Here is a 258,479-nt window from a genome sequence, read left to right on the forward strand (position 1 = left end):
TGGAATGAACCTCTGTTCTTAGGAGTGGTAGTCGTAAAGGGGTTGAATAATTGTGTCAATGAAGAAATCACAAAAAGGCCATTTAATACTTTATGACAAAAAAATTGATGCTATCTTAGTTGCATTTAGTTCTTTAACAAGTCCTTGTAAGATTTCATTATGAACACAATTACAAATGTGCACTGAATTCCATAAAACCCTTCGCAGCATTGGGGGTTGAATAAATTTGATCACAACTGTAAATTTGGAAAAATACACTTGAAGCTTCAGCCTGAGCTGGTGTATCTAGGTTAAGATTAGTGCTGGGTTAGTGCTGCCTTCAAAGTGTTGTGGTCTGTGGTCACTATGGAAGCTACAGTCCTGAAAGCCATCGTGCCTAGATGAAGAGTATGACAGCAGCTGAAGAAAAGAGGGGGAGTGAAGTGGAGTCATGGCCTCCATAGTGCAAAAATAGGCTTCTGAAGCACTCAGGGAAAGAACACCTTGGTACTGTAGAGATTCTACTGATCATTTTGCTCAGTATCTTGAAGAGAAGTAATAGGATGAGGACCAAGTGTAGTCTGTGGATTAGGTTGCAGGTTGACCACTAGGCCGTCAGTACATTCTAAGCCAAAAGATAGTTGGTCCACCTTTGAACAAAACCACTGGTTGCAGCTGCAGGCACTGATTACTGGGAAGAATGCCAACTTGATGGCCCTTGATGGCCAACATGCCACAGTCCACTCCAGACAGGTTGTTTGTGTCTCTGAGGTGATCCAAACTCAGACAAGAGGGGTAACCCATGCCCATCATTTGCCTTTAGCTGCACTGAAAATAGTTTTTCAGAATGACATGTCCATGTACATAGATTTAGCCTGCCACCTAGCAATCTCTAACACCTATGCAGCAGCAGATGGTGAAACAAAACCGCTTACCTCACTGGAACGGGAGCTTATATACCTGTGCCATCCAAGTTGTTGTGTATAGCCTCAGCACAGATATTTATTAGAGGGTAACATCTTTTATGCAGTAGCAGTCAGCTGCACGGCAGATGGTTAGCGGTGGCAGTTGGCATGTAAAGTTGCAGCATAATAACTAGCGCATATGTAGCAGCACTTAGCAGCAAAATAAGTATAGCACAGATGATGAAGGGAAGAGGTGTGGTTCCCTGTAGTAAGTGTGACCGAATGAAACACAGGTGAATGATAGACATACACCAAAGTTTTAGCATCTGGCTGCTATGTCACAGCAGTTGGCCAAAGCCCACTCGTGGAAATGAAAAAACATACATACACCCGTAGCCTATATGGTACTTACAATCTCTCATCTCTCAAGTCACCAGGATTCTGAGTCACCTGGATGGGCAAGAGATGAAAAACAATAGACCTACTTTCATAAAATGAGAATTCTGACAATGCAGCTGTGATGTGCATAAGGTCTGATATATCCAGATGTCATGTTTCATGACCTTGGGTCCTTGAAAGGCAGAATATAAATAGAAAGTTTATATTCATTCATTCATTCATTCACGTCCTTTACTTTGTTGGTTTAAGACTGGTATCACCAAATGGCGGACCGCGGTCCGGATCTGGACCCGAACGCCGTCCTGTCCGGACCCAATCACATTCCTGATTAACTGGATACGGACCCAAATGCCAAAAAATTTTTTACGGGAGACTATATTTTAAACCGGAGAATTTATTTTCAGACAAGTGTTACGTTCACCACCCATTTGAGTGTTACGTTCGCCCCCCCCGCTCAACAACTTTCGTTCGCCACCGTGGACCCGGACCTAAGGTCTGAGCTATCTGCCAAAAATGGACCGCGGAAAGATTTAATTGATTACCTCTGGTTTAAGACCTCAGCAAAAAGAAAAGAAATTCTAATTTTGTTTCTAAATCTGTTGTCAGTGAAAACAAAAAAATCTTGTTATTAGATTTTGAAACAAGAATCAAATAACTTTTCATATTTTAATTTATATTTTTGAAATGACTAAATGGTATATGGACACATTTTGATCTCATTTGATCTCAAAAGTAAATTGCATCATACATAACTAGTTCCTATATGTATGAGGAACCTGATTTTGGCCTGGCCCAGAATCATTTTATGTGTCAAATCTAACTGCAAACATGGCATATTGAGTAGTTAAGTGAACAGGTGAAATGGATCAGAGGGGCAAGTTCAGAGGCCTGCTGTATGCCTGTAATGTCTTGGGCCAGGCAAAACTCAATTGTATCATACATAACTAGTTCCCATATGTATGAGGAACATGTTTTTAGCCTGGCCCAGAATCATTTTATGTGTCAAATCTAACTGCAAACATGGCATATTGAGTAGTTAAGTGAACAGGTGAAATGGATCAGAGGGGCAAGTTCAGAGGCCTGCTGTATGCCTGTAATGTCTTGGGCCAGGCAAAACTCAATTGTATCATACATAACTAGTTCCCATATGTATGAGGAACATGTTTTTAGCCTGGCCCAGAATCATTTTATGTGTCAAATCTAACTGTAAACATGGCATATTGAGTAGTTAAGCACACAGGTGAAATGGGTCAGAGGGCCAAGTTCAGAGGCCTGTTGTATGCCTGTAATGTCTTGGGCCAGGCAAAACTCAATTGTATCATACATAACTAGTTCCCATATGTATGAGGAACATGTTTTTAGCCTGGCCCAGAATCATTTTATGTGTCAAATCTAACTGTAAACATGGCATATTGAGTAGTTAAGCACACAGGTGAAATGGGTCAGAGGGCCAAGTTCAGAGGCCTGTTGTATGCCTGTAATGTCTTGGGCCAGGCAAAACTCAATTGAATCATACACAACTACTTCCTATATGTATGAGGAACCTGGTTTTGGCCTGGCCCAGAATCATTTTAGCTCTCAAATCTAAATGGCAAAATGGCATATTGACTAAGCGCACAGGTGAAATGGTTAATGAGGTGGATTTCAGAGGCTTGCTGTATACATGTAAGGCATTGGGCCAGGCAAATAACACATGCATCATACATAACGCTTTACTATATGTAAGAGAAACCTGATTTTGGCCTGGCCCAGCATAATTTTATGCCTCAAATCCAACTGGAAACATGACACATGGAGTGGTGCGCACAGGTCAAATGATGCAGAGCAGCAATTTAACAGGCCTGCTGTATGCCTGTAAGGTCTTATGGGAACTAGTTATGTATGATACAATTGAGTTTTGCCTGGCCCAAGACATTACAGGCATACAGCAGGCCTCTGAACTTGCCCCTCTGATCCATTTCACCTGTGTGCTTAACTACTCAATATGCCATGTTTCCAGTTAGATTTTAGGCTTAAAATGATTCTGGTCCAGGCTAAAGTCAGGTTTCTCTTACATATAGGAACTAGTTATGTATGATGCAATTTACTTTTGCCTGGCCCAAGACCTTACAGGCATACAGCAGGCCTCTGAACTTGCCCCTCTGATCCATTTCACCTGTGTGCTTAACTACTCTATATGCCATGTTTCCGGGTAGATTTGAGGCATAAAATGATTCCAGGCCAGGCCAAAATCAGATTGCTCATACATATAGGAACTAGTTATGTATGATGCATGTGTTATTTGTCTGAAATACCTCTGAAATTGCCCCTCTGAACCATTTCAGTGCGCTCTCTGTGCACTTAACTACTCAATATGCCGTGTTTCCAGTTAGATTTAAGGTATAAAATGATGTTGGATCAGGTTAAAATCAGGTTCCTCTCTTAGGGAGTGACCTGTTCTTCATGATGCATTCGTTATTTCTCTGGCCCACCATCAATAAGGCTTTCAATAAGCCTCTGAAACTGCCCCTTTAAAATGCGTTCACCTATCTGCCCACTGCTCAATATGCCATGTTGTGTGCTGGTAAGAATATGTATTTCTAACAATAGTCTACGTTAGAAATGCTGACGAATTCAATCATCATGTACAAATTGCATACAATTGAAACGACTTGAAATAGAAAGCATTTTACAAATGAAATGCTTTCATTATATTTTTATTTTTTACATTCACAAAATCAGTATGGGAAACAATAACCTCTTAAATGTTTGCTCCTACGCTCGTTTAATGTAACGTTTAATCTATCGCTTTTAAACAAAGTGCACAGCAAACACGCATCGTGAACACACCCTTTTTGAATAAGTAACCAACTTCAGCCGCCGAATACGGAGCTGCGAGTAACCAAACGAATCTCAAACTGCGAATAAGTAACCAACTTCAGCCTCGTGCTCAACGTCAGGTACCAAACGTGCCTTGCTACTGTTGCTACGACGCGAGGTAACACTACAAACCTTCTTCAGCATTAAAAAAAACACCACAAAGCCTCTTATGATTTTTATAAGGCTAAGGGCGTACTCACACTAGGCACGGTTTGCTTGTTCCGTGCTGGGGCCCGGTTATCCCCCCTCCCCACTCCCCCGCTGGCCTGCACTCACACTCGCTTCAGCAACCCGGCCCGAGCACGCTTACGTCATCACAACGCCGCTTTATTTGGAAAAAAGCGCGCTCGCACAACACTATAGAGTTCACGATTCTCTTTTTATTGTATTTTTGGAGTCGTTTTGGGAGTGCAGAAACACGGTGCAAGCACAGATTTATCGATAATTTAACACAACGATTGTCTGCTAATCGCTTTGCCGCTATGACTGTTTAACGTGAGCGTCGCATCACTGATGTCATGTTTGAGTTCCAGCGAAATGAACCAATCAGGCGAGGCACCAAGCGGGCCCGGGCACGGATAGCGCTCACACTAGAAGCGAACCGTGCCCGAGTCCACATGAATCGTGCCCTGGCCCACCTCTTCAAAGCGGGCCCGAGCACGGTTAACTGATCCGGGCCCGGGCACGGTTGGAGCGCTCACACTAGCCAAACGAACCGTGCTTCGGCAGGCAACCGTGCCCGGGCCCGGATCACAGAGCCTAGTGTGAGTACGCCCTTAATGCCAACGACCAGTGCTGCGTCTTCAAATACGCCAAAGTGTTTCTCTGCGCTTATACAGCTTTAGTATGCGGTGAGCAGCGAAATACCGTAAAATCACGCATATAGGCGCAATAAGATTTAAAGCACGGATGAATAGCAAAAGCGCGGATAGCTTGACCGCGATCCAGCAGACAGGGTTCACTGACCGAACCGTTTGAAAGTATAACTCCTTATTGATATGATTCAAGTCTCACTCCAAGCGATCTTGAAAAGTTGCCAACCCTGTATCTGAGCTGTATAAACAATGCCGAAACAGAGTTTCCTGAATACAGTGGAAAAAATCGCATTTTACATCGCAATCGCAATTTATAGATAAAAAATTGCAATTCGATTATTTTCCAAAATCGTTCAGCCCTAGCCTTGATGTGAGAGGACAGAGTGGATTAAAGCCAAGGTAGCTTCATGGGCAGTAGTCATGTCTCCACCAGTGTCCTACCAATGTGATCAGACTGACTTCCACAGTGACCTACCATAGAGGGTTAATGTGATCAGACTGACTTCCACTAGTGTTCTACCAGAGGGTTAATGTGATCAGACTGACTTCCACAGTGACCTACCACAGAGGGTTAAGGTGATCAGACTGACTTCCACAGTGACCTACCACAGAGGGTTAATGTGATCAGACTGACTTCCACAGTGACCTACCACAGAGGGTTAATGTGATCAGACTGGCTTGCATACTTTGCAGTAAATCAGTCAAACCCAAATGAGTCAATGGGACCTCAGTGAGAGAAATGCGAGTATGGTACAAAAAATAGGGCTGTACTATGAATAATTACTTGTGCAGGTCTCTTAAAATTACATGCACAATGAAAAATTCCTGGACCTAATTATTCAGATGAAATATAAGATATTATTTTAATGTTAAGTGACTTTGGTACTTTCAAAGTATCTTAAACATTTCTCAAAATGGAAATTACAACATGAATAAATGTGTGGGAAATTGAAAAGTAAAACTTTTTGAAAAGAATAGGGGGCAATGCACTAGAATATAAAATAGTCAATGTCTGGCAAATACACAAAGTACTTTCAGTCCTAAAATATTGCCTCTAATTCTTTAAATATGTTATAATAAGATGTCACACAGGTGTTTTTTATTATCTGTAGATAAACAGATGTTAAGCAACTGCCTTAAGGCACTGAGAATGCCCATATTCCACAAGTAATGCTCACATTAAAAACCACAGGCGAATTATTGTATAATCACAAGTGTTGAGCTGTACTCTGGTTGTAAAGGCAGAAATGCATTATAGATAACTACATCAAGAGCACATTAAAGATGGAAAAGCACTGTGGAGATAATAAAAGACCCTTAATAAAATTGAGAAACACTCTGAAACTGATCAATACATTCTACAAAGCAGGGATGAATGAACAGGGGTTCATTCTCTTTTTTAGTCAACACAAATTTACATAATAGATGGCCTTTTAAAGAGCGTTTGCTCTTGCTGAAAATATTTGCACATTTTTGAAGTGTGGTTGAACACTACATGTGACTGGTCACTAATTTGCAAAGCTTATTGGACACAGTGTGTTGCAAAAGAACTGAGACAATGAAAATGAAGCAGAAAGGACAGTTTATTGTACCCAGTACAGATTATAAACTCAGCAGTGTAAAGGTACACATTGTGGAGGAAGAAGGTGAAGCTTGTACAAGTTCAGACCCTTTATGTGGGAGACGATCCGCTCAACCAGCCACACCTCAGAAGAGTCATCCTCATTCTAAGGCGCAGTTCTCTAAGGGTGATCTGTAATGACTGCACCACAGGCATCCAGACTTTTAAAACATACATGTTTTAGGCAATACTATACAGCTGATACAATAAAATCAAACCAATGCAGACTTTGCAAAAATATATATTTATAGAAGGGTTTTTTTTTTCCAAAAAAAAAAAAAAAAAAAAAAAGCACGCAGAGAAGTTAATTTCTTCCTTGTCCAGCATAAAGCGATATGTTAATGGACATTGCCAGTTGAATACACCATGCAAAAAGGAAGCAGTGGTCTTTTGTCAACTTTAAATTGGCAGTGAAGGAGTCCTAGGAAAGGTGTTTGCTTCACCTTACTGCATGCAAGGCCCCTTGCTTTCCTGCCATCTTGGAGCCAAAAAATGTAAGCAAAAAATTATTACAATATACAAAACATACTAAAAAGTTTGACCCTTAAATACATTTTTAATGCAGTCCGAGGTTGTAATCCTCTTGGAGAAATGTTTAGTGCATCCCTTTTAAATATTGTCTTAAAAGAAAATGAAACACCTCAAATGTACCAAATTCTGCTTCTCAGGGAGTGACTAGGCATGTGGAATTATTTTGTTTAATGGGTTAACAGTCCTTGTATCTGTTTGAAGGTCCATAAGAGTACCTTTAGTTTAGCTTCATTACAGATCAATGTTTGAATTATCCAAGAGAAAGAGAGAAAATTATACAAAACAACTCCACAAACACGTAAAAACTTCAATGACCAAAACAAACCTACAAGAATGACAGTAAGTTTTGTAGGAAATTTGCATGTTTGAAGCAGTTCTCCATTTCGCTGAACAGAAGTGTTTTGTAAAAGCAAACTTTAAACAAATCGAAAGAAACAAAATGGGTCTTTTACCTTTCAAAATGAAGCCCTTTAAACTTCTAATAGATGTCCACTTGATCTAGAGGTAACAAAAGCATCAGGGCCACACATGCAGCTCGTGAATAGCGCTGTGTTTAGATTTATATTTTTTGTTGTTGTTGGAACGTGTCTTAATATTTTGTAAATTATAAAACAAAGAGACAAAAAAAAAATAGATTGTCAGAACAGAATTGCTACAATTCCTTAAGTCTGCACAGAGACCAGTCAGTGGTTCGGTGCTACTTGTCTTGTGACTCCATCTTCTGTGCTGGCGAGCACCTGGCCAAGGGAGTCCAGGAGTCCCTCACCTCCCTGACACCATCTCACGGTTAAAGCCAGAGACAAGATGGCTTGCAGATTTCTCCTCGCTTATTTATCATTTTAACATCAGTTTGTTTTTAGAGGGGCGGGGCTAATCTGTAAACGGACAGCAGGGCAGGAGAAGTCGAGGCTGTGTGGACAGACGTGCACCTGTCCATTCACCTGTTCAGGTTCCACATCGGGGGACGGGTGGTGTGGAGCGGGAGTCAGTACACATAGCTATCGGGGAAAGGCATCCCAGTTACGCACTGCTCTCCTGTGTCTACCAGGTACGGTGTACCTTCATCGTAGTGGGTCAGAGGCAGGGTGTCGTCGTCCAGTACAGGCAGGCCATCAGGGTCAGCCTTAAGGTTGGGCCTCTGGTTGTCTGGGAAGGCCATGGAGAAAAGGGCTTCGGGGTCGCATACAAACTTGTAAACATACCTCTCACCCGCAACCTGAGAATGGAAACTTTACATGTTAGATAATACACAGAGTTTGGCCTTGGTTTTGCAGGCATGGATTTGGCACTACACAAAAAAAGAAACATGAAACTTTACCTTCTGCATGATCCCTTTCTCATAGTAGTAGCGCAGAGAACGACTTAGTTTGTCATAATTCATGGCTGGTCTGTTTTTCTGGATGCCCCATCGTCGAGCCACCTGAAATCCATCAGGTTGGTATTAATTTCAAGAAATCTTCAGAATGGCATGCAAATCAGAAATGGTTTCGGCACTTTCGATTGCAGACACAGACCTCTTCTGGCTCAATGAGCTTGAACTCCATTCCACGACCTGTCCAGGCAATGAAGTGTCCGTTGGCAGGGTCATCAAGAAGGGTTACGAGAAACTGCCAGAGCTGGAGGGACCCCCGGCGTTGGTAAGGTGGCCCGTCACGATATACAGACGGTTCTTGTTTCACCTTTCCTGCTCACACAGAGAATGAGGGTTGAAGGCCATCACCACTCTCACCACTATACAGGGAGATGAGAATTGCTCGCCTAAAGGTGCCACTTGTCCTGCACAATGCCAGTGCTTCCCTGAAAACATTACTTCAAGTGATGGGCCTGAGATAAAAAAAATAAAATGCTGCCTTGTGTGCATTACCCAAACTGAAAAATCTGATACCTTGAGCAGTCAGTTTTGAACTGTGTATCTAAATGACATGCATGCAATCTCACCTTCAAGGCGCTCAGGAACCACACATGCGTCATCATAATACAGGTTTTGATCTCTGTCAAATGAGAAATCTACAAAAAAAAAAAAAAAAAGAATAAAGGCTTTAATGAAATGCAGTTAAAGGTATTCAGTGTAAAACAGGGATGAAAACCAAAAAGTTTAGAATAACAAGAATGTTTAAATTGTTCACTAAGCAAAATGAAAAACAAAATTTGGCTCAACCTGGTTACTTACTTTCACGGTTTTGGTAAAAGCTAGCTGCCCTCCCAAATGATGACTGACAGTTAGGCACTTCTGAAAATCCAAACAAAAAACTATTAATCATCACATTCAAAACAAGAAAAAAAAACTATTAGTATATAGAGTATCTAAATTAAATCTAAATCAAAGAGATGCACGCACGCACACACAGCAGAATTATGAGCAGCTCATGATTCATCATCCTAATACTTATGAAACGGTGACGCAACAGCTGGACCGCGCGTGTCCAGCCCACACATCTGTGACACCAGCCAGGATCAACGCACAACATGCCACTTCAGTCACATGTCTACCGAGACAGCAAATAGGATTACTCACTAAGCAGAGATACTGAATCATGAAAATCAAATCGTTCATCCTTGCAAGACTGCAGTGCACCATCTCTAAGCCACACGCCTCTATGTCACAAGGTCACCCAATGTCACCGCACACATGTTTATCTTCCCCGACATGCCATCACCAGTGATTTTCGTGACTTAGATTATGGAGATGCATCATCTTGCACACTGCTGAACAGACAACACATCACAGTGTTGGCAGCATGTATCCATAGAACCATGTGCTGTGGTCCCAACATGTTGACGAGTATTTATGCATAACATGTTGAGAAGAACATACCAAAGCTGTGCATACACACACCTAGAGCTAAAAGGGGATTTTGACACATGTTAAAATGCTTATATGACAATGTGACGGAACAGCTGGATATGTGTGGGTGTTGAAATGACAAGTACATTAAGTCTCAACGGAAGCGGTCTTTGATTTATCCACCGCTTTTTAAGTTGAGAATAGAAAGTCAAGCAGTTCAAGCTACATGATCAACACAGATATGCTTAGTTAACGAACTTCAAAACGTCCCTTTCTGCCTTGTACTCAAAAACATGAAACAAAGTGGCATATACAGAAAATCTATGCAAGTGCGAAGAATACTGCTACATCAGACTGTCTAACTCCATTAAGGGGCGTAAGTGTTAGCTTGTACCTCGCCAGGCCCTGCTAAAACTCACAGCTCCGTGCTAGCACACGCACACAGGAGATTCCACTCCCTCAGCCCTGTCCAAGCATGAAAGCAGCTACACAAAACGATCCACAGCGCTCGAGTGAATAAGTGAACGAATAAGCAACATAAACCCAATACATTTTCAACATACATAATTAAACTGGACTATACCTTAACCTTATGGAATATTTTATTATATATACACACATATATACATATATATATATAAATAATACTACCTAAAATATTTTATTGTACTATTGTGATTCACCTTTTCAAGTACTTTTAACTGTATTTACTGTCCTTAGATTTTCTGTATACTGCAGCAACTCTACTCATGTGGGATAATAAAAGGCCATCTTAATTTTTTTTTATGAATACAGGACATACAATAGTAATAATTTTTTTTACACATTTATGGATTTATTCATAGATTTCCTTCTCTAGTTCACTATGATAAAGCAGACTAAACCAACCTTACTGAGTAATCATAGGAAAAGCAGAGTGATCAATTACTCTTGCATTGCGTTGCTGCCTTCGCATTACTACAAGAAATTATACTAGTAGTCTAGTATTTGTATAGCTAGGTACTTCTGTGATGGCAGAGTCTGAGTAGTTTCTACACAATTAACCACACTTGATAGGTGACAAGATTGCGATAATATACTGCAACCTTTTAAACCAGCTGTGTGCAGATCATGGCACTACAGCAGTAATATTTGCAGTAAATGGAGAGAGAAAAAAGACCCCGAATTCTCATCGTCTGTGAAAGAAAACTTCTCATCGTGTCCCCACTCATGCAAATGATGGAGGTAAATCGTGTCCAGAATAAAGTAGAAAGCGCTTGCTAACAGTTGGCACTTGGACCACAACCAAGTGTTATTTTGGGTTACGCTAATAAATTTAGATTTGGGAGAAGTGAGCAAAAAGGCAGAGCCGTTGTCGAACTGGCCCAAGATATCTGGCAGAACCCAAGAACGCCTTTGATTTACCATGTTGGTTGGATTTGTTGTTCGTTTATGTTTCATTATATCGACCTCCTTATTGGTTGCATCTGGTCCACCTAATAGCTTATCCCCTACTTTCCCTTGCCCGACAGAATTTCATATGGTGTTGTCTCATTACCATGGACTGAAGGAAGAAATACATAAAAGTCTAGAAAAAATAAAAGCATATATACTAATTTATTTAAGCATGTCTTTATTCTCACAAGTATATTCATTTATTTTCGGTTTTTATACCGAATTGTTTCAACCTACATGCATTTACTCTTGATTACTCAATTGTCCCATTTATTTATTTCTTCATTCACTTTTGTGTTTTCTAAATGTTTTATAATTTTATTTATGTGTAATATTTTGTTCTTGCATGACCTGCACTGCTCTACCTTTAAAATGTGTTTGTTAATGCTCACCAGAGTCAAAGCAGAAGTCTCGTGGCTCTTGCTTGATGACCATAGGATGGAAGGTTGTCTGGGGTGGGCCCATGTTGGGGACGCCCTGCTCAGTGTAACGAGGGTCCAAGAGCTCCTGTTTAAAGCCCTGAGCATGTACAGGAACCAGTGGTTCCGACATCTGGCGATGGTAGGGTGGCCGGCCATCTCTGGGCGAGGCGGTCGACGTCTGGGGAATGAAGTTCTGTCTTCCCTGGGTCTCAGAAGGTGAGAAAGGCAAACAGGGTTCGGAGAGCTGACGCTGAAACCTTGAAGGAAAAAAAAAGAAATACTAAGTTTAAACATTAAGAATGTCATTCATTCAAACCCGTGGAGTGTTTTATTTGTGTGTGTGAGATATATATTATATATGGGGCACATGTTCTTTTGGAAGGACTCGTTAAGAAAGATTCCAGGAGTCACCAGACTCCAGGAGATGGACATGTGCATTTGATGAGCGTGTAATTAAGTAAAAGCATATGCACACTATAAATTGAGACGCTGGGACCAAATGAGACCACAGAGTTAATGGAGGTCTCAGCGCACACACTGTCCAGAGATGTCTCGCTGAATCTGGGGTTGCTGGCTCTATGTGAGTGAGCGCCAGTGACATGCCACACGTTCCCTAGCAGGTTTCCAGAGCTCTGCTGGAGCTGGCACAGTGGCCGTATTCACATGGGGGGGTCAGATTAATGTAGCCCCTGGGCAGCCTAATGCTGCATCGTAATATCCATGTGATCAACACCACCTGCTATTTTTTCCTCCCCATCACATGAAGTCAGCATTGCTGAAAGGTCATCCACCCACACCAGCACCAATGGTGCAACCACCCCCCCCCCCCCCCCCCCCAAACCAGTACACATGTGCACGCACGCCCACGCATGCCCAGTTCAAAAGGTCAGCTGGACAAAACTATTTTGCCATGGTGAGGACACTGATCTATGAACTCGGTTTAAGACTATGCAATGACTTAAATGATGCACACACTTACCTGTGCTCGCTATTAAACGGGACCTCGTGGTTTAGAGGTGGACACGGCACTGCAAAAGGTGGAGTCTGGCTGTTTAGTGGGAGTGCCCTCTGACTGTGGGTGGAGTTGGTCACAGCAGGCTGTCCATGAAGGGCGCGCTGCCCTAATGTGGAGTTGGGGAGGGGGGGCGGAGTCTGCTCCAGCACAGGGCGTGGCGCAGGAGTGATGCTGGAGCTGCACGGAGAGACGGGCGTTGAGGGAGGAGTCAATGGCTTGAACCCAGCTGAGGGCTTCCTTTCATAGGCACTGTGAGGAGGGAAAGGGAGTGGAAAATGAGAAATGTCACATGACAAAAGATGTTCCACCCATGCAGGCTACGGCACATGCAACTCACTGTCAAAAATAAGTCGCTATAAGTCTACCTGTAGTTATAAAGGCACTTGTCTCCGTACGGCATGGGACTCCGGTCCTGACTGCAGGTGGTCAAAGCTTTGGAAGGACTCAGTTCCCGTTTAATCTTGGCTGGCGGAGGGCCATGAAACATCACTGAGAGAGACAACAGAGTGAAGTATATCATCAACACGGCATCTGATCGAATGCATCAACAAAAGTGCAGCTCTCATCCTCTGATAGAGCACCTCACTCTATACCATTAATCGGCTGACTGGGGGGTATAAAAGCTACGTGCTTCGCCCATCAGAGGCTCGGTGCAGCAAAAACACATGCAATCAAAGCGCTTCCTTGCGATCTCCATCACAGGCAAGTCAATACTCATGAATCAGAGCGGCTGTAATTCAATGATTCTGAATGATTTTCCTCCCCACACTGTAACCATTAGCTGCTGGATCTCTGCGTCAACTCCCATAACTGGCGCCGCGTAATGGACGACCGAAACCGGATCCGCAGCCACAGAGTAACACTAGCCGCGTAAATCAAGTGGACTGTGCTGGGCTTAGGAAGCCGCATACAAATGGGCACGTGAGCGCTCGATGTGCGATGAAAGCCAAGGTGCACTGCACCACTGTTAACGTTAGAGAGAGACTCCCACAAATCTAATCGGAGAGTAGATGGATGTCTGACCCGATATGTATGACCTGATGGTTTTGGACTGGTGGTGGGGAGGGGGGTGATGTGCAGCTGAGCAAAGGGGCCACACAGCTCTGCTAAATGACTGGAGAAAAGGGCTGGCCCTCTGACAACTACCAAGGCCTTTGCCAGGATGACATTTGTACATTTCATTAAAAGAAAATGTAAAACAATATTCCAAAGCACCCAGAACTCAAAATGGGCCATGCTGTATGGACATGGCCTAGTCTGAAATACTGCAGTGCATCAGACTTCACTGTCGCCACGGCGATAAGAAAGGCCAAAGCACAAGATGAGGAGTGACGCCCGAAACTACCACACGGCCCAAAACTACCATATGTCCGGAAACTAAACTACCACATGTCCTGAAAATACCACACGTCCTGCCTCGCTGCTCCAGCACCAGACAACACAAACATGATGAAAGGAGGCGGGGGCAGAAGATAGGAATGAAGGAATGAGAAGCCATGAAAAGCTCCACTAAACATCACTGAAGTATTTCCCTTGGCTGGAGGAACTCTGTGTGTGTCCAAGGAGACGTGCTGGGGAAACGAGAGAGATTTTATATATAATAATCTCTCTATATATGTATATATAACCCAACCCATACTGTAGTCCGTGGTGTAAGCCAGTCAGACACACACCTTTAGCAGTGCTGGGTTCTGAAAGTTTAAAATCCAGAGTTTTGGATCCAGTGTATTCCAGAGGTCAGGTCAATCAAATAAATTGCATGAAATCAGATTGTGAATTGGCCTTATGTGATTCCCAGTACACAAACAAGAGATTGTGGGGGTTCTCCTCACAGACATCTTAGCTATTCCACATCAGAATGAAAGGAGTCTTATGTATCATGGTTCCCTAGGGAACATGTCCAACTACATCCATCATTAACATCTCTACTGAGAATCAGCAACCCAACCAAATCAACAAGAGTCTGGGTACTTGACACCATTCTTGGCTTGTGCTGTCCTTTGTGCTCTCAAAAGAATTGACTAGAAATTGGAACAAGACATGAATAATGAATAGCTGGTTCTCTCTTGCCCTCTCTGGACTTCATCCAAAGTACACTGCCAAGGAGAATAAATAATAAGTCTCAGGTACTCACAGCTATCCGACTGGAAATCTGGGACAAACTGTTCATCATCAGGCACCTGGGCTGTGGAGAGATCAGGGGATATGATAAGGGAAAAATACCCACAAACCACTGATAAAAATATGTTAAACTAACAAGTCCTCATATACCATTTTGTTATTTCATTTAAAAACAAGTCTGGTCTGGCATAAGTGCCGAGCCCCACTGTGAGGTTCTCAATGCTCTCGATGAAACAAGCAGTTTGTCACTAAAATCAAGCAGCAGGAAATGAGAATGTATTGTGCTGCTGTGGAACACGGGCAAAATATGGCAATATATCAAAGACATCAACAGCATGCTGGGACAGGGAAGAATATTACAAGCATTGGATTCATAAATACTTAAGTTAAATATCTTGGTAAATTTGGAGGTTATGATCAAGTTTGCATTTTTGTTGATACTTAAAACAGATGACTAGACATCACAAGAACATTTTCATATATAATCCAGATAAATCATGCAGCATTCCTTTGTTGATGAGGCAGTGTAATATAAGAAGGGGCCTCACCCTCTGCAATCCAAATTTCCTGCAACTGACTGAGGTCCTGGAAGAGTTCTGCAGCCAACACAAATAGATAACATCAAAATTGATCAAACCCAACCTCAGATTGAAAATGTATCCCAAAGTGGAACAACAACAACATATAAAGTCACTGCCAAGTGTACAAATGAATGGTATTGTGCCTGTGTGTGTGAATTCCTGTCTCATTCATCCAGTGGGTGGTCATATTTCCCGTTTACACTCAGGTCTTCTACCAGAGACCCGGGAGTTCAAGATTGCTGCACAGTATTTTTGCTGTTCTTAGGATTGTGCTGTTTGGTCCAAGATTGATGTAATTCCTGGAATATGTTGAATGAATGAATGAATAAACATCACGTTACTCTGAAAAACTATGTAGAGTGTGTGTATGTATACATACGAGTCTAAATGTGTGTTTTTGGAGCATATTAGAAAGAGAGAGAGAGAGAGAGATGTACGTGTGTGAGAAACGAATATGAAAAGTTGGAAAAATGCAAAAGACCAGAAAAAGGATTTTGAAGGTCACCGCCAAAAGTTGTCCCCATGGTGACAGGGCCACTTTGGGTTGTGACCGCTAAACTAGAGGAGTGGTTGCAACAGATCACATGAATGACCACATTAATCTCAGAAGAGCACAATCCTAGGAACAGCCACAACACTCCCTCAAAGCCCAGGCCTCTGGTAGAAGAGTCACACTGGGGGTGATGACCACTGTAAAACACTAACATTGTAAGCACACCGTTGTTCTAATTCTCAACACGTGAACATTATTATATTACCCTCTGTGTCCTGAGCAAGTTCAGTGTCTACAAATTTCCGTTTCCTGTCACTGACTGGTCTGTGGTATGGTTCCTCCACTTGAGATGATTTCTGCTGTGGAACAACAGAAGTTAGTATGCAGTTATCTAATCCTTACAACAAAATATTGTAATACCATTAATATTTTACTAACTGGTTGCTACTTATGAAAAAATAAAAAATAAACACTACTCACATTAGCTGAGACCATAAATGGTACTTGCTGGTCGTAAAATCCGTCCATGTTACCTGGGTCTTTATAGTTCCCAGAAAAGGGGGTTCGCTTTATAGCGATAACTGCAGCGCCGTTTGGGGCGTCTTGTTTCTCTAGATAGATAAGGAACATGTACGTGTCAGAGTTGCTTGGCAAATGCAGTCTACTGTGCTGCACACACACTGACACAATCTTCACATCCCTCTGCTGTGGACTCAAACACTACCTCCTCCTTTCTTTGTTGTTCATCACAACAACCCTCCTCTGTGAGCGTGAGGGCAGAGAGCATGTACCGCACCATGTAAACACACTTCGAAGTAGTGTGTTTGGAAGCCTTACATAAGCAAAGGCGCTCATCTGTGATTATTCTGAAGAAAATCATTAGCCAAGAGTTAAAACTGAGGATATGAAGTCTTAGTCATCCAGACACCACAGTCTGTTATGTAAATACACATGTTGAGAGATGTGTATTTTTGTCAACAAGCAGCAGTAAAACTGCTATGTAGTATGTACCCACAAGGCTTCCACAGTGCGTGTGCGCGTACACGTTGCGCGTGACCTCTGGCTGTACCTTTCACCTCACGTTTAACCACTTATAATAATAAAAGAATAAAACACCCCGCGGATACGTCCCATAGAAATGTTTTAATGAATAGTAGCTAAAAGAAAAGCGATAAAAATCACTGGGATGGTACACCAATGTCGTATGAAAGAACATATTAAATACATATTTGGGTAAAACTTTTACTTTCATCTTATTTACGTTTACTTTTAGAAAGACAGAGAGAGTTTGTGTAAAATACACCCCCACCCCGGACACACACACACTTTGTGGAATAGTTTAGAGAGAAAAAACAAGAGAATCGAGGTAAATAAAGCCCATCAGAATGGTGTTGGTCCAGGCTACAGCAGGAAGGGAGAGAATAACGCAAACGCTTCACATTTCTCTCTGGCAAAGTTCAGCGCAGCAGAACTTGGACCAAGAAAATCGATTACACAATCTACCAAATCTATTCAATGTTATAAGGAATGTCAGGAAAATGTAAAACAACTAAAAAAAGGTCTAGAAGCACCATAGATGTGATCAATTAGAGCATCGCGTCTCCCAGATCAATCCAAAGTTTAGCGGAGCAAAATTCTCCGAATACTGGACAGGTCGGTTCCGAGGGAAAAACGCCAGTGAATGAGTTATCTAGCGGGGTTTAGGATCAACTCAGACGACCTTCTCCCCTCGCCCCCCTCGCTCGGCCCCTTGTTTTTCTCAATGAAGTGAAACCTGATCTGCGAGGAACGGAGAGCAAGAAAAAACGAGCCTCCATTCACAAAACCACAACAGCGCTGAGACTGGACGGACCTGGTCCATAACGCCCGGCCAACGCACATCCAGTTCCTTAAGTTAATACAATCAAGAAATAAATAACATGGGAAAACTTCATGTAATAAAATGGTTGCCAAAGTAAGCGCCGTGCAGGATAAAATGGCGTTCGCTCTGCACAAAGCGAGACCGCTCGGTGGCTTTGCACTTTCTAGTCGATGATAAACTTAAACGCTGTGGAAAACCGACTTTTAAAACACATCATTTCGGTTTGCGCCATGCAAATGCTGGTAGAATAACAGTAGTCTCACCCTTCAGACGATGCCGTGCAGACGAACAATTTAATGAAAAAGGTTCAAGACTGTAATTCCACAACCTGGACCGCCGTCGTTCTCCCTGATCAATAGATGCGCTCCGGTCGACACACAAAACTTGAATGAGATTTTGTAAATGGACTGGTCGGGTTTTCCCTTGGGCTCGACAGACAACAGCCTTTGCTCTCCATTGGCTACACACTCCTGTCACTAAACTCAAACACCAATCGTTAGTGTAATGCTAATGAATTATGTATTAGGTACCTTTCGACCAATCGCTGTTTGCGCCTGTCCTATTTTTATGAATGACTGGGTTTCATTCACACGCACATCCAGCGTTAGTGTTTTCACTTCCGCAGGGTCTTAAAGGGCCGTGGGTTCAGAACGGTAAAATTGTTGGGAATTTTGTCATTGCAAATCACGTTACACTTGTCAAAATATTACATTTAATGGTACAATTATGATATGACATCAGAAAAAAAGATTCGGTTATTTAACAAAAACAATATAAGACCATTTCTTATAATATAAGACTGTATAAGACATGGTGCTAAAGATACTGAACACATATATGCTCCTCATGTTGTAAAACAGCAGAAAGCACAGAACAGAACTACTGCCAGCAAAATAAACTTATAGTCCAGGACAGATCACACAGAATGAAAAAGTATTTAGCCTCAAACCTCAAAGCGTTCAGTTAAATAGCAAATGGAATAATAATGCATAAAAGACTTATCAGGTATTAAGAAGGCAGACCCAAATAAAGCTAAATAAGAGCAGACTGTGAAATATGTTTGTATGAACATCATTGTTTTACATATTTGCATACAATTTGACATAATTTAAAATATAACAACACATTAACAACACAACTGTGTTTTTGTAAAAACTTGGGAGCAGTACTGCTCTTATGATGTGAAAGAAATGTAATATGCAAGATCAGGGATTAAATAAAGTGAGCCCGCCTAATTCTTTCAGCCATCTCAGTCTATATTTAACACGGTTTTACCAGCCTGAACAGAGGGAGCAAAAGATCACAGCTGTTTGCCCATGGATGGAGTCACTGCCCAATCCCAACCTGCTCTGGTCTTCTCTGGGTTCGCAGACCCATGGATGTAATGGTCGTGTTCACAAGAAGGTCCACAGGACTGAATAGCCTTTTAATGCTGCCATTCATCTGGGCTACGAGGGGAGTAAGCCACTGTTTTATGAATTTCCAGGGAGTCCACTTACGATGCAGGGTGCAGTAGTCTTTATTTGTGGATATACTCAGAAATGGATGTGATGGCATAAGACGAATGCTTTTTAAATTTAATACAATTTAATTAAATACTTAAAGTAATTATCATGTTACATTTTGCATGACAGGCGTGTTGAATTATAATAAAAACAATTCTAACCTCTGATGTTTGATAATATTAGGTCTGCTGACAGTGACAGTGTAGTTTATTTTGTAATCTTGTTTCAAATAAATTGCAAACTTCTAATTGGTCCTGGAGGGTAAGAGACTGATTGGGTAATAAACCGCCCCGCCTCCGAGTGCCAGCAGCAGTTATTAAATGCAGTGTAAACATAGTGCTGTGTACATCTAGCATCTCGTGTCATATTTTGGCATTGAAGTTAATCATGAAAGTGAGTCAAACTGACATCCCACAACACTTGCAGCTATGGGGCCTCGTAAATTTGACGTGATGACACTGACCACTTCAGTAAACATCACAGAACCTCCAAAGTCCATGAAGCTGGTGTCCACAGGTTTGCAGCTCAGTCCATTATGTCTTGGACCCAGGAGAAGGACTTGTGGTCCGGTGTTCTTTGTCGTCACCACAATAAAGCCTTGTGTGCCATCTTTCTTTCACATAACATGGGAGGAGTATGGAGTTGGACTTATTTAACCAGCCCTATGAAATTATTAAATTATGGATATATATATTCATTGCTTGGTATAAGAGATTTGGTACTGATATATATGTGCACTTGACTTATCTTGAATCCAGTGTCTCAAGTCTACAAGTGGGTCTCACATTTCATAATTTGAGTGGTTGTGATCCAAAGTTTTCAGCTTGGCTCACTGTTGCCATTGTGCCTTTTTCACTAGTCTGCCAAGGTAATACTGTCACTAGATGACATGACATGGGATTTGGACCCATAGTATTGTTAACCTTGTAAATCCTGTCAAGCGCTTTGTGACAACATATGTTGTGAAAAGCGCTATACAAATATATTTGATTTGATACAAAGATAACACTAAGCATTGACATTACAAGTCTTCCAAATCTTTTTGTTTTCACTGCATAGTCACACATCTCCCCAGCACCAACTGCTTGTATTAGCGCCCTGACCTTGATTTTCTTAAGGCTCGAAACAAGCTATTTTTACTACACTATACTGCGGTCTTTTCACAATTGCCCAGGATATGTTTACTGGGATCACAGTGACGCCAATGATATGACCACAGACATCATAACCGGTACTGGACTGGTGAATTCATTCATTTGATATACCAGATTGAAAGAAGTTTCTATCCTTCCTAGGAATGGCATAGTGGTACCATTAGCTGTTGTCATTGTCAAACTGGTGTGTCAGATAACTCTGCTACATCTCTGACCTTTATATTTGGTAGGTGCTCCTCCCTTCGTTGTTAATCAGTGATACAGCCATTGTGCCATAGAGATTGAGACCTATGACCATTCAAGTAGAACTGATGAGACACTGTCAACTAGCAAAGACACTTTGCAAAATGAATGACCATGAATGGTTAACAATGAAACTGGAACACTGTTACTTGCTTTCCATATGATTTTAAAGCTTTAGAGGTGATTGTATTCTGGTTGGTGTGATTCACCAATATGTGGAACTTTTCTGGATATGGTCAAGACTTCTCCTGTGGAGTTAAGCACTTCCTTCGTTCTGATTAGAAGGTCTAGTTCCTCTCATCGTGCAGCAAGCTTGAAAATATTCAGGACAACCACAGCGGTGGCACTGTGTAAATCTCACATCAGTACCACTCTATTGATGGGCAAAACACCACATTAGGACCTGAACTGGGGTTGTAGTGGCACTGGAGTCTGTTGCTGATTAAAAGTATCATGGATTAAGACATTTTGCTGTGTTGCAACACATGTTCACAGGGTCCATCCCTGTGCATGGGAGGCATTTAGTGCTGTGGTGCATATACTGGCTGCTGTATCTTCTCCACAACACAAGCTATAGCCACACTAAGGACACTCAAGGTAACTACAGTGGACACTGTTACTCCAGCTCATCAGAGGTTATAGTATTCAGTAACAGCTTCATGTCTTGATATTATAAAGTATAAGTATGTCATGTAAAAATATAATTATGACTCCAAGGATACAAAAAGTGACAGAGGGTCGTTGCTTTGGTAAGCCACACATAAAGAAAATTTGAAGTGTCCATCTACTGTGCTGTTCTTCAGAATAATATTGTAAAACTTTGTTGAATTTCAGTGCTGGAAAGGTTAGACTAGGTTGTCTTCTAGATAATTGTGTAACTTTTGTTCTGGTCACCTATCTGTCCAGCTCTTTAAAACATATGGCCAAATGGAAATTGGTAGAGGCAGCTGTAAAATTGAGGAGCTGCTTATCTCTGTATATCTATATTCATTCCTGTGGTAGACCGCTGTTCAATTTCTGCCTTTTTGCTTTATTCATGTTTTTATTTCCTTCACTTCCCTGTGTAGATTCTTTCATCTTGTTTCCCTGCTGCTTCCTGTCCAGCACCAGTAGTTCAGTAGTCTTGTCCCTCAACGCCAGTAGTTCAGATAGACCTCTACCTTCTAATTCTGCAATACTCCCCAAAGGTACATCAAAATGTAGACAGTGAGTGAGATATAGGACTTTCCTATCATATGAACCCCTGGCTGGTCCAATATCCTTAAAACATCCACATCTTCTAACACACCATTTTAACACAATGGAACATCAATTGCAAGGTCTATTAAGACTAAGCTTAACTTAGCATTCTTTCACTACACTTACAGGTCTCTGGATACTCAAGCATAACGTTACTCCCAACTTTACTCCACACAGTGGCACCTTACTGACGCTTGTCCTGGGTCATCTTGTAAGGGATTAGATGACAAAGAAGTTGCCCACCTGATTGTGAGTATCTGAACAACTATCCCAGTGGTACCTTCCAAACTGATTGTTGTTACTATGAACAGAGGGAGCAAAAGGTCTTGGCAAACACCACTGGTTCCCCCCTGGATGGCTTCATCTGGAATGAGGAAAAGCCTTACGTGCCTCCTCTTCTCCAGGCATAGTTCAGACAAGACAGCTGCAACAAAGCTTATTAGATTAAGGTGTTAAGCAATAATTCAGTAATGATGCCCTCTTAAGAAACCCCTGCTTTTAGGCTTGTTTGGACATTATTTGCAAATTATTTGCACAACATTCTCAAGTGGCTGCAAAATTTTAAAAGTTCAGGAATGGTAGCTTTTCTGAATGAGTGAGAGGAATCCTTCATCCAGTGTGATAAGTTTGATCTGGAAAATCCAGCAAGCGTTGGAGTTGAGCTTAAATGGTGTGGAGAGGACAATGATAGTATAAGGTGTAGTTATTGGCGTCACTACTGCATGTTTTGAAGAAGGCTCTGTCAATGACACTATATTGTGGAGCTCTCCTTTTTATAGTGTGCTTCAGCGTGTCTGTGCGGATGTGGTGGGAGGAGAGGGGGTGAGCGGCAGCATATTGTTTCCATTCTGATTCTTTCCTTAAATAAGTCCAAAGTGGTGACACATACTACAGTGTCACTGCAGCACATCTCCTGTGGAATGAAGGTTACCTCTTTTACAAACAAAATTCAGTGGGGTCAAAGAAAGATTACTCAGACACGTGAACAGGTTGAAGAAGACATTTTCATCTTTCCTTAAGCAGATTTATTTGTGTCTGAGACTGGGGTCTTTCAGAGCTGTCAGGTTTGTGTGACTGCTCTGATAGCTTGCCCCTTTCTGAAAATGTTTCCTGGATAAGCATCATGTAAATCTTTGACACTAGAATCAGTGAATTATGAGGTGCCATTGATGAAACTGCAGCACAACCAAAACAGAATTTCATCATATGTACTGCTAATGCTATTAACGCACCATTGTGAATTACTATGATAATACACTACATGAACCTCAGTGATCTCCGATCACAAGTGTAACGTCATGACGTGTCTTAAAACCCTGTTATAAAATATGTCAGAGCCACATATTTGATGAAGTGGAATGAAGCCTCAGCTCCAGGCCAATGGTGGAGTGTCTTAAGGAGCGACAAGATGGGACTTGCAGACTATTAATAGCACATTGAGAGATAATTCCTGCCTCATTATCACTGCGCGACCAAGACGCTCAACCCTCGCCCGTGTGAAGCTTCTTGTCGTCGTATAATCAGCACGTCAGTGCTGCACACCAAACAAAAGGCAAACAAAATATTCTGGTGAATGTATGCTAGACTGAAATGTTATATTTAGATGTTTTTATTGGTAGTGTACAATTTGTCTTTTATTTATAAGTTCTATCTTGTCTATGTTTCTGTTAAATTAGTGCATTCATTTAAAATAAAGTTGTTACATGTATGCTACATGAAACATACATTTTACAGAATCACATCCACACAAACAAACTGGATTAAGGTTGTTCTATGTACATAAATTATGCTACAGTGGAGTGGGGTGAAAGAATGACGACATATCACAGTGTGTATAGGAGAGGTGCTAAAATTAAGGATTTTGGCCAACAGTGAAATAATAGATAGTTATGTCATAGCCAGTTTGGCAGGAGGCACCCACTCTTTATGCTGTTAATATAACACTAAACACATGCTAAAATAACACAAAGAATTCCCTGAGAGAGACTCACATCATCAGCATAAAAGCGGTGACTCGTGTGATTAAATGGAAATTCAATCAGGTTAAATAGAGGATAAAACCAGTAGTGGATGGGTGCCATTATTGGATAAGTGCATTTCAGCAGACACTCTCCAATCAACAACACCAGAGTCAGTTCTCAACCTCTCCTTTATTCAATAAATCTTTTGTCCATCAATATGGATGTTTAAGACTAATGAACAATGAGAAACACAGAGAATAAGAGGATCAGGAGAAGGACCAATCCATTCTTCCTTTTTCATCAGACCTCTACAGGGCTGTGCACTGTGCCCTTGAACCTGGCTGCTGCAACTGACCATTATAACAGGTCATTATAACCTACACTATGACCTACCTGCAGAAAAGGGACATAGGTTTATACGTACATGTAGAACATCTCAGAAAGGCATGGTATGAGCTCTACTGTATTAATACTGTTTATAGGTGTCAGCTTACAACTGGTAAACCAAGACAAACCACGGTTCCTCTGTCAGACCTGCAGGCAAAGGTTGAAATCAGAGCAAAGGAGGACTACAGAATGGAGAGCAGTTATTTTAATGGATATCGTACTGTCATTGTGTTGTTCTTAGATGGAAGTTCCATCTAAGTAAATAAGCAATGTCTTTAGATTATATCACAGGGTTTTCATGGAGTGACATGATTAAATAGAATTTAACATAGATTATCAGATATTACACTGTGGCTTTTTGCTCATGTAAAATTACTTCACTCAAAAGACTAACAGTCAAGTTCTGGTGACATCTGTGTTGTCAAGACTGTCATCTTTTGAACAGTCGGTGGTGAGGGAACCCTGCTCTGTTCTTACTAGATACGGTTTCAAGATTTCTGTTTGCTTCATAATCTTTTTTAGTTGACTTCGTCCATCTTAGAAGTGTCCTGGCCTGGGCAAAATGCCATTTTGTGTTTGTTGGTTAAGGCCATCAATCATTTACATTGACAAACAGTGGAGAAGGTGACCACAGCAAGTAACAAGGATTACTCTCCCTGCAGATAAAATGTCAATGATATACTTAAGTTCCCTGTTGATTCATTGGATCAGTGCCAATCTTTTCTCTATAGAGTATTAACAAAAGAACAGCCACATAGGTACTTTTTTTTATCATGAACATGCTATGAACATATTATGGGGAAATATAACAAATAAATACAGCAGGCTATGATTAATAAGTAGAAGTAGATAACATCCAGAAATATGATGAACAACTAGTAGGGAGGTGCACCTATTAGCACTGTCTCTCCTCAAGCAGACATTTCTGTCTTCAGCAGGCATGCGGTGGTGAAACTTTAGATAAAAATAAACAAATATCTATATATACACAACTGTTCAAAATCACTCATTATTTGAGTTTTGCTTTTGTAAAATGAAAAGTAACTGTAAACATGCACTCTTTAACCAAACCACCTTTTCTGAAGTACCAGAGGACCATAAAAGATAACAGCCTGATGACCTCAGATGACAATGGAGTCTTCTGGTGAAATTCACTATTATCGTCATGATAATCAACATGAGCTGAATTATGAATTATGAGCACGCACGCACGCACGCACGCACGCACGCACGCACGCACGCACGCACGCACGCACGCACGCACGCACGCACACACACACACACACACACACACACACACACACACACACACACACACACACACACACACACACGCACACACACACACACACACACACAATACACAGTCTGATCCTGGGGTCATCTAGGCAGATCTGTACTTGGTAGGACCTTGATACTGCAGCTGCGGTTCGGTGCATTTTAAAGGGACCCAGAGGCAGGACACTCACCAGACAGCCCCACCAAGAGCGCTGTGTCCTGCAAGCTCTCAGGAGTACGACTCTTCACCCAACAATCAGTGCTCATCTGAAGCACTGACTTAAACATTGGAAATCTGAAGTTAAAGTAATCTCAAGCTGGAAATCAAATTAATCTGATCACAGATTTGCAGTGGCAAACCTTAAGTTTGATTCTTGGTGCACCATGGTTCTACCATATCCACACATTGTGATGTGATGGCAGTGGTCTACTGGTAAAGGGGTCCAGGTAGGAATGGGTCAAACTGCACACTGTCCATGCAGACGACCTGTATCGTGTACATTAGCTTATGTCAGTATTTCACGTCAACCGTTTGGTAACACTCTGATGCTATAATACATTTCTCTACAATTTATATCATCAAACATTCATATGTAAGGATACAAGTCTCTCAGAATATACAACTACTGTCTATTTATATATATCATGGTAGGGATCTTTAGTCTAACAGTGACTCTGTGGGCTACATTAGAAAGGTTATGCTTCACAGCATATATGGTGTCCATCCACCAGCACAGACATTTTTAAGCTCCAACATTGGTGAAAAGAAATGAGCATAGATGCCTCTTCCTATGTCAACCAGGTTGGTGTTTTAATAGTCATTGACTTTAGACTTAAAATAATGATGCAATGTTTTCATGCCAAGATTAGGAATAGTGTTTCATAGGAAAACACTGCCTAAAATAGGTACCTAAATTTAGATTTAGTCCATGCTATGGGTAAACCAGATATCACCGGTTTCTCTGTAAGCGCAGGGACATGAGTGGTGTTTTAATAATGAGACCACAACCTCATTATTAAATCCTAATCCATAATCCATAATCCATAACCCAGTTTGGTCCACTCCGTGCTATCCTGAGACAGTGTATGTCTGTGTCTGCTGGTACATGTAAATCTACAGAGAATCATAAGAAATCAAACACAGGACTATCTTCATTAGATAATTGCTATAAAGGTTTTTAAAAATCAACTTTCCTCTACACTCTATTTTGGTAATTCTGTAGATAACATCTAAAGTAGATTCATTTTCATCTTTTAACATTTTCTTTGTTACTTGTATTTTGGCACAAAACCTCCTTAGTTTATCCACTAAACTATGTCTACAGTTACTGGCAGGCTGGGTATAAGCCAAACCACTATGTAAATGTAAAAATGTAACATTTTATAAATTTGCTCTTGTAATCTGGACATTGTTGACCTGAGGGTGGACACCAGCAGTTTGAAGCAGTGGGCTGGGGTGTACACCTCTTGGCTTGTTAGTGCAGACCACTGACACGATCACCCAGTCCATCAACAACACGCGTCAGAGCAGATGATTGTGCAGAAGTGGTAGAGTGTAGAGTGTCGTCTGTTTAAGTGGTAGAGTGTTGTGGGGCATCGGAGAGCCACAGGAGCAAGCACTTTGACTGATCTATTATTCAGTACATTCAGAAGGAGATTCTTCTCTTCACCTACTTCCATTTGAGGATATGGTTTCTCTCTCTCTCTCTCTAACTGCCTTCTCTGTACTCGGTTCCCTTATTTTTTACCCGATTGTTAAGACTCCTGACCACCATAGTTTACTCTTAATCTGTTTTACCTGCATGCCATCCCCACACTCTGCTCAGTATTCAGTATTCTCAGGTGAACCTATCAGAAGTGAGAGGGCACATTGTGATATGATGGCAGTGGCCTACTGGGTCAAACTTTACTGGCTACAAAGCCAATGGGAATATCAGAGATTTACACAGGAACTGGTCATGACACTGATGTGGCTCATTCAGTCACTGTAGCCGCTAAATGTTAGGGTTCTACCAAAGTTATAGTCCTTGTCCATGCAAGATAAAGTTTGAAGTTTTGGATTTTTTTTCTCCATCTGCAAGTCCCAAAAGTCGGGACGCCTGTAGTTCTCCTTCCAGATGTCTCTACCACACCGAGTAGGAGATGAGCATGGTGAACGTGCGTTTGCATGCTTTCGTGGAAGGGTGCTCAAAGTTGTCTAGTCACGACTTCTGTTCCGCCTCTTTAAGAAAAAGAAGGGCGTTTTCTGCGGCGGTCCCAACAGCATGGGCACCTGATTCTTGTGTGTGATTCTTATCTGTGTGCAGCAGAGGGAAAGACAAGCATGATTTGAACAGAGAGGTACAGAATCAGTAAAGAGGTTTTTCACAGTATTATTCAAGGCAAGTGTACTGGATTTGATTTGCATGGCCAATCTGGCCTTCTGAGAGCATTAGCTGCCAACACCATTCTCCATCACTTTCAGCCAATACGCTGACAGTTCTCATCATACAAATCCCAATAAATATGCTTAAATGTGAGAAATGAGACAGAGCAGAGACCTTGAAGCTGAAATAACATGGACACCATGCTAGAGTACAGCTGGGTAAACCAGCTGCATATATTTAGCCAAGGACTTTGTGCTGTAGTTATGTGCACAAGAACTCCTCTATGCATATTCCCCTCTCTTTAATGACATAATCAGTCATTGGTAGGGTGTGACATGACAGTGTTTTAATTAACAAGGAGCTGGCTGAGACAGCTGGCTGTGCAGAGGAGATGGAGGAGAGAGGAGAGACTGTTGCAGGTATGCAGATAAATCCCACTGTCAAGAGATTTATAGAAATGGTCTTTTTTGCACCATTTTATAAAACCATAAGATACTTGTGTTTGGAAGTACTGATATTATTTAGTATGCTACTGTGTGGATGATGTCATCTATGACGTTAACACCATGTGATAATAATCATGCAGATGAGAGTGAAGTGAAACACACCGTGCACGGGGGCTGCATCCACGGCTCCCCATCAATCTGCATAGGCAGCAGCCTGGATGTCCTGAGAGAGAGAGAGAGAGAGAGAGAGAGAGAGAGAGAGAGAGAGAATGAATCTGTCAGAGATCAAGTTGCAGGCAGTGCATGGGTGTGAGTCTCCTCTATAACACCATTGCTGGATGATCCTACACACTGCTTTCTTTGTTCCTACAAGCCCTTTCCCACACTGGGCCCCACTCTCTCTACACTCAACGCTCACACATACACATATGCATCCTCACATATACATGAACACATGCATATATACACCCACTCTCCCACAAAGTTAGTTTACTCTTTTCAGCCGGGCCACTCCAAGCTAAAGCAACACTGTATGGGAGAATGTGGATGATGAATGGCCTTTTAAAATCCGCTTTTGGAAAGTATGGAGGAGAAGGCAGGTGAAGGGGAAAAATAAGGCTGGGCTATGAGCCACTCTGTTCGTCACCCTGTCCACCACCCTCATCCTCACCCTCTCTCTCTTCATCATACTCAACCTCACCCTCTTCCTCACACTCATCCTCTCCCTCAACCTCATTCAAACACTACAGCTATGAGGTTCACTTCTCCTTCTGTGAATTAGCATAAGTGAGGCAGCACTACAAACATCATTATTCATCAGGACTGACTGCATGGAGGGCTGGGGCAGGTTGAAGCAGAGTGCTGATTAGTGTTGTGAGTGCTGAGCTGAAAGAGGCCTGCTCTTGTGTCTCCGCGGGCAGCAGCAGGGGACGAGGCCGTCTGGGTGAGTGTACACAAATCCCCGGAGACAGCCATGGGGAAGAGTGTTTGGGTACATGAGCTGGGAGACGCGGAGGCCTCTCTCGGAGGTTTGGCTGTTGTGAGTGTGCCAGCACTGACCTGATGGTCACACGAGCGCATTGGGCAAGACGGCGGCCAGCGCTCTTCAGACCCGTGTAGATCTGGCCCATCTCTATGGCCCCTTCTAAACCCACCACCTCTAGGAGCTGGTCACTCAAGTCTGGTGAGAGAGAGAGAGAGAGAGAGAGAGAGAGAGAGAGAGAGAGAGAGAGAGAGAGAGAGAGAGAGAGAGAGAGAGAGAGAGTGAGAGACAGACGGGCATATAAAGTGTGAAGAGTATGAGACAGTTAGGCAGCAAATGCTGGCAAATTTACAATAATAGACAAAATTAAAATAAACTTTGTTTCTAAAAAATACAGAAGTCAGTGATGGAACACAGAACTGCAGAACTAGACTGAAGCAGCAGAGGTCTCAAGGTCAGAGGCTTAGCATAAGACAAGGCTCCGCTCTAGTACATGCTTGTAGAACACTGTTTAATCTCTTTACACACATTCATTAACTCTTTGTCCATCTCTTGTGTAGGTGCACATACATAACCACACACACACACACACACACACACACACACACACACACACACACACACACACACACACACACACACACACACACACACACACACACACACACACACACATGCACACAGAGAGTAAGGTTCTGGAGAATGCAGTGAATTAGTTATAAAGCCTCCCTGAGTTCTAGGAAAACCACACTCATGCTGCAGAGACAGTAGGATCTGACAGGTGCTGCTTATAACAATATGCACAAATTTAGTGTACAATATTTAAGGTATGTCTCTCAAAACAGGTAAAAGAAAGTCATTGTTTTAAGGCAAGTAGAAAAACTAATATGGAATTAATTAATCCAAGTTGCCTTTTGTGGGAACTATAAAACGTAACTTTACTGAAGCCATTCATACACACAGCTGACAGGTACTCAAGAGACAGACTGGCAGGGGTGGTGGCACAGGTTTGCTCTTGTCTAGGAAGTGGAACTTCACTCCACTTTCATTCTCGCATCTCTCTATATCTTCTTTTGAATATCATGCTGTTACTGTATCTTTTCCCACTAAACTTCATATAATTGTCATTTACCGCCCTCCTTCTCTTCTAGGTAACTTCCTAGATGAGTTGGATGTTCTTCTGAGTCTCTTCCCCATTGATGGAACCCCATTGATTCTCCTCGGTGACTTCAATCTTCCATCGAACAAGCTGCAGTCATCATGTCTCGAACCGCTGCTCTCATCCTTCAACCTTGCTCTCAACCTGACCCCTCCAACGCACAGAGCAAGCAACATCCTAGACCTGATCTTCAGCAGACCGGCCCCAGTGCTGGATATGACAGTAACCCCCATGCACTGCTCAGATCATCACTTTCTATCTTTCACATTCTCCCTTACTGCTCTCCCTGTCAATGCCTCTCCTTTAGGCTTGTCATTCTCTCGACGTAACCTGCACTCCATCTCTCACTCATCTCTGGCTTCAACTATCCTTACTACCCTTCCACATCCTGATTCCTTTCTATCTCTTTCCTTGGATACAGCCACAGATACATTGCTTTCTTCACTCTCGTCTGCAGTTAACCTTTTGTGTCCTCTTTCCTCCAGGCCAGCCAGATCCTCCCCACCTGCCCCGTGGCTGACTGAAGTCCTACGCAGCAACCGGAGAGAGCTTAGAAAGGCAGAGAGGAAGTGGAGGAAGTCCCAGCTTGACTCTGACCTACACTCCTATCAAGCTCTCCTCTACAAGTTCTCAACAGAGGTTACTGCTGCCAAGTCATCCTTCTACAAGGAGAAACTGGAAGAATCAGCGTCGGATCCACGCAAGCTCTTTAGGATATTTTCCTCTCTTCTCAAACCCCCCTCTCCCCCACCACCCTCTTCACTTACCCCGGAGGATTTTGTCACCTTCTTTGAGGAGAAGGTTAACAAAATCCGTCAGTCATTTTCCTCTTTCTCTACTTCCTTCACCAATACTCATCCTCTTGCCATTAATTCCTTAACATGTTTTTCTCCTCTTTCCACAGATGAGGTCCTAAAGCTACTTAAATCCAGCAACCCAACAACCTGCCCACTGGATCCCATTCCATCCACACTCTTCCAGACAGTCTCCATGGATCTGTTACCCTACATCACGTTCATCATGAACAGCTCCTTGTCATCAGGCCAGGTCCCAGTTGCATTCAAGACTGCCAGAGTGGTCCCAATTCTGAAGAAGCCCACCCTGGACAGCTCAGATGTCTGCAACTACCGACCGGTATCACTCCTTTCTTACCTATCAAAAATTCTTGAGCGTGCTGTATACAACCAACTGTCTCTCTTTCTCACTCAGAACCTGCTCCAGGACCCCAACCAGTCGGGCTTCAAACCAGCACACTCAACAGAAACGGCCCTCATAGCGGTGACTGAGAAGCTCCAGACTGCAAGAGCATCCAAATTGTCATCGGTTCTGATCCTTCTGGACCTCTCTGCAGCTTTCGACACAGTGAACCACAAGATCCTCCTATCTGTCCTCGCTGACCTGGGAGTTGCGGGCTCTGCATGGAAGTGGTTTGAGTCCTATCTAGAGAGACGTTCTTACCAGGTAACATGGAGAGAGTCTACATCTGCTCCTTGGAGGCTCCTTACTGGTGTCCCTCAAGGCTCAGTGCTAGGTCCTCTCCTCTTTTCACTCTACACCCGTTCTCTTGGTGATGTAATTACCTCTCATGGTTTCTCGTACCACTGCTATGCTGATGACACTCAACTAATGCTTTCCTTCCCACCATCTGATACTCAGGTTTGCAGCCGTATCTCGGCATGTCTGAATGACATCTCTTCATGGATGGCAGCTCATCATCTAAAGCTCAATCCCAGCAAGACTGAGCTGCTGTTCATACCTGGAGCTACAGGTCCTCAGCAGGATCTTGCCATCTCATTCGAGAACTCTTTGATTGTTCCGTCTAAAGATGCAAGAAACCTTGGGGTGACTCTGGATGACCAGTTGTCATTCTCTGCCCATATTACGAACCTGACTCGGTCATGCAGATACTTTCTCTACAACATCCGACGTATCCGACCCTTCCTCTCTCAGGAGGCCTCCCAGGTGCTTGTCCAGTCTCTTGTCATTTCAAGGCTGGACTACTGCAACTCTCTCCTGGCTGGTCTTCCTCTGCAGGCCATCAGGCCCTTGCAACTGATCCAGAATGCAGCAGCAAGGCTTGTCTTCAATCTACCCAAGTTCACTCATGTCACTCCACTGCTGCACTCCCTTCACTGGCTTCCTGTGGCTGCTCGCATACAGTTTAAAATTCTGATGCTTGCCTACAAAGCCAAAAATGGACCAGCTCCTTCATACCTTATGGCAATGGTCAAGAGTCGATCCGCACCTCGAGCCCTTCGCGCTTCAAGTACGGCTCGGCTTGACACGCCATCCCTCAAGATTCATGGAAGACACGCGACAAGATGCTTCTCTGTCCTGGCTCCCAGATGGTGGAACGAACTTCCACTGGCTATCCGAACAGCGAACTCTCTCACGGTTTTCAAACGCAGACTGAAGACCCATCTCTTTGTAAAGCACTTATAAGCACTAATCTACTGAAGCATTGGTATAAATCGTAATTGCACTTTATCTCTGGGAACACTTGCTAATGTAGTCTTGTAGGTATTTCAGTCTTGCTAGGTATTGCTCTGTGTCTAATCTTATATTTTGTTGTCTTCTTTCTAGGTATCAGCACTGGCAACTGTTTATGGCAGTGCTTGAGCTTGAGTAGTTTGGACTTAAACCTGTTTATACTAGATAGAGATGCATATTCTGACTAAACACTTAGCACTTTTGTAAGTCGCTCTGGATAAGAGCGTCTGCTAAATGCCGTAAATGTAAATGTAAATGTAAGAGCTCTAAGAGCGATACATCCCAATAAACCTCTGATAGCTGAGTGGAACTCACTAGTCATCTAACCAGCAAGTCGGCTATGTTTCATCTCCTTCATGTTCTTTCCCTCAGTTTCTCGTTTGCTTTTTAAAACCTGACCTACATCGATTGCTAATCTGCGTGTATAAGTACATTCACTGCTCACTGGCTGCTCAGCTGATTGGAGCTCGAGGCGCTCAGACAGGTCACACGAACCCCAGTGCATATCACCTGCTCTTCATTGGTCAGCTCAAACCTCACCTGCTCCTCATTGGTCAGCTAAAACCTCCAATCACCTTTGTGCAAATGAGTGAGCAGCATTCAGGTATATTGGTCCCTTCATGGTCCAAAAACATTACATGGTGGAGGAGTCTGAATACAATCCCAGGCTCTCACCGCCACCTGACACAAAACGTGTGTTGTCAAGAGCAAACAGAAAATACGGGGAGCCCAGTGAGGAGAGGGTATATCACACAAAGCTGAGGATGTGAAGTGGCATGGTGTGGACGAAATACTCCACACTGACCTGGAGATGCCCCTCACTGACCTGGAGATGCCCCTCACCGACCCAGAGATGGCCCTCACCAACCTGGAGATGCCCCATACAGACAGGTCTAGCTTTGGGTTACAGCAGGCAGTCAACTGTACAAGCCAACAGCAAATTTCAGGTTTTACGGCAGTAGTAATGCTACACTTACGGCTGAAACCATGTCCAAGACAGGAATAGGACTCAATAGAACTCACTTTTCTACAGTGTTCCTGACTCCAGCAGGTATATGGAGCTTCTGTGAATGGATGCATAAACAAAACTGGCCTTGACTTAGCCGGGTAAGAAGTCAGTGTTGGAAAATAAAACCAATGCATCATGGACCGCTGCGCTGATGAGTTAAGTTAGTGAGTCACTGCTGAGTCATTAAGTATTTAAAACAAATATTTCAAGGTACATGTTACATAACAAAGTCCTTTGGGAGAACATTAATATATGTTCATCTGTGCCAAGAACAAGATGCATATGCCTACGCTTGCTTTTATTTATGCAGTAACTTAAATATCCCAGATATTACAACAACACAAATATTTGGCATTACATTAGCATTTTTGTAGTAGATGCTCTTATGTAGAGAAATGTATAAATGTGCTTTGTCATCTATTCATGTGATGCATTCTAGTCAGTGTACATAGAGTACAAGATACCACAAGATTTTTACAAACATGCAAGCATTTGTACATTTAGAATTCTTTAAAGAATACAAGTCTATGTAGAGTCTATGTTTACAGTTTGTTTGTTTTTCAAGTGATCTTTTCGAATACACATTAATCTGAACTTTGTCTTGTATAAAACAAATGCACAAAAGGTTGATAAAGGCGTTCCAGTGACAAAGCATACTGATACAGCACGACTGGGTTGCCTAGGGAGACGTGTCTCTGTCACCCTCCCCCACAGACGGGTCTGAGTGGTAAAAGGCAAAAACTAAACACACTGCTGCACTTTGGTGGGAGATGATGAGAACCCCGCAGGTGCAGTCCATACATCCAGTCCTCCATCACATCAGACACCACCACAAACTCCACTGCAGGTCAAAGGCTGGGTCAAGAAATACACTGTAGTGTTTTGCGTCTTTGCCCAGTAAGAGTAATAGGACACAGAGCCATTAGCACTAAAGGGGCCATTAACGAGGACAGATTAGTGTCTGAGCAGTGAGGCTGCCCTCCACTGTGAGTGACAGACAGCTCTCTGGGATAGTCACCAATCAGACCTCTAAATACAGCTCAATAATAAGCATGCAACAATACAGTTAAGACAACAAGATTCATATCCTTTTAATAGCTACATAATTGGAGAGTCCCAGGACACATTGCTTTGAAATAACAATGCCAAATGAATCGAAGGCAACATATTTCCTGGACAAAGTATTTTTTTGAATGTTCTAAAGTGTCATTACAATGTTTTATTTTGGTGCAGAGAGTATAAGTGGATTAATGATAACATGATACGAGTCCCAGAACATGATACACAACAGGACAACATTCTCCATTCATAATCAATAATGTGATCACCAGCTGAGAAATGCTCTGAACAGGAACCCAGAATCCAACTCAGGAGCTCATTTCTCTTCAGTTTTCCCTCACATCACAAATGTGACCATCTTTGTCAGGTCTGGGTGTTTTTATTCCGGGCAGTGCATCACAGATAGGCCATGCTAAGAATAGCTCACAAACGGGCATCTTACATAACCATACCACAATGCATTCTGGGGAAGATCAGTCTTTTTGCGCCTAGCTCAGACCATCTTAAATGGAACCATTATAAGAAATGGTAAAACTGTCCTGAGATCAGCTTTAGTGTCTATGCAGAACTCAGGGAGTATGCCAAAGGCACAAAGGATCAAAAGACAAACACAGAAATATGCTGGAGGCATAAAATAAATTCACAGCACCAGATCCAATACAATATTTTTAGGCCAATTCAGATCAATTCTACAAAGCATCCATTTTTTAAATTGTATAAAAAAAAGAAAGAATTTACTACCTGTAAGCTGTGTGCAGCAGCAGATTAGTGAAAGAAATAGGCATTCCTACATAGACTGCAAAAAGTGAAACTGTAGTAAAATAGGAAATCAGTGGCTTGGGTACAATTCTGGATATTTTGCATGTGTGTTTGTCTTAAAAGCAGGCATTTACAAAGCCATGTGCTCTGCTGCCTTCACCTGGAGCAGCGTGAGAGGTCCCTGACAGGTGAGACAAGGCAAGCAGGTATTCGCTCTATTTCCGACCCTCTTCTCCTCCAAGCTCTGCCCTCAGTGTCTCAGGCTTTTCTCCGCAATGGCAGATGGTCAGGAGGAACTGGCTAGGGTGGAGGCATGGGGGCGGAGGCATGGGGGTGGAGGCATGGGGGTGGAGGCATGGGGGCGGCCTGGAACTTGGCACAAGCTCCTCGCACAACAGCCACCTCTCTCTCACCATCTCGCATGCTCCAAGAGACCGGCCACAGTGGAGGAGTAGGCAGAGAGTGAGAGAGGGAGGGAGAGAGAGAGATGTGTAGAGAGGTAGAGAGAGAGAGGGAGAGAGAGAAGTATAGAGAGAGAGAGGTATAGAGAGAGAGGGAGAGAGAAAGGAGCAGGCGGAGTGAGGAATAAACAACCTACAGCAAGTTATACGTAGAAATATGTTGGAGATTTTTTCCAACACTGCTGCTCTGCGTTAGGAACTTCACCCTTTCCCAACTTCAACTTCTGTCTGTTTTCCTAAAGCTGTTTCTGGTGATGTTACAGCTCTGCTCGATCATTAAGCATGGGCGTCTGGTTTATTCCTCTCCACCCTATGTAGGCTCACTCGGGCCAGAAAACCTGCTCAGGCTGCCTACATTAAGGCACCCCACTCCTGGCTTCATGACAGCCATGTATTCTCTTCCGCTCTTTATTCATTCTGTCAGCGCATATCTTCACTTTGTCCCTGTTTGTCATTTCAGCCTCCGTGTCCCAAGCCATTCACAAACAGTTCTCTTCTCACAGTGCAGTCCCACAAACACAGGTCTAATGAAAGAGATCATGAGAAAGAGTCATTTAGGTCAAAAACATCTTCAATCAAGAGGGATGAGAAGCACTCTTAAAGATGCCACCACTCTCCATAAAGTGAAAGCTAGGCTGTTGATTGGCTGCTTCTGACTGCTGTTAGAAGAGAGTCTTCCAGTGAGTCACCACATTCCCACAATGCTCCCTGGGTTGGGCGTTTGACTTCTATTTGTGTCATGTGCAACAGTGAGGAAATAGAAGACAAACTGTTCTTTCTATGTTTGTGCCTGTGTGTGTGTGTGTGTCTGTGTGTGTGTGTGTGTGTGTGTGTGTGTGTGTGTGTGTGTGTGTGTGCACTTAACAATGAGCAGTTTGGCTACTGTCAAGCCCTGAAATATTTCTTCGCATATGCCTGAGTGTGGTAGGTCTCTTGTGGGAAGGGTGGGGTGACTATTGCAAGAAAGACAGAGTGTGTGTGTGTGTGTGTGTGGGTGAGAGAGAGAAAGACAGAGAAAGATAGGGTGTGAGAACCAGGCAACAAGAACCCTGGATCTGCTGCTCCTATGACCCTACCTCACAGAGAGTTGTGGAGAACTGGACACCTCAGCCTTGTGGTGGTGGTAAGAACATCTGCTCTACCACTGTCTTGGCTGCACTGATGCCATCTTAATTAAACCTACAGAGGTTCTGCTTATACTAGATAACTAGGCTATTTGTGACAAACTGACAAAATTGTCAAAATGTTGTCAAAGCCTTGATCATTGAAAACATCAAATTTTAGTTTATCTGTCGACATCATGGCAGTCATGGCTGAATTAGGAGAAATATGAAGTGTTCCCTTATTCTCTTAATTAACAGCAGGGTATTTGAAAGGATTGGCTCTATGCTGAGACACTCATCAAATACAGTAAGGAGTCAAAAGAAATACTGAAAGAAAGACTAAAAGTTAAGAACTATTCTGTAGACCACAAGGTTTTTTGTCACTGATTCTGCAACTCTCTCTATTGTCCTTTGGTTTTGAAAAACCAAACTTAGAACCAGCTATCATGCATTAGAGGGAAAACTTAAAACAAGAACCCTGGAATTTAAGAACATCAAACAACTCACCTAACAGCATCCCAAAGTGAAAGTTCACTGAAATACTGATTCCTTCATTTAAGGAAGTGAGTGCATTATTTTGAATTAGATTTGGGTGATGAAATTAATGTTTCTATTGACTGTAGCTGTGCATTTCGTCACCACAGTATCTTTGGGGTTGGGTCTGATGAGATATTAACAAAGTGATGGATGGTGAGGGGAGCTACACTCCCTGATAGGCAGTGCATCATGTGCTGGGCTGAGTGGTGCTGTGTCATCATATCACTGATATGACCCCCCCCCCCCCCAACTCCTCATCTCCCTGCCCCACCCACTCCATGTTAGTGGCTGAGCTTCTATGGACCCGGTTACCATGGAGACCCTCAGGCCCTACTGAAGAGAAGAAAAACAGGAATGGAGTCAAGATTAGATGAGTGAGAGGGGAATGGTTGGTGAGATTGTGAGTGAGTGAGAGGGAAATGAGACCGAGGAGTCCACGTTGATTTCCTGAGAAAGGGAAGGAGCTGAATTCTCACACAATACACAGCTGTCATCTAAGATGTCGCCACTAGGAAGTACCAATGCCCCTTCAAGAAAAGACCTTGAATCCTTGTCCTCTCACATAAGAGACGAAAGACCACATACAGGGCTGGAATACATGATTTAAGATGACGGAGAAGAAGGGAGAAAAAATGAGACCCATTCTCATCAATATTTGTTATTTATTTTCCATGTGTGAAAGACAACAGAGGAATAAGGATAAAGGCAGAGAAGGGCACATGTAGCAACCTCCTGACAGTCAAGTGAAAATAACCACCGCAGATCCCCAGAGATCTGCACTTGGTGTCAGAGCCTCACACACGGCCACCTGAAACAGCTGTTACTGCTCTGACCTTGTTGCTACAACGTCCTCCCTCACTCCCAAACCTGCTGCTTGTGTCTCTGGGCCCAGAGACAGGCGGCAGGTGAGCGTGTGAGGTCACGCCCTCTCTGGAGTCCCACAGCAGGCTGGGGACACGCACACTGGGAGAAGTTGAAGAGATCTACTGTCAGATGGTTCCTGGCCCAGATCCCTGAGTGACGCTAAACGGCGCTAACTGTCCTACACGCCCTCGTTACGCCTGTAGCACTAATGAAGGAAAGTCCCAAAACACAGTGAGACTAGAGCAGGGTGACGTGGAGCGCTAAGCAACGGGCCCCGCTGAGGTAGCTGCCAGAGGGCTGAATGCTCGTCGACCCGGGTGAGTCAAAGCTGCTGCTAACACCAGCATACGCTAAACAGCCCTGAACAGCAAGCTGCTCCAATTTAAGGAATAATGACTTTCATGCATCCCACCAATGAAAACTGAGAGTTTCAAGGGAGTTTCTGGACTAAGGCCTCTATCATGCGAAACAGCCTTTCATGGTCTCGCATCAAAAGACCGGAAGCACGGGGATGTTGCCAGGCTTGGACTCACCCTGCACGCAGAATTTGAGCTCCTTGGCATCAGTGACGGTGCTGACGGGAGCTCTCTCTGGCACTTTCTTGCTCATGCGGTTATAGCTGCGTCTCTTCTTGGTCTCGCCCCACAGGTTGGAACCACCGTGCATGCTGGGAATATTGAGCACAGCGATGCCCTCCAGAGATGTGTTGCTGAGGTCCAAGATGATGCCATCACACTATGAGAGAAAGAGACTCTTTAAATGCTACAAGACCCTACAAAAACAAAATACCTTCATTTATTTTGAATAAATATTCTATTTTTACTTTCACGTTTCAGAAATTGTGTAAGTACCAGTACCAATCTTTCATCATTCAATATTGGTTTGCATTTTTACAGTGTGATTGTATGCGAGTTATAACGTCTTTGTGGGTGTGTTCCACCTGCGACATGGTAGGTCAACCCCGTTATTATCTTGTACATACAACACTAATTTTCTTCATGACATACTTTGGCATATACCACCCCTCTAAAATAAATAGGCCAACAGATAAATATTGCTAGATATGTAATACTCAATACTAGTATTGGTATTTTTCCACGTATTAAGAGTGTTCTGCTATCAGTAGCTCAGAAGTCTGATAGTCCAGTTTAGTCTAATAATAGTCAGTAGGCTATAGTTTAATAGTCTTGTGGCTTCCAAAACCTACTTTTGTGTACTGATTCTGTGGCTCTGTGTGGCACTGCACAATCCTTCTTCTTATAGACCACAATGCACCGAACAGTCCTGACTTGTTAAAGAGTGCATGCTGCTTTAACTTACTAATCAATGGTGTCTATGACAGGTCCTTTGCTAAGTCACAGGGTGAATGCAAGAGCACCAGAGCCAGGGAAAGTATTCTTTCCAAAGAAACACTTCCTGGGTTACCTAGTGTGACCGCTAAGTTTTAAACCTGTCCCCATCTGTAAGGGCAAATATGTTACTTTAAGCAGGCAATAGAACAAAGACAAATCTCACTGACCAGGCTCTTAAAACGTACCACTGCGAGTGAAACATCAACAGAGCTCAAGGAAAAAGAGAAACGAGAATAAACACTGGGAATGTCATGAAAAAAGGTTTTGCTGTAAGCATATCTGCCAGTCTATTCAAAAAGACGTCCAGTAAGAGAGCCTCAGAAAAGGAAACTAAAAATAAAATACTTGATGGTATTGTATGATGTCAACGACCGACCTAATTCAAACTCAAAATGTCAGCAGTGGACAGTTACACAAACTTAAAGAGGCTGAAAGCTGACACATTTACGACATAATGAGACGCTTCAGCGTGCAAGGTGGCCCCCGCAGCACAGCGAGCTCTGTCTGGAGACTGCTTCCCTCTTCTGAATTACATTTTGGTGCAATTTTCATAGCTTTTCCACTCCACTTTCCACTATAAAGGGGATTGTTGATGGTCATGAATATTGGCCCTCACTTTGCTGTGTGCTAATGCTAACATCCTTTCTTCCACCTGATTGATCCATAGTCTGAAAAACAATACAGTTTGAGCTGTAGAAGGGCTACATCACCTGACCTTCATAACCACTAACCAAACAAGGTTAAATGTCAGAAGACTACAATAAGAAGGCCATGATATCTCCCAATTTCTGCAAAAATTTATTTCAGTCATTTTCAGTCACATCTTCAAGTTATTATGAAAGGTTGATATGAAATAAAAGTTTTCACTTTGCGGCTATGCTTTAGTAAAACCTCAAAGTTTTTACAAACTTCAATGACAGCAAAGCGTGTCACCATGAAAGACAAAGCCAAAGATTATTCTTGATTATTTAAAATGTGTATTTACTTTGTATAACACATAGCAATGTAATTCATATTATGCGGTGAACCACTGTCCTCTTGCTGCTTTTGATGCAGTTTACTATACATTTATAGCTTCTACATGGTAACAGTATAATATTACATTACTAAAAAAACTAAGAATGAGCATTCGAACAGTTTATTGACATTTAAAACTATTCTGTCAATAATTATCTTAATGAATATCTTCTCCTATGCTATTTAAGGGTTTACACAAGCCAGTACAATTTTTGGTGTGTGTGTTTTTTTGTTTTTTACAGTTCACTTGTTTGTAATCCAGCTTGTTAATTTTGTTTTGAAACAAAATGTGTATTTTGGTAAACCAAAAAATCTGTGTAGTGTATTTCTGAAGCTCTGTAAAACAAATATATTTTTGTATGACAAAATATCTAAAATCACTTTTGACCTGAGACACAAAAATTGTATTTAAAAAAAGTTGTATTGTTAAACTCATCCTGTTCAGCACATGGAACAGCTATGAATAGCAATTTAATAAAGAAAGATTTATATAGTGATCATACAAACTACAACTGATGGCGCACTTCATGTTTCAAATGAACTTCTACCTAATCTTCTGGATATTTAATTTTTTCACATTTGGTCAGATGACTTTAAAACATCCAGACATATCCACAGATGTCCCTGCTAATAATATCCTGTGTCATTCATCATAGCAGTCTATTAGCGTGGTAAAATTAGTCTAGTTCTTTGTGTTTCTGTGCTCAATGCCCGGCGGGATTGTGCTGTGACTATGTGCTGTGGGCCAGCAGCGCTGATGGGTTATTTCGACACGCCACAGATACCTGACCCAGCGGGAGCAGGCCAGAGGCTAGTGCAGCTGTGAACCACCTGCTGCATTCATGAATCACAGTTTACGTCTTTAGAATCAGCTTAGGCTTGGCGCCTGGCCCAGGAGACAGAATTTAGACATCGGTCGGTATTACGGCTCTCCATTTAATGACATCTCGGCTTTCGTATAGGCCGTTCTGAAATCATAAAGGGACTTCCTCGTGGAAATGTTGGACATGATAGTTTGCAGCCAAAATAGAGTTAATGTGGTGGTGGGACTCCATGTGACATAGGTGTGGTGTTTTTAATGGGGCTTGTGACCTGAACTCACCTCCACTTCAATACTCTCATTCAGCTTCTTACATGTGGCTGAGATGGTCTCAGTGGTGCCGAATTCAAAGTACCAGAGCTTGTTTTTCATTCTGAGGGAAGAAAGACAGACACGATGAATAACATCTAAAGTTGTAAACAGCCCTGAAGAGAGAGAGGGGTCTTAAACCTTAATGCGCTGTAATGTGTTACAGCCATATGCAAAAGTTGCCACATTGCAGAGCAAAGTAATGGGAACTTACTGTTCAAGTTCAGCTAGTGATGTCTAAACCAGAATGCTCCCTTTTGCAATTGCCCAGAACAAAAGTAGAACTAGCATCTCAGCTGCTATATGCAGCTGCACTGACATTGGAACAACAAACACGTTTGTGTTGACACACCCGTATGCTAATGCTGGTGGGACAACAAACGCCATCGAAGGAACACTGCCTTGGGTTGTCAACAGATCAAACAGGTCCCCCCCACCCCCTCCCTGATCTACAGCACATGAGAACCCTCCCACAAACACAGAAGTGCAAGCCTCACTTCAAACCTGAGGGCCAAAATTGCAATGTTTATATATATATATATATATATATATATATATATATATATATATATATATATATATATATATATATATATATATATATACACATATAGTTATATATATATAGTTAGTTGTATGTTATAGTTATATAAATATATAAACTATATAGTATATATAAATGTATAAATTAATAAATGATGTATGGGGAATGTAGTCACTTGCCGTCCAGCTGTTGAGTTAGGAACTGAGAAAGGTGATATATAACAAACTGATTCACACAAGGCTAAATTGAAATAAGCATGCCCATTAACCAGGTTACACACAGTCTCACACAAGTCTCGGAGGAATCAGACCAGGAGAGCCTCGGGTATCCAATTACAATCTCTCCAGTCCCAGAGGATTCAGCCATCTCTGCTGAGAGGCTGCTCCCCCTTACCCTTCCTCCGTCCTGCTGAAATATTGATGTGCTACACAGAAAGCCCAGGCTGACAAGTGGGAGGGGCTTGGGGAGTGTTGCGCATGGCCTCAGTTCCCAGAGGGTCCCCAGATCAGTGGGCAGCGACTTGAGGACACCATATCAAACATGGACCCTCTGAGGTCACCACCGCTGAAAGGTCATGGAGAGGAAAGCGTGTGGAGGAGTTCGAGAGGAAAGAAAAAGGCTGATGTGGTTGGAGGCGTATGTGTGGGTGAACCTGAAAAAGGAGCAGGAGTAGTAATTTTAGCAAGCTTCAGAAAGCTGAAGGAACACCATGCCATGGGGTCCTTCCGAATCCCCGTCCTCCATAAACGTGTTGCATTTTCACTTTGCTAGTGAAACCAGCAATTTACACCCCACCTAACAAGGAGGAGGTCCACCAATGAGGAGCCCTGCTGATAATCATGACACACTTGTTTAATCAACAAGCTTTCAGGTATCTTGAGACTAACAGTAATGATGCAATGTACCTGCTAGAAAGAAGACTTATAGAGCACCGACAGAGGTAGCTGATGAACCTGCAATTCACTGACACCACACAATATATCTGCATTCATCAAGTTGGTTAAGAAGCATAACAAATAAAAGGATATTATAAAAGGATATTAATGGCCTACATTTTAATTAAGCGTCTAGCGCATTGCTATTTGTATATTGTATATATATTTGAAACTGCCCTGTGCTATTACTTTAAGACCTCATTCTGTCTTCCTGTCTTATCTCATTCTCCAGCAGCACGTTACCTTTACTGGGAAAATTTAAAGGATTATGGACATTCTCGATGGGGCAAGCAGCCTAACCTTATTATCTGGCTTCCGACTGAGAAACCCTGTACAAAACATGCAGCATGTGATCATCTCTTGGCATCAGTGTCAGGAATAGGAAACAAACCCCCCCAAAAGCCCAGGCTGCGTATTAGCAGCATATGAGCTTCTCTGTGCCAAAAAAGAAACATTCTCCCAAAAAAGACCTTCCAAAAAGAAAACTGTACACTTGTTTCCTGGCACATGTATCCAAAGGGCTGTTTTTGGACTGGTACGGCAGGTCACCTAAGAGGCAGGCGACTCCAACTATGTGATAGCCTTGTTTCTGACTATAGGCTCAGGTGAATAGGATGTATAAAAGAAGACTAAACATGTCATGTTGGGATACATCACAGCATCGGTCAGCATGTGAAGGAGCACAGAGGCCAAAGGTCATCTGACCTTTAGGATCGCACAGCCACATTACTCAAGTCAAACACACACACACACACATACACACACACACAAAAACTTTGCAGTGCCACCTTAAGATAGCCATCTCCCATAAGCCCCTGAGAGCAATGACCTGTTAACCTGTGCACTCCCTCACCCTGAATCAACATGGTGCCCAGACACTATACAGCTTAGTCTTTCTCCAACTGATCCTAATCTAGCTAATCCATATAGCCTCTGGGTGACATTGGGGGTTTAGAAAGGAGATGGGGGTTTACAGAAAGGATAGGGGTTTAGCGAGGGCATGGGGGTTATAGAGGGGGTGGGCAGTTATAGAGGGGGTGGGGGGTTATAGAGGGGGTGGGCGGTTATAGAGGGGGTGGGCGGTTATAGAGGGGGTATGTATGTATTTCTATATTCTATTATTGCTCTGTTCCAGCAGAGTGCCCAGGACCTGAAACTCTGACCTTTCAGTAGCTTAATGGCAGAGTGCCACTCGGTCACTTTGCTTTATATCAACAGACTTGCACTGTGACTGGGGCCTGCGATGACAGGATGGTCCACAGGCCACTGTCCTCACCTACATCAGATGGCACGTGAAGTTGTAAACTTGACTTCTGTCTAATTTCAATGTTTTGATAGTTTTCAAATTGTTTCTTTGAATATCTGCAATTCCACAGAATGCTGCACATAGATGACTCAGGGCTGATTTCAGGTAGCCTACAGTGTGTAACGGATCCTTGCGGTGTGTATACGACCTGCTCCACAGCAGGGGGGGGGGCGCTCTGGCGGGCTGTTCTTTTGGCAGACGCCAGCGACAGCAAGGAGGAGTATATTTATCCCTCCACTCACCAGGCCCAGAGCAGCAGGAACGACGGGTTCCAGAACACTACCATGCTGGTTCTCTTCTGGACTCTAGCGCACACACATATGTGCATGTCGTGGGATACACACCCACACATATTCAAGCAAGCTCACATATGCATACATGCGCATGCGCACACACACACACACACACACACACACACACATATATATGCAGTCATCACACTCATACACACATATGAGAGCACACTCAGACAGTGCAAACACAGACATATGGGTTATGAAACCCACGTTGCCATGCTGGGCAGACTCCGCATGACTGGGGTTAGAACCATATTTGGCCTTTTCCTTTCCCAGTCACATGATTACTCAGCCGTGGATCTTTATCACAACAAGGTTCAATCAATTCCATGCTATTTATTTCCTTAATGAACCGCTAGAGGAGGTTGTGGTAGATAAAGGAAACTATAGAGGATAGGGAAGGGATGGAAGGATGAAGGCTTTCAATTTTAGAAGAACATTATATTTTACAGTTTTTTGCAATTGCTAAGACACAAAAAGTGGTCCTCATAGCACAATTTCTGAAACAACTAACCCATGTAGCCTACCTATTGACCAGGTGTGCTAAACCTTAAGTACATTCTCTGCCTTACACTCATTTAAAAATGCTAAAACACACTTTTTGCAAAACTTTAAACACAGTTCTTCACATAAGACACAATATTCAAAACTGAAAACCATGTGTTTCTTTTAGAAAACACTGCCACACAACTGCTACACTCACCTTCCAAAATACCATACCCAGTTCTCACAGGTTACAACACTTCTAGCTCATTTTTACAAATCGTTATCAGAACTTGATCCCTATAAAGAGGCCACAAGTTGCAAATCTTGGTTTGCACAACAATGGAGGCTAATACTTCACAGACAGGTAGAGGACGAGGAAGAGGACAAGGAAGAGGAAGAACACGAACAACCATCACGGATGAGATCCAGGCCACTTTGGTTGACCATGGAGGCCATCGTGAACATTGTCATATCAAACAACAGAATACCTTTACGACAACTACAACAGCACATCATCACTGACATAATCACTTTCAGCAACATTCAATCAGTGAGCCTATCTGCACTGGGCCGACTCCTGAGAAGACATCAAGTGTATATGAAGCAGCTATACAGGGAACCATTTCAGCGCAACTCTGACACTATGCACTATGAATATGTGCAAGTATGCTCTGCTATCCTCTTACTTATACTTTACTCCTGTGCCACACACATTGTTGAGTATGATATATGCCCATTTCATTCGGTCAAATACAAATACAAATGCTATTGTACAGTATTTTTGTCCTTTTTGTTTCCATGTGTACTTCTCAAGCAAAAAGTAAATAAACCATCCCCTTGTTACTATTTTACTTCATGGTGTTTATATATGTGCATAAAAACCTCTGTATATGTGAACTATGGTATACTTTTGGAACAGACTATACACTGAACATTAAAAAACACATGGTAGTAGTGTTTTCTATTTATCACATAAGTGTGTAGTCACATATAAGAAAGGCTAATCATCTGATATTTGTGTGTTGCGTTTAAATGCAGAAATATGATTTTGGCAAGAGTGGCAAGAGTTTTGGTTGAAGTGTGTGCTTTTTCCAAAAGTGTGAGATGTTTTGCCTGTTGTGTGTGTAGCATTGGCTTCTGTGTGTTAAGTTTCGACAAAAGGGACACAGTTTCAGAAATTGTGTCTTAGCAACTGCAAAAAACTGTAATCACCTATATTTATTACCATGTGTGACATTTCAGAAAGATCTGTTAAAATACAAGCAGTGAATTCCTACTGTGACCAACTTATATTCATTATCATTGATCCATTAGCTTAAGATTTACATGTTAACAGTTGCTTCTTGAACACTGAAAAAGCAAAGAGCCTCATTACCACTTAGAGTACATCTGTTATTGACTAATAGAGCTGCTAATGATTAATGGTGATACTCTAAGCAGTAACGACATACACGAGCTTCAGTGAGTAAGCTGCTATCCTCATTTACCCCATACTGAGAACCTGCTCCTCATCTCAGACTAATGGAAAAACACTGTAGCTGACTGAACTACTGACCACAACATAATGTGCTAAAAATCAATGGGCTCTCAACAAGGTCAACATTCCACACTGCAGCACCAACTCAACCCAGCCCATACTCAACCCACTGCTACCTTATGCAGAAGACCCATTTCTATCAAAGGTGTGATACACTTGGCAATAAAGGACTGCTTAACTTCATAATGAGACTCCATCATTAATGAAGATGTGAAGTTTTGGCTATTGACTACATATCCTTTCCTCTTCCAGCTCAATAAAATAAACATTTATTTGTTGTTTTGTAAATGTTGACGCATTTACATGTTGTTGTCGCAGAGCATTGTCTCAATTACACAACTTAAAAGGACTTTGGCTATAGATCATAAAAGAAAGTCAAAGAAATATGTGAGAATGCAAGCTAACAAAGCATTAGGTGTGACAAATCTGTGTGCTCCAACACCCATGACTCAGTCAGGTCTCTTTCCTCACCATTGTTTGGCTGGGAAACTGAATGTCAATAGAGTCACTGTTGTTATTGTAATATAATAGACAAAGAGGTTTTTTTTGTTCCATGGGGCAATTTGACACCCTTGATCCAGAGCCTCCTCTCCTTCCCTAGAGGGCTGGACTTACACACTCTGCACGGGTCCATTGTGATGTGTGTGATGGCTAGTTTCTGATTTGCTTGCTTGATGTGGAGTATACTCAAAATGACTCCTCACCTCCACACAAGTGCTGCACACACTCATCTGAATACAGAGGCAGCGTGCGCACGCACACACGTCATTAAACTAGTCATTACAATAATAATTATGAAAGGTTCACTCTAAAGGTTTCCTATATGTATGCACATGCAGAAACCTTGTTCCCCAAATCCACCAGCAATAAACAAAAACAAATGAACAAACAAAAACAAAACACATTACACCCACATTGTTTTTCATGAATTGTTGTTTGTCAAAATACAGGCCCTGTTACCAAAGTGAAACAGCCCAAGTCCAAATATCAAAAGGTTTTAGCTGACACATAATAATAATGAACAGCTGAACTCCATAGCAACCGCCACTCATGTACCATCTGGAGGCAGAGCAACTTTGAGCAGGATTTCTGTCCTTGTCTCGCAGTAGAGTGCAGTAGAGTGAAGTAGAGCACACTAGAGTGCAGTAGAGCACACTAGAGCATAGTAGAGTGCACTAGAGTGCAATTGAGCGCAATAGAGCACACTAGATTGCAGTAGAGTGCACTCGAGTGCAATTGAGCACACTAGAGTGCAATTGAGTGCAATAGAGTGCAGTAGAGTGCACTAGAGCGCAGTAGAGCGCAGTAGAACAAAGTAGAGCGCACTAGAGTGCACTGCGCTACCAAATCTAATGAATAAAAAAAGCAGATGTAGGTTTCTTTGGCACTGACTTCTGTTGTGTTGTTAGATGACTCACTCTGAGAGTTGACATTAAATGAAAATGTACTAATTTTTTTTCTTCCTCTCATCTCTAATGTTCTGTCCTCAAGCCGTTTGAAATATCACTAAATCCAAGAGGAGTGATACACAAAAGCAGTGGGGTGGTGTTGACACCTGGCCCATTGAAACGCACTAGTCATCTTTCAGTTCTCTCACTACTGCATGGGAATCTGGCTTCAGAAATGATGTGTAATGAGGACCTGAGCTCAGGCAGCTCATCGAGCTTCTGCATTACGCCTCGTCTGAGTGAGTCATTAAGGGGTGATTACACGGCCTCTGAGCTACGGGTGCTACTGTCACCGTTATACTGTAAACAACACAAGCCCCTTTCCATCGAGGTCACCTGTCTTGATCTAACCTGAATGCTTTTTCAGGATTTTAAAATAGATCTCTGATTACCAGGTCTACTTTCACATCTTAGGAATGGTCAGTAGAGCCATGTCCAACATTACTAACACTCACACACTCTCATTAGTGCCATGTCCCACACTACTAACACTCACACACTCAGTAGAGCCATGTCCAACATTACTAACACTCACACACTCTCATTAGTGCCATGTCCCACACTACTAACACTCACACACTCATTAGTGCCATGTCCCACACTACTAACACTCACACACACTCATTACTGCCACGTCCCACACTACTAACACTCACACACTCATTAGTGCCATGTCCCACACTACTAACACTCTCACACACTCATTAGTGCCATGTCCCACACTACTAACGCTCACACACTCATTAGTGCCATGTCCAACACTACTAACACTCTCACACACTCATTAGTGCCATGTCCAACACTACTAACACTCTCACACACTCATTAGTGCTATGTCCAACACTACTAACACTCTCACACACTCATTAGTGCCATGTCCCACACTACTAACACTCTCACACACTCATTAGTGCCATGTCCAACACTACTAACACTCTCACACACTCATTAGTGCCATGTCCAACACTACTAACACTCACACACTCATTAGTGTCATGTCCAGCACTACTAACACTCTCACACACTCTTGTAACAGAATGGACTGTGTTCAGGGTGGGTGTAATGCCTGGACTGGGACAATAGGGGAGCTGTGGTGCTGAGTGACAGGAAGTGCCCAGTCTGAAATGATTGCTCCCCTTTAAAAGCAGGACGTTGGAGGTGCTGGTAGGGTTTTTTTTTTTTGGTCTCCTCTGTGCAGGGGGGGAAGGTTGGTGGCGTACAGGTTGATTTCTTTTGGAGTGTGTGTTGAGGCTGTTTGACTGGTCTGGTTAACTTATCAGTGACTTGCCTGATCTCTGTGGTTGGGTTTTGCTGAGATTTTGGAGAGTGTATGAGTGGGTGCCGTTTCAACGTGTGATTTGGTCCATGGTTGTGTGTGTGTGTTTATTTCAGTTAGTTTTTGTTTGTCTCAGACTGGGTGGCCAACTGGTACTGGGACACGGTGCGCCATCAATTATTCTAGCCAGTGGCTTAGCACAGGCAGTAGTTTGGATTCGGCAATGTGTGTTTGATGTACGTTTTTAGATATTGTTTTTAAAGCTAATAAAGCTAATTCTATTTAATTAGTGGGGTTTAAGCTTGTGCATTGGGGTCACTGGCTGGGGTGAGGCATCTAGCTGTTCACTACAGGCTTATTCCAGGTTTTGTGGAGGTTTACTTCTGATGAGCTGTAATGTTTTTAACCCTTTTCACACCAAATGGTTGGGTGGTTTTGTAGCTGGGTTGTATGATTGATGTGCTCCCTGTTTGTAGTGTTGCCCCTGTAGGTGAGCAGCTACCCCTCCAATCCTCCCATGTGTCTGATGTTATTTGCATTAATAAACCCTCAAGTACGTCTGATCTGTCTTATTGCTCTTTTGTGGTGTTGTCAACTTACTGGTGTCAAAACCTTGTTACACTCTCATTAGTGCCATGTCCCACACAGCCAACACACTCACATACTCCTAATACTCTCACACACTCCCTGTGCAGTTCAAGTGAATCTATACTGCTTTGGTACCTTTCCGCTGGAGGTATGAAATTCTAATGTTGCTCCCAAAGACCTGACCTGTTGCCAACCTTCTCCCCCAGCTTGCCCCGCTGAGGGAAGAGCACCTTACTCAAGAACAGCCACTCACAAAACAGACCCTACTCTGGTGCAAGAGTTGCTCTAAGTTGACCAGCCAGAGGCTATGAAGGCGTTTGTGTGTCTCAATAGAAACTGCATCCAATGAGGGCAGAGGACAACAGAGAGACTCCCACTTCAAAGGAAGCTACTGGAAGGAGCAGGAGGGGCATGGAGCAGCTCTCCGCAGGCTGGTGGGGGCGTGGTATTTTTGGTGCCGATAGCCATGCTGTTACAGGATTACTCCCAGCTACAGAGAAAAAGTGACACAGATAGTGGGTTCCTTGGGTGAATCCAGGTTATAAAAAACACTCTTCTCTATAGAGGGTTTTAACAGTAGCTCCTTGTTAGTCAAAGTATGGAAATGTGCTACTGCTATTTTCTTAACGTCATCCCAGCACATCACACTTACTCATCCAGCAAATTTACTCTGCGTCTACTTTTCACATTAAAGGCTACAATTAAAGGGAGGTAACAGAGGAGCAGGTTAAATTAGATTCTATCTTTTACCTTCCCAATCTGAACGCCCTTCTCTTGAGCAGAGATGACCAGGTATCTTTCCACTGCATTTCTACCTACGGCAACCGTGACAGCTGCTTCGCATAACATTTAATTAAGAAGCAGTGTTCACTCCCACTTTGCACTGAGGGCTGAAGGCCAGCTCATCATGACAAAAAATCACATGACAAAAATGTTGCAATTACCGAAAGTAGCCTGCAATGTCAATCAATTGATTTTACCAGGCTGGAGGTGTTTATTCATTCACTGATTTCTGTGAATTGCCCTGGAATTAACACTTGTCATAACAAAGAAGAGTGACATGGCAGTATTATCAACATTAACTACACCCAAAGAATAGCACCTATTTTGCTTAGCTCATCAACAATTTGATTTGACCGTCAAGGTCTTGAAAGTGTACTAGGCTTATTTCATATGTTATGATAAGCAATAAGCGTTTCAATATGAGCAACAAAAGATTGCATCACCTAACTTTTAAACTTTTGTTGACTTTTGTTTTTTCTTTTACTCGTTTTCTGTCTGTTGATTGAAGACTGTTTTACCTGCTGTTGAACTTCTCAGGATGTTTCTCCCTCATCAAGTGGAATCGATGAGCTATGGATGCGTCCTACACAGCAAAGGAAAGAGAATCACAGGTTAGCCATCCTTACACAGAAAGGTTTCGTTTTGAACTTTTGTACACTTATCCAGACAGTGTGCGCTACTACATGGTTACAGGATAGGATATATGACCCAAGTTTTATGTATGAAGTATTATGTGGTTAAAGTAAATTCTGCTCTAGGGTATTAAGGCACAATCATAAGGCTGTTTAGACATGGCACAGGAATGTCTAAGCCCTTCTACCAAAGATCAAGCTTAATAGTGTTAACAGAAAGTTATCTGAAAAACCTGATCCAGAATCAGTTAATCCACATTACATAGTGTCATGTAGCAGCTGTGATTTGCTGTTTACTGTTCCTAGATTAGAGCCTGCGTGGGGCATTCTCCTACCTGCAGCAACCCTAATTGCCACTGCTGAAAAACTAGACAAAAAATGATTGTTGTTGAGGCAGCCCGGGAGCACGAGCGCTCTGTGTTGCTGTGGCCTGCAGGGGAGATACTACAGGAGATATGGGGCTGTGGGGCTGAGTAAAGAACTCATAACTGTGGGAGGGGCAACTGAGCTTGAAGAATGAGTGATCATATCAACAAGTGCAAGACTCCAGGAATGCAGGCATGGTGGTGGTTAGAGCATGGGTGATAGGGTGAGGGTGGTGAGGTGGGGTGAGAGAGTGAGGGTGATGAGGTGGGTGATAGGGTGAGGGTGGTGAGGTGGGGTGAGAGAGTGAGGGTGATGAGGTGGGGTGAGAGGGTGAGGGTGGGGTGAGAGGGTGAGGGTGGGGTGAGAGGGTGAGAGAGTGACAGTGAGTTTCCCAAGCACACATCAAAGCTTCCAGTCATTTCTCTCATTTTGTGTACTTCAAATGTTTGCCTCACCATGTGTAATTAAATGCAGCCGACCCTACTAGCAAGTTAGTGCAACAATTACACACTCTACACACCACCCTGAATCAAGTGTGCTTAATCATTAACAACACAGAGAGCTAAAAGAACATTTAGCCCTCACAGCGGCCTTGGCAACAGACTTAAAATTTTTAGTAACATTACATTTCCCAATCACAGCACTAAATGGACAAGTGATTCTTGTTAGAGCTTTAAAATGGAACTAAATTATTCAAGCTAGCATGACACTATAATGAGATTATGATGATCAGCATTCATACTTTAAATGACTGGTCTACGGTGCGTCATGGTGTTCAATTCTGCGTTAATCAGATGAACTCACTGTCCTAATAATTCTCCTTTAAGATAGTTTACAGTACAGAACCAATGCACACTGGCTGTCCTGTGGTTTTGGTGCGGCGTGGACGGGCGGGTGGAGGAGGCTGGGGCCCCTGGGGCGCAGGGGAAAAACTGCACAGCGCTGCTGACGGGCAGCACCTCTACTGAGCCTCCTGGGAGCAGGACCTGACGAACAGAACCAAGCCCAGATGGGAGAAGGCAACGCTGCCATCAGCATGTCTGCGGTGAAGAGAGCAAGCATGTGCCTGCCTCTAGTACAGCAGCCTCCACACAGACAAGGCCAGAGCAAGGTGCCTTTCAGAATGCTGCTCCACCTGTCTAATGCTTTCCTATCTACGCAATCTACTACATGAAGCATGTGGCAGGAATAAGATTTGTTCCCATGCGCTGTGTGAAGATGGGTGAAGATGATCAAAATGAATGACTGTTTTAGACAGAGCGAACAGCATCTGAGCTTGTTTACCGTCTCCTCGTCTACCAACGGGCTGTTGTCATTAGCACACTCTGCCATCAACTTCTAAACCTTGATTAAAATCAAAGCAGCAGAGTGCAAGGAGAGAAGCCAATTGATAAGTCAGGCTTTTAACTGTAACAGATCCTTCCCTATATTTAGACGCTTACACGTGCAATAGCAGAGGAGCTCAAAGCCACCACATCCTTCAGCAGTGCGCAGCTCAGCAACTCGCACGCACACAGACGTCCTGTCAGCAGTGCGGCTGTCACGGCGCGTGACACGCTGGAGGCTCTCTGTGCCTCTGCCTGTGCTCTGTTTCACCCTCTCAGACAGGCAGGAAGTGAGTGAGCGCGGGGATCCTCTGATTCCGAGAGCTGGTGGTGCACCGACGGCGCGTGCTATGCTAACACCTGTGCTGGCTTCTTGCCCGGGCCTGCAGGTGGGGCAGGGGGAGGGGCAGGAAGCAGACTGGGTGGAGGGTTTCTGGGGGAATGGGGTTGGGGCCCCGTGACTACCCAAACCCCCGAGCAGCATGTGCTAACACAAGGCCTGCGGTGTGTCTGCATACTACTAACAGGATAGCAATCAATCTCAGACTGAAGCAACACACTGGACAAATTGCATTGGATTTGTTATAAATAAAGTTGTAGGTTGTACACAGAAGTCCAAAGTTGTACAATGAATTCTAAACGTAAAACACTTCTGTCGACCGAAAAGATACAAATTTTCATTAATGCAGCAAGGCATTCTCAACATATGCTGTGAAATGGTGTCATTTGCACACTGACTTGAGAAACTATGCAATGTAAGACTTCATGTTTTAAGGACGCTTGTGATAAGATGAGGCCAGGTCTGTATCTTCTGATACAGTGTGAGGCTGAATGGTGGGAACCCACAGTGCAGCACTAGGATACAATCTATCAAAGTTCACAGATCTGCCGTTTGCCGATGCGATGCACTTGAACAAAGAACACCTGCACAGTCAAATGGCACTTCGAGACGCATCTGTTGGAGGTTGTTTTGATTTCGCTGTTAGCAGCTTTGCCGTGAGCATGCATGGAGGAAAAGCAGCGATAACGATTTGGCCGAAAATACTTATTTTGCCGCCCATTACTTCAATAATTATTACATTTAGTCATTATGTTCTGCACATTACAGATTCAGGACACACACATTCTTAAAACTCTGCAAAAACAAAGCAAAGTTTGTCTTGTTTTTTGATTATAAAAATATGAGTTTAAACAGCACTACAGTAAAATATAGCAATTACTGTCCTTCTATAACCATACACAGAAATCTCAGTGATGTGTAATCAAAATTTTACAACTTAACATTTGCATTGTTTAACTTTAGCAATTTTTATAGGAACCGAATTAGTCAGATTTGTTGCGATCACAAACCAACGAGCCTTGCGTGTGATTGTCCTAGCTGGAGAGAGTAGGCCACTCTGACCTTTGACCCCTGTTCTTTCATGTGCTTTCACTGCTGCTGTGCTGATATGAAAACATTTTGGTATGATGTCATGGGCACTCCATAAAGCCTTTGGCCACATGAGCCGTCCCACAAAAACATCCCAAATATGGACACATGCAGAGAACAGGGACACACTGTCCCCTACATCAATCTCTCCACCCCATTTATAAACAAAGTATCCTTATATGTGCTTTGGAACTATATTCTTCTAACCCCCTAGACGTGCTTCACAGCAGATATTCTACATCCAGAACACCTGTCTATTACACGAGTGAAGAGTGGACAAGTATTAAGTGAGGTGATATTCAGGTCACAGTGACTGGCGCAACCATGCTGGCGTATTGCAGTGTTCCAAAGTGTCTGTGTCCATCTGTGGTTCTGTCAGCGCTGTAGGGAGCAGGTGCGTTTGGGACTCGTCCCCACCCTGTAGCATGTGCAGCAGTGTTAGTGTGCATTGGTGAGTGTGTGTTTACACACCTCACCTTTGTGTTGGCCTGGGGAGAAAAGACAGAGACGCGCTGTCTTCCATGTATCTTTAAGACTGGCCAGGTGTCACTCAGCACGGCCGTTCATTATGGAGGTAACCTGGTCTGAACCTGGCAGCTAAACACTTCCTGTCACTGATACTTCCTCTGACCTTCAGCCTGTGCCAGTACCACACCCCCCCTAAACACACATACACACGCACTCATGTACTCACACATGGAGAAACACACACACACACACACAAATACACCCACAAATATGCAAACATACGCACATGCATGCGTGCACCCACACACACCCACACACACACACACACACACACACACACACACACACACACACACACACACTCTTGAGCAAATATCCTTATCACTGCGCTGTAAACTGGCTATTCCATGATCCTTGGCTGTTGCCTTAACTTCTGTGCCCCTCTCTAAGCAATAATCTTACCACACTACAGAGCTCTGCAGATAACAGAACCTGTAGTGACAAAGTGACAAGGCAACCAAACTGATCTGGAATCAGATAAACTGGGGGAAAGAGCGAGTGTGACACTGGAGATGGAGGTGGTGTGATACCAAGCCAGTACAACACAAGGCCAGGGAGCTGCATCTCTCTCCTAGAGCCACTCCGGGGGGGCTGCAGAGGACACAGATAGCTTGCAAGTTTGGTGATGGCAGCAGAGGAGGTTCGATTTCATCTCCCAGGCTTGTGGGGTGCGGGCCCGTGTTGTGGAAGCCCATGGCAAGGTGAGTTTCCTGGCTGCGGACGCTGTGCATTTCTTCTCCCTAATTCCCCGAGACAGATTCCTTCCAGGAGGAGGAACTGGATCAGGCAGCCCTGCCCAGCAGAAGCACCACGCCAACTTAGGTCTGCACAGAAATGTCTCTGCAAGCCGATTCACATGAGGGCCAAGCAGGGCTCTCTTTTGGAAGCTACACTTGTTTACTCGCAGGAGTCACTGCCCTCCTGAGTCTCCTCTCTTACTCCTCACAGTGATGTCATGGTAGTGCAGGTACAGGTGAGGTAGAGAACCAAAAACAAATGAATGCGAGACCTGAAAGAAAAAACGCTTAACAAACAAAAAACAAGGTGGGGAAATACCACGTCTCACTCAAAGTCTGATTGTCCTCCTTATAACAACAGTCTATTCAATAAGAAATCACTGTACGTCATTTCTGTACATTATGTGATAAATATTAAAAGTTCAAATAGTCCAAAAACCCAGACCTTCACCTGCACTTTCCATTTCTTACGGGTTTGGCCCCAGTCTTTCCCCAGCAGTTCTTCTATCTCTGCAAATCGGTTATTAGATTAGTCCTTTCGAAATGTAATCTCTTGACTGGCAGCGAACACGAAACAGATGACCCTGAAGCTCAGCGATAGTGGCCTGGTAACCACTAATGCCATGGCAACCCCAGCGGACGGGTGGCAGGAAAACGTTCTCTTTTGGGGCGCTGAGGCGCTGCCGCATTGCTAATGATTACATCAGCGTGTGAGTCACCGTGCCCGTTTGCTCAGGTGTCAGTGGCTCCCGGTGCGGAGCCATCTGTCCTCTCCTCACGGGCTCCCAGCATGCCGCTGGGCTGCAGCACTCCCGCCTCTGGCGCCCCCTAGCTTTGGAGTGACAGCCCCCAAGTTGTTCAATATGTGATGCACAGACTGGAAAGCTCAGAGCTCTTAGATTTGCTTATAAGAGATGGGGGCAAAACTGTTACTGTTAGAGGATGTCTTACTTATGTGTGCATATTTTAAGGAATAATACAAATATTAGTTATTCTTGAATTATTAGCATATAAAATATGCAACTATAGGATGTTAATATTCATTCCTGCCAGTCAAGGGTTGTGACATAAAGTCAGAGATGGACTGAATACCCACATGAATTCCCCACCGGATTTTTTAAATCTATCACATCCAAAATATTTCCCAGATAAAGCGAGATTTTTTCCCTTTCTTCTTCTTATTTTTCCTGTGCTTGTGGGAACCAGCACTGGTGCCAAGATATGCACAGGGTCTCCTGGCACAGCCAGCCTGCCCTCATCATAAGACTCAGTGTCCCACAGATCAGCTATTGTGATCTCGTCCAGTGTCCTCTCTGCCACCACCACATCACCTGCATGACCAGGACAGGGTCCTGGCGTAGTGAAGCCATGCTACCTGTCTTAGCCAGATCCTGCACCTTGGGAGAAAGTGTTTCACAGGGAACTTCTTTAAGTGTGAAAGGTTCAAAAAAGGTTGAAAGGTTTCAATATGGTCAGTTTATATCAGAACTGCAGAGTGGTAAATGTTCAAGTCCTCTTAGTTTTGCACTGCCGACGGTTAGAGCAGAGTGCTGGAGTTCCTGCACACGCCAGTGAGGTGCTGATGGCGGAGGAAACAGAGTCCTGCGTCAGTGGGCGGCAGAGGCCACTTACATAATGGCGCTGCAGTGTGTCGCATTCCTCTGAGTTTTTCTCTCTCTTTCACTCTTTAAAAAAAATTCCTTTTCTCACACCACCTTGCCTAATCCTTCCTGTGTTGGCGCTGGCCGGCTCACGCCCGTCTCACCCATGTCAGGCAGTATCTCAGGCCCTGCCCCTATTTTTGGCGGCTCTAAATGTGGCCTGGGCTACCTGGCACACTTCACAGAAATGAAACAGCATGTAACCAACACACCTGGGACGAGGCAGATCAGAATAGAACCTGGACAGTTTTCCAAAATGAAACACACACTATTTATGGAATGCTGCTCTATAATCGGCCCAGAAATGAATCATTGTTTAAACCTAGGGGGTTAGACAGTGGGGGATGCAGGTGGTAACAGAGACTTGATATTGCAACAGGGTGAAATAGACTTTGTCTGTTAGATGTGAAACAGGCCTAATGTGAAATAAAATGAAAACTTCTTTCGCTTATATCAAAAGGTTTGACAAAGTTAATGTCAAACAACAAAATTACAGAAATGCCTGTTGTGGTTGGCAATCCTAAATACATACAATCCACTTGGTATCCTAAATATATACAAATATACACCAAGGTTCACCAACTGAATTATAGTGATTATGAACTATTACAGAATGTTGAAATCCTGGCTGTTAAAAGTGGTTGTTTGATATAATAGATGCGAAAGACTGCAATGAATGGGTTAACATCAATTTCATCTTTTCCCAAAAACAAATGACAGTTGTAACATTTCAATGAGGACTGTGGTTGCTATGCAACTGAGAACAGGCAAGTTTTTTTCCCTCTAATAACTGAAAAAGATACTCCATATAAAAATTGTTGTTCATGTTTGGGAAAGTTCTTCTAATGTAATGATGCTTACCTTAATGTTACATATGATAAGCATCACATTAAACGGCCATTAGATTTAATTAACATCTAATGAGATCTCGTAAAGTTAGCAACAACAGCCTTTGGGAAGTGTGCAGAAATATAGCAATTCAAGATAAGTGAATGGGAAGATATTCTTGTTTAAATCAAATACCTAAAACTTCTGCATTCAAGATGGTGCTAGTTAAATACACTTCATAAGCATTTCATATTACAAGATGGTAACCATTACTTGGCCTTGTACACAGCAAATGAAAACAAATACTGCTCCTTCAAGTTTTTAGCCTGGTCATAATACTGTTTAGTTGAGCAATTTTTTTCTTTATTAGCTGTATTTCTTAAGAAGACACTTTATGCTTCTACCAGACTCAGTACAATCATCCATTACATGACATGCAACTTAACTTAGGGCCACATTTATCACACAAGTGGAGCTCCGTACTCTGACTCTGACCTGGTTGGATTTGTACCATTTTAAGAAGAGAGTTCGCAGCAGTGCTCACCACTCCGATGGAGAAGTAGTTGTTGACGATGCTGTAGGGGACAGGGTCTCCCTTCTCCTCCTTATCGTCCGGGGTGATGTCGATGTTCCAGCGATCCAGAACTACATCAGTGCTGTGCTCAATGTCCCTGAGGAACTTGAGAAGATTTCCTCCCTCGTAGCCTAAAGGACAGGACAGGGTAAAAGTGAAGACAACAACATTTCACTTATTCCTTCCCTCTTTCTAGTACACACACACACACACACACACACACACACACACACACAAGCAAGTTTTCATCTGTAGTCTAAGCAAGTATGAACTGAATAAAACAAGAGAGAGTTTTGATTTATTTTCTGCTCATTCATAAATGCTTCATATCAACACAGTTTGCAAGCTGAAGTAATGAAGTAAAAAAATTAGTACATATGAATTAAATGGGTAAAACTATAACAACAGAATGTTAGAAAACACAGATGCAGCAGAAAATTGTTGTGAGAATGTCTTTGTGGGTGGGTGGGTGTATGGGTGTGTGTGTACACCAAAGTGACAAAGTAAATATTTGGACATGACAACAATAACAACCATATTTGTGTTAAATTAACACTTTGGGACTTAACCTTAAAATATGCAGTCATTCGGTTATTGTCTAAAGTTCAGACTCCTGAGTATGGCTGACTTTATTCTTCATTAGTTAGGGGTAGGGCAAAGAGGCTGGGAGTGACTCCTCCATGGCAGAGACGACACCTCTTAACGAGGACTATCCTACTGTGAGCGAAGCAGGGATATTGACACTTTCCTGGCAACCCAGTGTGCCTGAACTCAAGTGTGATAACACCTAGACGCTCATTCTTCCTCTAGCAACACACACACACTACTGACAACGAATCACTAAAACAAAGTAACAACAGTAATGAATAATAACATGAATGACTGGATACAGCTCAGTGTCCAAACACCCAGCCCCTGCCTTCAGCTCCGCCCTTTATATTGGAACACCTGTTCCAATTAATCAGGGTTTTGATGTCGATCAGGTGTGATAGATGAAATCTGGAGTTGAACTCTACATGAAAGCAGCTCTACGGGAGTAGGATTGGTCTGTTTTTCAGTTATAATGATTACTTTCTCAACTACTGTTCCTTTTTTACATTTGTGTGAAAATTTTCCCTATTTTACTCAACAATTTTGTACCAAACTGAGTCAGGTTCATATTTACATATTAGTTACTCCCAGGATTTGAAATGTCTGTAAAGCTGCTTTGTGACAACAGATATCATAAAAAGCACTATATAAATATACTCGACTTTGACATTTCACACATTAGTACATTCAGCCAGCACTTTCCCATGACTTGTTTAAATCACACACCTATGCCTAACCAGTCCCCCAAATCATGCACATTCACACAGGAAACGCATACATAATGAACAAGCTTAATTATGCCATAACCCTCACAATGACATAAGAAACAGATGCATGCACACTAATTCACTATATGTCTATTGGCACCTGCACTTTTCACCACGCGCACACATTTCTAGAGCAATAATTGTCATTCCTTAAATGACAGTCTATTAAAATACATTCAGATATGTGAATAAACATGTCTTCAGTAGGCTAATAATGTACATGCAGTAAATACACAGTTACGGTAACCTTGATGGGAACATTATGATTCCAGTCCGTGTTATTAGAATAAGTGGCTCATACTGTTAGACAATTGTTAATAGCAACTGCACACATCTAAATCATGGGGCATGTTCCTAAAAACCTTCAAAAAGGATTCCTTGATTTTATGAAGTAAATAGAACATTTGAATTAAACGTTTATACCACCCAGACACACTAGCTGATTAGGAATGAATCTGGACCTCCAGGTTTAAATATCTCTGGTAAGCAATACAGTAAGCAATACTGCATCAGGTGTTTAAGGACACTGTTTAAATCACATTCACAAGGTCTTAGGGGAATTGTGAGGATAAAGTGAAAGCTCAAGCCCAGCTTGATGAGATTCTCAGAAGGATGTGTGAGAACACGAGTTCTCTTACCCCCACCCCAGCGCAGGCACCGTGCCAGGTCATTCCCTGTCCCCAGAGGCAGAATAGCAACAGGGGGGTGTCGGGAAAAATTCGCCTTATCTGGAAGAGAAGACAAATGAGAAGACACAAATGAGAAGAAGATGCACATGAGCAACTTTCAAACAGTGTCAAGGGTCACCACCACAAACTAACAGAAGGTGAAGTGAGTTTCACAGTAAACTCTTCATCAGTAAACTCTTCATCAGTAAACTCTTCATTAGTAAACTCTTTTGACCTGAAACATATTTGTGTCCAAAAATAATGATGAATGGAAAAGAATTTATAATTACAATATAGTTTAACTTATACAATTAAATATGGAACAGTAGTGGTGTCCAAACATACAATATAAAGTATATCTGATATTTACAAATTGTGTAAAATCTATATAAAACCAGACATAAATGGAATTAGAAAATGCAATTGTAAATGCAGCAACAGTAAATCAGATGACACAAGGTTGTCAATAAAAAACCTAAAGTACACAAAAAGGTCATCCTTGTTGGCCAAAGAAAACAGATTTGTGAGTGTCTCTCTTACTGAGTCCAGCAGTATCTAATTTTCTGAAGAGAGTTCAGTGAGCAGAAGCAGCTTCCCTCAGCCGACCGTCCGTGTGACTCTGCTGCTGGGACCGTGCTTTTGGTATCGGTCCAAATAGTGGGATTTACTGCCTAACCACAGGGGCTCTTTGACTAATCATCCTCAGCCAGTAGCAGCCATTTTCTAATGCCTATCAAAGCTGGCGTGGCAGAGGGGCAGTGCTGCTCCAGGGAGATGATTGAGGACCAGGCTGATGGAGCTAAAGCTGGTTTTACCATCAAATGTTCAACAGAGAAGCTGCTCTTCAAGAAACGCTAGTCAGGCCACTTGCACACGGTCTCCTTTGCCCTGAACTTCCACTAATGGATGTGCACTGGCTCTCAGGGGGATAAGTGCTCAAACGTACTGTTCCTGGATCAGAGGTTTACCCCCCTCCCTACCCACAAAGTGTTTCTAGCTATAACAGTAGAAGTCCAAACTGATTTGAAATCAGCACTTAATGGCATTATCTCCCACCACCATAAAGGCTCCTCTCCAGTGCTCATCCATTATCAGCAGGGCTGTGAGCGGGGACAGAGGCGGTCCATTATCTCTCCACCGTTATCCCCCATTCACTCATACGAAAGAGGTCACAGATGAGTGTACACGCTTCCTAAACATGATCATTCATTAACAATAGACTTCCAGCAGCCCATTAAAATGTTACCATGATTACATGTGGGCATTGTTTCAAATAGGACCGAAGTTCATCAGCAGGGAAAACCTGCAATGGAAGAACGTTTTGTATTTTTCTGTTCAAACAGCTGTCCTTACTCCATAGGCAAAAAATAAATATCGGCTATATCCAGTTAAAATCCAGAAAGGTATACAGTCTATTCCATTCCAGTGTGAGGAGGATGAACATCATATGGTTGTGTGGTTCTTGGATACCATCGCCCCAAACTCACCAATGCAATCCAGGATCCAGCCGACAGTTCCATCCCCTCCACAGGCCAACACTCGGAAGTCTGGAACGTCATGGAAGAAGTTAAGCCTGGAATAGACGCCAAGTCAGACAGATTGTGGTGTTAGAAGGCCACTTACTAATTTTGCATGTGAAAAACTGCAATATATAACACATGGTGGTCTTTATGTGAAGAGTCATTAGGTCTGGGGTGTGGATTTATTGCACACTCTGTAGTATGACTAGCCTTCATATACTGTACAAGTCTTTTGCCAAAGTTATGAAACACATTGAGGCTGGTGTTGAGATGTCAAAGCCTTTCTTGAATCAGTAGTGATGTGTTTGTTTGCTGGGCCATTGTGAAAAACTGTCATGGCCTCTTAGTGGTGGCAGCTTCAGGTCACCTGTCTCACCTGCCTCACCTGTCTGCCTGTACACATGCACACTGGGGAGCCGCTACATGTAACGCAAAGCAACTGCAAGCTTCTGTAAAATATTAATACTAGAAAGCCACTCTGCACAGGCTCTGACTAATCAGCATGTTTTATGCATGCGGGAGTTGAGAGTAGGTGAAGTCTCGAGGTCAGTGTGGCATTGGAGACACAAACAGGGCCTTAAATCAACTCCAGCCCACTAATAGCTTCATGATTGCTTTTTGTGTTTCTCAACAAAGCCACATAGGTTTGATGGTGTACTGGTAACAGTGAGAGCAGACTGGGCAGCTATTTTAACACTGGTTCACCACTTTCTGCTCAAACTCAGTCACCCATGACATCTGTCCTGGGTTTAGTGTCTCTTAACAAAGCATGAGAGAGATTAGGTATCCATAGGCGAGTGCATCAGAAAGAAGCAAAAGTAATGTTTCAGTCTCACTTTTTTAGCATTTCACTGAACCAGAACTCTTAATCCTACTACAACTTCAGAAAAATCTGTTTAGTAATAATAACATATCAAAATAAAAATCAGATACATTTATTGATATGTATTCTCCAAAATTTTTCTTTGTGCAATCTCATATGTATAAAATACAGTTTCTAACATAAAATCTAAAAAGCATAATGGAAACCATTTATAATTAAACTTTTAATACTTTAATACTAAAAAAAATCTTTATATTGATGGTCTTCAATCATTTGTGCTATCCCTTTAAGATGGATTAAGTCATTCAGCCACCCGAGTAGCCCCAAACACCCTCTCTCCTGCTCTCTCACTCTGAATAGCCACTGCAGAATGGGCACAGCTCTGGTCGTGACAACAGATGTCCGTGGGTGTATGGGCTGGTGGGTGGGGGCGGGGACGAGAGGAGAATTGCATGGCTGCTCTTCTCTTTAATGAATACATTTTTTGTCCTTTTTTTCCCCTCGAATAGAACGCTCTGTTGCACAACTTTAGGCCGAGGTAATGTTACAGAATGTACTGAGTATGCTCAATTATTACATTTCATTGTATTTCTGCTTTGTAAAGCAATTAAAACCAGTGTTTAAATGTGTAATATAAATCAAACATTATTATTATTATTATTATTATTTAGTCTCATGTATTTGGTCTCAGGACCAAACATAATTGGTACCACAAGAACATCTGCCATGGCAAAGATTTTACTGTGAAAGCGACCGTAACTACATCCCTCTAGTTCAGACCACAATCCAGTTCCATTAATCTTGGTGAAACTTCACCTGGTAATCGAGGCCAACACACATTAACTCCGTACACAAAAATCTGCCAGTGTGTTCAGACTCTCTTTTCTCAGAATTCTCCCTGCTGTGAGGGGCTGGTGTGAAGCCCAGCGTGAGGGGCTGGGTGTGACCCTGGATGAAGGGGGGTTGTGTGAGGGACACATAGAAGGTGTCAAGCACTGCACACAAGGCCTAAAAAGGCAGAGCTGACTTCCTCGGCCCCAACCCATGCCTGTAGTCATGTGAGCTGGTGGCTCACAGCGAGGATGTGGGCAGGGAGGAGTACTCTTTCATGTTGAACCCTTCTGTTTTTCACCCTTGACCTGTCCTATTGTGTCATGGGGTGACATTACCCTGCCATGGGTCCTCCCTGGTCTAGGCTGTACACCTGTCTGGGGTTGAGCAGGTACTGGAACTTCCGTAACACCCTGAGGGAGAAACAGACCTTAGATCTGCAGAGATGAACAGGTGTGTAGAACAAAATCTACTTAATCATAAGTGCACATTGTGAAAAATCACAGAAATTAGTAAGACTTTGACAACCATATGTGTGTAGACACACACGCACGCACACACGCACGCACACCCACACACACAAACACACACAGTGTTTAGACAGTTTCAGTAACCTTGAAGAGAAGGTATTGCATAAAATGATAACTGAAAGCTTCACAATGCCCTTCACTTCTAATTATGTTAGCTTCTGTAGCACAACAACAAAAAGAGACAGACTGGTGAGAGAGAAGAGAAGAGAGAAAGAGAGAGAGAATTAGAAAGAGGAGAGAGATAGAAGGAGAAAGGAGAGAGAGGACAGAAAGACAGAGAAGGACAGAAAGAGAGGAGAGAGACAGAGAGGAAGGAACAGAGGGAGAGAGACAGGGAGGGATAGAGAGACAGTGTGCAAGATAGAGGAATCAGAGTGTCTGAAAGAAACAACATAGAGAAGCTTTTAGTCTGGAGTCATTATGGTAGAGGCAGAGATCATGTGAGCACTGCGGAGTCAAGGGTCCCACAATTACCAAGTGAGCTTTCGATGTACTGAACAGGATGAAGCTACTGGAAAAATACAATGGGCAGAATATATGGTTCTATGATGACCACTTGGTCTCCTTATTTGCATCAAAGGAACAGTCTTTTTTAGATCTGGGGCAGTTAACGCGTCTTTGTGTGAGCTCAAGTCTAATAATAGGGAATAATCGGGCCATTATTGGTTTTTAAAAGCGCGTTGCTATGGCAACGCTGCTGCTGGATCCTAAACCGGTCCCCTAACGCAGTGAGGATGTGTGGTAGGCGGTGAGAGGAACTACAACACCTACATTCATCTCTCTTAAAGAACAGCACGGCCTGCTGTTGGCTTTGATGGTGTTTAGAACAGTGCTGACAAGCGAGAACAACGGGCGACGTTGCTAGACGTGTGTGTTCACTTTTAAGGAGTAAAAATGCTGAGTGTTTTTTTGGGGAAAAAAATAATAATGCTGAAACACTCTTAGAGACACATTTCTGGAATAACTTTAGAACTACATAGAATGACCACATACAGACACGCCAACATACAGAACAAGTTTAAAGAAAAACCACATTCTATAAGATGTGGTGTAACATGTGGCCAACCCTTTCCCTGGGGAGTATAAGTGTGTGTGGGGGACTGTGGCGTGTGGAGGGAAGGAGTGAGGAGTCTCCCACCTTTCTCCTTGGCGTCCACCACTCCTAGGGTTCACCAGCACCAGGAGGGGATGTGTTCCAGGGAGAGGGCTGATCTGTAGAAGGAGGTGGAGGAAACGGAGTCAGTGCAGACGCACGTTTGTGAGGACACACGCTTGTGAGGAAGCACGCTTGTGAGGACGCACGGTTGTGAGGACGCACGGTTGTGAGGACGCACGGTTGTGAGGACGCACACTTGTGAGGACGCACGCTTGTGAGGACGCACGCTTGTGAGGACGCACGCTTGTGAGGACGCACGCTTGTGAGGACACATGCTTGTGAGGACACATGCTTGTGAGGACATGCTTGTGAGGACACACGTGCTGCGTTAAAGGCATTTAACTGAGCTGCGGCGTGATGCCCCACCTGTAAGGCCTGGCCGTCCCCGGTGAGCCTGAAGCACTGGCTGGAGTCATCGGGGCTGGTGCTGGGTGACGACTCGCCCTCCCCCCGTTTCACCGCTGAGTGGCGGTCCTTTGAGCACAAGGAAGGGGGTGTTATTGAAGGCCCGGCTGTATCTCTGAACACACGGGGAGGTGAGGAGTGTGATCCAGAGGCTACATTAGTCAGTACGTGTGTGCCATGGTGTTGCTTTGAACCTTCAACCTTCCAGCTGAGATACAAGACCAGACATATTTTGATGGAAATACTGCACATTTGTTCTACTCAGACACGTCTGATATATTCCAGTGATATGCAGTCAGGCCCTTATAACCGTTCAGAGAAGAGCTGCAAAAAGTGGATGGAAAAATGGAAAAAATAATCTAAACGTATTTCATAAGAAAAGTAAAAAATAAATAAATAAATAAACCATCAGTCTATTAGAGGCTTTACATGTGCTTGGATGCTACAGGACACATTTCTATTGGAACTAATCAAAGCTGCTCGTTAGTCTGACTGTAGGGGCTCACTGCTCTGCCTCTTCTGATCATATGTGTATTAACAAATTTACAGGACATCTGACCAGTGAGATTTTTATGTTAGGACTTGGCTTATAGCATTCTGGCCCTTCACTGCTGAGCTGTATGTTGGAATTCAAGCAATTATTTAAAGATGCACATCACTGTATTTATACTGAGTGGGTGGGGCAGGGGATGCACCTCATACCACTTTTGATTCATTTTTGATACACTAAACTCTGTATTGTCATGATCCTAAGGAGGCAATAACTCCTTCACACACACAGACACACACACACCCCAGAGGGCTGCTGAACTGACCAGTACAACGGGGCAGATGTATGAAGGCAGGAGGGTGTGGTCCTTCAGGGCTCCACCATCACATTCAGGCCTCACGTGTGAAACGCACTTATTATGGAGCTGTAGATGAGGACAAAGAGCAACTGTGAAGAGACAGATGCTAAAACAGTCTAGCACAGGCTGGGCTAAAACACTCCAAAACAGCCTAGGCTAAAGCAGCACTACCATAGACTGAGAAAACACAGCCTAGCACAGCATGGGCTAACACAGCCTGCATGCCCCTCACCCTGTGTTCAAACTGACTATAGGTCAGGACAGTCAGTAAAGAGAACTCAGTACAAATGTAAATGTGCCATATTTGGTCAATTGTGATTTTTCACCACAATCGAAATTTGTCCTCCTGTGCAGTAAGAACACACACACACACTAGTGATTACTAGGGGGCTGTGGTGCACACGTGCCCAGAGCGGTGGGCAGACCTAGCACGGCACCCGGGGAGCAGTTGGGGTTGAGGTGCCCTTGAGCAAGGCACCTCAGTCATGGCCTCAGCCCTGGGAATCAAACCCACGACCCTCCGCTCACAAGACCAGTTCCTTACCTCAGGGCCATGACTGCCCCCAAAAATGAAGTTATGTTCAGTCCCACACTGTAGGAAATATGTGTGCAGGAGAGGAGAAGACAATTTTTTTTTTTTTTAAATTTAAACCAAGAATGTGAGATGCGGTCTTCATCACCACTTAATATTACTAAGCAAGTCATTACAACATAGAGGGAACAATGCCACCAAGTGGAAGATGTGCATATTACAGTTTGTTTATAATGAATAGAAGTCATTCAACAAAATAAAGCTTAAATATCAGATTATAAATATTCTTTATAAACAAAAATGTCTTTACCAAGAGGAAAATTCTTCAGTCTTGTTTAATCTTTGCTAACATAACTAAATCTTCACAAAGAAATCTATATCTATTCTAACTATTGTAATTACTTTTCTACTTTATTAGTATTAATTTAATCAATATATTTAGTGAGCTTTGTGCTGAGATTTCTTGTGAAGTGCCTTCTATAATACCTATAGAAAATGTTCATTTGCAGAGTATACAAGCATTCTAGACCGGAGAATCTAGGTAAATGTCTAAAATGAACATATAAATGACCACTAGAGGGAAACATACTCACTGTAATTTGACACCAAACACAATGAAGACCGGTAAGACCCTGGTAACACTTGATACTGCGGTGACATCGGTCACACCTGGTTGGCGAGTTGCCCTCCATCCAAATGTGCTGCATAGCCTGAGCAGAAGAGGTATTTGAGAAGTCTGTCTCATATACAACATGATATGGGGTAAGGTAAATACAGAAAACAAAACAAAACGATTTGCTGAATTAGTTACATGGATTGAGATGTAGGAAACTATTATACACAAACAAAAACATTTATTATTTACGTATAGAAATATATACAAAACACCAATAGCATACCATTAATTCTCAGCTGATTTCTACAAATTATATTAGATTTTTGAATGTATGGTGTTTTACTAAATTCACACACAAAAAAAGTACATTTACGCCTCCTGTTCACTTCTGAATCGACTGTTATGTTGGCCTCTTCTAGGTAAGCATTTGTGCAGGAAAATAACCCAAACTTATAATAAATAAAATGTAATATTCCATTCTGTGAACAAAAGAGTCTGTTGTACTCAAAACCAAGCCTGTGCCAGACTTTGGCAATGCCCATTGCTTCACGGATAAACTCTTAGAACCTTAAAATATACCTGCAAGCTTAAACTTATCTGTATCTGTATCTGCAACCATGACCTTTGTACAGATGTTTAGAAAATAAACTTCTAAATGTTTTTAGGGGAACAAATAAGAAGTCGTTGACCCTGTCTCCAGAGACCTCTGCTAATCCACAGGTTGTTTGACAGCTCAAACTGTCAAAAGAGTCAGTCATCATTGAAATTAAGACCCAAAACAACAAATGTGCACGTTGCAACCTGAAGGTCCTTTTATTGCCTTTCTCTACGTCCTGCCTTAACAGGCTCACAAATGTGGAACAACTTTATTTAATCCACCGGATTAGTGTTTCATCTTTAATGATCTGAATCATTTCTAGTTAGTTGGTTTGGTAGTGACGGAAGCTAACAATGAACATGAAAGCTGTGGTTTACTAAGACAAACCATCTTTGCATCCTAAAAGGTATCACAAAAATAGATACCATCAGGAATCAGCTATCTGCAGCACAAAGTAGTTTGATCACCTTCACCATAATGCATTCTCTGTTGTTCTGTAAGGCCTAGAGAGGCCAAGTGTGATGGATGATTCCAGAAGGATTTAATTGAATCGCTAAGTCAAACTAAGAGACTATGGACAGCAGCAGTGTGCGTGATCTCTGCTTATCCTTTGGCCCTTCTCTAGACAGCCACCGCACACAGGATGTTCTCATAACCTCCCCGACACATTTATGGAACACTGTTCTGTAGTTAGATTCAGTGTTTTGACCTCAGATGTCAACTGGAGTATAAATTAAGATCCCACTTAAAAGTAAAAAAGAGAAAAGACATGACCTCAGTGGATAGCTTATTAGAAGCAGAGTTTCTTCACAAATGCCATACTTCCTGAACTACTGTGATGCCTTCAAATGGACATGTTATAATTTGCTACGTCTACAATTTAATTAGAAAAGGTGTAATGTATACAGTATGATAAGATATATTTTCTTATCTTAATGTTACTTAATGTAAATTAAATGTATAAAGTATACTTAAATGTATAATGTGCTGCTTAAATGTATGAAGTGCACCAAATGTCATAGCAGTAGGGTTGATTATTCAGACAGCCTTTCCTAAGCACAGCAAGGTATTCTAGTAGCTTCCAAACCACTAATACATTTACAAAACATTATTCACATTTACAACAGGGAATAAAATACATATGTCCTAAGAGATCTGTGTCAGAGCTTGAACACATATTGGAGAGTTTGGAGCAGCTGAAAGACTCACGTTGGTGTGTCTGCGGGACTTGGCGTAGGTGCTGATGCAGGCAGCAATGTCTTTGGACACACAGCGCTCATGGACCGTGTACTTGCATACTGAAGATAAAAGGAAGAAAGTGTTAGTTACAAGTTTGGTATAGTCTGCAGGAGAGGTCAGGATACTGACTGGGTTATTAGGCACTGACTGGGTATGGGTTATTAGCAGTGTTGGGAACGTTACTTTAAAAAAGTAATTAGTTATAGTTACTCACTACTTGTTCAAAAAAGTAACTGAGTTAGTAATATAATCTATATTATTAGATATATTATTATTACTCTATAATAAAAGTAACTCGTTACCAGGGAAAGTAACTATTTGCGTTACAGTTAAAAAAAAGGGTATATGCCAATTAAGTTTTTTTTTAAAAGCAGTTTTCACAGTTAGTTGAAATTAGTAGATCAGAAAATTGTAAAACTTTTGATATTTATTGCACATCCACAGACCAGTGCAGGATAAAATCCTTTAAAATACACTATATAAAGTGCATTTACATCTATGAAATTAAATTAAATTCTCTCAACCTGAGACAACTGGTTTGTTTACAACAGAATTAAACTTAACAATAAAACCTCTATTCTTAATTAAATAAATCAAATACCCAGTCTGGTAGACATTCAGGAACTTCAAGTATTTTCTTAAATAATGTTTATATCGCCTTGAAAGTTCTAGTTTTCTTCGGCTTGCACCTGACGCCATTTCGGCCTCTTCTCTGTTTGTGTCGTGTCACTCGCGTGCTTCGGCGCGCGTGTAAAAACACTGGCTCTGATTGGCTATCATAACGCTGCCTTAGCCAATCGCTTACTGACAGGTGTTACACCGAGAACTGTGACCTATCGAGATCTGTTACTCCTCACTAGCCTGGGCAGCGGTCCGCTCGCATTAGTATATCAATATGTAGTAACGCACCGCTTTTAATGACCAGTAAGTTCAACGGCGTTGTAACGACAGGAAAAGTAACTAATTATATTATCACGTTACTGACAAAATGACGACGTTACCTAACGCCGTTATTTTTAACTGCGTTATTCGCAACACTGGTTATTAGGCACTGACTGGGTATGGGTTATTACGCACTGACTGGGTTATTAGGCACTGACTGGGTATGGGTTATTAGACACTCACTGGGTATGGGTTATTAGGCACTGACTGGGTATGGGTTATTAGGCAGTGACTGGGTTATTAGGCACTGACTGGGTATGGGTTATTAGGCACTCCCTGTGTATGGGTTATTAGGCACTGGCTGGGTATGGGTTATTAGGCACTGACTGGGTATGGATTAGTAGACACTGACTGGGTATGGGTTATTAGGCACTGACTGGGTATGGATTATTAGGCACTCACTGGGTATGGGTTATTAGGCACTCACTGGGTTATTAGGCACTGACTGGGTATGTGTTATTAGGCACTCACTGGGTATGGGTTATTAGGCACTGACTGGGTATGGGTTATTAGGCACTCACTGATATGGGTTATTAGGCACTGACTGGGTATGGGTTATTAGGCACTGACTGGGTATGGATTATTAGGCACTGACTGGGTATGGGTTATTAGGCACTGACTGGGTATGGATTATTAGGCACTCACTGGGTATGGGTTATTAGGCACTCACTGGGTTATTAGGCACTCCCTGGGTATGGGTTATTAGGCACTGACTGGGTATGTGTTATTAGACACTCACTGGGTATGGGTTATTAGGCACTCACTGAGTATGGGTTATTAGGCCCTGACTGGGTATGGGTTATTAGGCACTGACTGGGTATGGGTTATTAGGCACTGACTGGGTATGGGTTATTAGGCACTCACTGGGTTATTAGGCACTGACTGGGTATGGGTTATTAGGCACTCACTGGGTTATTAGGCACTCACTGGGTTATTAGGCACTGACTGAGTATGGGTTATTAGGCACTGACTGGGTATGGGTTATTAGGCACTGACTGGGTTATTAGGCACTCACTGGGTATGGATTATTAGGCACTCACTGGGTATGGGTTATTAGGCACTGACTGGGTATGGGTTATTAGGCACTGACTGGGTTATTAGGCACTGACTGGGTTATTAGGCACTGACTGGGTATGGGTTATTAGGCACTGACTGGGTATAAGTTATTAGGCACTGACTGGGTTATTAGGCACTGACTGGGTATGGGTCAGAAACAGTGCTGTTTTAAAGTTGTACAAATTTTTCTGATTTGTTTTCAAGTACATTTAAAACTGTAACACTAAACAGAGTGACTGCATTAACATTTGAGCTCAGATAGTAAGTATTCTTGTCACGTAGGGCTACGCCCCCTCTCTAGCTGTCACTCCGGTTCTCTCTTCCTCGTGTTTGTGTTGTTCCCTACTCATTGATCCCGCCTTGTTGTCTGTTTCCATGGTTTCCATCCGTCTGCCATGCCCGCCAGTGTTTCCACCTGTGTCTTGTTAGTATTGTGTATTAATAGTCTGAGCTTGTGCATTCGATTGTTCTATGTTCATTCGTGTATTTGTTCTAGTGTTCATCCATTTATCCTGTGAGTTCCTCCTTTTACATTTGTCATGCCGGTTTATCTTTCTTGTTTGGACTGCCCTTGTGATATGACCCATGCCTGTTTGAATGACTGTGAATATGGAATTCCCTTTAATGAATCTCGCTCTCATCAGTGTTTGTGTCGGCCTCCTAGCTACGCAGCGTACGCTGCGTTACAATTATTTTAACTTATGCTTACTACAATAACTTTATGGCAGCCTTATACACTTTTACAGCTAAAACAAACAATTTACATAGACAGATAGAAAAACAGGAACGATGTATAAATCTGCACTTTATACATGGTAATCACACAGCCACATGCTTGAAGTGCTTATTGAAGTGGTGTTTGCTACTGCGTGTCTTCTGGAGAGTTGAAGAAGAGACTCTTACATGAGCAGCAGAGGCCTTGTTTCCGCACTCCTAACAGCATCATGTGGCAGTAGTTACAGTACGCTGGCTTGTTGAAGTGTTTCAGTCTCCACACATGCTGCCCATCTTCTTGCATGTTCTGAGGGGTAGATGTTCACACATGTTAGAGGAGAAGACGTCAATATGACCCAGTCCTGCACAGCTACAACTACCACATGGACACACACACATGGACACACACACAGGTGCACACACACGCATACAGGAGCTCTGACTTACTGTCTCCATGCCCAGTAGCACCAGCAGTGGTATGGTGGTCATCCCCCCTCTGATCCACTCCTCCAGGGTCACTGTCCCATCACGGTCATAGTCAATCTCCTGCATCATCTCCTTCAGGATCTACGGCACAACCAACCACAATTATGTACATTAAGATGTGTCATAAAAGTATGGAAGAACATTGTTGAACATGATTTCCTGCCTCACATGTGGTGTTCAAGAAGTTGCTGTACCATACCGGCACTGTACTGATTATCTTAACAGAGCTTGAGTGCTCAAGAGAGATTTTTTTCTAAATGACTAATACAGTTTTATTTACTAAACATTATTCTTGAAAATTGGGCGTCTCACGATTGAGGCATGTGCCCCCCCAACGTACCGGTCGCAGTTCAGTAGAATCCCACTCCAGGTACTCTGCCACATGGACCATCTGATTAATGATTCGGTCAAGTTCCTAAGGGGACAGTCACGCTAGGATTATACTGTAGCCAAAACACTGCTAATAATAAATAGTGTTCATGGACTGTATGTGCTGTGCTCTGTCTGCACATGGCCTTGGTGTTTTGCGTAAGAATCCCCATCACATTCACTTACCACTTATTCACAAACCATATTTATTGCCATTGACTGATTGTGAGTCACTGCTGTTGAGCTGTGCTATGGCGGAAGACAGAGGTAAGGACAGGGCTGCGTGGATTTAAGGGACAGCAGTGGGGACACAGTGGCTGCTCGACGGAGCTGCACACGGAGCAAACGCATACAGCTCTGTGAGAGCTGCCTGACTGACACGGTTTCGTGTCATTACAGGAGGACTTAGAGAAAGGCTCAGACCAAAATTAGTGCAGCTTCTAATAGCACTGCTCTTCTTCACCATGGCAAAGATGTCGCTGACTCACCGAGCTGTCCAATAGACCATTGCCGTCTGTGTCGTATAGCCGGAACATGACTGCAGGGCGACAGAAGGGAGAGAAGTGAGAGATGAGGGAGCCTCATCTTTTAGATGTGTAGATCAGCAACAGCACTGGAGGGAAACGACCCAGTCCCAATGCTGCCAAACCACTGTCCTCAGTGGCGAGAGTGGGTCTGGGCAGATATAGTGGTGCCATGCTGAAGAAGGCAGCTGAGTGGAAAAGGCTTAGGGCTGCGTGCTGGATGAAAACAGGAGTCAGGCTGAGCCTCAGAGGGTCTGAACTGATGGGAGCTGATCTCCAGAACTTTCTGTCAGTCTGTCTCAGCATCACACTGTGATGTATGTAGATCAGTGTCTTTAATAGTCACTCAATTTAAGAGTTGGTGAAATACAGACAAGGGATGAGGGAACCACACACATGCACCCACACGCTAACACTGAGATGGACACATACAGATATGGTGAAACTACTGCAGTTTTAAACCATACACCTTGGGCATTGACTGTTAATTTATGGCTGTCTATATATAATAGAACGTGCGTAAAATGTGAATAAAATATTAGAGCCACAACTTTCTGTGACCTTCTTGACATTTTTGCCAAAGGCAGCTTGTCGTACTGTGGCACAATTTCTATTAGGAAAGAGTTTTCCCAAACACACTTGGCGTGTGCCTCTCGCCCCCCCCGTTGAATGGGCTGATGTGTCACAGATTCACGATCCTGCACAAATCCCCATACTCACACTCTAGCTTGTCCTCCGGGGTCCCTCGCTCCAGCAGAGACAGGTAGCACACGATGTCCTTTAGGAAGACCACCTGTGGTGAGGACACTAGAGAGCTCTTCTGAGGGGACGGACTTCTCTTTAGAGACACTCCCTTGTCTGATCGACTTTGCTCTGAGAGTAACAAAAATAGCTAAATGTGAGTGATATAAGATGACATAAGCAAAGCATGAGATTAAAGTGCTAAATCATCATCATGGCAGCAAGTAACATGGAGTGTTTTTCATCATCTAAAAATGTTGTTTTATTGGTTTAATATCTTATTGTTTTGTTGTCTCTATTCATTTTTGTTTCATGTTTTTCAATGTGGCTCTCAGATACACCATAAAGGTCCTTCTCAATGTAATGAGTTTAAATAAGGAATATAATGATGTTATTTTCCATCAACAAAATAGCTAAAACTGTTTACATTATGTTTCTAAGACTAAGATTTCTAAGATTTAAATTGTGAAGGTTGATCTATATGTATATTAATAAATTTGAATTTATTTGTATAACAAAAAAATGTACAATTTAATCAAGACAACTAGATAAATATTAGTCATTCCTTGTTGAAAACATGCCAAAATTGGAGACTCCTATTGCATAATATTCACAACTAATGTACTTCGCATTTGCCTGCTAACTTTTGATTAGACTAAAATTGCCAGTGGGAGGGGACAGTGAGGAGTGACAAACAAACCGACCAATATAACTGCATTGCTTGTTCAACCCCCTACAAATTTCAGGAGAATATTGAAAAAAAAATGGAAAAATGGAAGTCAAAACTGGACACATAGACGCAGGCTAAAAACTCAGGTATGGGTGAACTGTACTGGCTGAAGGGTGACCCTAGCTCAGAACCATTAACGTCATGAACACCCCACATTACTCAGACATTCATATATCGACAACTGGACTTAGTTAGGAAGTGAGTGAGAACACCTCTTTTAGGCAAGACAAAATAGTTGATACTTGAATATTACTATCAAAGTCAAGTCAAAGTCAAAGTAGGCTTAATTGTCAATTCCTTCACATGTTCTAGACATACAAAGTAATCAAAATTACGTTCCCTACTTTCCCTCGGTGTTGACACAACAGACATTTCACATATTTAGGACATAAAAGACTATCATCATCATTATCATCATCATCATACTCCTCCTGTCAGGATTCTGACCTGGGGAAAGGTGAGGGGAGTTGGGGGTCTTGGCTGTCACCAGGGTGTTACTGTTGCTGCCACTGGCAACTGGGGGCGTGGCCTGGGCGCAGGGCGAGTGAGGAGCCCCCAGCGTGTGGCCCCCGGTGCCTGAGCGCTGTGAGGAGGACCGGGAGGAGCAGGGCGAAGTGGTGGCCCCAGAACCCGGAGGAACCACGCCAGAGTGTTCGGGAGTGTGTCTGACCATAGCAGTCAGGATACTCCGCCCGTTCATCCCTGAGAGAAAGAGAGGAGAGGGAATGGAAGAGAGGGAGGAGATCGGCATCAGGAAAGGAGGGATCGAGGAGCGCTGGGAACGGCTTGGAATGGTTCGGAGCAGCTGGGAACAGCTGGGAATGGTATAGAGAGGGAATGTGTTCCCTGTGGCTGAGGGAATCCTGAGGGAAGGGCGGTCAGACAGGACTGCACAGGTAAACAGTGGAGAAAGCTGGTGCTCCCACAACATCACAGCAATGGTCACACACAAATATAAACACTTGAGCTGTTCTGATTGGACAGGAGGGTTCAGGGGAACTATCGTTGCAAGTTCAATCACAGTGTCACAGACTCCTTATAAAAAATTAAAAAAAGTTTTTCTTCCACACAAATATTTGCATGTGCTGCAAACACGGACAGGCAACAGCAAGACAGCAGGTGGAGGTACATGGTGTCTGCGGCTGTGCAGCTGTGTCTCTGGGTGCTGATGTCACACTGCGATGGTACCTGTTACAGGTGCGCAGGCCACTTCTGTCTGTATAGAGATGCCTGCATCAATGGACTTGGGTTCTGCAGACAGGGGTGGGGGTCAAAGGGCAGTAAAACGCGACAGGGAGGGACGGGAGGTGAAAGTGGAGGAAAGACAGGGAACATCAGAGGGGCTGTAGGCCAGATGTGTTTAACAGTCAGCAAATAACTGAGCGAAAAACACTCCAAGGGATCAGAATATGTAAAAGACAAGAGTAAGTCCTCATGTCTCGTCAGGCTGGAGAGGCTATCTGGTTATAGACGATGACTCATCACCTCAGGGCTAGAAGCACTGTTAGTTGTAATTTGGAAAATAGTTCAATGTAGATAATAATAATAACCATTCGTAACCATTCAATTCCATGACTAAACAAGCTGAACCTGAACAGTACAATGTTTTTGTTTGGAGGTTTATGTTTTCTTCATTCTCCATTTCATTCTCCATTATGTATTCTTCATTCCCCACTCTCTCAGCAATACCCTATTATAGCTGTGTAATATAAGTAGCAGGAATACTGTTGTGTACATCTAAACATGCTGAATGTGTGTTTTGTGTTTGTATATTATTGTATTGTTACTGCATTTTGTTTTATTCTTACTGGTTCATGTGATCAAGAATCTCACTGTACAATATGAGTAAAGTAAAATGGGCAGAATTAAAACCTGCAGTGAAAAATATTCTTGATAGGAATCACCCTCCAATATAGCCACTAAAGGGTCGTTCCTGTCACTAGATGGCGCTGTAGACCACCTCTGTGTGGCGGGTTAATTCAATTGCCACCTAACGAGTGAAAGCTCTGGGGAGGGAGCTGAGAGTCTGGAGGCAGCACCTCCCGTTCCCAGGAGGGGGGCTTTTGGACTGAAACCCTACAGCATCTTTCAGCATAAGAAAGTGGCAAGATCCATCCATCTGGACCATTTTATTCACTCACTTTAAAATGGGGGCTAGTCAGTTTCATGGTGAGCCAGAGGAGGTTCTGCCAGAAAGCAGGACGGGTCTCCCTGCAGGAGCAGACAGGCTGGTGGTGCCCCAACACTACCCACTTCATTATTTTATCATGTCGAGAGTGTACAGGCTGTGCACATGCAAACATGTCTCCTTGTCCATCCCATGCTCAAACAAGCTAAGTTTCAATCCTAATTTTTTTGAATCTTCTGTTTACATTTGCAGCTGTTGACTTTACAGGCTGCCTAACATTACGCAGATGCAAGACACTGAAAATAAATTCAAGTGTATTTATGGAGATGCTGAATTTCCTGCTTTTCAGTGCGAGGGGTCTGAAGTGATTGTGTAGGCGTCTGTTTACCGAGCAGGGACGGTGTGGTGCGTGGAGCGCTGGGGGAGCTGCCTCCACCCGTCTTGCTCTTGAATGAGGTGAAGAGGTGTTGGCAAAGCTCCTCAGGGATATCGTTCTCCAGGTAGGTGGCCATAAAGAGCTGGAAACCCTCATAGTCGATAGGCTACAAGAAACAAACGTGATGGAGATATATAAGACACGAGTCTGCAGAAGAGACTGACAGAGGACATGTAATGGTTACCTTAGCAAACATCCACTTGTCTGCAGGTTAAACAGTTGGAAGGTAACTCAGAATGTTACACAATTATTGTCATTAATTGACTTGCACGGGCACAACCCACATGCCCTTTTCTATTCAGAAACAGGGCAAGAAACGATGTAAAAAAGCAAACAAATAGATTATTAAAAAAAATATAAAACATGTTATAAAACATCATGACAAAATAGCAGCAATCCCCAATGTATTTGAAAGGCACACAAATGCATGGAAAACACAACGGGGAAAAAAAAAACATTGGCTGTGACCTTTGAACTTTAGGAGACAGTATGACCTGAGTAAGACTCGTTGGTTAGACAGGAATGGTAGTGTGGAACAGGTACATCATGTAAACTGGACCACAGAGCATGCAGAAACCCAGAGGGCGTTGGCTTACTTGGTTGAGAACATCTTGCTTCTGTTTGGCAGAAGGATGAAGAAGGTAGAAGGAGAGAGGGAGTTAAGGTCTAGTGGATGAAGGTGCAGTGGGGAGTGAGTTAAGGTCTAGTGGATGAAGGTGCAGTGGGGAGTGAGTTAAGGTCTAGTGGATGAAGGTGCAGTGGGGAGTGAGTTAAGGTCTAGTGGATGAAGGTGCAGTGGGGAGGGAGTTAAGGTCTAGTGGATGAAGGTGCAGTGGGGAGTGAGTTAAGGTCTAGTGGATGAAGGTGCAGTGGGGAGTGAGTTAAGGTCTAGTGGATGAAGGTGCAGTGGGGAGGGAGTTAAGGTCTAGTGGATGAAGGTGCAGTGGGGAGTGAGTTAAGGTCTAGTGGATGAAGGTGCAGTGGGGAGTGAGTTAAGGTCTAGTGGATGAAGGTGCAGTGGGGAGGGAGTTAAGGTCTAGTGGATGAAGGTGCAGTGGGGAGGGAGTTAAGGTCTAGTGGATGAAGGTGCAGTGGGGAGGGAGTTAAGGTCTAGTGGATGAAGGTGCAGTGGGGAGTGAGTTAAGGTCTAGTAGATGAAGGTGCAGTGGGGAGTGAGTTAAGGTCTAGTAGATGAAGGTGCAGTGGGGAGTGAGTTAAGGTCTAGTGGATGAAGGTGCAGTGGGGAGTGAGTTAAGGTCTAGTGGATGAAGGTGCAGTGGGGAGTGAGTTAAGGTCTAGTGGATGAAGGTGCAGTGGGGAGGGAGTTAAGGTCTAGTGGATGAAGGTGCAGTGGGGAGTGAGTTAAGGTCTAGTGGATGAAGGTGCAGTGGGGAGTGAGTTAAGGTCTAGTGGATGAAGGTGCAGTGGGGAGTGAGTTAAGGTCTAGTGGATGAAGGTGCAGTGGGGAGTGAGTTAAGGTCTAGTGGATGAAGGTGCAGTGGGGAGTGAGTTAAGGTCTAGTGGATGAAGGTGCAGTGGGGAGGGCTTCATCAACTCATCACCTTCAGCTTTTAAAGTTATATGAAGCAAATGTTTAATCTAATATATTTTATACTTGTTATTTTCTCTTTTCTTAAACCAATATTTTTCCCTTCTGGAAAACCAATGAACTGCCTGTTTTTCTTCTCTTTGCCTTTTGGGGGCTTGATTTGCTCCAACACAAGAGTTTAGGAGGGGAGAAAAGAAAAGCTGAAGTCATGCTGAAGACACTTAACCAGGTGGACCTATACTGAACGAGCCCTCTGGAAAATGACCATTGTGTGGTTAAAATTAAAGCCTGTGTAAAAGCCACAGAGTAAATCAAGGAAGCATGGATAAAATGTCCAGAGGGCCCGGGGCAGAGCAGCTGAAGAGGAAGACAGAGCCGCTTGTTCTGGTCTCCGTGGAAGAGTAGCTGGATTAAGAGGCTGCGCATGTGTGGAAGACCCTACAGAAGATATCTGCCAATAAGACCGTGAGTTCAAGTGTGTTAAGCCAGGGAGCATGATAATACCTTGACAATACTACAAACACCTAGAGACACCTTTTTGGTGTAGTGTTACATTTACATTTACATTTACGGCATTTAGCAGACGCTCTTATCCAGAGCGACTTACAAAGTGCTTTGCTTCTGATCACAGAATACATCCTAGGAAATAGTACAAACAGGCCAGAATTCAAGACACCATTGAGTCAGACTACTACTAAACTACAGAAGTCAGTATCATTACCTAGTGTTTTGCAAGTTAGACATTTGCCAAGAAGCACAAATAACCATAAACAGACATACAATTTAAGAACAACGGCAAGTGGTATCAGCTGAATTAGTGCTCTGGTAAGAACTCAACAAACAGGTGAGTCTTCAGTCTACACTTGAAGATAGTAATAGACTCTGCAGTCCTAGCAGCTAATGGAAGGTCGTTCCACTATCTTGGAGCCAGGACGGAGAATAGTCTGGAGCTTTGTCTTCCATGAGACTTTAAGCATGGAGTTTCAAGTCAAGCCAAGCATGAGGTTCTAAGTGTTCGCTGTACAGATCGGCTTTTTACCATGGACATCATGTAGGGAGGGGCAAGTCCATTTTTGGCTTTGTAAGCAAGCATCAAGGTTTTATATCTGATGCGTGCCGCTACTGGAAGCCAGTGAAGTGAGCGTGTTACAGTCCCATCGGTTTTCTTAAGATCCCCCTAAATGGTAATTTTCTGAGTGCAGGACTGCAGATAGCTGAACCTTTTGGATGGCAGACCCCTCACAGCACAACAATGACACACGAAGAAAACCTACCGCAACATCACTGTGTCTGACCAAGCCCATTCCATTACCATGTCAGTAGTAACTCTATATGTGGGTTCACAACTCAGACTATACTTTGTTACTAGTGGTTTTGTGGTCCTACAAATCGTGACTGGGGTGGCTAATGAATTGTGCGTACGTACCAACAGGTTATAGCAGTAACTGTACATTTCAGATGTGCTCAGATGTACCTTAGATTACTAATGCTGTATTAAAGCATGTCATTGGCTATGGCAAGAACCTGCTTAACATTGTTGCCTCGAGCATACTGCTAAATCAATACCAGTGCTGTCTCACCTTTTGGTGATCACATTGTGAATGTGAATGATAATAATACAGCAATGTACCATGCAGTCTTAGGGCTGTGTCAGATCTGCCGCTTGTTTTGTGTAAGTATTCTTTTAGAGAGAAGTGCAGTAAAACTATCCTGTTTATAGTACACCAGTGTGAAACCCCACAATCACATAAACATAATCATGAGTGAACCATTTGCTTAAGTGGAAAACCGATTTGAGAATCACATGCCATGTATATGAGTCAAACTGAAGAAAAGTCCAAGTATATGACGATTAAAAACCACAACAAGCTGTAAATAAACACAAAGCCTCATATCAAGAGCACTCATCCTTTATGATGTTATAAAAAGCCTTTATTCCAAAGATATATCCACTATCAGGTGGATATATCATGCTCATTTTACTAAATCTGGTACCTTCTCATGGCTGTAGCTGTGATGGAAACCCCTATACCTAAAATTTACAACCTACATTACATCATGGTTTATTTATCTTCGAGATGCACGGCTGTGTCACCATTAGCAGCCGGTGCCCTGGCACTAAAGGCATTCCAACACCATTATGAGCCATTTCTATAATGATTCACAGGTGACCACACCTTCCCATGACAAGAGGGCAGCATCCCAGCACTGCCTAGACCTGCAGGCTCAGCGACTGGATCAGCGAAGGTTCCCTATCGACCCAACTGATGCTCTGGGTCACAACCAGTGGCGCCAAACCCAGACAAGCTTGTTATTTATGTGCAGGTGGAAGAAAGCATCAAAATCTAACAATGACACTCCATTAAGCAAATTATAAATGGTCCTGTCTACCAGGTTTTGTTTTGAAGGTAATATGATGCACAGGGTTTGAAATTGGGGCAGCTCAGACTTATGATGATACATGTTTCCAACAATGAGTGGGGGACAGAATCACCATATTTTACAGTCTGTTAAATGCGGTGATCTCATAGCCCCCCACCCACTCATCACCACCACCATGCACACACCCCTCAACCAAAGGCCCTGCGGAGGAGACATACCTGCTCTGGGTTGTACTTGGAGAGCACGCCATTTCCATGAAACTCCTCCAACACATCTTTCAGCTTCTTAGAGGAATCTGCATATGAAAAATTTAAGAGGTCATGTGAGAGCACTACAAAAGCATTCCTAGGTAAACCTTAAAAGTGCTTCATACAGCATCAGGCACAAAAGGGCCCAAAAGACTGGTAGGACATCTCTGTGGTTGGCTTGCTGATGTGGAAATTTTCTAGTTATAAATGTCAAATGATAACCAGTATTTAGTCAGTAATTGATGCATGCCTTTACTTTCAATACAAAATTAAAATAAAAAAACATAATAAAAGATTATAATGGCAATATATAAAAAATCTACAAACATAATTTAAAACAATAATAAAATGCATGTGAAAACACATGCAGAATATAAAATCACTATCTGTATATCAGTCAGTACTTTCCTCCATATGTTTTAAAATAATCTCATCCATCTGCATCCTTTATAAATTGTAATGAAAATGTAAAATTGTACATAATTGGCTGTGGCAAGATTAAACAATAGACTTGGAAACACACGCAGTCTGGTCACCATGGATACAAAATGTCTGATGCTGGAACAGCTTAACACTGATAAATCAAGCACAGTGCTGTTTTCTGTGTTCATCTTTTTTGTGTTCATAATGCGAATGTGAAAAATAATGGTCCAGTGATGTATTTGGTGCAGAACTGCGTATCGAATGCCCTGCGCAGAAACAGAAATGGAAAAGATGACAACAGAGCATGTTGCCATGAGCAGACCGTGAGTTTGTATAATACTGACTCACCCAGACACTCTGTGGCTCCTGCCACAATATTCATAGGCTGACACTAATCTCACCTCAGATCTGATGAGGGTGATCCCCGTGTCTCCCACCAACTACACATCTGACTCAATGTGACTCAACAGTTTATAGCATCTTACTCTTCAGCAATTAATACAGATAGATATATAGATAGATAGATAGATAGATAGATAGATAGATAGATAGATAGATAGATAGATAGATAGATAGATAGATAGATAGATAGATAGATAGATAGATAATATATCTATCTTTTGAAGTTAATATGAAAGTTGTATAGCTACAAGAATGACAAGAGAGGAAGAAAGGAATCTGGCTTAGTCAAAAATGAAGCACTTTGCACTAAACATACGCTTATGAACAAAAACTAAACCTCACGTCCTCCGTAATCTAAGCAAAAATTAGTCATCCTTTCTCAGGTAACGCATCTGAACACACTGGTAGGAAAGAGTGACCTCACGCTTACTTCAACAGCTCCAGATTTATGAGCTTGCTCTTCAGTGTTGTTCCTGTGTTTCTCCTTTGAAATAACAGGTCAGATAGAAGGGACACATACAAGGACTAAGAGTTCTGAGGGTGTGACTGACAAACATCCCTTTAGCAGTGATTTATACAATAAATGTCTAAAGAGAGACATGTAGCATAAAAAACAACACAAAACACAACCCCCCCCCCCAAAAAAAAAAATAAAAACAAAAAGAAAAAAAAAAACAAAAGAAATTGTCAACTTCTTTAAGAAAAATTGAGAAAATCATAAGATGGATACTGATACTCAAAGCACAACACAAAGTTTGGTTTCGGTGTCAGTAAACACTTTCCTAGTAGTGTGGCTCTGAGCATTTGTGACATTTGTGTACATTAGTGCTGTGAATGAGAGTGAATCTCCTATTAATAGCTTGTTGGAGATACCTGACAAATACATTTCCATGATTATAAACACCATTAATAACAAGTGAGCCTTTACACGCACACACAAAGTACATATATAGAAACCTCTCATAGACCTGTGATCTTCTACTGGAACACAGAAGAGCTAAGGGAACCTGTAAAATTATTTGAATTATTTTCTTTGTAATTTGCTGATGACTGCTGAGTCATCCCCACAGAAGCTACCATGCTCAGCAAAAGTAGGATGGCTCCCTATCCACCTTTACTTCACTAAAGGTAAATTAATTTATCTGCTGCAAATTGATACAAACACAAATGCAGAATCAATATCTACACATTTTCTTCCTTAAAATAAGGGACAGCGTCTTAGCCCAATATGTTATTAAGACTGGGAGCTCAGTTAACGATGTTTCAATCACTTTTTCCATCAATTATCATTTAGACAAGGGAAAATTTGAATGAACAAGATTTTCCAGATAAATAATTTGGAATAATTGTAATGATTCTTTATATTTACATAAGCAGAGTCAAATATCCTATTCACCACAAGTGGTCAAAGTAGTCATCAAAAAATAAGCACCTTTTGGCTTTCTGAGGATAAAATTTTATGAGAACAAAACGTAAGTACTGGTTTACGACATTCAATCAGCTTTAGCATGTATAATGCTGCCTGTATTACAGCAGCAGGCAGGCATTCACATGGTGTCTGGAAGAAAGTTCCTTTCTGTTTGAATGAGCTTGTGATTGTGAGTGCAGACCAGATGACGCATATTCCCCAAGTGCTCATAGAGGTACACAATGAATGAATCAGATCTACTGGAAAATGCAAGATCTACAAACACAAGAAAATAATTAAAAAAAAAATCCTGATGACTTTTCAAAAGATTTGACAAGATTTACAAAAGATTTTCAACAAAATGCTGTATGTGGACAATGAAGCATTAGATCTTATATGAATACATTACCAATGTCACGTGTACAGCTAAGTAAAAGAGAATCATATGTCTTTTCTTCTAAAACAACAATATTGAAATTATTAGGGTTCACACACACATAGTGTGGGAACCCTATTGTAATTGTTAGGATTTTTCTTTCTTATTCTTTGTCCCATTTTTTGACCTAAAACGTATTGTGCAGCCTAGACCGTAATGCCTAGAAACCCCAAACTTGGCAAAAAGGTTCAGTTAACTCCAAGGACCAGATTCCCATACAGGGACCCAAATTGGCCTGATGGTGGCGCTATAGCAGACCATATTGACTTTTTGTCCATATCTCCTACACCGTAGGTCCTAGAACCAAAATTCCAGTTCCTATACATTCCTTGACTAAATTCAATAGGACAATTAATATACAACCATTAAGCTCCGCCCACTTAGATTTCGAGTTAATTTGCATAATGTCCAAAATCACACACATCTTTGAGCGCGAACTAGTCCCTGGATTTTTCACATATATGCACATATGTGGTATCAAAACGTTCAGAAGAGTCTGAACTTTAAAACGTATCCAACAAAAATGCTAATTTCTTCACTACCTAGTCAGTATAAGCCAATCAAATGAGAGGGCGTAAATTCAATAGTAAATTTGGCGCATATGGAGCTCTAACTTAAGAAAACTTGCATGTAATGAGATGGCACTTCACAGACAGCTTCCCTGTGAGGGTCTGGAGCAGCTCGCAGAGGTTGCCATACCTCACCTGCTAGGGGGCGCTATAACATGCAAAAATTTGCCCCATGCACTCAGATTGGCCGATCCACATGAAACTTGGCAGACATCATCTATGGGCCTCTGGGAACCAGGTCCTAAAGCAGACATGCCATACTTCCAAAATGGCTGACGTAATCGGCCAATCAGTGATCGGCACGCGTTTGACAGGCTTACCATTGGTCGATCTGCACGAAACCTCTTGGGTGTGGACAAGTGCACGCCCCCTATAACATAATCCAGCCGGGTGTCGATTGGCCACTGGGGGGCGCTATTGCAAAAAAAGCAAGTGTATCCCCTACATAATTCCACTTGGGAACATGCAGTTGGACTCTTTTGATTCCTTGCAGTAGTGCGAACAACTTTCCCATTACATGTCCTATTAAAAAATGCACAGTTTATTTACAGTTAATAATAGTTTGAAATCATCACTTTTCATACTCCTCCTAGGATTTTCATACTATCATGTCAAGCAAAGTCTTATAATACTCTACAGAGTGTGAAATCAAAAAACAATCCAAAGATTTTGGATTTGAGGACACTTATACCTGCTAAATATTTTTTTTAATGGACAGCATCGATACATATAATATTCATATTCTTAAAGCTCTTTCATATTTTACCCAATTCTGACCAAAATGCACAAGCCCATTCAGAATCCCATCCTGAACAAATTTGTCAAGTTTCATCTAAATCTGTTATCGTATGGCTCTACAGTGCAGTATTATATACAATGCATTAAAATGCATGTAAAGTCCCTCTGTCACCTTCTCCTTCTCACACGCACGCAAGCTGAAACTCACAGACACTCAGTCTCTCTCACACTCTCACCCACATTCCCCCTCCCATCTCTGTGCCCTAAGTAAACATTGCTCTGGCTACCTAGATCTCTCTGTGTCTATTAACCAGGCACACACACATACAGGCGCAAGCAGGCCTTCCTATAGCATTCACAATGACACTTCCCTAGCCATACCCACCCATATCTCAGTGACTAACACATGCTTATACAAACTGATATTTGGCTTCTTTTTTGTCTCTCTCTCACACAAACACAGACACACACACCTTTATACCTATATGTATGTATAGTTTCTATGTATACTTATGTATGTATGTATTAGTATATGTTGTCATAGTTTGAGTACATACACTACCACACACACACACACACACACTTCTACCTAAATGTATGTATAGTTTGTATGCATATCTGTACAGTCATAACAGTCATGTCAGTCCAGTCATGTCAGTCATTTCAGTCCAGTCATATCAGTCATGTCAGTCCAGTCATGTCAGACATAAGTCATGTCAGTCATATCAGTCATGTCATTACAGTCATGCCAGTCATGTCACTAATTCCAGTTATGTCAGTCATATCAGTCATATTACTTTTGTTCATCATGCCAGTGATGTCATTTCAGTCATGCCAGTCATATCAGTTATGTCAGTCATGCCAGTCATGTCAGTCATGTAATGCCAGGCTTTGCAGACTACATTCATACTTTGAATACACGGGCAGTCATGTTAGGCGTGCAAGGTGTGCAAGGAGTGAATTAACAAAGCATAGTCTCTGGCACCCTCAATCTCTCTCTGTCTGTAATATACAGGCCCAATCATGTATAGACACATGCAGGCCTTCCTATATTGTTCACATAGATGCAGCCCTAGCCAGATGTGCTATTTCTGTGTCTCCCTTTCTGACACACGCAGATGTCATCACACACTATCTGTAGAGCACACACTGGCCAAACCCAAACAGCTTCTTTTCACTTTTAGGTCTAAAGGACCTTTTGGGCTTCCTTTTGCCTATTGAGGCCAAAATATGCCTATTTGTGTGTGAACCCGCCAATCGCCGCTTGCGGCTATATTTTAATCTTTGAGGCTGGTAACTTCCTACATTGTCCTCTACATTGTGTTGTGTGTGCTCATGTTGTTAGTAACATGTAAAAACATTGGAGGATTTTAATAAATTTTGGAAGATCTGTGTAGAAGAACAACTGAAAAAGCAGAATTTAGGCTGATCAATGTCCACAATTGATTTCCTTGTTTGTTTGTGAATGTATTAGTGCCACTTAGTGACTCACTGAATTGTAAGATCAATACTGACTATGAAATTAAAAAGGCTTAAAAAATATATAAATAAAATAAAGAAATACAGTTAAAATTGAGTAAAACTGAACAAATTCTACTTCATCATTACTTAATCTATCATGGTCAGAAACCCAAATATGCAGTCTAAGGACAAACTACAAAGCATCAAAGTAGAAATACTTTCTTCTTCAACCAAGCTGATTTCACACACTTTACTAAGACTTTGAATTCTGTTTATAAGAATGGTTATGTGTAAAACTATATTTAGTTTTAAACAGAAGCTATATAATATAGAAGTTGAAATTTAGAATGAACATCATTACTGTTATTAAAATGCTAAATGCATAAAATCCTAGTATGGCATCATTATCAGTATGGCTGTCAACATTACCAGCAGTGCTTTGTAAAAGCCCAGTTTCATATTACACATATCCAGGACATTACAGGTCCTTTGCTGGGACAATAATTCAAATTAGCCTAGACCATTAATGACCAGATAAACAAAAAAAGCTAAACAGTTGCCCTTAAAAATTTAATATAGATAAGTGCTTATGGATTTGTATACAGAAAAAAGTTAAGAAAAACGATTAACGGCAATAGTTGGACTGAGATGATACAAGAAGACTCAAAACTCTCCGTGAACTGGGGATCTTGCCTTTCTGTGGCTGGGACAAACATGCATGTTACCTGCATTTACCCAGCAGATATGCCCCGATCCACCTGGAAGAACGCCGCTCATTTAAACAATCTAACCATCTAACCAGTGTGAAATCAGCAGGTCTCAATCAGCAAGCCAGCTGGTGGGCAGGGAACCCTGAGCAGAGACAGGGGCTTCACTCTGTGCTGTGGACAACTCATAGTACTCACACTCGCTGTACTGCTGCAGTTGAGAGAACTCGGCCGGGCTCAGACACACCCAGCTCCGGTCGCCCATGTCAGCGGGTGGTGCAGGCGTGGGACCAGAGACGGCGCTGATTAGCCCTGGCTGAGGTGGGAACCCACGGAGGAGAACAGGTCTGGCGTCATCGTGCCTCCTTCTGTGACCAGATGGCGAAAGGTGGCGGTGGAGTGGGACAAGCAGCGGTGGGGAGACGGGAGGACGAGTGTGGAGTCAAGGTGACACGGCTGAGCTGTGACAGGCAGGGGCTGCGATTAGCACCACAGGGAGGTTGACACAGGAGATCGCAGTAAAGCTGAACTGATGACCTTTGAACTGCAATAACCTATGAAGAGAAAAGGATGACTGAAACGCCTTTAGACATGTCCAGGATTATGGTTCACACAGGGTGTATATAAACACATTACACTGCACATGTAAAAAAACAGAAATTGTTTAACAATGTTAACACAACCTGAAATCAGACTCTATATTTTTTCTAGTTCATCCATTAAAAGTAACATCACATTGGTCTCTGACACAGAACTATGAGTTCAAAGGGCCAGTCTGGACATGGATCACATGGTTCCAGCCTGCATCTGTGCTCAGACTGTAAAACTAATCAATGCGTGTGTCTCCCCCCCCCCCCCCTGTTTATCCCTCTATCTGTCTGTCTTTCTTTATCTGTCTGTCTCTTTCTCTAAGAATAAAGGGAGGATTAGCAAAGTGAATTGCATAATAAAAATCAAAAGCCATTTACCAGCACAGCACATTAGACCACATAAAATCTCTGTGAGGACATGAAGCAGGAGGAACAACATTGACAGGGGACGGAGTGGTAGAGAACCATAGGTCACTAGCATACATCCACGGATGAGCCAAAATATGTTTGATGATTTAAACACACACACACACACACACACACACACACACACACACACACACACACACACACACACACACACACACACACACACCAAACCAATGAAGGAAAACATGTTATTATACTCTAATTATTGACAGCTTTGCACACTCTTGGTGTTCTGTTAACTAACTTCATGAAGCAGCCAGCTATGATGCATCTCCATCAGTCCCGAAGGTGTCCTCACATATGCAGAGCACTTGTAGAGTGATGAACTACAGGTCTGACATCAAACTGTTTGCATCAAATTATGTGCATGCAGAGCCGGAGTGGCTAATTGGGAGATTCAGGAGTAATCCCGATGGTCCGGCTCATGTCAATCTCTAGTTTGGGCCGATGGGGAGAGAAAAATAATTTTGGGCCGGATTTGGGCATGAAACTCCCAGCTGAAAAAGGGGCCCACTCTGGCCCTGTGTGCATGTGTGTCTGTTGAGAATGAATTAATATATAACACTTTTCCCAAATTATAGTAGTCTTTTAAACAAATAGCATAAGCATAATCCATCAGATTAAATGCCTTCTTGTACTATTAATAATGTGCACTTAGTCAGGGCTGTGTTGAATGTGTTTTGAGTGTTGCTAATACATTTAGTTTGCATCAGTTAAGCCATCAAGATAGATAATAATAAAAAATATATAAGATTGGTATAGACTATCAAAACCTATATAAAACTATAAAACTACAAACTACACAACATGTTTGACCATAGGTCTCTCTTACCTCCTAAATCTCAGTTGATCCCCTAGAGATAAATACTCTAAACTTCACCACTCATTTTATATGTATGAACAACAGATATAGATTAGCACTGATTAGTGATACTTATTTGTATATAATTGAATGGTTGATTTGATTATAAAAATCTGATAAGGATGTCTGGTTGTCTGGAGATGATGACGAAAAAATGAAACAAATGCTTGTTAATGAATCTGAACAGAATGCTGAACAGAATCTTGTGATTGTAAAGTTCTTTGGTAACTTGAAGTGGTTTTGAATGAATGTAATATACATTTAAATATGTGGTCTCTACAGATGATATATTCCATATTAAACATAATCATTTTGTTTTTGTTATCATTCTATTATTTATCCAGTAATGGATTTGCATCCGTCCAGGACCTTCCAGAATCAAGAGCAGAAAATGAATGATTGTATTGTTCCTATGGGACAACCATGCTGTCACGTAGGGCAACGCCCCCTCTCGTAGCTGTCACTCTGGGTTCCCTCATGTCTGTGTTCCCTGCCTGTTTTCCCGCCCTGCTCGTTTATTTTGATATTCCTCGTTTGTTACCACGCCCCTGTGTCATTGTCATCACCTGTCCCTAGTTTGGTTCTATGTATATAAGTCCCGTCATTCCCCAGTCGTGTCATCCGTGATTTTGTCTATCAGTTGGTTTGTTTATCCCGTCGGTACGTGCATTCGTGAGTTTACGCTGTGTTTCTGTTTTCCGTATTTGTTCTGCCTGCTCCGTGTCTCCCCGTCGTGTTTAAGTTCCCTGTGCCATTATGCCCGTGTACCTTACCTGTTCTGGCTGCCCTCCCGGTTTGACCCACGCCTGTCCTTTCGACTCTGATTTTGGTATTCCCTTTAATAAATCTCGCTCCTCTCAGCGATTGTGTCCGTCTCCTCGCTCCGTGGCGCAAGCCACGTTACATAATCACGGATCTAACGAGGACACAGCGAGAGAGCGAGACTCCGGTGAGTTTAGTCGCTGTAACGAGTTGTTGGCTGCTTCCGTGCAGTTTAACTCTCATGTGTTACAGCGCGAACGAGCCGGAGACAGGAATACCCCTGGCGCTGTGGGAACAAGGAAGTCTCGTCGCAGACCGAAGAAAGCGCAGTCTCTTACTACTGGCTTTTGCGGCGAGACTCCTTTTGAGCGCTGTAAGTCTGCCCTGCTTGACGAACGCCACAGGGGTGAGCAACCTGTGGTACAAGCAGCGGGCAGACGGAGGGAATGCACAGACGAGCTTTGGCTTACCCCTCGGTCGGCTCTCAATGGCTGCTGCGAGCTCCCGACGCCTCAGAGGAGGCGGAGCCATCGCAGAGAGAGCCACCGAGGGGCGTGTGTGTCTGTGTGTTCTTCCAGGCTCAACCCGGACACTGAGGAGGAGGACCTAACACCGCTGATCCCGCCGGCTACTCCACAGGACACCCCCATGTATTTTTTGGGGGGGAGTACAAGCCACGTCGGCTTGGCGGACACGCCCCCCGATGACGTCGGCTTAGTGGCTCCGCCCCCCGAGGACGTCGGCTTAGTGGCTCCGCCCCCCGAGGACGTCAGTATGGCGGTTCTGCCCCCCGAGGACGTCAGTATGGCGGTTCCGCCCCCCGAGGACGTCGGCTTGGTGGCTCCGCCCCCCGAGTGCATCTCCTCACCTCAGATTCCTGTCCCCGCTGCCCGTAGGCAGTCTGTGCCTGTTCCTGTCCCCGCTGCCTGTAGGCAGTCCGTGCCGGTTCCTGTCCCTGCGACCCAGGAGAGGTCGTTCACGCCGGTTCCTGTCCCTGCGACCCAGGAGAGGTCGTTCACGCCGGTTCCTGTCCCCGCGACCCAGGAGAGGTCGTTCACGCCGGTTCCTGTCCCCGCTGCCCGTCGGCAGTTCGTGCCTGTTCCTGTCCCCGCTGCCCGTCGGCAGTTCGTGCCTGTTCCTGTCCCCGCGACCCTGGAGGGGTCGTCCACGCCGGTTCCTGTCCCCGCGACCCTGGAGGGGTCGTCCACGCCGGTTCCTGTCCCCGCGACCCTGGAGGGGTCGTCCACGCCGGTTCCTGTCCCCGCGACCCTGGAGGGGTCGTCCACGCCGGCTCCTGTTCCCGCTGCCCGCCAGCGGACCCTGCCTGTTCCCGCTGCCCGCCAGCGGACCCTGCCTGTTCCCGCTGCCCGCCAGCGGACCCTGCCTGTTCCCGCTGCCCGCCGCCCGGCCGCGCCTGTTCCCGCTGCCCGCCGCCCGGCCGCGCCTGTGTCCCCAGAGACTGTGCTGCCCTCTATTGGGCCTGGACGTTTTGTGCCCTGTGCCCCCGTCTCTTTGCCCATGTTCCCCTTGCTCCCTTGTTCTGTCCCCGGTTTTGTGTTGGTCCCAATCCCTGTGTGTGTACCTGTTCGTGTCCTTGTGCCCGTCCCTGTGTCTGTGTCTGGTCGGTCCCTCCAGGTCCCTGTCCCTGTGTCTGTTCCCCAAGTAATCACCCATTTTGTTCCTGTCCCAGTCTCGGTTGTCCAAGCCATGTTTGCCTCCGTGTGTGCCTCTGCCCTGTCCCCTGGCCCCACTCCCGTGTCTGTCCCCGGTCCTGTCCTGTCCAGTCCTGCTCCCGTGCCTTGCCCTGTCCCTGCCTGTATCGCCATGCCCCGGCCCAGCTCCTGGCCCGTCTCTGGTTCCCCTGTCTTTGTCCCTGCCATGCCCCAGGCCCCATGTCCTGTTCGGCCCGGTCCTGTCCCTCTGGTCTGTCCTGTGTCTGCTGTTCCTGTCCCTCGCGGTGTGCCGTAGTTCCCTGTCCTGTCCTAGTTTGTGTCCCTGTCCTGTCTGCCCTTGCGTGCCCCGGAGTGGCACGCTTTGAGGGGGGGTTCTGTCACGTAGGGCAACGCCCCCTCTCGTAGCTGTCACTCTGGGTTCCCTCATGTCTGTGTTCCCTGCCTGTTTTCCCGCCCTGCTCGTTTATTTTGATATTCCTCGTTTGTTACCACGCCCCTGTGTCATTGTCATCACCTGTCCCTAGTTTGGTTCTATGTATATAAGTCCCGTCATTCCCCAGTCGTGTCATCCGTGATTTTGTCTATCAGTTGGTTTGTTTATCCCGTCGGTACGTGCATTCGTGAGTTTACGCTGTGTTTCTGTTTTCCGTATTTGTTCTGCCTGCTCCGTGTCTCCCCGTCGTGTTTAAGTTCCCTGTGCCATTATGCCCGTGTACCTTACCTGTTCTGGCTGCCCTCCCGGTTTGACCCACGCCTGTCCTTTCGACTCTGATTTTGGTATTCCCTTTAATAAATCTCGCTCCTCTCAGCGATTGTGTCCGTCTCCTCGCTCCGTGGCGCAAGCCACGTTACACATGCCTCCCTGAACTAAAACTTCAATATCAACTCCCTTCATCATGGTGCATGTTATCTTGATTTAACATATGGATCATCATTCTCAGAGCACACTCCAAGACAACTAAAAACTTGTAATCCCAAAGTAGTACTTTTAGATTAGGAACCAAGAATAAAACATAAATTTAGACATAGACTGTTGAATTATTAAGGCCTAGATATATTACCTCAAAGTTGGATAAAAACTTTTCATTAATTAGGTATCTGTTCATAGTTCTTTCGTGGTGATCAAATTGCTGACAGTTTGCGTTTGCGACCACAGATGAGTTTGGTTCCATTTGCAGCCTGTTCATCACAGACATGTGTATGTGTAACAGAACACACACTTACATATTACTATATGAAATATTGGACAGTTGAAATGAGCAATTAGGTCAGCAAAAGCTTGTGAAAGGAAATTACACTGACCTGACAATATCTAATAAATATCAGACTGGATATTAATAAAAAGTATAAACAAAGTTGTCAAACCAATGACATGATGAATACATACAGCAGGTAGGTGATCTCCTCACCTTTAGTTCTAAAAGCAGGACGTTATGTCCAGCTGCTGGTCTCTGCTACTGAGCTCGATGTAAAACACATTTGGTAAATGCACTGCAAAAATCCAAACATGTAACACACACACACACACACACACACACACACACACACACACACACACACACACACACACACACACACTCATTCTTCTTTAGCAGTTCCTTTACTCAGAAGGAACAAGTGTGCATTTGTGCATTTTAACAAGCCTGAAACATAGAAGACTCCATAAAACTGCCTCCATAGTCACAAATCCAGCAAAACTCACAGCCATGATCAAAGGAGAGACACAGACGTGTCAGAGAGAACATCAGATGAACATGAGAGTTCCACTACCTGCACTACTTCAGCTGACACATAATTTAATTCAGACATCAGTTGACAGTGGGCAATTTTGTCATCAATAGCTTTCTTGTTCCCAATAACTTTCTTTTCTCTCTCTCTCTCTCTCTCTGGTGGAAAACATACAGTACTTTTTGGTTATTTTACGGCTTTTTCCTTAGTAGCTATATTCCTTTACCTAAAAAATTGAAAATGTTCATTATTCTGGACTAATTTTAACTCTGATGCAGAATACTTTGTTTATGTTTTCATTAATATTCAGTCAGATTATTTCTTAGATATTGTCAGATCACAGTGTCATTTCCTTTCCCTGTGCTCCCTCAACTGTCCTGTTAGTAACATGTAAGTGTGGATCCTGTTACACATACAGGTCTTTATTCCTCTACTATGTCCAGAACACATACACATGTCTGTGATGAGCAGAATGCAAATGGGGCCAAACTCATCTGTGGTCCCCAACCTAAGCTGTCGACAATTTGATCACATAACAACTGTGAACACATACCTAATTAATGAAAATCTTTTATCCAACATTTTTTGTCTTTTGTTTCAGGTATTAAGTAATTCAGACATTACTTTCTTACATTTATTTAAATTTATTTTAGGGAGTTTTTCCTTGCCACTGTCGCCTTTGGCTTGCTCACTGGGGGCTAGGACTCGGCACTTGTAAAGCTGCTTTGTGACAACAACTGTTGTAAAAAGCGCTATATAAATAAAATTTGATTGATTGATTTTATTCTTGGTTCCTAACTTTTAGATTACAAGTTTTTTTTTATTCTTTTGTAATCTGCTGTGGGAATGCTGATCCATATGTTAAACATGTCATATTTGTGTCTATAAGGAATGGAGTATAATCAAGAACACATACCGACATCCAAACAATGTTAAATATGAAGAACACTTGCACTGACAGGCCAGATAAGCCAGTGGAGACATCCTAAGAGCAGGAAGATCACGAGACACATTTAATGGGTCTTTGTGTCTGCGTGTTTGTGTGGGTTTGTGTGTGTGATTGTGTGAGTCTGTGCACGTCTACAAGGTTGGCCTGTCAAGACACGTGCTGATCACCAGGACGGGGCCTCCCCTCTGTGCCGAGAGGGAATCTGTTTGCTCAGGCAGTTGCCTGGCAACCTGACGTCATAAGTTTGCAGTAAGAAGATGAAGTGGGGGGAGGGGCTTGGTGGAGCTGTGTGAATGTGCATGTGAGTGAATATTCGAGTGTCTGTCTGTGTCCTACCAGCATAAAGATAAAACAACAAAGGATATAGGGAACCTTCCAGTCTGTGGATATTTTAAAGCGGAAGGCAGTACTAGAGTGCCATGTACATTCTTTAATGTCTTTTGACACTCCACTAAACTGGCTTATATCACATTTCCAGGACACCATCAGTGGCACTTTATGTTGTATTTCATGGCCAAGGCTGGTTTGGGAACAGCCAGGGTGCGAATAAAGCAATATGCTTCACTCCTCAATCTGGATCACTTAAGCACTTGAGACGCAAACAAAGAACAATCACAATATTGAGCTTCACAGCCTGTTATCTATTTCACCATCTAACCACATGCTTGCTGACATTTTCACATTTGTATATAAACCTTTTACAAGCAGTCAATGTCCCTGTATTAACTGGATATCACTGGAAGCAGCATTTTCTATCCTAAAGATTGAGAAGCTTAAAGGAGCTTTTGTTTGCTATACATTAATGTTCCAGGTTTCTTAATGATCTGTTCTACAATTGAACACAAATGAGTGCACATCATGGCAGTATGGTGAAAACATTATGGGATGTAAAAGGGGACCGTGAAGAACAGACTCTCAAGAGTCAGCTCAGCTCTTTCTTCCTCCTCTGTAGTTTGACCCTATTCACTGAGATAATGAGCCTGAGTCATTCATGCCTCACAGAGGGAGGGAGATGGCTTCCTCCCTGCTCAATGCTGCTTTCCTTTCTCTCACTTTGGTCTGGTTTTATGGTAGCAACATTTATAAACACCATTTGTATGGTTGTGTAATGGCTGTGAGGGTCACATTGGTGTTTTGTATTGGTTTAGCTTCTTTACCCTGTGTCTCTTCACCTCTTTGTGTTGCAGCTCCATGTACCTTAGTCGATTCACCACTTCCTCATCCACTGACACTCCATTACATTCATGCCATGTAGTATTTATATCTCTCCCTCACATCTATATTATATGTCCCTCTTTCTCTCATTTTCTCTGTCCTGCTCTTTATCTCTCCCCCTCTCTGTCTATCCCTCCATCTCTTGCTTGTTTCCCACTAAACAACCAGACAGACTCCTAATTGCTCTTCTTTTCATGTAGAATTTATGTGAGCATTAGGCTACCTCTTCTCTCTACCACTACCACACAGTCTACAACGGTTCCTCTCATCCTGTTATATTACACGTTTTAGTGAAGAAAAAATATATATAGCCATTGTCCTTACAAGACAGTTAACATCCAATTTAATGAGCACAAAACGGATATAGCAAACCTAAAATAATTAAGCATGATACAGACATCATTATTCTAGAATTAAAATAACATACAGCTAATTATACAAAACATAGGGAATCAAATTCATCCTTCCCAGAACTTCAAGCAGTGTCTGTTGTCTTAATGTCTTGGGCGTGTTTAGTTCAAGCATCATACAGCAGTTTAAATCTAGATTTGTATATGTTACCCCAAACATATATAATGTAGCTCTGATTAAATAGCACACACATAATGTAAATGCACTAGCAACATAAAAGTCAAGAACTTAATATAGGCTTAATATATATTGTGACTGGACACAATGACAGTGTATCTCTGTCTGACATGATCCTGATCCAATGTTCCATCTCAATACGTACTTGCCACTTTGATTGCATAATTTTTTTCCACATAGCCCTCTCTAAAAGGCAACAGAAGTGTGGTTTAGATGTTTTTTCTTTAGTAGGCTCACTTAGCTGGATTGTGTGTCTCTGACTTATGTGCACTTCAGCATGCAACACAGTTGGCTGTCCAGGTGGAGTCTGTTTCTTTGTGGAAGGCTTTCACATGGTCCCGGCGTGCTTTGCCGAGGACACTGCACTGCCAAATTTGGACACTGATCATGAGCGGGATGAAAGAGTCAGAGAGGTACAGCCAAGTGACATCACCCCCGTCTCGCGGGGGACAGTGAGCAGGCAGGAACGAAGAGATCAGCTCTTGATAAATGAAGGGGCTGATCACAAGATGTTGCCTGCCCGTGAGCAGAGCTGGGACTGGGGGCGGAGCCCGTGGAGAAATGACACGTCCCCAAACAGAGACAGTTACTGTAATAAACGTCCTCAAACCCTGTTGATCCGCTGGTCTGGGCACCTCGTGGGTCCACCCCCGCCGCCCACAAACATTCCCTCCAAACCCACTCACCGCTGCTCAGTACACCACCGGGGATGCACAGGCAGCATGGCTGGTAGATTTAAGAGGTTGTGGTAAAGTGCACTGGCCTGGAAGTGTAATATTTGGCTCAAATTGCAGGGATGATTCTGAGTTAGAACTGATAAGGCGTTTTATCAATGTTTTTAGGAAGCTGCAAACATCAGTCACCAGTCCCAGAGGGAAAGGGGGTATAATATGTTTAATGCAGGCATATAATTGTCTGCTAGGTAAATGGAATGGGAGAAATTCAGATTTCTATGATAAAAAAGGCTATGTGGAATAGACAAGCAAAAATCTTTATGTGCATTTCATCTAAATCATATTTACATTTTCTCAGTTACACATTCATTACATAGTGTGTTATTTATTATTAGAACTGGTGTATTGTTGAATGGCTATTTAAAAAATCGACCAAAGGTCTCTTGGTCTCTTGCTCTCCTAATAAACATGTTACATTTGAGGACACTGAGGGAATTTTACTTGGGTTTTTAGGGACATTAAGATAAGCACAACCCTGTATCTCCCAAGTGTTTCTCAGTTTCACAAAGGGACATTTTTGTACCATTGCAACAGGATAAGGAACACATTACCAAGCCTTCGTACCATATTTTGAATTCTAGCTTCTTTAGAGTCAAATGCATCAAACACAATGGCTACTGTTAGACTGATTAAAAGTTTCAAATGCTCAACATTCCTGTTTTCTTTATGGTGCTCATAAGCATAATTGCACACAGCTTTGTCCCACCATTTTAATCTAATATAGAAACTAAAAAGAGCTATTAGAAAATTAAAACTCATAATGTTCAGTGGTAAGTAATGCCTAGTCATTGGGCAGACAGTAGAAGAACCCACAACCACCTGCTGGGCCTCTCAGTTCATTTGTGTGCTCTAGCGACCTGCTTTGGGTAAGCAAATGAGAAAATGTAAAACTTTGGCCATCACTCTGTTAATGGAACATCACTCATTTTACATCTCCACATATTCAGTCATACTTTTACACATATTTTGCCCCCATAGGTTTTTGGATGTATATCACAGCAATTTGTTTATTTCAGAAAGAATTATTCTTACAATTAACTGAATTATAATATTCTATAAACAGCAATTATTTAAATCTCCACACTGAACCAAAACTATAATGATGATGTGTAGCTAGTTATCTATTAATGTGAATATCAGTTAGACAATATCAGAGAGACAATAGACCTCATTATGACCTCAGAACACAGAATCATACACTAACTGGCCACTTTATTAGGTACACCTGTCCAATTGCTCATTAACGCAAATGTCGAATCAGCCAAACACATGGCAGCAACTCAATGCATTTAGGCATGTAGACATTGTCATCTCTGGCTCCGCCTCCCTCTTGTTTGTATTCATTTTGGTGTTTCCTTTGTTATTCTAGCCACACCCCTTTTGTCTCAAAAATCATGTTTTGTATTTAGTTTCTGTGATCTTGGTTTTCCGTCGTGGGTCAATGTTGGTTGTCCAACTGTCCAACGGTATTGTTCTGTTTCATGGTTAAACTTTTGAATGACTGTATGTCTCATGGTTAACGCTTGGCTTCTGTTATTACTCTTCAATTAGTTTCAATTAGTTTGGTTCATTATGTAGGTACATCACGTGCACTCCAGGTTCAGACTACAACCCTACTGACAGAGATAAGGCCATTTACCGCTAATGCCTGTTCTCTTTCGCACGTGTGTCTGCCCCCTGGGTTCTTAGAGTCCCCGCCGTTACAGACATGACGATCTGCTGCTGTTCAAACTGAGCATCAGAATGGGGAAGAATGGTGATGTCAGAAACTGCTGATCTACTGGGATTTTTACACACAACCATCTCTAGTTTACAGAGAATGGTCCAAAAATGAGAAAATATCCAATGAGCAGCAGTTCTGTGGGCGCAAATGCCTTGTTGATGCCAGAGGTCAGAGGACAAAGGCCAGACCGTCCAGTAACAGTCGTTACATAAATAACCAGTCGTTACAACCGAGGCAAGCAGAAGAGCATCTCTGAACTCACAACACGTCGAACCTTAAAGCAGATGGGCTCAGCCACTCCTGTCAGCTAAGAACAGGAAACTGAGGCTACAATTCACACAGTCTCACCAAAATTGGACAATAGAAGATTGGAAAAACGTTGCCTGGTCTAATGAGTCTCGATTTCTGCTGCAACATTCGGATGGTCAGAATTTGGCATCTACAACATGAAAGCATGGATCCATCCTGCCTTGTATCAACGGTTCAGGCTGGTGGTGATGCAATGGTGTGGAGGATATTTTCCTGGCACACTTTGGGCCCCTTAGTACCAAATGAACATTGTGTCAACACCACAGCCTACCTGAGAATTGTTGCTGACCATGTCCATCCCTTTATGACCACAGTGTACCCATCTTCAGAGGGCTACTTCCAGCAGGATAACGCACCATGTCATAAAGCACGAATCATCTCAGACTGGTATTTTGAACACGACAATGAGTTCACTGTACTAGAATGGCCTCCACAGTCACCAGATCTCAATCTAATAGATTTGGGATGTGATGGAACGGGAGATTCACATCAAGGATGTGCTGTTGACAAATCTACACTGTGTGATGTTATCATGTCAATATGGACCAGACTCTGAGGAATGTTTCCAGTACCTTGTACCTTGTTGAATCTATGCCATGAAGTATTAAGGCAGTTCTGAAGGCAAAAGGGGGTTCAACCTGGTACTAACAAGGTGTACCTAATAAAGTGGCCAGTGAGTGTATGTCTAAGCCTGAAAGCCCAGTGCTTCAGACAGGACTTTAATCTACTGTATAACTACACTTTAAGTGTAGATTACGCTACTGTTTTTTTGTTTTAGCAGGGAACTGTGTGCTTTGACCCAGAGTAGTGATTAGTTTAACTGATCCAGAATGTCACTCCATAACAGAGAAGATAGACATCTGTATTCTTCAGGAGTTGCCAGTCCTAGACTAAGTACGCACTCAGACATTTCTTTAAATCTTTAAAATCATCAAAAAGTTTCATTTTTTTTTATTTTTTGATTACGCACTCAGAGTTGTCACAAAACTCAAAATTTGTATCTGTTAGCTTCATTAAAAGTATAACTGGGTATTCAAAACTACAAGCTTATTAACATGGACTTTTGATTACATGTTGGGCCATAAACAATCTCTCTCTCTCTCTCTCTCTCTCTCTCTCTCTCTCTCTCTCTCTCTCTCTCTCTCTCTCTCTCTCTCTCTTCTCTTCCACTCTCGGTGAAGTATGCAAGCTCAAAAACTGGGACTATTTACGAAGGGGTTGGATGTCATGGTAACAGAAGGGTTTGGATTGAAATTGCAATGCAATAACAAGCCGGGCAAGACTAGCTCTAATCTCAGCCGCTGTTAAATCCTTAAATCGCTGACCCTTCACACTGTCTGATCTCAGTATGTGTTAACACAAATAAAAGCACCAACTGGGATCACTAACTGACATGGTGAGTGGTACAAAAAGAAAAAAAAAAAAAAAAAACAATGACACGCCCTGACCACCATTACAATTTAAAGATCTAGGGTGCATGATATTTTAGGCTATGATTATTAAAGTCCCCAAATGGACAAGCCCATCTTTTAAAACATGCTCCTCATCTCAACAATGATCTAGTGATGAAATTGATGAAAACAATTATTCTGGAAATGAATCATTTGACTGGAAACAGTCAGATATGGTGAACATTTCCGCTGGTGGAACAAATGTAATAGGAAAAAAACAAATGCATTTATATATTACAACTCCTCCAATGTGACTTTTGCTGATGGACTGCAGATAGGAGCACCTCCTATCTTAATATATAATAATATATAATATCTCAAATCTTACTGTATAATAAAATATAATATCCCATATCTTAAATCTTAATGAAATGTAGGACACAGAAATAGATAACTGATTAGTGAATAGGACATAATGAAAAGGAATTTAAGCAGACACAATTTTGTTTTTTTTTATTTTCTGTTTTCACACTTTGGCATGAACTGTTTTCCACTGACTATGCACTATTCATAATTCTAACCTGAGCAGTCTTAATTGTTTCGCTTTCAACAAATGTGACTGTAACTTTCTTTTAAAACCTTGGGTGCAAACCACTGATGTTTGCACATATGAACAAGGCAACTCTAGTTACCAAGAGACATGTACACAGGCATCCTGCACACACACATATCCACCCACCCACCCACACACATACACACACACACACACACACACACACACACACACACACACACACACACACACACACACACACACACACACACACACACACAATTATGTCTTCCGTCTTTTAGATCTGTAAATGTGGGCTGCATCTTCAAGCCTCATTTGAACACACACACAACCACACACACGCGCGCACACACACACACACACACACACACACACACACACACACACACACGTTTCGATTCACAATGTCTTCTGTCTCTGTATCTTAAATCCTACTGAGAGCCAAAGACACAGCACCTCTGATGCCTGTGTGGTGAGGCGTAATTAAGCATAGTGATTTGAGATTTATCAAAGTCAGCCTCTCAGCATGTAATGGCATGGCTCTCCATGGAGTATCATCACTGCCTTGCAAATAATTACAACCACTGACGTGTCAAAGATAGGCGCGCATGATGAAAAGAAGAACTGGATTTGAGACAAGAATGGCTAAGCAGTGCAAAAAGTGCAAAACAAAATGCAGAATGGATGAGTGGTGCATCCCTCGCTTTATAACCCATCCCTGTAAATTCTACTATTGATCCCTTTGGAGGGAGGATGTGTAGCATGTAAAGTGTGCACACACACCTCTGACATTTTAGACAAAGAGCAGACTATAAGAGCCATATGAATACAACATGGGAGGAACCATCAGTGCTAACCAGTGATTCCAGTAGTCACTGACATCAGAGGTACACAGCGTAACATCCTATCACACTACATACAACACTACATACATACTATTTATTGAATTAACTGGTTAAAAAACCTTATATGTTATATTAATGAAGCCTGCATACAGTGTGCATGGGGTCCATGATCACATTTCACTTAAAAGCACCTGAGACAACCAAAACATGCAAACCGTGAGCAGCCTATGAAGTGTTAGGAGAACAGACATTAAGCACATGGCAGCCACAGTCCCCAAATAAACCGCTAGTGTGTGTTTTCAGCCACACAATACACAGACGAGAACAACAGATATGAGTGTCAAGCGGTCCCATGCTTTTCAGTCACCAGTTATCTACATCCTGTTAGCTTATGCATGCAGAAACAGAAATGAGTGAAGGAGAGAGATGAAGAGACTGACAGGCAGGAGAAGAAAATCAGGCAAAAAAAAAAAAGACATGTCATCCTACCTCTGCTGCTCCGGGTTATAACGGAGGCTCTGAGGCGGTCAGCACACGCCGCTGCTGGAGCACAAGTGCGAAGGCACAGGCAGCAGCACGTGATCACCACAGCAGCTCTGTCACCCAGCGCCAGAAACATCTCTACCCTCCGCTCGCAAATTCATTAAACCCTCTTCACGATTGTTCTCCTGCGGGGTGCGACGCTCTCGTCAGCTGCAGCGTGTAGAAATGCCCCTGCACTTTCTTTCCTGACAGCCTGTTTACACAGAGCCGGCCGCTCCACCCTCACTCTCGCTCCCTCCCCCCTACACCCGCCCGCCCCCTCCGGCGTGTGCTACCAGAGCACTTCTGAGCAAGGCAGGCCTCCCTCTGAGAACCACCCCAAACACCACAGCCCCTGCCTCTGTGTCGTGCTCTTGGCATCCTTTACACCACAGTCTAACCACTCTGCACACTTGCTTTGCATGAGAAATGGAGCCCCGAGATTGTGAGATTTGCAAACAACTCTGTACAATATCCTTGAAGTTTCAGTTCTGCAGAACATGGGTTCACTTTGCAGACGGCAGTTTAATATTTCTTTTACTTCAATATTTATGTATCATATATGTCTTTTGCTGCATTACCTGGACCAAAACATTTAAACAAAATCCAAATAAATACATATATATGAGCTTGTTTTCAGTAATGGCCTATTGCTCCTATTATACTGTTTTAGAATACCAACTTCCTAAACAATGCTCCCATTCACAAATGCTGGTCACCAAAAGGCAACACTCAGGCAGCGACAGCAGACCATCCAACTGCAAGCAAATGGCTTTTACTAGCAGAAAATGAAAATACCTCATGCAGTCAGGGAGACACGTGTGACAATGCACCCACAGCGGAACATTTCATAACACATAAGAACAACGCATGCTCGTTATGGAACAACTGATTGTGTGAGTTAACTAAAACTTTTGATTAGTGTCTTCAAATGTCAGACATGCTGATGTAACCTTCAAATAAAGGTCAGAGAACAGAATAAGGGTGCTGCTACAACTACAACTCAGTCGGTTATTTCGGGGTGGGAGAAGGGGGGGTTAAGCTTCAGCACTAGGTGTTCCACCTCTTAACTCGTAAACCAGACAAAGGTACAGAAATAACCCAGACGGGATCCTCCCCTTTGTCTACGATCAGACGTGGGCTGTTTTGTATAACTTTGGGCTTTTTGTTTTGTTACTATCACTTATTTTATTTTACCTGTTCTTTTTTTCATTTACATATCTGCCATAATAGTTTTTTTTTTTTATATATATATTTAATGTCACTGATATCTTTGGGCTGATCTATAAGAAACTGCTTTCTCAAAGTAAATTTCACAGCACTACAGCAGCATACATGGAAATATTTCATTCATGCCTGGCAATGATGTTCCTAGCCTGGCCCAGGTGTTTTGTTTTTCTGCAATGCTGGCTGTGTCTGGAGAAGGTGTGGGAGTTTACAAAGTTAGAGGTGCACGGAATCTCACCACCTAGATACTGCTACTTAGGATATGGAGAAGATTTACTGATGAAGCCATTGGCTGTACATTGCATCACCATCCAGCCTCACCGGTGTTAGCGACCATGTCCAGTTATGCTACAGCAAAACCATGAATTACAATGACATGATGCAAATCAAAGTAGGAATCTGTGTTGTTTTATAAGAAAATCTGCATGAAAATGGCTAAGCCGACTATTACAGAACTACAGTCTTGATATTGTAATTCCATTTGTCAGGAATGAGACACTACATTGTTTCTAATGAATCACCATCAACTGTCTAGACTATCCGGGGCATCATTTCTCACTTATTTGTGATTATGTGTGCCCTCACCAACTACATAAAGAGTTAGATTAGTTTGCAGATCAGATCATCGAAGACTGCTAAAGTATATCTTCATGTGCTGCTTCTGGCCAAGCATATCTGCAAATACTACATGTACTACAAGTCGGAACCTACGTACATACTGTACATAAATAACAAATTGTAAGCACTTATCCTATCCTAACATCTATCCTAACAAAGTAATTATCAAAAAACACATATAAAATATGTTTAATAATTAAATGAAACAGGAATAATAAACGACGCAAAACAACTTAAGTCGAAACAATAAATGGGAGATGAGTCATAACCATGAAACATCGTAATTCAGGACTGACATAACCCGAGGACCTCTTGTGTGTGTGTGTCTATATATATATATATATATATATATATATATATATATATATATATATATATATATATATATATATATATATATATATAATAAGGTGTGGCCTTGTGTGTGTGCTAGAGGAGTTTGTGCTTTCATGACCTGTTCTCTTCTTTTTTCATCAAAAAAGTCAATAGCGCTGTGAGCTAACATCATGAATTAGACATGATGGCCAGAGCTCCAGTCCAGCCATGTTCTACTTCCTACTGCTGAATGTAAATCTGGGTTGGAACAGAGGTGGGCCAATACATACGTCCACTACCACAATCACAGAAATGTGCCATTCAAAATAGTTTATTCTGTTAATCATTTTCTCTGATTATCAGTGACTAATTGAAAGGTGACTTACACTCACCGTCTACTTTATTAGGTACACCATTAACACAAATGTCGAATCAGCCTATCACATGGCAGCAACTCAATGCATTTAGGCATGTAGACATGGCCAAGACGACCTGCTGCAGTTCAAACTGAGCATCAGAATGGGGAAGAAAGGTGATTTAAGTGACTTTGAACGTGGCATAGTTGTTAGTGCCGGACGGGCTGGTCTGAGTATTTCAGAAACTGCTGATCTACTGGGATATTCACACACAACCAGCTCTAGGGTTTACAGAGAATGGTCCGAAAAAGAGAAAATATCAAGTGAGCGGCAGTTCTGTGGCCACAAATGCCTTGTTGATGCCAGAGGTCAGAGGACAAAGGCCAGACTGGTTCGAGTTGATAGAACAACAACAGTAACTCAAACAATGAGACATGCAGAAGAGCATCTCTGAACGCACAAAACGTTGATCCTTGAGGCTGATGGGCTACAGCAGCAGAAGACCACACCGGGTGCCACTCCTGTCATCTAAGAACAGGAATCTGAGGATTAGAATTCGCACAGGCTCACCAAAATTGGACTATAGGAGGTTAGAAAAACGTTGCCTGGTCTGATGAGTCTCGATTTCTGCTGCGACATTGGGATGGTAGATTAAAATTTGGTGTCAACATGAAAGCATGGATCCATCCTGCCTTGTATCAACGGTTCATGCTGGTGGTGGTGGTGCAATGGTGTGGGGGATAATTTCCTGGCACACTTTGGGCCCATTAGTACCAATTGAGCATCGTGTCAACACCACAGCCTGCCTGAGTATTGTTGCTGACCATGTCCATCCCTTAATGACCACAGTGTATCAAACTTCTGATGGCTGATTCCAGTAGGATAACGCACCATGTCATAAAGCGTGAATCATCTCAGACTGGTTTCTTGAACATGACAAGGTAGGTAAATAAACGGAGGTAAATAAACTAGATTTTTTTTCTCGCCGTGTGAAATCGGAAGTGTGGCGTGTGAAGACGGTCAAATGCGTGTGTCACACGCTCAATGCGTGAGACTTGAGAGCCCTGTTTATTTACCTCCGATCCATATCTATGTCGCCCTCCACTGGCGATCGATCGCGATATACAAACCCCCACCCCGCTCAACAACTTACGTTCGCCACAAACACACACACACATACATACAGTACATCTCTCTCCTATACTCACTCCACAAACACAAACACACATACATACAGTACATCTCTCTCCTATACTCATTCCACAAACACACACACACATACATACAGTACATCTCTCTCCTATACTCACTCCACAAACACACACACACATACATACAGTACATCTCTCTCCTATACTCACTCCACAAACACAAACACACATACATACAGTACTTCTCTCTCCTATACTCACTCCACAAACACACAGACTTGCATCTCTTTTCAAGCACTATGTATTTCCCTCAGGAAATGCAAATCTAGTTAAACTATATGCTAGCTTGGTTAGCTACCAGAGCAAACCCAACCAAACTAGCATATATTTTTTAAGCATATATTAAGATAGCTAGTTAGCTGAATACACCAACAAGTTTATGTACTACACTTATTTTTCTGCTATTACCAAACACGGTATCATCTCTTTTAAAATGATGAAAAGTGAACAAATCATTTTGAGTATGTGTATGCAATTTACTACAGCTGTAAGATGCTGGGAAATATAGAAAATAGACCTTGAAAGTGCTTTAAAACTGCTTGAATTTGACCTTGGAAAAGGAGTATGAACAGCTAAATTAACATGTTTTGTATATGTTTTTATTTTCTTTTAGAAATGGATGTAGAAGCAGACAGAGAGGTAAACCATGCTAAATGGAAGATGAGCTCCTGACCTGGTGTCACGTCTGAATGATGAATCTCCCAACTATGTCCCAACTCTCTCAGATTCTCCCAGTATGCTTTCTCAGGTTCCATTACTCAGTTGTTTTATTTTTTTATTATGATAGTTTGTTATATTGAAGGTAGAGGGTTTGTGCCCTTGTCCTTTTATTGTTGAAGATAGAATAAAACAATAACAAAAATAAAAACATGACTGTTCATCAGTGAGTATACATAATAAAAGTAAGTCCTTACATCAAGTTGTTTCGAGTGAACTTGCATTTCAAAATCTTCCAAAATATAAGTTGATAAAATAAAGTGATTATATTAATACCTGATGTTGTCTTGCAGGTGTTCACAGTATATACACAGTTATTGCCATTTGTCAGGAATGGCTGTGTGCATTTATTTGTATGGTCAACACTTGGTTCCATGGAAGCCATTTTCACATGTAATGAGGACAGTTTTGGTGTACGCTTTATCTCAACATTTGTAGGGCAGATACCATGGAATGTAATGAATACGTAAAACATTTCTGTGCTTTGGACCCTGTCAGTTCACATTCTTAGCATTAGAATGTACACAAGATATCAAAACAATTCATAACTGGATTAGATATTCATCCATCCAAGTGCATCCATGCACCCAAAAACAAACATCTGAAATTCTTAAAGTTAAGTACATCACACACAAAACAATGCCAAGGAACACTAAGTTAAGTTGACTGGACTTGCAAAATCAAGTTGACTGGACTTGCAAAATCAAGTTGACTGGACTTGCAAAATCAAGTTGACTGAACATGCAAAGTTATTTTTTGCACAAAGAAAATTAAGTAGTTCATACAAAAACTAGTTGTATTTGATCTACATAATAATCTGATGCAAAAAGTTGCTTTGATTTTTTTAAGTAGATCAAGCACAGTATTTTTATCAGTGTAGATTATTCTAGATTAATTTCAAGATTTCAGTGAGATTAATCTAGATTAAAAAAATTAATCTATGCCCACCCCTAATATATATACAGTAAGGTGGACCTGAAGTCTCCCAACTCAGTGTTCATTTGACTAATAATGACTCATTATTTTAAGAACAGATTGTGCTGGTTTCATGGCGAGCTCATGATTTAAGAGCCAGAATGTGTGTATTAGATTGCATGTAAAATGTAGGCACAATTACACATAGGGTTGCCACCTAGGTCTGACAAAAAACAAGGACACTGTCATACTGAGCTAGTGTAATCTTGACGGGGGGGGGGGGTGTCGAACGTAGGTTGTTGAGCGGGGGGGGGGGGGGGGTGTGATTGCGGTGTGTGGCGGCGAACGTAAGTTGTTGAGCGCGGGGTGGCGAACGTAAACGTAACGTAAAACGTTACCGGAGGGGTTTAAAATGGACACATCGAGAAAAAAAACAGATTTAAAGTGTGCAGAAACAGTCTGAATCATGGTTTGAACTAACCTAGTTTTTTTGCCGGGACCGAATATTAAAAAGACGAAAAACCGGGACAAACCGGGACAGCCCAGGAAAACCGGGACAGGCACGTGAAAACCGGGACAGTCCCGGGAAAACCGGGACAGGTGGCAACACTAATTGCACATGTACACTATACCTGATGTATAAGCACAAAACACATATTTGTTGGGGGCAGGGTGATGCCTTTTTTATTTCTCTTTCTTGTTTTTTTCTTCTGCAAGAACAGGAATATAGATTTACACTGATCAGCCAAAACTTAAGAAGCCCTTGCCTAATTATTGTGTAGGTCCCCCTCATGCTGCCAGAATAGATTTGACCTGGCAAGGTAAGGACTCCATAAAACCTCTTAAAGTGTCTTTAGGCATCTAATACCAAAATGTTAACAGCTGATCATTTGAGTCCTGTAAGTTCTGAGGTGGGGCCTTTATGGATCGGACTTGTTCTTCCAGCAGATTCTCGGTTGTTCACATGAGGTAAAGGAAAACAATGAATCAGACCAAGTCCCCATCTTCTATTGCTCCAATGCCCAGTTCTGATGCCTTCATGTCCATCGTGGGTGCATTCACCACTGGACAGAATGGGCTCTGACCAGTCTGTGACTAAGCATCTCTATATGCAGCAAGCAGTGATGTCATGTGCCTTGATACCTCTCTGTTTCAGAAATTGAACAATTAGCTCTTCAGTAGTATTTAGACTAAATGTGTTAACCTCTGCTCCCCATGTGTATCTATGAGCCCTGGACACTCATTACCTTGTCACTGGTTTGCGAGTAGTCCTTCCTTGCACCTCTTTGGTAGATACTAATCACTGCATACCAGGAATACCCCACAGGGGTTTTTGGACAAGCTCTGACCCTCTCTAGCCATCATAATTCGACCCTTGTCAAAGTTGCTTAGATCCTCATGCTTACACATTTTTCCTGCTCCCAACACATTGACTTCAAGAACTGACTTCATTTGCTACCCAAAATATCCCCCACTGTAATGAATCAGTGCTGTTCACGTTACCGCTCAGTAGTTGTAATGTTGTGCCGTGGCTGGTCAATGTTTAGCCATCCATTTACATCCATTCACTCAAATTTAATAACTGGCAACATTTGGGCACGAAAAAGTTTCATTCCTCATTCTACTCAAACTTACTTTCCTCAGATTAGTCAGGATGGTCTAGAGTATGAATCACACAATTTGCTCACTGCTATTCTCCCTCCCCTGGCTGTTTGGATGACACACTACACACACAACGGATGGCACAAAAAATACAATGCTTCTTATTCATACGTAGCAATTTCCAAATGCACATCCTTTATAGCAGCATATGCATTTGTAAAGTGTGTGTGTGAGCGTGGGAAGGGTGTGAATAATAAACCATCACATGCATCTTCTAATCCCTCAGCCACATGGTGGGTCAGCAGGGTGCCAACTCGACGAAGATGAGATGAGAAATGAGAGACGAGAAGAAGAGAGGGTGGACAGAGAAAGCATTTATGATACAGTATTTACTGCCTGATGTAATACCCACTGATTGCTATCTACATATTAGACTAAATCATCCTTAATATGAATGATTACATGGTGTCTATTAGGACCATAAATTAATGAACTGAGTATCATTTCTAAATGTTACTAGCACGTATACTTAAAATACTTAAAAATAGTCTTAATACTAGGCTCAGTTATTATTTTATGTTCCCCATTTCCAGTGCTAAAATTATACATTTAAACCAGTGCTGATGCATAAACGAGCCTGAATCCACACATCAACCGTTGAGTTAATATTAATTAAACCATATTTGAAAGTGACCAACATATCAACACCTTAAATAAGAAACCCTATGAAGAGCTATGAAGGTACTAGGTTTTGAGAGGTTATGTGTGAAGTGATGAAATGTGACCATGTGAAACCCAGACATCGTATCTTAGGTATAATTACATATAAATATAAATTAATTAAAACACTTAATAAATGTACAGAACAAATAATAATAAAGAAAACAAGCTATTTGCCAAAAGGTAAGACTAAATAACAGTAATAGGCTAACTGCAAACATTTTTTGTGTTAGCATTCTTCAAACTTAAATTTCAAACTAAATGTTTGAATTATTCACACTTAAAATCTTTTATATTTTTGGTGAGATCCAACCATACAGTAGCTTTAGGTGCTATAGCTACCAGCTAAGATCTGCTGCCATAAGATCAGATGTTATCTAGCGGTAGTAATTTGAAAACGACAGTAACGTGACGTGTAGTAATACTTCTGTTACTTGTAGCGTTAGTTTCGGTGTACCCATTTTAATTTTTTAAGCGTCAGCTCAGGCATTTAAATGAGCATTCTGTCGAAAAGTCAAATTTACATGAAATTCCCGCTTACCCCACATGAGGTTGACTGGCCAAGGCATGTTTGAAGTCCAATTTCTGCTTCTATATTTCAGAATAAAACGTGCTAACTCCTAACACGTATTGGAAGTCAGCGGAAACACACACACACACACACACACACACACACACACACACACACACACACACACACACACACACACACACAAATACTTTCGTATGTCAAATTCATTCCTACAAACTACTCTCAACACGTTAAAATAGCATCTAGGTCTTAATTTAGGCCTGGTGGGCTATAGGCAACGTCTTTCTGAAGGCAATATGACTCAGTGTGAACAATAAAGGTAAAAACGAAAGCGTTACAGGCGCTGACCTGGATGAGTTTGAGCACGTTTAGAGACATTTGCAGGCTATAGTATCATAGTTACAACTTTTAATTACAAAAGTTGTTATCGTTACTGTTTACTTCCAGTGTTTGTTTGTAACATTGACAGCTTTTGTTCTAAACTAAAAAAAACACACAATTTGAATTCCAAACATACAAGAATCATACTGTTTAACTGAGCTAATTTTGCAATCTACCAGTGCTGTAATGGCTTCTTGGGATGCCTGAGGTTTTATAATGTTTATTTATGAATTTGCACTGCAGAAAAAGAGGATATGCTGTATTGTTTCTGTGAGAGAACAACAAGAAAAGATTAAAGGAATTCAGGCTTTCCTTCCATCTGGAAATAACATGATCACTGAGCCATAAGCAGCTAGACTGGCCACATAGGCACTGCATGAAAACCAGTGCTATGCACTGGACTGCTTAGTTCATAATTGGACCCATATTGACTGCGGTCAGAGTTAAGCCTCCTGGGCCTCAGAGGGAATAGAAGGAAAATGGGTTGAAGGAGGAAAAGATAGAGAGATACTGTGAAGCAGAATTTGTCATTAGGTGAGCATTGCTACTCTCAAACTGGTTAGGGAAAACGCAGAGAAACAAAGTTACAGCAGCAACTACAGCAGGTATACAGCTTATACCAAAAATGTTAGCAAATATCCATGTCTAAAAATGAAAAAGTATAAATACCTGTTAATAAGAGGTCTAGGAAAATGAACACTACCAGGAAAACATACTGTTTATATTTCTAAACCCCACAAAATGTCAGTATTTACCTCCTGTGTAATAGTAATAGCCCTCCTGTGACCTGTCAGTTTGCTCCCATAAAAGTGAAGATACACACAATACAGCCATGGTTGTGCTCAATTACACCCCAAACTGCACTGCACTGCCTTATAAGTCACCACACTCATGCTCTTTTTACTCTTTACCCTTTATACATAAGCATGCAGCCATCCTGTGCATGCACACACACACCCACACACAGACACATGCACAGAGGCGATAATCTTGCAACATGTACAGCCTCTGTCATGATCTTCCTTTTTGAGGGAGAAATAAACACATGCCAGTGTGTGTCAAAAAATTCAACTGAGCAGCTGAAATGCATATGCATTTAAATAAATGCACTAAGACCAATGTGATCGTATATTGGAAAAGTAATTTACTAACTGTTATCTATTTTGACATTTTAGATAAATTTAAGCAGGAAATTAACCCTTTAGATGCAATGTCATGAAAGACACACAGCCACAGTGAGAGGTAAGGGGAAAAAAACAGTGAATTTATATCTCAAGGTTATGCCCACACTCGCTTCCTCTGCAGACCTACTTTCACTCTACCATTTCCTCTGATGTCAGCATTAGTACTCGAGGCCCTGAGTGTGTGAAACACTCCCATTTAAGCACTTCATTGTCGGTGAGTTGGTGCATTAGGCCTGCTCTAAATTTACCTCATCACCGTCATGAGCAACAACAAGTTGTCTGTCTACACACACAATAAAGAGCCAATAGAGTCTTGTCAGCATGTAGCTGAACATTTTAACGTCATCACTATTGGTCAAACTGCATTTGATAAAAATCACGTCTGTTAACACAGAAACACTCTCTGACAACCTTATGCCTGGAGGTAAAGCAATCACTCAAAGATGAAGCCGTAAGGGATAAAAAATTGAATTTACCCCCAGGCTGTAAAAGCTAAGACATTTTTTATATTACTTATTTATATAAATATTTATTTTTATACACATTGATTTCACATATCAACCATTATGGAGATACTAGCTAGGATTATAATCTAATATGCAGGATGGGCAACAAACAAACCTCTAATTGATTAAAATTATTCACTCTTTGTTAATTAGGAAACAAGTCAGGAGAAAGGAACATGACTAGGCTAGTGATAAAAAAGCTGTATATTAATATTAATTCACACTGTTTCTTTATTTAAAATGTGGTGTCTGTGATTTTCCTGATATGCATGCATGAGACTTTTTAATTATTCACCTTTAAAGGTTTTAATAATTAAACTTTGGAATTAAAATGTAGATATTGCACTTGAAAATTTAAAACCATGGGATATTAGGCAAGCATCGAGTCAGTGTGTGTTGAATTAATGTTGCCTACATGTGGAATCTACCTTTTAGGCAACCAAGATCCTATTTTGTAGTTACTACATCCTAAATGGTCAAAATTCATCAAAACAAATTTGGTGTCATATGATGTAATGTTTTTCTTCCTCTTCATTGAGTATCAAATCTATTACTTAAAGCTATTAAATCTAATAGATTAAAATATTACTTAAAACTCTTAAATCTATTACTCATTACTGGAGGACAGAAGGCAGATAGGCAAACAGTATCAAAATGGAGGGGGAGGCCAGAGAGTTAAAGGTTTTGTGATATGCCCTCAGCTAAAATCTAGAATGAATAACATCAGGACAGTGAAGGACCTCAAATGCAGCCAAGCATCATAGTTGCAGTGCAGTGAATCAATCTTGGGGGAAGTTTTTAAAGAACAGGGGTTTTAATGGGTGACAGCCAGTCATTACACCCACCACTGACAGACATGTTATCAGCGAGGGTGTAAATAATTAGCTGGCAAATGAAAGAATTAGATTCAGGAATAGCTTTTTAAATTACAGGTTTTCCTATGAGTGTGGCTAGGCTTGGGATCTGCTAAGTAACCATGTTAGGATAACATTGCCATTCTTTGCCTGTAAGGGCTGTATTTAAACTCTTTAAATTGTATTGAAGCATAATCTTAATCTGCTTCTATCAATATATGTTGAGCACTGAAGGGCACTGGATGTAGCAAAATTATTTATTTAATTGAGCTGCACCTGGATATATATATATATAGATGTGAAATAAGTAACTGCAGTGTACTTAGGTAAGATACGTCAATATATAAACATTCTAGTAAAGTACACAAACTTTGCGGAGAAACAGGACGTTTTAGACAGACGTCTTCTATGCTTGCATTTTGCAGTCCTAACTTGAGTATCTATATAATATACAGTAGTATAGTATATAGTATATATATAGTGTAGTATATATATATATATATATATATATATATATATATTATATAATGGCCTTAATAACATAACCACCTCCCTCTTAATTAATTAATTAGTTTCTTATCCTATTTTTACACAAGTCTTACTTTTGGTTCCAGTTCGTTTAAATGTTGGCTGAATAAGCACATCATCTAAGTCCTGAAACTGGGAGCAGCTCCTGCTGATAATACTTCCTTCAATTTCCTTTATAGTAATTGATATGTTCCAGATGAGCCCATGTAAATATACACCATGGAACTCTCCTTTTCCAGCAGCTAAGCTCCTGATGTGATTAAGATGCTTCCAGGGCTCATTACAGATGACCTAATTACCAACTGGAAATAAAAAAGAAAATCACCACCAGTAATCAAGCCTTTGTCATATTTATATGATTCCATTGCTTCAAATGCATATAGTGCGTATAGTGAAATATGAGGCAGACACAGGTGCGCAGCACAGGTCCTCTAATGATGGTGCTACTCCTCGGGTTTGCCCAGATTTGCTCTAGATAGGACGACATAAAGAGGGGAGCCATGCAGCCCACCTCTGTTCAACCCCTATGCCCTAGCCAGGATGAAATAAGCAGCTTGCTGTCACCATGGCAATAGAAATCTCCCAGGAAATAGGCAGCAGGGAGGTGGAGAAGACTGGAATGCAAGCAAACATCTTGATGGACACCCATGCCGTCTGCTTATAAGTTGCAAATGAAGTGCATTTGGTGCAGAAGCCATCACAGTATCTGATATGAAAACACCATAAAAAGGTCTAAGAGGTCAAACTCTTAAACTACTGAGAGTGTCCATTCATGCACAAATGCATAGCATTGTTACAATTTAAAACAATGCACACATTTAAAACAATGCACACAATCACATTCTTAAGCATGGTAATGTGGGTTCATTTTTAATCTGTTTCTATTTTAAGAATAATCACTTCCACTAATGTTTTTAATTACATGTGTAATTTCATGCAATAGCAATAGTTTGCAGGCCGTCTCTAACCAGGTTCTGGCAACTAAATAGATTCAGATAGAGAAGCGATGCAACCAGCACATTAGTCAACTAGTTTCTGCGAACATATGAGCCGAGGGCAAACATTTACATTTACAGTAGGACTATGCAAAAACTATTTCCATTCATGTCTCAGTAATTGTTACTTAATTTGCTTTCTTTTGTGGTAAATGCGTGGACATTTGTGTGCGGAACCTTGGTGTGCTGGCATACTTTCACCTCTTCAGATCTTTGCATCTCAGCAGTTTTTAATTAAAATGCTCCATTTGTGGCCCCTAACTTGGCTTGCAGAGAGTTCAGGAGAGTAGATGACTGCTGTCTTGTCTAGGCTGCTGCTTAGGGCCTGTGTTTCCCTGTGGCTCAAGAAAATAACCAATAACCATTTTGGGAGATGTGAAAAATCTGGTTTATTATCACATTTAAATTGTTGTTATGGGTTGTGAAAGTATGAAGGCTCAACTCAAAATTTGTGATGATAAATTTATAGCTGGTGAGCATTACTGGAACAATACTGTGTGTAACGTGTGTGAGGGGCTGGAGGATGCAGAGACGAGTTGCAGGTTTACACACAAACGTTAAACATAGGCTATCTCAGTAGCACAATCTTGCACAACACATAACACGCACGAAGCAGACTCAGACAAAGACGAGCACAGGACACTGCGTAAATGCACGTGAAATAGAAGAATAACGCAAACCCCGATGACACGAGCCACAGGTGAGACCAATGAACATACTCACACAAACCCACACCCACGGAAGTACACATATGAACTAAACGGAGATGACACACACACCCAAAGGGAGGGCTATAGCATGACACAGTGATTTTCCAAGTAATGAGAATTAATCAAGTCCTGCTTTTTTTTTTTTACTATTCTGAAGCTCTATACTAGCCTATATGGTTTTCCACTCCCTTTGTTGATGTTCCAATACACTGGATTTAAAATCTTAATTTCAGAAAATTAATGAAATGCAAAACCCACAGGGAAAATATGATCAGTTACATTTCAAAAGTGATCAGTGACATGGTATATCCATTTTACTTTTAGTTTTGTTAATATTGCATGAAATAACTAAAACTAGAACTTCATAGACATGGGCCACAGCTAGTATTCCTCATTATTTATTTTTGTTACAGAGCTGTTCATCAAAAAGCATGCTGCCACAAAGCAAAAATATTTCAACATTATACAGAACCTTATATAAAACTGCAGATTTGCAACTTTGTTGAACATTATATATAATTTCTAGCATGAGCTATTGTTATTATCGTCATACCAGTAGCAGAAAAGTTAATACAGCATGACATTTCTAAACAACCCATCCTACCATTATATATATATTTTTTAATCCTAGTTTTTCCAATGAGGACATCCATTTTAAGATGGCCACAGGCAAAATAAACATCCCTAATAACATGAAAAAGCACTTTTAAAAAAATGATAGAACTCCTAACATGAAACATGCAAACAAAGATTTCTTTGTCATTCTAAATATTCAGTGTTAGGAAGTGCTTTTCCAGTTTTGAACATTTGCATTCTATTAATTTATATCTTATTGTAACTTATAATTAAGTGACTTTCTGGGATCAGCCAGCAGCGTCAGATGCAAACTGCAAAATGCCAAAACAACATTGTACAGTAGCCTGGTACATAACAATGGAGAATGTGATAATCTAAATTGTTCTTTTTTGTGTTTTTATTGCATCAAGCTTGTTGGTCCTTGTTGGTTAATGTGACATCGGATATCAGATTTTTTGCCATATGTCAAGAAGATATTGTTTAGAACTACACGGCACGTACTGAACTGAATGAATGACTAAGTATTCTACTTAATGTGGCCTGTCCTTGTTTTTTAGAGAGCATATCTGACTGCAACATTATTTTTTGTCAGGAAAAGTCACTGTTTGCTTGTTAATTTCCGTTGAGACAACACCTCTACATGGGTGTCATGTCTCCCCAAACATGCACAGACATTCTACAGTTTGGTCACATCTTGTCCTCACCTTTTCAAATCAATGGCAATTGTAGTGGGCTGTGGCTTAACCCCAGCATTGGAGGATGACAGTGGGTCAGTGGGTAAGGGCTCTGTACTAGAAGGAGTCTGAGCAGCAGGATTTACTGTAAGCACTCGTCCTTATGCATCCATTACTGGTTATCAACAGTAGTGCTGTTGAGAAAAGCACTTAACCTTGAGATACTCCAGAGGTGCTACAAACCACAGTAGCCTTGCAAAAGAACAACAATTGCTCAATAGTCCCATGACACAACCAAACAAGTGAAGGGACAAAGATGTAAGAAAGCCAACACCTTTTTATGCTGGCAGATAGGGTTTAAATGTGGCATTGGCAACAACAAAGCTAAATTCTTTAATGTGTTGCAGTACTTTATGGATGAAGTGATTTGTAATGTATAAAATTAGTTAGTGATTTTAAAATATTGTGAATTCAGTCTATTTTAATCGACACTTTAAAAACCAGACCACTGTTTAATGTTTAAATACAGGCAGTGAGTATGTATGTGGGTGTATGTTGGCTTTAGATATGTGCATGACAGGGAGAGATAAACAACTGCACCCAGCTGCTGTCCTCTGAACACTTCCCTACGCAGAAAGACATTATTCTGGGGACTTGGCAGCCATGCCAACTTGATGGAAAATCTCAAATGTGTTTGGAAAATGTAATAGATCTATTTAGCTTTCACGAGGAAAGGGCATCGTGTCTTTTGTTCAGTGTGTTCTGCACCTGTTTTTTTTTCAAAGCAAGAAACACTTTACAATCCACACAGCATGACACAACCTGGTGTGGAGAAAACAGCAATTGGAAGGGTCTGGAGGCTTGTAAACTCAATCAATTGCTCCACAAATAACACCTCTGCTACACATTGCCAAATAACCCTACTGTTACAAATACCTCCATATAAACCTGTGATGACAAGCAGGACATTCTTACCAGTTCTTTAAAAAGGAAAAACAATAAGTCCATAAGCATACATGCTCGGGGAGGTACGGATGCAGCCAAAAGGATCCATACATGTATACATTGTTTATGTTCATTTTTGTTCACCCACGCAAATGATTTTGTCTCATATTAAGACCCAAATATGAAGAAATGTGAAAATGTTAAAACATTTTGAAATACATGTGCAAAATCTTAGTAGGCAGAAAAAACAAAGACTCTATCCTGACTGAACAGAGGTGCGGAGGTGCCCCCTACAGCTGTGATGAAGGGTTCATTCTGGAATATGCCATGCTATGCAGGCCCCAGAGGCCCTCAAGTATGTGACTGCTTTAAGAAAGAAATGCCTAATGCTGTGAGATGTCAGTCAGTTGTGTGTACCAGAACTCCTACCATCATCCACAGAGCAGAATAATTTATACACTGTTAGGCTTTAGAATAACAGTCTTTTTTTTAGCTCACTAAAAGAGTTACAAAATGGTGACAGAAGTAGCAAATGCCTGAGTTGTTCTCTACTTCCATTATTACTGTCTGAAATAAATATAAATATAGCAAAATAAATAACTTAGATATATGGGCTTATTGAAGCTAAGTTAACCGATTTCCACCCCCAAGGTGTCAAGGGATCAACACTACTCTTGGGTGTTATGGAGACTTTTTAGTAAGTAGCCCATCACAACCGCTTTGAGCTGTCTTTCTAGACTATTTTTAATTGTTTTCTGTGTGGACTTTGTTTAGAACTACCAAATAATCTCACTGAATAATCTATGTGCCTCTGCCAAATACTTATTATGTAAGTTAAACTTAAAAGAAAATCACTTTGTTCATTAAGTGCTATTAGTTTACTATCTGGTGTTGACCAGCAGAGGTGTCAATTCCAGGTTCAGTAAGTAAAAGTCATCACCAGGATTTTGCTCAGGCTTCCTGGATTGTGTTGATTCCACTAATTTTACCTGGATTGCACTAATTAGAAAATCTAGCAAGCTTGAGCAAAATCCTGGTGAGGACTTTTACTTTCTGAACCTGGAATTGACACCTCTGTTGACCAGATGACGGATTACCCTTCTGACCTTGGTTCCTTTCATGGGTCCTTTTTCTTGGTTTTATGATTTTTGCTTGTAGCTGTGATTGGCTTAATCATTAGGAGACTGAACCCAGACTTTCTGCATATATGACTGACATTTCCAATTATCATGTTTCATTTTTATTTATTTTGTACACAGGGCTGCGCAATATAAGGTTTGCTAATCGTTATCACAAAGTGCTACAAGATTGCATGAGTCCTCTTAACAAAACCTACAATCATTTACTGCGTGCTGTGAGCACTGCAACCAATCTTGACATTCCAGCTTAGTGTCCTGTCAGTACGGCAACATAAATCATGACAAATCACCCAACAAACATGGGTAATGTTTAGCTTAGTTAGGCATTTACATATTCCAACAAAGACAAGCAATGTGGCCAGAACAGAATTTTTAGGCATTCAACTTAATACCACATCTGGCAAGATGCCTGTGAGACAAACCAGCTCTCAGGAACAGCACTCAGTCCCTCTCTCTCTGAAATATTAGCTGCATCTACCTCTCGTCTGCCACACCATTTCCCCAAGCTATTTAAACGGTAGCTTCACACTTCCTGGTTGCGAAGTATTGCTGAATCATGCCGCATACCGAGCGTTCTATCTGTTTGCCTGATTGTTCCCTACCTAGCCCTCCTGTACCTCCTGGACTGTGCTCTCCTGGTTTGACCCTGGACCGGCCTCACATTCTTCGCAACACTCCTGTGTTTCGTACTGTTGTTTGTGCTTGGTGTTACTTGTCTCGGCCGTTTGTTTCATTTTCAATCAAGTGGCACTATACCGCATTTGGATCCTTCCCTGCGTGATTAATACATTACAGAATATTTCGCATCCTATTATGGATTCAGCGGAAATGCAAGTACTCCTGGGAAAACTGAGGCAGCACAACACCAGGAAGCCACTGTGGCGAACGCCTCGCCAGTTTGTGAGCCCATGGCGGTGCTTTCCTGGAAAGGAAGAGATATCGCAAAATGGAGCCCACACCACCTAACCAATTGTCTACACCTACCTTTCAGATCCTCCTCGATAGAGAGCCCTGACTCCCCTCTCTTGGAGGAAATCCCAGTACAGTACTGAAGTTTCTCGGATGTCTTCTGCAAGGAGAGCGCCAGTCATCTGCCACCTCATAGATCTTGGGATTGCGCTATTAACCTCTTGCCTGGGGCTCTTCTTCCTAAGAAAATGAAGACTTATCCGTTGTCCTGTCTGGAGGATTTGGCGATATGGGGTTTATTCATCCCTTTGGCCTCAGGGTTCTTTTTTGTGGAGAAGAAAGGGGACAAAGTCCACAAAACTGGATTTGAGTATTTGGTAATGCCATATGGATTGGCCAACAGCTCTTCGGTCTTTCAGGCATTCATGGATGAAATTTTCTGAGATCTGATTGACAAGTTCATGTTCATCAATATTGATGATATTCTTATCTTTTCCCCCTCAATTACAGACCATGTCCATCATGTCACTGCTGGTTTGAACCACTTGCGACAGAACCATCTCTATGTAAAGGCTGAGAAGTGTGAATTTCACCTCTGTCACATTTCTAGGTTGTACTCTCTCCCCGGGGCAAGTCTCCATGAACTCTGACAAGGTGTCAGTTCCCCAGTCTAAGACAGACTTACAGCGCTTCCTGAGCTTTGCTAATTTTTACCGACATTTTATTAGAGGCTTCATGTGTTGGCAGCCCCTCTCACAAATCTCCTATGGGGTGGACAACGACAGCGCTTCAAGTGGACCGTGGAGGCAGAGCATGCCTTTTCCCTGCTCAAGGTTGCCTTTACTTCAGCGCCTGTGCTGCATCTCCCTGACCCTCAGTTCCCCTTCTTCGTTGAAATTGATGCCTCTGAGATAGGAGTGGGTGCTGTTCTTTCCCAATGGCAGGGTAACCTGCCTAAGTTATTTCCATGTGCTTACTACTCCAAGAAATTACGACCAACAGAACAGAATTATGATGTTGGCAACCGAGAGCTTCTGGCAGTAGAACTCGCTCTGGAACAGTGGAGACACTGGCTGGAGGGTGCAAAACACCCATTCATGGTGTATACCGACCACAAGAACCTGGAGAATTTAAAGGCAGCCAAGCTCTCGACAGGCTAGGTGGGCAGTGTTTTTTTTCACACTTTCGTTTCTCTGTCTCCTACAGACCAGGCTCTAAGAACACGAAGGCAGACGCCTTCTCTCGCTAATACGAGAGGGATCCCAAGAAGAGAGAGCCAGAGTGTGTTCTACCCCATACCTGTTTCCTCGCAGCCATCAGATGGAATCTTGAGGGAGAATTGGAAGAGGCACTCAGTCAGACGTGTGGGTATGGTTTGGTTGCCTATTTTTTCTTTTGGGTTTGTCGGTTGACAGGAGGGGGTGTGCTCCGGAGGCGGAATCTTAAGGAATTGTTTCATGTCCTAGGGGATCTTTGTAAAGGGAACACTGAACTGCCATGAGTGGAGGAGCAGTTTTATAGTGTGTCCTATGTTAAAAGACTAATTATGTGGCTGGCATAGTACACAGAAAAAACTGTGCTGAGTACAGACTGGAAGTCCAAGGTGAAAGTATAAGATTTGCTTCCAAAAGTGGTGGAGAATGCAACTTTGCAAGTTCTCCCACTTAGAAATAAGTTTCATATTAGGTGCATGTCTATTGTGAGAGACATAAACTAAAAAAATCCAGAAATAACAATGTATGATTCTTATAATTTGTGTGTTACTGCTGCAATTAAATATTCGAACACCTACCAACCAGCAAAAATTCTGGCCCTCAAAGACCTGTTAGTCCGCCTCTAAAAAGTCTACCTCCACTCCACTTATTATTCTAAAATAGAAGCATCTGTTTGAGGTCGTTAACTGCATAAAGACATCTGTCCACCCCACACAATCAGTAATACTCCAACTTCTAACATAGCTAAGACCAAAGAGCTGTTCAAAGACACCAGATACAAAATTGTAGACCTCCACAAGGCTCAGGCATGAAGATCTGTCACCTTTCGGTGAAATTCGCTGTTTTGAAGTTGAAAAGGGTGACCTACGCGAACTACAGTGGGGAAAATAAGTATTTAGTCAGTCACCAATTGTGCAAGTTCTCCCACTTAAAAAGATGAGAGGCCGGTAATTGACATCATAGGTAGACCTCAACTATGAGAGACAAAATGTGAAAAAAAATTGAGAAAATCATTTTGTCTGACTTTTAAAGAATTTATTTGCAAATAATGGTGGAAAATAAGTATTTGGTCAATAACAAAAGTTCATCTCAATACTTCGTTGTATATCCTCTGTTGGCAATGACAGAGGTCAAACGTTTTCTGTAAGTCTTCACAAGGTTGGCACACACTGTTGCTGGTATGTTGGCCCATTCCTCCATGCAGATCTCCTCTAGAGCAATGATGTTTTGGGGCTGTCGGCGGGGTTGAGATCGGGAGACTGGCTAGGCCACTCCAGGACTTTGAAATGTTTCTTGCGAAGCCACTCCTTTGTTGCCCTGGCAGTGTGCTTGGGATCATTGTCATGCTGAAAGACCCAGCCACGTTTCATCTTCATTGCCCTTGCTGATGGAAGGAGGTTTGCACCCAAAATTTCACAATACATGGCCCCTGGTCCCTTTGCAGAGAAACAGCCCCAAAGCATGATGTTGCCACCCCCATGCTTCACAGTTGGTATGGTGTTCTTTGGATGCAACTCAGCATTCACTGTCCTCCAAACACGACGAGTTGTGTTTTTACCAAATAGTTCTACTTTGGTTTCATCTGACCATATGACATTCTCCCAATACTCTTCTGGAACATCCAAATGCTCTCTAGCAAACTTCAGACATGCCTGGATATGGACTGGCTTAATATTACACCCAGAGTTCCCCTGCCCTGACAATTTCAGAGTTCTTTCTTACCCCACTCACTCATTTCATCAGCTGATTAGCAGAGGTGTTTGGTGGCAGGGAAAACTAAAAAAATGTGCAGTGAATGAAGTACTCTAGAATTAGGAATGACAAACACTGGCCTAGACAAGGCAGGAGAAATAGAGCTTATTGTTTTCCCATTGCATTTTAACATGGAGTCAAGTTTGAGGTTGCCATCATTCACCACCACAAAACAGTCCACTGAAATGAATGATACCAGAAACAATATATGGCATGGAAAATGGAAAGGGAGTGAAAAGCTCAAAGTGTTTGATAATGATCTTACTCTATCTGTTATGACAACCTTAGAAGCAACAGTGGTCGAGAGGGGCCGTGCCTGTATGCATCATGCTTAGCATCAAGAGACATTTCACTGTCAAACATAGTTTATTAATGTCCTTGTGTTGCAAAATATCCCTTTTTACGCATGTGCTCAGTGGTCACATTTTCCTACGTAGACGTAGATTTGTTGTCGTTTGTCACGTTTTATTTAGTGTCACGCCTCTAAAATTTTATATGCACATGAAGTTAAAAACATAAGAGATTATATAACCAAAGTGTTTTTTAAACAGTGAAAGTACGAAAGGAGGCCCCTTTCTGAAGGCACGGTGTGAAGCTCCATCCTTCTATCATTAGAATGCAGCCTGCAGCAGGAATGATGAAATGAGAGCTATAAATAGCATCCGCCAAGGATCCCCCCTTTGCACAACAGTGTAAGCATTTCGCACTACAACTACGACTTGGGCAAGTGCGGTTTTTCTCAGAATTTGCCGTTGTTAGTCACCATTCTCACCTTGAGTTAGGTGCAATAGATGATAATAGTATATTGATATTAATACATAATTACGTACGTATAAAGTCGAACAGAACAGCACAAACACAACAGGGATCCTCAGTAAAACACTGCAGCGGTTGTGTTAAGGTAACGGAGCCTCCCCACGTTAGACCACAGCGATAATGATGCTACAGTTAGGCGCAACGGGTTTGAACCAAGGAACTTAATAACGTTAACATAGTTTAAAGAAACCGGCCCACCATAAGCAAAACGGAACATCTGAAAAATTGGTGAAATCGTGGACGAATTGTCAAGCAGAGTTTTTTTTAGACAAATAACTTCATTTCTGGTTAGCCTATACGTGATGGGACGCGTATAAAACGCTACATGCCTGGTGCTAGGAAGAGAAGAGAGAAGACTAACCTACAACGGCAAGGTTGGTGTCTGGATTCCTGCTTCCGTTCTACTGATGCTGGAACACGAAGAGGCAGCTCACCATACTAAACACACATGTCTTCACACAGCTGACAGGAAGCTGCATTTTAAACGTGACTTATATTAGTCTCTGCACACACGTCACAGAAAACATCAAGATCATTCAAGATGTAGCTGTTGTAACGGCGTCAGAAGCTTAGCCTCGGCCCCCACATCATAAAGTATTTTTAAGTTATTTATCTGGGTTATTTGGCGGTATTCTTTGATTGACACGTGAGACTAACGGTTAAACAGTATGCGTATGGTGACACGTGCATTTAATTTAGCATAAAATGTAAATGTGGATGTAAATGTTGTAACTCAATATTTAGCTACATTTTTTTACTTTCTATAAGATCCTTCTTCTTAGACCTATTATTTGCCGTTTTCTGTTTGTTTATTTTTATTATAATGTGGTAGATATGGCATATGTTGCGGTTGAATTTATGACAGAAATAATCATTTTAGCAGGTGCTGGTGTGATTCCACCACGAGCGTCTTTCAAGATGTAAATGACAAGGAGATGGGTTGCCATGGCAATTTTTTCGTGCTGACGTCATATGGCGACTCCGGTGAATCCCTTACTCAAAGGTTATAACGCGTGATAGAACAAGGCAAGAAATCTCATTTTCAGCATTATCTGTGACATAAACGATACACAGTGAATCTCCACAGGTCAGTTTATGACAGCAGGTTGCTGACACAATGTTCTGATTTCACTATTCTTTTTTCTGTTGTTTGTTCAGTGTCACACAGTCTTCTTTACCAATGTTGGCTACATCTTCATAGCAGGACTACATTTTGTCATTTTACAATTAGAAGGTGTGTTAGATACCAGCAACTTACATTTTGTATGATGTCTGCTGTGGAAAAAAGCCTGTAATCACATTAGGTGACATGTTCTAAAAACCCATTCACTGCTGCCACCCTATGGCAAAAATTATGCTTAGGCACACATTTATTTGCTTCTGTACAGTATGATAGATTTAATGTTCTCATAAACCATATTGGCTTATGTTGGTTTTGTTTGCTACAATAAAATTGTAACCAGTGCCATCTTAATCTAAAGATGTCTCATATCACCCAGTAGACCCCTCTTGCGTTCTCTCAGTGGGTACACTATGGAGGACTGTGACCACAGAGTGTAAAAGGGGCATGAGTGCTCTGTGACTCAGTGACAACCAATGTGTGTGTGTGTGTGTGTGTGTGTGTGTGTGTGTGTGTGTGTGTGTGTGTGTGTGTGTGTGTGTGTGTGTGTATGTGTGTGTGTGTGTGTGTGTGTATTTAAAGAATCAGTGGGAAGGTCATCTGTCCCAGGCCAAGGGACATAATTAAGGTCTCAGCATGCCATCATAAGCCAGGTGTATGATAGGGCGTCTGTCATCACCAGATGGGAGTGTAATTGGTGGGTGCATTCAAAAATCTACAATCAACCACATCCTATCATTTTAAAAGCTCATCCCAACAACTTTCTTGTAGATTTACTTGAAAGTGTTGTAATACACACTGTTCACCTGTTCCCATACACAGTTTATCAGGCATCTTCTTTGTAGATCAGTGGTTTGTTTCTGATTAATAGTAATGTCTTAAGATTAATTTTGTCTGGACATTATTTGTATGATCACATGAGTGAAATTATCATAGAGGTAGTATGGCAGTATGTTCAAACTCAGTTTAGAGGTTTATGAATTACAGCATCATTGCGGGGGAGTTCCCATGCAATATGCTATAGCTTTTCACATGCAATATATTATGTTATAGAGTAGTACAACAGATTAAGTATAGGTTCTAAATGAACACTGTGAAACCGGTGCTGTTGGCTAACAGGATGCTTTGTATGAAAATGCAGTGCAAATGGGCCTTGGTAGTTTATAATGAGACTCCTGTACATTGTTCATAAGCTCTAATAAATTCTAAATTCATTGTTCATAAGCTCTACTCAATTCTAAAAGCATGGAAAAAAATGATCTCAGCATAGGTGACCACAAAACACGAAGCTGGCTGTAAGACTGAGCTGGCCTTTCTGTCTCTGTTTGAAACATTCAACTGCACAAGTGGTACTGAGTATTCTGAGACCACAGTACTTGCTATGTATTTGATAATTGATAAAAAAAATTCTTAATTCACAAATCAAATGCACATTATTGAGTTATTAATTTCGATAAGTAATTTCACTGACCACCAGTTTATATACCCACCATGTTTATTAGAATTATTGCTTTAAAGCAAAAATAAATTCAGAAGGTGTTTCATATAAACAAAAATATTGTTTTATTAATATTGTTTTTTTATTCAGAAGGCTTCATATAAACATACATATAGGTATATAGAAACAAGAACAGTATTTGGAAAAGGCACTTTCATCCTCATTCTGTTGAAATAGTTTTACTGTTAGAGAATAAGCAAATGTTGCTGACTGTCTAACTGTCCATTTTGCTTTTCTTTTTTTTTATCTTTTACTGTTTAATAGTAAAAAGACACATCTGTTAGTTTTACTTTAAAAAGATCTTTGATGTAATATGAATAAAAATGTTATCCTCTCCCACTTTTCGCCACTGCCTTACAAGGCTGTGACTCTGTCTGGAATGTTTGCATTTACATTCTTTTCATTGGCTTGAAGTAATTCCTCTCAGCTGTGGAATTCCACCAGTGAATCAGTAGTATAAAAATAACCCTTGGCTTGGGAATAAAGTGCTGGCAAACCAAGATGGAAGTCATTGTGGGTGGGGTTGGTCATTGTGAGCAGGGTTGGTCTCAAGACACCTCAAATCTTTTTTTGTTGTTTATTGTTAGAAGGTCCTTTTAGAAGATTTTCCTGAAGACAAAAGCACTCCAATATTACCAACGCTGTTGCAAAATAAAATATTCTTGTGCACAGAACATGTCTATAGTTGCCTTCAAACTTTCACCTAACTTTGCAGTTTGAACCAATGCACTTTAATTACGGTGGTGCTGAAGCTCTACTGGGAGCCTTTGACATAGCAGGTGATGACGCTATCTTAGATGTCTCCATCTTCTCGCCCTGCCATTTCACTACAGCAGGGGTGTCTCCACAATGACCTTGCAGGTCCCCCGTCTAACCTGCCAGGTAATTAACACATGGGCCAATCTGTTAACCTATGGCCACACCTGTTGTAGTGATGGGCTCACTGCAAGGCTCCCTCAGCCACTGAAGAAGGCACACTAACCTTCCTAAACTTTGTTCATTTAAAATGCACGAGTCACAAAGTCGAAACTGTACAGTAGTAATCTTAAAAAATTACTCTCTATTTACCCCAACTTCATGAAATAAAGCAAAATGACCCTTTATCTATAATAACAAATGATAAATTAAAACACTTTTGCAGATCTTTTTCATGTAAAGAGAAAGCAGATATTTTAAACTTTGTGATGCTATGAAATGTATGCTTAACTGTAATTTTGTGATTTTTCTTATTCTGCTAATTGGTTGCAGTACACAAAAACAGAAATGTATTGTACTAAGTGGAGACATTGACTATAACTACACGGTACTTTCGGAGAAACAGAAACTACTTTACTCACCTATCAAACATAAATTTATTGAACTGGCATTTAATGCCAACATTTCTGTAGAAGGGTCTGGATAGACAGAGCATTAAAATGTGCAGGCTACAGGCTTTTGTTGTTCCAGCACACCTTTGTTTCTCTGCATGCCCATTTAGTCCTCATCAGCACAGCTCCTGGGTCATCATGGTCTGGTCCATTGAGATGGAGATTAAGGATGATGTACTGACCGGCAGCACAGGGCACAGCTGGTGTGCATGCACATGCTCTTTAACTCATGCACATATGCTTGTGGCTCAGGAGTGTTTCTGAACAATTAAACCGATTGTCACTCATGGATATACTGAGAAAAACAAAAAACTAGTACTATAAAATGTGTACTACAAAATAGTACTATGTACTATAAAAACAAACTGAAACTGAGGACATATGTTTTGATCATTTGAATGACAAAGAAATTTTGCTTAAACCTCACATAGCAATCTCAACTAGATAGGCAAAGTTTGTGAACAAACTTTATGTTGGCTTGCAAAGCAGCTGAAACGTTGTTTTGAATGTTGTTGACCTCCTAATGTTAAAGGTTGTTTTAATGTTGATATCCTGCTAAATGATGTTGAAGGCTGTTTAAATGTTGACAACCTGCTAAATGATGTTAAAGGTTGTTTCAATGTTATCACTGTTAAATGATATTCAGTGTAGTGCTAGGGATCAGCTTTTGGGTAATTTCACCAAGTCTGATCACCAAGTCTTGAAAATTAAGAGATTGATGAAATCAGTGCATTCCTATAGGAGGATGGAGGGATGAATGAAATGATAGAAGGGGAGGACAAATGACATCAATATGATATTCAGTGCAGTTCTAGGCATCAGCTCCTGAGTCATTTTATCAAGTTTGATCACTATATCTTGAAAATTAAGGAATTGATTAAATCATTGCATTTCTATGAGATGGAGGGATAAATGAAATGATAGAAGGGGAGGATCGACAAATGCCATCAATATGATATTCAGGGCAGTGCAAGGCATCAGCTCCTGATTCATTTCACCAGGTTCGATCACGATATCTTGAAAATTAAGGGAGTTATGAAATCAATGGGTCCATATGGGAGGATGGAGGGATGAATGAAATGATAGAATGGGAGGATAGACAAATGGCATCAATATGATATTCAGTATAGTGTTAGGGATCAGCTCCTGAGTCAATTTACAAAGTTTGATCACTATATCTTGAAAATTAAGGGATTGATTAAATCAATGCATTTCTATGAGATGGGGGGATGAATGAAATGATAGAACGGGAGGATAGACAAATGGCATCAATATGATATTCAGTGCAGTGCAAGGCATCAGCTCCTGAGTCATTTTACAAAGTTTGATCACTATATCTTGAAAATTAAGGGAGTTATGAAATCAATGCATTACTATAGGAAGATGGAGGGATAAATGAAATGATAGAAGGGGAGCATAGATAAATGACATCAATATGATATTCAGTGTAGTGTTAGGGATCAGCTTCTGAGTCATTTTACCAAGTTTGATAACTATATCTTGAAAATTAAGGGATTGATTAAGTCAATGCATTCTTATGGGAGGATGGAAGGATGAATGAAATGATAGAAGGGGAGGATAGACAAATGGCATCAATATGATATTCAGTGCAGTGCTAGGGATCAGCTATTGAGTCAGTTCACCAAGTCTGATCATTAAGTCTTGAAAATTAACGGAGTTATGAAATCAATGGGTCCATATGGGAGGATGGAGGGAGGAATGAAATGATAGAACGGGAGGATAGACAAATGGCATCAATATGTTATTCAGTGTAGTGTTAGGGATCAGCTCCTAAGTCATTTTACCAAGTTTGATCAATATATCTTGCAAATTAAGGGATTGATGAAATCAATGCATTCCTATGGGAAGATGGAGGGATGAATGAAATGATTGAAGGGGAGGATAGACAAATGGCATCAATATGATACTCAGTGCAGTGCTAGGCATCAGCTCCTGAGTCATTTTACCAAGTTTGATTACTATATCTTGAAAATTAAGAGATTGATGAAATCAATGCATTCCTATGGGAGGATGGAGGGATGAATGAAATGATAGAAGGGGAGGATAGACAAATGGCATCAATATGATAATCAGTGTAGCACTAGGCATTAGCTACTAAATTGACTGGTGTGGTTGATGCTGATGTATTTGGCTAAAGGGGTAGTTGCAGTTGAGGGGTAGTTTAGCTGTTAGGGCAATTACTATTGAGGGGTAATTGGCTGTGGGGTAGTTGACATTGAGGGGTTATTGACCTGTTGGGGTTATTGTTGTTGATAGCTTTAAAGATTTCTGTGTAGTTCCTGTTAAAAGCTTGTTTAGATGTTGTATTTGTTGTTGAGGGGCAATTACCTGTGATGGGGCAATTACTGTTGAGGGGCTATTGCCATTGGGGTAGTTAATGCAGATGTATTTGTTATTGTTGAAGACTAATAGTTTAATGGTGTTGTTGCGGTTAATAGGTAATATAGCTGTTTGGGGCAATTACTGCTGAGGGGTAATTGGCTGTGGGGTAGTTGATATTGAGGGGTTATTGACCTGTTGGGGTTATTGTTGTTGATGGGTATTAAGATTACTGTGTAGTTCCTGTTAAAAGCTTGTTTAGATGTGGAATGTTTTGTTAAGGGGGTATTTACCTGTGGTGGGGCAATTACTATTGAGGGGTAATTGGCTGTGGGGTAGTTGACATTGAGGGGTTATTGACCTGTTGGGGTTATTGTTGTTGATAGCTTTAAAGATTTCTGTGTAGTTCCTGTTAAAAGCTTGTTTAGATGTTGTATTTGTTGTTGAGGGGCAATTACCTGTGGTGGGGCAATTACTGTTGAGGGGCTATTGCCATTGGGGTAGTTAATGCAGATGTATTTGATATTGTTGAAGGCTATTCGTTTAATGGTGTTGTTGCGGTTAATAGGTAATATAGCTGTTTGGGGCAATTACTGCTGAGGGGTAATTGGCTGTGGGGTAGTTGATATTGAGGGGTTATTGACCTGTTGGGGTTATTGTTGTTGATGGGTATTAAGATTACTGTGTAGTTCCTGTTAAAAGCTTGTTTAGATGTGGAATGTTTTGTTGAGGGGGTATTTACCTGTGGTGGGGCAATTACTGTTGAGGGGTAATTGGTTGTGGGTTAGTTAAAATTGAGTTGTTGTTCAGTTATACAGTTAATACTGCTGCAGGGACTGAGGGAGAGAAGAGGTTCCGTGCGTGTGTTGTGTGAGCCTGTGGGGATCTCCCTTACGGAATGTTCAGTTCTGAACATTCCGCCATTCATTCTCTATGGGAAAAAGTCAACTTTGAGGACTTGTCCTGAGGACACCGTATGTCCGATATGTCCCAAAAGCACAAGCACACTTCTTCCATATGAGATCTGTGAACCTGCCAGTTTTCAAGGTTCTAGCTCAAAAACTGTGACCTGTGAAAGTTACCGAAAAGTCGAATAGAATAATAATAAGAAAAAGAAGAATAGGGAGAACAGTATGTTGGCTGCTTCGCAAGCCAACATAATTATTTCAAGTCTTTTTAAAACCCAGAGGACTAGCTTGATTAATTTAAGAAATTAAATAAAATTTCCACAGGCATGGGAAAATGAATGTATGAATATTGTAGATCCTTGCAGATCTAAAATAAACATTCAAAAATAATTTTCAGAATGCAGTGATTCCATTTTAATGATGTTCCCTTTCTCCTAGACTTTACTATGGATCTACCTTAGGTCAGAAAGGGAGGATGTACATCTTTATGTCTTTTTTCCTCCACTTTTCTTCCAATGTTACTGGTGTCCACCTCCATCCATTAGCACATTCCACCAGTAGCCACCCCCACACTTCCAGGATCCAGGGATGGGTCTGACATCACCAAGGATCAAGCCAAACGTCCCTGTCTCACTTTTCAGCAATCCCTCATTTGGAAGCAAAGTTGTGTTGAATCTCATTCAGCGTGAGGTAGTCTACTAAATGAGAGCTACACTACTTACAATGTTTCTAATTACAACATTAGCAACATTAAAATAATAGCAAAATGTCACATTTATATGATCATGAAACAATCATGAGAGTTAAAAGCAACCTTGTTCCATGTAAGACCAGACACTGAGTCAAATTCCAGGTGTCGCAGTTGCTACTAATAGTGTTTTTCAACAGGGTTGAGATTAAGAAGGTCCTGCATCCAGTAGCTGTATTTTCCCAGCTTAAACACACCTAACTCAACTTGTCAGTTCAATGTCATGTTGATTTTTGAACAATTCATGAATATCAAACTGGACATTCTTGATTTTTTTCTTCTCTGTAGAAAGTGCTATACTGGACTCTTTAATATTACTGAAGTAAACTTAGACACAGGTGACATTTTTGTTGTCTCTTCTTAGGCTGATGTTTAGATCTGGTTGACTGTTAGGATGTAACCCAGTACCATAGCTGCGCTCACTGATATTTTACCGGGTTTGACAAACATTGATCCACCTGTAGCTCTGGAAGGAGCAGAGCGTTTTACCAAGCAGTTGAAACTTCTCTTCGTACTATTGCTACTAAAACAGTAGTTTTCCTTCACACATCCTTTATATGCTTTGTCTGTTCATGTAATGGAGAGTATTTGATTTTGTATTATGGTTGTAAATATGGTTGTAGAGTAAAATTACTAGACATGAATAATAATTTGAAGTTTGTTAAAATGTGCAGAATGCAGCAATTTCATTGCACTAAATCCAGTCATTCTGCACTGCTGACAGCAATGATGAAACACCATGTCATATAATGTAGGAATGTGGATGAAATAACAAACATCATACAAAGAATTGTATTGCCACTGTGCCTATTAGACCAGGACATTTACCAATACAGCAATGAGATGTCAAATAATTGTATTAATTCTGCTTTTGTGTAAGTCATAGCTAATCATGCTGGAGGAATTGTTGCAAATAGCTGATTTAAATGTAGACATGTAGATATTTCACCTGGACATGTAAGCAAGAAAGGACACTAAAGCAGAATTAATATAACACTTTCTTTAACATATCAGAGACTATAGGTGCTATGTTTATTGGACATGTGCTTGGACTAATATGACGATTTGCACTAAAATACTTGTTGTGTTGGAAACATTGGGAAATGTTTGAGAATTTCATTCAATTTCATTATAATTATATTTTATACCATTCTTGGTAACACTTTACATTAAACCTTTACTTACTAACGTTAACTAATGCATTACACATCATTAACAATAATTAACTAACGTTAAGTAAACATGTAACAGTTGCATTAGTTATTGCTGTGTTTATATGAAGTGCAGAGTAAGTGGTGTTGACTAACTAACATGAAGTAATGCATTAGTTAACATGAACAACACATGAAGTAACACATTAACAATTAACTAACATTAAGTAAACATGTAACAGTTGCATTAGTTAATGCATTACTAACATCGAATAAACATTACTAAACATTTATTAGGTCTTGTTCAGTGAATTGAAAATACCTGATGTAAAGTGAAACCAATAATGGCAGTCGAATGTAGCATTTTGACTGCATGGGGGTGCCCAAGGATGTTGCAAAGCATTAGTTGTTACATGAAATGTCTTTGTTTTCATTATATATAGCCTTTTGTCAAATTAAATCATCCTAATTTCTGTTAATAAATATTTTAAATGACATGTGAGCATTAGCAATAGGCTTCTTCCTTACTACACATTAATAAATCACACCCTGCAGTTGCACAATCTAAATGAGCGGAGCTGAACACGCACGCTACAGGATCTTCAGCAGCATCTGCCGAGATTATAACGGTTACAAAAACTTGTGGGAGTGTTTTGAAGTAGATAAAGACGAATAAAACAAAGTAAAATGCAAGTTATGTCATCAACGTCTTTCATTTCACACGACAACAACCAACATGGCATACCATTTAAAACGGGTAAGGTGAAAAAAAAACAGTTCAGCCGTTTGTTGTTTCGGTCGCGTCTTCGTCTCGGCAAGTAGGCCTATAAACATTTTTTTGTTGTTGTTTGCTTTTTAGACCCCGTTACTTGAACCTTTACTTAGAATTTTTTTGCTGTTGTGTGGCAAATATGGTAGGCATATTTTATTTTAAATATTTTTGACATTTTGCACAGTGCCTGTTCGATATGCGCACTGACGGTGACTTTTCTTGATAATGTTCTCTAACGTTTCATAAAAAAGATAAATAAGTAAATAAATAAAAGCTGAATAAAGCTGTTCTGGAATAGTAAGGTGCATTGAAAAGACATTCATAATACAGTTTTGTTAAATGACTGAAAATATAGTAAAAAAAAAAACCTTGTTAGTTCTACATGTTTTTGTTTTTCTACTGTGTAGTTGTATGTAAACGGATTGCTTATTGTTTAACATTGTGTAATGTTTTCAGATTGTAGCTATAAAGCACGTTGTACCTTAATAATTCTATCCAGTGCATTCAATAAAAAGCATTTGAAAGGTTTAGTAATGTTTAATACATGTTAGTAATGCATTACTAAAACATTATTGGTTTTCACTTTACATCAGGTATATTTAATTCACTGAACAAGACCTAATACATGTTTAGTAATGATTAATATATATTAGTAATGCTTTACTAAAACATTATTGGTTTTCACTTTACATCAGGTATATTTAATTCACTGAACAAGAGCTAATAAATGTTTAGTAATGATTAATAGATGTTAGTAATGCATTACTAAAACAATTTAAGAACAAAGACAACAAGTGCTATCTGCTGAGTTCATGCTCATTTAAGTACTCAACAAACAGGTGAGTCTTCTCTCTACGTTTGAAGATGGCAAGAGACACTGCAGTCCGAGCAGCTATTGGAAGATCCTTCCACCATCTTGGAGACAGGACAGAGAATAGTCTTGAATTTTGTCTTCTGTGAGACTTTAAGCATGGAGTCTCATAAATCATAAAGCATACATAAAGCAGAATGCATTACTTCATGTTAGTCAACACCACTTACTCTGCACTTCATATAAACACAGCATTAACTAATGCACCTGTTACATGTTTACTTAACGTTAGTTAATTATTGTTAATGTGTTACTTCATGTGTTGTTCATGTTAACTAATGCATTAGTTAACGTTAGTAAGTAAAGGTTTAATGTAAAGTGTTACCCCATTCTTTTAATGACATGACATTATTTTCTCATTGTTGTCTTGAGGCTGTCAAAGGGGTAACATCTGTAAGGCAAAAACCAGAGTCAGTCCAGGTTAGACAACAGTAACTTACAGAGAACACAGCAAGAATCAAAAACCAAAAGGCAAGCAGATAAAAAAAAAAAACACCATAAAACACCACCGAAAATACATCAGCTCAGAAACACGCTGGACACTTCACAAATATAAACTGCAAACACTCCAGACAAATAGAGGAATGACTTCCAGTAGTTTACAAGTGAGCTGGAAAGGTTACTATGGAAACCAGTCAGAATTCCAGGGATGGTGCCCTCTGGTGATGAAAGCTAGAATTGTGCCTGAGTCCTTGAGCAGGGGTAGTAGACCAGACAGCAGAACTGTCAGCAGAACTGAATTTAGTGCAATATAAATGTTTACATTCTGTGCATTTTGCAAAGCTTCTAATTGGCATGCTTCTCTTTTAGTTTAACTATATGTAGTCACATTTTTGTGAAAAAGGGTTCGGTTCTTTTACTTTGAATATTTGTTTTATATTTAGATTGGTAGAATAATAGGAAATATGGGTGAATATGCTTTCTGAATTATTATTAATTTACTGAATTGGATTTGTTGTTTATGTTGATTTAGTCCTCAGAATGTAGTAGAATTATGCAAAGACAACTACGGCCTTGGAACTACAACCTATGATATGAGAAACATCCCTTTTGCGTTAAAGGTGTTGTGTAGTTGTGAGCCCAGTTAATCAGTAATCTGTTCTCGACACCAGGCATCCTGTATGTCCTGTTTTACTGATTTTTGGTGTCTACAACCCACAGAAGTTGCTCAGGTAGTGCAGCTCATCCAGGATGGCACATCAATGCGAGCTGTGGCAAGAAGGTTTGCTGTGTTTGTCAGCACAGTGCCCAGAGCAGGAAACAGATGACATGGAGGGGGCCGTAGGAGGACAACAACCCAGCAACAGGACCATTAACTCCTCCTTTGTGTAAGCAGGCACAGGAGGAACAGTGCCAGATCTCTGCAAAATGACCTCCAGCAGGCCACTAATATCCATGTCTCTGCTCAAACTGTCAGAAACAGACTCCTTGAGGGTGGTATGAGGGCCCGACATCCACAAGTGGGGTTTGTGCTTACAGCCCAACACCGCGCAGGGCAATTGGCATTTGCCAGAGAACACCAAGACTAACAGATTCACCATTAGTGCCCTGTGCTTTTTCACGGATGAGAGCAGCTTCACACTGAGCACATGACAGAGTCTGGAGACGTGACAGAGTCTGGAGACACCGTGGAGAATGTTCTGCTGCCTGCATGATCCTCTAGCATGACCGTTTTGGCAGTGGGTCAGTAATGATGTGGGGAGGCATTTCTTTGGACGGCCGCACAGACCTCCATGTGCTAGCCAGAGGTACCCTGACTACAATGAAGTACCGGGATGAGATCCTAAGACCCATTGTGAGACCATGGGATAATAATATTGATTTACATTGATCATTTTTTATGTTATGTTGTTCTCAACACATTCCACTATGTGAAACATAAATATTTTCAACTGTAATAAGCTATCACAGTGTAATGGACATGGAAATCATCAATGTAATGCAAATCATGTGTTGAAACTAATTTAGTCTGCCAAAGAATTCAAATAGACATTCCTCTCAGAATGTTCTGTTCCTATGGTTGTATATCAATTTTGTGTAAGTGGGATGCTCATAAATCGACCCTCCATCCTTTTGGAGAAATAATCCAGTAATCCATCATCTCCGTCATCTGACTTCCCATATCAGCGTTCTCTAGCATCACGTATGATGCTGCTGCATGACACAAAAATAATTTATTTGATTGAGAGCTTTTATAAGCAGAACTCACCATAAAGAACACAGAGCAGTATCTCACCACTCCTGAACATGATTCAGTGATTGCATCAAGTCCTTGTGGTGGTAAAACTCATATTTTCAATCATATATAAATATTATGAAATGTTCGTGATCTGGCTGTGAAGAAAAATGTACCAGCCTCAGTAATGAAATACACCTGGTTTGGTACACCAGATCTTCACTGCCCTGGAACAGAGATAACACAAGGATTGATAGTCCATGAAGGAAGCAGCAACTCACCTGTTTGTAACTGGGCAGAAATGTAAATGAAGTATCGCTTGTCTTTTTTAGTAACCAACTGGATATCATCTTTGCCTCCAATGACCAATGAATGGTGACAACACCCATGTTAAGGTCTTTAAAGGTTTATGTCTGAAGAGCTTTCTTTAGAGCTGCAGTGACTGAAACACAGCATCATAAAATTGCTACTGCTCTCATAGTTGTGACAGCATTCTGGTTTGAAAAATATCTGCAACATGGTTAATACAAAAATCATGAATAATTTAGCATGTAGTATTTCTTGTTTAAATTTGATATAAAATACCCACAGATACTGTGACACATGTTGTAATGTATAACAGAATTGCTGTAACTGGTTGCATTGTGTTTTAGTGCAGCTGTGTTGTGTTGACTCAGTTCTGTTTTGAGGACATTACTTCTGTATAAAACAATAATGGATGCTATTTTTTATGCTATTTTATAGCTGTGGAGAACTATCCGTACTAGTTCCTGTCTTACATCTTACAGAGTAATTAGTATGTACTGATGTGATAGACTGAAAATATCAATTGAAAATATAGATACATTACATTTGTCTGGCAAAAGTAAAATCCTAGGTTATTCACCTTTTCATGCAAGTGGAGGAGCTTGTGTTGATATCATTATCCCTAACTGTCCATATTTACTACTACGTACAGTCTCATGCTGTGGGAAACACAGAGCAATGATACAACAGTGAATGCAGGAAGAAATGGCTTTCAATTACAGGCAACACAGCCATGTATGTTCACAGCATACAAATGATGCCCCTGCAAATGATGACATCATCTTAGATGACGAAGAAAGCACTCACAGCCAAGACAGAGTGGCTGGGATTGAAGCAGCTCAGCACAAGTGCTCTTATACTCATGGAGATAGCCACCAATGCTCTTATATTCATGGAGATAGCCACCAATGCTCTTATATTCATGGAGATAGCCACCAATGCTCTTATACTCATGGAGATAGCCACCAATGCTCTTATACTCATGGAGATAGCCACCAATGCTCTTATATTCATGGAGATAGCCACCAATGCTCTTATATTCATGGAGATAGCCACCAATGCCCTTATATTCATGGAGATAGCCACCAAATGTTCTTATATTTATGGAGATAGCCACCAATGCCCTTATATTCATGGCGATAGCCACCAATGTTCTTATATTCATGGAGATAGCCACCAAATGTTCTTATATTCATGGAGATAGCCACCAATGCCCTTATATTCATGGAGATAACCCCCAATGCCCTTATATTCATGGAGACAGCCACCTCCAACAACCTAACCACTAAGGTGCACACACCAGTGTATTTTCGTGCTGGTCTCAAGCCCGGATAAATAGGGAGGGTTGCATCAGGAAGGGCATCCTGAATTTCATAGCTGTAGTAATTACATGGGAAAAAGTTGATCAGTCACAGCCTGAAAATCTGGGAAAGAGTAGTGGAAGCTAGGCTTAGAGGAGAGGTAGAGATCTGTGAGTGAAAGTAAGGAACAGTTGGAGGTGAGCTTGGAAAGTTGGAGATATGCTTTGGCTTTGGAGAGCAGGGGAATGAAAGTGAGCAGGACTAATACAGAGTACATGTGTGTGAATGAGAGGGCAGACGGTGGACAGGTCCAGTTACAAGGAGTTGATTTGGTGAAGGTTGACGAGTTTACCTACTTAGGGTTGAGGGTACAGAGTAATGGAGGAAGTGAAAGAGAGGTAAAGAAGAGAGTGCAGGCAGGGTGATGTGGATGGCATAAAGTGTCTGGGGTGATCTGTGATAGAAGGGTGTCGGCTAGAATGAAAGGAAAGATCTATAGGACAGTAATGAGACCTGCTATGTTGTATGGACTGGAGACAGTGGCACTGACAAAGAGACAGGTGAGGGAGATGGAGGTGTTGAGATTCTCATTTGGAGTGACGAGGAAGGATAGGATCAGAAATTAGTTTATTAGAGGATCAGCACATGTAGCATGTTTTGGAGATAAAGTTAGAGAAGCGAGATTGAGATGGTTTGGACATGTACAGAGGAGGGAGGAGATGTATATTGGTAGGAGGGTCTTGAGGATGGAACTTCCAGGCAAGAGGAAGAGAGGTAGACCTAAGAGGAGGTTTATGGATGCAGTGGTAGAGGATATGAGAGTGGCAGGTGTGTCAGTGGAGGACACTCAGGACAGGGCCAGATGGAGGAGTTTGATCCGCTGTGGCGACCCCTAAATGGGAATTGCCGAAAGAAGAAGAAGAAGCCACCAATATTCTTATATTCATGGAGATAGCCACCAATGCCCTTATATTCATGGCGATAGCCACCAATGTTCTTATATTCATGGAGATAGCCACCAATGTTCTTATACTCATGGAGATAGCTACCAATGCTTATATTCATGGAGATAGGTACCAATGCTCTTATACTCACGGAGATAGCCACCAATACTCTTATATTCATGGAGATAGCCACTAATTCTCTTATGTTCACGGAGATAGCCACCAAAGCTCTTTGTGAACCATTTTTTTGTTATTCAGAACAAAATAGACTTGCTTAGCATACAATTTATAATATTACAGCCACAATTCTGTTTGTCACAAATAGTGTTTCCAGCAAAAGTTGGTCCACTGAGAGTTGCTGGAAAGTTGGGTCGGGTGGAAAGCACTGCATTAAGAGCCAACAGAGCTTGTTATGCTGTTTATGTTGTAAGATCATCCAGGGCTGTACATTTTTGCATTTTATTAGTAAATGTAATAATTGTATCACAGTCTTCATCATTTTTTGCCATACATGTACCAAATTGTGTTAATATAAATGTGCCATATTTTTAAATTGTGATTTTTCACCGCAATCGAAATTTGTCCTCTGTTTTTAACCATCTGTGCAGTTAGAACACACACACTAGTGATTACTAGGGAGCTATGGTGCACACAATCCCAGAGCGGTGGGCAGCCCATGCCTGGCACCCAGGGAGCAGTTGGGGTTAGGTGCTTTGCTCAAGTGCACCTCAGTCAAGGCCTCAGGCCTGGGAATCGAACCCACAACTCTCTGGTCACAAGACCTATTCCCTAACCACCAGACCATGACTGCCCCCACTGTCAGTTAAATAGTGACCAAAAACAAACAAATCACACCAAAAACATTATATCTGTTTGTCACAGCGAGCTGGCCCAGCTGCCCAGTGGGGACGCGCCCACACACACAGTCACTCCCTCGCTCAGTCACCCCAGTGCTGATGTCACCATCATGCACCTGTCTTGTTATCCCTGCACTATTTAATCCCACAGATCCTGCCCGTCAGTGCTGCATATTGAAGCCAGAGAGAGAGAGAGAGAGAGAGAATGAGACTTCTTTAATGCACATTGGAGTGCAGAACTCCTCTTACCCTCCCAGTGTGTTCCTGTCTTCACTGTGTTTGTTTAGCACTGTTTCACAGTAAGAGTGTTGACTCGGTATGGACAATAAGGATTTAGCACTAGCACCATCGTCCCTGGCTCCTTATGTCCCCTCATTACACTGTTTGAGATTGCAGTAATAGAAGGCTGCAACCTCTAGTAGAACGGGCTCATTCTGCTTCTTGTAATATGATAAATATTTTACAAAAATACTTATATTATTGTAATGAATTGGAAGGCACTGCAGTTTACTATGAACATCCTTTTCCTGTAAGTTGCACTCATCCACACATTCAAAGTAAGCTTGGCATGTTCATATTCTAATAGAAGAATATTATAAATTTACATTATATACTTAAAGAACAAAGTCATTTAATTTGTTCAGTAACTTTATTGACAGTCTGATGTCAGAAACACAGACTGAAAAGTGGGGGCCACAGATCCTATGAATCAGTGAGACGTCGGAATGAGCCTACTACAGCACAGGGAGCTCCCCAGTCTGTGAAGGAGCGATACTCTCCAGGTCTCATGAAGTACTGGCGGCCACGGTAGTTTGAGTGCTCGTAAAATATCCAGTAGCCCTCCAAGATGTTGCATGAGCATACACTGTGGCTTCGGAATTTGTCCTGAACCGACTTGCAGTCATCGGAGAACTCCATCATCTGGCCCTGGAAACAGGGACGCACGTAGATACGGGCACGGAATGTCATGTCTTTGCCCTGAAAAATAAGCATTTTCACAAAGAACATTATTCATAACATAATCTTGTGTGGTGATGTAAACGAAAGAGAATCGAAATGCAGAGAAAGCAGAGAGTAAGGCTACCTGTTTCCAATGTGAATGATAAGTTGTGGAATACAACAATAACACAATTTGAGAATACAGTAAATGCATTATCTTTAAGGCTAATTTTACATCTAATAGATAATCACTTATCATTCTATAGGTACAATAACACAGTTCACTATAATTCACTATATTTATTATAAATTACTTACATATAAGATTGCACGGCACGAACAAATTGTGTCATTGAAACCCATCCAGCGCTGGTACTCTGGGTATTCCCCTTTGGTTAGCACATACTGGTACCCAGAAAAACCGGGTCTTTCATAGAGAACCCAGTAGCCACTCTCCACTTTGATGGAATTACATCGATTTAAGTGGGTGTGTAGGTCTGGGCAGTCAGTGTCACACTCATAGCTGTGACCCTTGAAGTTCTTATCTGCATAAAAGATAATCTGTAAAAAATGAAAGATGTAACCAGACTCTAAAGCCAATCTGTTAAAAAATGTCACTCAACCATTTATGATCACATTCTGCAATATCGATACTAAAGAAGAGCATTTCATAAATTAAACTATGGCTATGTATCAGTGGCTATGCCTTTTAAAATAGAAAGGCATGTATGGTCTTACCTTACTCATTCTGCTAGAAGTGTCCTAAAGCAGAAGGATAATCAGACAAACAAGAACTCACACTGCCTTTTATAAACCTCTATCAGTATTTGGTGGGTCCACTTTGTTTGTTATTTTAATGACTGGGATTTGCTGCTGGCCAAAGTCTTGATCCAATGCATAGAGATAAAAACCCTGATTCATCAGTGTTAAAAGCCTTCGTTGGCACATTACTGACCTCGGTCGCACCACCCTGTTTGGACAGCAAGCACAGTAACCTTCATGCTGCAATGTGCCTAAATGAGGTTGTTTACAACATGGTAATTTAAACTGATCACAGAACAGCTTTTTATATAGTCTCTTTACACACTCTACTCATTTTGGTGTGCATATGTCTTATGTGTAAAGTGGAGAATTGTGGGAAGAAAGGCTGATACAGTATCATCTTTTATGCTTGCAGTCCTGTATTTCCCTACAAGGCTTGTTTGGTGAGTTTTATTCCTGCTCAAGTTTCAAATGTGAAAGGTAAAAACACATAGTACAATGTAAATGTGCAGTTATATAAATCATTTAATGGTGATACCTAAAACATAATCTTTCATTTATGTTTCTATACTGTATAATATGACAGCAAGTGTGTTCCAAACACTTCATATTGTTGAAAAACATATCTAAGCTCATGTTTTTAAAAGGATGTTCTGTAAGTGTGTGATGTGAGGGAAAGGTAGGATGCCAAAACGCAATGTCAGACTTAATAGCGCTTTTATTTAAAGAAGAATAGCACATGTTGAGCTAATGCAAACCACTTAAACACACATGGAGACTCAAACAAGGATGAGCAACAAGACACATTAAATACCTTAACATAAAGAAGAACCAAGGACAATGCATAACATTGGTGAGACAAGCCACAGGTGAGATGAATGAGAATCACACCCAAAAGAAATACATATATGCACATAAACAGACGAAGACCACACATACACATGCCAGAGATGAGGAGTCTGGGGCGTTACTGTGACAAAGTGGAAGAACAGCGAAATGAAAAATCAGGATGAGTCATCAGGACACTCAAAGACGAAAAATATTACTAATATTCAATACTATTCAATATTCAAAGCACTTAAAAAATACACCAGATATCACATCTGATTTAAAAATGGGGGTCTTAGAAGTATAATACAATATTAGTTAGATGTTATAGAGCCTTCAGTCCTGCAGAGTATCCTGAGAACCTTCTGAGTGTTTTGCCTGTTCTTTAAGGGAACCCTCACTATCCTGCACACAGAAAAGAGAACTGTCTCACGGTCCAAATACACAGTAAACAGCTCTATATCAATTTCAAATATCAATGTTAAGATGGCAACTACAGTCATTTGATCTTCAAACGTAATGGGGCTGGTGCTGTATCTGAATATGGGTGGCTTTGGGGTTAAACGTGCTGAGGAGATGCAGGAGAAGATGTGTATGGTAATGTTAAAAGCTTTCAAGACAGCGACTCACACTGAAAGAGTGGGAGGAGGGGGTCAGGGAGGGGGCCTTCACGTTCTCCTGAAGGGCCAAAGCCACTTTGCTATGCTTGGCATTCCAGCGTTTAAGCTTCTCAGCTGGGAAAGAAAAGGCATGTGCTTGGACATGTTATATTAAAATATGTACATATTATTCATTAGTGGGTCACCTCACACAAAATAGCACATACTATGTTTCCGCGAATGGTCGAACGCCTTAAAAGAGCCAAGCATGGCAAATGGGTGGTAGGATAATGAGAAGGGGTGAACGATGCACCTCTAAGGAAACAAAGGGAAGCAGATTTCTTATCCATCTATAAACAGCTGTTTTAAATATACATTTGTTAAATGATACTGTGGTCCTCATTCTACATTTATTATTATATATATTTAATTACATAACTTTGCAAAAAAATGCAGTCATAACCAAAAAAAAAAAAAAAAAAACTTGACTTAACTTGCTTTACTTTAGTGTCTTGGTCAGGGCAAGAGGCAGATGGCTTGCAGCTGTACAGAGACAGGATATCCTCTACTGGTAAACTATTCTGAAATGACAGTAAAGTGTACTTATATCTTAATAGCACAGTTCATGTGTTGAACACCAAATACTAAATTTACTGAATAAGCTTACCAAAAGTATCCCTGCAAAAGAAGAAAGGATCATAGCTTCTCTTTCAAGTTGGTTAGGATACTGACCCGGACTGATTCTGCTGTGAAGAGAGTTCATAGCTAAATATCAGTCAAGAAGAGGAAAAAAAATATTTGCACTTTGAAATGCTAAATACTTTACTCACACAAGTTCACTCTCAAATGGACTGTTTTCATTGTATTTTTCCAGCCACCATAAAGCCATACTTGCAGCTAAATCATAATGAGCCTGTATAAAAATGATTTAAAAAATCAGTGATATTTCACTGGCTTGGCCATGACACATCATGCACATTTGAGTGCCATTTCACACTCACTATGGCATCATTCAAATATGAACATATCAAATTGATGAAAATGTATATGTAGGGGGAAAATGGATTACAATAGTGCAGTAGTTTATATTTTAATTTGTAAGAATTGCAGTATGTCTTAAGACATTTTACCCCCAAATACAGATTACCTGGGGAATGTAAATGTCTACCAAATAAATAAATACAACCAAAGTGTTACATCAGAGTAGCAAAGCGCTCCTTCACATCAGTCATACTATGGCGTTCTTTTTATACCATATTATTTCATCAATTAATTAAAAAAAGCAATATCAATTAAAAAAAAATTTTTAATTGCACAATGTCCCATGGTCAAAATGACTGGCTGTATAACGCAACTGTGCATTATAACAAAACATTACCCCCAACTATATACCTTCAGCTACACTCTAAGGGCTTTCTAAGAAACACGACTGAATGAAACACGGTGAATGAATGTGTTGAATGCATGTGTATGGCCTTACCAGATCATCCAGCAGTGAGAATGTGCCTTTCCCCTTGGGATCAAATCCATTCTCCCTAAGTTTTTGTCCAATATAGTCACCACTCAGAAAATAAGAACAGTGTTTAAAATGTTAATCACAATATACAGATTTTAGATATATTGATTCAAGTGATTAATACATGCTAGATACTATATCAGAGTCCGTATGACAGTGAGATTACACAAGGTCCAGTTTAAGATTTAAAGTTTAATAGCTTTTGCAAACAGCAAAGCAGTAGGACAGGTGCTCAGGTGCTGAAAGTGATTATCAATGGTGTGTCGGTGGTGCTCCGTAGAAAAAAAGAGTCAGCAATGAAAACAGTGGTAACAGGCAACACACCCAGGGTAAAACAGTAAACTGCCCTGTTGAAGGTGAATTGGTCACCGAAACCGGTAGGCATTGATACGGCAGGTCCATTTTCTAATAAAGGACCTTTTACTCTACCTTTTTACCCTGGGTGTGTTTAATAGCTTTTATTTAGATCTCCAAATTGATATCCTATTGATAATTTAGAGGCATGTAAATAACTCACAGAAGAGCTTTAATGTCTCGTTTCAGTTGTCTGGTTCCCATATTTTAGTCAGCTAACACCACAGGCTGTTCGGGATGGCTTTTATATCCAAATGTTTGTGCAGAAACAAAATCTGAAATCATGTAAACCAATACATTTGAGATTTGTGCTCTCAATCTTCACTGCCTCTTGGAAAACCTGTTACTCACGGAATCCTACACAATGTAAACCTGACCCTCCATTCTGTCATTCAAAAAGAAGGAAAAGTATTAATCAAACTTGGAGTTCAGCAACACATCTGTTCAGTCATTATACATCTGCCAAATTCTGCAATAACTGGAATTAGCCAATTAGGTAAGTATGCAATACTTGTTTAAACCAATATACTTAGTTAGTTTAAACTAATACCCTCAGCTGAACAAAAAAGCCAAACTTCAAATCTGTAAAAGGGTGTTTTTATTAACGTTTTTAATCTAAAATTAATTTGAGTAATTGAATAAAACTACTAAACTCACCAAAAGATCCAAGTGCAACTAAGACATTGAAGAATCTGAAATATCCATTAGTAGTTGCTGTGTATTTTGTACAAAGCAAATATGCTCTGCGGGAACAGTTGATATCTCAGGTGAACAGCCTTGGTGAATAATTCATTAGAACCCGAGTGTCACTTTGATAAAATGGCAACCAATACAGAGATTAGGTTTCTTCATAGCCCATTTGAGAAGGGGTTTTAAAAAAGAGGTTACTACTTTGCTGAGGTATTACATATCCAAAGCTTTCTCGTCACAGTAGAATTTGTTCTGCATTACGATTTTTAAAGCCTAATTCTAGGAATTAAAATTTTCACTAAAACATTTTCAGTTTACTACTTTCTGCAGTCAATGTCTCAGACATTTTAACAGATGAGGTGAGGAAGAGAGACATCAGTTATGTAATAATGCTTTAATCATAATACAAAACCTATACTGAGAGCTTGAGTATGGGGACTGTACAATCAAGGGAACTCAAAAAGAAGGAATAAAACTTTATTATAAAAAACATGCTGTGCATGGATTTAAAACAAACAAACTCCATCATGACAATGGGAATGGCTTTAGTTCTTATCTTTCTTAACACGTTTCTTCTTGTTTTCTTTGAACACCGGAGAACATAAAAACCTGGTGTCGGAGAACTTGTCCCCACGTCTCATTTTACTGTGAAATGAAGCATTGAGGAAACTTGATTAAAAACAGAGGAACTCCCATAGGTAGTCGGTATGGTGCTATTAATCCACAAAATGACAGGAGCCGAAGAAGCACTCACCAGTTGAGAGGGGGCTCCTTGTAGGACACAGCGGCTGCCTTTCTGCGGGTACGGCCTAACGCGTTAGCTGTTACGCCTGTGTTTGTTAAGTTCTTCACTACCCTCACATCTAAAATTTAAAGAAATAACCAGTTAACAGGAAATAAAATTAAAACATTTAAATAACACCCCCACGCCCCCTGACAATATAGTCAAGTGTTTTTTAATTACATATTAAGGTGTTCTGATAAACTTTAGATTACCTGGGGACAGGTGGGTCACATAAGAGCCAGGGTCCTCAAAAACGTGCATGGTTCGTGTGCAGGTCTGTGGACTGCAGGTAATGCCCGAAGTGTCATAAGTAAGAATGTCAGTGGAGCCAAACTCTAAAGACTGCCATGGGGGCCTCTCCTCAGTGATGTTTTCACTTGGTTTCTCCTTCTCATTGCACCTTGGAGTTGACTGGATGTTAATGCTATGACATGGAATGATTGTACTACTTGTGACGAGAGAAACCTCACTTTCTTTGTTTGTTTCTTGATCTTCAGAGCCACCATTTAACAGGAAATTACAACTGGAAGAAACAACATATGTTTCTCTGCAGTGTCTCTTCTGGCCCTGGTTATTCTGTCTGAGGGTGATGTCTCTCAGATCTGTGCCATGGTCTTTTTTAGGACATATAATCTCACCTTTGTCAATGTTTGTTAGGTGAACCCTTGCTGAGTCATCAGTCCTACTTTGAGAATCACTTCTAAAGTCTCCCTGAAGACTAGAACAATGTGACACTTCCGTGGGCTGCTCAGAGTCATTACCAGAAGTGCAGTTTTCCTTTACACTTGCATCAACCAGACCTCGTAATTCAGTTGCCAAACGTCTTTTCTTTCCTAAAGCATTAGGTTTTTCTCTTGTGGCAACATTCTTCTTTCTTACTTTCATTACCATTTCCTTTACTTTCATTACTTTCTTGGATGAAGGGTACGATTTTTGAGAAACTTCAGAGGCAACATCTGTAAGATTGCCATCTTTGATAGTCTTTGAATGTTTTAAAAAGCATTTGCTTGACTCTGGAGGAGGAATATCTTGATATCCCTTCCTGAACACTGGAGAGGTGCAGTGTGAATCATTTTTGCTTTCCAGAGCTTCTGCATTTGATGTTTCTTCAGAACTGACATCACATTGAATCTCTATTGCATCATTCAAAATGTCACTGTGGAATGACCCACTGGCATGGATCACATATGTTTCCCTGTCTCTCGGTATCCTGCGTTCTGCTGGTGGAGAGACTGACTGTTCTGAACCTTTGCGTTGATGTTTTTCAACATTGACAGAGATTTCCTTGACATGAGTGTCAGTGTTAATATCTGAAATATTAGAGGACATTTTCTTAGCACTCTCCAACATCTGTGGGGTCGTTCTGCTCTTTGGCGCTCTTGATTTGCTTTTAATTACTAATGTTTTCCTGTTGTTACGATCTTCATTCTTGGAGTCACTGTCTCCGTCATTAAATAATTTAACATCACAGGAAATGTCCTTGCTTCTTCGTGTTCTATTTTGAATTTCTACATCACTAAAATAGTCGTCACAATCACTCTTGGTGGAATCACAGTTTGAAGGGTATGGAGTGATTATGTATGTCTTTCTTGTTTCTTGGTTTCCTGCAGTCTGGTTTTGTGCATTGCATATGCGCCTGTTGCTTTTAGGGTTACGTGAGGTGATATGAGTCTTCCTGCGTGCAGTGATCAGTTCTCCTCCGGTCTCAGCTGGCTCTTGCAAATCCTCCTCTTCACTGTGTCTAGTGGACCTGTAGATATTCTGATCTGTTTGAAGTTGGGCTCCAAAGAGTACATTCATGGGCAAACCACCAGTTATATCATTTGGATGTGCTGACTCCATTTGTGCAGTTATATCGTTTGCATGTGCTGACTCCATTTGTGCAGTTATATCGTTTGCATGTGCTGACTCCATTTGTGCAGTTATTTCGTTTGCATGTGCTGACTCCATTTGTGCAGTTATATTGTTTGAATGTGCTGACTCCTCCATTTGTTCAGTTTCAAAGCTTTTCTTTGGCTTAGTCTGCACAGTGATTATTTCTCCAGCATTGTCTACTACGGTAATCTCCATTTCTGAGTCGTGCAAAATATTCGCTGGCATCGCATCGCTCCTCTCTGGACTGAAAGGCGTATTCTTACGTTTGGCTGAAAACTGATGAACTTGAACATTCGAGACAGAGTTATGGACAGCTGGTAGCGGCTCATTCTGTGTGCATTCAGACTGATTGGTTGGATTCCTAACCGCAGATAACAATTTGGTTACTCCTTCCTTAGCCTGGCAGACATCTACAGAAAAAATAAAGAAAATCTCATTATAGCATCACAAAAACAACTGGAAGATTACTTTCGAAATTATGGTAAAGCATATTCTTAAGATTCACAATCATGATCCTAATTTACAAGACCTCTTACTGACAATTGTTGCATTTTAACAAAGCAGTGTCCACAGTGGTATCCTTCTTTTTACTATGGGACAAAACAGCATTACAACTTGTGAAATGTGCCATATTTGTCAATTGTGATTTTTTCACCGCAATCTAAATTTGTCCTCCGCATTTACCCAACTGTGCAATTAGAACACACACACAAACACACACTAGTGCTTACTAGGGGGCTGTGGTGCACACGTGCCCAGAGCGGTGGGCAGCCCTAGCACGGCGAGCAGTTGGGGTTAGGTGCCTTGCTCAAGGGCACCTCAGTCATGGCCTCAGGCCTGGGAATCGAACCCACGACCCTCCGGTCACAAGACCAGTTCCTTACCACAGGACCATGACTGCCCCGTGATTTACTTCTGTACACTCACACAAGCCACCTGAACAGGGATGACTGAAAACTTGACAATGAGCACTGCAATCAGGTATTTTGGCAACACAAATGTATCTAGTGATTTACATACCTTCAGTGACCTCTGTTTCTAAGCTCCCCACTACCTGTTATAAAATAATTTAATACAATTATATTTAATTACCAGTAATTATGGGTTTATTACAAGCAGTGGTGCACAGTGGTTGCATGTGGGCCAAATGTGCAACAGTGATGAATTACCTCTTTTTTGAAAATAAGGTCCACAGCCTTAGCCATGCAATTGGCAGAGGTGTCATAAAATTCTTTCAGAATGGCAAACTACAAAAAAAGAGGTATTTACCAGTTAAACGAAGGCAAACATTTACAAATAACAATAACAGCAGAATAATGTTTCGCGTTTAAGTCCATGATAAATCTTATTTATCTGCGTTCCATTAAGAATGCCTTTAATAGTTAATAGTTAAATGCCTTTTAACAATGTTTTAAATAGTTTAATAAATTATTTAATAGTATAATAGTTAAATGCCTTTAATAGAATAGCTTCTGTCTGGGTCAACCTACTCAGAGTTGAGCGACCCTGATTACTTTAACTCCGATCAGCCTTTTAGGAACCGAAAACTCTGAGTATGTCAGATCGGGGTAAGACAACTCAGAGTTCAGGGTTAAGTTTAGATTTTGTTAAACCCTCTTTCTGGAATACCCCCTGGTCTTCTTCTGTGTGTTCTCACCATGTGTTTGTTTTTATGCCGCTCGATGGCGAGGTCAAATCTCACGGACTGCACATCTCTCTGCAGGTGCAGGATGTCAGTCTCTAGTTGTCTAGTTCTCTGTTTCTGCGCCGCCAGGGCCAGAGCCAGGGCCTTGTTGTTGGTCTTGAGGGAGAGTTTGAAGAAGCTCGACGTGTCTACCAGACAGACCACCACAGACCAGTGTTATATCATAACGGAAGATACGTTTCAAGATTCTGGGAATTATTCTGTAATTTATCGTAGATGAAAATGACTTACTGTGTATTTTTGTTTTAATTTTAGCAGCTGTTTGTTTTATCGAGCTCTGTTTCTTCTCCATTATGAATGCAAGCGTCATTTCGAAACAGGCTTAAAAATAGAAGTAAAAACGTTATACCACAAATTAATCAATCTGTTAGCTAACCTAGTTAACTAAGTACTTACATTATATACTGATATTTAAAGCTGATAATGATTCAGTGTTGGCGTCTGTATCATTATCTGGAGACACAAACGTCTACGTGAATCTGTTCAAACACAAACAGCACCGCGCGAGCTCCAAACGCTTCTTCGTTGAATTTCCCGGATGATTGGTGTCGGTTTCAGAAGCATTACTGCCGCCTTGGTGAGCAATTAGAAGTCACATTCAATGTGGAGGAATATAAAATATTATTAAAATATTATATTCCTACTATATTCAGTTTTAACTGCCAGAATGCGTGGTCCATAAAAATAAATTAGGGGTAATGTTGTAATTTATAAAAATATATTATCTGACTATTTTTGTCACATATTTCATACATACGTCTGACTTTTAATTTGAAGGGGTTCATGGAACAGGAACCGGAAAACCGGTTAGTGTAGTATGTATTTAGCTCTCGAGCGTCTCAAGAAAGCTAACTTTACCGCCAACTAAATCTTCGTTGTCGAGAGCAAACTATTTATTATTTTAGTGAACTAACAACTAGATCAACTGTCATTTGTGAAATGGAGGGTCAACGCTGGTTGCCACTGGAGGCGAATCCAGAAGTATGCGTGCTGTTGCATTAATTCTTGCTAGTTAGCCTCCGTGTTGACTTACTCGCTAATGGTTGTGAATCTGTGATAGTTCACGATAGTTCACGTCTGTGTCCAGACTCTCGAGTAAGATCGATAACGGGTCACTGATTTATTTTCTTTTTCTGCCTTTCAGGTTATGAACCAAGTGAGTAGGTGTCTCATGTTCTTATACCGGAGTCAAGTCTAGCCAAATGATTTCAACAAAAGGTGTTTGTATTATATGACATCAAGCCTCACACCGTAGCCATGCCAGCCCACCCTAAGACATGATACTACACGTTTGCTTGGTCACCTCCCTTAAATTCACTTAAGATACTAAATTAGATTGGATTTGGAAGACACTCCCTGCGATCCAGAACTTATAATCTGTTAAACTCCTTTGGATTTTTTTTTTAATGTTTTATAGTTTTTACGACAGCTGGGCTTGGTACCTTCCTGGCAGTTTGGAGATGTTTATGGTTTAGACCCTGAGCTCCTCACATTGGTACCAAGGCCTGTGTGTGCTGTGCTGCTGCTCTTCCCTGTGACGGAGAAGGTAGGACTTTCATAGTGTCCCCTCATAGTGCAGGTCAAGGTAGTTAAAAATGTAGAATACGGACAGATAGTATGGCCTTTATGGTTCTGTTTAGTGTCTTTGTAATTTTGGAACCCCTGATTTATTTTTAATGTCTGAGATTCTGGGAACAAGATTTCTTGAAATCTCTTTCTCAGAAAAGATTGCTTGCACAGTCACTGCATCACTACACATACTGGTGCCCTGCCCCTGTGCCCTGTCACACTGTGTTGTCATATTTTCAGCCATCACAACCAGGATTTAGTAAATTTCTAACATATTTTTGTGATCATTTGATACTTTTCTATTTCTCACAAACTCTGTTGCACTCAGATACATAATCAAAATGTAACTAACCAGGGCCTGAAATTCATTTTTCAAAATGAGTGGGAATTCCCCCCTTAAATGTGTCACATAAGGGGGATTTCTACATTTTGGGGGGAGATACTTCTGGTGAACCTAAATACATACATATATATATATATATATATATATATATATATATATATATATATATATATATATATATATATATATATATATATATATATATATATATTAGGGGTGGGACGCGATCAAAAAAATTAATCGAATTAATTACAAGCGTTGTAATTAATTAATCGAAATTAATCGCATTTTAATCGCATTTCAATATTTAACGTGAGAAATATTAATTTAAGTTTGAATGATGAATGAATCAATGAACATAAGCATAAACTTCAACATCTTGTTTATTTTTCCACCAGTCTACTACACAGACCAATAGATGAGTGCAGAAAACAGAGCAAACAGTTTTCAGAACACTGGAAATTCTGACCAAAAATATTTAATTTTGGGAGCTTTGCTCATGATATTGGAAGAATAAGAAGAAGTGAAGTAAATCAGATGTTTTTTAATACCATTTTAGATGGTAGACTTTTTCTTTAATTTCCCAGGCCTCTTACACAGGCATCTCCATAGTGCCTAGTGATCTTCTGCATGCTCAAAGCAAATGACTGGATCTTTCATTCATCATCTATAATATGAGCTGTCACACCAAGATAATTCTTGTTGCTAACAGAGGTCCAGTGATCCCCAGTCAGAGCCACATTTAGGGCACTCTTCACAATAACCAAATAATGTGATGCGTAAAGTATTGTAATGATCCTTAAGGGATTATTGGGTTACTGTTTCTTTAAGTTAAGTTGTGTGTGCGAGTGGAAAAGTGCGCGAGGAGCGAGAGTGAGTGAGAGAGAGAGAGGATTCGGTTATTTTTCTTGAGTGAGTTCGCTTGTATTAATGTTTAAATAAAAGAGACGAGTTGTCAACAGTAAACTGTCCTGGTATTTAACCAACGTTACAGTATAAACGCCTCCGCCGCTCGTGCGAGGTGTGCGAAGTCGCGCGCGTCACTAGCGAAAGTTTAATCCAGTCTTGATTAGGTTTAGTCAGTTTTAATGGTCCAATGAAGGTAATTTAAAAACCAGGACATTTCCTCACTTAAAAAAACCCCGGGACAGGATGTGAAATACGGACGTTTGTTCACCCTATCGTACTAGGAATACATTTATCAGCTAAGTGATCATTACTGACCTGCGCATTAGTACCAACATGTTTTGCGTTGAGGCGGTAACGAAGGGTGGAAGTGCTCGTGTGATAAGCGAACTCCTTCCTACATAAAATGCAAATAACACTATATTTATTTTTACTTCCATCTGGACGTTTCTTATATTTATATTTCCCATCCACCAGCGTAGCGTCTTCACTCATCTCCATCATGCTCATCTTATTGTGCGTCCATATAATCTGTATGTCTGGAACTCGTGCACTGAGAAATATTCACGGTGCAAAAGTGTCTCATGCGTTAAATGCGTAAATTTTTTTAGTGCGTTAATTTTCCTGTAATTAATTAATCGAAATTAACGCGTTAAAGTCCCACCACTAATATATATATATATATATATTAGGGGTGGGACGCGATCAAAAAAATTAATCGAATTAATTACAAGCGTTGTAATTAATTAATCGAAATTAATCGCATTTTAATCGCATTTCAATATTTAACGTGAGAAATATTAATTTAAGTTTGAATGATGAATGAATCAATGAACATAAGCATAAACTTCAACATCTTGTTTATTTTTCCACCAGTCTACTACACAGACCAATAGATGAGTGCAGAAAACAGAGCAAACAGTTTTCAGAACACTGGAAATTCTGACCAAAAATATTTAATTTTGGGAGCTTTGCTCATGATATTGGAAGAATAAGAAGAAGTGAAGTAAATCAGATGTTTTTTAATACCATTTTAGATGGTAGACTTTTTCTTTAATTTCCCAGGCCTCTTACACAGGCATCTCCATAGTGCCTAGTGATCTTCTGCATGCTCAAAGCAAATGACTGGATCTTTCATTCATCATCTATAATATGAGCTGTCACACCAAGATAATTCTTGTTGCTAACAGAGGTCCAGTGATCCCCAGTCAGAGCCACATTTAGGGCACTCTTCACAATAACCAAATAATGTGATGCGTAAAGTATTGTAATGATCCTTAAGGGATTATTGGGTTACTGTTTCTTTAAGTTAAGTTGTGTGTGCGAGTGGAAAAGTGCGCGAGGAGCGAGAGTGAGTGAGAGAGAGAGAGGATTCGGTTATTTTTCTTGAGTGAGTTCGCTTGTATTAATGTTTAAATAAAAGAGACGAGTTGTCAACAGTAAACTGTCCTGGTATTTAACCAACGTTACAGTATAAACGCCTCCGCCGCTCGTGCGAGGTGTGCGAAGTCGCGCGCGTCACTAGCGAAAGTTTAATCCAGTCTTGATTAGGTTTAGTCAGTTTTAATGGTCCAATGAAGGTAATTTAAAAACCAGGACATTTCCTCACTTAAAAAAACCCCGGGACAGGATGTGAAATACGGACGTTTGTTCACCCTATCGTACTAGGAATACATTTATCAGCTAAGTGATCATTACTGACCTGCGCATTAGTACCAACATGTTTTGCGTTGAGGCGGTAACGAAGGGTGGAAGTGCTCGTGTGATAAGCGAACTCCTTCCTACATAAAATGCAAATAACACTATATTTATTTTTACTTCCATCTGGACGTTTCTTATATTTATATTTCCCATCCACCAGCGTAGCGTCTTCACTCATCTCCATCATGCTCATCTTATTGTGCGTCCATATAATCTGTATGTCTGGAACTCGTGCACTGAGAAATATTCACGGTGCAAAAGTGTCTCATGCGTTAAATGCGTAAATTTTTTTAGTGCGTTAATTTTCCTGTAATTAATTAATCGAAATTAACGCGTTAAAGTCCCACCACTAATATATATATATATATATATATATATATATATATATATATATATATATATATATATATACACACACACACACACATATATATGTATTTAATATATATACATTGTAACTTGTCTCTTGGTTCTTCTCTACCCTGATCTGTCCTCTCCTTGGTCTTTCTTTTAAAAAAAAAAAAAAAAACATTCCAACTGCTCTCTTGGAGGGCCAAGCTGAAATTAGCATACATTGGTTAGGCTTGTTATAACTAAATTTTACATCTGTTTTGTGTGCTGAAATGTGTCATCACCAGTGATGCCGGTAACGCGTTACTTAGTAACGCGTTACTGTAGTCGGACTACTTTTTTCAGTAACGAGTAGTCTAACGCAACTACTATTTAAAAACTAGTAGTCAGATTAAAGTTACTTATCTAAAACATCGTGCGTTACTATTTCTGCATTTCGGGGGAACGTAGGTTATATTTATTCATTCTTATTTTTTGGCTACACGTTTCTTACGCGGTTACGTCATCTCTGCTCTGCGGCGCCAAAGTCAGATGGAAGGAGAGGTTCGCCTTTAGCAGCTGGAAATACAGGCATTATTTTGATTTTATTTCGGCTAAGGAAGACAACATTAAGGTCCGTTGTACACTCTGTCCTGGCGACAGAGTGCTGTCTACTTTCAAAAACACAACGTCAAACCTGAAAAAAAAAAAAAAAAACCGGGGCTTGGCGGCGAACGTAAATTGTTACCGGGCGGGGTGTAAAATTGACTAAATTCAGTATTATATCGCGATCGATCGATCGCCGGTGGTTGGCGCCAGATCGAACTAGTAACTCATTGAATCATAGATGTGGATCAGAGGTAAATAAACTGGATTTTTTTTTCGGCGTGAGATATCGGAAGTGTGGCGTAAGCGTGTGAAGACAGTCAAATGCGTGTGTCTCAATGCGTGACAGTTGGCAACCCTGTAAGTGGGCGGAGTTGAACAGAAAGACTGTCTTATTTATTTATTTAAAAAACATGTAAGCCTATTTCAAGAAAAAGTTTACAAATGCCAGTGTCATTTTTGATGTTCCGGTTAAAATACATGTCAATAAAGTGAGTATTGGCAGAACTGGTAGTCATTTTCATGTTCTAGGGGCGGGGGATCAGCCTCTGCTGAAAGTAACTAAAAGTAATCTAACTTAGTTACTTTTAAAAGCAAGTAGTCAGTAACTTAACTGAGTTACTTTTTAAAGAAGTAGTCAGTAGTCAGTAGTCGGATTACTGTTTCAAAGTAACTATGGCAACACTGGTCATCACATCACAATCAGCTGACTGGGCATCAGGCAGAATTTTATGCATTGCAGTAATCCAGGGTTGCCAACTCTCACGCAATGAGCGTGAGACACGCATTTGACCGTCTTCACACGCACAAACGCCATACATCCGATTTCTCACGCTGAAAAAATCTAGTTTATTTACCTCTGATCTACATCTATGATTCAATGAGTTACTAGTTCGCTTATATCGCTCTGATATAATACTTAAATGTGTCCATTTTACACCCCCCCCAACAATTTACACACGCACACCCCGCCCCCGGCCAATATTTTACACACACGCCGCCACCCCCCTCCCTCCCTCCCTCCTAAAATCAAATCTCACTCAGTGATAAAGTTGGCAACCCTAGTAATCTGTTTTTCTGCCCTTCTCCTCCGTTATTGACCACCTCTTTCAGATCAGCCTCGCGCTTTCTTTCAGTGCTGCTGTATGAGAGACACTAGCCGAGTGGCGACTTAAAAAGTCGATGTTTTGTAGCATCGGCTGGTAAAAGGCACAGCACCGTACATTTTACAAATCGAGCAGCTCATTTCACCGCTATTAAGTTCGAGCCAAGGATATATTCTTGACCAGTTGGACTGAAACATATCTTTGGACTGCTGCTTTAGTTTACTACCGTCACCTGTGTGTGAATCCTGAGGATTAGTTTGATCAACGTCGCCGCCGCTGCGGTGCTAGGAAGAGTGAAAGCGCCGAGTGCAGCGTCCAGTACGGACGTCGGTCTGTCCGACTATCTGTCCGTCTCACAATACAAACAGAGCTATTGTTTTTCTGAACGTTTTCGCTGTAATTGTGTGCGGGAGTTTCCCGCATTATTATGGATAAAATTGCGGGAATCGAAGAAATAGTGCGCAATTCCCGCAATCCCGCACTGAAATTCAGGCCCTGACTAACTAATGTGATTTCTTAAAAAAGACGTTGTTTAATGCTTTGACACAAGCCCATTGTTTATTGATTTATTGTAATTGTTTAGTAATCTTTAGAAGATTAAATAGCATAAGTAGTTTATTTTATTGCAAATCAGAGCCTCTTTAAATGTGGCCACTAGGATGTAGATATTGTTACTTATTTTGACTAATCAATCAAAATTAAATGATTAGTTTTGCATTCTTCAACTGTATTTTTTTGCAATAGCATTTATGAAAAAAGTATTTCAATCCACACACAGTAACTGAACAATTAAAAAAAGTCACAAAACCATAAAGTGATATTTCAGTTTACCAGTGTATAAGAGAACCATGTGTGTGTTCAGCACCCAACATACGCCAAATGCACAACCTCTGTGCTTCAACAGCAAAATGCTGGCGACCGTCTCCTAAGGCCACACACAAACACTGCCTACAGTGGTGTACTGAAGCAGACAAATGAGTTATTAAAGGAATGTATTAATACATTTCACTGAAACAATATTAGCAGAAAGAAAGCATGTCAAAATGATACGTTATCAATAAACGTTATCAATAAAAAAAAACTACAACAATAAAAAAAAAACTACTTTTGAGATCTCTACTTTTTAGAGATTCAAGATTCAAAAAACTTTATTCATCCCCGAGGGGCAATTGAAGGCACACACAGCGGCAATAACATAAGAAATATAAATATGAAAAAAATAAATAGTGCAATGCCACATCTGAATAATGTAAAAAATAAAGCAACGTAGTGTTAGAGGTATATACAGGCGGTGCATATTCAAGTCTTTCAATTTCAAGGAATATATGCCAACTTGGGTGCCAGCTGACTAATCTGTGCTGTAAAGGGGCAGATACCAGTGAGGCTTCAGCACCCAAACAATTTGGTTGACCAATGCAAGAGAGCAAGGCTTCTTTCAGAATACACACAGCAAAAAAACCTCAGACATGCATCAGATGGAGACATTACATTGTGCATCATCAAATCTGTGTAGTACAGAAAAATAAACACTTTTTCTTTCTTTATAGTATGAATCATTCAGACTGGATGAGGATGAAAAAATTAAGACACAGGGACAAGATGTCTCATCCGAAGTGTACTTTATGAGACAAACCATTGGAAACGCATGTGGCACTATTGGCTTGATTCACGCTGTTGCCAATAACCAAGGCCATCTCGAGTTCGGTGAGTGCTAAAGAAAGGACGGCAATATTTGTGAGCAGAGGGGTTTAAGCACTCAACTAGAAACACCGATATAATGATATAAATAAGTAAAACTTAGATCTGAGAAGACTGGCTTGATCTGTGTTTAAAGGGAAGGCCTCTAGCTCTTTGGGTACAGAGCACTGTAGAAGGCCACGGTCACTGGACAGTGCAAAGCGGATTATTTTGGTTTGATTCCGCCGTGGGCATAGAAAGATGCAGAAGAATAATCAGTCCACTGAGATTTAATTGTGTTAATTCAATTTGCATAATATTGAATAACACAAGGTTACAAAAAATATTTTGTGTAAATTGTCTGTTTTGAAAACTGATTTAGGACAATTTTGCACTGCTGAGTCCGAAAATGACATTAATTTTTTTCAATCAGGTCAAGTTTTTGTGATAGATTGTTAAAAATCCAATTTTCTGTCTAAATGTATTACATTTTGTGACATTATCGGCTGACATTTAGTAATATTTCTGATCCAAATTAGATTTCTAAAAGAGAAATTGTTTTCAGATACAATTTGAGAATTGAATGTTATAGTGGGCATTGGTAAATGGCATTGGTTACGTGCATGTTAATTCTATGTTACATTGTCACTGTTGGAAATTTAGGGCTTGAACTTCTGTTTTTTGGAAATCCTAGAATGCTCAGCAACAGGGGTGTCTCTCTTCAGAGTCCAACAGTAATAAGCCATCATGACTGCATCCCAGTGTCCCTGATACCTGGTCTCCGTCTCTTTAATGTCCTGATGAAATCTCTCTCCCTGCTCATCACTCATTGATCCCAGATTCTCAGGAAATCGATCCATATGTGAGAATAAGTAATGCATTTTGATGCTCATGTTGCATCCGAGGTTTCTGAAAGCAGTCAGCATATTGGTGACAAGTTCTGAGTAGTTGCTGGCCTTGGTGTTGCCAAGAAAGTTCTTCACGACCAAAACAAAAGCCTTCCATGCTTCCAGTTCAATTTTGTTCATTGAGTTCTCAAAGTCTGGATCTCTGATGAGCTGACGGATATGAGGACCATCAAAGATTCCAGCTTTCAACTTCTCTATGGTCAATCCTGGTAAAGCCTGGAACAAGTAAGTGAAACAGTCACCATTCTTTTTTAGAGCTTTGGTAAACTGTTTGATCAAGCCGAGCTTGATGTGCAGTGGTGGGAAGAGTATCCTGTCTCTATCCACCAGAGGGTTGTTGGTGACATTCCTTGCTCTGCAAGGCACCAATTCCTCCCTCACAGGCCAGTTCCTCTTCGTGTAATGTTGAGCAGTCTCCCTACTATCCCACATGCACAGAAAGCATGGGTACTTGGTGAACCCAGACTGCTGTCCCAACAAAAAGTTAACCATCTTCAGGTCAACACAAATGAACCACTCATGCTGATCATACTGAATTTTCTCCAGCACATACTTCACAGCTTCATACTTCTCCTTTAGTGTAGTCGAGTGAGCGAGGGGTACAGAGGCAAACACATTGCTGTTGTGCAGCAGAACACATTTCAGCGATTGCTTGCTGCTATTGATGAACAGTCTCCAGTCTTTGGGTTCATACTGTGGCACTCCAAGCTTATGTAGGAGCTGCGCAATGTCTGTACAGTACACCAAGTCCTTGACTTCAGAGAAAAAATGGAGATACTCTTGATGCCTGTTGCGGTAGAAGGTGATGCGAGCGCTGTCAGAGAGGAGGTTCTTTTCCTTCAATCTGGATGCCAACAGTTCAGCTGAGGACTTTGACAAGCTGAGATCACGAACTAGATCATTTAGCTCATTTCGGGAAAAAGGATGTGGAGCATCACCATCAATATCCATTTCTTCATCTTGTACAACACTGGAGGAATCTTCATCACTAATATCAGGAAGTTGTCCAAAGACGGGTACTGGAATTTCATCACAATGAGCTACAGGACGACGTGCTGATTAAAGATCAGGATACTTGAGGCTGCTCCGGTTCTTTCTGTTGATCCCAGTCACATCAATTGCACAGAAGTAGCAGTCAGTGCTGTGGTTTGTCAGCTCCCTCCAAACCATGGGAATTCCAACCCTAACTCTTCTTCTAACCCTAACTCTTCTTGCCCTTGGTCCACTGACGCAGATACTCATTACATGCTTTGCATACCATGTGGTGCCCAAGCTTTATTCTGATCACCAAGTTTAATACCAAAATAGGCATGGTAAGCATGCTTTATGAAACCTGTGACTGGATTCCTGTTAGTCACAATGGTGTATTCGCCACAGATGTAGCAGAATACGTCAGGTTTATTTTTGCAAGATCATCTTGTTGAAGCCATTTTGATCACCAGCAAAAAAATGGTGTGGCTATAGCTCAAAAAGCTGACCTAATGCAGCAAAACCAATGTGATTTTTGGATTCAGCAACTAAAAATTGTACAAAATCAGCAAAAGAAATTTTGACAATAAATTTTGTGTTGACCAGTGTAATAATGTTTTTTGATATAATGGTGACCATTTCAAACACTGAAATGCAAAGACTTGTTTAAACGAAATAACAGTGATTACACAACTGCCCCTGAAAAATTTATAAAAATGTGAGTCCTCTCTGTATTTGTCATTCATTCTCCGGAGGGTGTCTCACCTTACCTACAGTAAAAAAAAACTAGTACATGGGTCTGCATCTTTATTTATTCAAGGCTTAAACCAGTGGTTCCCAAAGTGGGGGGCGCGCCCCCTAGGTGGGGCGCGGAGCTATTGCAGGGGGGGTGCGGAGCTTGGAAGTAAAACATGTGCACGTGTCAATATTAGGGATGCACCGATTCCGATATTAATATCTGAAAAAATTCTAGATCGGGTATTGGGGACAATGTGACCGAGCCATAAAAACAGATCTATTCAGTCTAATTCTATGCTTGTATTGCTTGCTTTTCGGAGTTAGTTCAACCTTAAATATCCACTCTGTCCCGGATAGAAGTGAACTTGGACAGTTAACAGGCGAATGAAACACGAAGCACACAGAGGAGAGGTGAATCACTGACTCATACTCGCGCTGGTGGTATTCCACTTAGTAGCTGGTTGGCCAAAATAAACCTGGGCTCCATCATTACTTGACTGTTCATACATGAACTGGTGAGTTGTCCAAAGCTCATTGAATGCGTTACTTATATAAATAAAATAAAGATAAAATAAAGAGCTAGTGGTCTGAGTCGGTCTACGGCAGAAAGCTAAAAAAAAAAAAACAACAATATTCCAAACGCGCGCTCAACTCAACTCAACTTAAAGAGACAGTACACATATTTCTGGCCGTTACATGCTTTATGCTCTGCGTGATGTCTGCGCTAGGAAACTAGCCGCGTATGTATTGCTGTTTCACTTATTTCATCTCCAAAAATATTCTCATCTACTAAAGGGGGGGCACAGCAGAAAAAGTTTGGGAACCACTGGCTTAAACGGTTGCAGTAATGATAAATCAAGGAACTTGGCCACCACAATATTCAGAGAGAAGCTTTCAATGAGCCTTTTGACCTCATAATGACTTAAGTAATATATAAAAAATATATGGAGTGAGATTACTGTCTTTAATATGAGAGTGCAAAGATAAGCTTAAATCGAGCAAGTCAGACAAACTGAGCAAAAACAGTGACAGCGAAATCAGAGAAACAAGAATTGGACGATTAAGTGCGCTCACTTCACTGTTTTCAGTGCGCATTTCAGTTTTTTGCTCGCTTCTAAAAATTTCTGCTCTTCATGATTATAAGTGTAAATACGTCACAGATCAAGGTTGGTAGATTGTTACCTGAACCATCGATTGCATTTTTTTTTTTTACAATAAAACAACATGGTTAGCTAAAGTGCCACAGATAAAAACCTTTACCACCCAAAGCCAATGAAATGGTGAATGTTTGTGTATGGAGCCTGCTAGCTATAACGTTAGCTAGTTAGTAGCTACTCAAGTTAAATTAGAAAGCTAGCTACTCCTAGGTGGATGCATCATCCGAAAAACCTAAACATCTGAAACAAAATTTAGAATGCTGCTTCACCGTAGCTATAGCTACGTAGGTAACTAACTAGGTGTAGATTTATACAGTGTTTTTATTAATCTAGATAGCTACATCTGGAGTCCTACAATTGTACAAGCAAATAATTTTGTTTGTTTTGGACATTAATACCTAAGTTACAGTATCTAACTAACTGTAACTTCAGATTCACAGTGAAGTCAAAATTTGGAATGCTGATTTTTAATCAACACAAACGTTCAACAAATGTTTTGTTGGCTTTGGGTGGAAAATGTTTTAATCCGTGGCACTTTCCATGATGTCTAATTGTTTAAAAAACAATTAATCAACATGTCTCATGCATGTAAGATTGGCAGCAGTAAGCGTGCAGCATCTGTTGTACGATTTATCAGGAATTACGTTCAGTTATGTACATGCATACTTCAAATCGGGTTTCTGGTTCAAATCGGGTCGTGATGCCCTCTTGCTGTTGCAATCGATGGTTCAGGTAATCTACCAAGCTTTGATCTGTGACGTATTTACACTTGTAATCATGAAGCGAGCAGAAATTTTAGAAGTGAGCAAAAATACTGAAACGCGCGCTGAAAACAGTGAAGTGAGCGCACTTAACCATTCCATTCTTGTTTTTTTGCTCTAGCTGTCAATATTTGTGGTCGGTTTTCTTGATTTTGTGTGCTCAGTGTGTCTGACTTGCTCGAATTAACCTTATCTTTGCACTCTCATATTAAAGAGTTATCTCACTCCATAAAAATAGGGCTTATATTTTATGTCTGGATATATTTTTTGACTTTGATATTTTTCTCTTTGTGACCTTTAATCTGTAAAATTATTGCTTTGCAGAGCCTGACTCTCCATTGAAGGCATTTATAGTAGAATCCTCCAAAATGAGTCCTGAAGAAAAGGCCACCTTCCTTGAGAAAGACGAGGTCCTTTAAACATTTAATGTTTTCTGTGAAGAGGCTGTGAGCTTTACTGAGTAATTTTCATATTGATTTATTAGGTGATATTGTCCAGTGTGCTTTGTGAGATGTGCAGTCTGACATTTTGTTTCTTTAATCCAGAGTATCCGTGTAACACACGAATCCAGTGCCCAGGAGGGACAGACAGAGGTTGGTGTCTGATGCATTCTGTGACATATTCACAAAGGTTCTCTTGTTTAATTTAATTGTAGTAATCAGCTCTGTTTGTATGGAAATGTTTTCACTCATTTGTGTAACAGGCCCCAAGTTTAGATGAGAAAGTTGACTTGCATTTTATTGCCTTTGTGAATGTTGGGGGACATTTATATGAATTAGGTAAGTAAAAGATCATATTAAATTTAGTTTTTGGTCAAAAAGTTCAGTGTCATAGTGCATAATTGAAATATTAAGCATTTTATTTGGTTCACTTGCAGATGGACGGAAACCTTTTCCAATTGTTCACGGGAAAACAACAGAAAACAGTTTTCTTGAGGTGAATTAGCAGATTTGATTGAAAATGTATCCACAATAAGACATGGTAATTTATTTGTTTAGAATTAATTTGTTTATTCGTGTGTTTGTTTTTTTGGTCAACAGGATGCTGCAGAGGTTTGCAAGAAATTCATGGCACGTGATCCTCAGGAGTTGCGTTTCACTGTAGTCGCGCTTTCCAAAGCATAAACTGCCCATATCTGTGGGTTTACCCAAGAAGAACACTGCCAATTACTCTCAAGTGCTAAATATCTTGGAACATTTGCACTTTTACAGAATAGATAGCAGGTTTTCCGGTATTGCTCTAAGAATGAAAATCACATATATGGCTCAGACTGTAAAAGTGTTCAGGAAAATGTTGACAGTCTTTAAAATTACATCAGACTGCTTTGTCCTGCATAGTCATGTTTTTTCCCCACATCACAAAACAATGATCCTTTGTTGAAGGCCTGCCACACTAATATTTCTGGCTCTGGTGGATAGGACTATATTGAACAATATAAGCTTAATAAAATGTTATGATTTGTCATGTTTTGTTGTCATGATGAATTAAAAGCAATTAATTTCCACGAGGCTTGTTATTTTACAATAGAAGCAACAATGACCAGTTTTAGAAATACAATTAATAAAAGAAAAAAACCATACAATTTACTAACCACATTCTTGTCACAGACGTCTTTGTCGTAGTTTTATATACATTGGGCCTCATTTATCAATGTTTTAGTAAAGATGTGCTTAAATGTTTTCGTAAATTAAACCGAAGAAAATATTTTCGGCTAATTTACAAACTTGTCGGAAACGCCCATTTTCTTCGGATTCACATGCGTACGTTGATAAATATCAGTCACCTGCGTATTCACGAGCGCGTTCACAACATCTGATTTGCATAAAGTGACGCCCCCAAAAGACCATAAAAGGAAACGCACACCCGCCGAAAATGCCAAAATGACAGGGAAACGCCAGAAGACAAGAAATTTCTCCGAGGCAGAAGTAGAAGTAATCTTAACTCAAGTGCACGCTAACCAGACATTTTTATTTAGTAGTGTACCGGAGTCACAGCACCTGAAAAGGCCAGGATTTGGAAAGAAATCAGAGATCAAGTTAATAGTGTATCATCAGTCGAGCGGTATGATGTATAAGTTCGAGTTTACAGCAAACATCACAGTCATTGCAAAATGTGGGGAAAAAATAAACTAAAACTGGAACAAACAAAAAAAAGGCTGAATTTGAGTTATACATGCCAAATTTACAGACGCATGATAAGGCGCTGACGTGCGTTGACTGCATCATTACTGGGGGCTTCGTTTAGAACCAGTGGTGGAATACGTTCATGGGGTACCACGGTTTCAGGTAGAGGAACACCATGCTTCATGGCTAGATTGTGTAAAATGCAACAGGCTAGTATTATATGGCAGACTTTCTTGGGATGGTAATGCAGGGTGCCCCCCGGTTGTCGAGGCACATCCCGTGACCTTTTAGTACACCATTAGTGCGCTCTATCACACTGCGGGTACGGGATGTACTTCATTGTAGCGACAGTTCAGTCATTGCCATTAAAGTATCAAATCCCATGGGGTACTTCCTTTTATAGAAACACACTATTAAAATTATGTATCTAATTGCATAACCTAATGCATGGATATTTGTGTTAGACTAATGCTGTAGTAAGTTAAAAATCTGGAAAAAAAAAATAGTTTAATTGTAATTTTTATAATAATCTAAATATTAACTATGAATCAAAAACAAAATGTTATTTTATGTAAAATATGCACTCATGGGATGTCGTAGAATGCGATCTTTTTTCCGAACTAAATACACTCTAAAAAACTTTCATGAATACCACATTTTTTGTGTAAACACTTTTACGAACTACTTGCGAACAAATTTGTTAGTACAGTATTTAACTTAGGCCCATTATGTTGTAGCTGAAGGTGTTGGAGCGCCACCACTGGAGGGTGTAGGTACTGCATTCATCCAACACGGTAAAGTGACACAGAAAGCGTAAGCGCTAAACTGCTGAAAAAACTACAAAAAGCCTACAAAGTCACTACAGTAATTCAGTTCATGAGGAAACATATCCCTGCTATTACTCTACATGTGTACATGGGATGAACAGGTAAGAGGGCAAAAACGGGACCGTCGTAGAATGATAGAATTGAGTGGTTAAACCTTCGGGGAAACGAGTGTAAAAAGCGAATTTTTCTTAACGTTAATCTGAGCGTCCATACAATTAAAGGCTGAGTGTGTAGATTTTAGAGAGCAGTCCTGTTCATTTGGTGTGATGGTGTCCTGAGGGGTCCGGCTGACCGCGGTGAAGGCTGGAGATCCGCCACGGCGTTTGTGCTACACTTTCAATGTCTTTCTTGTCAGAAACAGAGTAGTTTCCTTCTGTTAGTAAAATAAAAAGTCTAGTGCGTAGAATCTTGTTAACCGTTTTTTGTGATATTTATTTTTGTGTTACATGCAGACATAAGTGTCATCTCTACATACTCTTACAGACGCCCGGAGACCAGACTAATTAGTTTCAACACGTCTAATCGTTCATTTATAGCCCCAGCAACGTAGTCTACTGTCATTTGTGTCACTACTACTCTACAAAAAGTCTGACGTGATTTTGTTAAATTATGATTTAGATAATGTCGATCATAATTCTTTTAAAAACATGACAGAAAAAGGGGCGTAGAGTTCTTTAGTGTCTCAGGTTTAGAATATAATTTAGAATAGGCCTACATGAACAAATTTAACAAAAAAACAGACGGAAGACTAATTTCAGCCCAGAGATTGCCTCTCTCAGGATGGATTTTAAAGTATTGATTTTACCTGTCAGGCTTTTCCTGGGGAATCGTCTTAATATATTTCTGAACTGTTGGTGCCCCAGACAAGAACTTGGTTTTGAAATCTTTTAATAAAGTTACTCCCAGAACCACGCTAAAGCGTTTTTCTGTATATGCACCTAAATTGAGGTCTTCCTCTCTACAACAGACACGTTGAGTCCACGTCATCTTTAAACGTCTAAAGACCCATTTTTATTCTCTTGCTTTTGTGAGCTGTGACCATAAGTCTGTGTTTTTATTTTATTAGAATATTTACTATTATTATTATTATTATTATTATTATTATGTTAATATTCATCATCATAAATATGATTATGGTTATTATTATTATTATTATTATTATTATTATTATTATTATTATTATTATTATTATTCTAAAAACTATTTCATTGTAGCTCTATCTTTAAAAAGTGCTATAAAAATAAAGTTTACTTACTTACTAAATAAGTGGATGTGCTGATGCTGTGGTTGAATGTGTCATTGCCACAAGAGGACGTGCTGATGCCAACTCCTACCTGAGGCGCACCATCTGCACTGAAGGAACTGTGAATACATGGCCTGGAATTAGATCTATAACTATAACTATAGAACAATATTTGAACTATAAATACGGACTTCTGCTAGCAAGCCGACTAATGGAGGATGGGTTCACCTTTGAGTCTTGGTCCTCCTGACGTTTCTTCCTAATCCCCACGATCATAGGGAGTTTTTCCTTGCCACTGTCACCTTTGGCTTGCTCATTAGGGATCTGGACCCATACAATTGTAAAGCTCCTTTGTGACAACACGTGTTGTAAAAAGCACTATATAAATAAATTTGACTTTGACTTTGACTTAATGGAATTGGTTTTTAACATACTTTACCAGACTTAGTCCATCAGACCATGGGACGTCCTTATTCACTTAAAGAACCGAAGAGGAGTGGATGTTTCTAGCTTTCTGAATTATTTTCCCTGCGGGAGATGGCAGGGTCAGAGCACAGGCTGAACTCAACAAATATTGCTCCAGTTTCATGAGGGGTCAATCTGAATGCTTTCACTGTGACATCAGATGCTAACACATCTACACTGGTTCATTGTGGTGGGTCATGGGCCTTAGCAAGGCCATTCAAAGCTGTCTGCTGCTGATTGCTTCCTTGCGTAGGAAGGTAATGTGTCATTGGCTTTCTCATTTGAATGATTAACAGGTTGCCAGGCGTGAGGGTACACTTAACAGGGCTGCAAGTGTATGTGTATGTGTGCAAGAGGAAAGGGTATGTTGTTAAAGTGCTTTGAATGGTCTGGGCTCTATCACGTGGACATTCTTTGACCAGACTCCATGGCTGTAGGTGCAGACGTTCCTGTTTAGATGGCTGCAGCTTGCAGGTTAAGATTGGCAATTAGCTTTGGTCAAAGTAACTGTGAATAACGGAAATGTTCTAATGGCCCAGCACATAAATGCTAATAAACCCACCAGGTGATTTTAGGATATATTGTATATTGCCAGTCCAGTGGTAAATGATGCTCTCTCAGTAAATAGGTATAATTTTTGTGATTGGTGAATAATATTTACAGTGTCTCATTCAGACGTACAGTGACTAAGTAAAACTGCTGTAACTGTGTTCTGACATTCTCGCTTATTTAGGCCAGTGGCCAGAGATCTTTATTATTACCCTAATTAAATGGGAAGTTGAATTTTTTCTGCATGTTAGTCTTTGTTTGATTCTGTGTTGCAATAAAACACAGGCAACGTTCATAGGCTAAGTTTGAAAGTGTGTTCAAAGGATGAATATTAGGTATTCATAGGAATTCCTTAACAGCCATTTTAAAGTCATTACAATTAATGTTGATATATTGAAATGTCTGTGTAGACTGATATTTCTCAACTCACTGACCAGGAAAGTGTTTCACTCTTGGAATCAGCATTCATGTTCTGTGTAGTCTGCCCTTTTGTAAGGATTAAAATGTCTTGACACAGTTAATGATGGCTTTGCACAGCATGTGTCCCCACAGCTCTTAAAACCTCATTCCTTCTGGTGAAATGAACAAACAGCTTTGTGCTGTGGTTGTTTTGCATTGATGTACAACTATTTAATATGTGGCTTTAGTATAATGTACATATTTACAGCTATCGTAGAAACTTTCAACCACTGAATGAGAAATACGTCCCCCAATAAAGATTCTAACTGTAAATTTGCCTTTAATGAATGTAAATTATAGAACAACTTCAGTTTGTTTAATTTTTAAACAGTAGAAACTTGCAGTACAATGTATAGAGTATAATATGGGCAAATAGTAAAAGGCTGAACTTTTATCTCCTAAAAAAGAACATTGATTTGGTCCTTTCAGTGACTCAACTGTTTATAATGGCTCTGGGGAGTATAAAGAATCGATGCATGCATCGGCAAGAAAGAGACAGAGTAGTATGGCAGATCTGACAGAATTATTGACATGGTAACTGGTATTTAAAAATGTCATGTATGTACAAGAAGATAAGTTTACTAAGAAAGCTTCATCCAGGTTGATTTAACCATTTGTTTTTGCCTAATATCAGCATCTCCAGTCCTGGAAGGCCATGTTCAGCAGTGCAATGGTTTCTCTGCTCTAACATAGCTAAGCTGTTAAAGAGCTTAATAAGGTGTGTTTGAGCACACTGAGCTGTGACTCTGGGCATCCAGGTCTAAAACCACAGAACACAAATCATTTGCTGCAAAGTTCTATATTTTATATGCATTAATTGGTTCTGGATTTATTCCTACCAAAAATAAACACCAGAGGTCAGGATTTCATATAATTAGACATGCCTAGATGTATATGAGTTTGTTTACAGTGGAGCATGAATTTTAGAAATGCATTTGAATTGCAGCAGTGTATCCATGAAACGGTGATGTCATTCTAATTGGACCTCCAATTAAAACACAATGGCTAGGTATTGATTGTACTAAATTAATCTGTGCTTTATGAAATGTCAAAATGAACTGAATCTAAAACTCTTTCAAAGCCTTTCCAATCCTCTACTATAGGTTTGTTGTTGGCTTCTGGATCTGGAGAGAAAATGGTGGCGCTGGCCTGTGAATCAGGATTGTGGAAGTATGTTACCACTATTCTGTTCTGCTGTTGTTCTAAGGATATGTTATATGCTCTTTGAAGCTGTGCATATAAAGAAAGATAACAATGAGTGAAAGCCCTGCTCACAGGATTGCTTTTCGTGCAGCACCTGCTGGTGCCAGCTTAGCCAGTTGGACCTGTTTCACTCATTGAGTCCTCCTTGCACAGACACTGCCCTATAGCCAAGGCTAGCCAGCTAGAGAGGGAGCTATATATACAGTTACTTCTTGTGACTGTGTTTTTCTATTCTTTTTGGGAGCCTGTAGGATCTTAATAATTTTTTATCTGGTTTTTGCATTAATGACTTAACAGACTCAAAGTGAATGTGACACAAAGCAGATTTATAAAAGTCACCATCCTATGCACAGTAGAAGGTGAACTTGGCTGCACTGACGTTTGTGTCTGGGGTGAGCATGGGACTAGATCTACGTGTCACGGGCCTCCCCTTCCACATCCTCTTGTTCTCTGTGGTTTGGCTGCTGGCTTCCAGTGAAGTTTGCTGAAGTACTGGGAGCAAAGGGAGGCTAAACCAAGGTACTGCGAGCTTGCGGCGTGCCGGTCGTTTCAGGACAGCTGGTTAAAGTCCTCATCGCTCCTCTAATTGCACATCTACCCTTCTCACCCACTAGCCGCTGCTTCCTGTGTTTGTTCTCCGCTCACAGGCGGTTTCTAAGAAGACGTTTGGGAGCAGCAACTTCCGGCATTCTCTGGAGAATGGAGTGCTCTTCTGTGAGTAAGTAATCCTATTTTTACTACTGTAATCCTGCAGAAATGTAACTTTGAGTTCACTAGGGTCTGAGTTCTTAGAGTTGCATAAGGCCAGACAGACATAAATGATTTTGTCCAGTCTAAACTAGGCAAAACACCTTCACTTAACTGTTAAATTATTTAAGCATAATTCAATATGTTGTATGCAACGTTCCAGGGTAAAGATAATTTTTTTGTGAGGTATAGAAAGGATATTTACAGCTTGTACTGAGACATTACATGGTGAGTTATTTCCCTGGAAGGACTTTAATATGCAGCACAATATCATCTTGAATTACATTTAAATTGTAAGTTATTAATGCATCAGTGCTGCTACAGGTGCTCTGAGGTCAGTGACAGAGAGTGTGTAAACATGCATGTTTTCATGGGTGCGGTGGTGTTTCTGTAGTGTTATTGTTGCTGTTTGAAAAGCCCTCTTGCTGGTGTAAAAAAACTGTCCTGCCTGTTCCAGTAATTCCTGATTGGTTTTAGAAGCCTTGCATTTTATCTCTAGGCGTCCAAGCACCCAGAAGCACAGCATAAGGACGAGTGTGTGCGTGTGTGCGTGTGTGCGTGTGTGCGCATGTGTGCATGTGTGCGCATGTGTGCATGTGTGTGCGCGTGTGTGTGTGTGAGTGTGAGAGAGAGAGAGAGAAAGAGAGAGAGAGAGAGAGAGAGATACAGAGACAGAGAGAGAAAGAGTGCCAGTGAGCAAGCAGGATGAAAGTAAGGCTGAAGGGAAGAGATGTTTGAAGGATAGCCAATGGCACTGAAAGATACGTCATTTGTGAGTTGTTATTGAAATATTGACCAGCACTGATTGCTGCAACATGCAAATGAACCTCTAAAGATTATACTGTATGTATCTATATTTTTCTTGGGTGCTGTGAGCATCCTGACGAATTTCATAAATTCAGCGTTTTCTGGTTTTTGTTAATTCACTGCAGCAATGTGACACGTCAAACATAAATCAGTCTGGTAAAAACAAACAAACAAAAAAACAGGTCATTCTGTAGCTGTGCAAAATATAGCAACGCATGTCAGGTACTTTATGCAGCAACTAGACTGCAGTTGAATACCATAGTCTGGACCCTGCGGTGCCGTATGGTGGCGGGTCTTGAATCCCACAGTCTGGATCCTGCAGTGCCGTATGTTGGGGGGTCTTGAATCCCACAGTCTGCACCCTGCGGTGCTGTATGGGGGCGGGTCTTGCTGCAGGCTCAGATCGAGGAGAGCCGTGCGGACACTCTGGGATGCTGCGGTGACACCGGGCTCGAATGCAAGCTCAGGACTTTCACCTCCATCCATGAACATGACGGGACGCTTCTGGGGTGATGTGTGGGTGGCAGGACCTCTGACACCAGCATGTCCATCCAGAGCGGTGACTCAGCAGGCTGAGGAACCCAGTGCTCTGCCCCCTCCTCAAGACACTCGTTACTTAATTAACACATGCACTGAGACAATTACTGTCAGGCTTACACACTACATAATGTCGGAATGGCTGAATGGCCAAAGGCGATGACCCTCTGTGTACAACTTACAACTTAAAGTTGCTTACATACTTGCATACTTGCATATATTCAGTTAAATCACATTAAAACGTATCTACTGTGGCTAACATTCATAATTTTGCACCTTAGACATGCTGTGTGTTGTTGAGTTATTTGACATGTGGAGCTTGTGGAGATAACAAACAAAAATCATAATTTATGAACTGACTAGTTTAAATTTCTTTAAACTAGTTCAGACTAATGATTAATGTCAGATTTTGTCTGATCTTGGTGATTTCACTTAAGGACATAAATACAATACTGAAAATTCGGTTTTGGTACTTTCTGTTTGGATTTTATGAGTCAATAGATGGAATTTAAACCACAATTTGATAGAGGCCATCATTCCATTCAGAAAGTAAAAATGGCCAATGCTATTTTGTCCAGTGGTCAGAGCACATGTTTCCCACCTGTTGGTTTGACACGCAGGTGTGGTTCCTGCCCTCAGCCTTCATTACCAGTAGTGTCAGAAGTTGGGTAGAATGGTGAGACCATCAGGAGTGTAGCCAATGTTAACAAACCTCTTTTCTGTGAGGGGACAAAGGCAAGTGTAAACTGTGCAGTCTTGTCAGCCTCTCTGAAGGAACGTGTGCTGAAAGGTGAAGGTGTTGGATACTGTGGGAGGGAGCTGGCTCTTTGGTCTGGTGTTTGGGGAACATGTTAACCACCTGTGAGTTTGAGACCCAGGTGTGGTTGTTGCCCTAAGCCTTTGTAAAACACATCTAAATCTTGTTAACATTCCTCATTACGCTACAGTCACAAAATACAAAATACAAAAATATGCCATTCAAATCTTCATCAAACTGAGACAATTCTTTCAGTTACTACTTTTCCCCAAAAAGTAGCATGTTAGCAAGAACGCTTTTCTTGGCTTGAGCATGTTTAAATAGATACTTGCCCTTTCTTTTCAGGTCATCAAATGACTCTGGAATCCAAAGGCATGTGTTAAACATTAAACACCATAAACAGGTAGCAGATGCACCTTTACTGCCCAGTATTTGCTGTGACGTTGCCCATTCTCTCTCCCTCCAGTCTAGTTAACAAGATCAAGCCTGGTATCAAGAGGCTTAACAGATTTTCCACACCCATTGCTGGTCTGGTAAGTTCCTGTTTTTTATTGCATTTTTTTATGTGGAAGCATAAATGTGTACAAATGAGTGCACCCTATACACCCCCGCACCACCCCCCAAAAAACAATAGCACTCCAGTAAGTAATGTGCCATATTTGTCAGTTGTGATTTTCACCCCAATCGAAATTTGTCCTCCGAATTTACCCATCTGTGCAGTTAGAACACACACACACACACACACACACACACACACACACACACACACACTAGTGATTACTAGAGCCCAGAGCAGTGAGCAGCCCTAGCCCGGTGCCCGGGGAGCAGTTGGGGCACCTCAAGGGTATCTCAGTCATGGCCTCAGACCTGGGAACCAAACCCAAGACCCTCCGGTCACCAGACCATAACTGCCCCCAAGTGCGCATGATACAACATTAACTGAAGATAAGAGAACAAGAAGCCTTGAAGTGTCCTGGCCTTTATGCTGCACCTTCAAAACATTACTCAGCACCCTAAAAATATCACTTTAATATGTGGAACATAACTTACTTGCAAGAATTATTTTTTGTAGTGTTGCAGAGAGGTTGTGAATAATGATATAACTGTCTACTGCTGCTGTCATTTCAGTGTGTAAAGTTTTTCCCAAAGAACATAAAAGTGTGTAGACATAAGTCAGGACTTCTTTGTTCTTAGTGCTGTAAGGTTGGATTGCAGCAATGCTTGTAAGCTTGTTTGGTGCACATTATCCTTTAAAACAGTGGGATATTTACCAAGGTAAACCTGGATAAGCGTTTCCGTGTCCAGCAGGCATTACAACGGTATTTCCTGAGGTGGGTCCAAAGCCCCTGAATTTGCAGAGTATACACTTTCATCTGAGAATTGAAATGGCAACGTCTTCACCAAGGCTTGCTAAAGAAAACATTTAGAAACATACCCCTTTTTGGAGTGTATTTTTGCTGAACTAAAATTGCTGTTGAATGACTTTGTCATGAGAATGCTAAACTGGGACAAAAAAAATGCAAAGCTATGTTTATGACCAATCAAATTTATTTTTTCCACTAAATGAGAGACAATTCTAAGACTCAGAAATCATATCAGCACCATTACTATCCCATCTGACTATTTGCCATTATTCTACGCTTTTGTTTTATGTGCATGGGCTTTCAGTCAGGGACAATGAAGACTCATTAGGGTGAGAATAGAAATCTGTGGTTTAGAGGACTATTTACTGACTTTGGCCCGGGTGCGCTTTGCTGTATCTGCTATTTGGTTTCAGTCTGTGCATGGTTCAGTTTTCCATAGCAGAGAGTTCCATGTTCCATCAAACCCCAGAACTGTGGTTTTCCTCACTGTCCCAGTGGGTAGCTGATCCTCCTTTTAACAATCTGGAAAGGAAACCTACACTTGTGTACTTGTGCCTGGCCACATTAGAAATGTTGGTCTGTATCATATGTGTTTTGGGGTTGAGCTGAGAAATGACTCCACAGGGTTCAGAACTCTGTAATTGAGCTGGGTGTATATATCTGAACTAAATCTCACCACTGGGAATAGGGACCTGACAAAATATATTATCTAAATTGTATTTTTTCCTTCTTCAGTAAACCACCAAGCTTGTTTACTCCATAGGCTAAAATTATGTGTTTATTGTTGAATAGTTTTATTGGCTCCGGTGTTATTGAAGTTTATGTGACAGATATTCTGCTGGTCCCTCATTAGCTTTAGTAATTAGACGTCCACAGAATAGAGGACATAAGAACACCTGTGTGTGTGTGTGTGTGTGTGTGTGTGTGTGCTTGTCTGTGTGTGTGTGTGTGCTTGTCTGTGTGTGTGTGAGCATGTATCTGTGTGTGTGCATATGTGTGTGTGTGTGTGTGTGTCTGTGTGTGTGCGTGTGTGTGTGTGTGTGTGTGTGTGTGTGTGTGTGTGTGTGTGTGTGTGTGTGTGTGTGTGTGTGTGTACGTGTGTGTGTGGCCTTTACTGTCAGTCTGAACACTCTTAGGCACGCATGTTGTTGTGCTCTTCTTGATGCTAAATCATTTACGTCTGACCTTACAGCAAGTATGTTGTAGTGGTTGACATTCTTAAGAAGAGTCTTAATAGTTATGTGTTGGGATGGCAACTGTTTGTCGGGTGCAACATTTTTAACAGGATTATGTGCACTACCAAGTCAGTACGAGATGCTTTAAGTGTCATTATCTCTGCATGATTTGAGGATTTGAGTGTTAATTTAAACTGGCCTGGTATTTAGATGATATACCTGCTAGAGTTTACTACAGAGGACTGCTCTCTGTGAACAGTTTTGCTTTCATAAGAGCATCAGCTATTCAAATGTTGAATAGATGCTGTATCCCCACTTATTAGATCCTTTCATTTATACTTGCTTGACTTCTGGAGCAGTGGCATGGTTGAACTGAATATGGGTAAATATTCAAGAATGAGTTTCTGTGTGGTGTTTGTGGACTAAGTGTATCTACTGCAGACTTTTCCTTTGTGCTCCTGAAGGTGTTTAGGCATAGTCCATGATGACGTAACTCTAGCAGATCCAGAGAACAGAATACAGAATACATCGACACACAGCTCCTCCTGTCCTCCAGCTGTTTGGGAACAGCTAACATGTTGGTTAGCATATCTGCACTCCTGCCCGTCCCCGTCTAGAACATGTTGATTATTTGCTCTGTGAGCTGGTGAGAAAAATGAAGGATTAAGTATAAATTCTTATGAATTCTTTGCATTCTTCAATAGTGATCACAATTACTTGAATATCTAGATGTCTGAGTGATGGGGCATTATTATTTAGTGATATTTATAGATCGTTTACCACAATTTGGAATTTGTTTGTCCCATAACAGAGCAAAATACTTTCCTGTGAGCCAGGGCCTGTAGTGATAGATGACCTTTGGTTGGACACAGCCTTTGAATACCAGAAGGTAATTTTACTGTCATTTAGGAGAGGACTATTGTTGATGGGCTAGTGGAGTCAGATTCATAAGGTTGCACTACCATCTGCTAATAAGCATGTAGCTGTGTAAATATAGACCAAAGCACCCCGTGATTATTTCAAGCCATGTTAAAACTATATACACTGGCAAAGAAGGGTGGGACTGCACATGTCCAATGTGACACACTGGTGAATCCCATCAAAGTAAAAACATTTAATATCATTTACAAAATTGCATGTCACCTAATCTAGAAGTATGCAAATACATTATGTTGTGTATGTAAGCACACACAGTGTGTACACAGCTGAAACAGGAATTTCTTTAATAGGTGGAACCTTCAACCTTCTGGAACAATTGCTTAGGGGAAAAATAGTTTGATGTTTAAGTCACCCATCGTGTGTGTCATAGCAACCTCATGTCTGCAAAATAATCCACCCCCTGCTGCTGCCGCAGGTGTGCTTCACAGAGACGCACAGAGATGGTTTCTGGGTGTGAGAAGGGAGAATATGGTTGAGTTTGTATGTGTTTGTCCTTAAGGGGGCAGGGTGGATGAGCGCATATGAGTGCCTTACATGACAGGGGGAGGGGACTTGGAACACTCATGTACAGACGTATTTTTAGCTCCGCCCCAAGGACAAGCTCCTGTTGTCACAGGTCAAGTGACAGATCAGTCACCAAATCCCGCCTTCTTGTAGTGTTTCTTGATTTGCCACCTGAAGTACGTTCTCTCCGCCCCTTCAGCTCACAGGAGGTCTGAACTTTGGATGCAATGATTTCTGGATTGTGTGCCCAACAGAATTGTTGTATGATTACAGTCTGAGTGAAAAGGTAGTCACATATTCTCTGTCGACAGGACAATGACAACATATTCCTAAAGGCTTGTGCCAGGCTAGGACTTAAAGAAGTTCAGCTGTTCCATTCGGGAGACCTACAGCATTTATCCACACGTGTTACCATCAAGTAAGTTTTGTTTTGTTTCAGTTGTGAGCCTCTTTGGTTGGTCTAAGGAATTTAATACTCTTCCAAGGTGGAATTTTGCTGCTGTGACTAAAGAAAAGTGACTGAATTTTGTCTGTGGTTGAAAGCTTGTTGATTTTGAAAGACAGCCCACGCGGTACACATGCCTGTGTAAAATGATCTTGTGTTACTGACCCTCGGTTTAAATTTAACTGAGCCCATTATCAGAGCTACAGCCCAACTCATCTATGACCCCTGAGAAAGGTTTAAAGGCTTTAGAAGGAGATGTTTCATTTTCAGTGTTTGAATTCTAAAAATATGTCCATAATTAAGTGATTTTTCTAAAAAGAAAATTATTTTTGAAAAGCTAAATGAATAAAGATGTAAGAGGTTGGAAGTAAGTGCTATCTCACTGACCATGAAACTCTGATAAGGCCATGGTGTGATAACAGAGGATGTTTAGATCCACTTCACACCGACATGTCAGAGAACTGGTCAACTGGAGAGCTGCCATTTGGAAATGCCAAAATGTATTTATTTTTTTACATATTGAAACAAATTTTAAAAGTGCACTAATAGTACTTCTACTTCTCCTACTAGTAGTAGTAGTAAACATACTGAAGATGACGATGTTGACAATGACAGTGATTAATATACCCTTAAAACATCTCAGCATTTTTTGTGGGTGAGTTACAGCATGTTATTGTAGCTTTAGTGTTTTTAATTTTCTTCTTAGACTAGTGTGTGGTGAACATGGCATGTTGAACAACCTGTTCAGGTTTCTTTTGCAGGTGTGTCTTTAAGGCGGCTGTGGTTTTGAACCGTGACAGTGCTGCTTACGGCCAAGCTGCCTTATTTTACAAATCACTTACCGAGCATGACAGATTTATCTTTTGTTCCCTTATTTTGTCTGCCATAAACATACTTATTCTGTTGAGTTGTAGGGGTCTCTGTAGTGAACTGTCCTGTCCATTACTGACAGCTTGATCTTGCCTATATGCATTTAGAAATTGTGTACTGGTTCAAATGCGGAGAGCAAGTGTGTTTCAGTCATGACAGATTTACTAGGAAGTAGTGAGAATGTGTTCAGAATCGGCATTACAAGCGCAGGTTAACAAAGCCTGCCTGACCGTAACCATGCCACACCCTCCAGGCCCTAGCAACCACACTGATCAACCCTATTATAGGTTTATCGGCTCCCTGTGGGGTGTGTGTGTGTGTGTGTGTGTGTGTGTGTGTGTGTGTGTGTGTGTGTGTGTGTGTGTGTGTGTGTGTGTGTGTGTGTGTGTGTGTGTGTGTGTGTGTGTGTGTGTGTGTGTGTGTGTGTGTGTGTGTCGTGTGTGTGTGTCGTGTGTGTGTGTGTGTGTGTGTGTGTGAGCGTGCTGAAGGACCTGGCTCCTATGGGCTGCTGTCAGTGCCCAGATCAGCAGCACCACCCCCTCTCAGGTTGTTGTGTGTGTGTATTTGTCAGAGCAGGCAGTATGCTGTTCTAATTTTTGAAGGTTCAGTTTGTAATAGTGCTTGATGAGTTGCGTGACGAGCAGCTTCTTTTTTTACACCCCCCCCCCCCCCCCCCCCTTCTACCTCCAGAAACGTAGTTTTCAACGTCCCACCAAACCACGCTTGTGATTACAACACTGTCATGGATGATGTGTTTTGGTCTGAACATTGTGCAGCGTGTAAGCTTTTCTGGGTATATACCAAGGGGGTGATCATCTATGAAGGGTTCTTTTGCTCTTTAGACCCTCACAGCTAATTACTGGATTATTGTGGACTTATTGTACATATTGCATTCACCTACTTATTATGCATACAGGAGGCACATTGACAGTGTTTGATGCAGTTTCTCCCACATAGCAGAACACACAAAAAACCTACAACCACAGCTTTGACTAAAGCTCCCCGAAGTATTAAAGCATTGCTGTGGTTCCCTGTCAGTAAAATGGGAGGGTTACAGGCCTTTTGGAAGTTCTGACTTCATGCCTGGTGTCACCCACAAGGCAAAGTGGAGCTGCTAACTGGACTCAGATAAGCTGCGGTTCCATTCACCATGACTCATCTGACTGTAAAAAGCAAGTGTGTCGGCTCCCGGTCCCTGGGCTCTCCTCCTCGTCTGTAAAAGGACACCGTATGTGCGGGGTGAACTTAAGTACTCTTCTTAGATGTATATTGGAAAAGACACGGCAATGGTAGGCAGACTGTGTTACTTTTTAAGTCCTCTTGTTGAACTGAAGGAAAAATAAATCATTTTTTTTAGCAGCACTTTATAAAGGTCCAAGATGAGCTTTTGCAACCCAGTGGTGCTACTGAATGGTGATGGTGGTGATGATTCTGTTTGATTCTTCACCTGGGCAGCCCTGGCAAAGCAGGTGCTCGCACCACAATGGTCAAGGGTCGATTCCCAACAAGCACACATGCTGTCTTCTGAAGAGTGTAGGTCGCTCTAAATAGAAGTGTCTGCCAGATGTTAAAACTGTGAATCTTCGGGATGTGTTGGTATTATTTTCTCACTCATTGAACTCCTCTTTGAGATGAACATTGAGAAGGTGACATGAGACCTCTCCACCTGTCAGCTGCAGATTGATGGAATGTCAGATTATACACACATTAAAATCATAGTACAGAGTCCTTAATTGTGGGTTGTGACAGTGAAGTTGTCAGACATGAACTTTGTGCTGGGATCAGTTGTGTAGTATGCTAGCCACTGATGAACTGTACATATTTCATTGTTGCCTACTGTTATGCAATATCCACACTGATATCAGAAAAGTTATTTCTTTATTTAAACTTAGAATACCTTAAATTATGTGTACTTTTTGTTTGTTTTTGTTTTCCTCTTAACATTGGATTTTTTCTAAATTCTTTCAGAGTAAAGAGAATTTTTAAATATGTTTACTTTCTGGAAACTACTTCAGTAAGTTTCTGTCATTGATGCTGCAGTATTTGCCAATACTTATTGTGCAATGGCTGTGAAGTTTACCTTCGTTTGAGTTTTAAATTATTTGAAATTTGTATGCTCCCTTCAGAGGCATTCAAAATATTAAAATTGCATACATGGGCTAAAAGGAAGGGCAGATGCCACAGTGAGTGAATGCTGTGTTTGCTCTTTGGGCGTGTGAGGCTGGGAGCTTGTCCCTATCATAAGAGCTCTGATCAGGTTGTGCATTCCAAAACAGTTAAAAATATTAGTATGGTGAACAGCACATCAATTAACCCCAGAATGTACCATAACCTGGTGAACAGGGGTGGAGTTTATACCTCTTGTCTGGTTCATCTGCAGTCTTAAGTGCCGGTCTCACTGTGTTTGCTCATGAATAGTAGGGACTGGTGACTAAAGGAACCAACCAGCCTTTCATAGACGTATTTGTGACATCACTGACCTTCTCCCAACACGTCTGGCCAGACGGTAAGCTGTGAGGTGAAGTTTTGGTTTGTGCTGAGTGGCAAAGCTCCTGTGGTATTTGTTGGTGCTAACGTGAGCAGAATGTCGCAGGGCTGGGAGGGCATAATCGCTCAGGTATGTGTGTGCACACACCTCTCACTTTTATGAATATGAAACCACACAGCAGTTTCTACTAAATGGAGGTGTTGATGTTTCACGCATGGTCTTTCTATTGTCTGGATGTTGCGTTCGGATAACCCAGCAGGGCTTGGTAAGGTTTGACTGGTCTTGAGCTTTGTCATTATATAGATGCCGAGAAAGGGTGTTACTCATAATATCTGGACAATACGCAGGATGTTGTGTAACTGAAAGTGCTGGTATGGAGTGGAATGTGTTTGTGTGTTTCATTCTGTGTCGGTGGCCTCACAGGCTTCATGTCCTGCTCACACACACAGTTTCCATGTGCTTGAGTGATTTTGGCCCCTCCTCATCTTATAAATTGCACAGTCACAAAAATATGAGTCCGAGAACATTCAGAAAGCGTTATGATACTACATGATTGAGCAAAATAAGGTGTTCCATCATGCAGCACTATGGATTGCTGTATTCCCAGATACTCCGTGTTGGTGGCCTGAGGGCTCGTGAGCTGCTCTGATGCTGGGCTGCTCAGGAATGCTGCCTAGGCCGGTTTCCCTGTCGATGTGCATGTGGTCACAGATGCAGGATCCTGGCTGCGGTTTTGATGTCTTTGGCACATCACAGGTCTGTGGGAAGGTGTCGATGTAAACACAGAGCTTGATGGTGCACACAGAGCTCTTAGCCATCAACACAGAGTTCAGCAGGGGACACTTTGGTCACACGTATTGTAGGTAACATAGGATTCCACAGTAAACACATTCAAATCTTATACTGCTAATATGAATTTGTGAAAGACCTGCACTACTAAATATTGTATAAATATAAATTAAAATTTGGGGGGAATCCTAAATTTCACCCAGGAATGCCCATAAATAAAAAAGGTTTTCACATAAACGGCATTTAGTAACACATCACTTTTATTACCAATTTCTTTTTATTATTAAAATACATGTTGATATTTCATTATTCTCTTCAGTCCCCTCAGGCCATTTGGCTGTATAACACAAAAGCACCAAAATGATTGGGGCTATTTCATGTGCTATTTCATTTCAGTCCGTTCCTAACACCGTATTAGACTTTTTTAAGACTCGGGAAATACTTTTTGTATTTTTCTTTCTTCAAATAGGACCTCCAAACACTCACTGGGTCCTCACGGAAGGGCAGATGTCACTATGAACAATCGCCATAAAATAATGAGTATGGTTTTCACTTAAATGGTTTTGGCATGGTAGGTGCAGGTCGGTCTTTGCCGATGCCTTTTCAGCCATGAATGATGATGCATGTAGATCATGCTTTCCTGACATTCTGTCAGCAGCAGTAAGACCCAGCGTCAAAACACTTCATCTGATCATAGTATTCCAAAGACTGTAGAATGAATACAAGTCTAATCTTCTCAAAGGTCATCATGACCAAGGGCTCAGACATATTCCTCAGAATGACTTCTCAAAATGTATCTTTCCAAAGTCCACGTTTTGAGGTACTGAGGCTTTAAAAGAGTGGAGCAGATATATTTTCCAGATATATTTTGACATCTTAATATTGCTTGAGTGAACAGCGTGGGGATTCTTGGGCCATGTTATAGAACCAGGAGCAGAGAGCCTTGCCCTCGTGTTCACTTTGTTGGAGGACATTTGCTGAGCATTTGTTAATCACTGCTGATGTAGATTGTTCCTGAAGTTCCCATTCCAGTGCCACCATAAATGTGGACTTTGCTCTGGCATGACAAAGCAGTATTTTTGTTCCCTCCATCTCACCACTTTTATTGGGGCAATAAACCTGTATGATGTGGCTGGATGAATGTTTCATTCACTTCACTGCACCTAAATTTATTCAGTTACATGTGAAAGTCAATGAATACTTTGCTATCAGTTCTTTGAGTCATGTCATCACTGAGTTTCTGTCGTTAGATGTTGTCACAGTTTGAATCAATTAAAGTTTCTTTTCATTCAAAGTGCTTCTGTAGGAATGTTGCCTCTGTACAGGAGCTACTGGTCCTGACTCAGGTATCAGGAATCAAGGTCACACCTTCTGCACCTGCTACTAGCTACAGCGATGATGTGGGACCACAGGGCCCAGGACCCCTGACTTATTCTAAATTACCAATCTCTCAAGGAAACAACTTTGTGTAGGCAATTTTACATAATTTTGTGCAGCCATTGGGCTAAGACAATAGAATAGCCCTTTACCAAAGGTCAATCTCTCAATCACTGTGAGGCAAAATAAAATGCAAAGATCAGAGCAGGACTTAGAGTCTTGGACTCTAAGTCCACATCTGTTCTTCAGTTATGATAAAAATCTTGCAGTCTGATGTTTTATTATTTTAATTGTTTTATGACTTATATTGACACCCCATAGGTACACTGAGGTGATAGATAGTGTTGGATGTGACAGAAGTTCAGGATGTGACAGAAGTTCAGTTTGTGCATTTGTGGGCTGTCGTGTGTGTGTGTGTGTGTGTGTGTGTGTGTGTGTGTGTGTGTGTGTGTGTGTGTGTGTGTGTGTGTGTGTGTGTGTGTGTGTGTGTGTGTGTGTGTGTGTGTGTGTGTGTGTGTGTGTCACCAGGACGCTGACACAGTGGATAGAGTCACTTTGCTGATGTATGTGATGTCTCATTCAACATTTTGAGACAAAGTGTTTTTAATTATTTTACACAGGGGCCCATTAGGGGCCCATCCAGATCCAGCACATTCCCACTAGATTCCCACTGCTTCACTTCCCTTCTACACTTTACTCATTCTCATAGCTGCACAAAGAGACTCGTGGCAGTTCACAGCCCGATATTTGGGCGTAGGAGAGCAGAGGGTGATAGGAACTTTCCTGATCGCTGGAGCTGAATGCAGCAGTTGCCAGTTTTGCTGCGTTGCCAGTTTTGTGGTCATAGTTGTAGCACATGTGTTTGCAGTCCTGCGCCAGCGCTTGTGCGGACTCTCTTGCGCGGTGCTGTGGGACAGGCTGGCACTGGCATCCGGGCTCTTGCATTCCAGCTCGTTCACAGGGGATGACTGGCACCTCAGACAGACTGGCTATTCTTATGTTGTCCTCATCCCTGACTGTTAGCGTTTAACCTCTCTTCACCTCTCCTCTCCTCTCCTCTCCTCTCTTCTCTTCTCTTCTCTTCTCCTCTTTTCTCTTCTCTTCTCTTCTCTTCTCCTCTCTTCTCCTGCAGCCATCAGGAGACCAGCAGAAGGCTAAACAATGTAAGTGCATATTCCCTTTGCTTGTTTGTTTTGGGTGTTTTTTTGTGTCAGATGTTGATGTTCATAGTCTTGACTATGTTTACAGTTTGAACATGGTTATATGTAGGAGTGGTGTTAATTGTTGTTTTTTTATCTATGCTGTCAAATGCATTCCTCACCTCAATATGTTCAGGCAGTGCCTTGTGGTTTCTTAATAGTATGTAATTGAGTAGTATACTGTTTAATGAAAGGTTTCAAACTTTTAACAAGTCTTGTAGAACAAAGTAGAAACAATAGTTTGAAGAAGGTCCAGCCACCTGCTTGTAGAATAAATCTAAGGCACATGGTGTTTAAACCTGTTTTTCTCACTGATTCCTGTTTCTGACTGACACATTTCAGTGTTCATATGAAGACAGTTCTGTCCTGATTTGTACTTAATTACATGCTCCAGGTTCTGATTACTATATACTGAAGAAAAGCACAAGTCGATCTTTTGTATAATGGACCATACCTAAACCTGAAGTCATTTCAGGGGTTAATAGGCACAGCACTACACAAGGTAAGAGCGCCATGATGTTATGGTAGTGTAGTTCTTGTGAGTGATTAAGTGGCCTGAACTCTGTGCTCCAGGGCCAAATCGCTTCCAGCTCCTCTGGTATTTAAACCAAACTGAATTACTGAGAGTCGAGCAGCTACATGGCAAGACTGAAACCAAATCTAAAAACGCAAAGAAAAACACAGCATAACGGCTTCGCTCGGCCAGCTATTTCAGGCCTGTTTACTTACTCCTGTTATGTAGTAAAAAGACCACACAGTCAGTCGCAGTCATATATCATTCTTAAATCACATACTCAATACACCACAGCTCATTTTTCCCCTTGCTAGAGATTTGTGAAACATATTAAATGCATATGTTAAGTCGGTGGTCAGTCACTTCCATCAAAGAGCAACATCAGCTGTCCCAGGCCCATTATCCCATCATCCTGCCATTGAACGGCTGTGGCAGGCCGGAGCATGGTTGAATTGGGTTAGTCGAGTGAATGCCGCCCTCCTTTAAATGATTGTGTTCAGCATAGCCAGAAAAAAACACAGCAGAAAACGTTTGTACACATGTTTGGGTCTATTGATACGACTCAGAATGAGAGCAGAATGCAAGTTTCTCAAATCAATCAGTGTCTGTGGACTTGAGACTGTAAACTGTAAGACAGTAGAGGCCTGAGAGACATCCCTGCTTGTGCCAAACAGCTGAATCAAGTTTTTGTGCTTTCGTGCCGTGTGTGTGTGTGTGTGTGTGTGTGAGTGCACGCGCGTGCGCACCCACCCATTTGTGTGAAATCCTCCAACCCTGCGTGCTCATCAGGCATCTGAAAATTGTCTGTCCGTGCTGGGCAGTGACGGAGACGGTGGCTGTGGACACAGCTGATACTTGGACAGACAGCAGCTCTTCCCACTACGAGGCAGACACGAGAGAGAAGACTCACTAGACAGCTCAGACTCACCACACTCCAGGACTCTCATCCTCTGACAGTACAGTCCAAGGCAGCCGTGAGGGTGAGACCCCGAGCCTGCTACTCACAGCACTCAGCACACAAGTCTTCTGTTCCCACTCTTAGCTTCTGTTTTCTTGCCTTCTTTCTGGTAATGTTTTGTTGTTTGTTTATTGGATCAAAAGGAGAAGGTATAGTAAGGAGCTCTGTGTTGTGTTTGGAAGGGAAAGTTGCACACTGGATTTCCTAATACTAGCAGTGCTCAGTAACATTTGAAATAGATATTGTATTACTGTATCACAGTAGAAATATTTTCATTGGATCGATGAAAAGTTGAATGTTTATGAAGTCAGAAGGTTGGAGGAGCATTATATACCAATTTGCTTAAAATATGATTAGCAACTTAGTTTTTAAAACTAGTGTTTAATGCCCTCTAGTGGTATTAGTGCTGAGGTGGAACACACTGAAGGCCACAACACAGTACGTTAGCTGATCATGTTTTTGTTTTGTTTTAAAAATATGACTCTCGTGTGAGATCAGTGTGGTATTCAGTGGACTCTTGCTATTTTGATAGGCATTGCAATAACCCTTAGGTCTCTGTCCATCTGAGTTCTGAGCCTTTCTTCCTGACTCATCTCTGAGCTTTGTGGTTAGTCTTCCAGAAAGCTGAGCTGTGATTGGTGGCCCTCAGGATTCTGTGTTCACCTCAGTGAGACATTCCACCATGATCCACACCAGTCTGTAAATGAGATGCACTCTGTTCCCACGGTTACATTATTCCTGTTTACCGTAGACGTCTGCATTTCTGTGTATACACTTTTATTTTGTGTATGTGTCTATGCATGTGGTGTATTTATGTGTGTGTGTGTAGGGAGAGACCCAGCTCTTACCCCTCTCTCTCCCTCTTTACTTCCAGGTTGTGATAGTTCCCACGAACTAGGATTCAGGATGTCTGAGAACTATCGTCGCTCGGCGGTGGTCGCTCCGAAGACGGGCAGTCAGTTCAACCAGTTTCTGCCGAGTAAGGACAAGGCATCGGGCTACGTGCCAGCCCCACTTCGCAAGAAGCGTGCGGAGCGCAACGACGACAACAGGCGGAGTTGGGCCAGCCCCATGTACACCGACGAGGACGGATCTTTCACCAGGTACAGGCGCACTACAGCTCACGTTATAATGGTGGTTCTGGGCAAATGCTTCATCCACTGCAATGTGCGGTTCACTTTTCACTGCATGTAACTTTAGAGTTTGGCCTAAAAGTAGGTTTTATTTCCTCCTATGAACTTTCAGAACATTCAGATTTATTTGTCTGTGGAAAGATGAAAGTTTGGTTTGGTAATGAGAACAGATTGCTGAAAGCTGGTGTTAATATAGTTGGTGCGACATTGTGATGGTTGTGACCAGAAGGAACAGATCAAATGCTGTGGTGCCTTTTCGTCTCATTCTGTATCATTGTGGTATCATGCACCTGTCCCTGCTCCTGGACACCTGGCACAGGGCTGACCACACACAGACAGGCCCCTCCCTACTGGGTGTCCCAGGCGCCGTGAGCTCGACTGGCCATCGCGCCTGGGCTTCTGAAAATGAGAGCAGCGATTCAGACGCCGACCATCCAGACCCCGACCTGGTCCTGGACGACCTGGCCAGCCGTAGATTCCATAGCCGTGCTCCTGCTGCACCACCAAACTTTGCCTTACCCATGCGTGTGGAGTCCAGGCCAGTGTCCCACACGCCGGGGCCCCTGGTCACTGTCACTAACGTCCCCCGACAGATGTTGACCTCTCCCAGGTCAGACTCCGTTTCCAAGTTTGTCACCCTTCTATTTGCTGTCGTCGCGTAAACGGTGCTAACATCTGCTTCCTCCATGTTTTGGGGTTTTCAGTTGCTAAGACTTGTGATTTGACATCTGTGTTTTGGTCTGACACAACAGTCATTTTCATTTTGAATATGATGTTCAAACGCAGCTTCTGGCAGATCCTCCCTTAGTTTATTCGGCTTGGCGTTTGATTTGTTCACTCCTGTGAATGGTTTGATGTGTGCTGACCCAGGGCTGTGTGCAGTGACTCATCTAGTCGACTGTTTCTTAATCAGCGGCGGGTTACAGCTTCCTCGGACGCACGTTCGAAGGCCTGGCGGTGCCAACGTCTGCTTGTATGATGACTCTGAGGAAGATGATGATGGCCGGGGTCGTGCTGACCCCGTGCAAGATGACCTTTACACTCGTAAGGTGGGTCTGATGGCCCAGCCCCCTGCTGCGATGTCCTTCGATAAATTTCTGCCCAAGTTCTGGACACCCGAGGAGGATGCGCATGTGCAGAAGATCAAGAAGGGCTCTCAGCGCCGGCCCTGGTACAGAAAGATCCAAGGATTCAGGTGTGTCCTGGACGTCAGGGCAGGATTCACACATCATCACTCAGATACATAGGAATGTTCTGCCTTTTTATGTCCATGCTCAAATAGCTTTTCTGATCTAGGTGATCAGATGGTGTCTTATATCACTGTAAATAATTTATAGGTTTTGGGCTTTGTTTCGTGGTCATTTCAGTCTTTTCCTATATGTTTGGTTTATGTTTCAACTCTCCATTGGCTGATGGGCTCTGATTTGTTTTGTCTTCTGTGTCCTGTCTTTTCCACCCTCCCCCTACGTCTCTTCCCTTTGCTGGCCTCTCCGTGTGTAGCCGGGAGACCTCCTCAGAGGACTCGGACAGCGGCGCTGCTCCCTGGCTCTGTGCGTCCTCTTGCTCTCGCTCTCAGTCCGAGCCCCCCCCCTCTCACCCCCATGCACCTGAAGCCTCTGCTGGGGCCGGGCCCCCCACACCCAGGTCCTTATCCATCCCCCACATACAGTAGTATGTGGCACTAACTTCAGCTCGGAGTCTACTAACCGTCACAGATCGTGTACTTCAGCTGTCATTCACCTTTACACAATGTAGTCATCTTGCTAAACGACTATCTGTATGTGAATTATCTGTATTTAAGTATAATGCCTATAAAATTTTCACAGTCCAATTTTTCTTTAACATTTGTTGCAATTTTTAAATAGTTAAGGAATTTTGTGGTTTTGCACGACCGCTTCAGAGTTCTTTCTGCCACAGCTCCATGCACTGTCCCCTTTGCTTGGTCCCTTCTGCACTTGCATACTCTCCCTGTCCCCTTGCTTGCTCTAAATCCCCTTTTCTTCTCTCTGGCTCAACCGCAGTCCCCCTGCACCACCACTCACGGATGCTCAGCAGAGCTCCTCCCCCCCTCAGAGCTCTGCCCCCTTGAGCTTTGAGCCTCCAGATTTCTGGCCGCGGCCAGACCCTGCCTCGGGACCAAGGCTTGTTAAGTGTGAACAGTGCCCTCTCCGGGGCCGCGAGAACCCGATGGACCCCTACAACGTTTCTGCAGACATCGTTCCCGATTTGGAAAATGACGACATGTTCGCTCGCCGCACGACCGCCTTCCGCAGCAGCGCTGAGCTGGCGTGGCTCAAATACGGAGACCTGCTCCAGTCGCCCCGCCGCCACGAGCCCTGCATCAGAGTGGTGACCCCCAAGAGGGACGGACAGCCCGTCTACCCCGACATCGAGAGAGATGACGTGCTCTATCGCAGGGTCCAGCAGCGGTCTGTGCAACGTCCTCTCTCGGGGGCGCCCGATAGCTACCACCCCGTGCCCGTCCCTGAACCCTGGGACCTGCCCCCGCACCTTCAGGCCAAGCTGCAGTGTGCCCCACACCACCCCATGCGGGAGGAGCCAGAGGAGGAACAAAGGCAGAGGGAGCAGGAGCATCCAAAAATGGACGACATGCTGGTGAGGAAGCTACGGTCGGGGCCCATCCAAGGGGGGTGCAGACCCACTGGGGAGTGTCCGAGTTCAGGGAGCACTCAAATGGGCCCCAGTGTCCCTCCAACCCGCAGTGAGGAGGACCTGCAGAAATGGCAGGCCATCAGAGAGGCCAGTCGTCTGCGCTATAAGAAGAGGCTGATGGTGGAGAGGTTAGCAGAACGCTGCTGAAAACATGTTATCTGCCCTGTTCTCTTGTCCCTCACATATCTGTCCCTTCCACTAGTCTGTTGCCTGCAGATATGCATTAGAGAACATTAACAGTGGTTGATAAATATGAGGTTTGTTCTCCTTCAGGGTTTGAGACATTGTTAAATGTTTCCAATAATGTAATGCATCAGATAAAATAAAATAGACAGACCACAGCACTTTACAGACAGCATTAATGTGCAAACTATAGACATATTTATGTATTTAATTATTCAAAGATTTACCTTTATTAAAATATATTACCAATATGTTTTAAAATATTTGAACATATGCAGATATTTATTGCGTGTGCAACAGTTTTGTCCAGGACCTCCAGATGACATAAATGTTTGACTATTATTCAGGAGTTGCTACTGTGTGTCTTTTCTTTCTGAAGGAGTGTGATTTCTGTTTTCTGTTTGTCTGGAAAATAAAAATTGTGACCTAAAGTTTTTGTGATTAATGACTTCAAACAAGATGACGCCTGAAGTCTGCCTGCGTTTGATGGCGCTCCTCTGCTGTTTGCATCTGGGGCCTCACACTTGCGGAGGTGGGAGTGTAATGACCAACGCTGTGGAGGAATGTGAAAACCTTACTCACATCTATAAATAACAGCTAGACACAGACGCCCTTTACAAGGCTGCCTTTGAGGTGTGCTCAAAATTGCGCGTAGCCACAAGGTCCAGTGAAAGCTGGAAGGGTCTAAGTGAACTCACTACCCAAACACACCCAGCCTGTGAGTGCCAAGTGAAATATTCCTTCAGTTGGTTGGGCACATGCACTCCTGTAACATAAGAGTTACAGATCCTTGACATGTGGGGAACTCCAGTTCCAGTGACATCATTTTCCTCTTGCTTTCCCTAAAAGTGAAAACTATTGCTTAAGACCACCATATGTCCACCTAATTCTGCAGCCACTCAGTAATGTGATATCTGCACTGTAACCTTTGCTCTACTCTACAAAAGGTAGGAAGCTACTACTTATAAATGTGATGTTGCTCTGGTTGCCTAGCAATTAAGTTGCTACTAACCAGTATGGATTGATGAACTTTTTGGAGCGGCATGGTTTTGAGGGAGTGTGTTTGAGGGAGTGTGAACTGTTCAGTTGAAGCATCCAGCTGAGACGTGACTTGTTTGTCATCCTCTGGTTTCCTATATTTTTGCAAAGGGGCTCTGGCAGTATCAGGTGAGGCGGGTTTAGGAGTGTGGTTATGTGGTGTTCCTGCCCTGGTCCTGTATGACCTCAGACAGATGCACATGAGTGAGGGCAGTTGTCCCTCTGATTTAGAAAACGTCCACAGCCAAAAGACTGTGACATTCAATCTGTGCCGAGCAGGTTCACTGTTACAGGGGGTTTGATGTGCACTCTTTTGAGTACTAATACACTAGTGTCCAGCGTACGGAGGCTGTTTCACTAATACAACAATGTGTACTTCATTTGAAAGTTTGAAGTGGCTGTTTGCTGCTTTTTTTCACAATTTTTGCCACATCCACTCAAACGAGCTGAACACGAGTCTGAGTAATGTTGAGTAATGTTGCACATTTCCTCTGTAACAGGACTAAATCCACAAGTGACCTCCTCGCTGAGCAGAGCGTGATGAGGAAGGCCCACTATGAGGAACTGCAGAAGATGCGTGAGAAGGAGAGCGACGACGGATGGCAGGATGTGAGTATCTGCTGAGCGCCCTGGACAGCTGCCACTGGGCCCACATATCAGTCACAGTCCCTCTGCTGTGGATGTTGGGCCGCAGGTAGGAGTCAACATCAGTGTGTCCTCTGGTGGATGTTGGGCCTCAGGTAGGAGTCGACATCAGTGTGTCCTCTGGTGGATGTTGGGCCGCAGGTAGGAGTCAACATCAGTGTGTCCTCTGGTGGATGTTGGGCCTCAGATAGGAGTCAACATCAGTGTGTCCTCTAGTGGATGTTGGGCCGCAGGTAGGAGTCAACATCAGTGTGTCCTCTGGTGGATGTTGGGCCGCAGGTAGGAGTCAACATCAGTGTGTCCTCTGGTGGATGTTGGGCCTCAGGTAGGAGTCAACATCAGTGTGTCCTCTGGTGGATGTTGGGCCGCAGGTAGGAGTCAACATCAGTGTGTCCTCTGGTGGATGTTGGGCTGCAGGTAGGAGTCAACATCAGTGTGTCCTCTGGTGGATGTTGGGCCGCAGGTAGGAGTCAACATCAGTGTGTCCTCTGGTGGATGTTGGGCCGCAGGTAGGAGTCAACATCAGTGTGTCCTCTGGTGGATGTTGGGCCTCAGGTAGGAGTCAACATCAGTGTGTCCTTTGGTGGCATCGGCACATTCATCCACAATATCAGATCATCTTCTAGGTGCTTTTATGAGATTGTCTGGGAGAAAGCTCATTTCTTCCTGATGGTGGAAGTGAAACACTTCAACTGTAAACCCTCCCTAAATAGTTGCATGAGTATCAGTGCACTCATGAGGAAGATGAGAAAGGAGTTCTCTCTGTTCGCTATGGAATTGCAGTATGAGGGTGACAGTGCTGGAAAGGGACTTTTTCTCTGCACAGGAAATAGGTCACATACAGGCCCCTAATGCACAGGGGACGGATGGTTCCAAGCAAACAAATAGGACACTGTGAAAAAAGTAGTCCACCCCGCCTTCCTCGCTCCGCCCTCCTCCCTCCGCCTTTCACTCTCCTCCGCCTTTCACTCTCCTCCGCCTTTCACTCTCCTCCGTGCTTCACTCTCCTCCGTCTTTCTTGGTCTCCACCTCACCTGCTGGAGCTGCAGGTGTGAGCGGAGGACCTGTGAGATATGGAGGGTGACGGCTGCTCTTCCGTCTCCTCCAGGATCTCACCAAGTGGAAAAACAGGCGCAAGAGTTTGAACTCTGATATAGTGAAGAAGAAGGAAGAGAGAGAGCAGAACGAGACCCACACTGCAGGAACCAGGAAGACCAAGACCTATAAAGAGATGGAGGAGGAGCGGTAAATTGCACCTGGCACACACACACACTCACACACACACACACACACACACACACACACACACGCATCCTTGCATGCAAAGGCACAAAGCTATTTTTTTTGTTTATCATCTACTCAACATTTTTATAGTGGTTTAAAATCTAGTTTATGTTTTTCCCCTTAATTAGCACCTACCTGGTGTTTTATTCAAGTTATAAATTTGTTTGTTTGGAGCATTCTCCATACTCCTCTTCTCCTCTACTCCCCTACTCCTCTATTCCTCCATTCCTCAATTCCTCCACTCCTCTTCTCCTCTATGCCTCCTTCCCTCTACTCCTCTGTAGGGAGACCCGTGAGCCAGGCAGTTTTAAGAGTCGTTTCAGCAGCTTCTCCACTTCTGAAGACCAGGATGTCTTTGAGGAGCCGTCACCCAGGACCAGGTCATTACCGTCCCGCAGCTATACCGTTGATAACCCCTACGAACCCGTCCTGCCCTCTGGGACATCCCAGAGAGAGGAGGAGCCAAGCAGCCCAGAGTCAGACAAGGTGGACTCTTCATTCAGCCCTGTCCCCTCCAGCCAAGACTTGAGCAGCTCCAGCCAGCAAAGTCAAACCAGCACCACCAGCAGCACCAGCAGACGCAGCCTCCTGGATGACCCTGTTCCAGCCATCACCAGCCAGAAAAGACACACCGAGGCCAGCAGCAGCACGTTCCTCCGCACCGCCCCGGAGCCCACCAGCAGACTCAAACTGGCCGCCAACCCCGTGGCTGCACCCAGGCAGGCTGAGAGCAGGCGGTGGGAGGAGAGGGAGGAGAGGGAGGAGAGCTCGAGCAGGCGGCGTGGGGAGAACTCGGCTCTGTTCAAGCCCAGTTTGGTGGACAGACAGCAGGCTGAGAGCAGGTGGCGTGAGGAGAACTCGGCTCTGTTCAAGCCCAGTTTGGTGGACAGAGAGCAGGCTGAGAGCAGGCGGCGTGAGGAGAGCTCGGCTCTGTTCAAGCCCAGTTTGGTGGACAGACAGCAGGCTGAGAGCAGGCGGCATGAGGAGAGCTCGGCTCTGTTCAAGCCCAGTTTGGTGGACAGACAGCAGGCTGAGAGCAGGCGGCGTGAGGAGAGCTCGGCTCTGTTCAAGCCCAGTTTGGTGGACAGAAAGCAGGATGCAGTGGCTCAGATTTCTGCCTCCCTCCCCAGGAACTACCAGAAATCAGATTCCACACGGCTCACCTCTGTAGTCACGCCAAGGCCTTTTGGCACCCAGACCAGCCGGGTCTCCTCCCTGCCCCGAGCCCCCAAGGTAACAGTTTCTCAGTAATGTCCTCACATTCTCCAAGAAGGCTTTTCAGGATGGCTTTTCACGTTATTGCATACACCTACATGTTAGTATCTGATTTGTTTAAAGTGTAAATCAGATGAATTATGCAGAATGCTGATCCAGTTGGGATACTGGTGCTGGGGTACTGGTGGAGGGATACTGGTGCTGGGGTACTGGTGGAGGGATACTGGTGCTGGGGTACTGGTGCAGGGATACTGGTGCTGGGATGCTGTGTGAGGTGCTTGACGCTTTGAAGATGAGCTTTGTAGTCTTAAATATGTCTGCTACATACGTAGTCTCAGCTTCTGGCTATTGTATGCTGGAAAATTTGAGAATAATAGTAAAAGATATAACAAAATAAAAATTTTATATAAAAATATATAACATGAATGAGTGCAATATAATCTGCATCATATATATAATGTTTTTCCTGTGAATTTCATATGGAGTGTAGTGTATGTATATTGCCAGCACTCATCCGTTGATTTTACTGCTGCAGGTAAACGACTATTTCAAGCGTTTCAATGGGGAGACCGAGAGCTCCAACACAACTGTGGCCCCTCAGCGCAATCCAACACCGACAAAAGAGATTAAGACTCCATCCCAGGGCAGCTCTGCTAATAGCAGTGATGAAGATGAGGAAGAGGAGCGTTCCGCTCCAGTAGTGCCAGCCGCCTTCGTCGCCCCTCAAGTGTCTCCACAGCCCAAACCCACGGTCCCTGTCGGCAACACACAGCAGGTTCGTTTCCAGCTGCTCTCGTCATCTTCACCCACTCACTAGCGTTCGAGCTTGAACTAACATGAATTTCTTGTTATGATGACTGTATCTTCTAATGTAAGTCGCAAGGTAAATGTTCAGTATCCCTTGTAATAGTGGCTGTATCATTTTTATATCCTAGGTAGAAGTGGAATGTATATGTGTACAAAATATAATCTTAAGAAAATTACAATGCAAAATAGGCAAGTTACATGGAGTTACCCTGCCAACCTTACCACCCATTCTGATCCACTAGGACGGAGATCCCGTTTTGAGTCTCATTCTGTCAACGTAGGTGTAGCGCTGAGGTGTGTAACCCCACCTCCACTGTCTTCTGCGTCTTTCAGGAGAACTACAGTGACATGAGGATCAGTTTGACTCAGAAGCCCAAAAGTAGCCGTGACTTTGGCTTCCAGACCAGCTGGGATTCCACAGCGGCTCATGTCAAATCTATACAAGCGGGTAAAAACAAAGAAATGCATGTGTCTTTTAAAGGGTAATCATGGCTTTTGTAAAGGTCATCAATGAGACAAGGAAGTTAGCAGTAACACATGGCTTGATTTGTCATTATCTTCACTAAGTCCACTGGGATGAGCGGAGGTATATTGCCTTTAGCTCAGTGTCCTGCTTCCGCTGGTAAAAGAAAACTACTCTGCAACTCTTGCTAAGACTATATAGGGCAGAATCTTTCTAGGTCATTTCTAATGAGCCCCTCAGAATAACAGGCGTGTACTGGGCACTTGGAGAGCAGGCGGGCAGCTGAAGGGTAGTTGTGTAATGTGCTCAGATGACTTTCAGCTGTAAATCTATATGTGGTAAAAACTACCAGCCGTTGTCAATGTTGGAGAAAAGCGAGAAAAGGATATCCTGTTACTGTTCCTGTCTTATTGTAATGTAACAATCAGGATTGTTTCTGTCTTGGAACCAAACCTTTGTGATACACATTTTGGGGAGCTGGTGTCTGTCAAAAAGAATTCAGTTTTTTGGCAAAGTAACTCTTGCTATTGTGAAAGCCAAGCTGCTTTCAATTCCGCAATGATGTCTGGTGCTGAGGAGGTTCTAGTAAATAAGAGGAGTGGATATAACTAGTAGCCCTAGAAATCAATTCACAGCAGTAACTCCCCACCTCTTGATCTCTTAAAGAGTTTTGGATGTAGCTGAGAATGAAGGTTGTGTCTCACTCCAAAACCAAAAACTAGGCCAAGCTTGATGTAGATGATGCAGAGCACCTTCCTGATGAAAACCCAGAGGATGTGTTTGCGTTCATGTGTGGTGCGTTCTCTTTATCTTAATGGGTGTGTCCATGTGCTTGTGTGTAGGCAGTCCAGCAGAACTGTGCCACCTGCAGGTGGGGGATGAGATTCTGGCGGTGAATGGACACAAGGTGGCAGACATGAGCTATGAGCAGTGGAATGGGAAGATGAATGAGGCCCTGCAGGAAGGCACCCTGTTCATGGACATCCGCAGATATGGCAGGAACAGTGAGTCCTTCTCCCTGCACCCTAAGCCTCTCGGCTGAAGGAACACCTCTATAAAAAGAATCTTTTTTTCAGCAGCTCATCTAGTGCCAATGCATAGAGGTGAGGCTTGCTTAAAGGGTGTAGGTGGCCACATGCTCACTGAGCAGGAAGAATGGCAGAATTCTTCTTTTACCCGGTGACACATGCTATAAAATAGCCAATCAGAGTGATTGTTTGGTAACACACTGTTGGTCAGGTTTAAAGTGCTTTCCAACCAGTTATGTGGGAGGATCCTCTTGGGGGTGGAGCTATGTGACATCAAACAACAGAATGAAAGATCGTTTGAACAAACTGGCAAAAATGATAAAGATTGTTTTAAAAAAGTGACTGGACTGTGTTGCCAGTTGCTTGGTTGCACATTCAGGCAAGGAAAAATTAAGTACAATTTCCTTTAAATCCAGGGAGTTATTTATCATATTTCAATATATAGTCCTTTTTTCTATAAATTAAACCAACATTCAGAAACAGGTGGGAAAATATCTTGTCCTATAGGAGTTTTCAGTATGACTTTATCAGACTCCCACATCATTTTGGAGAGATTTTGGACTCTTTAACGTTCCTGCAGTGGTGAGTAAGGGCATTAGTTTATGCACAGCTCTTAAGATTTACCACTGCATCTCAGTGGTGATACTGAGATGACCAGACTTGGCCATTCCAGACGCTTTGATGTTTTTTCTTCTATATCTGTTAATATGTTGATTGGCTGGTGTGTTTTGGGATCACTGTATAGTTGTGTGACTCATTGTCAGCCCGATTTAAGCTTCTGCACAGATGACCTCACATTTGTCTCCAGTATATGCTAGTATAAGTTTCACTGGTCTTATGGCTGCAAAACAAGCCAAGATGATGTTAGATAATACATGTTTGTAATGATAGAACATCTCCACCTTGCTCTCTTCAGTCCAAAGGATTTTGTTCCAGAACCTTTCAGATTTGTTCATATGTAATTTTACTACCTTATTCTTTTGGAGAGAAGTGCCTTTTTCTTAGCCAGGCTTCCATGCAAGCCACTTGTTCTGTGTTTTTCCAATTGTGTTGTCATGAACATAAATATTTAATTTGCTTACATATGCCTGTAGATCACATTTTGCAACAATTATACATTATTGCTTTTTCTTTAGATATCTGATCATTAAATAGTCTGATATTGGTGCTTCTTTCCCCCACTTGCTGTCTGAATGTTGGTTTACTTTTGGGATTAATGACGAAGTTATAAACTTGTTGTATTTTTCCAAAAATGTTTGTGGGTAACCCACAATTGTTAATTAGGCCCCGATAGGTAAAAACATGATTGCATATGGCAAGTGGCAGGCAAAAAAATTCTAGCGTTTGGGGAAATACCTGGTGTTAAGTGAATGTATGTATTTGAGTTTTGTATTAGTCTAAATTTAGCTCACCTGCATTCAATGCATTGGAGTGTCTATTAGCTGATATTTGCAAAGATCTGTTTGCTTTCTGTGTGTGTATGCGTGTGTATGTTTGCATGTGTGTAAACGAGTGTGTGTGTGTGTATGTGTGTGTATATATGTGTATGCATGTACATCTATGCTTGTTGTTCTTACTTTGTGTCCTACACTCACTAACATGGAATGAGTGTTTGACAGTGACCTCTCCATGACACACACATATGCTAAACGCTATACGTCTATATGCTACTGTAGCTGCCTCTCTTACTCTTTCTTGGTCTTTTTCCTTATACTTTTGTGTCTGTATGGTGGTGTTTTGTCTTCCCAATCAGCGTCAGCAAGGCTGTTTTTAACTAATCCCGTCATGGTACATGTGATTCTGTGGCAATAGTGGGGTGTTTTAGTTTTGTTTATTTTACTGTATGCTTACCAACAATCTTACAGCATTGAGAGTCACATTATTATTCCTACTCTTTGCATACATGTCCCCATATGTGAACAATATGTAAGATGTGTTGGGAGCTCTAAGCTTGTTGGTAAAGCGCTTGTGTAGATGACTGTGGTCTGCATGGCAGGGGAAGGTGGTCTGTCTCTTCAGCCCGTAGTTCAGCAGAGGCTGAGGGCGTCTCCATGAGGGCGTCTCCATGAGGGCGTCTCCATACCACATCTGTGTGTAAACGTGTCCGTTACTATAGTTGCTAATTCTGTGTTTTTTAAATGGATGGCTTCATCAACATGCCTCTATCAGACTGGGCCAGAGACCTACCTTCCCTTCCATTTAAAAGCCATAAGACCATCAATCTGACGGGTGTGGATCCTCTAGGTCCCCCTGTGACATACTACAATACCAACCTGGACTTTACCTCCCGCCCAAACACGGACTCGGCTCTGACATCTCTGGATATCGCCTCCCGGCCTTCCAAGGCGAGTGTTCACTATGCAGTACATGAACTGTGTGTTTTTGTATTCCTATTGCTATCAGCACGTGCTATAGAGATTTTAGAATCATCACTGTTGGGTTCACTATTGTAGGATTTGACTTCTAATGGTGTTAATGATGGAATCCAGGAGGCAGTGACACTGAGACACAAAGGTAAAACATATTTCTCAAAGATTTGCCTGGTTTGATGGGCAGGTGATGCCCTGGATGGAAAACACACAGGACATCTCCTGTGTTTGTGCTAGAGTATTATGCTTGATGTATATAATGCCTGTTGAGATACTGAACCTGTTTGCACCTGATCACTTCATGCATTTTATCCAGATGGGTATTATCACATGATTTTACAGGTGTAAATGAACACAGGCTGTGTTTTGAGGTGCATTTTAGCCAGATGTTATCATAGTGTAAATGTATCCGTCTCTTTCAACAACTAAAACTCCGCCCAGATTAGTACATCACAACATAAATGATCTGTCACTACATGCAGGTCCCCAACACAATATGTTCCACCAGTGTTCATTACAATCTAATGCCCAAATTGATCTGTGGCAGTTGCTACTACACAGCAATAGGATTTCAAAGGGACTAGAGTCACTTTTGATTACCAAGTGTTAGAAATGGTGTTAATATCTTATCAGGGTGTAATCCATATAGTGGTCTCATGAAAAGACCAGGTGTAAATGCAGTTGTGAGATTTGCATATTGAAGCAATGTTTTTCGGAGCATCAGATGGTCATAGTCCAAGTTTGTTTGCAGTTGTTAACTGCACCAAAACGAATTGTATTGTTTAACAAAGATGGACACGTATCATATTGTCTTACTGAAATGTCTAAATATAAACCTGTGAGTCTAGTTCTGTAGGTCAGAATAGAGTTCTGTATTCTATTGGCGATGTATGTGCTGCTCTAATCTCTCTATCTCTCATGTAGAATCAGAACCCATTGCTTTGAAAAACTTAAAAAGGAGATCAGAGTTTTTTGAACAAGGTAAATGCACAGTCCCGGCTGGCATTGGGTTTCTGGTGCCGGGCAGTGTTAGGCTTTCCTCCTGACATCATCCTCTTCGTCGCAGCCGAAACCTTCATAAACCATGCGCACTTCTCTCAGGCTCGGCAGGGACTGCAGTCAGATCTCTGTGGTAAACAGGTGTAAGCATGTGTGAAGCATGTGTGTACACCTCCATATCAACACACTGATGGTCTGTCTGCAGTAGCCCCAAAGCAGAAGAGCAGAAGAATGAAACAAACCAGTTCATTCAGACCACTTTATTGACTCATTTTATTCTGAGGATTCATGCTATCTTGTATAATCAAGAAAAGTGCACGTCAAGAACCAAACCAACATATCAGCACCCAAAGACCCTCTGAGGCGCCACATTGGAGGAAGGATAATTCCTCCTCATTGCCTCTGCAGTACACTACTATCTCTTCTCATGCATAAATGATGCAATAGAAATATCAAGAATTTGTTTAGCATTCAGTATTCCCCACTTGGCCAACATCTGTTACATCTGGGATTATCGTCCTCTGCCCAGGAGGTTGGCACATTGCTTCCACAAGTATGACAGGCCTGTGAGGAAGCTTTAGAACTAGCCTGCAAGGCTGGGGCTGCAGGCCGTACAGTAAGACACAGTGTGGTATGGTGTTCAGGCTGCACGACATATTTCTCTGCCTCTCTGCATGCTGTGCTGAGCAGGGATTTGGCATGCTGACTTTTTAATGGCCAGTGGTTGCATGTGGCATGTGGCATGGGATTGTGGGTCATCCATGGGATTGTGGGTCATCCATGGGATTGCGGGCTTTGGGTGTTTCTTTTTTTCCAGCTCTTTGCATGTGGTCTGAATATTTTCTAGAAGTTTGGTAATAATATACTATATATATAGTACTATATAGTACTATATATATTATATATTATATTATATATATTATATTATATAGTAGAATACCTACAGACTGAAAATTATTTGTTCCCATATTATATATATATGTTCCCATATTATATATATATATATGTTCCCATATTATATATATATAATATGGGAACAAATAATTTTCAGTCTGTAGGTATTCTGAGAAATTCCATATTTCAGTTCAGTAGATTTCAACAGATTTCAGTTCTGTTGAACTGTTCGCAAAATTCTCTCTCAGTAACATAATTGACAAAATCCTTGCTGAAAGTTTTTTTTTTTTTTTTGTAGGTGGAGCTGACGGTGCAACATTGGATGTAAGTGAAGTGGTTCCTCATATTAAATGTTTTTCAGCCAGTGTGTGTGTGTGTGTGTGTGTGTGTGTGTGTGTGTGTCTGTGTGTGTGTGCCAGTTCATGTGCGTAAATCATAAGAGGAGTTTTTGCTCTGCCCTGGAGCTGAGAATGTTTTACACTTGCTAGCATTTTTTATGTAAAATGAATCTGCTTTGCCTGTGTGTAAAACTCCATTCATATTTGTATACTGAGATGATCTAGTTTATTTATGTGCTGATCTAGTTCATCTATGTGCTGTGGGCGTTTGCAGATTAAATGGCAGCGTCTTGCTCTGTGTTCCTCTAGGTTCCTCTCCCCGCTCCCCCCAGCTCCTCCAGCCGCTGGTCCCGGGACCCTGAGGAAGAGCGCCGTCGTCAGGAAGAGTGGCACAAAGAGCAAGAGCGCCTCCTACAGGTGAGCTCTCCATTAGGCACTTTTGTGAATGACTCTATTAACTGTGTCACGACCAGCATGCTACTGATGGGTGAAGTTAGGTCATCCTGAAGGCTTCTACAACCTGCTGTGTTAATTAGTAGTTAAACAAACATTTATTCATATAAGGGTGCTTGATTTTCATGTGAAAAATATCAAGTTGTACTTTTAAGGCAAATTAAATATTTTTATAATTTTTTTAGATGACTAATATCCCACATTGATGGACACAATACAGTTTACTGTACAAAAATAATGAAGGACCTGCCATATGGGGAAATGTTTGTAAATTTTTTCTACAGGAGAAGTACAGGCGGGATCAGGAGAAGATAAAAGAGGAGTTCAGGAGAGCCCAGCAAGAGGCTGCACAGGAGGGCACCAGACAGCACGAAGACGTGAGCACATCAACTCTGACATCACTGGCTGTACTAGTACTGTGAATAACGTTTGTTCATGCTTAAAATCTCGACCCTGACCGCTCTGAGAATGTGTCCATAGCCACCCTACCCAGGGGCCAGTGTGGGACCGTGAGTGTAATGTTCTCCTCTGTGGTTCCACTCTACAGGAGATGCGGAGCCTGGAGCTTGATGGACATGAAAAGGGCCCTTACTCCACTCTGGAAGAGCAGGAGGCCTCCAGAGTGCCCCCCCAAGAGCAGCAGGAGAAGAGGAGAAGAGAGCAGGAGAGCCACCGCTTAGAGGAGGACAGAAGGAGGAGGGAGGAGAAAGAACGCCTTGAGGAGGTGAAGAAGAGGGAGGAGCAAAAACGAGTGGAAGACGAGAGGAGAAGGAGGGAGGAGCAAGAGCGCTTTGAAGAGGAGAAGAGAAAGAGGGAGGAACAAATACGACTGGAAGATGAGAAGAGAAAGAGGGAGGAGCAAATACGACTGGAAGATGAGAGGAGAAGGAGAGAGGAGCAAAAACGACTGGAAGAGGAGAAGAGAAGGAGGGAGGAGCAAAAACAACTGGAAGAGGAGAAGAGAAAGAGGGAGGAGCAAATAAGACTGCAAGAGGTGAAGAAGAAGAGGGAAGAGGATGAGGAGCGTCGGTGTAGGGAGGATGAGAGGAGGAAGAGAGAGGAGGCCCAGATGATGCAGAGGAAGAGAGAAGAGGAAGAGAGGAGGAAGAGAGAGGAGGAAGAGAGGAGGCGCCAACAGGCCCATAACAGACTTCAGGAGAAGTAAGTAGCAGCTTCCTCACTTAGACTCCTGAGGGTTTGACTAAAGTTCTGCTGATGGTTTTGGTTAAATTCGTGTTTCAGGTGCCCAGCAAATGTAAAAGTGTACGTGCTATTTGAGGCTCTGCCCTCTGCTTCACCTGCACTGCCTTGACTCTCAACATCATATCCATGTGTCTAATGAATGAGAGTCCTGCACACTTCACTACTGTAGAGTCAGTAGTGTGACAGTGAAGACCTGTTACCATCACTGCATGACTGTGCTCGGAATGATACACATACCTAACACTGTGTTGCATGTTCATTCACATGTGTGTGTTACTCTGTCCATTTGTATGTGAATGAAATAAAACACGGCTTGTCTGTGCTGCTTCTGCTGTTCGATCACAGTGATATGGACTATGGCTATACAAATGTTTTTCCTGAGCTATCCTACTCACACAGGTAAATATATAGACTGTAAATATGCACACACCAAATATATTTGATTGTCTAATTAGAACAAAAAGTCTGGCTAGTATGCTAACTGAATTTTGATAAATGTTCATTATTTGAATCATTCTGTCTCACTTTGTACAGGACAATGTCCAAGTCCACCCCAGAGCTTGATGAAATGGAAAAAACAGACATTAAAGGTCAGTATATTTGCAATAGTTATTCCACTTTTGCTGTTGACACTATGGATCCCTTGATCTGACTTGGAACACGTTAGATCCTTTCCCACACAACAGTATACAAACCTGCTGAACCTCGGTGTACATAGCCTGGTCCTCAGCTAGTCCTGCTAGTCTTGTACTGGGTCCGAGTCTTTTTGCGGGTGTATGCAGGTGTCTATAGCAGGCACAGGGGCCTGGCCAGCTGGCTCCTTGAGGAGGAGTTCAGAAGAAAGAACACTCCTCAAATTCAAAGACAGCGTGCGACATCTGAGTTGGAAATAGAAAGGAAAAGGATCCTTAGTGCTATGAGATACAGAAACCCGGAGAGAGGTGGGCCATAGCTCAAGACCGTGTCCATCAAGAAGCCCAGCCAATCACAGTCTGATCAATGATCAGTGATCAATCCAATCAAGTCTGATTGAGCATGTGTCCTGTCTTCACCACTTAATTGATGATCACCACACCTTGATTAACAATCACCATGTCTGCTCACAGCTGCTTTCTGTTGGACATGGAGGGATATGCTGAATATTTCCCTTCATAATAATTTGTAGACCTGCTGAAATAATGTTTCATTTCTTCCAGTGGTGAGTGGTGGTCTGGGTGAGAGCTCTTTGACTAAGGACATCCAGAAGAAGAAGGAGCCATTATCTCACGCCGAGCTGGAGAGGCAGCAGGTCATCCAAGACATGAAGAAGAAGACTCCACTACTGACAGACAGCAGCTGGATCCGCCAGAGCAGCACTGTTACCAGCACCAGCAACGAGCCCGTCAGTGTGCCCATGAGGAGGTCAGTGTGTGTCCTCATGGCTCAGGGGTGGGGTATATAGCCAAACTTTGTGTGAAGAAGTCGTCAAACCGTGACATGCTTCAAGTTTTGTGTGAACTATCCTATCTACCTCTGCATTATTTTGAAGTTTATGAATGAATTCTTGAAAAATAGTATATATGCTAACATTAACTGAAATGAAAATGAAAATTAAATTTTTTTTAATATACATTTTTATTATGTTTTGAGTTTTGAAAACAAATGTTACCCTATCGACTTCATAGAGGTGAGTCCCTGGATAACCTTGACACAAACCGGCCTGCCTGGAGAATGTCGTGGGCCCCGGGCAGCACTTCCTCCATCCCAGACTACAGCAAGCCTCATTCTGCTGTCTCCAGCTCTGCCTACCGTGGTGGGCGTCCAGGTTCGGCCACCCTGCCTGCATCCCAGTCTCTGAACTCCCTCAAGCAGACATGGTCCCATCCCCACCAGACCCCTAACAGCAGCAGAGAGCCTGAGCACCACACTCCTTCCAAGAACAGGTACTGTCTCAGTCTGCCAGTCTATGTCAAAGCAGCAGCAATGATACATGTCAGTGCAATAGTGATGTGCTTTCCATAATCAGCCAGTGTGCAAAGAAGTATCTGTGTACTGACTAGGAGGGGCCTTGACAAAGACACAGCCATTAAGTGGATGTGGTGGCCCATACAGCTGTTGAATGATGTTGTATTTTCTCTTGCTGGTGTCTTAGGAAATGTTTACATTCTGTAATCTAGGTCAATCAGTGGCAAGAAAATCTGTACTTTCTGTGACATGCCACTGGGCAAAGGAGCGGCCATGATCATTGAGTCCCTGGGGCTCTGTTATCATTTACCTTGCTTTAAGGTGAGAGACCCAAACTCGTCAATCTTGGGGATTCAGATCAACCTGGCTGCATTGATGACTAACCTGCCTTACTCTGTCCTTTCTGCTAAACCTACTCAAGTATTACACATACCAGCATCATTTAACTGAGGCACATCACTAATCCTAAATATTCATCTTTAGGAAATAACTATGCCAACATGTCTTTTGAATTCCCTGAATGTTTTATTTAACTGTTATGAAAACCCAGCTGATTCACCAGCCATCATTCTCTTTAAGTCATCCGTGAAATAGCACTAATCAGCCATTTCAGGTTGTGTGTCCATGGTTACAACTGGATTGTGAGGATGCATTTGTGCCAAAGAAGCCAGTGCACCTTCATAGCAATATGGCTAAATCTGAGCTGATTTCCTGGGCCTCTACGGCCACACAATGTATCGTTTCTTAGCATTTCACACATCTTTGAGCCTGAGTTTAATGCCCGGTGGTGGTTGGTGCTGTTGGTGAATAGTTTCCCTTCTCATTAAGGTTTCCCTTATTAGCCAAAGAAGACCAGGTACAGCTGTGAGTCAAAAATCAAGGAGATGCACGTATGTGCCTAACGTTTTGACCAGCCTTTTATTTTGTATCCTTTTGTGTTGGGTTTCAGTGCATCGAATGCAAATCTGATCTTGGAGGCTCACAAGCTGGAGCTGAAGTCAGAATACGAAACAAAAAGCTGTACTGTAACACCTGCTATATTCGGTTCAAAAGTAAGGCAAATTTCAGTGGATAAAATACATGTCTGGTTAATTTAGTGATTCATAGTTTGAAAACATAATGGCTTTCTCTTCTCAGGTGCACAGCCCACCACCATGTGAGCTCACTGTGCTACAGCAAATTGAAGAAGAACCTTCCATAGCTAAACCATGAACACTACCAGAAGATCCATGCATGTGGTGAACACTGGAGGATATTGGGAGTAGAGATTAAATAATGAGTTTCAATTTTCCTTTTTCTTCTGAAAGGGTGAGATTAAAGAAAGTTATTTGTTTCCATAAAAGTATTACAGAATGCTTGTACAAGTATGAGGGACATGTATGTAGTTATTGCGCAGTGCATTTGAATGAGTTATTGCATGCTGCATTTTCACAAAGATTGGACGATTTCTGGTTGGTTAAACATGTTAAAGTTTTTATATAGTATATTGGTAAAATCTGTTTTTTTTTTTTTGTCATGAGTCGTTTATGTTATGATGTATTGTCATAAATATCCTGTCATTCTATTCATTGTTGTGCCTTGCTGTTGGGGAAAATAATTTAGAATAAATATATTAAGAATATATTTTAAAGTGACATGGTTTATAGGAAGGTTTATTTGTTGTTGAAATCCAATTAATGCATCTAAAATTTTAAAACAATATTGACATATGACAAAATTAATTGTACTCAATAATATTTGTAAATACACTGGTAACGTGACCAGATCTAAATTTCTGGCTGAATTTAGATGACTTAACTGAAACCTCAGTTTAATTCTGTATTAAATTAAATTTACTTGACCATTGTCTTGGAGCAGTTGTTATTTCTGTCTGCTGTGTGTAGTGGCTAATGACTGAATTTTAATAAGCTTGTAATTAGGCCGTATGTTCCAACAGATTTCCCCCTTGTATATACAAGTATAATGGATCATGTGTGCAGATCATAAAGAGAATGCATGGTATTCAATTAACCTACACAGCAACAACTTCTAGGTTTTATATTGCATTTAAATGTGTTAATGAATTTTTCATTTGCATTTTCTGTGTTGAAAATATCATCAAATATCAAATATCTTAAGGCAGAGATTTGTGCTCCGAGAGCTTATGAACAGTAAATTTTTAAATGAAGGCGGTGAAGGGGGATTTCTGTAAAATTGGGCAATTTCTCAAGCATGTAGTACTGTTTACATTTTGGTAGTTTATTTTAAAAGTGAAGATCTACATCCAGAACCTTAAAACGGGTTGTAATTAAGGCACCTGCGTTTCAGCTATTTTCAGCAATGGTCCATGTTTACGTGGATGTCTGTATATTTGACAGTAGATTGCAGATGACATCTGTGTGCATCACCCAGGCAGAATGAACATGGAGGATATCAGCTAATAACCCTGGATCTCCAGCATTTAGGATGTTAATGACATGACTAACATCCACTGTCTGTCAGCTGCTCCCGCATACTGAAGATAATCCTTTATTTGGGTGGGTTTTTTAAAATTGGTTTAAATTTGAATTCCGTAGCCATACTTGATGATTGCTAACTTCAGACTGGGTTGTACAGGCAGTCCAGAGAGTGTGAGTGAGTCTTGATGTTCAAAAATAGCTGTATGAACTGTATGTACAAAAAGACTTGGATATATTTAGAACTACATACTGTGAGCTGATTCATTTCATCTGAACATGTGCATTAGTTCCAGCTAAGCGGAGCAGAATCTGGACATGTTTTTGATTTTACTGTATGGCTCAGGGTGGGCTGGGTTAGTATAAAAGTAATTCATAACCATCTTTAACATAATCCAGTGACTGTATAAGTCACCTGGGAAATGTAGCCTTTGAAACACCATCAGCTCCTATGCACAGCAAAGAGCCAAAGATATTGCAGGTAACTTCGTGGTGAAACATTGACTGAACATGTCAGTGTTTGTCAGGATATCATTCCTGCCAACCGCCTCCACCTGCGACTCAATCCAGTCTAATCTCAGAGCAAATGATGTCTTGTCATCATGGTGCCTGGAGTCTTGTTATCATGTCATGTTTACTCTGTGTCCTAAAGTGCTGTTTCTCAGGTCAACCATGGCAACATTTAAAAAAGAGTTTCTCAGTACATGATATGAATAACAATAAAAAATGTCAATACTAAGTTATTCTGAAGACCTCAACAAGCTATAGCATGTGAGACATGCCGCAGCCCTTTACATGGTCCCTGTATTGATATAGTACCACCCACAAATCATTGAGAACACACTGAAGCAAATGGAGGTAATTTGAAAATATGGTCAAAGAAATGTGTGTTGTGACTAGCTTACTATATATTGAAACACAGACTGCATTTGCAAGAACAAAATGTAGTCATATTACTGCTGTGAAAAAGGATCAAAACGTGGGACCTGCTGGGATGAACTATGACTTCATTTTAAAGCTGAAGATAGTATCACCAGGGTGCTATATCTGCATGTGTCTTACCTCCATATTCCTACTCTATATTCCTTACCTCCATATTCATACTGTTTAATCTACAAGTGTGTTGTGTTTATCATTTCACACAGCAGTGTATCTTCATTAATGTTTAGACACATTTGAAAAAGGGATCTTCCATGCAGTGACCTATGACTTATTTATTGTTGAAAATGAAGCAAACACACTCATTGCCTTCTCTGTTGTTACCTCAAGTAATTTTTGCGGGTTAAAAAGTCAGTCACAGCAGAAAAATGTGTTCTTCACACAGCACACACAAGGTAAAGTGATTTAAAAAGATCTCGATTGTGTAAGTGTACTTGAGTCAATATAGTGCACAATTTGCAATAATCTTACAGAATCTGTTTGGGGAATTTGCATAATGTATTCCATTTTATTCAGGTCATTTAGTGTGCCATCCTACACATCACTGCTGCCATGGCTTGTTAACATCAAAGATCAGGTCTGCAGTGTGGAAGCCTCTGTAACTGGGTTGAGGATATTCTGCTTATAAAGTACTCATTATACCCAACACTTAGCAACATACCTTTTGATTTTCTTGATGATGTTAAACTGTAGTTTGCTATGCTCTGAAGTACAAAGCGGCATCACACGTGTGGTTCAAAGAGGTGCTGTAAAGCAGAGCTTTTTGTGAGAAATTATCATGAGAATTAAACTGATTCACCAAAGTTAAGGACTACTGTTTTTTGCTAATATGTTAAGTCAATACATGCGGAGAAGCCTGCAAATGACTAATCAAATTCTTTTTCTTATCTTACAACTTGAGAATAAGCCTGATCAGACATTTCCATATATGATGCCGATTTCTAGGTCTTGATGGCATATTTCAAAATTCTAAAATGCACTAATCTTACCATAGAGTTTTCAGAGTGGCTTTCATTTGCACTGACACTGAAAATGTTGCATTGCTCATGAATGTTAAGGCAGCCACAGCTGGGAGACATAGATACACTTTAGAGATCATTATACTGAGAGCACAGTTCCCAACCCCATGTACATTCAGAAGCTTGATAAACAAAGAGTAGAAGAGAACACTAATTCCTGAAAAAATGCTCAGACTCAGATTCATAATCTTTCTAAATGATTCTCGTGATCACTAGGGGTCAGATATAGTACAATACATAATCCTATTATATATATATATATATATATATATATATATATATATATATATATATATATATATATAAACATGTAACGAATCAAGGGGGGCAGGTGTGATGCAAATATTAATGTGATTTATTAATTTTAACATAAATCTAGCTAAATAAATAAAGCTAGACAACACGGCAACCAAACAACACACTAAATGAAACACCACTTTAAACACAATACAAGAAATATTTAACTTAAGACACACCACAGGAAGGACTACTCTACTTACAATAATGAACGAATGAACAATATTAAAGCATGATACAACCATAACACAAACAGGACTGATAAACTGAATGACTAGAAAGCAAAAAGACTAGAATGCAGAGAATTTATACCTGAACTTAGAAGCGAAAAATGAAGGCTACAATAGAACCTAACTACTAAGGGGAACAGAATGACGGTGAGAAATATACGAGCGAAGAAAACATAAAATAGAGGGAGGGGAACAAGATGTGAAGGAAAACACAACTAACAAGGAACAACTACATAAACCAGCAAAAATATATGAGAACTAAAAACAGGGAAGACAAACAGAACAAACCAGACCAGCACACGGGAGTAACGAAGGGAGGGTACAGGCAACTCCTGGGCACGCCAAACAGGGAGGGAGGAACAGACGCTGGGGACAGGAACACAACGATGCTGAGGGGGACCAGCGGGCGAGGCCGGGACAGGGACAACAGACTCTGGGCAGGACGGACGTAATAGGCCACCAACCAGACGTAAGGGAGGACAGGGACAAGGAATGGGAGGCAACACGGGAACAGGACCAGACAGGACAGGACAGGGAACACAAACAGGAGGCGGAACCGAGGGAGCCAGAACAGAAGGGGCCAAGGGCACAAGATCGGACACAGGGGAAGACCGGGACTCAGAAGACAACAGGCGGACGACAATGGAGACCGGGACGGGGACGAAGTGCGTAATGATCTGGGGAACCGAGATGGGCACAGGGACCTGGAGGAAACCACCAGACACAAACACAGGGACAGACACGCGGACACGAACAGACACACACACAGGGATAGGGACCAACAGAAAACCAGGCATGGGACAGGGCAACAAAGGGAGCACAGGCAGGTGCAAAACAGGACAGGCATGGGGAACATCATCAACAGAGAGAGGGACTGCATCAGTTCCAGGCCAACAGGCGTGTAAAGCAGTCACTGATGGGGCCCGTGCAGTCCCAGAGAAGTCCACAGGAGCACATGGAGGGTCCATGAAGACCGGCAGGCTAGGCTGATGAGGCTTGGAGACCAGCGAGGCCAGCCGAAGGGCCGGGGAAATTGGCTGACGTGCCGAGGGGGCCGGTGGAACTGGCCGAGACGGCAAAAGGGCCGGCAGGACGGATAGACAGACCGCAGGCAGGGAGCGGTGGGACCGGCCTATGGGCCGCAGGGAGCGGTGGGACCGGCCTATGGGCTGCAGGGGCCAATTGTTGGGCAGAGGGGACTGGTGGGGCCAGCCGACAGACAGTGGAAGCTGGCGGGGTCTGCTGGCCGGAGGCAGGAACAGGAGGAACAAGGGAGGTTCTACGGAGCCAGGATGTAGATGGGACCCTGGGGAGCTTGGGAGCCGAGGAGGCCCTGGGGAGCTTGGGCGTCGAGGAAGCCCTGGGGAGCCTGGGCGCCGAGGCAGCGGAGGAGACGTCGTCGGGGGCCGAGGCGGCAGAGGAGACGTCGTCGGGGGCCAAGGTGGCAGAGGAGACGTCGTCGGGGGCTGAGGCAGCAGAGGAGACGTCGTCTGGAGGCGGGGACGCTGAGCAGGTGTCGTCAAGAGGCGGGGATGCCGGGCAGGCGTCGTCGTCAAGAGGCAGGGCCTCTGAACAGACGTCATCGGGAGGCGGGGCCACCGAACAGACGTCATTGGGCATGGAGACTGGGGTGATACTGGTAGGAGTGGAGTCATGAGTGATGCAGGCGAGCGTGGTAGTCATGGAGGATACCCAGTGTCGTGGGAGCAAAGGTTTTGAGGACATTCCAGCGAACCTTCCACCGTCCATGCCTCTTCTATGCGGGTGGCAAGGATTATGTCCGCCCACTCAAGCGCTTTACCAACCAGCAGAGAACGTAAAAACAAAACAAGTATATTGTCAGGAGGTGGAGGACAAGTGAGCACTCTGAAATACTCCTTACTTTGTAGGACGAATAGGTCTGCCGATGTTTTCTCTCCATCATAAGTCTCAGGGCAGAGAGCTAGGGAAGGTAGGCAAATAGGATTGACTCTGGGATCTTTTACAAGAAATGGCTGAAGATTGGTTACCCTGTCTTGAAAGTGTTTGTTAACCCGGGGCGTTTGGAGGCTAGTGGAAGTCACATCTACTTGCTGCGTCATTTTAATGAGGTCAGTCATTTTGTAACGAATCAAGGGGGGCGGGTGTGACGCAAATGCAAATATTAATTTATTTATTAATTTAAACAAAGATCAAAAGGAACAAGAGAGAACAACTAAGGACAGGAGAATTTACACTAGATCAAACATAAGCTAGACAACACGGCAACCAAGCAACACACTAAATGAAACACCACTTTAAACACAATACAAGAAATATTAAACTTAAGACACACCACAGGAAGGACTACTCTACTTACAATAATGGACGAACAAATAATATTAAAGCATGATACAACCAGGCCCGTTGACAGTCTTGCTGGGGCCCGGGACAAGAAAGTTTCATGTATTCAAATTATTCTAAATAATTCGCTTTTTATCACATTATTTAATGGTTGTTTATTTTCAAAACGCCCAATATTAACGTCTTCACGTTCTCTCATGTTTCATCCTGGAATTACAAGAGGTTCTTATTTGTTAACATAATACAAGAGAACTGTTCAGTCAGACAGCCATTTGTTGTGAAATGAAGTAGTTACAATTTCAAGTATTTTCAAGTACTTTAGCCTAAATTCCAGCACTTTTCAAACCTGAAACACAATGCAACATTAAAATTCATCAGGTAAATGTTCCTTCCCCTGTTTTTGAGGGGTGTTTCTTTATACTACCACACAGAGGTGGGGACTCGAGTCACATGACTTGGACTCGAGTCAGACTTGAGTCATTAATATTAAGACTTTTGACTTGACTTGAAAAAATATTCAGAGACTTAGACTTGACTTGGACTTTTACACCAATATCTTGGGACTTGAATTGGACTTGAACCTGTTTACTTGCAAAGACTTGATTTTTTTTTACCCCAAATCTAAATTTTAAAACGCATATTAATATTTATAAAGTGCGCCCCATTAATTTCACTTCCGTCCTTCTGACGCAGACCGGTCCTCTGCTTTTCCACACTCTGTACATTGTGTGTGTGTGTGTGTGTGTGCATGAGCTGCAGCACAACCAATCAAATGGGGGGGTCAGCGAACGTGAATTGTTACCGGGCGGGGTGTAAAATGGACACAAATTAAGTATTATATCGCGATCGATCGATCGCCAGTGGTTGGTGCCAGAGCGAACTAGTAACTCATTGAATCATAGATAAGGATCAGAGGTAAATAAACTAGATTTTTTTTTTCGGCGTGAGAAATCGGATGTGTGGTGTGAGAGCGTGTGAAGACGGTCAAATGCGTGTGTCTCACGCTCAATGCGTGAGAGTTGGCAACCCTGGGTTCTGTATCTGAACTCAGGGAAGAGAGCCTCTCTCTGTCACCATCATATCCAGTTCTATCTCAGCATGGATTGTGTATTTGAAGACATCTACGTCGAGAAAAAAATATATTGACAAAAGTGGAGCAAGTTTTCAGCTATGGGGACATCATTCTACGGCCTCATCGTGCACAAATGACATACAGACTTTTGGCCAGTTTGGTCTTTTGCAAATGCAATGCAGAATAGTTTACTGAAATGTCTAAAGTTGCATTCCTGATTCCTGTTAATTGTTCAGTTCTTATATTTGTTTGTCTTGTGTCACTCACACATGGACACACATGTTCTCCAAGAAACCAGATAAGAGAAGAGAGGGAAAAATGCTGTTATGGTTATTTGTATGGTACTTTGAAAATATCAGCACTTTTTATTTGAACATGGTGTTCTACTTATGACTTTTTCACAGAATATTTATTTCTGGAAAATTGTAGTTTAAAGTATGAATATTTTTGCAGCTAATTTTAACAAATTGAACTGTGCAATAAAGAGGTGTAATTAAATTTTTTTTTATACTTCGTGTTTTCAGTTGCACATGTTTTATCAAGATTTGAGGAGAATACAGATTTAAAAAAGAACACATGTCTATTATTTACATTTAAAATATACCTGCAACATTGGTTAAAAAAAAAAAAGACTCGAAAGGACTTGAAATTCCAAGTTTCAGACTTAGGACTTGACTTGACTGTTGCCTGTCTTGACTCGAGACTTGACTTGAGTTCACTGTCTTTGCTTGAGACTTGACTCGGGACTTGAGGATAAAGACTTGGACTTACTTGAGACTTGCAAAACACTGACTTGGTCCCACCTCTGCTACCACATATCGTTTCGGACAACACTGCACAGAATGTGAATAGTATAAACGCTTCTGCCGTTCGCGCAGGTTTAGGAGAACCAAGTTAGCCTAACCACTAACGGCTAATAAAATAATTTAAGCAACACCTATGTAAGAGGTAAGTAACATTAAAGCATGAAAATCCACAATTAAGCAAATATTACCATGTGGAAGTCAGTTTAAACTCAGAAGAATGTTTACCAGTATACATGCCTTTTGCTCACACTAACTGAACATATACTACTGAACTGTTTGGGGCAGTCAAATTCGGCAGATTTTTATATGATTCAAAGAGCCAATCAGGAATAAGCAAGGAAACATCTTCACATGCAAAAAATGCATTTTTGTGATTGGTTCAGCCACGAAGGAGTGCCGCGCTCCCTTGAGCCAGTGTCTCCACTCCTCAAGTATGAGCTTGATGGCTGGCAGCTCCCCATCACCTACTCCATAATTCTCTTTAGAGAGGTAGGCTACTGGCTTCAGGCCTCCTCTCTTCTTCGCCCTCTAGGACAGTACGGCTCAGACATCCAAGGCATCTACTTCAACAAAGAAAGTGTAGTTCGGGTTAGGCTGCTGTAGTTGGGGTTAGGTTGCAGTAGTTAGGGTTAGGCTGCTGTAGTTGGGGTTAGGCTGCTGTAGGATAGGTGTGGAAGTGAAGGCTGCCTTCAGCGCCTGAAAGGCTTTTTTAGCTTCTTCGCCCCATTTGAGGCGTTGTGCTCCTCCTCCATTACTTGGGCTGCAAAAAACTTGTTACTATAGATTCTGATCTTTCATTTGACACACATATATGCAATGTCACTAAGGCTGCCTTTTTCCATTTACGTAATATTGCCAAGCTGAGACACTTACTTTCATTAGCTGATGCAGAGAAGCTGGTCCATGCTTTTGTCTAGTCAAGACTGAACTATTGTAATGGTCTTCTAATTGGATGCTCTAAACCAGGGGTGTCAAACTTATTTTCACCACGGGCCACATCATAGCATAATGGTTACCCACGGTATAAATGTACCTACTCCTTAATGTTAAATATCTCTGAATTTATTACTTATTCAAGTTACAAATATTAGATATATTTGTGTAAATGTAAAAAAAATGTTTGCTTGTTGCTGTTATAACATAAATCATTTAAATTTATTAGGTTATGAAACCCACATTACTCTATCAATCAACGATCAAAATATCCAAGTGAATAAAGAAAAATTGATACCAGCAGTGCAGAGCTTGCTCAGGAATGGCAGCAGGCAGGTGTGAGTGCATCTGCACGCACTGTGAGGTGGAGACTCTTGGAGCAAGGCCTGGCCTCAAGGAGGGCAGCAAAGAAGTCACAGGGGGAACCACATCAGGGACAGACTGATATACTGCAAAAAGTACAGGGAGTGGACTGCTGAGGACTGGGGTAAAGTCATTTTCTCTGATGAATCCCCTTTCCGATTGTTTGGGACATCTGGAAAACAGCTTGTTCAGAGAAGACGAGGTGAGCGCTACCACCAGTCTTGTCTCATGCCAACTGTAAAGCATCCTGAAATTCATGTGTGGCGTTGCTTCTCAGCGAAGGGAATCGGCTCTCTCACAGTCTTGCTTAAAAACACAGCCATGAATAAAGAATGGTACCAGAAAGTCCTCCGAGAGCAACTTCTCCCAACCATCCAAGAGCAGTTTGGTGATCAACAATGCCTTTTCCAGCATGATGGAGCACCTTGCCATAAAGCAAAGGTGATAATTAAATTGCTCAAGGAACAATCTCAGGGAGACTTTGGGTCCATGGCCTGGAAACTCCCCAGATATTAATCCCATTGAGAACTTGTGGTCAATCATCAAGAGACGGGTGCACAAAAAAAACCTACACATTCTGACAAAATGCAAGCATTGATTGTGCAAGAATGGACTGCTATCAGTCAGGATTTGGTCCAGAAGTTGATTGACAGCATGCCTGGGAGAATTGCAGAGGTCCTGAAGAAGAAGGGTCAACACTGCAAATATTGACTTGCTGCATTAACTCATTCTGTCAATAAAAGCTTTTGTTACTCATAATATGATTGAAATTATATTTCTGTATGTAATAAAAACATCTGACAAACACACATAACAACCAGAGAGCAGCAGATCATGTGAAAATATAATATTTGTGTCATTCTCAAAACTTTTGGCCATGACTGTAGAGCCGGAAGCAGAGCTTTCTTCTGTAAAGCCCCTCAATTATGGAATAGCCTTCCAGCTCCAATCTGAGATTCTGACACAGTTCCAATCTTTAAATCTAGACTTAAGACTCACCTATTTAATCAAGCCTTCAGTTAATATTGCCCTTGTAAGGTGTGGGGCTCAGGGTCCCCCAGACGTTGAGATTTCTGGTAATCTGAGATGTTGATGCCGTCATCCAGCTGTGTCATGGCATCACTCTAGTTGTGACAATGACTTGACTGGAAAGCAATGTCTCAGTGAGCCCTCATGACTGTGGTCACCTCCGAACCCCTCCCTTTAGTTATGCTGCTATAGATTAGCCTGCCGGAGCCACATGCTAATCACTGGCACATGAGCTATGTACGTTTAAATCAATGATGTCCACACACTCAGTCTGTATTGTCTATCTTTTTGCACGGTTCTACCTAAGACGATTGCATGCAAGCACCTGTGAGATGGTCTGGCTTGCCGGTGGATGTATTGATGCCTGGGTTGGATGTGCCATTTCCGCAAGAGGACATGCTGATGCTAGCTCCTACCTGAGGCTCACCATCTACACAGAAGGGACTGTAATTACTTGGCTGGGGAACAAGGACCTTAACTTTAACTGTAGAACCATCCTGCGCACCACGGACTTGTGCTAACAGGCCGCCCAATGGAGGGTGGGTTCCCTTTTGAGTCTTGGTCCTCCCGAGGTTTCTTCCTAATCCCCACCATCATAGGGAGTTTTTCCTTGCCAATGTCGCCTTTGGCTTGCTCATTAGGTATCTGGACCCATACGATTGTAAAGCTGCTTTGTGACAACATGTCTTGTGAAAAGCGCTATACAAATAAATTTGACTTTGACTAAGAAAGTGCCTAGGACCGCACACACTTCATGAACATGTTGGTCCCGGGTTTTGGAATAAATAAGAATGTTGTTGATGTAAGCAATGACGGATTTAGTCAGAAACACCCTCAAGACCTCATTGAAGAACATCTGGGATACCAAGGGCACCGTGGCAAGGCCATATGGAAGTACTGGGTATTCATAATGGCCTGAGTTGCTGCTAAAAGCCGTTTTACACTCATCCCCTGTGCGGATGCAGATGAGGTTGTAGGCACTGTGCAGATCAACTTTGGTAAAGAACCGTGTCTCCCTCAACAGCTCTAATGCAGCAGGCGACCATGGTAGTGGGTAGGCGACTTTACCAAGAGGGAATTGAGTCCTCTGTAATCTATGCACGGCCTCAGCCCACCATCCTTCTTTTTAACAAAAAAGATGCTGGCTGAGGCTGGCGAGGTGGAGGGCCGGATGTAACCCTGAGCTAGGGCCTCCTTGATGGACTGTTCCATGACCTGCTCCACCTCCTGACACCACGGGTAGACTCTACACCTGGGTGGCACTGCCCCTCGTGGAGATTAATGGCGTAGTCCCAGGGCCTGTGAGGTGGTAACTGCATGGCCTTATTTAGGCTGAAAACGTCACTCAAGTTGCTGCATTCTGGGGGGATCTCACGTTTGATTCCAGCCCCCGGCCTCTCCATGGAGGTGGACTGGAAGGGCACAGCTCTCTGGATGTGCAGGTCTTAGCACAGGGGACACCAACCCACTATACTGTCTATGTCCCAACTGATGAGGAGATTGTGTATTTTGAGCCAGGGGAGACCCAGGGTGACATCGTAACATACTTAGAAGGATGGTAAACATGTGCTCAGAGTGTTGGTGTGTAATGAGGTGAATGTGGAGAGTGTGGTGTGTGACCAATCTTGAGCCCACAGAGCGAGGCAAGCCATTGTGTTCGCGCAGGACAAAGTTGGATGGCTATCTTCACTATGTCATTCAACGTCTTAGCCTCCTGCTTGCAGGACATCTCTGCCTGCAGTTCAGCTTTGAGTCTGTGTAGAATTGCGCCAATTAAAGTGGAATCATTCCACCCGCTACCTGCCGCCACAGTGCGAAACTCCATCGCGCAGTCAGTGGCACTACGTGTTCCCTGACAAAGCCTCAGTAACAACTGTCCGCACACTCACCCTTGTCGAGGGGGAATAAACACTTCTTTGAATTCTGCAATGAACGCTACATAATTGTGTAGATGGGGTGATAAGGCTGAACAAAGGGCGGTACCCTAGGGCCTGGCTCTGCTCGTCAGCAGAGATATCATAAAGGCAACCCGAGCCAGATCTGATAACGATGGCAAAGTATATCTTGCATTGGACCACGAACCCCTCACATTGCTCTGGATCCCCCGAGTAATGCTCCGGACAAGCGATGTGTCAGCTCGTGGTCCTGCCAGACTCGGCCCGGGTGCCTAGCTGCTGCACACAGCTAACCAGCTAGCTCAAAATGCCTCACAGCCCTCCTAGCTCCTGTTGCTCCCAGTCAAGGGTGGCATGTTGGGAGGCGAGGACTGCTGCCCGTCAGCTGTGCATTCTGGTGACAAAAGCAGCAAATGCAGAATACGGTGCCGTGGAATCTTTAATGTCCATTGCAGAGCATAAGACATACACTCACAAAAAAGAGGAGTGCTACACACACACAGCGTGATGCAGTCAGTGTGTAAGGCGCAAAGATACTTGACTTTGCAGACGGAAGACAGTAGCTGAAGCCATAGCAGTCAGGTTCAAGCCTCAACATGAAAGGAACGTACAGCGTGGCCTTGCAGGACCTGTGGGCTTAAGTGGGGTGTGAGCCTGATGAGGAGCACTCAGAGAGTATGGAGCGGACACACGAGAGAGTAGGAAGGGTTTATTAATTACATTAACCGTGGACACTCAAAGGTATCGGACAACGAGGCATACTTAATACAAACAAAACATAACCATGCAGTATAAAACACTAGACATGGAATAATTAACAAACAGGGAAGCTAAAGGAAAAACCATAAAACATGATAAAAACATATGATTGGATACAACTAATGAAGCCAACTTACATACGCTACAAACATCCAAGCACAAACACAAGTATCCACATATAAACGAACTAGACTATACATACTGAAAACACACACAAACAGGAACACTTTAACATGAACTAAACCACAAAGAAAGAATATAATAGCTTTTACCAAGATTGAATGAACAGAAACCACATTGAGACCACAAGAAGTTGCAATGCGATCATTTGATGCAAAAGAGAAACACATCAGAGTTTCAAGTTCTTTTAACTTTGAAACATTTATTAAAGCTTACAAAGACCTTTGGAGAGCAGAAAAAGTGCACACAGACTATCTGTAGCACACCAAAATGCAGCTCTGACTAAACTAAGTTCTCACAAAGTCTTTTGTCTCCGTGAGAGAAGCCCCCACCCTTGTTACTCATACCTGCTAGCTTATCAGAAAGAGAGTGTGGGCTCTGCCAGAGTAACACTATGTCCTAGCTCAACTATTTTCTTGTAATCTTCCATTCACCCCACAATCTAGTTTTCTGCAGAACAATATTACAGTTAACCCTTTACTTTATTAATGTATAGTTAGTTAAGCTTATAATCAACATTATGATGATCTCTCATTAAACTTATAATTCCCACAAAGTACAACAAACCCCGAGAGTATGCTCAAGATGGCCGCTATAAATACACAGTAAATTAGGACGAACAAACACCAAACAGCTGTGGAGGTAATACTAAGGGCGTGGTCAGTGCTAGTGAGAAAGACAGACATGACGAACAGGTGGGGGTGGGGTCAGGCGTGACAAATACACTATATAATGTAAGGAGCTAAGTACATACATAATCACATAAAACCGGGAGAAACATGAGGGTACAATGGAACAGACACAAATAATTACTCTTAGGGAAACACAGAAATCTCAACATTGAATAAAGAATAACTAGACATAGAACAATAGACAGGAATTAACTTTCAAACAGCTAGGCATGAAGACTTACTAATAGTTAGGAATGAAAACTCATGAACACATAGCTGAAAACTTACACACAGATACCAGAACACAAGACCAACAAATAAACGCACTGAAAAATCAAACCAAACTAGTAACAGGTGAAAGCAATGACAAAAGGTGGAATTACAGAATCACAAGGGCATGTCCGTACAAAGGCCAATAAAGCTCATGGGAACAGCTAAACATGCACTCACCGGCCACTTTATTAGGTACACCTTGCTAGTACCGGGTTGGACCCCCTTTTGCCTTCAGAACTGCCTTAAACCTTCGTGGCAGATTCAACAAGGTACTGGAAACATTCCTCAGAGAGTCTGGTCCATATTGACATGATAGCATCACACAGTTGCTGCAGATTTATCAGCTGCACGTCCATCATGTGAATCTCCCATTCCACCACATCCCAAAGGTGCTCTATTGGATTGAGATCTGGTGACTGTGGAGGCCATTAGAGTACAGTGATCTCATTGTCTTATTCAAGAAACCAGTTAGAGATGATTCGTGCTTTGACAGGGCACGTTATCCTGCTGGAAGTAGCCATCAGAAGATGGGTACACTGTGGTCACTCAGGTAGGCTGTGGCGTTGACATGATGCCAATTGGTACTAATGGGCCCAAAGTGTCCCAGGAAAATGTCCCCAACACCACTGCACCACCACCACCAGCCTGAACCATTGATACAAGGCAGGATGGATCCATGCTTTCATGTTGTTGATGTCCAATTCTGACCCTACCATCCGAATGTCGCAGCATAAATCGAGGCTCATCAGACCAGGCAATCCAATCTTCCAATGTCCAATTTTGGTGAGCCTGTGCGAATTGTAGCCTCAGTTTCCTGTTCTTAGCTGACAGGAGTGGCACCCGGTGTGGTCTTCTGCTGCTGTAGCCCATCCACCTCAAGGATCAACATGTTGTGCGTTCAGAGATGCTCTTCTGCATGCCTCGGTTGTAACGATTATTTGAGTTACTGTTGCCATTCTATCAGCTTGCAAATGTCTGGCCATTCTCCTTTGACCTCTGTCATCAATAAGGCACAGAACTGCTGCTCATTGGATATTTTCTCTTTTTCGAACTATTCCCTGTAAACCCTAGAGATGGTTGTGTGTATCCCAGTAGAGCAGCAGTTTTTTGTATTGAAGTACACAAAGTATATATGACACTTTCAAAATCAAATAATTGGGTATAATCATTTTTAAATCAAAGTATTAATCTTTGTATGTGGTGTTCTTTTTGTGTCATTTTCTCATTTATATTAATAGTCAGAACTTCAATATTTTGGTAATGAGCACGACAAGTTAGTGATGAAGGTCCTGCTAATAAAACTAAATGATTATTCTACTACAAAAAATCTGTCTTGACTTTCATTTCACTCTATTTTCAGTTTCGGTGAGTCCTAAAAACACCATCACGTCATTTTCATCCTGTTAATTAGAATTTTATCAGAGCCCTCTAAAGGCAGAGCACATTTTAAACCGGCTTTCTTTTGATGTCAGGACTATCAGATTGGCTTTTGAAATACTTACGATGTTGAAATGACAAAAGGGTGACATTCAACATGTCCCTCCCAGGAGATATCAGAGATATTACAAAATCATGCTGCTAGAGTTTAAAAATAACAACTTGGGGGTTATATATTTTGTCTAATAACTTAATTATATAAATTATATAAAATATGAAATTTCTTGAAATGCTTTTCCTCTTTTATTAGTAATGACTTTTTGTCAATAAAAACCTAATATCTGCATATCATTCTCAGGTGTCTGTGCACTGAAAATGGACTGAAGGCCTGTTTTCAAGGATGGTCATGTTCTTTGTGGTTTACAGGAGTCTTGCAATAGGCATCATACAAAATCTGTGCTATTATTAAAAATATGAATTAAAGTTAAAATATGCAAGGAAATGCATGTAAATATAATGGTAGTGATCTGACTGCGTCCTGCTAGCATGTTGGTCACACTAGTTCAAAAGTGCAATAGCAATGCATTCCCTTTCAGTCAAGCTGTGGGGCTCTAATATAAACTGTATATCAAATGTCATTTCAAATAAAGAAATATAACTAGAAGGAAAAAGATTATTATACTCATGGCAGTAGGGTGGTCACTTTCATAACTGAGCATGACACTACAACACATGAAATGAAACCCATAGCTTATATAAGAGAGCAACTTGAACACGAATTCAGTAATAAGAACAGCTAGTCTAGTCTAATTCTAGTCTAGAATTTCGGGCATTCAATTTTTGTGGTTACTTGGTGAGTTACGAGGTCATATGACAATCTGTTAAACCAATGACATGTAAAGTATTTGCTTGAACTCATGAGTCAGTGACAACTACCACTTGAGTTGGATGGTCCGGCCTAAAATTGGACATCTGATCACCCAACTATGCAGTCAGTGAGAACAAGAGCAGAATATGGTTTCTGTAAAGCAGGGCCATTTGCATGTGGGTTTCCCCTTGTAATTTGACAAATCAGTGTTGTCAATGGTGTTCATAGCTCTATTTATCAGGAACATGTCTGTGTTCGAAAATTCAAAAATTCATACTACTCACATACTGATTGGGCCCAAATCAGTGTGATGTACGTGATGAAAAAACATTTTTCCAATATGTGAAAGACACCTGGATAATGTACTACTGCCAAATATTCCAATACTTAACCAGTGCTTTCTTCATGGTGTACTGAATGTTGTCTTGCAATGGCTGTGGAAATCTTTCTCCTGTGGGTAGAACCTTCATATGGTCACATGACCTCGTAGTCTGGCTTGTATTTGTCACATTTTGAATTCTATACTTTATACGATTCTCTGTGGTCTAGGTTGTTGTCTGTTTTGTATGTGTCTGTTATTCGGAGTAGGGAACATGACGGAATTTCATTTCTATTGGAGTTTTCCTTTGTTTATTGGCTAGGGAGTTAGGGAATATTATTGTTATTCTTTGTTTAGTTTCAATGGTAAGTAAGTGGGCAATGACCTTCCCAAGGTGATAGACCTTGGGTCGTAATAATCTTCTTTTCTTGTGTAAAACACTTTGAATTGCCAGTGTGTATGAAAGGTGCTATATAAATAAACTTGCCTTGCCTAATTTTGTTGCTTCATGTTTGTTTCACTATTTTGGTTGTTATTTTGGCCTTTGTCGGTTCCTGAAATTACCCCCCTCTATGACTGTTTTCACTTAATAATAACAAATACATATAATAACAACATACATCTATTTCTTATAGCCCCTGTCCTTCATTTGTTGTTGCAATTCGCAGCCTATACCAAACCATAACATACTGCATACTACTACAAGCACCAGTAACCAGTATAAACTGAATGCAGTATACAGTATGTAGTATATGACTATTTTGAACATATCCCATGCATCATAGGATATACATGATACATATTTTGACCCCCAAGGGATGTTGGTGAGACGTGCACTGGTCTGAATTATTATTAAGAAACAGATATAAGAAACAGTATGCTATTATCTGTCGAGGTGATAGGATCAACACCACCTAGCAACAGTCACACAGGTCCCTCAACCAACCTGGGGTTGTGTACAGTGTTGAACAGAAGAAAACCACCTTGAGCTGTTTTGGACAGCCTTAACCACTTGACTCAGGAGCATAAGATGATCACTCTGAGGTACGATATGGGCATATGCATTCACTCATCTGGCTGACAACCCACATCATAAAACCTCTGCTCCTGGGGCAGACGGGTGAGACTCATGTTGCTACACAACACTGTTGTTTCATTCTCAGTGGAGAATAAATCCATCCTTCCTAGTGGACATGCCTCAAAGTTTTTGCACGTTTACAGAGAGGTCTTCTTTCTTTAAAATAAGTAGCAGACCACAGGCTTTCTTCATATGGAGTATTTATATCTACATTGCTAAAAAAAATAAAGGGAACACTCAGGCTGATCCAACAGGCTGATCCAACTTTGATGTAATGTCCTTAAAACAAGTCAAAATGAGGCTCAGTATTGTGTGTGGCCTCCACGTGCCTGTATGACCTCCCTACAAAGCCTGGGCATGCTCCTGATGAGGTGGCGGATGGTCTCCTGAGGGATCTCCTCCCAGACCTGGACTAAAGCATCTGCCAACTCCTGGACAGTCTGTGGTGCAACGTGACGTTGGTGGATGGAGCGAGACATGATGTCCCAGATGTGCTCAATCGGATTCAGGTCTGGGGAATGGGCGGGCCAGTCCATAGCTTCAATGCCTTCATCTTGCAGGAACTGCTGACACACCCCAGCCACATGAGGTCTAGCATTGTCCTGCATTAGGAGGAACCCAGGCCAACCGCACCAGCATATGGTCTCACAAGGGGTCTGAGGATCTCATCTCGGTACCTAATGGCAGTCAGGCTACCTCTGGTGAGCACATGGAGGGCTGTGCGGCCCTCCAAAGAAATGCCACCCCACACTATTACTGACCCCCACTGCCAAACCGGTCATGCTGAAGATGTTGCAGGCAGCAGATCGCTCTCCACGGCGTCTCCAGACTCTGTCACGTGCTCAGTGTGAACCTGCTTTCATCTGTGAAGAGCACAAGGCGCCTGTGGCGATTTGCCAATCCTGGTGTTCTCTGGCAAATGCCAAGCGTCCTGCACGGTGTTGGGCTGTGAGCACAACCCCCATCTGTGGACATCGGGTCCTCATACCATCCTCATGGAGTCGGTTTCTAACCGTTTGTGCAGACACATGCACATTTGTGGCCTGCTGGAGGTCATTTTGCAGGGCTCTGGCAGTGCTCCTCCTGTACTTTCTTGCACAAAGCCTGAGGTAGTGGTCCTGCTGCTGGGTTGTTGCCCTCCTACGGCCTCCTCCACGTCTCCTGGTGTACTGGACTGTCTCCTGGTAGCGCCTCCAGCCTCTGGACACAACGCTGACAGACACAGCAAACCTTCTTGCCACAGCTCGCATTGATGTGCCATCCTGGATGAGCTGCACTACCTGAGCCTCTTGTGTGGGTTGTAGAGTCCGTCTCATGCTACCACGAGTGTGAAAGGACCACCAACATTCAAAAGTGACCAAAACCAAGACCAACTTCTTAGTTAGCAATTCTATTATGACAGGTGTCACAGGCACCCATATTCATCCTATCACTATCAGTGATCATGCACCGGTCTCTCTCTCTTTGACACAGAAAAGAACCACACCAGCAACTAGGAACTGGAGATTAAATACATCATTACTTAAAGAACAAGATTTCATTAATTATATCAAAAAAGAATAGTCTGTACTAGAACCAACCTTTTTTAGAATGGTCACTCAAATTCAAAATGATCACGTACTGTCCCCAGACATGAATTCTGCTAACATTAGCGTATTTCTTAAGCCAGGCAAAGACCCTACACTTCCTTCCAGCTATTGCCCCATCTCACTCAAATGTAGATCTTAAAATTACTTGCAAAACACTTGCCAGAAGATTAGAGAAAATCACCCCACTTATAATACATCCAGACCAAACAGGTTTTATCAAGGGTAGACAATCGGCCAACAATACACGCAGACTAATAAACATAATAGACTACTGCACAGTTAACAAATTAGAATCTACCATTGTATCTTTAGATGCAGAAAAAGCATTTGACCGGGTAAACAGGAAATATTTAATAGCAGTTCTACACAAATTTGGATTTGGCTCATCCTTCATAAACTGGATCATAACCTTACATAGCTCTCCCAATGCACGAGTTAGGACAAACGATATCACTTCACAAAGCTTCACTCTGCAGAGGGGCACCAGGCAGGGCTGCCCACTATCACCCTCACTTTTCATTCTCTTCATTGAGCCATTAGCAGCAGCAATTCGACAAAATGCAAATATTACAGGAATTAACACAGGAACCACAAACCATAAGATAAGTCTTTATGCAGATGATGTATTACTTTTCCTACAGAACACACAAGCTTCTTTTCCAAATACAATCAAACTTAGACAGCTTCTCTTCTATATCAGAATATTCCATCAACTGGGGTAAGTCAACAGTTTTGCCTATAAATTGTAGTTTTCAGAATACGACCACCACTCCACTACAATCAGGTAATATTAGATACTTAGGCATACATATTTCCACTAAACTTTCAGATTTAGTGCAGTTAAATCATATCCATCTGTTAAAAACAATAGAGGATGATCTCGCACGTTGGAATGCTTTACCTAGATCACTCATGGGGAAAATCGCTACCATTAAAATGATGGTTCTACCAAAAGTCAACTATTTATTCTCACTAATCCCAAATAAACCCTCTGCTGCTTGGTTTAAATCCTTAGACTCAAACATCTCAAAATTCCTATGGAAAAACAAGCCACCAAGAATAAGTCTGAAAACCTTGCAAAAGCCAAAACTCAATGGTGGCTTAGAACTACCAAATTTTTACAATTATTTCTTAGCCAATAGATTACAGTACATTTTAAAATGGATTAAATACAACTTAATAGACAGCCCATGGTTGGACCTAGAACAAGCATTCTGTGGGAAAATAAAACTCTCAGACCTACCTTACATTAGCTCCAATATTAAGCGTCAAGACTGTTTTAAAAGCCTTAATATAAAAACTTCACTGACAGCCTGGTGGGAATTTCTAAAACTAACTCTGTCTCCACTCATCAATGCAAACTAACACCCATTTGGAACAATCCAGACATTTGTCAGAATAAAGTACTACTACATTTCACACCATGGCATGATAAGGGAATATAAAATTTTGAACATGTTATTAAAGATGGGTACTTTGTCACATTTCAGGAACTTATATCAGAATATGGAATAAGCAACAGTAGATTTCTTGAATATCAACAATTGAAATCAATCATTCAACAGAGATTCAACCGCAATCAACTGAATCTAGAAATATCAGTATGGGTAACTGAATTTTTAAATCTATGTACTCCTAAATTATTATCAAAACTATATAAATTATTGTTAAAATTTAATGACTCAATCTCCCTTCCGATAGCCAAATTGGAACAAGATCTCTCTATTAATCCAGATCAACACTTTTGGACAGATATATGTACAAATATTTTCAAAATAAGTAAAAACCCCAACTTACAACTTATACAATACAAAGTCCTTCATAGAACACACTATACAGGACAAAGGATGTTCCAAATGGGCCTAGCACAGTCAAACATATGCACCCACTGTACAGCCAATATAATTGATCACTATATGCATGCTATATGGGACTGTAGGCCTGTTCAGGAATTCTGGCAGAAGGTATGTGTAGACGTGTCCACGTGGTTTAAATGCTGCATCCCAACTTCACCCAGACTGTGCATCCTAGGAGACTTCAGTGAATTGGCTATGGAGGCAAACTCATCACACATAGTTCTTACTGCTCTATGCATCGCCAAGAAAACCATTCTCATGAACTGGAAAGCAAAAAAAAAAAACAAAGCAAAAAAAAAAACAAAACAAAAGTGACCAAAACATCAGCCAGAAAGCATAGGTACTGAGAAGTGGTCTGTGGTCCCCACCTGCAGAACCACTCCTTTATAGGGGGGGTCTTGCTAATTGCCTCTCATTTCTACCTGTTGCACAACAACAGGTGAAATTGATTCACAATCAGTGTTGCTTCCTAACTGAACAGGTTGGTTTCACAGAAGTGTGGTTGACGGAGTTATATTGTGTTGTTTAAGTGTTCCCTTTATTTTTTTGAGCAGTGTATATTTCTCCATATACCAGCATATAACTCATTCTTAAACAGAGAGCAGTTTCATGGAATTATGATAAATGCTTTCCTGAGTTTGTTGTGTAAAGCATAAATAATATAATACTTTAGCCGATGTATGGTGAAAAGATTAGTAGTTTTGAACTGCCCAAGAGGTATAATTTCAGTCTTTAAAATGAGAAGTTTTCCAAAACAACAACACAACCATCTCAGGAATGACAGAAAGTTTACATTCAGTTCCATTAGGTGCACCATTTAATTTAAAGTAGTGTTACAGCTGGCCATGAAGGTGATAAAAGCGTTTTGAGTACTCACGCACTGCAGCAATCATTACTCCCCATTAATGTGACTTTTTATATAACATGGGAATGCATAGAAGGGAAGCGGTGAAAATGGTGGCTTCTACTAAATGAAAAAAATAATCCATACATCTGGACTCAGAGAAATACTACAATACAGTTATAATGGATGCAATGCTAAGATTTTTCTTTACAGTTGTGATCAAATTTATTCAACCCCCAATGCTGCGAAGGGTTTTATGGAATTCAGTGCACATTTGTAATTGTGTTCATAATGAAATCTTACAAGGACTTGTTAAAGAACTAAATGCAACTAAGATAGCATCAATTTTTTTTGTCATAAAGTATTAAATGGCCTTTTTGTGATTTCTTCATTGACACAATTATTCAACCCCTTTACGACTACCACTCCTAAGAACAGAGGTTTATTCCAGTGTTTTCCATCAGGTATTGAAAACATCTGTGGATGTCAACGAGCAGCAATCAAGCATGATAAGCACCAATTAGGCAGATTTAAAAGGACTGTGATACTCAGCTCCTTCTAGACATCTACTGGTGTGTTTCCAAGCATGGTGAAGGCAAGAGAATGGTCCCAGAAGACAAGAGAAGAGGTTATTGCTCTTCACAAGAATGGCAATGGATATAAAAAGATTGCAAAGTTGTTAAATATTCCAAGAGACACTATCGGAAGTATCATTCGCAAGTTCAAGTTAAAGGGCACAGTGGAAACGTTACCTGGTCGTGGCAGAAAGAAGATCCTGACCGCGACTGCTGTGCGCTACCTGAAGCGTAATGTGGAGAAAAATCCCCGCGTGACTGCTAAGGAACTGAAAAAAGACCTGTCAGATGTGGGCACTGAAGTTTCAGCTCAGACAATAAGGCGCGCACTGCATAACGAAGACCTCCATGCCAGAACGCCCAGACGCACCCCCTTGCTGACTCCAAAGAACAAGAAAAGTCGACTGCAGTATGCCAAAAGTCATGTGGACAAGCCACAAAGGTTTTGGAACAGTGTACTGTGGTCAGATGAAACTAAATTAGAACTGTTTGGGACAATGGACCAGTGCTATGTTTGGAGAAGGAAGAACCAGGCTTATGAACAAAAGAACACCTTGCCTACTGTGAAGCATGGCGGGGGGTCAATTATGCTTTGGGGCTGTTTTGCTTCTAATGGTACAGGAAAGCTTCAACGTGTGCAGGGTACCATGAATTCCCTTCAGTACCAGGAGATCTTGGAGGAAAATGTGATGGAGTCAGTCACAAACCTGCGGCTTGGGAGACGTTGGACCTTCCAACAGGACAATGATCCGAAGCACACATCCAAGTCCACTAGAGCATGGTTGAACATGAAAGGCTGGAACATTCTAGAGTGGCCATCGCAATCACCAGACTTAAATCCAATTGAGAACCTCTGGTGGGACCTAAAGAAGGCAGTTGCAGTGCGCAAGCCTAAGAATGTGACTGAACTGGAGGCTTTTGCCCATGAAGAATGGGCTAAGATACCCATAGGTCGCTGCAAGACACTTGTGTCAAGCTATGCTTCACGCTTGAAAGCTGTCATAACTGGAAAAGGATGTTGTACTAAGTACTAAAAAATAATGTCACTAGGGGGTTGAATAAAACTGATAATGATGTGAGCACAGTAAAGACATTTGTGGTTATTCCATCATAAATATTATGTTATGTTTGTCTAATTTATAAGTGCCTCTTTGATATAATTGTAAATAAGATGACTGAAATGATCAAAATCAATGTCAAACTGGCCAAAACACTTTATTTCAGTGGGGGTTGAATAAATTTGATCACAACTGTATATATGGATATGAGAATTTAGGGCAGCAGAAAAATGAGCTACAGTAAATCCAAACTCATGATCCCTAATACTGTGCCCACTTTCAGTCTAGTGAATGAATCTGGTTGCTGCTATCCATGTGTAAACTCTTAAAGACATCTGCAAGTGTAACTGGGTTCATACCCTACCCCAGTAATACGCTCCACTCCTTAAAGCACTTGAGTTTGAAGTCACAGTTAATGAGTTTGACATTATGTATTTTAAATAGAATTTTTTCTGACTGAGAAAATTACCTCTTTCTATAATTTATTTAATATGCCCAACCTGCCTGCTGAATTATAAGATTGCTCACAATGACTGACATCTCACCAGACTTTGCTTGCTTTAGAAATTTACATAAGCTACAATATGTCTAATAAACAGATGCCAGATTCCAGCACACAAATAAGCTTCATTTTCCTTACTTCTCCATTATAAATCTTTTGCTCAATAACTAACTTGGTTTCTTTGAAAAGAACGTTTTAAAGTGCAACATTCAGTTGACGACCCCATATTCCGGCGAGATTACTAGGCCGCTTATTCAAAGCTCATCTACATCACCTCGCTTCTATTTCATCGCCTGAAGTTTAAAGGAAATCTGTTTGTTCCTGCAGTTGCTTTTGTTTTTACCTGAAGTACTCTGTGGAACTGGTGTAATTATAGCAAATACCCCCAGAGAACCTTGAGTTTGAATGCGGTTTATTTTTAAAATGATAAAGAAGTGAAACTGCAATCAATAATAGCATAGCACAGTGTTTCAGTTTCTAGTGTTTCAGTGCAGTCTTACACATTCCACAGACCTTATAGTGGAACCTCGGTTTTCATCATTAATCCACTCGAAATTCCTGACAATAAAATGGGGTGAAATGGGGTGAGTTTCCAGAAACGTTCTTGGGTGTGTTTCCCAAACGTTCGTAACTCTCAGTACTTCGTAACCTCGTACTTACGAATATTCCAAAATTAATAAGTGTTTCCCGAAATTCTTCGTAATTACATCGTTCGTAAGTTAAGAATATTCTGACCCATTCGTAACCAGTGTTGAGTAAGTTACTTTAAAAATGTAATTCGTTACAGTTAAAAATTACCTTGTTTAAAATGTAATTGTAGTGTAACTTTTCGATTACTTTAAAAAAGTAATGTAACTAATTACTTTTGGATTACTTTTTGATTACTTTAAGGTTTAAATGAGTATTGACCCATGTTCAATATTTAATTTTGAGAACTGACAGTGTGAACCTTAAAAGAGTACTAAGCTGAGAGGGAATTGCTTACAGGCAATCACAGGAGGTCCACAAGAAGCGATGCCTGCACCAGGCATGTAAGATTCTCAGACTCCTGTCATCGGGCCATACTCTTTTTTGCTCGTCCCCCAGGCTCTACCATTTTCACAGTTTGCAGACTAACACAAGCAGGTTCAGAAACCACTTCTTTCCCACAACGGTCACCTTATTGAACTCTTCCCAAAGACCATTTTTTCCTTCCCCTCTGTCCATACTGTCACGTCTAGCTCCGCCTTCCGCCCCAGTCCTGTGTCATATGCCCTAGCCCTACCTTGTTTCCTGGTTTCCATGGTTCCCTTCTGTTTGTCACACCCCTGTCCTCAACGTTTGCACCTGTGTCTTGTTTTCCCCTTCCGTCTTGTGCATTTAGTTCCTCCTGTCTCATTCACTGACGTCAGCCGTTTGCTGTGCTTCTTCGTCTCCCGTGGTTCTTCATAGTTTCCTAAGTACTCCTTGTTTGTGGTTCTTGTTTGTTTATTCCTAGACTCTGTTTAAGCTCTTATGTGCATGTTGTCTCTATTTTCGGTTTCTTACTTGATTTGTGTATTGTTATCTCCAGTTTCGGTTTTGTAAATATTTCTTAGTTGTCTTCCTCAAGGGTGATAGTGGGAAAAATTCCTGAGCCTGAAATTTTTCTGAGCGGGGGGGAGTGGAAGTGTACCATATTTTGAATATGTAATAATTAATCTTAAATTTATTAATAATAAATAAATAAGTCAGGTAATCATTATGGTGAAATTAAAAAACTATTTTCTATTAATATTCTGAGAAAATGCTGTAACCTAAAGATTCTGTTAACACAATTAGACAAAATATGTTAAAAACAGGCATGATTAATTATTTATTCATTACTGTTAGTAAATTATAGGATACCAGACAACTCAGAGAAATTATGCAAATAAAGTTTAAAAGAATTACAAGTATTATGATTATAGTTAGTTTTAATATAAAAAATATTTAATAAATATTTTGTGTTGGATTATTAGGACATACATTTTGTGCTTTTGTTCATGTATTACACCTTACGCCGTAAGGCGGCCATGATGAACCAGATCGTCTGACCTGTAGTGGCTCAAAAAAACCTTCAACTTCATCAGAATAAAGATAAAATACTGAACTGATCTTGTATCTACCTCTGAAACTCTTCCAATGTCTGAAATACAGGTGGTCGCCGGCTTACGATGTTGATCCGTCCGATCCGATTCGGTTCAGACTGTACGTAAATAACGTACTATACGCAGTTATCCTATCCTAAAGCTAGCCTTTTGGTGAATACCTTTATCCATAGCTGCATTTAACTAAGGCTAAAGGCCTATTCTGATGCCGCGCACACCAAACACCAAATTTCGTTTACAACACAGAACCACTGAGGTCCAAACAAGGCTTTATACAGTAAATGGGAGATGTGTCGAACCACGAAAAATCATAACTCGGGAACCTCGTAACCCGTGGACTGCCTGTATGATTAACTTCTCTACGTAGTGTCCGAAAATTAGAAGGCGGAATGACCCGCAAGTCAGTTAAGTGACACCGCCGTCATCCATCCAGCGCTGATGATCCAGTGAGAGGATCATATTTCGGCCTCAAAACAGATTGCACGCGCGTGTGGTTTATTATTATCATTTGACGGATTTCCCCCCCCCAAAAAATTCAAATGACGGAAATCCGTCGTGGTGATGGAGAACTTTAACCCATGCACTAGGCGAACCATTTTTTTTTCTTGCGGACACGTCGGTACGCCGTAATTCCGGCGTGGCACCTGAAAACTATCAGGCCTGCTTCCTTCTAGTCTACCCAATCCCGGTTAAGTAGACTAGATTGTAGATTTGATTGTTTGCTGTTTTTCCTGTAGGTCTCTGTAGTCTTAGTTCAAGGTCCCGTTGCTTGCTTTATGTTTGTATTGTACTTAGATGTGGTTACTAGCCTTGGTGTAATGTCTGTACTCTGTTTCTGTAGTTTTTCCATTCTCCGTTAGTTGTGTAGCGTTTCTGTTTGCACTCAGTTGTTTGGTCATTATTTCTTTATTAAAATTATTGAAATTTGCAATTGCGTCATCCACTATCCACACAACATCTGTACAGTGTTCCTCTTCAATTCACATCTGTATAACCCTATCTACAGTGGAATAGGATAATCTGTATATTATCTGTATGATTCCATTTGTATTAGAGGTGTGCCCAAAAATCGATCTCATTTACTACAATTCAGAATCAATTTTAAATGTCCCAAAATCGATTCTAAGTCGTGGTGAAGTCTCGCGTTACGTAATTACAAAATTATACAAGACTTGATGCAGCAGGTTCTTGGACACACTTATGCACGGAAAAGTTTTTTAAAAAATGGAGGAAACAGATATTCAACCTGTCCCGTCTTCGTTTAAGGCAAAAATATGGGTTCATTTTGATTTTTACTGAATGCCGGGGATGACCGAATTTGACACAGTGAAGCTCGTGTGCAAGGCTTGTGTATCGCGGTGAGCACAGGAACATACACACCGCGTGAAATAATATAGAGAAGGGCGGACCCAAGTGCCGGCTCGCAAGAGCAAAACGTTTGACACTTGTCAAATGTATTAGCAAGAGGGAAACGCACACAGCGACCCAGAACAAACAACCAAAACAACGCGGAAGATTCAACACGCAAAAGAATAGAAACCAAATCCATGAGGGCATGGAATAAATATGAAACAAAAAAACAACACGGAAAATACAACACGTGAAAAATAACACTCAACCTTAGAGAGACGGGAGAAAGAAACAAAATAACAACAGTAACTAAAAAACAGCGCGGATAAATAAAAATTAAAACCAAGGACACCAGGGGAAGTAACTGGCAGCAGGCAAAAAAACGCCACAGCAAAATAAAACCCTTCTCAAAAATAAAGGCAAAACGGATAGGAAGAAATACAGGATTGGGAAAACTTGAGATGGGTCAGGAAGCGTCGTAGGAGATAGATACTCAAATAAGTAAAGAGAAAGCATAAGAGAGAGGTGGCGAGACACCATTCAGCAGTGAATCACGAATCACTGCTGATTACGCCGGTTTAGTCTGGGACTGACTCTGGTGCCCCTAGCAACGGCTGGGAGTACAGCATCCGAGGTAGCCCTGACAGCTTGCAAAATGAAGCTCAAGAATTTTGGTAACACAACAAAAAGCATTTTATTTTACCAAAGCACTTTATTTTTGTTAATTAAATGTGAAAGACATTTTTTCTGTATTTGTCATTCTGTCTTGCAAAGCAGACTGTAGTAGATCATGCAGATTTTGTCAATGTCAATTTTATTTATAAAGCACATTTCAGACAACGGAATGTTGAACAAAGTGCTGTCCAGCAATTAAAAGACAAGACACACATAAAACATACAAATATACAAAACACAATAACTTTTAGTTTCATTAAAAAGTCAAAGAAAAAAAAGATTTAAGCCGGGATTTAAAAACCAACAATGTAGGGGCACTTCTAACGTGCTATGGCAATAGATTCCATAATTTGGGAGCTAAAACTGCAAAGGCACGATCACCCCTGTGCTTCAGTCTAGATTTAGGGACCACCAGAATAAGCTGATCAGCAGATCTGAGTGACCTAGATGGAATATACGACTGCAAAAGCTCAGAGAGGTATGTAGGAGCTAAACCATTCAATGACTTATACACAAAAAGCAAGATCTTAAACTCAATTCTAAAATGGACAGGAAGCCAATGAAGAGAAGCTAATATAGGTGAAATATGTTCTTGTTTTCTTGTTTTTGTTAAAAGCCGAGCAGCAGCATTCTGAACCAACTGTAGCCGTGAGATAGAAACCTGGCCAACGCCAGCATAAAGCCCATTACAGTAATCAAGTTTGGATGAAATAAACACATGCATAACCTTCTCAAAATCCTGGAAAGATAAAAATGGTTTAACCTTAGTTAAAAGCCTCAGTTGAAAGAAACTGGATTTGATAACAGAATTAATCTGTTTATCCAATTTAAAATGACTATCCATTATCACGCCAAGATTTTTAACATAGGGTCTTACATAGGTGTCCAAAGAACCCATGTCATTATAAGGGGACTGAGTGACACTACTGGGTCTAAAAATCAATATTTCAGTTTTATTTTCATTGAAATGTAAAAACTTTAAAGCCATCCAAGCTTTGATGTCCTCAAGACAATCTAGCAACAGTTTTAAGGAATCTAGTTCTCCTTGTCGTAACGGCAAATAAATTTGGGTATAGTCTGCATACATATGAAAATAGATACCATATTTCCTAAGAATGGATCCCAATGGAAGCATATACAATGAAAATAAAACTGGTCCAGGAATGGAACCCTTGGCAAATGGGCATTTTATAGACTGAAGCAGAAATTTTTATAAATCAAATCGTTTTTTAATCGAAAATCGTTTTGAATCGAAAATCATTTTTGAATCGAATCGTGGCCCGCAAAATCAGAATCGAATCGTGAGATAGTAAATGATTCTCACCCCTAGTATTTATCACATTTATTCATACCATGCTATTTTTCTTTGCCCTGTGCACTGTACTGCCATAACTACATTACACATACATGCATTTCCCTAGGTAATTTATCTATTCTGCACATATCTATTACCCATCTTTACTTACACTAGCTGTAAATAACTGCACTTTATCTCTAAATACTGTATTCTATACAATCTGCACTCCAATGATACCAATTGGGTAGGCTAGGTCGTGTCATAGACATCGACAAACGTTTTTCATGCATCAACACCAAACAGTCATAAATATTTATTTGATACCGTCTGTCAATGTCTATAATAGTCATGTATGATTCCAAAGAATACCTGTTTAGGACTTTAAACAGTTAATTTGGTTAGCCTGTAAATCAAGCTAGCATGCTAAAAGACAAACACATTCAAGTGAATGTTAGTAGCTAGCCCAGCAGGTAGCTAACTATGGAAACCACAGTGTTTGACAGTCAGCATACCTTGCTGTTAGCTCGCTTACAACCTCAATAGTGGTTGCCTTCTGATCGGAAATAAACCTCCAAACTCTGACATTCACAGAAAGCAAACACTGCTTGCATTGGACAGTTAAATTTGAGCAGTGGCGTGCACACATAGACCTCAGGTGGTGCTAAAGCACCACCAACTCTGCCCTTTATCAACGAAAGTGCCCTTTTGAAACTTCGTTTTTTATTATTATTATTATCATTTTACTGAGGTCGGTTTGAAATGATCTTTTGGAAACCTGAGCGATTAAAAACAATGCCCTGAAATGCGCCACCACCTTGCACACACCCAACCTCTCTCTTCCTTTAACACCAGATGCGCTGCAGCAGCAGTTCAGTTCAGGGAGTGGAAGGAACCGTCTTCAGCACAGCACACACGGTCACAGATAGACTTCTTCTCCCGTACACACCAGCCATTTCACATACACATCAAGTCAAATCATACCGTTTGCCCTCTAAGCCCAACGTGAAATCATTTTGTTGTGCAGTAAAATGTCTCATACAGCACCAAACTACTAAGCATTTTTAGCCGATGGTCACCTGATAAACTAGTCGCACAAGCCCAAATCAATGATAGATAACGTGAGGACGATCACATACAAATAATTAAGGTAGAGTTTGCAAATCTATGTGTTAAGCTGAATGTTTTCTGTTGTATAGGTTTTGTTAGGCAACATAAATTAACACAATCGTTTGTGAAAGAAGAAACGGGAAGTTCCCCGTTACCTGTGAAAAATGCCCATCTGCATTTGTGTAATGTCAACAGTCAGTAGCCTATAACTCCTTCTCGTACTTTTTGGTCTTTTTACTGTCTTAATTGTAGGCCTATATTGATTTACTAATTGCAAAATATATGCAACAATGCCTGCAGACAGTGGAGGGTAAACAGAAGTTAACTGAAGGACTTAACAATGACTGTATAGCTATAGTTAATATTGGATATAGATTTTATCAGTTGGCGGTGTGACTTTTTCCATTGAAAACTCACGTTTAGAGAATGTTACTAATAAAAGTCAAATTTCATTCAACATGCGCTTGTAATTTTTTTTATAATGAATTGTTCCACGTGCGCTAAAAAGTCCCCCCCCCAGCACTTGCCCCCCAAAATGTCTGTGCACGCCACTGAATTTGAGCCATTTTCACTGATGTATGTGAAATGCTCCTTAAATTTCCAGTGCTTGAAGGCATCTGTCATTATTGCTGCTTGAGCTGAAACTGAACCACACGGTTGCTGCTCCAGCACAGAAACAAGCGGGAAACGGCGATATAGGGCGCAAAGCAATAAAAAATATCATTAAATATTTCGCAAAGGTTTTTGTTTATATTTTTTTATGTAACTAAAATTGTAATTCTTAATATTTCCAGAAGTAACTGTAACTGAATTACATTAATGCTATAAACCTACAACATTAGGCTCCTACAGCCACGAAAAATTTCACAAGGCTTGGTAAGGTCCATGTAGCCCACTCCCCTGCTGTGAAGGGATTAACGCCCATTGTCTTGGTAATGTGGTGGAAGCGGCTCACCCCCAAGCTTATACGCCTGCCAAAGCACAAGCGGCTCACCCCCAAGCTCATACGACTGCCAAAGCACAAGCGGCTCACCCCCAAGCTCATACACCTGCCAAAGCACCAAACGTGATACTTCACGAAAAACTTGAAGTTACAAGCAGACTGTATATGTTACCAATCCTACAACAAACAGCAGAAAATTTGTACTCGTGTTTCGAAAGTTACAATTCAAGCGCACGTAGAGTTTCTCTAATGAGTCCCGTCAAACAAAAATAAATAAAATTGTTTGAATCTTGCTCTTTGTATATTTATATAATATTTGTTGTAATTGAACACTTTCTGTTTCCACATTTGAATTCGCGTTTGAAAAGCTAAGAAATTATATGGCGCAATTAGCTTGATGCTAATGTTATATAGGAAATCCCATATCATTGCTAGCGGAAATTAGCATGATCGCGTTGCATCACTGATAAATGTTGTGATCAAAACAGCAGGCTAGAAAAGGAGAGGAAAAGACAAAATTGCTTATGTAAAATTATCCATTTTTACTCACAAGTACGTTGAATCGCGTCGTAGCCGGTGTTCAGTCTCACTTCCGGGTTGGCGTTGTATCTGAAAAATGGACATAAATTCCACCAAAAGTAATCCTTTTCTTTTCTGTGATGTTCAAAAGTATCCACAATCGAAATAAAAATGAACAAAATTATCCATGACTGCTTCAGTTTCGCCGAACAGTGTGTTCTGGGGAGCTTAGCTTAGCTTATGTTGCTATGCTAACAGACCCACATTGGAAATGACTAGAGTTTCCCAAAGCCTCGTTTAAAAGAAATCATCCACCAACCATGGCAAATGAGAGCTGGTTAGCTTCAGAATTAAGTAAACTATTGGTTAGAACAGCTTTCAATCACTTCTAAGGCGCCAGATTGTCTCAATAGGCTGATTGGTGATATAAGTGGCATTTTCATCAGTCAAAATAGCTTTATTTGAAATAGTTTTTGTCTTTTGAAAAACTGCCACTAGGTAAAGATATGTTTACATAAATTTATACAAAAAAAATCCTCAGCTACATGAAATAGAATAATATTCTTGAGCAATTTTAACTTATCAAGATGGTACTTTTTGCACTCCTACCCCAAGGGGAGGCCAAGGTTTTTTCTTCTCCATCTGAGTCAATGGATCTACACACACTATCACCAACTTTTGCACTTTTGTCACCAACTTCAAAGCCGGATATCTTGCGATCGGCTGCATATAGACGTCCAAAACTCGGTAGGCATGTAGATGGGATAGGAAATTTTGAATTTATTGCTTTTGTTCGGAGATTCATTAATGTTTAATATGTTTTATAAGGCCATAAAGGAGCTGGGCCCGCCGGTGGGCCCACTAGGGGGCGCTTCTGCAGTATAGGGAGTTATGCTTTTCAAAGTATTTTATTTGACTCCACTAATTAAATGCAACAATAATTAGAGGGAGGAATATGGATGGAGGAATTCAATAAAATGTATTTTAAAAAATCATTTAAAAAATCATTGTCCATGCACCTTCTATACAGTGTCTGAGTAGAACTGAAGTCTAGAAGAAAAATATTAATGTAATGAAACTGCCGGGTGGCAAGGCAGTCTGGGTTTCGATTCTCGGTCTGGGCTGCTCTATGTGGAGTTTGCATGTTCTCCCTGTGCATGTGTGGGTTTTCTCCAGTTTCCTCCCACAATCCAAAGACATGCATGTTAGGTTGATTGATCACTCTAGATTGCCTGTGAGTGCGTGTGTGTTGGCCAAGTGGTGGACTAGTGACCTGCCCATGGTGTACCCTGCCTTTGCCCAGAGATGCTGGGATTGGCTCCAGCCCCCCATGACCCCGGATAGCGGGTTTAAGTGGTACAGATAATGGATGGAATGAAACTGCCACAAAACTGTAAAGGATTTTAAAAATTTGATATAATAAATGAATTTTTAGAGTTTGATTAGCTTTTTCTTTATATATCAGAGATCAGTAACTTCCATTTACATTCACTATGGTTACATGGCAAAGTATCTTACCTTGTTCAGTGAGCAATATGATTGGCACAAAAATTGAGGGCCTGGATAACTGAAACTCAGCCATTGAGAGTTGTTTGGCCATTATCTCAGATTTAACCTTCTTCTATTCCACCAATTCCATGTGATGCCTCTCCAGGGTTGCCAACTCTCACGCAATGAGTGTGAGACACACGCATTTGACTGTCTTCACACGCTCACGCCACACATTCGATTTCTCACACTGAAAAAAAAAATCTAGTTTATTAACCTCTGATCCATATCTATGATTCAATGAGTTGCTAGTTCGCTGTGGCGCCAACAACTGGCGATCGATCACGATATAATACTTACGTTCTCAACCCCCCAGGTTCAAATCTCACTCCAAGTGATCTTGAAAAGTTGGCAACCCTGTGGACATGATTGAAATGATCGTCCATGGCAACTTCCTGTATATCCGGGCGAGATCGTCCATTTTTCTGACACTTTCGTACTGTTCTAGTTGTTTGGTAACCGTCTGTATCAGAGGTGTTGGCTCTTTCTTTGGCCCCATTGTAGAGCTGGCGATGGGATGTTTTCACCAAGTTAGCAGTGAGTAACGGGGACAACGCGGCAACATTTTACTGGAAAAAGTTGTTGAAAACCGAGTTGTACGATGACTACTAGGGCAAGCAACAACCAAGGTTTGACTGTCCTAGTTTGTGCTAGTGTAACAGGAAGACTCCGTTACGGAGTATGCCTGAAGATATGGCCCTTTAAGGGCACCGCCCCTATTGAATTAGTGCCCATCACGAAGGGTTTTTAAACTCTCGTTTGTTCTCGTTAGCCCTGAAGCTGATTGATTGGACGGGACAAAGAGGTTTACCCATTCACGCAGAGTTTTAGCTTGTTCGAGGCTTTTAGAAGCTTGACTGGGTGTGTTTTGAGCTGCATGCGAGCGGTAAGTAGGATGATAATGGGATACGTTCCATGTTGTTGGAATAAATTAATTTGATTCGTTTGTTCGCGTGCTTTAGGTCGCTGAGGTAACCGAGTAACGGGCGATTAGAGATATTCCAGCCATTGCACGGTAGGGCTGAGCTTTGAGCGCAGACAATGTTTATAAATTATGTTCTTCCTAGTTAAAGTATGTTATTTTTTTACATGAACCATCAGAGTGCGCGTTGGAACTAGATCAATGTTTTCTCCCCCGTATTTGTTTCTCTTAAGGATTGGAGTTTTTAGCGTCAGACTGATTTGACTTCAAGTATGTTTTATGGAATGTGATTTATTGTTAGTGTGTTTTTTTAGCCCATCGGTACTGCTGGGGAACGGTAGGAGCAGAGCGGGGGAGGTGTTGCATATTTGGTGTTATTTGCTATGCATTTGAGCTTATTATTTGGATGGTTTCTCGTGAACGTGTGGTGTGGTTTATTTGTTTTGATTTGTTTGATTTATTATTTTAGGTGCGTGCCAAACCCCGCTGAAAAACCCCGCCAAACCCCTCCTAAAAGCTTGTAGCTGTACCGCACTGTGTTTTTAAGAATGTATTGTATTTTATGTCCTGTACAATAAATGATCTGCATCTCAGCCTCTGCAGTCCAACAATTTTATTTTCGCTGGCAGTAATCTAGCGCGGGTGAAACGTTACTGATTGGTTTCCCTCTAGTTGAGGGTGGCGTAGTCCAAAGCTTATCATAATTAACGCTGTATGACACTGTGAGCGTTACAGTAGTAACCCCAAGGTTAGGTAATTGTATATATTTTATCTTTTTTATGCCTATTCTCTTATTGTCATTATGCCTTAAACTTTTCTCAGGTCCAGAATGTGCTTGTTTTTGGCATAACATTTTTCTTCTTTTCTGAGGGGTACAATTTATAATTTTTAATAGCCACACTCATTTAAGTTGTTGAATCTCATTCTCAGTGTTATTTGTATTGAAATTTCACATAATTCCATCCATCCAAGTGCTGAGATTAAGCTCAGTGTAGTTTCTGTTGGAATGTCTCCATGTTCAATTTGAACTTCTAAACTTTATGACTTCTACAAGTCACAGTAATTATGTCACAAACAGTCACTTAGGGCCCAGTGGGGGACCAGTTTAGAAAAAGTTAATCTATTAGAATTTATGTTATTAGTTTTTTTGTCAGGTGTTGGGACAGTAGCTCCTCAATGGTCAGAAGTACTATAACACCCTGAAACACCCAACGGTACTTGATTGTGAACATAGGCACTGTTACACCTCATAACTGCATTTCACTCATTCACGCATTTCATTAAGAGTGTACAGGGGTGAGGTATATAGTTTTACAAGATTGTTTTATTACTACAACCTGGATCTGAAGGTCAACAAGACAAAGGATCTCATTGAGGACTTCGGAAATCCACAGAATGAGCCAAATACTCATTAGCATCACTATAAATTGCCAGCTGCTTTTGGTTTCTCGGCCTGCAAATCTCCATCGATGTGAGTGCAGCTGTTCTGAAGACTGGCAGTACATCCTGCAATACTTAAAGAAATGTGATGTAGAGGGTTTAGAAATTGCCTATTAGGTGTTATAAAAAAGACACTCCTTATTTGCTGCTGTCTTTAATATTAGATCTATGCAAAGTCTTTGTAATAATTTTTGCTTTGTTTTATGTGTCGTTACAGCAAGTTAAATGGTGGTGCTATTGCATACAAGTGGCTCACTTGGAGAAACAAGTTTCAGGTTCTGGGCATAGATCAGAAAAAAATTATATTCTTAACTTGTCTCACTCCTCATCAGTCCACAGTGCCACCCAGCTTGTGGCTTCTATGCTGCAAAGTCTGGTGCTGGCAACAAAACATTACATATTATTACAGCACCAAAAATGTCCACAGAGATGTTTGTAGGAACTCAGCTGGCTTTAATAATTGAAATTTATTACAGTTACAGCATGAAATACAAAATAATTCCAGTGTATTGATATGTAGTGGAGTAATTAGCTATACACTTTATTAGGTACTGTCACGTAGGGCTACGCCGCCCTCTCCCCGCTGTCACTCCAATGTCTGTTCCTCGTGTTTTCTGTTATTCCTTGCCCATTAGTCCCGCCCCTGTCATCATTGTTAGCACCTGTCCCTAGTTTAGTTCCGTGTTCATATAGTCCCTGTATTTCCCCTGTCTGGTTGTCGGTTGTTTTGTCTACCAGTCGGCTTATGCTTTGTTCATCCCTGTTCGCTGTTTTACGTGAGTCTGCTCTGTGTTTCAGTTACCCGTTCCGTGTTTCCCCGTTGTGTTGAGTCCATTCTTGAAATGCCCGTTTACCTTACCTGTTCTGGCTGCCCTCCTGGTTTGACCCACGCCTGTCCTTTCGATCATGATTTTGGTATTCCCTTGAATAAATCTCGCTCTTCTCAGCGTTTGTGTCCGTCCCCTCGCTCCGTGGCGCGAGCCTCGTTACAGGTACACTTTGCTGGTGACTGTGGAGGCCATTCTAGTACAGTGAACTCATTGTCGTGTTCAAAAAACCAGTCTGAGATGATTCATGCTTTATGATCATAATGCACTTTCTGCTTCCTGCCGACGCTGCTTCCTGCTGACCGACGCTGTTGCGGAGCGAATTTTGAAATTGTTTTCTAAAGTATAATAATCTATTTACGTGCTAATCTTTACCTTTTGCATTCCTAGATACATTTTACAGGTTTTATTCCGGCCGCTGACCAATTTTCTGCCTTCACAAATCAGCTAGCGTAAGTTTATATATCGGCTAGACACGGTAAGTGTTTTGATTTATTCATGGCTGGTGTTGGTTTGTTCCCGTGTTCGGAGTGTGGCATGTTTAGTCTAGACCCTTTCGCCACCGACAGTAATAGTGATAGTATTTGTGAGAGGTGCCAGTTAGTTACTTCTCTTGTGGCGAAAGTGGAAAGTTTAGAGCGACGCGTCCACTCATTATTGAGGGATAGAGAGACAGGGACAGGGTCAGTAGTAGGTGTGGACGCGCCAGGGAGAACTAGCGCCTCCGCGACTCCGGCGATAGAGCCCTCACAGCGGGGCGAATGGGTGACGTCTCGGCGGCGTAGTCGGAGAGCGAGGGCTGCAGCTACCGCTAACGCCAGCGCTAGCCCACCAGAGCACCACTCACCGGTTCACGTGTCCAACAGGTTTGCCCCGCTCAGTGTTACACCCGCTGAGGAGACTCTGGTGATAGGAGACTCTATAGTTCGGCACGTGAAAGTAGCTGTAGCTGTAGGGGCACCAGCGGTTACAGTCAGCTGTTTACCGGGAGCCAGAGCGCCGGACATTAGTGGCAACCTTAGACTGTTAGCTCATAGGAGGTTTTCTAGGATAGTGATTCATGTAGGGGCCAACGATATACGTCTGCGGCAGTCAGAGGTGACTAAGGCTAATGTTAAAGAGGTGGTTAAATTAGCCCAGACGATGTCCGATGCCGTAATCTGCTCTGGCCCCATCCCAATGCGGCGCGGTGATGAGCAGTACAGCAGGCTCACGTCGCTAAACCGCTGGATGTCCAAGTGGTGTTCAGAAAATCAAGTGGGCTTTATTAATAATTGGGAAGAGTTCGAGGGCAAGCCTGGTCTTTTAGGCAGGGACGGTGTCCACCCCACCCGGGATGGCGCTGCCCTGTTATCTTGCAGCATAGCCCATAGCCTGTTAGTTAGTCGGCAGAGTAGCACTAGGAGCTGCTGACTGTCCAGGGTCGCGACCAGGCCGCAGACTAACGGGTTAAACCTGTCTGCGAGCTGCTTAGAGGCGTCACCAAGTTCCCTTAGGATTGAGACTGTGTCTGTGCCCCGGGTTAAACTAAATCATAAGAAAATAGTCCGCCCGAAGTTTTTAACTAATATTCAGACTTCACATCAAATTATTACAACCTATATGACCGATCTGAAAATTGGATTAATCAATATTCGATCGCTCAACTCAAAAGCAGTTTTTGTAAATGAACTTATAACAGACCAGAAAATTGATATTCTTTGTCTAACTGAAACGTGGGTTCAATCTGGTGATTATTTAACTCTAAACGAAGCCACTCCTGTGGGATATAGTTATATACATAGACCTAGACTGTCAGGCAGAGGAGGTGGAATATGTATAATCTATCGTGATTGTTTAGAAATTCATCAGAAATACTTAGATATCTCAAACTCATTTGAGATGCAGTCTATTAATGTAATTAGTCCATCTGAAAATAAAAGTACATTCTCCCTAACTAATGTATACAGACCACCAGGGCCTTACTCAGATTTCTTAAACGATTTCACCGATTTTGCAGCAAATTTAGCAGTATGTAGTGACAAAATAATAATGGTAGGAGACTTTAACATACACTTTGATAATGCGGAGGATCCACTGACAAGGGCTTTTACTTCTATATTGAACTCTGTCGGCATTAAACAAAACGTAGTAGGACCTACACATTATCGAAATCATACCCTAGATCTAATATTAACACTGGGTATCGACGTAGATAATATAAACATACTCCCGCAAACCGTAGCGATCTCCGATCATTATTTAGTAAAATTCGATTTTCACCTTAACATAAATACCCGCCCGTCTCCTCGGCAGTGTATAAAGCGCTCAATAAATTCAACAACAGCAATACAGTTTATTGAAACCCTCCCTGACTTAACTGCTTTAGCCCACTCGCCATCCGATCCAGGAGAGTTAGATAGTCTAACCGACTACTTAGAGAATACCTGCAGATCAGCTCTAGATATAGTAGCTCCACTAAAATATAAAAAAGCTAGATCCAAAAAGCTCGCCCCATGGTACACCGACCAAACTAGAAACTTAAAACAAATAGCACGTAAATTAGAGCGGAAATGGCGATCTACTAAATTGGAAGTATTCCACTGTGCCTGGAAGGATAGCATTATTGACTACAAACGGGCACTCACTAAAGCACGCTCAGCATACTTAGCCTCACTGATAGAGAAAAATAAAAACAATCCTAGATTTCTTTTTAATACTATTTCTAAACTTACAAAAAATCAAGCAGGCACAGAACCTCAGATTCCAGTAAACCTCACTAGTAATGTATTTATAGATTTCTTTGATAATAAAATAGAGAATATTAGACAAAATATAAAACCCTTTATTAGCAATACAACTGGTATGTCATCTGGTTTGGTTGATATTGATTTAAATTACATACCAGGAGAAAAACTTGATGCTTTTCATCCACTCCCAAAATCAGAATTAGAGAAAATAATTTCTTCCTTAAATTGTACTACCTGCACATTAGACTCAGTTCCCTCAAAGTTATTAAAAGAGGTATTACCAGCTGTAACTGAACCTCTTCTAACTATAGTTAACTCATCCATTACAATAGGTCACATGCCCAAATCATGTAAATTAGCAATTATCAAACCTCTGATCAAGAAACCAAATCTTGATCCGACTGTGCTGTCTAATTATAGACCCATTTCAAACACATCATTTATATCTAAGATCATAGAAAAAGCTGTTGCCCAGCAATTATGCCTATATCTGTATAGGAATAACACATTTGAAAAGTTCCAATCTGGTTTTAGGCCCCATCACAGTACTGAAACAGCATTAGTTAAAGTAACAAATGATCTCCTCCTTGCATCAGATCAAGGCTATGTATCACTGTTAGTGCTTCTTGATCTTAGTGCAGCTTTCGACACAATTGATCATAGGATCTTGCTAGAAAGGTTAGAACGCTGGGTTGGAGTCTCAGGCACAGCCCTTTCATGGTTTCAGTCTTACTTAACAAATCGCTATCAGTTTGTAGAGCTCAATAATATTTCATCCAAACGTACAATGGTTAAATATGGGGTCCCGCAAGGCTCCATCTTAGGACCACTATTATTTACATTATATATGCTACCATTGGGCACAGTTATAAACAAACATGGTGTCAATTTTCACTGCTATGCGGATGACACTCAACTTTACATATCAGCCAAACCCGATGACAAACTCAGTTTAGGAAAAATTGAGGCCTGTGTAAGAGATATTAAATGCTGGATGTCTCTAAACTTCCTACAATTAAATGAGGACAAAACAGAAGTTCTCCTTGTGGGCCCTAAGGCCGCAAGACAGAAAATTCCTAATTTAATGCTTAATCTTGCAGACTGTCCCATTACACCTGGCACAGTAGCCAAAAACCTAGGCGTCATACTCGACTCCGACCTATCATTTGATAAATATATAGATAATACTACTAGGATAGCTTTTCTACATCTCCGCAACATTGCCAAATTAAGAAATGCATTATCACAGGATGATGCAGAAAAATTGGTGCACGCCTTTGTTAGCTCTAGACTAGACTACTGCAATTCACTACTGTCAGGATGTTCAAATAAGAATCTAAATAAACTTCAAGTAGTTCAAAATGCCGCAGCTAGAGTTCTGACCAGAACTAGAAAATTTCAGCATATTAGACCAGTCCTATCAGCCCTGCATTGGCTCCCAGTTAAATTTCGTATTGATTTTAAAATTCTATTATTAGCATACAAAGCACTACACGGGCTTGCTCCTGAATACCTCCAGGAACTTATTTCCTACTATGAACCCCCACGTCAACTAAGATCACAGGGTGCTGGTCTGTTATTAGTTCCACAAATTAACAAGGTAACAGCAGGGGGAAGAGCCTTTTCTTATAAGGCCCCCCAGCTTTGGAATAATCTTCCTAAATGTGTCCGGGACTCTGACACAGTCACAATCTTTAAATCTAGGTTGAAAACCCACTTATTTAGTCTAGCGTTTGATAATTAATATCCCCCTTAGATAAAGGTACAGATCCAGGGGTTCATAGACGAAGGGTTTTATGGTAGACTGGGGTGCTGGTGCTGTCATCCTGTCACTGCTCGTGGTCACTCAAGTTTGTTGACAGTGCAGTGGACGGATGCCATTGTCTCAGAATGCCCCCAAGCCTATGTTACCTTCTGGTTCTGCCTTTTTTTAGCTAGGCTGTAATAATTTAACTTAGTGCCGGAGTTGCTGCCACACTCCAGAAATGTTTATAATTTTACCTGTCCCGTATACGTCCTCATACAGAGCTAATTTTCCCTGTTTCATTTCTCCACATGGCTGCCCGCCTGCTTGAGGAATAATGAGATGAGGAGAGACAAGCGATCCATCCTGGCCGGCCACCTCCTGCCTAACCGGATGCCTACACCATGATGGACATTATTACATCTTTTTCGGTCTAAATGGACATTATTGCATCTTTTACATTCTGTCTACATTCTGTCTATATTGTTGTTGTTGTCATGGTGACCGGTGTCGGCCAGAGGAGGATGGGTTCCCCCCCTGAGTCTTGGTTCCTCTCAAGGTTTCTTCCTCATGCAAAAAACTAGGGAGTTTTTCCTTGCCACTGTCGCCTTTGGCTTGCTCACTGGGGGCTAGGACTCGGCACTTGTAAAGCTGCTTTGTGACAACAACTGTTGTAAAAAGCGCTATATAAATAAAATTTGATTGATTGATTGATTGATGACATGGTGTGTTATCCTGCTGGAAGTAGTCATCAGAAGATGGGTGCACTGTGGTCATAAAGGAATGGCCATGGTCAGCAACAATACTTAGGTAGGCTGTGGCGTTGACACAATGCCAATTGGTACTAATGGGCCCAAACTGCCAGGAAAATATCCCCCACACCATTGCCTGAACCGTTGATACAAGGCAGGATGGATCCATGCTTTGATGATGTTGATGCCAAATTCTGACCCTACCATCCAACCCTACAATGTAGCAGCAGAAATTGAGGAGTCGCAACCGGTGTGGTCTTCTGCTGCTGTAGCCCATCCGCCTCAAGGTTTGACATGTTGTGTGTTCAGAGATGCTCTTCTGCATGCCTCAGTTCTAACAACTGGTTATTTGAGTTACTGTTGTTGTTCAGGATGTCCTGACGTTCTCGTGACATTGCAGCAATAGAAGGCTGCAACCTCTAGCAGAACGGGCTCATTCTGCTTCTTGTAATATGATGAATATTTTACAAAAATACTTATATTATTGTAATGAATTGGAAGGCACTGCAGTTTACTATGAACATCCTTTTCCTGTAAGTTGCACTCATCCACACATTCAAAGTAAGCTTGGCATGTTCATATTCTAATAGAATATTATAAATTTACATTAACAAAGTCATTTAATTTGTTCAGCAACTGGAGCCCAGGGCTGCTGATTTATCAGTTGTGGTTTGTGTTTACAAGCGCAAGCATGGTGGTGGTTGCTCAGTCAACAGATGACTCCACGCCCAATCAATCAATCAAATTTTATTTATATAGCGCTTTTTACAACAGTTGTTGTCACAAAGCAGCTTTACAAGTGTCGGGTCCTAGCCCCCAGTGAGCAAGCCAAGGGCGACAGTGGCAAGGAAAAACTCCCTAGTTTTTTTTTTGCATGAGGAAGAAACCTTGAGAGGAACCAAGACTCAGGGGGGGAACCCATCCTCCTCTGGCCGACACCGGTCACCATGACAACAACAATTTATACAGAAAGAAGAGAAAGAAAAGGAAAAAGATGTAATAATGTCCATCATGGTGTAGGCATCCGGTTAGGCAGGAGGTGGCTGGCCCAGGATGGATCGCTTGTCTCTCCTCATCTCATTATTCCTCAAGCAGGCGGGCAGCCATGTGGAGAAATGAAACGGAAAATTAGAGCTGTACGGGGACATATACAGGACAGGTGAAATTATAAACAATTCTGGAGTGTGGCAGCAACTCCGGCATTTAGTTAAATTATTACAGCCTAGCTAAAAAGGCAGAACCAGAAGGTAACATAGGCTTGGGGGCATTCTGAGACAATGTCATCCGTCCACTGCACTGTCAACAAACTTGAGTGACCACGAGCAGTGACAGGATGACAGCACCAGCACCCCAGTCTACCATAAAACCCTTTGCCTATGAACCCCTGGATCTGTACCTTTATCTAAGGGGGGATATTAATTATCAAATGCTAAACTAGATAAGTGAGTTTTCAACCTAGACTTAGATTGTGACTGTGTCAAGGGTTACCCGGACGCATTTAGGAAGATCATTTCAAAGCTGGGGGGCCTTACAAGAAAAGGCTCTTCCCCCTGCTGTTACCTTGTTAATTTTTGGAACTAATAAAAGACCAGCACCCTGTGATCTTAATGGACGTGGGGGTTCATAATAGGAAATAAGTTCCTGAAGGTATTCAGAAGCAAGCCCGTGCAATGCTTTATAAGTTAATAAAAGAATTTTAAAGTCAATACGGAATTTAACTGGGAGCCAATGCTGGTCAGAACCCTGGCTGCGGCATTTTGAACTATTTGAAGTTTATTTAAATTCCTATTTGAACATCCTGACAGTAGTGAGTTACAGTAGTCTAATCTGGAGCTAACAAAGGCGTGCACTAATTTTTCCGCATCATCCTGTGATAATGCATTTCTTAACTTAGCAATGTTGCGGAGATGTAGAAAAGCTATCCTAGTAGTATTATCTATGTATTTATCAAATGATAGGTCAGAGTCGAGTATGATGCCTAGGCTTTTGGCTACTGTGCCAGGTGTAATGGGGTAGTCTGCGAGATTAAGCATTAGATCTGGAATTTTTTGTTTTGAGGCCTTAGGGCCCAGGAGGAGAACTTCTGTTTTGTCCTCATTAAGTTGGAGGAAGTTTAGAGACATCCAGCATTTAATATCTCTTACACAGGCCTCAATTTTTCTTAAACTGAGTTTGTCATCAGGTTTGGCTGATATGTAAAGTTGAGTGTCATCTGCATATCAGTGAAAATTGACACCATGTTTGTTTATAACTGTGCCCAATGGTAGCATATATAATGTAAATAATAGTGGTCCTAAAATGGAGCCTTGCGGGACCCCATATTTAACTTTTGTACATTTGGATGGAATATTATTGAGCTCTACAAACTGATAAATGTAAATGTAAATGATAGCGATTTGTTAAGTAAGAATAAAACCATGAAAAGGCTGTGCCTGAGACTCCAACCCAGCGTTCTAACCTTTCTAGCAAGATCCTATGATCAATTGTGTCGAAAGCTGCACTAAGATCAAGAAGCACTAACAGTGATACATAGCCTTGATCTGAAGCAAGGAGGAGATCATTTGTTACTTTAACTAATGCTGTTTCAGTACTGTGATGGGGCCTAAAACCAGATTGGAACTTTTCAAATATGTGATTCCTATGCAGATATAGGCATAATTGCTGGGCAACAGCTTTTACTATGATCTTAGATATAAATGATGTGTTTGAAATGGGTCTATAATTAGATAGCACAGCCCAATCAATGAGGGGCCAATGAGGTTGTTTAGAGGGACGCTGTCTCTGCATCTTACCTCCATGCCTAGTGGACTCAGAGGGCCCTGTGAAGGAAATAGGACACACTTCCTTACCTTATTGGCGGACTCCAGCGGGGAAGGGAGTGGCCTCCATGATCTGGGGATGCACGGTGTCACCATGACCAGGGTGGCATGTGTGTAACATGTCCTGGGCTCTGGGGGCACAGTGGCCTCCGCACCCTGCTCTCTTCTGTTTCCCTCCCTTCCCTTTGTACCCCTCCCCCCTGCCAGGAGCCTCTCACAAGCAACAGTCGTGTTGCACATGGCTTTTGTTTATACAGTATTTTGTGCTCTGTTTCTGGTTTATTGTCAGGCCTCTCTCAGGTGTAGTGTGTTTTGTCTGAGTGTCCGCATTGTTCTTACGTTACACCCATAACAGAATGAAAGATAATAGAGGACACTTAAACTCCTGGGTCAAATCATTTGTGACTGAATTAGCAGTGGATCTGCATACTGTATCCATGCTTTTTTTTACAGTGATGATTTGTGCCATTTCAATTATGAAGTTAAGCTCTTCTATATTCGTCTGAAACAATAGCTATGATCACATCATGGGTGAGTATAGTCGTGATCAGTTCTTAATTCATTTACCCTGTAGTCAGCTTTTCTTCCCAATCTGAACTTGCATCTTTAATAAATTTGATTCTGATTCAGAATTATTGAAAATTATTCTTTGATAAACATCTTGACTGCTATAAACTTTTGCTACGTTTCTCAACTATTTAATGTTGTCAAAAGCAGTGTCAATAGACCAGCATCAGTTTCACCCCTGAAGACTTACTGGGAAGTGTCAATGGCAATTTCTCTTTCAGCTGTTTTTTCCTAGGAAGCAATAAGTACTTAATGCTAAATTTAAATGATACCATCTGACTCCAGAAATTATCCACATGTGGGTAATGTCACTAGTCACCCGTCTGATGGTTAACTCCGATCAGTATCCTTGCTTAAGCTGTTTCAAGCCCACTGTGGTCACTCTTTTGAAAGACCTGTATGGTGGAGCACGTGACCAGTGCTGGTGAGGAGAGATAAGAGGTCGATATAGAGGTGTGTGCACAACTTCTGTGCAGTAATTGCCCGACACAAAAATAATTCCATCTCCCATTGTCATGCCATCTTGAACTGGGACACACAAGCGCATAGACAGCATTCTTTAGTTTTATTAAACCAATTGTTAGTAATTGTGTCCCATTATACTTTGATTCTTCTCACCTTAAGGCTTATATGCTTTACATATGTTGCATACAACATTAATGGATAATACATTAACATTACTTTTGCATTTTATATATTCACATAACTTTATTTAAAAATAAAATGTACTTTATTGTGAAATAGAAAAATACTGTATATTTATAAATCAGTGGAATTAAAGTGTAATAATCAAACAGGTAAAATGTGCAGAATTGCATGTCAAGAATTTAAAATCTTATTTTTAATTGTGTAGTGCCTACAATGGATGACCTAAATTTGAGTGTCAAAGCAAAGAGTGTAGTCTCAGAATATTTTATGCCTGCATGCATAAATCGCTTTGTTTGAAGATGAAAGTTTTTCATGATTTGTTTTTCTTTGATAATCTGGGCATATCATTTATATTTTGAATATTTGCATTCTCTAACTTTGAGCTCTTGATGAATGTATGTGAAATGTTAAACTGCCACCCATGGACCTTTTAGGACAGTAATGATGGGGGTCAGATGGCATTTAAATGTGTGTGTTAAGACTAATATGATTGATTAAGTTGTTTTGTTTTCTATAATGAGTCTCAGGAGTTTTCTGCTCAGTTCCCAGTTCAAGTCACAGACTTCAGTCGCATGGTGTACCTGCAGGTAGGGAGTGCATCTTGTAAAACAATAACCAACATCCTGTGTTCTGTGTAGGGGAGTGATTCAGTAAAAACTCTGACACATGATAAATGTCACTATTATGTTATTCATTATATATCTTTGAAACGTACTCTGTAACTGAGATCTTCTGGACTTCAGTACAGATGTATCTCTCCCAATATGTTGGTAAGTAAATGCTCATCTAACCTGAGTGTGTCTTCTTCCACCCACAAAAATGATGAGCAGCACTGAGACTGCAGCAGGACGCAGCTCAGAGTGTTTAGTATGCGTATGTTGTCCAGTATACTGGGAAGTACAAAAGCAATTTCTCTGGTATCACCTTAATGAATAAGTTACTGCTTCTTATTCCCTAATATGTTTTAGCAGTTTGGCTTTTTTAGGGTGATGGATTCAAATACAAAAGACAATATCATACTAGTATCCAAACATACATCATTTCATATGGGTGAAAGACATTTTTCACATACTCTCTAAAGGATGGATGGTTTCTTCAAGAAAACAGGAACTGGACATTATGTCCTTCCAAAATCAATACTCAGCATACATACACCAGTCAGAAATCAAACATTGTTATTGATTGTTATTGATGACTGTTATTGATTGAACTGGATGTTTCTGTTTGGTTTGAAACATCTGTGTTCACTGTTCCTCATCTTAAGGTTAGCTGAGGCAGGAGATTTTTAATTGAGAAATACAATCTCTTGGAATTCACTGGGATTGTTAGACACTTAGCTGCACTGCTGTGTGGCGTATCTCTTATCATAGAGCCAGATTTTTTCAAATGCTGGAGGCTGCAGTCCCAACACTATCAACAATGAAGATCAACTCTTCTTTAATGTATTAGAGAGTAGTGTTTATGGGCCTCTCGGAGACATACAGGATATAAAAAGGATTTCACATAGAGCATATGTGCATATTGTAGTTAACCTGAGGGACCTCAAAACCCAGTCCAGATAGAATAATCTTTGAATGGACTCAGGAAATGTGTGATGAGGCTATTACCGCTCATACTTTAGATCTGAAATATGTCAGATCACACTGCACATCGTCATTCCCTATTTTTGTTATAATGAAACATAAAATAAAATAATATAGAATGAATGTATTATTGCATAGATGTTCTTCAAAAATACCTCATCTGTCCTACTGCACTCTCATTTGCCTGATTATGAATTAATTTATCAACTGATAACATATATTACGTACAGAACCAACAGCCAGCACAAACACCTGTTTTATAGAAATGATGGAATATCCCTGCTGATCTCTGATTTGAAGGCTATAATGATATTTGATTTGTGATTTTCAATGAAAATGAGCTCTTGACAGCCCTGTTGGTTGAAAATTGTAGTGGTTTATGTCCATTCAATGTCACTTTGAGAGTCCAAAAGGGGGCGTCCATTGTTCGTGCTGTTGAATAACGCTCTATGAAGGGTACAATCTCATTGAAAAGTGCTGGACTCAATGGATGGTAGGAGAAGAGAGGTGGGCAGGCCCAGCGTATCGGGGACATTATCATTATCCAGCGTTGAAAGGGATCATCTTAAAGGGAACGGTTGCCATGGGTTTCATCTGTATTGAACCAAGTGACTCGGCTACAAGAAATGTCAAAAATGTGCATCGATTTCTCTTTATGACACAAAAGAGCAGAAATCGAGCATTTTTCAGGGAACATATAGCTTCAATAGAACATGACACCATTATAATGGTTTTCTGAAGGGGAAATGTCTTTTTAATTTACATTAGTTATTGGACACTTAGCAGGTGTTTATATCTCTTGAACTCAATGTACAGGTAAAGTGGCTGGACACAATATCAGTTTTTTAAGAAACTAGACAAGATTTGATGGTAGACAAGACAAGAATTTTTTGCATCTTATTATGTCTCTAAACATTTTGTTCATATGTCTTACTGTACAAATCTTGTACAATATGAGATGTCATAAACCTAGATAAACAAATATGTTGGTAGAATATGTTGGTAGGATCTATTACATAAAAAGGAGAAAATGCTGGATGTTGCTTCAGTTAATTGGATGCACTACTTTAGATTTATGTAGGCCTACATTTGAATCTTTCAACTCAATAACTTATTAATGGTATTTTTTGGTGTTAATGTACAGTATGCAATATACTCCAGTCTCATCTCCCTTGTTGGTCACTGTTGGTGTTCTCGGTGTGTTCTGCGCTCAGTCTCTCAATTACCGGTTTGCTCTTTGTTCCCTGGTTATGTTGAATGTAATTTTCTAGTCCCTGCTCAGTTGTATGTTCTTATTGTTGTCTGTATCTCCCTATGGTTCTGTTCTGTTTGCTAGCTGTTCAGTTTCTCTCCCTAGTCTGGTTTCCCTGTCAGTGCTGTGTTCCATGAATGTACTTTGCTTACGAGTTGCCTGGTTAGTTTGTTCGTAGCTCGTGTCGACTTTCTTATACATCTGTTGATTGAGTTCGTTCTTAGTTTCTTGGCAGTGTATGTACAAGCCTCTGTCTGTTTGGACGTTTGCCCTGTCATGTACTTCTAGTCTATATCCTTATTCGTTTCTAGTTTTGTAATTATTTACCCCTCATCATTGTCAGTTTCTTGCTATACATATCTAGTTAAGTAAGTAAGTAAGTAAAATTCATTTATATAGCACTTCTCACAGGCACAAGCCACAAAGTGCTTTACAACGGAAAATAAAATAAAATAAAATATAAAAACACACACTATAAAACAGAAATAAAATACAGTGCACAAGGTCAACGGCTGCAACCTCCACCACTAACTAAACGCCTGCGTAAAAAGGAAAGTCTTTAGCTGTTTTTTAAAAGTATTCACAGAGTCAGCTGATCTTAAATGTGGAGGAAGTGTGTTCCACAGTTTTGGAGCAACCACCTTAAACGCTCGGTCTCCACGAGTCTTTAGACATAAGCGTGGCAGACAGTAAACTCAGGTTGTTTGCTCTGAGTGATCGCGATGAAATGTAGGGGTGGAGCAGGTCAGCGACATACACAGGAGCTGTGTTGTGTAGTGCTCTGTATGTTAAAGTTAAAATCTTGAACTGGATCCTGAAGGAAGCCAGTGTAAGGATATTAAAATGGGTGTTATACGAGACCGTCTGCTTGACTTGGTCAGTAACCTCGCTGCTGCGTTTTGAATTATCTGTAAACATCCACGAGCTGATACACTGAGAGATGAAAACAAGGCATTACAGTAGTCTGTGCAAGATGAAATAAACGCATGGATCAGCATCTCTAGATCTGCTGTTAATTGTCTGATAACTGCGTGTACTGTTTGGTTTGAAGTTGTCTATCTTGTCCTCTGTAGATTTTGTGTCTGTAGTGCTTATACTGATTAAATCCCTCTATTCTGCACTTGCGTCTCGCCTGTCCTTCTGAATCGAAACAGTCATACATTTAGTGGACATGCACACAGTAATAATGACAACATATTATTGTGTGGATATCAACATATCCACACAATGTTTCCAAACAGAGGCATACAAACATGCATGCGTAAAAAGCACAAGAGGGATGCTTTTGGATAGAAAGGACTGGAAGCCATGAGCCTCAGGGTAATAACATTAGTAAAAATAACATGATCGCTAAATATTATGTAGAGCTCTTGCACCATCAAAACGTGAAGGGTGTGTACTGTGAAAGGGGATGATTAAAGTAAAAACTTGGGATTGCTGTGTCACTGTGACGGGGGAACAGAGGCGGCTGAAGGCGAGGGTTGCACTGAATGGTCTTTATTATCCATTCTTAATTCAAACAAATATGCAAACAGAAAGAACTGAAGGCACTGTAAGTTCGAGACGACCGCAACGACAGGGAGGTCCAGGCTTGAGCTCCAACAGGGCAATGTGCAGCACTGGACCGGACGACCTGCGGAGTTTAAAAAGGTGCACAACATAATTAAGGACAGGTGCTAATAATGCGGTGACTGGGACTGAGGGAGTGGTTTGGTGCTTGGGGGCGTGCGCTGTGAGGTAGTACGAGCTGTGACATGCTCCCTCTGACGGCGACCCGGCCTCCCCACCGTGACAGTCACTGGTGTTCAGAATACTGAAGAGAAGGAGCAAACATCAGGGATGTCCTAAGAGAGCTTGTGCAGAGGCCTTAACCCATCTGTGCAGTCAGAACACACACACACACACACACACACACACACACACACACACTAGTGATTACTAGGGGGCTGTGGATCACACGTGCCCAGAGCGGTGGGCAGCCCTAGCCCGGCGCCCGGGGAGCAGTTGGGGTTAGGTGCCTTGCTCAAGGGCACTTCAGTCATGGCCTCAGGTCTGGGACTCGAACCCACGACCCTCCAGTCACAAGACCAGTTCCCTACCACCAGGCCATGACTGCCCCTACGCGGTCCAAGCTGTTCAACAGGTGTGACGTCTCACTTTTACTTCCACAGGTGTGATGTCTCACCTTTACTTCCACAGGTGTGACGTCTCACCTTTACTTCCACAGGTGTGACGTCTTGGCTTTACTTCCACAGGTGTGATGTCTCACCTTTACTTCCACAGGTGTGACTTCACCTTTTACATACATATATTTATGACATATATATCACATATATATCATTTGTTAATGACACCTATTTCACTTTGCCTATTAAAAAATAGGGACAGAATTTAGCAGGGATACTATTATTATATTCAGTGTTGGGAACGTTGCTTTAAAAAAGTAATTAGTTATAGTTACTCACTACTTGTTCAAAAAAAGTAACTGAGTTAGTAACTGAATTACTCTATAATAAAAGTAACTCATTACCAGGGAAAGTAATTATTTGCATTACAGTTAAAAATGGTTATATGTCAATGAATAAGGATTTTTTGAAAAAGCAGTTTTCATAGTCAGTTGAAATGAGGAGATCAGAAAGGTGTTTAACTTTTGATATTTATTGCACATCCACAGACCAATTGTCACGTTGAGGACCCCGGCCCCTCC

At 41.6% G+C, this 258,479-nt stretch overlaps 8 protein-coding genes and 3 long non-coding RNA genes across 25 annotated transcripts; 6 read left to right on the top strand and 5 right to left on the bottom strand.

Moving 5' to 3' along the window:
• Positions 1-6,522: 6,522 nt before the first annotated feature.
• On the bottom strand, positions 6,523-18,214 carry etv5a (ETS variant transcription factor 5a). Of its 2 annotated transcripts, none has more exons than XM_076985394.1 (13): positions 18,085-18,214; positions 16,441-16,571; positions 16,226-16,316; positions 15,435-15,482; positions 14,900-14,950; positions 13,131-13,254; positions 12,730-13,014; positions 11,721-12,007; positions 9,280-9,339; positions 9,048-9,116; positions 8,624-8,793; positions 8,428-8,529; positions 6,523-8,325 (listed from the first exon to the last, which is right to left on the bottom strand). In XM_076985394.1, exons 2-13 carry the CDS (start codon positions 16,486-16,488, stop codon positions 8,095-8,097), a joined length of 1,566 nt encoding a protein of 521 aa, XP_076841509.1. In that variant the 5' UTR covers positions 16,489-16,571; positions 18,085-18,214; the 3' UTR covers positions 6,523-8,094. The 2 variants fall into 2 exon arrangements, with proteins under 2 accessions (XP_076841509.1, XP_076841508.1); XM_076985393.1 differs by having other exon boundaries at positions 16,226-16,319.
• A 5,879-nt stretch (positions 18,215-24,093) lies between these two features.
• dgkg (diacylglycerol kinase, gamma) lies at positions 24,094-125,975 on the bottom strand. Of its 6 annotated transcripts, none has more exons than XM_076985317.1 (27): positions 125,825-125,975; positions 89,372-89,727; positions 83,000-83,076; positions 79,447-79,467; positions 78,803-78,956; positions 77,475-77,537; positions 76,734-76,988; positions 75,536-75,688; positions 74,780-74,829; positions 74,263-74,337; positions 73,884-74,003; positions 73,626-73,743; positions 70,695-70,783; positions 68,865-68,981; positions 67,707-67,805; positions 66,853-66,960; positions 66,469-66,542; positions 65,139-65,213; positions 63,114-63,199; positions 61,597-61,686; positions 59,571-59,731; positions 52,039-52,103; positions 42,295-42,385; positions 39,357-39,558; positions 29,460-29,580; positions 28,563-28,623; positions 24,094-27,884 (listed from the first exon to the last, which is right to left on the bottom strand). In XM_076985317.1, the coding sequence occupies exons 2-27, from the start codon at positions 89,436-89,438 to the stop codon at positions 27,786-27,788; spliced, it is 2,691 nt and encodes an 896-aa protein (XP_076841432.1). In that variant the 5' UTR covers positions 89,439-89,727; positions 125,825-125,975; the 3' UTR covers positions 24,094-27,785. The 6 variants fall into 6 exon arrangements, with proteins under 6 accessions (XP_076841432.1, XP_076841433.1, XP_076841434.1 ...); XM_076985318.1 differs by having other exon boundaries at positions 125,829-125,958; XM_076985319.1 differs by lacking the exon at positions 125,825-125,975 and adding an exon at positions 113,417-113,469.
• On the top strand, positions 125,372-128,814 carry LOC143485780 (uncharacterized). Its single transcript, XR_013123031.1, has 3 exons — positions 125,372-125,837; positions 126,344-126,550; positions 127,166-128,814. It is a non-coding gene; the product is annotated as an uncharacterized LOC143485780 (long non-coding RNA).
• Positions 128,815-142,486: 13,672 nt separating this feature from the next.
• Positions 142,487-143,917, bottom strand: LOC143485819 (gamma-crystallin M2-like). The gene is made up of 3 exons (XM_076985421.1): positions 143,500-143,917; positions 143,080-143,322; positions 142,487-142,800 (listed from the first exon to the last, which is right to left on the bottom strand). Exons 1-3 carry the CDS (start codon positions 143,506-143,508, stop codon positions 142,525-142,527), a joined length of 528 nt encoding a protein of 175 aa, XP_076841536.1. The 5' UTR covers positions 143,509-143,917; the 3' UTR covers positions 142,487-142,524.
• On the bottom strand, positions 143,913-147,834 carry c9h2orf80 (chromosome 9 C2orf80 homolog). Its single transcript, XM_076985420.1, has 9 exons — positions 147,478-147,834; positions 146,984-147,095; positions 146,431-146,512; positions 145,781-145,863; positions 145,618-145,696; positions 145,454-145,531; positions 145,178-145,265; positions 144,982-145,085; positions 143,913-144,756 (listed from the first exon to the last, which is right to left on the bottom strand). Exons 2-9 carry the CDS (start codon positions 147,022-147,024, stop codon positions 144,688-144,690), a joined length of 624 nt encoding a protein of 207 aa, XP_076841535.1. The 5' UTR covers positions 147,025-147,095; positions 147,478-147,834; the 3' UTR covers positions 143,913-144,687.
• A 139-nt stretch (positions 147,835-147,973) lies between these two features.
• Positions 147,974-152,429, bottom strand: sgo2 (shugoshin 2). The gene is made up of 8 exons (XM_076985417.1): positions 152,271-152,429; positions 152,106-152,195; positions 151,827-152,002; positions 151,339-151,416; positions 151,190-151,223; positions 148,507-150,579; positions 148,265-148,373; positions 147,974-148,155 (listed from the first exon to the last, which is right to left on the bottom strand). The coding sequence occupies exons 2-8, from the start codon at positions 152,182-152,184 to the stop codon at positions 148,056-148,058; spliced, it is 2,649 nt and encodes an 882-aa protein (XP_076841532.1). The 5' UTR covers positions 152,185-152,195; positions 152,271-152,429; the 3' UTR covers positions 147,974-148,055.
• Positions 152,430-152,666: 237 nt separating this feature from the next.
• On the top strand, positions 152,667-166,147 carry uchl3 (ubiquitin carboxyl-terminal esterase L3 (ubiquitin thiolesterase)). Its single transcript, XM_076985419.1, has 9 exons — positions 152,667-152,855; positions 153,019-153,030; positions 153,292-153,420; positions 159,983-160,139; positions 164,970-165,055; positions 165,191-165,238; positions 165,349-165,424; positions 165,523-165,581; positions 165,686-166,147. The coding sequence occupies exons 1-9, from the start codon at positions 152,814-152,816 to the stop codon at positions 165,767-165,769; spliced, it is 693 nt and encodes a 230-aa protein (XP_076841534.1). The 5' UTR covers positions 152,667-152,813; the 3' UTR covers positions 165,770-166,147.
• Positions 166,148-171,285: 5,138 nt separating this feature from the next.
• LOC143485820 (uncharacterized) lies at positions 171,286-174,896 on the top strand. Its single transcript, XR_013123050.1, has 3 exons — positions 171,286-172,033; positions 172,129-172,232; positions 174,829-174,896. It is a non-coding gene; the product is annotated as an uncharacterized LOC143485820 (long non-coding RNA).
• Positions 174,897-178,548: 3,652 nt separating this feature from the next.
• lmo7a (LIM domain 7a) lies at positions 178,549-207,493 on the top strand. 9 transcript variants are annotated; one of them, XM_076985416.1, is made up of 26 exons: positions 178,549-178,762; positions 185,446-185,476; positions 186,816-187,006; positions 187,859-188,087; positions 192,512-192,620; positions 193,765-193,901; positions 194,225-194,320; positions 195,071-195,173; positions 195,691-195,930; positions 196,296-196,410; positions 197,268-197,429; positions 199,623-199,798; positions 199,907-199,967; positions 200,747-200,803; positions 202,014-202,039; positions 202,363-202,470; positions 202,791-202,883; positions 203,054-203,667; positions 204,055-204,108; positions 204,244-204,299; positions 204,492-204,650; positions 204,906-205,110; positions 205,374-205,631; positions 205,866-205,974; positions 206,603-206,705; positions 206,791-207,493. In XM_076985416.1, exons 4-26 carry the CDS (start codon positions 187,891-187,893, stop codon positions 206,811-206,813), a joined length of 3,261 nt encoding a protein of 1,086 aa, XP_076841531.1. In that variant the 5' UTR covers positions 178,549-178,762; positions 185,446-185,476; positions 186,816-187,006; positions 187,859-187,890; the 3' UTR covers positions 206,814-207,493. The 9 variants fall into 9 exon arrangements, with proteins under 9 accessions (XP_076841531.1, XP_076841523.1, XP_076841527.1 ...); XM_076985408.1 differs by having other exon boundaries at positions 194,225-195,173; XM_076985412.1 differs by having other exon boundaries at positions 194,225-195,173; positions 199,698-199,798.
• Positions 188,402-191,404, top strand: LOC143485832 (uncharacterized). The gene is made up of 5 exons (XM_076985446.1): positions 188,402-188,727; positions 189,031-189,161; positions 189,224-189,312; positions 189,618-189,667; positions 190,139-191,404. Exons 1-5 carry the CDS (start codon positions 188,402-188,404, stop codon positions 190,935-190,937), a joined length of 1,395 nt encoding a protein of 464 aa, XP_076841561.1. The 3' UTR covers positions 190,938-191,404.
• Positions 207,494-241,246: 33,753 nt separating the features above from the next.
• Positions 241,247-242,004, top strand: LOC143485783 (uncharacterized). The gene is made up of 3 exons (XR_013123032.1): positions 241,247-241,375; positions 241,452-241,504; positions 241,881-242,004. It is a non-coding gene; the product is annotated as an uncharacterized LOC143485783 (long non-coding RNA).
• Positions 242,005-258,479: the final 16,475 nt, after the last annotated feature.

This window comes from Brachyhypopomus gauderio, unplaced genomic scaffold (genome assembly GCF_052324685.1).
Source record: "Brachyhypopomus gauderio isolate BG-103 unplaced genomic scaffold, BGAUD_0.2 sc40, whole genome shotgun sequence".
Classification (NCBI taxonomy): Eukaryota; Metazoa; Chordata; class Actinopteri; order Gymnotiformes; family Hypopomidae; genus Brachyhypopomus; species Brachyhypopomus gauderio.

Bases quoted from the DNA above. Each gene is read 5' to 3' on its own strand.
- etv5a (XM_076985393.1), bottom strand. From the start codon at position 16,488: ATGGACGGATTTTACGACCAGCAAGTACCATTTATGGTCTCAGCTAAT. The intron at 13,255-14,899 runs GTGAGTACCTGA...TGTCTCTCTCAG, and splicing joins AGATTTCCAGTCGGATAGCT to TGATGTTTCATGGCCCTCCG. The intron at 9,117-9,279 runs GTAAGTAACCAG...TTTTTTTTGTAG, and splicing joins CTTTTACCAAAACCGTGAAA to ATTTCTCATTTGACAGAGAT.
- dgkg (XM_076985317.1), bottom strand. From the start codon at position 89,438: ATGGGCGACCGGAGCTGGGTGTGTCTGAGCCCGGCCGAGTTCTCTCAA. The intron at 75,689-76,733 runs GTCAGAATCCTG...TGTTACTCTCAG, and splicing joins CTCCCCTCACCTTTCCCCAG to AGCAAAGTCGATCAGACAAG. The intron at 74,004-74,262 runs GTACGTTGGGGG...GTTGTGCCGTAG, and splicing joins ATTCTACTGAACTGCGACCG to ATCCTGAAGGAGATGATGCA.
- LOC143485819 (XM_076985421.1), bottom strand. The intron at 142,801-143,079 runs GTAAGTAATTTA...CTTATTTTTCAG, and splicing joins CGTGCCGTGCAATCTTATAT to GGCAAAGACATGACATTCCG.
- c9h2orf80 (XM_076985420.1), bottom strand. From the start codon at position 147,024: ATGGGAACCAGACAACTGAAACGAGACATTAAAGCTCTTCT. The intron at 146,513-146,983 runs GTGAGTTATTTA...TTATTTTCTGAG, and splicing joins CGAGACATTAAAGCTCTTCT to TGGTGACTATATTGGACAAA. The intron at 144,757-144,981 runs GTGAGTCGCTGT...TTCTGTGTGCAG, and splicing joins CCTCCTCCCACTCTTTCAGT to GATAGTGAGGGTTCCCTTAA.
- sgo2 (XM_076985417.1), bottom strand. From the start codon at position 152,184: ATGACGCTTGCATTCATAATGGAGAAGAAACAGAGCTCGATAAAACAA. The intron at 151,417-151,826 runs GTGAGAACACAC...CTTTTTTTGTAG, and splicing joins GGCATAAAAACAAACACATG to TTTGCCATTCTGAAAGAATT. The intron at 150,580-151,189 runs GTATGTAAATCA...TTTTTTCTGTAG, and splicing joins AGAAACAGAGGTCACTGAAG to ATGTCTGCCAGGCTAAGGAA.
- uchl3 (XM_076985419.1), top strand. From the start codon at position 152,814: ATGGAGGGTCAACGCTGGTTGCCACTGGAGGCGAATCCAGAA. The intron at 165,425-165,522 runs GTAAGTAAAAGA...GTTCACTTGCAG, and splicing joins GGGACATTTATATGAATTAG to ATGGACGGAAACCTTTTCCA. The intron at 165,582-165,685 runs GTGAATTAGCAG...TTTGGTCAACAG, and splicing joins CAGAAAACAGTTTTCTTGAG to GATGCTGCAGAGGTTTGCAA.
- lmo7a (XM_076985408.1), top strand. From the start codon at position 187,891: ATGTCTGAGAACTATCGTCGCTCGGCGGTGGTCGCTCCGAAGACGGGC. The intron at 193,902-194,224 runs GTAAATTGCACC...ACTCCTCTGTAG, and splicing joins AAAGAGATGGAGGAGGAGCG to GGAGACCCGTGAGCCAGGCA. The intron at 205,111-205,373 runs GTCAGTGTGTGT...TCGACTTCATAG, and splicing joins GTCAGTGTGCCCATGAGGAG to AGGTGAGTCCCTGGATAACC.
- LOC143485832 (XM_076985446.1), top strand. From the start codon at position 188,402: ATGCACCTGTCCCTGCTCCTGGACACCTGGCACAGGGCTGACCACACA. The intron at 189,162-189,223 runs GTAAGGTGGGTC...TTTCTGCCCAAG, and splicing joins GCAAGATGACCTTTACACTC to TTCTGGACACCCGAGGAGGA. The intron at 189,668-190,138 runs GTGCGTCCTCTT...GCTCAACCGCAG, and splicing joins CGGCGCTGCTCCCTGGCTCT to TCCCCCTGCACCACCACTCA.